At 41.4% G+C, this 260016-nt stretch overlaps 2 protein-coding genes and 1 pseudogene across 6 annotated transcripts; 1 reads left to right on the forward strand and 2 right to left on the reverse strand.

Moving 5' to 3' along the window:
• Positions 1-3572: 3572 nt before the first annotated feature.
• On the forward strand, positions 3573-218984 carry Fchsd2 (FCH and double SH3 domains 2). 3 transcript variants are annotated; one of them, XM_041676210.1, is made up of 21 exons: positions 3573-4093; positions 5691-5788; positions 31303-31348; positions 84156-84232; positions 102440-102584; positions 108680-108813; positions 115728-115782; positions 117437-117565; positions 166887-167009; positions 170755-170850; positions 172363-172434; positions 181532-181648; positions 183859-183963; positions 191735-191896; positions 204713-204847; positions 210025-210108; positions 210226-210400; positions 210819-211039; positions 211873-212002; positions 214249-214331; positions 217063-218984. In XM_041676210.1, exons 1-21 carry the CDS (start codon positions 4073-4075, stop codon positions 217141-217143), a joined length of 2289 nt encoding a protein of 762 aa, XP_041532144.1. In that variant the 5' UTR covers positions 3573-4072; the 3' UTR covers positions 217144-218984. The 3 variants fall into 3 exon arrangements, with proteins under 3 accessions (XP_041532144.1, XP_041532145.1, XP_041532146.1); XM_041676211.1 differs by having other exon boundaries at positions 5691-5724; XM_041676212.1 differs by lacking the exon at positions 172363-172434.
• Positions 86873-91269, reverse strand: LOC121463968 (annotated as a pseudogene).
• A 3343-nt stretch (positions 218985-222327) lies between the features above and the next one.
• Atg16l2 (autophagy related 16 like 2) lies at positions 222328-235009 on the reverse strand. Of its 3 annotated transcripts, XM_041676458.1 has the most exons (18): positions 234486-235009; positions 233214-233307; positions 231772-231874; positions 229661-229734; positions 229293-229544; positions 229035-229100; positions 228654-228764; positions 227450-227512; positions 226807-226915; positions 226358-226463; positions 225579-225649; positions 225291-225362; positions 225087-225207; positions 224721-224826; positions 223894-224043; positions 223675-223722; positions 223413-223514; positions 222328-223301 (listed from the first exon to the last, which is right to left on the reverse strand). In XM_041676458.1, exons 1-18 carry the CDS (start codon positions 234610-234612, stop codon positions 223214-223216), a joined length of 1863 nt encoding a protein of 620 aa, XP_041532392.1. In that variant the 5' UTR covers positions 234613-235009; the 3' UTR covers positions 222328-223213. The 3 variants fall into 3 exon arrangements, with proteins under 3 accessions (XP_041532392.1, XP_041532393.1, XP_041532394.1); XM_041676459.1 differs by lacking the exon at positions 227450-227512 and having other exon boundaries at positions 234486-235008; XM_041676460.1 differs by lacking the exon at positions 231772-231874 and having other exon boundaries at positions 234486-234512.
• Positions 235010-260016: the final 25007 nt, after the last annotated feature.

Below are 260016 nucleotides of genomic sequence, written 5' to 3' on the forward strand. Positions count from 1 at the left end.
AATGGGGTCATATGGACTATGAGGGGGATGTTGTGAGAGTGGAAACAATGTAAAACACATGCCCATTTCAATGTCTGAAGCATGGACGCACAATAAATGCTAGCTTTTCTGAATAAAAGTTCAGCATATGGTCTCTTCAATGGACCAAAGCCAGTACCTACGTGTACAGCCCCAGGGATGGAAACCATCACTCACTTCCTCCAGGGATTGGTCTGCCTGGAAATCTTCCTGAGATCCGCAGAGATCTGTGTTGTCTCTGAGGCCAAAGAGCTTAGTGCCCTGCAGATTTTCCTTCAACAATCTAGTACTTTGCTAACTTACAATACAGAAGAAAAACTCTTCAAGTCCCCATACTTGCTGGAAGAGGTATATTTAAGTCAGGCCTTCATAGATCACAGAAATTCCTTGCTCCATCCTGTATTTTCTGCATCAAGGCTGTTTTCTTCCTGAGACGTGAGTTACCTTTTCAGTTTTGTGATATAACACCTGACAGCAAAGGGTTCATTCTGGCTTACGGTTTAAGGGGATACAGACCATTATGGAAGTCCGCCAGTGGGAGCAGGAGGCAGTCAGTGACATTGTACCTACATCAAGAAACAGACTGAAGCTGGCACTCAGTCTGCTACCTCTTCTCTCCTTTTCATTCATCCTGGGACCCAGTCCCTGGTATGCTGCTCACAGCCAGGGTAGTTCTTTCCTTCAGTTAAAACTCTCTGCTAACAACCTTAAACAGACATGCCTAGAGGTGTGTTTCCTAGGTGATTCCAAATCCAGTCAAGTTGACAATAAAGACTAACTCATCACACTGGGAGAAATTTTTCAATTCCTTTAAATATTCTTCATAGAGAACAATGCCTAATAGAAGGATGTGGGTTCTGATTACAAATCTATCACTTCAGGACAAGTCACTAATCTCTTATGGGTCTTTGGGTTCTTACTGTAGAAATGAAAACAGTTGGGCGGTGGTGGTGCACGCTTTTAATCCCAGCATTTGGAAAGCAGAGGCAGAGGTTTTTGATCCTACTGCACGTAATGGCTTTGTGGGAGCCTAGGCAGTTTAGATGCTCACTTTACTAGACCTGGATAGAGGTGGGTGGTCCTTGGACTTCCCACAGGGCAGGGAACCCTGATTGCTCTTAGGGCTGACGAGGGAGGGGGACTTGATTTGGGGAGGGGGAGGGAAATGGGAGGCAGTGGCGGGGAAGAGACAGAAATCTTTAATAAATAAATAAATTAAAAAAAACAAAAAAATAAATTAAAAAAAAACCAACAGAAAAAACCCAAAACCCCAAGCAAGCCCCCAAAACTTTAGGATTTGAAAAAGGGTCTCTGTAGATAAACTGAGCTGCCTCAAACTCATGATTTTTCTGCTTTACCCTTCCCAGTGCCGAGATTACATTAATTAGATGTTTGATACCATGCATCGTATCACTTACTTTATGTTATAGACGGGTTCCAATATTCATCAAATGCACAGGAAATTAGTGTCTAGGCCAGATCCCAAATCAACTTTATATCCTCAGTATTTACTTCCAAGGACATAACGGGCTAACCCCTGTGCCAGAGAAGTTGCACCTAAGCACTGAAATTTAGCAGACCTTGGTTAGGCGCTTGCCGCATGCAAGACAATGAGCCGGGGTGGTGCTGTCACCATGCCCCTTTAGTCTGGAACTCTGCGTGATTCTGCCTTGTTCATGTCTACATCCTAGTGTTTGGTGTGAGCTTCACATAAAGTGAGCAAATATTTTATCAATGAATGAAACATTTATTGAACACTGACCAGGCCTGCAGTTGGAGACACTCTAATTAGTACAAGAAGTCTGTAAGGATACTTTATACTGCTATTCTGTAGGTGAGGAGACAAAAACTGGAGGAGTACAAGGGTCGGTGAGAGGCCGAGCATGGGGCCATCTCCCTACCTCTAAGAGTTGCCCCATGGTGGTGTTCAGGACTTCGGGTTCCCACGCACTCTTCCCTTGCCTCAGGCCTTCCCTGATCTGATTGAGGACTCAGGTGGCAAATGGCTTCAAAGAAACCAGAAATAGAAGAGTAGGTTTTCTAGTTCATACACAACTCTAGAGCTCTGTTACTTCCCCACACAAGAAGGACGATTAGCATAATGTTAACACCTGGGACCGAGCCCCACTTTTCCATCTTTTGGCCAGAGCCAGTAGGCTATCTGGCAAGTCCCCCTGGTCTAGTCAGGCCTCATGGTCCTTCCTTTTTTGGCCTGAACTGTGTTTCTGAGAATAGTTCTCCGGGACTGCAAGTTCTGTATTTGTGGGGTGTGTGTGTGTGTGTGTGTGTGTGTGTGATCCAGCACACACAGTGGCTGTGTGTGGATCTGTGTCTCAAGGCAAGTGCTTGAGGAGTGATGAAGAAGTTTTTCTACTTTTCCCAGCAACCCAAGGAAGCCTGATGCCCACTCCTCGGGTGGTCTGAAGAGAACAAGAAGTTGCCATTGTTTGAGGAGGCTGAATTCATCCCACCAGCACAGCATAAAGTGAGTTGACCTAGAAGTCCTCACTTCCAGACAAGGGCTTTCCTTCCAAAGTTTCCTCCAGGGCTCTTGATGTCTATGGTTCTTATTCTTCACCTTTTCCTTTTCTTTTTTCCTCTGCCAGGTTGGTGATGAACCCAAGACCTCTATGGCTGCTAGGCATGGGCTCTTAACACTGAGCAAAGTCCACCTCCCCACCCCCAGCTTGTTTCTTTATAACCCTGATTCAAGGAGCCTAGTCATGCCACGTGACCTTAAGAGCATCTCTATTTCTCTGTGAACACTAGCCTTCCTGTCTGTGATATGGGAATGCACGACTCAAAAGAATTTCTCGTTCTTTTTCAGTCGATTCCATGTTCTCTGGCTAAATGCTCTGTAGTAGAGGGCAACTCATTCCTTTGCCTGGCAATTTTATGTTATTTCCTCCTGTCCTCCTCCAACGGCATAGGCCTGGCACCTGCGGCCAATTGTAAAATGACTTATTCATGCTCAATTTCTCAGTGAACATTTAGCTGACAAGGAGGGAGGGTACCTTAGGGACCGAGAGGAAGCAAAATCTGGAATTCTCCTCGCTACCCCCCTCCTCGCCGCAAATAATCCAACTGAGAGCGTGGCCCCTCTATTCCTTAGACATTCCCGTACAAACGCTGCAGTCGGGAGAGGGGAGCTGAAGGCGGGGGCGGCCTCTGCGCGTGAGTCGGCGCAAGCCCTCTCCCGCCCACGTGCGCGCTCCCGGAGGCGCGCGCGCCCCAGCGGGCTGGCGGGAAGGCGCGCGGGAAGCCCCCAGCTGCCTTCTTGGAGTGGGGGAGGGAGAAGGGGAAGCGTCTGGAACGTTCCACTCGCAGAACCGGGGGACTCTCTCGAGTCCTCCGCCGATCAGTCCATGAAGTGTCCCCCCTTCTCACACCGAGATTCGGAGCCCCGTGGCGCGGCGTCACCCTCCCAGAAGCAGGCGGTGGCCCTCTCGCGCTCCCCTCGGCCGCCGGAGCGGGGCGCTGTGGCGCGCGCAGAGGCCGGAAATTCCCGCGGCCTGAGTGGTTGGCGGAGCCCTAGCGGAGCGCGCGGCCCCGCCTTCCTCCTTCCCGGGCCGGGCGGGGGCGTCCGACGCCGCGAGGGCCTGGCTGCCCGGTGGGAGGGGGCGCCGCGGCGGCCAGTGCAGCCGAGCCGCGCCGACGACGGCGGCCGCTCCTCCGCAGCCGCCCGGCGAGCCGCGAGCCCCCCAGCGCCCCCGCTCGCGGCCCCCGCCCCCTGGCCGTCCCCGCCTCCTTCCCTCACACACCCCCCGGGCCGCCCGGGCCCCCAGGCCTTCCCGGCGCTCCTCCTCCCTCCAAACTCCGCTGCGAGCCGGCTGCTGCTGTCCGCCTGCCTCGCTGTCTCCGGGACGACTTCTCCTCCTCAGGCTCTCCTTTCACACACAGACACACACGCACACACACACACACGCACGCGAGCGCGCGCGCGCTCTGGCTCACTGGGCCGCCCCCTTTTCTCCAGCCCTGCTCACCCTCACCCTCACAATCCTTTAAACGCCGCCGTCGGGGGTGGGCGGAGGATTGATGTCCCTTCAGCATCATGCAGCCGCCGCCGAGGAAGGTGAGGACGCCGCTGGCGGGGGTCTTTGGAGGTTTGGGGTGGTGGTGGTGGTGTGTACAAAGAACGCGGCCGGGGCGACCGCTGCGCCCCCTCCCCCTTCCCGCAAGGGGCTGTGACCGCTCTCGCCTCTTGGCTCGTCACTGAGTTGCCGCCTGTTCCGGGCAGGGGGTTGCGTGTGTGAGGTGCCTTTCCGACAGAGGGGCTGCCAGTGCTTCTCCACCACGCTAGGGAGGACACTCCCTCCCCCCTAAACATTGACTAGAGGTTTTCGGGCATGCATATGTGTGTCTATCTGCATGGCAGTGCTGCCCAGTGCAAAGTGCCTTCTTGGGGCTGCAGGGAGGGAAGGCAGCAGAGCCCCTGAAGATGAGCCTTGTGTGGATTTGTTTAGTCTGCGCCAGGTTCGAGCCCTCTAGTTGCTTGTCGACACCCCACCCATTGGCACATTTGCCGGGGGGTTTCAAGTCTAGCCTCAAGATTTGGCCTGTTTTTCCCACGGGGCTGCGGAAAAGAAGTTGGTACGGTCACCGCCCTCCCACTTCCCAAGGGAAAGTAAATTAAGGATTGACTGGTCCTGCTCCCCCCCACCCCGGCCAGCCCCGCCTCTGGCTAAGAGGCCAGGAAATCGGTGGAGCTTCCAGTTTGAAAGCCAGAACCTGGCGGTGCGTGGCTTGAGCTCTACCGCTGGGGTTTGCATGGCCTGGGTGGCGGTGACGGGCGCTCTGGGGCTTGCCAGCAGCTTCCCCGCTGCGCCGCCCTTTTTTACCTTCCCGGCGGCTAAGCCTGTGTCCTTGTCTTTTTACATTTTTCAGAGGGATACTAGATACCTACTTTGAGAAGTGGGGAGAGACAGTTAGCCTCCCCTCGTGGGCAAACATTTGCCACTCATCGTCTCTCTTTCCTTTCCTTTCCCTTTCTTAATCTGGATTTCTCCAGTTAACTCATTCCCCACCCTTTCCGCCTGCACGTGTACCCTATCTCTCCGTGTAGCTTTGCTCCGGTGGTCAGGATTCCGCCAGAATCGTAAACCAATTGCAGCCCCCGGGGTCCGGCCTGGCCGGGAAGGCTCCAGCCAGCTGGCTTTGGCGGTTCTCACTGTTTGAAGTGGGGCTGCCACCTGGCCTGGCTTACTGGGTTAGTTTAAAAGCCCTGCATATGCTGGAAGGTCACTTTTTCAGTCTCCTTTGTGAGAAAGAGCTTGTGATTTGATGCGCAGTCAGAGTGGAGGGCATCATTCTGAGATGGTGTGCCTTCCTGCAGTCATTATGGTTTTATATTATGTAGTTTACTCATGCATAGTATTTCATGATTGTGTAAATTTCAGTTGCTAAGTATTAGATACTGTATGGTTCCTTCCATCTATGGCTAATGCCTGTAGTTTTGAGAAGAAAGAAGACAGAATGACAGTTTGCACTCTTTTAAACTGGAATTTTTATGTTTTTGAATTTTTATTTGTCCTTTGGCTAATTTTTTCATTTTTTAGTCTTTAGGGAGAGGAAAACTAGAAGTATACATTCTAACAAATATTGTCTTCTTTAAGTATTTTTTCTTGTCAAATGGTAGTAAAAGCCTTTATAAATACATGCTAATGTTTTAGGTGAAAGTTACACAAGAACTGAAAAACATTCAAGGTGAGCAGATGACAAAACTTCAAGCCAAACATCAAGCAGAATGTGATTTACTTGAAGATATGAGGTAAGATTACAGTAGAGGGTTGGAGAGGTGCTCTCTCTGCCGCTGAGGACCTTTGAGTTGCCAAGACCAGGATCTGATGATGGAATTTCCTTTTGGATTTCCTGCATTCAGGCTGCAGATTTTTGACTCAGCTGCAAGTTAGAACTGGAACTAACAACAGTGCAAACTTTCCTCAGTGTACACGTACTACTGAAAAATAAGGCCTCAAGAGCCTATCAGTCAGTTTGTAATCACTCAGCTGAAAACTTTTACATCTTTTCACCAAGTTGTAAGTTATTTATTGGCTTTAACAATTCTACACAGGCTTTTAAAGCTGACACTATGGTTAATATCTGGGACGAGCCAGTCACCCCAGATAATTTAACTGTTAAAACATGGCAAGTATAACTTTGTCCAGATGCACAATTCAGTGAGAAATATTTGTCATATTTTATTAAAGTAACTTATAGTCGCCAGGCAGTGGTGGCGCACACCTTTAATCCCAGTACTGGGGAGGCAGAGGCAGGCGGATCTCTGTGAGTTCGAGGCCAGCCTGGTCTACAAGAGCTAGTTCCAGAACAGGAACCAAAAGCTACGGAGAAACCCTGTCTCGAAAAATAAAATTAAAAAAAAAAAGTAACTTATAGTCATGATCAGGGGAACTGTGAATTTACTAGATAAGATATTGCACTCATATTGTGAAAATGAATGTTATAACTGAGCGTAGTAAGATGGACATGGTGGCACATATCTGAAATCCCAGTAACCTCAGCTCTTTGGAGGCTGAGGTAGGAGGAGCACAAGTTCAGGGCCAGCCTGAGCTACAAAGGGAAACTCTTTTTCAAAAAAAAAAGTGGATATTATAAACAAGAGCAGAAAGTAGGAATTATTTTATTAAAGGAAGCACCACTCCCCCCCCCCCACTTTTTTACTTTATGGGGCAGGATTCTCTGTTGTAGTCCTGGCTTTTCTGGAACTCACTGTGTGGATCATGCTGGGTGGAACTCACAGAGATTCTTCTGCCTCTACCTCCCAGTGCTGGGATTAAATGTGTATACCATCTGGCTGGAGAGATGGCTCAGAAGTTAAGAGCACTGGTTTCTCTTCCAGATGACCTGAATTCAATTCCCAGTGTCCACATGACAGCTTACAATTGTCTGTAACTCCAGTTTCAGGGGACCTGACGTCCTCACACAGACATAAATGCAGACAAAACGCCAGTGCACATGAACTAAATAAGTCATTAAGGAAAAAAATGGTGTGCACCTCCATGCCTGGCCTGTCATCTGTAGTGCAAACTGACAGTTCAACAATTATTTTTGTAATGGATAAAAGATGACTTGCATATTCAAATAGAGCAGCTCCAATTCTTACTCCCTTTCTTTCTGGCTTCCTTCCTTCCTTCCATTCATTTATTTAGTTTCTTGGTTTTTTGAGACAAGGATTCTCTGTGTGACAGCCTTGGCTGTCCTGGAACTTGCTCTATAGACCAGGCTGGCCTCTACCTCCCAAGTGTTGGGAATTAAAGGTGTGCACCATCACTGTCCAGCCCAATTCTTATTCTTTTTTTTAAATTTTTTTTTAAACTTTATTTATTTTATTTAGCTTTATTATGTTCGTTGGTGTGAAGGTGTCAGATCTCGTGGAACTACATTTTCAGACAGTTGTGAGCTGCCATGTGGGTGCTGGGAATCGAACCCGGGTCCTCTGGAAGAGCAGTCAGTGCTCTTAACCGCTGAGCCATCTCTCCAGCCCCCCAATTCTTATTCTTAAAATACAATTATCAATGTCAGATGGTGGTGCACACCTTTAATCCTAACACTTGGAAGGCAGAGGCAGGTAAATCTCTGTGAGTTCGAGGCCAGATGGTCTACAAGAGCTAGTTCCAGGACAGGCTCCAAAACTACAGAGAAACCCTGTCTCGAAAAACAACAAACAAACAAACAAAAATATAGTTATCAAATTAGAATTAAAACTGTAAATCATAAGGCGGCTATTTTCCATAGATCCTGACATGTTTCATGACAAACATTACCATATATTGTTAGGATAAAATTATGTATGTTTCAGATAGCTGAGCTGTTTATGGCTCGAAGATTTTAAAGAGCTTACTTTAGATACTTTTTATGAACATTCCTTCCATACTACTGTCTTTTTAGGAATTCTAAGGCATATAAATCTGTTTTCACTCACTTTGAATATAACCAGTGTTGATTTTCTGACTGGAAATAGCATTATTTCAAATCTAAATTTGTTTCTCTTTTAAAATAATTGTTTAGATTTTTTTGTGTATATGTGTATATCTTTGTGTGTTTATCCCATATATATGTAGGTACACATGTATGTCTTCGTGTGTATATGCCATGTGTATGTTAGATACATATGGAGCCTAGGAAAAAGTGTTGAATCTTCTGGCATTAGAGTTGCAGGCAGTTGTAAGTCACCTGATATGAGTACTGAGAACTAAATTCAGGTGTTCTAGAAAGTGCCATCTTCTTGTTTCTCTTTTTGTGTCTTTTTGTTCTGTTTTCTTCATATGGGCTTGTGGTGGGGGTTCAGGTATTTGCCTTTTTTTTTTTTTTTTTAAGATTTACTTATTTATTATGTATGTGGTGTTCTGCCCACATGTATGCCTCAGGCCAGAAGAGGGCACCAGATCTCATTATAGATTGTAGTGAGCCACCATGTGCTTGCTGGGAATTGAACTCAGGACTCTGGAGCAGCCAGTGCTCCTAACCTCTGAGCCATCTCTCTGGCACCCAGGTGTTGGTTTTAAGTTGCACTGGTCATTGAATCCCAAGGCCTTGTATACAGTCACAGCTTCCACAAGTAAGTTTTTGAATTAAAAAATTCCTCTGTAAGATACTAAAGCTTGATATGATTAAAAATTCAGTTTTAGACATCTGTTAAGTGTACTAAGATATTTCATAAAAATCTAGATAAAAGAAGTAATCAATTTTTGGAAAGATTTTAGGAAGGAAAAGTTAGTGTGTAACTAGAGATCTCATTGATGGTGTCATCTAAGGACCTCTAGATTTCATGTTTCTCCTTTTTGTTTGTACCACACTGCACGAGCTTAAGGTCAAGAGTCTGGACACTGGAGTCATTCAGTCTTGGATTTCTGTCCAAACTCTTACGTATTAGCCATGCTGACTTTTGAAAATTGACTTAACCTTTCTAAACTTTAGTTTTCTCATTTGTAAAAGGGACAAGAATACCTTTCATTCATGACGTTATGCAGATCAAATGATAGTACATACAAATGCCACATAAAGTTGATATTGATTGGTGCTCCTGCTGCTGCTACTGTTTGAATTCCTTCTGCTTCATCTGCTCTCCTTTGCGTCATTACAGCGATATTCTAATTACCACAGCAGTATCTTCGTGTTTTCCTTTCTTCAGTCTCTTTAGTAGTCTGTCTTCCGCATCGTGATTAGTTCCTCTTTCTGAGGCCTAACACCTTGTGATAGAATGGCTGTAGACTTCCTTTTCTGCTTTAATTCTTAGCATTTTATGCATCCTTTTTCCTTTGGCCACTCAGGACATCTAATTATTTGTATACAGCTGTCGTTTTCTTCCTCCTCCTCCTCCTTTATTTTTTATTTTATTTTTTTTATTTTTGCATTTTCATGTAAGTTTTTACCTAGGCTGACTTGGAACTTACCCTGTAGGCTAAATTAACCTTGAATTTGTGACCAATCAATCCACCCGTTTCTGCTTCCTGGGACCTGGGATTGCAGGTTTCTCTGTGTAATCTTGACTGTCCTGAAACCTGATTTTTTTTTTTTTTGAGCTCTACATTTTTTTCTGCTCCCCTCCCTGCCTCTCCCCTCTCCCAGGGTCCTCATGCTCCCAATTTCGGAGATCTTGTCTTTTTCTACTTTCTACTTCCCATGTAGATTAGATCTATGTAAGTCTCTCTTAGTATCCTCATTGTTGTCTAAATTCTCTGGGATTGTTGGTTTGTAGGCTGGCTTTCTTTGCTTTATGTTTAAAAACCACCTAAGAGTGAGTACATGTGATAATTGTCTTTCTGGGTCTGGGTTACCACACTCAAAATAATGTGGGCCATTTTTTTCTTTTTGGTTTTTAGAGACAGGGTTTCTCTGATAACAGTTCTAGCTGTCCTGGAACTCATTTTGTGGACCAGGCTGACCTTGAACTCACAGAGATCCTCCTGCTCCTGTCTCCTGAGTGCTGAGATTAAAGGTGTGTGACACTACCGCCTGGTGTGTGCCTGTGGAGAGGTTGAAGTTAGGAATTTTCTTCAGTTGTTTTCTATCTTATTCACTTTGTGTGTATGCATGTATGGTGTGTGTGTGTGTGTGTGTGTGTGTGTGTGTGTGTGAAGGCCAGAGGTGGTTGTCAGGTATTTTTAGGAATTTTCTTCAGTTGTTTTCTATCTTATTCACTTTGTGTGTATGCATGTATGGTGTGTGTGTGTGTGTGTGTGTGTGTGTGTGTGAAGGCCAGAGGTGGTTGTCAGGTATTTTTCTCAATCATTTCTACTTTATTTGCTGAGAAGTAGGTTCTCTTGCTGAACCCCAAGATCACCAGTTAGGCTGGTCTATATTAACTTGCCACAGGGGTCCTCCATCTCTGGGTTTACAGACAAACTGCCATGCCGCCTTGGCTTTTTTATGTGGGTTTTGGGGAACTGAACTCTAGTCCTCATGCCTGGCAAGAACTTTATTCACTGAGCCATCTTTTCAGCCCCTCTCCATCTTATTGTTTGATGCAGAGTCTCTCACTGAGCCTGGAACCCACTGGTTAGCTCGACAGGCTGGTCAACAAACCCCAGGGATCTTCTTGTCTGCTGTTTTCTAGGCAAGCACCACCACAGCCTACTTTTACATGTATGCTGGAGATCTTAACTCAGGTCTTCATCTTTCATGGCCCCATTACTGTGCTTTTTGACATAAAGTCTATCTCTATTATATATAAGATGTATTTGGGCATGGTAGTATATGTCTGTAATCCCAGCATGTGGGAGGCTGAGGCAGGAGAATTGCTATGAGTTTGAGGCCACCCTGGACTACAAAGAAAGTTTCAGACCAATTTATGCTACCAAGTGAGACCCTGTCTCAAAAAAACCAAAACAAACCAACCAAATAAATAAAAATTTAAATGCAGATTCTGGTGTACCAGGCATTAGCAGAATATTTTAAAGGAGTCAGTGCACTATTTTTTTCATTCTCATATAATTGTAAGTACCATATACCATTACCTGCTAAAATACCCTTTTAGGTCTCTCAGTCTCTGATGGTTCAAAGATGCTTCTGGTTTGCAGTCTCACTCCTGTGGAGTGAAGTGGCTATGCTTGTGCTACACAGAACAGACAAAGGGGCTCAAGATTTTTTGTAGTTTCATGTGATAGGAAAAGTTCTGTAGTCCCTCTGGAAATACTATGCCTTCTTGGGCATGACAGTTAAATCCACGAGTGTCCTGCGTTTTACACCGGGCGTGGTGGGCGTGCATTTCTTTGATCTGAGCACTTTTTAAAATTTATTTTTTATGAATTCAGTGTTCTGCTGGCATGTATACCTATATGCCAGAATTGGGCACCGCCACCATGTGGTTGCTGGGAACTGAACTCAGGACCTCTGGAAGAACAGCTGGTGCTCTTAACTGCCGAGCCATCTCGCTAGCCCAAAAGCTGGGGATCCTCTCAGATGCAGAGAGCCACTGTTCTCTCCAGATTTTTTTTTCCTCCTGAGACAGGGTTTCTCTGTGTAACAGTCCTGGCTGTCCTGAAACTCCCTTTGTAGACCAGATTGGGCTTGAACTCACTGAGATCCTCCTGCCTCTGTGAAGCACGATTAATAAGAACTCAGAGATAGATACTGGTGTTCAACCAACTCAGAGAGATATTGGGGTTTAACCTGAATTCAGAAAAGCAAAGCAGCCAGCCACTCTTATCTCTACCTCACTCCAAAATGGTGATCCTGCCTCCAAGAATCTCAGAATGAGACTGTGTCTGAAAGTGATCTCCTCCCACTTTTTATTCCTCTCTAGTACTGGGATTAAAGGCATATACTGCCCGGTTTCTATGGCAACTAGTGTGACTATTAGGATTAAAGGTATATGTTACTGCCTAGTCTGTAAGGCTGACCAGTGGGGCTGTTTCACTCTCTGATCTTCAAGCAAGCTTTCTTTATTAAAATACAAATGAAATACCACTACACCTCTGCCTCCCAAGTGTTGTGATTAGAAGTGTGTACCACTACCACCTGGCTAATTTCAGCATTTAGAGGCAGAAAGCAGGCAGATCTCTTGAGTGTGAGGTCAGCCTGGTGTATGTAATGAGTTGCAGGACAGTCAGGGCTATGTAGAGGGACCCTGTCTCAAAAAACAAACAAGCCAGGATTGGTGGTTTACACCTTTAATCCTAGCATTTAGGAGGCAGAGGCAGGCCAGCTGTGAATTTTAGGACAGCCAGGGCAGTTACAGAGAAACCCTGTCTTGAAAAAAATGAAAAACCAAACAAAAAACACCCACAAGCAATCAAGAATACATTTTAAGCCAGGCATGGTGTAGTGGACCGTGCCTCTAATCCTATTATTTGGGAAGCAGAGGCATGAGGATCTCTCTGAATTTGAGGCCGTCTTGGTTTACAGAGTAGTCCCAGGTGAGCTAGGGTTATATAGTCAGACACTGTCTCAAATAAAACAAGTACCAGAATACCCAAGAATCAAACATTTTTAAAATCTGGTTATGGTAGCACATATCTTTGTTTTAAGCATTTGGGAGATTGCAGAAGTTTGCAGTCATCCTGGACGACATAATGAGTAGTTTAAAAACAAACCAAAAGCTTTTAAACCCCCAACAAACACATCTACTTGGAGGCACTCTGGGCCACACTGTTAGCAAAACTAGGGGTTGGAAAGGTGACTCAGTGAGAACATTTACTGTTATTACAGAGAGCCTGGGTTCTAGTCTCAGCACCCATACAGTGGATTATAACCTTTGGTAACTCTGTTTAGTGGATCTGACACCCTCTCTGGCCACTGTGGGCACTGCATACATGTTATGCCCATACATCCAGGCAAAACACTGATGTATATATACTATATGTACATTTCCTTTTATTTAGTACAAAGTAAATAAATCTTTAAAAAACAGAACCAAATAGGACATTTTACAGAAATGTTTCATTTCCACAGGAAGACCTAAGATGGGATTTTTATTTTGTTCATAAGCTCACTAAAGCCTATAAAATACTTCAGATAAGCAAGACAAGTTACTCATTTTAGGAAAATAAAACAAGGACTAGATGGTTGACTTATCTGTTAAGAGTACTTGTCGCTCTTGCAGAGGACCCAGCTTTGGTTTCTAGCACCCACACAATGGCTTCCAGCCATCTGTGACTCCAGTACACTCTTCTGACCTCCATGGTACGGTACTGCATGCTTGTGGTGAACATACACACATGCAGGCAAGACTCTCATACTATAAATCTTAAGAAACAAACCCCACTTCACTATAGGTTTGTCAGTTGGCTCAGTAGGTCGAGCTACTTGCTAGTTAGCAGGAGTTTGATCCCTGGCACACGCGTGTGGAAAGAACTATGATGAGTTGTCATCTGACCTTCACGTGCCTGCTGTGGAACCTGCAGGGGAGAGTAGATTGGTAGATCGACTTGAAAGTTCACTTATCCTAAGCCAGCAGCTATTTAGAAATGATCGAAGTCAAGATCTGTCTTTTGAGCTTTGCATGGTGGCACATGCCTTTAATACAGTGCTCAGGAGTCTGAGGCAGGTGGATTTCTGTGAGTATGAGGCCAGTTTGGTTTACACAGGGAGCTATAGGCTGGCCAGCTAAGGCTACACAGCAAGATTCTTGTCTCAGAAACCAGATGAAATAAAACAAAAATCTGTCTTGGGTACAGTTATGCTGGACAGAATGCTTTAAACTAGGTCTACCTAGGAGAGATGATTGTTCAGTTAAGAGTATCGATAGAAGACCCGGGTTCTATTTCCTGCACCCACTTTGGGGCTCACAGCCTTTTGTAACTCCTGTTCTGGGGGATCTGTGCCTTCTTAAGCCCTCTCTAGGCCCAGCCATACATGTGGTATACAGACTAAATTCAGGCAAAACATTCAAACACAAAATTTTATATATATATATATACATATATATTTAATTTTAAATAAATATTTTAATTTTTAATCCTTTAGAAAGTGTAAGGTTATGTGTGTGCTTTTTAATATTCCATAGTAAATGTATTGTGATGTGGTAACACTAGTAGATATATCTCCATTATGCATCTTCAGGTTTTGAATATCTGTGAATTTATTTGGAGATGAGGACTGTAGAAACTTTAATTTGATTTTCTTTTAATCCTGACTTACAACTTTATGATAATCTTATTTTTCAGAGTGTCTCCCTCTTTACCTAAGCTAATGCAGAAGTAGCTCTGTATTAGCACAGGTAACTTCGGTACATTGATAGATAGCTCTCAGAGCAGTTACTTTAAGGAGTAGAATATAATATTTCCTGCTCAAACACCAGTTTAGGCTTCTGGTTCTTTTTCTCTCTCTTTCCCTCCAATACAAGTTGAGCAAGTTGAGTCTGCTTAACAGTTTTTGGATTTTGGAGCATTTCAGTTTACTCAGATATTATAAAACCCAAGTGGATCTCTGTTGCTGTCTCCTTTCATCGCCTGATGAAGGTTAATATTCAGGAGAATGCCTGTATGTTTTTCTTTGGGTTCTCCTTCTTATTTAGCTTCTCTAGGATCACGAATTATAGGCTCAATGTCCTTTATTTATGGCTAGAAACCAAATATGAGTGAGTACATCCCATGTTCCTCTTTTTGGGTCTGGCTTACCTCACTCAGGATAGTGTTTTATCTTTCCGTCCATTTGTATGCAAAATTCAAGAAGTCCTTGTTTTTTACTGCTGAGTAGTACTCTAATATGTATATATTCCATACTTTCTTCATCCATTCTTCCATTGAAGGGCATCTAGGTTGTTTCCAGGTTCTGGCTGTTACAAACAATGCTGCGATGAACATAGTAGAGCATATACTTTTGTTGTATGATAAGGCCTCTCTTGGGTATATTCCCAAGAGTGGTATTGCTGGGTCCAGGGGTAGGTTGATCCCGAATTTCCTGAGAAACCGCCACACTGCTTTCCAAAGTGGTTGCACAAGTTTGTATTCCCACCAGCAATAGATGAGTGTACCCCTTTCTCCACAACCTCTCCAGCAAAGGCTATCATTGGTGTTTTCGACTTTAACCATTCTGACAGGTGTAAGATGGTATCTTAAAGTTGTCTTGATTTGCATTTCCCTGATCGCTAAGGAAGTTGAGCATGACCTTAAGTGTCTTTTGGCCATTTGAACTTCTTCTGTTGAGAATTCTCTGTTCAGCTCAGTGCCCCATTTTATAATTGGGTTGATTAGCCTTTTAAGGTCTAGTTTCTTGAGTTCTTTATATATTTTGGAGATCAGACCTTTGTCAGTTGCAGGGTTGGTGAAGATCTTCTCCCAGTCAGTGGGTTGCCTTTCTGTCTTAGTGACAGTGTCCTTTGCTTTACAGAAGCTTCTCAGTCTCAGGAGGTCCCATTTATTCAATGATGCCCTTAATGTCTGTGCTGCTGGGGTTATACGTAGGAAGTGGTCTCCTGTGCCCACGTGTTGTAGAGTACTTCCCACTTCTTCTATCAGGTTCAGTGTGTTCGGAATGATATTGAGGTCTTTAATCCACTTGGACTTGAGTTTTGTGCATGGTGATAGATATGGATCTATTTTCATTCTTCCACAGATTGACATGCAGTTATGCCAGCACAATTTGTTGAAGATGCTCTCTTTTTTCCATTGTATACTTTTAGCTCCTTTATCGAAAATCAGGTGTTCATAGGTTTGTGGGTTAAAGTCAGGGTCTTCTATTCGATTCCATTGGTCGACTTCTCTGTTTTTATGCCAATACCAAGCTGTTTTCATTTTTTTTAAATATGTATTTATTTATTATGTATACAATATTCTGTCTGCTTGTATGCCTGAAGGCCAGAAGAGGGCACCAGACCTCATTACAGATAGTTGTGAGCCACCATGTGGTTGCTGGGAATTGAACTCAGGACCTTTGGAAGAGCAGGCAATGCTCTGAGCCATCTCTCCAGCCCCCAAGCTGTTTTCAATACTGTAGCTCTGTAATAGAGTTTGAAGTCAGGGATGGTAATGCCTCCAGATGATCCTTTATTGTATAAGATTGTTTTGGCTATCCTGTGTTTTTTGTTTTTCCTTATTGTCTTCTCCAGATCTGTGAAGAATTTTGATGGGGATTGCATTGAATCTATAGATTGCTTTTGGTAGAATTGCCATTTTTACTATGTTGATCCTCCCAATCCAAGAGCAAGGGAGATCCTTCCATTTTCTGGTGTCCTCTTCAATTTCTTTCTTCAAAGACTTAAAGTTCTTGTCAAATAGATCTTTCACTTCCTTGGTCAGAGTTTACCCCAAGATATTTTATGCTATTTGTGGCTATCGTGAAAGGTGATGCTTCTCTGATTTCCCTCTCTGTTTCCTTATCCTTAGTGTATAGGAAAGCAACTGATTTTTTGGAGTTGATCTTGTATCCTGCCACATTACTAAAAGGTGTTTATCAGGTGGTGGTGGTGCACGCCTTTAATTCCAGCACTTGGGAGCAGAGTCTGTGAGTTTATGGCTAGCCTGTTTTACAGAGCGAGTTCCAGGACAGCTAGGGCTGCTACACAGAGACACTCTGCCTTGAAAAACCAAAAATAGCTCAGTAGTTGCTTCCTGTCAAGTCTAAGGACTTCAGTTCCATTCCTGACCTACTCTCCCAAGTCCAGGACAGCCTGGGGACTCCCTGTGTAGTTAAAGATGTTGACCTTGACCTGATATTCATGCCTCTGCTTCCCTAGTGCTGGCTTTATAAGCCTGCACACCATGCCCCATTTATACAGATGAAGTTTTTATGATTTTAAAAGAAACTAAATGGCAAATGTAAGATATAATGAGATGTAAATAGAAGAATTTTATGCTAGATGTAACAGGTTCCCACCACATTCCCTTCTTATCTTTTGGAATTTGGGGGAGGAGGCCAATTATGGCAGCCTTCCTTTGCTGTCCTCCCTTCTCATTTCTTTCAGGGTCGATTTTGAAGCACGCATGTTGGGAGTGAAGTATGAAAGGACGGGGAACTCACTTGTTAATCAAGGACATTCCATTCTTTGGGGAGATTTCATACTGATGCATTTCCTGTTGAAATTTACTGTCAATAGTGAACAAACATACTTTACTTTTTATTGTTGTTTTAAGACAGGATCTTATATAGCCCTGGCCAGCCCGGTACTTGGGATGTATATCAGGCCAGGCTTGCAGTGATTTCCTCACTTTACCTCTTGAATGCTAGGCTTGCAGACATTTGCTACCATTCATAGCCTGTTTTACTCCCCCACACAGAGTTTCTCTATGTAGTACCCCCCCCCCCCCAGTGCTGTCCTTGAACTTGTTCTGTTTGTTCTGTAGTCCAGGCTGGTCTCAAACTCAGAGAGCAGCCTGCCTCGGCCCCCGAGTGCTGGGGTTAAAGGTGTGTGCCATCATTGCCAGGCACCTGTGCACATCTATTTTACTCTTTTGTATTTATTTATTTTTTTCTTTGCCTGACCGCCTGAGTTTGATCCCAGGGACTAACAAGGCAGAAGGAGAAAAAAAGTGTGCTGGGCACTTGCCTATGTTCCACCCCCTGTTTTTTTTTTTTTTTATTTTTAAAAATTTAAAAAAAAAGAAAAAAATTTTTTAAAAATTTTGTTTTATGTACATTGGTATTTTGCCTCCACGAATGAATCTTGTCACCCAGATGTTTTTTTTTTGTTTTGTAAGCTTTGAAATAAAATAATCTCAATTCAAAACAAAATTTAAATTTTGGTATTATGAAAAAGTATCACTAGCTGGGCAGTGGGTGGCGCACACCTTTAATTTCAGCACTTGGGAGACAGAATCAGGCAGATCTCTGTGAGTTTGAGGCCAGCCTGGTCTACAGCTAGAGCTGTTACACAGAGAAACTAGACTTGAAAAAAAAAAGAGAGAGAGAGAGAGAGACAGACAGAAAGTATTCTTATAGAAGGGCCCTTTCAACTTCAGATGGGCTGGTGACCCAGCAAGGGATTACCCCTTCCAGCTTCTGGCCAGCTTCTCATACCTCATATTTTATTTGCAATAAAGACCCTATAGTCAAAAAAAAAATACTATGTCTGTGGTTACAAGAAAACCATTGGAGTATTTATGTGCCCTGGATTATATTTTATCGATACTTGTCTTTTTCTCTGATGGCTAGAAGGTGGGGGCAGTCAGCAGAGATTCTGTTGTATATCTTTTTCTCTGTGTTTTGAATTTTGAACTGGGTGAATATTACCTACTGTCCAGATTGAAATTGAGTGACCTAATAATATTGGTAAATGTTTTACTGCATGTCTATTAAATGTCATGTTCTTAGGTATTTATAGCAGCTACTGCTGAAATTTAACCTTTGGCATATAATTATATTAGTGAAGTTATTTTCTTTCATTCTAGTGAAGTGAGTTCCTTTCTTCTTTCCTTCTTAAATCCAACTGATCTTGAACTTGTGGCCATCCTGATTCTATCTCCCAAGTATGGGGGTTTCAGGTGTGTGCTACCATGCTGGGCTAATAGTTACTAAAAGTAAATTATGTTTACTTGTTTATTTTTTCTAATTTTTGTGTATAATGTGCATGTGTATTTGAGGATGAGGATGTGTGGACATGTACATGTGTAGCATGCATGTGGGAACCATCCTTAATTGTTCTTCTGCCTTATTCTTTAAGACGGTCTCTCAGTCAAACCTAGAGCTGGCTGATGTTGTTTGTCTCCTAAGCCAGTGTGCTCTAGGGATCTTTTATCTCTGCCTTCTAGGTCTAGAATTCCAGGGATCTGCCTTGCCTCTCCCCTTTATATGGTTTTCTGGAGATCCGAACTCTGGTCCTTACACTTGCTCAGCAAACACTTGGACTGCTGAACCATCTTTCGAGCCCCCACATTTATTTGTTTTTATCGTGTATACATAACGTGATATAACACATGATAGTATGCATATAGAAGTCAAATGACAACTCAAGGGAGTCAATTCTCCCCTTCAACCATGTGGAACTAGGGGGTCCCAACTCTGGTTTTCAGGTGGGACTGTGACACCAAGTGCTCTTACCACTGAGCTTTCTTGCTGGTCCCAAACTAGTTTTTGATGGAAAATAAATTAGTGCCATTTGTATTGGTACATGTCTGTAATCGTAGTATTCAGGCTGAGGTGTAATTGTTGATTTGAGGCTTGCCTTAGCTATTTGTGAACCCCTCCCTCCCTCCCTCTTTCAAAAAAGAACATACTATGGTTTCCTCTGGAGGGTAAAGGTGGGACTTGATTACTTGATTAGGGAGTGCCATAAGGGAACTGTTTGGAATTTTACCATTCTATATCTTGACTGGTATTTAAGTATATAGCTATATGATTATCAAAGGTACAATAATTTGTACGCAATATTGGTATACTTATGACAGGCTAAGAAAACATTGGACTGGATGCTAAAAGATTTAGGAGCAAGTGTTTGTAGTGTTACACTAATTTGTTACACTTTGCACCAAAAGTAAAATGGATGAATGGATGGCTAGAGAGATATATGTGATAAAGCCAGTATTATGAAGTGTTATGGCAGAACTCAGGTAGTGACCATATGGGTGTGAAATGCAAAATTATTTTGTTTTGTGCTTGGAAAATTTCACAGTTAACTGTTGAGACTTTCTTCTGATCTCCCTGTTTGTGTTTGAAAACTAAAGTGAAGCAAAATGACCTGTAAAACATTAAAGTAAATTAGTTCTGAAAATTACTAAATTATAGCCGGGCAGTGGTGGTACACAACTTTAATCCCAACACTTAGGAGGCAAAGGCAGGCAGATCTCAGTGAGTTCGAGGCCAGCCTGGGCCACAGAGCTAGTTCCAGGACTGTAGGACTGTTTCACAGAGAAACCCTGTCTCGAAAAACTAAACTTAAAAAAGGGGGGGGGTGATCACCAAATTACATAACAACGATTGTTGTATGTAACAAAGGGAGTAAGGCTAGGTGTAGCTCACTTGTACTATGTATGCCTAGTAGGTATGAGACCCTGATTTTATATCCTAACTTGTGTATACTCTTCCTCCTACTTCCCCATACCCGTGTATGGTATGGGTCTTACTGTTTGAGACAGGGTTTTTTTGTTTGTTTGTTTTTTGTTTTAATAGCCAGGCAGCTTTGAATTCACTGTAGCCTGTGTGGCCTCAAACTCAATTTTTCCTACTATTTCTGCCTCTTGAGTACTAGGACTACAAGTGTGCACCACTACACCTGGCTTAATGAATTTGTCAGCTTTAGTGTTCATCTCAACAGATTAGAAAAAAAACACAACAGAATGTGTGTTTGAAAAAAGTTATGAGAGCTGGTATGGTAGCATATACCTTCAGTTTCAGTGTAGGTGGCTGAGGCAGGGAGGCTGAAACCGATATGTCAGGAAGCTAACTTCCTTTCTCCTCTCCCACCCTCCCTCTCCCTCCCTCTCTCCCTCCTTCTTTCCTTTCTTTTTTGAGATGGGGTTTCTCTGCGTAATCACTCTGGCTGTCCTGGAATTAGCTCTGTAGATCAGGCTGACCTCTAACTCACAGTGATCTTCCTGCCTCTGCCTTCCAAGTGCTGGGATTAAAGACATGTGCTATCAGGGAGACTGTATTTTAAAAGACCAAAAACTCAGCTTATCAGAGAAAGCATGTTCATGTATTGATGATGTTTTAGAAGGTCTCTCATTAAAGCCATGACAAGACACTTGTAACACTTGTAACCCTTGTGGTAGTTAGATTTATGCTATGTAGTGATGAGGCAAGCAGGCCTGCTTTTCGTCCCTCTCGGCTCCCACATGGCTAGCTTAGCCCCAGAATAATTACACGGAAACTGTATTCATTTAAATACTGGCCCATTAGTTCTAGCATCTTATTGGCTAATTCTCACATCTTTATTAACCCATTTCTAATAATCTGTGTAGCTTACCGGGAAAGATTCTAGCCTACATCCATCTCCGGTTGAAGAATCATGGCGTCTGCCTCACTTCCCTTCTTCCCAGCATTCTGTTCTGTTTACTCTGCCTACCTAATTTTCTGTCCTATCAAAGGGCCAAGGCAGGTTCTTTATTAACCAATGAAAGTAACACATAGACAGATGACCCTCCTCCATCAATGCTATGGCTTGGTAAACCTGTAATAAGTAAGTTATTTAATCAGACATCCATCTTCGTGTTGCTGTGAAGGAATTTTGAGGATGTGGTTGACATATACAGTCAGTGTACTTAAGGTAAAGAGATTACTCTCAATGAAATTAGTATGCCTTATTTAGTCATTTAAAAGGCCTTAGAACAAAGCTAAAAATAAAAACTTCCACAAGGAATTCTCCTTCAAGGTTACAGCATTGATTGCCACCTGAGTTTCTGGTCTGCTAGCCTGCTCTACAGACTCAGACTTGTCAGCACCCCCAGTTATATGGACCATATTCTCAAATCTCTGTGTGTCTACCACTGACCTATTATATATCCTCTTTTTCTCTTGGTCTTTCCCTTCTCCTGAAGAGTGCCGACTGGTTCACTCCTCAATAGCAGAAGATGGGAAAAGTTCAAGATTAGGAAAAAAAATATGTCAAATTTCCCATAATTTAAAAACAGGGCTGGGCCATGGTGGCACATCACGTTTAGTCCCAGCACTCGGGAGGCAGAGGCAGGCGGATCTCTGTGAGTTTGAGACCCGCCTGGTCTACAGAGCTAGTTCAGGACAGGCTCTGTTTGTGGTTGAAAAATGTGACTGTCAGCTCCCTGGTAGCTGCTGAAAGGTTTTACATTTTTATAAAGATTTATTTATTTATTGTGTATACAACATTCTGCCTCCATGTATGCCCACACGCCAGAAAAGGGCACCAGATCTCATTACAGATGGCTGTGAGCCACCATGTGGTTGCTGGGAATTGAACTCACGACCTCTGGAAGAGTAGCCAGTGCTCTTAACCGCTGAGCCATCTCTCCAGCCCCAGGTTTTATATTTTTTACTTATAATTTGCACCAGTAGTATTTACTAGGTCTTCAGGTATCTTGTTTGAGACATTGGGAAAAGGAAGATTATATGGTTGCTTTTAAAGAATTAAAAGGCTAGTCAGTTGTGGTACACGCCTTTGATCCTATAGAATGCAGAGGCATCAGGAGCTCTGTAGTGAGCCCCAGGAGCCTTTGTAGTGAGCCCCAGGACAGCCAGGAAGACATAGATCTGTCTCAAAAACAAAATCTAAAACAAACAGAAAGGCTGTGACAAACCTTTTCTGCAGAGGATTTCATTATCTTGGGGGACAACTAGAAGTCTAGCTTATCAAAAATAATGTGCTTTTTTTTGGGGGGGGGGACAGGGTTTCTCAGTAGCTATGGAACCAGTCCTGGAACTCGTTCTGTAGACCAGGCTGGCCTCGAACTTACAGAGATCCGCCTGTCCCTGCCTCTTGAGTGCTGGGATTAAAGGTGTTGCACCACCAGCGCCTGGCTTAATGTGCCTTTTAAAATTTAGGCTTAATAAATATCCAAAATGTTTTTGTACAAATATACATGAAAAGGGGCTAGAGAGATGACTCAGTTTTTAAGAGTGCTTGCTGTAATAAAAACATATGGACTAAAGGGTATATTGTGTGGCTCACTGTGCCACACTACAGGTTTCACAGTGAAATTTTTCTATATTTTCTATTCTCTTAAATTTTATTTCTTTTCTCTTAAATTTATTTATTTTTGGGGGAGGCGGATGTTGCAAGGGCAGAGGGCAGATACGAAGGAATGGGAAGATGAATGGGATCAAGATGCATGATGTAAAAGCCACAAAGAACAAATAAATAAATTTTTTTAAAGAGCTTGCTGTGCTTCCAGAGGACCTCTGAATTGCATTCCTAGTCTCCATGTTGAGTAGCTCACTCCAGATGCAGGTGTTACCATATCCTTTTCTGGCCTTTGGGTGCCTGTACTTAAACATGGCACACACATAGAAACATAAACATCAATAAAAATGAGTCTTGGAAAAAAAAAACATTATGAAGGCTGGGTTGTGGTGGTACTTGGGAGGCAGAGACAGGCAGATCCCAATGAGTTCGAGGCCAGCCTGGTCTACAGAGTGAGTTCCAGGACAGTCAGGACTGTTTGTTTGTGCAACTCTGTCTCAAAAAACCAAAAAAGAAAAACAAAAAACAACCAAAACAGTGTGAAGTATGCTGGTAATTGCTTTCTTTCCCTTTTTAATTTTTTGACTTTTTTAAAAAATGAACTTGCATTTTTACTTGGCAAGAACAATATAAGTTTATATACATTAATTTCAATTTAATTGAAAATTTCTGTGTCAGCATAAAGATTAATGCTTGTGGATATAAAAACATTGTATGAGAGAGATAAGTACCATGCACGGTGGTGCACACTCTTAATATCAGCACACAGGAAGCAGAGACAGGTGGATCTCTGTGAGTTTAATATCAGCATACAGGAAGCAGAGACAGGTGGATACTGTGAGCTTGAGGCTACCCTGATCTACGTAGCACAATCTCTGGACATTCAGGGGAGGGAGAGGAGTGGAGATACAGAAATACAGGTTTTTCAGTGCAGAGTTGTAAGATGAATAAGTGTTTTGGGAGTATAGACGATGATATTTGATCTACAATCTGGTTTCAGTTAGTGATTTCTGTTCTAAATTAAAACTGAGTAGGTCACATAAAAATGGAAGTTGGTTAAGTTTTCAGAAATGATAAAACCTAACTTTTGTGTGTATATGTTTAGTGTTTGTGTGTAGGTGATTGCAAGGTGTGTGTGTGTGTGATGTCTTCCCCAGTGCTTTTCATGTTACTTTTGAGACAATGTCTATCATTTAACATGGAGCTTACTGATTCTGCTAGACTAGCTGGCTAGCCAGACCTAGTTTTTCCTGACTCCATCTCCCCAGAACTTGGATTTTTACCTGAGTACTGGGAATTTGAGTTCCTCATGTTTGTATGGCAAACTGAGCCATCTCCCTACTCCCAGCACATTAAAAAAAGTATTTTGGGGTTTTCAAATAGTAGGAACTTAAGAATGATAGTACTTACTGCTCGTTAATTTTTTGTGACATTATTGAGGATTTTGTTTACATACAGTAAAATTCATCTCTCTACCCTTCTGCTTTTGAGATGATTTCTTACTATGTAGGCCTAGCTAGCCTTGAACTTGATAGATAGACCATGTTGGTCTTGCACTCACAGAAATCTTTTGCCTCCCAAATGCTGGGAATAAAGGCATGTGTTTTAATTAATTAATTCATTAATTGATTGATTGATTGATGAATTTTCTGGGGTTGGGAGTTGGACCCAAGGGCTTGGATTTTATAGACAACTGCCCTGCCACTGGGTTAATGTCCATGGTTCTTTTGATGTATTGCTTGGTTTCTTGGTTGAGAAATACATCCGTCAGATTGCCTGTGGGAAAATCTCTGATGCATTTTCCTGATTAGTGATTGATGTGGGAGGGCTGGGTTCACTAAGCAGGTGGTCCTGGGTTATATAAGAAAGCATGCTTAGCAGATTGGGAGGAGCAAGCTAGTAATCAGTGTTGGGATCACAGGTGTGTGCACCATAATACCAAGGCAGTGATCATGTTTTACTTCTGGTTCTCCCCACCTCCCTATTATTTAAAATGTTCTATTTATGTTTTTCCTGTTTTGGTTGTTTCTTGAATATGGTGTTTTTTTCTCCCATAGCATTTATGGGATATCAGAGATTGGCAGCCACAGTGGCTGCTGTTGTCTAGTTTTATAGTAGTTTAAGAGCAGGTTTGTTGAAGGAGCTGCAGGCTGCGTTTTTACTGCCCGGCTCCTGGCCACCAGCTAGCTAATGCCCCGAAATAACAACACACAAACTGTATTCTTTTAAACACTGCCTGGCCCATTAGCTCTAGTTTCTTACTGGCTAATTCTCATATCTTGATTAACCATTTCTATTAATGTGTGTAGCACCCCAAGGTGTGCTTACCGGGAAGATTCTAGCCTACATCCATCTTGGGTCAGAGTTTCATCGCGTCTGCCCTGGCCATGAGAGGAAATGGCGTCTAAGCTCACTTCCTCTTCCTCCCAGCATTCTGTTCTGTTTACTCCACCCACCTATATTCTAACCTATAAAACGGGCCAAGGCAGTTTCTTTATTAGCCAATGACCTTCCTCCATCACAGGTTAGCATAAATGAGTTTGAAAACAATTCTATTTTAGTGGCCATGCATGGAAATCTGTAATCCTAGCTCTTGGGAGGTTGAATTAGGAAGGTTGTGATTTCAAGGCTCACCCAGACCTTGAAACACAGGACCTGGACACACACACACACACACACACACACACACACACACACACTGCTGCTTTCTCCTTAGCCAGTCTAAGAGGCTGCTGCTTGCAGTACAGATTTGCATTTCTGCACCAACAGTCCATCGCTGCCAGCATAACTTAAATGTATAATTCCTAATTCAGTTCTGTCTCCACTTCTTCAAAGTATGAAGGAAACGCTCTCCCCAGCCCATAGTCCCAGTTTTTCTTTTGCAAATGCTGATTTTAAGTTTTATGACTTAAGAATTGCTGTGAAGAACTGTCCCTCCTTCATTTGAAACTTGCAGCCTCCCTTTTCGTTTGTTATCCAGGTGTCTTTCATTTTGACTTATTTTCTGCTTATATATTGTATGTCTCTGGTTTTGCTGTGGATCATAAGAACTTATTTTCTCACTGTGTAAACTTGTTGAAGTGCTTCTGCCTTAGTCTCCTGAGAGCTGGGATGCTAGGTCGTAAACCACATGTCTGACTGTACATTTTATTACCAGCCGGGCGGTGGTGTCCCACATCTTTAGTCTCCGGAGGCAGAGGTAGGCGGATCTCTGTGAGTTCGAGGCCAGCCTGGTCTACAAGAGCTAGCTCCAGGACAGGAACCAAAAGCTACAGAGAAACCCTGTCTCGAAAACTCAAAAAAAAAAAAAAATTATTACCTTTGGTTAGTTTCTGAGAAGGGGAGGATTTGAGCTTTTTTTCTATCATTTAAGACTATTGTATTGCTGGGTCATAGTGTCCAATGCCTTTAATCCCAGCACTTGGGAGGCAAAGGTAGGCAGATCTCTGTGAGTTCAAGGCTAGCCTGGTCTACAGAGTGAGTTCCAGGATAACCAGGGTTGTTACACAAAGAAACCCTGTCTTGAAAACAAAAAAAAAAAAAAAAGAGAGAGAGAGACTATAGTACTTTAAAATACACATTTTTGTTATGTTAGCATTTTTTATATTCAACTAGTCAAAATATTAAAACTAGATTTTAATTTTGTAATGTTGATGTGGAATATATTTTTACTTATTTAATAAATAAATTTATAATATTTGCCATGTGCTGCTTGTTCTAAGTACTTTAAAATTATACTAGTTAATTTTTATAATTCTATGAGGTAAGCTCTGTCTTTCACACCACAACACTTTTGTTCTCTTCTCTCGCACTGTGGAATCTGTTTGTATAGCCTAGACTGACCTGGAATCTTCTGTAGCTTAATCAGTGCTGGGATTGTAGACATGATTGTAGATAGAAGGATTCTGGCCTTATTGTCTTATTTTATTGTTAAGGAACTGAAGTATAGTCAGGAAAATTAAGAGGATCTAGCTTTTAAGAAACGAGTCTGTAGCAGCATTTGTAGGCCTTCTGTTAGTGAATCCTTTCGAAGCGGGGTCAAGTCTCAATCTTTATGCTGACATACCTTGTTTTATTGTGCTTCAGAGTACTGTGGGTTGTTTTTGTTGTTGTTTTATTTGTTTTGTGTTTTAGAGACTTTGAGTCTGGATGTGGTAGTTAATGTCTGTAGTCCAGCAGCTTCGGAAAAGTCTCAGCCTACGAGTTCAAAACCAGCCTTGGCAATGTAGTGAGAATTCATCCCACAAAATAAAATGAGATACTCTAAAGTAAAACAAAATAAAATAGTAAATAAAATTTAATGAAAGGTTTGTGATAGCCAAATAAATTACTTGGTATTATTTGTCTAGAGTCTTGCTGCTTTGTGTCTCACTTTTTTTTGTTTGTTTGTTTTTCAAGACAGGGTTTCTCTGTGTAACAGCTCTGGCTGTGCTGGAACTTGCTGGTCTAAGAACTCACAGAGATCCACCTGCCTGAGATTAAAGGCGTGTACTACCACCGCCTGTCTCAGTCATATTTTAATACTTCTTGAAGTATTGACAACTTTCCAATTATTGTTTATTTATATATTGCTCTGTAGCCATTGTTCCTTCATGGTACTATTATATCTGCTGCGAAGTACCATAAACTGTACCCACATCAAGTAGAGAATTTAATAACTGTTCTGTGTGTTCCGACTCTTCAACTGCTCTACTGATCAGCTGATGCCAGAGTTTTTCATTCTCTGCCTCCCTGCTCCAACTGTATTGAAATCAGCCACTTGAAAGGGAGAGTTGCATGTGTTTCACTGAAGGCAAAAGCTAGCAATGGGGAAGGCATCTTGAAAGATAGCATTTGTGCCAAACAGCCAAGCTGTGACTAAAAGGAAAAGCTGGTGAAGGAAATGAAAAATTGCCACTTCAGGGACACAGATGATAGGAGAAAGGGAAGGCACAAAAGTTTCCATTGTCTGCATAGATCAAATCTGAATTGCCTTCATCCAGAGCCTTATCCAGAGCAACACCCTACTTCCTTCAGCTCTGAACACCGGCAGAGGTGAAAAAACTACAGAAGGAAAATTTGAAGCCAGCTAGTTAGCTCCTGAATTTCAAGAAGAAAGCATATTTATGTTAATAAAAGAGAGTGTCCAAGAAAGCAGCAAAGCCCCAGGGGAAGCTACAGTATGCTCTTCAGAAGGTAGAGCTGAGATCACTGAAGAAGGCGGCCACAGTGACAGACTTTTGAGGCAAACAAAAAGCCTTATATTGGAGGACCCTAAGTTTAGTTCCTGTGTAGCTGGAGAGGTCAGACGGACTTGTTTAGAGACCACTGCAGATGGTGACCTTAAGTTGAAGTGAATAATCGCTTACCATTCTAAAAGTCCTGGGCCTTTAAGAGTTACCTTATGTCTGTTTTGCTTTTTGTGGAGAGCTCTAAGTGAAGCAACAAAAAGCATTCGAATATTTCAAACTTGCTGTTCGGATTTATTGTTCAGAAAAACAGATTTCTTTGACAATATTACTGCTTAGACCGAGATATAGTGGTGTATATCTGTATTTATAGCACTTGGCAGGTAGAGGCAGGAGGAGGGGGACTTTGCGGCCAGTCTGGATTACTTGACAGGACCTAATCTAAACAAATAAACAAACATGCAAAAAACTAAATATATATATATATAATATTATATTATATTGTGCCTATATATAGGCACAAGCACATCCATAAGGATGGATGGATAAGTAAATACATAGGATTGCTGTGCTTGTCCACAGGTCATCTAAGAGCTCTGAGAGTTATAAACAAGATTTTACTTTTTTTCATAATGCTAAGGTAATACTCACTTTGCAGCGTATGCATTCGGGAATAATTTTTATTTTCAGGGCTTCTAATTTAAGAAGTGCATTTTTTAAGGCCATATCTGCTATAATTAAATTCCCCTGGTGAATTTGAATAAAATAAAATGAATATTTTCTGTGAAGGATTCATTATTCTATGCCTTAATAGTTTTTTCCTAATGAGATTACATTGATGCAACGAATTAATTTTTTTTTCCCCTCAAGACAGGGTTTCTCTGTAGCTTTGGGGTCTGCCCTGGAAATAGCTCTTGTAGACCAGGCTGGCCTCGAACTTACAGAGATTCACCTGCCTCTGCCTCCCAAGTGATAGGATTAAAGGCATTCACTACCACTGCCTCGCCTTGGTTTTGGATTTTCAAGACAGGGTTTCTCTGTGTATTAGCCCTGACTGTCCTGGAACTCACTCTGTTACCATGCTGGCCTTGAACTCACAGAGATTGGCCTCCCTCTGGGATTAAAGGCATGTGCCCCCTCACCTGCTAATTTTTTGTTTTTTAAAGAAATTTCCAGTCAGCAACCATTATTCCGATCATATTTTCTCATGTGCTAAGCAAAGTTTCTACCACTGAGCTGCACACATAGCCCGTAAGAGCCTGTGTTCTAGATGACACTAGAACATCTGTATGGAATGGAGACCCAGAGGTTAAGAACACATATTGTTCTTTTAGAGTTTTTTCTTTTCGGTTTTTCGAGATTGGGTTTCTCTGTAGCTTTGGAGCCTGTCTTAGAACTCACTTTGTAGACCAGGCTGGCCTCAAACTCACAGAGATCCACCTGCCTCTGCCTCCCGAGTGCTGGAATTAAAGGCGTGCGCCACCACCACCCGGTGTGATTCTTAACCTGTGGGTTGTGATCACTTTGGGGTTATAGGGTCGCCTAAGACCATCAGAAAACACAGATATTTACATTACAATTCATAACAGTAGCAAAGTTAGAATTATAATTTATCAACAAAAATAATTTTATGGTTGTTTACAACATGAGGAGCTGTATTAAAGGGTCACAGTGTTAAGAAGGTCCTCAACCACTGCTTTAGAGGATCCCAGTTCAATTCCTAGCACCCATGTCATGTGGCTCACAGCCTCCTAAATCTCTACCTCCTTGGGAATTCAATGCCTCTTGTCTCTGCGCGTGTGCACACACACATGCAGTGCACACACACATGCAGTGCACACACACACATGCAGTGCACACATTTATACACCCACACATACACATGCAGTGCACACATACACATGCAGTGCACACATACACATGCAGTGCATACATACATATACATGCAGTGCACACATACACATGCAGTGCATACACACATGCAGTGCACACACATGCAGTGCACACATTTATACACCCACACATACACATGCAGTGCACACATACATACACATGCAGTGCACACATACATACACATGCAGTGCACACATACAAATGCAGTGCACACATACACATGCAGTGCACACACACACGCAGTGCACACATTTATACACCCACACATACACATGCAGTGCACACACACAGTGCACACATTTATACACCCACACATACACATGCAGTGCACACACACACGCAGTGCACACATTTATACACCCACACATACACATGCAGTGCACACACACATGCAGTGCACACATACACATGCAGTGCACACACATGCAGTGCACACACACATACATAGACATTTGTAGCTGGGTGTGGTGGCACATGGTTGTAATCCCAGCACTTAGGACATTGAGGTAAGAAGATCTGGAGTTTGAGGCCAGCGTGGGCTACCTAGGTAGGGTCTGTCCATTTAAAACAAACCCAAAGAATATTCGGGACTTTGGGAGGTCAGCTCTCATACATTCTAGGCAAGTGCTCTACTACTGTACTACATCCCTAGTCCTTCTCATTTTATTTTGAGACAAGATCTTGCCAAGCTGGCCAGACTGGCCTCAAACTTGTAATCTTCCTTCTTGACCCTTCCAGGATGCTGGGATTGTAGGTATGGACTACCATAGATGGCTTATTTTGAAATATTAGTTTCTTGAGTTTAGCTATTAAATTAAAAATATACAATCAATACAAAATATTATACTTGTGATTGAAATCATTCTGATAGTTTCTCAAAAGTTGAAGCAAATTATCATATGATTTAACTCTTCTACTTATACATACACAGAAAATTTAAAATACCTATCTCAGGCCAACAAGATGACTCAGTAGGTAAATCCTGATGACCTGAGTTCAATCATCGGAATCTATATAAAGGTGTAAGGAGGGAACCAGTGCAGCAGAGTTGTCCTCTGACCTCCACACTGCACTGTTGTATGTATGTATAATGAGTATGTGTGCAGATAGAAATTTGGGTGCTTGTGGCAGCATTATTTTTAATAGCTAAGTTGTGAAAATGACTCACATCTATTACTAGATCAACTGATAAACAAAATGTGGTATAATCATATAGTGGGTTATTATTCCGCAGTAAAAAGAAAGGAAATATCGATACATGCTACTTGGATAAATCTTAAATGTAAGCTAAATGGGTTTGGAGGATGGCTCATAGAGCACTCATAAGCATGAGGATCTGAGTTCCATCTTTAGAACATGTAAAAATGCCGGTGAAGTGGGGCATGTAACTCCAGCACTTGGGAAGTAGAGCCAGGAGTCAAACCGTAGTCAAACACCATTGTGCCCAGCCACAAGTGTTAAAATATGGCATGTAGCCATAGAATCTGAAATAATGAATGTGTAGAAAGTTTATCTTTACACCATAGATTCCATGGCCTTGTACTTGTTACTGTATGTCCTGTGAAAAACTGCAGAGAGTATGCTGGCATGGTTTCCTCTGTTCCTGAGCTCATAGAGAGGAATCATTTTCCACTCTATTTACATATCTTACAAGGCAGTATTTAAAGCTGTGTCGATAAATTTTCATGAGGTTTTAAAGTTCTGCTTTTGGTGATTAATTTTTGTTTGTATTTCTAGGACTTTCAGTCAGAAGAAGGCTGCTATTGAAAGAGAGTATGCACAGGTGAGTGTGGGGCTGAGTCCCTGTCCTAGGTAAACCTCTGCCTGACTTAGATCAGATCTCCTGTCAAAGAGAACCTTGGAATCCTTTTTGCTGCTTGCCCACTTGTGACTGTCTTCCTTTCGTTCCCTTATTCTACAGATTGTCTTTAAACTTAGAGATCTACCTGCCTTTGTCTCCCCGAATGCTTGGGGTAAAGGTATACAACCATCCAGCTCTTCATTCATTCATTCAGTTTTTAAAGACAAGCTCTGACCATGTTATCCTGACTGATACTAAAGTGTCTGTGTAGAGAGCAGCCTGGCTTCCAGCTCACAGAGATATATTTGCCTGCCTCTGTCTCTTGAGTGCTTGGATTAAAGCCATGTGCCCCCCCCAGGCCCTGCCAAAATTCAATTTTTTTAATCCATTTAAATCTTAAAGTAAGGCTTCATTGTTCCTTATAATAAAGAAGGTCATAGATAAGATTTCTCACTTGAACCTAGGGCTGGCAGAGCTAGTATAGCTAGGCAGCTTGCTCCAGGGATCCCCTATCTGTACCTCGGAGTGCTGGGATTACAGATGGGCCACATGCTGGCCTCATATTTACATGGGTACTAGGGCTCTGAACTCTAGTACTTAGGATTATGTAGTGCTAATGCTACATAAGTGATGTTGAGCCTAATGAGATTTTATGATTTGTTTTGGTGGTTGTGGTAGGTTAATAAATATAGATATGGGTCAGTTTTCATGGTTGAATCTCCAAATCTCCAGTATTGATAATAGATTTTTAAAATTTCCAAAATTGTTTGCTCTACTTTTTTTTTTTTTTTTGCTTTGCCAAAATTTACTACTCTTCTAATGTGCTGGCTTTGTGGGAGCCTAGCCAGTTTGGATGTTCACCTTCCTAGATATGGACGGAGGGGGGAGGACCTAGGACTTACCACAGGGCAGGGAACCCGGACTGCTCTTTGGACTGGAGAGGGAGGGGGAGAGGAGTGGGGGGAGGGGGAGAAGGGTGGGAGGAGGGGGAGAAGGATGGGAGGAGGGGGAGGGAAATGGGAGGCTGGGAGGAGGTGGAAACTTGTTTTTTGTTTTTGTTTTTTTTTTCTCTCCTTTTCTCAATAAAAAAAATTTTGTGAAAAAAAAAAAAGAAAGGCCGGGCGGTGGTGGCGCACACCTTTAATCCCAGCACTTGGGAGGCAGAGGCAGGTGGATCTCTGTGAGTTCGAGACCAGCCTGGTCTACAAGAGCTAGTTCCAGGACAGGCTCCAAAACCACAGAGAAACCCTGTCTCGAAAAACCAAAAAAAAAAAAAAAAAAGAAAAAGAAAAAAAAGAAAGTATATTACATTGAAATATTTGGCAAAGTTTAAAGAAAAATCAAATTGAATTTGTCTTAATTTAGATATCTCTATATATGTTTGTTTTGTTTGTTTGAGGCAAGGTTTCTCTGTAGCTTTGGAGCCTGTCCTTTAACTCTCTCTGTAGACCAGGCTGGCATCGAACTCACAGAAATCTGCCTACTTCTGCTTCCTGAATGCTGGGATTAATTATGTGTGCCATCACCGCCTGATTTAAGTTATATATTTGTAATCTAAATATTTTTAAAAGGCATGTGTGTTTAGCTGTTACGTATATAAGGATGCAAAAATTTTAAATTATTTTTATTTTATTTTGGGTGTACCAGTATTTTGCTTTCCTGTGTGTCTGTGTAGTATATGTGTGCCTGGTGTCCATGGAAACAAGAGAGGGCATCAGATCCCCTAGGATTGGAGTTATAAACAGTTAATGAGCCTCCACATGCGTGCTGGGAATCAAACCTGGATCCTCTGTAAGAGCATCCAGTGTTCTTAACCACTGAGCCATCTGTAAATGGAGACCACGTGTTTGTTTCCTGGCTGCCTAGACCCAAGTAATAACACAGAAACTATATTAATTACAACACTGCTTGGCCAATAGCTTAGGCATATTTCTAGCTGTCTCTTACATCTTAAATTAGCCCGTTTCTATTAATCCGTGTATCTCCATGAGGCTGTGGCCTACCAGTAAGGTTCCGACAGCTACATAGTGTCTCCTTTCCCCGCCTAGTCTATCTCTGTTCTGATTTCCTGCCTGGCTTTACTGTGCTAAGCTATTGGCCCAAACAGCTTTATTCATCAACCAACAAAAGCAGCACATACAGAAGGACATCCCACATCAGCCATCTCTCTAGCTCCCATGGTATTACCTCTGTCATTGTACTATCTAATGGTCCTTTTTGGGAGGTCCACAATTTCAGCTGTTATTTATTGTTAGTGTATCATCTAAATAGGAAGGCTGGGCTGAGAAGATGGTATAGGGAATCAGTTGCTTGTTGTCATGACCTGAGCTGCTCCTCAGAATCTACAAAACAGCCAGATGAGGTAGCGTGTGTCTATGCTCCCCAGTGCTCCTATAGTGGATGCGAGGTGGAGAGAGAATTCCTGGACGCACACTAGCATACATGGGCACAAATAAAAAGAGACCATATCTCAAACAGGGTGGAATTTGAGGACTGACAGTGGAGACTTGTCCTTTGACCTCCATATGCACTCCTACACACAAAAGACAAGTAAATAAGTAAGCAAGATCGTTTTATTTTACTGAAAGAAATGGAGGTTGGTGATGGAGCTCAGAGTACTGCCCATGATGTGCAAGGCTTTGAGTTTGATCTCTAGCACTGAAGGAGAAAGGAAAAAAAGAGGAATTCTAATTTAAATGCTTGAACTTTTTAGTTTCTTTATTACTTTACTTGTTTTTTTTAAAAATTATTTAAATTTTTTAGTTTAGCATACAAAGTGTTTCATTTTCATACATATTTATCATTTGTTTCTCTTTCCCAATTTATCAATTTTAATTCATATATAAATATATGTTTATGTTTGTGTGTGTGTGTATGAATGAGACAGATCTCCCTGTTCATTTCTGACGGGCCTGGACTTTGACATGTAGAGTAGGCTGGCTTCTAATATGGAGATCCTCCTGCCTCTGCCTCCCAAGTGCTGGGATTAAAGACATGTGCCATTCACTGTTTATTGTTATTCTGTTTCATTGTATTTATGTTGTGGTTATGGGAATTGAACTGGGGCCTCATACCTGCTAGACAAGTGTTCCATCACTTTGCTACATTCTCGGCCTAATGATACACTATTTTAAAATTACATGTTTATTTTAAATTTGTTTTCATTTATTAAGAAAATATTTACCAAATACTCTTCTAAATACTATGGATATAGCAGTGCTTGCAGAAGGAGTGGGGTGGGCATAGTCCTTGCATTTTTGTATTCTTTCTGTGAATGTTTGTCGTTCACCAGTCCACTATTCCAAGCCATGAAATTATGGTTAAATGGTCATTCTTCAGTGACTCTTAGTGAATTATTACTAGTAATACTGGCATTCTCAGTACCAAAGATTGAGTAGCCAGAAAGATTTGCGCATTCGTGAGATTCAGAGAGCATATAGAAGAATCATTCTAATGCAAAATTATTTTTATAAAGTCAAGTTCTGCCCTGTGGGAGAGAAGAGGCAGGATCTTTGGACTTCACTGCTGTTTGATCAATCTTTTGTGAAACCTAATTTATTTTTGCCTTAAACTTTCAAATGAAATGCAAATTGTCAGTCTATTAAGAAACAGCAGCAGCAGCCAGGTATGGCTCATGTTCTGATTTCAGTATTTTTGGAAGCTTTCGATGAGTTTCAAGAGAGCTTGTGCTACAGAGTGAGAAACTTTCCAATCTCTCTCTCTCTCTCTCTCTCTCTCTCTCTCTCTCTCTCTCTGTAGTCATTTGAACTTAAGATAGATCATTTGATATCAGTGTGTGTGTGGAGGTCATTTGAACTTGAGATAGATCTTTTGACAGCAATTTGAAAAATGTTCCCTCAAGCATATACAATATCTGTAGCACACCTTTAGGGGAGTGTTAGGAGGAAAGAGAAATGTTGCAGATTCTCATTACACTTGATGGAATTTGAGTGGTGAAGCCTTTTAGGTTGCATGGCAGTTTCGATTTCCTACAGAAGTATTAATGTTTTACTTTTTAAGCGTGGTTTATGAAGTTCACTTTGTAAATCTCTAGAAATAGCAGATGACTCGAATGTCTGTTTATAGAGATATAACAGTTTGATCTCTGAAAATAGTAGCCCCAAAAGATCATCAAGTAGCATTAAATCTTAGGGTAAAATCAAGTCTGGCTTGACGATAACTAGCCACTGAAGTGTTTGTAAATTCATTTGTAGTATTCAAGCTGAAATTGCTGCAGGCAAGCTCTGTGTATTAATGTACTTCCTGTAGTCTTTGGCAGAACGTTGCTAGTGAAGGAAGGGATACAAAAGGTTACTGTGGTTGGAGAGAAAGAACAGGAAAAGATTGTGTACTTTAAGGGCGGTTCCTTACTGAAGGACAAACAGAATAAACATACTCATGCTGGCAGTTACCCTGTAATATCACCCTGCAACACCTAAAACTTTACTATTTTTATTCTTTTAAGAAATAGACTTACAGACAGTTTGAGCATGGTACTGGAGAATGCATATATGTGATGGAAAGTCTCTTTAGTGAATTCCATTTGTGTAGAGGCTTAAAGTGTAGCCAGTTCAGCTTCTTAGAGTTAGCTTTATTAGAGAAATACATGTACTATATACTTGAAGCTTTTTTTTTCTCTTCTGTGCTTATCATGTAAATAGGGATACAAGGTAACTACTAAGAAAGCTCATCAGAATAAAATTGAGGGGATTACTATTATATTTTTATCGATGCTCTTAAAAATGATTTTATTATCTTATTTTCTTTGGCTTACAGAAGTGTTAGAAATATAATAGGAAGGAACAGGCTAATGTTTGTCTCACAGTTATTTTTATATAGTTTAATTTTTAAAGTTGTGAAGCTATGTTAGAAGAAATTGTTGATGTGAGTAAATTTGGTCTTCCTAGGTACATAGATTTGCTAGACTTTCATCTTTCTATGGCTATTCTGAAGCACATCTTTTAAAGAAGTGAGCAAAAATAATTGCTTAGCTAGGCAGTGGTGGTGCATGCCTTTAATCCTAGTTCTTAGGAGGCAGAGACTGGCGGATCTCTGAGTTTGAGGTCAGCCTGGTCTACAGGGCTAGTTACAGGACAGCCAGGGCTACACGGAGAAACCCTGTCTAGAAAAACAAAACAAAAATTTGCTTATTCTGCTTATTCTCTTCCTCTCCATATCATGTTTCTATTTTAATGATTCTTGGTTAGGCCAGCATAAAATAGTGGAGAGGGAAGAATTTAGACTAGAGCCGTGGTTTTGAGACTCTTGGAGATAGCATGCCTGTTTTTCCTTCCCCCCTTCCTACCTTCTTGGCTGTCCCAGAACTCAAGTCTGTAGTCCAGGCTGACCTGCAACTCATGGTCCTCTTGCCTTAACCACCCAGTTAGGATTAACAGGTTTCAATGCTTATTTTATTTTTTACGCTTTTAATTTCTTGCTCCTTTTTTCCTCAGAAAATTTTAACAGGTTTGTTATAATTGTCGTAAGGTTGAATTGTTGAACCATGTTCACCGAAACATTTTGACCTGTGTTAGTAGTGCTTTACATCTTACATGTACTTACATGTCATATACAAATGAAAATGGAAAAACTGCCAATGCCTGGTTTCTGTCCACTATTTTTCCACTCAAAGTCATACTTGATCCTGTGGAAGAAAATAACTAGCATTTAAAAACAGAAAAGGGGATTTTTTTTTTTGAGAATAAAATGTTTCCTCTCATATTGGGACTCTTATGTAAGTTCTGTGTACGTGGGGCCTGCTAGCTTGATACCTTTTGGCATAGTAGATTGATGTCTTCAAAAAGTCCATCCAGATAGGCCTCCTTAGAAAGCACTGATACCTGCACTCTGAAGCACAGGTCTGTGCTGAAGTCACACCAGGTGCTGGTTGGGAACCTGTAAATCAGATGTTCAGTAGACTTTGATAGCATCTGATTTCAGGGAGTGCCACTGCACCGTGACATAATGATGAGGTTTCTTCATCCCTACAGTGGCGGGGACACTCCGGTGAGTGGTGTTGTTGTTGCTGTTGTTTTCTGGTTGTTTCCACCAGTGGATCTGCTGACAGTCGCTTTGTACAAGCTGTGGTGTGGATGGGCCCCTTCTTTCGTATTCCCCTCTTTGGCTGAAGCTTGGCGAGTGAGAGGCGGTGTGGTAACAGTGTCTCTTTAATCCTTTTTTATTAGGCATATTAGTCTGCATGTATTTTTGCTAATTTGTTTGATTCTATAAATTGAGTGTGAGTCCCCTGCTCTAATTGATCAAAACCTGTTTGTTTCTTTGTTTTAATTTCTCCTGTTTCACCTCTGTATATAGGTTCCAGTTGTGCAGACTCTTCTTTCTAAGTAAAATAGATTGAGGCTTTAGATGTCAGGCATTATTCTAAGCATTTTTTGTTTTTCTTTTATTATTATTAATTTATTTTGTTGGTATTTTTCTTGTTTGTATGTTTGTGTGAGGGTATCAGATCCCCTGGAACTGGAGTTATAGACAGTTGTGAGCTGCCACGTGAGTGGTCTGTGTGTCAACTTGCTGACTGACCAGGGCTATATAGTAAGGCCCTGTCTCTAAAAATTTTTTTAATAGTATTTATTTATTTATTTATTTATTTATTTATTTATTTATGTGTGTGTTGCAAAGACTCTGCATTTCCCTCGGTAGTTACAGTGTGCCATTCAAAATGCAGATCAAGTGTGAAGTGTCATCTACATTAAGAGGTCATCTGTATTTGAGAACGCTCTAATGTGCCCCAGTCATAGCTTCTTCTGTATATTATATAACTTACTATTCTATTATCTTGATAAATGTTTGCTTATAGTTTATTAAGTGAATGGAAAATATAGTTTCAGACATTAAAATTATTAATTTCTAATAATAGTTCTAGTAACAGAACTAAGTTGTTCTATCATGTCATAATAGCATGCTGGACTCTGAAGTGCTAAATTGATTCATTCAAACAAAATTGAAGAAACAAATTTACCATGATCATAGTTTTCTTTTCTTTCTTTTCACTGTTGAGTATAGATGAACTTGGGAAACAAAAGATAATTATTTATTTATTTTGGTTTTTGACAAAGAGTTTTTCTATGTAATAGCTCTTACTGTCCTGGAAATAGTTTTGTAGACCAGGCTATCCTTTAAACTCGCAGAGATGCACCTGCCTCTTCCTCCTGAGAGCTGGGATTAAAGGTGTGCGCCACTGCTGTCCAGCCAGAAAGTAATTATTTTTGAAAAGATTGCATTTAGGGATACAGGTACTGTTTTTTCTGTTTATATTTTCTGAGAGTAAAAAAAAATCACTGATAGAATTTAATTTACAATTTATTTTCATTGAATAGATTCTGTTGACTTGTTTAGACTTTTTTTTTTTTCCTTTTTGAGGCAAAGTCTCCCTATATAGACTGCTCTGGCCTTGAATTACAAAGAGCCGCTGGCTTCTGCCTGCTGAGTGCTGTGATTAAAGGTGTGTGCCACCATATCTGGCTTACTGAGGTTTTCCTGAGACAGGTTCTACATTGCCCAGACTGGCCTGACTCTGATTCTGTAGCCCAGTTTGGCCTCCCACTCACGATCCTCTGTCTCAGCCTTCTGAGTCCTGGAATTATAGATGTATACCATCATGTCTGCCTGTATTTCTCATCCACTTTCTGTGGTGCTGAGGATTGAATCAGGTTTTCATGCTAGGTAAGCACCCTAATAAGCTACCATCTCTCAGCATGTTGGGGGGGCACTTTTCAAAATCATCCTGCCTGCCTGCCTGCCTGCCTGCCTGCCTGTCTCTATCTATCTATCTATCTATCTATCTATCTATCTATCTATCTGTATCATCTACCTGTCATGTGTGTGTTTGTGTGTGGGGGGGTGTCCCCAGAGTGTCTCTACATAGCACTGACTGTCCTGGAAATCATTATGTAGATCAAGCTAGCCTCAAACTCAGAGCTCTGACTTCCTTTGCCTCCTAAATTTTGGGATTAAAGATGTGCGCCACCCTATGTAGCAGGAGAAGCTTACATCTCTCTGTGTAATTTCTGAGAGTGCTGATACTTCATTTTTGGAGTGGAGAAACTCAGTTTTCTCATTTTATCTGGAGGAGGACACAGTCTAACCTGGTGATATAATTATCTGTTTCAAGGTACTCAGTGAGTGAGGTCATGGGTCAGACTGTTTAACATGCATATAATGTGATTGACAAGTGAATTTGATGAGTTTTTTTGGGGGATGGGAGAGCTCATGACCTAAATTTTAAAATGATGGTAAAATGTATATATGACAAAGTTTCCCATTTAGGCGTTTGTTTACTGAATTCATATATATTGATGATGTTGTACAACTGGCACTATCGTTTCCAGAACACCTATATCACATTAAACAAAAACAGTTTCTTTTCTCAGCACTTGATGTATCTCATTTACTTTCAGCCTATATATTTCCCCATTCTGAATATTTCACGTAAGTTGAATCATAGTATTTGCTTTTTCTGAGTTGAGTTTATTGTTCTTAACAGATATTCTTGCTTTTTGTAGGATATCTGAGTAATGGTTGGTTCCCCGCCCCCATTATCATCATCATCTTTTTCTCTTTCTCCTTCTTTGGTGGTTCTGGGAATTAAACCCAGAGCCTTACCCATGCTTGGCAATTACTGTGTGGCTGAGCTGTACGTCCAATACCCGTATTTTGATTGTATAGCCTGTCAGTGAGAAACTTTAAGTGATAGAAACATTTTTTCGTTTTAAAACAATCTCTTCTCATTTTACATACCAATCCCAGATCCCACTCCCTCTTCTCCTCCCACTTCCCTCCTTCCTCCACCCCACCCCTCTGTACCCACTTCTCAGAGAGGGTAAGGCTTCCCATGGGGAGTCAGCAAAGTCTGATATTTCACTTTGAGGCAGGAGCAAGCTTCTCCCCCATATAGATAGAAGCATATTATTATTTCTAAGATATTTACATGTCCTGTGTACTGATACATTGTGAATATTATTATTATTGTTGTTGTTGTTGTTTTGAGACAGGGTTTCTCTGTAGCTTTGGTGCATGTCCTGGAACTAGATCTTATAGACCAGACTTGAATTATTAATATTTTCTTTAGTTTGTGTTTCTTTGGACTCTTTTAAAGCCATTTGTCTGTCTTGTGAGGGCTCAGTTAAAGTGCTGTTTAATCCACATATGAACTCAACAAGTCCATTAAAAGCTGCAGTGTGTCTGAACACTTTGACAGTGAATGGATGAATGAAAACACCCTGCATTCAGAGCCTAGGCTATGTTGTTGAACACCCACCTTTCTTCCTCAGAATGTCTTACCTATGTCTAATATGGCATTGAATCGATAATCTGTCCATGTGAGGGACAGAAATGATCGTAAAAGCGGGTCTGTGCGTAACTGCTTTCTTACATAACTAGTTCAAATATTTTCTTTATCAAATATTTTTTTTAATTGGCCTTCATCGTCTAATGGAGCAATGCACCTTAGTCTCATTGTCCTAAAGTCATGTTCTGATTGGCTAACACCTTTCCTTATGGTGTCTTGCTTAATCATTATGATTATTTTATAATTTCTTTTTTTTTTTTTTGTTTTTGTTTTTTGAGACAGGGTTTCTCTGTGGTTTTGGAGCCTGTCCTGGAACTAGCTCTTGTAGACCAGGCTGGTCTCGAACTCACAGAGATCCGCCTGCCTCTGCCTCCCGAGTGCTGGGATTAAAGGCGTGCGCCACCACCGCCCGGCTTATTTTATAATTTCATCTGAGATATAGAAACATTATGGCTTTAGCCCAGTAAATAAAAACGGTAGCCTTATGCAGATAGTTGCAAATTAGATAATTTAGTTAGCTTCATCGATAGAAATAAAAGTATATGTGAGATAAGTAAAGACCTCAGGTCATGTAGCCATTTATAAATGCTTTAGGGGTGACTTCATTTTCAATATTTTATGCATTCTTAAAAGCAAGTAAGGTTTTGCAGTGGGTTGGTAGTGGGACCCTAAACTATGTCTAGCAGAACATGTGAATGTGATCTTACCTGGAAGAGGAAATTCACAGATGGGTTAGAGTAGACTGGCCCTAATCCAGTGATTGTTGTCTTTAGTGGAGAAGTTCATACACAGAGAATCATAGAAAGGAGGAAGGCATGTAAAGATAAAGACAGAAACCGGAACGATGAGTCTGAGAACCAGGAGTGCCAAGGATTACTGGCTATACCCATATGCCAGTAAAGATGCCCAAACAGATTTGTTCATTCTGCAAAGATGGCTGCAGTTTTGGACTTCTAACCTTTGCAACTGGGAAAGCATAAATTTCTTGAAAGTACCCAATAGAGGAGCTTTGTTTCAGCAGCTCTGTGGAACCAAAATCATATTCAGTATGATTTTCCTATCCAGATAACAGTTCCAACTTCTTAGTGTAGCTACCTGTACAATGTGATTGAAAAGGTGGATATAGTAACTCCTAAATTGTGGTGTATATACTCAAGCTATTTGAGTGTCCTGGAACTAGCTCTGTAGATCAGGCTGGCCTTGAACTCAGAGATCTCTTGCGTCTGGCTCCCGAGTGCTGGGATTAAAGATGTGTGCCACCGTAGCCAGCAAGATTTATTTTGTTTTATGTAGAAAAGTGTTTTACCTGCATGTATGTATGTGCATCACATGTTTGCCTGGTACCCAAGAAGGTTAGAAGAGGGCATCAGGTCCCTTGGAACTGAAGTTACACATGCTGGTGGGCCATGCAGGAGCTGAAGTTACAGGCAGTTGTGAACTACCTGATGTAGGTGTTGGGAGCAGTGTGTGTTCTTAACCCCTGCGGTATCTCTTCAGTCACCATTACTGTATTTAAACTTATTACACTTATCAGATTTGGACTATTATGTTACTTGAAAATTGAAGATGTTAGGTTCAGAAAAGTGGCCCTGACACAATTTGAGCCTTAGTGCTGGTTTAAAAACCTGCACTCTCTTTTTTTCTCTGTCACTCTGTCTGTAATTTCCAGAGATCACATTCTGATGGTGGCAATCTTTTGTATTTATAGATCTCTTCTTCATCTCACAATTTAACTTTGTAAATTCTGAGCAAGTAAAAATTGGCCAAACCTTCAGTATCTGTCTTTTCTAAATCCTAAATTCTATATAATTTTGGTCTTTGTTTGTGTTTCTTATTTTAATCAGCGATTAGAACCTAAACTAAACTGTACCGTTCTATTTCCCTGAGATTGTTTAATGGTTGAAACCAGGAAGCACCAGAAATTTCTCTTGGACATTTCAGGGGCTCTAGAATTTTATCTAGAGATTCAGAATGATGAGAACAGTCATTCCTGCCTATTACTAGCTTCAAGTACATTAAGCAAACAAAGGCATTGAATGATTACCACTTTTAAGACCTCCCAGAAAATGAGGTAACTGCCAATAAAGAATAGCATCCATTTATTTATTTTTCTTTTTTTAAATTTAGAAGAGGGGACCTTAACTAGGACACATGGGCTCCATGGACCAAACTCATGTTGTCAGGCTCGGGCAGCAAATGTGTTTTACCCACGCTTTGATTTAAGTAATTTGTAAATCTTTCTTTTAGGATCCAGGTCTGTTATTCATATAATAAATCACCTTTCATCAAATTTTAAAATACTAAATTCAGTTTAGCAGAATCACGCTCTTAGTTTTCATAAAACTAATAAAAATAAATCAAACTGACTAAAGTCACTTGTTTATAATGGTGTTAATAAAATGTTGTTTATTCAAGCAAATATTCTTTTTAGTGGCTTAAACATTACACTTTTATCTGTTAAGTAAATATGAGTGCATGGTTTCTTAAGCTAATATTTGAGGGTAGATAAAAATTATCTTCAAAGGGTTTATAATTAAGTAATTAGATATGTATAAGATATGTATCTAAAGACTATAGTATGAGACAAAATGTGATTTCTTGGTCAGAATTTTATGCTAGCAACATGGCAAATCATGAGAAGCAATTTGTTCTGGTAATGATGAGGGCAGAAAGACCCTGTGCCCATGACAGTAAAGACTAATTACTGCAGAGCATGGTCCTCCTGTTTGTGTTCATTGAGGGCCTCGGTGCTTTTTGGCTCAATTCCTTACCTGAAACTATCTTAAAATAATTTTAGATTTTATGCGTTAGAAATTTAAAAGTAGGGGGCTGGAGAGATGGCTCAGTAGTTAAGAGCATTGCCTGATCTTCCAAAGGTTCTGAGTTTAATTCCCAGCAACCATATGGTGGCTCACAACCATCTGTAATGAGGAGGTCTGGTGTCCTCTTCTGGCCTGCAGGCATACACACAGACAGAATATTGTATATAAAATAAATAAATAAATAAATATTTAAAAAAAAAGAAATTTGAAAGTAGAATTCTGGCTAGGCGGTGGCGGTACACACCTTTAATCCCAACACTTGGGTGGCAGAGGCAGGCAGATCTCTGTGAGTTTGAGGTCAGCCTGGTCTACAGAACGAGTTCCAGGATAGCTAGGTAGACACAACGATACCCTATCTCAAAAAAACCCACAAAACTGTTGAAAGGTGAAATTTTGGAGAATAAAAGTTTTCTAAGTTGAAAATATAGCCTGATGAAGATTGTGGTTGGATTATCAGTTATGTTACTGGCTTTGTGACTTCAGACTTTTAACTACCATATGCTTCAGTTTACCAGTCTGTAAGATGCCATGTGGAGTTATGTGTTCTCATTAGTAGACACTTTGTAAGAGAATAAATGTCTGGGACTCTTCCAGTGAGCTAGGACATTGCTGTGCCTGTGTGTGTACCGTGTATATAGACGTTTATGTATACACTTCACTTGTGGAGGAGTGAAATTAGAACCACCCTGAAAACAGTAGCAGGGATGACTGGGAATTTTTTTTTAAAGTAGGTTTGAAGTTTGGAATTTATTTATCTGTTTGTTTATTTATTTATTGAGACAAAAGTTTTACTTTTATCTTTGGTGGACCTTGAACTCGGGATTCTCATTGCCTTGGCCCCTTGAATGCTGGAATTACAATTGCGCATCATAGCAACTAGGTAGGTTTTCAATCTGTGTCCAGGGTTCTAGGTAACTGGGGCTTTGCTTTCAGAATACCCCCACTCCCAGAATAACGTAGTTTTTTTCCCCTTTGTTTTATTTTCTATTAATCTTTGCTGTTGATGACTGCGTCATATCTCTGTATTAGTAATTCGGAGCATTTGAATTTTTTAATAAAATTTGTCATATTCCCGATATTTTTATGTATCCAAATATTTTATATTCCGTTCTTCAGCTGATATATTGTAGGAGGTAAAGTGTGAATATACTTTGTTATCTTTTGAATATTTCTATTTAGCAAAGTTAATCACAATTAATGTTTAAATACCTTCTATCCAAACCCTGACATTTAATATTTTTGCTCTATTTCATGTTTAATTATTTATTGATCCTTCTACCATCAATTAATTCCTCTTCATTTTGGTACATTTAAAACCAAATTTTGGAGATCTGGACATTTTTTAATAGCTCAGGCATGCTCCTTGCCCACTCCTTTTTAGCTGTGCTGCACAGGCTGGCCGTGGATCCCTGAACTCAAGGAATTCCCATTTGTCAGCCTCTGCAGTAGTTGAACTAGAGTCTCACACCACTGTGCCTGACCCCTCTTTTCAGTTCATTCATTTGGTGTTCGATGCTTTCATTTTTCTCTTTGAATGCTTTATTTTAATTTTAAACTGAATCAACCAGGGCTAGTTCTATTACTACCTTCTCATTAATTAGATTTGTTCTTTTCTCTTTGCTATGGAATGGGAGGGGTGGCTCAGCTAGTCAGGCGCCCGCTGCCTGATGACCTCTTTGATCCCAGGAGGAGAGAACTCTGATCTCCACATACACTCCATGTGACACATGCATGTATGCATACATAAAATAATTTTTCAAAAAATAAATGATTGGAGCTGGAGAGATGGCCCAGTGGTTAAGAGCACGTGCTGTTCTTTCAGAAGACTCTGGTTCAATTCCCAGCATTCTCTTGGTGGCTTACAACTATCAATGACTCTAGTTACAGGAGATCTGACATGTCTTCTGGCTTCCAAAGGCACTAGGCACATGCATACAGGCAAAACACTAATATACTAAAAGAATGAAAATTATTTCTTTAAAAAGGGGATTAAAGGTACTTGGCTAAGGATGTAGCTCAATGATTAGCATACTTAGCCTATGTGAGGCCCTGGGGTCCGTCTCATCACCTAAATAAGCAAACAAAATATAAAATGTGTTTTATAATCATTTCAATAGCTTTCTTGAGTATTTTGTGGTTTAAAGTTAGCACTTAACAGTTTTTAGTACTTGAGGACATGATTTCTGAAGTTTTGTTTTTGTTCGCAAATTCCTCTGTACCTTTAGACATCAGAAGTATTCTTTGTTTTGAAAGTACTTGGAAGACTTCAGCTAGGGTAGAAACTCATCATGGGGAGGGATCATTTTTCTCTTGCAGGCCACAGTTTATGAAGGGCAGAACCTATGTACTTGTTGATACATCATTTCTATGATATAAGTGCTCAAAATATTATAGCACTGTTGTTTTAAAGCTGAAAATTTAAAAACAAATCACAGCTTATATTTGTCGATATCTTTTTAAGAATTTGTATTCACTATGTATACTGTAAAAGAATTTTTAAAAATCATAGGAAATTATTTAAGAGGTGTTAAACAGTGTGGGACTGTTCCCAGAATAGCAGGATATCCTTTCATTTTCTAAGTTTTGCGTTTGTAATATCTAAAGAACTGTAATGACCTACTCTGGGCATTCTTTTTCACAAGAGAATTTCATTTTAAAATAGTTGAATTAGCTAGCTATTGATGAATTTAATATACTAAGATTAGGTTATAAGTAGCAAATAAAATCCAAAGTATATCAATACAACAGTATCTTCTGTACTGTATGTTGATGCTTTTATTTCTTTTGTGGGGGAGTCAAGCAGTTTTACTCAGAGGCTTGAGATTAGGGAGGAGCTGAAGTGATCCACATGATCTGATGTCTTCACCAGGGTAGACCTTCCTGACCGCCTCATTACTCTGCTCTTTTTCTAAGTGGTTATTTTATTTATGATTTTGTGAGACAGAGTCTTGCATGTAGCCCTGGTTGGCATTGAACATATTCTGTAGCCCAAACTGACTTCACAGAACACTATAATCATTAACTTCTAGAGTTAGATCGTACATCCAGCTGATTATTGCTTCTTAATATAAATACAAATGTAAGGTACCATTTAAAAAACTGTTGAATAAAGATGCCGTGGTGGTTCATACATGTAATTGTAGCTCTCAGCAGGCTGAGGCAGTAGGAGTACCACAAGTTTGAGGTCAGTTAGGGCTGCGAGTTTGAGATCCTGTCTCAGACAAATAGAGACAAAAACAAGTGCTGAATGAATAGTAGGCAGACACATCAAGGTTCCTTTTCTGCTGTGCACACATACACTTCTATAGTTGAAGCACCTTTTGTGTGATTTTTTTTTTAGATTTATTTCTTCCATTTTAAGTGTGTATGTGTTTTGCCTGCATATAGGTATGTTCACCTTGTGCGTGCTTGGTGTCTGTAGAGGTTAGAAGAGGTCATCAGATCCCTGGAACTGGAGTTGAGAATGGTGGACTGGAAACCAAACTTAGGTCCTCTGTAAAAGCAACAGGTGCTTCTAAGCACTGGGCCATCTCTTTACCTTTTTTGTGTGTTTTATTTATTTATTTATTTATTTATTTATTTATTTATTATGTATACAATATTCTGTCTGTGTGTATGCCTGCAGGCCAGAAGAGGGCACCAGACCTCATTACAGATGGCTGTGAGCCACCATGTGGTTGCTGGGAATTGAACTCAGGACCTTTGGAAAAGCAGGCAATGCTCTTAACCACTGAGCCATCTCTCCAGCCCTGTGTGTATTCTTTTGATTCTTCCTGATTTAGTGATAATGCCTTTGTTTGTATCAAACCTTATTTTGATTCTTTTAGAATCAGAAATAGAAAAATAGAGATTTTAGGATATCAGGATGAAGGCGTAAGTCACAAACAATGCCACACCAATTTGGGGTTATGATTATTAGGGTGGTATTTATTTAAAGGGGAAAAAACTTACAGATCACTGTCCCAGGCAACAGCCCTCTACGCAACCAGGAAAGGAGTCTAGTCGCAGGCGGAGCAGGAAGTGAAGAGAGCGAGGAGAGGGAAGTGGCCGCTTTTTTAAAGGGAGAGAAACCACGCCCCAGTGGGCTGGTACCTCAGCGGTGATAGGCTGGAGGAGTGGGAGGACCTCCCGCAACATCAGGAGACATACCATGCGAGTTTTTGTTTGTTTGTTAGCTTGTTTTTTTTTTTTTAAAGGACAGGGTCTCATATAGAGCCAGTGCTGGCCTCATTCGCTAAGCATTAGTCTAATTAATCTTAATCAGAAAAACCAGGAGTCAGATGTCGGGGTAAAAACTTGAAAAATCAGAGGAGCAGCCATAGTCCCTTCCTACTTCTTTGTTTTCTATGACTAAAAGGGCCAATATTCTGTCTCAGCCCTGCCTTACCACTTCCTGACCTCTGTCTCCAGTCCTCTAAACCTCTATGGTCAGCTCCGCCCTCTGACCTCAAGCAAACTTACTTATTGGAACAGAATGAAAATACACACAACAATTGCATTATATGTCCTTTGAACTACTGGTTCTCCTGTCTTTCTTCCAGATGCTGGGATTACAGGCATGTGCTGCTGGGCTCTATTTTATGATACTGAATTCTGAACTTAGTGCCTTACACATGCTGAAAAGCAATGAAGAGCACATAGTTTATGTGTTTATGACAACTGTGTTTTTGTTGAGGTGGAAATAAACGACAGTGGAGCAAAGGCACCTCAAGCCCCTGTAGCCAGGGCATAGCCCAGACCACAGGGTAGCAACTGAATTTGCTTCCAGATGTGGTTGCTTTGGAAGTCACAGTTGTTGAGACAGGGTAGAGGTTTTCTGCATGTAATTCTGCCACTTACTACCCTAAGCATGTATTTGTGGCCTTTCACTGTCTGAAGCAAGGCTCTATAGATGTGGGGCCGAACAAGAAGATGCCATTGCTGAACTATTGAATATAGTGTTTGACCACTTTGAGGACTCCAGGGTTTTTGGTGTTTAGAGCTTTGGAAAATTCCGTTTTCATGTCTTAATTAAGATCTCAGCAATATATGCCATAGTGGAGCATGCCTTTAATTGCAGAATTCTCTGAGTTAGATGCCAACCTGGATCTATACACAGCACGTTCCTGATTAACCAAGGTTACATAGTGAGTTCTTGTCTCAAACAAAACAAACAAACAAAAAGATCTGAGGAACTGAAACTGGAGGAAGGAAAAAAGTGACAAGTCATCCCAGTGGGTTATGTTTAGTCGTTCACAGAAGAGCTTGGCCCTCCCCACTCTGCCCCCAAAGGACCAAATAGTAAATATTTCATACTTTGAAAGCCATGTGGTCTCTACCAAATTAACCATCTCTGCTAATGGAGAATGAAAGTAGCCATAGACAGGGAAACAAATGGATATTACTGTGCTCCAAACTTGATTTAGGAAAATAATCAGAGGCTGTAATTTGCTGCCCTGTGTGTATTGCAGCTGTTTGTTTTGAAGGAATCTCTTACTAATTTGTAAATGGATACTTTGGAAAACTAGTAAGGTGAATTATTGGGTAAATTGCATTAAAAGATCTAACTATGAGCTTAAAACTTTTAAATTTTAGCCGGGCAGTGGCACACACCTTTTATCCCAGCACTTGGGAGGCAGAGGCAAGTGGATCTCAGTGAGTTCAGGGCCAGTCTGCTTTACAAAACAGCACAGCCAGAAATCCTGTCTCTAAAAACAAACAACAAAGCAAAACAAGGCAGGTTAAGGACTGACTTGTTAGGGGAGGGTCACCCACTGCGCTGCAGGTGTGCAGACCTCTACTCCTCACGTGCAGAAACTCGTAATTTGTGGTAGTGGGGGACTTCATTAGTGCTTTCCTCTAAAAATTATATTTTTGGAGGGATATGAATTTATCTTCAGTAGTTGAATAAATGCTTGCCTAGTATACATAAGACATTGCTACAATCCCCAGTACTGGAGCGAGGGGGCAAAATAATGCAAGCTCGAGAAGTTATTTACTAACTTTTTATTCCCCCAAATGAGGCAGTTGTTTTCAGAATTAGTGCTAATCTTTTTTAAAAGATTTATTTTGTGTATACAAGTGCTCTATTTTCCTGTGCACCTTTATGCCAGAAGAGGACAGCAGATCACGCTACAGATAGTTGTAAGCTACCATGTGGTTTCTGGGAATTGAACTCAGGACCTTTGAAAGAGCAGCCAGTGCTCTTAACCTCTGAGCTGTCTCTCCAACTGATAATCTTTTTTTAAAAATTATTTTATTTTATGTATATGGATATTTTGCATTGTGTGTGTGTGTGTGTGTGTGTGTGTGTGTATGTGTATGTGTGTGTGGACCATATTGCATGTGTGGTGCCATGGATCTCCTAGAACTGGAGTTCCAGACACTTGTGAGCTGCCATGTGGGTGCTGGGACTTGAACCCAGGTCCTCTAGAAAAACAACCAGTGCTCTTGGGGCTGGAGAGATGGCTCAGAGGTTGAGAGCACTGACTGCTCTTCCAGAGGTCCTGAGTTCAATTCCCAGCACCCATATAGTGGCTCACAACCATCTGTAACGAGATCTAGTGCCCTCTTCTGGCCTGCAAGTATACATGCAAGCAGAACACTGTATATGTAATAAATAAAGATTAAAAAAAGAAAGAAAAACAGCCAGTGCTCTTAACCACTGAACCATTCCTTCAGTCCTGTATTAATCTTTTATTAGTAACCACTTCTAACAGTTTAATAAACATGTGAATAAATTATCTCAGTTAAAAATATGCATGTGTGTATGTGACCTACTTATATATGGATAATCTTTTTATATATGGATATTCTTTTTATGAGAAAAATATTGAAAAAATTCTGCCAAATTTGTAAGGTAAGGCTAGAAATAATCTTTAAACAGACACATAGTACGTAGACTCTTCCCCAGTCTCTGCTCTTAGGGTCTCACTACCTAGACTGTCCTCAAGCTCCTGATCCCTTTGATTCCAGCTATACTATCAGCATACACTGCTGTACAGAACTTAAACTCCAAACCACCGCTGTCGACTAATACTTTATTATCTTATACAGTTTGGAGTCATGTTTGGTGGCAGTACTAAATGGATTGTTATGTTATCATTGTGTTTTAAGTTTTTCTAAAAACTTTTGAGATTTGTTAGTTCTATGGGTTGGTCTCAGTTACCATTGATCAGTTCTTGAGTTCTTTAAATTGATAATGTTGAAAATTTGGTTGCATATTCACTTAGCATATTCATATAACCAATGTTGGTGTTTTTTTCTCTAATGCAAGTGAAGGGTGTGTTTTAAAAATAGTAGTGTCCTAAAGAGCTCCTATGTAAGATGGAAACTCTAATATTTATATGTGAAGCACCACATATCTGCTTTTTTTGTTTTGGTAATTTGGTAGTTGTTTTTTCTTTATTTTGAATTTTCGAGACAGGGTTTCTCCGGAGATTTTGGTTCCTGTCCTGGAACTTGGAACTAGCTCTTGTAGACCAGGCTGACCTCGAACTCACAGAGATCCGCCTGCCTCTGCCTCCCGAGTGCTGGTATTAAAGGCGTGCGCCACCACCGCCCGGCTAATTTGGTAGTTTTTAACTTAAATTTTTTCTGTTTTTAACTTCTAAGTATTTTCTACATAAATGCTACCATTGTTTCATGGTTGGAGCGTCTGCAAATAGCACAATATGGTTGTAACAGTCCTCACTAATCACACCTTATATGTAAAATAGTATGGCTTTTGGTTTTCTTGTCTTCAAAGCAGTTCCATTGTCCCTGTTTGTTTTTTTCTTGTTGCCTCAGTCAGAGAAGGTGAAGGTGTATCATTCCTTCCCAAGGATGACCAGATAAGGTTTTTGCTTTGTATAAGTTAGACATTAACATTTAAAATTGCTTACTTAATTGAAAAATTAAATTATAAATTACATAGTTGATTAAAATTTAGATATTATAACAACAAATTATGAATGATTATATCTTTTAGATTGATTTATATTTTGACTATCTATAGTTGACAAACTAATCAAATATATTTATTTATTTATTTATTTAGTAAACATTTGAAAATTTGTTTAAATTTCTTTTATATGCATTGGTGTGAAGGTGTCAGATCCCCTGGAACTGGAGTTACAGATAGTTGTGAGCTGTCGTGTGGGTAGTGGGTATTGAACCCCGGTCCTCTGGAAGAGCAGCCAGTGCTCTTAACTGCTGATCCATCTCTCCAGCCCCTCTAATGAATTTTAGATTGCTATAAAAGTTTCTACATGCCTTTCAATTTCTATGCTCATCTGTTATAGAAAAGTGTCAGTTTGAACTGGATGGTGGTGAAGCATTTCTTAATTCTAGCATTCAGGAGTGAGTTTGAGGCCAGCCTGGTCTACAGAGCTAGTTCCAGGCAGCTAGGGCTACACAGAGAAACCCTGTCTTGAAAAAACAAAAAACAAAAACAAAATAACAACAAAAAGTACCAGGTTTGAGACTCTTTGTTTTGATGTAAGCTTTGTATGTGGTAGCTAAAGGAATCAATGTTTTGACTGATTTGTTATATAGAAGTTTCTCACCTTTGGTGAAAATAAATCATAGTTTTCTTTTTGCTTTGCTTGGAGTTTGTTGTATTGATCCTCCCATATATCTGTGTGAAGATATAATAAGAAATATAGAGGGCTTTAAGAAGGCAGTCTGAAGATGTTCCCATTGTGTCCTCATATAGATTTGGAAAGGCTTGTTTAAGGGCAGTGATTAAAGTTAGTGTCTGTCATGTTCACTGGATAGAGAGCAACATTATACTAAGTACTTGCATTCCTGTTTCTGTTTTTTAAGCACTCTGCTGTCCTCCCCTGAAAAGGACTTGTTGTATTGTTTATATATATCTGCATATGGTTTCTCTAACCCATCTACCTTTCTGTGTCATTTCCATACCAATCTTTTGTGTATTGCTGAATTGCTTTAGTTACTTTTATGCATCTTTGGAGTGAGAAATGGTCTGAAGGTTATGATAGGATTCAACTCTGTTTACTTTTTTCAACATAGAAAAGATTTTGACAAGCTATTGCTATCTGGCGTGACACCTGCTTTTGTGAGTAAAGTTTATTGTATGCCAGCCACACCCACTTGCTTACATGTTATCAATGTTTTTTTTAATAGTGAGTAGTTGCCACAGAGACCCTCATCTTAATTGTCTAGTCTTTTGCTGAAAAGTTACTACAGCTGAATAGAGGTGTGCTACTTCTATCACAAATAATTTATTATTTCAGCAACTCTAAAGGCATTTGCTTCTTCTTTCTACTAATCTACATCATATTCCTAGTCCTCCAGTCCCCAGATCAGGAGTTTATTCAGTTTATTCAGCCCTCTCCTATGAAACCTAGTTTAAAACTGTTCACAGATTGTTTCCAGTCATCATTCCCTTAGAGCCAGTGTATTCTTTGGGTGTGATTGCCTCAAACTCTTCATGTTACTTTTTTTTTTCAGGTTTTTACTGTGTTTTTCATGTAGCCTAGGCACTCAGCTGTGTTATTATAATACAACATGGTGTTACATTATCAGGCATTTTTATGTCATTAGTGGTTACTGAGGTTGTCTTGCTGTGAAGACACCTTGTTTTATACTGAAGCTGTAGCAGGACGTTACTCCTATGAGTTTAGTCCATTATGCCAGTCCTTTGGGAAGTTTCTGCATCCTGGTTCTGTCATTGGCATATTTACTGTTCCTGTTTGCATTTTGTCATGTGAGAATTCGATAGCAATGAGTTACTTCAACATCTTACTGTGTTTGCATGGTCATAGTGAACACAATGAACTTGTTCTGGAAATTTCCCACAGAATTTATTGTAAATAGAATTATTGCTCTACAAATATTCTCCCAGCTTTTCTCTTGAGATAAAAATTCCTACTGCCTGACTTTGGACTTGGTTATATGATGTACTTGGACTGAACTGAGATGGAAGTAACAGTAGGCCATTTCTGAAATGAGCTTTAAGAGGTATGGCAAATTTCCTCCAGTACTCTTGAACTACTATTTCTGTGAGAAGAGTTGCCCCAGATAACTACTTCTTCCCTTCAGAGTGGGTCCTGGGATGAAAGATGTGTAAAGGTGATCTGGATTTGGAGCAGAGGTGTTTTACAGCCAATCTGCTGCATGAGCAGGAAATTAGTGCTGATTGTTGTAATTCTTGGGGATTCTGGAGTTGTTACAGAGCGTTAATTAAGCTTTTATATCTTAAATTAACCCATTTCACCATGAGGCTGTGGCTTACCAGAAATGTTTTGGCATCTTTGTCCTTTGGCAGCTACATGACATTTGCCTGACTCCGCCTTCTATCTTCCTGCATTCAGTTAATTTTTCCAGTCTAGCTATATTATGCCCTGCCATAGGCCAAAGCAACTTCTTTATTAACCAATGGTAATAAAACATATTTATAGCATACAGAGGGAAATCCCATATCATATAGATATGTATATATTATGGGCCTACTTTATTTTATATGTAATATTTTAATCACTAGTTAGTTAATTTTAGAATGTCTATGTCTAATTTGTTTTTCTTTTGGTAGTCCATGAGGTATTGTTGTTAGGCAAATTCCTTGACACTGAGTTACATTACCCAGCTCTCTTTATACTTTTTAAATTTTGAGATGAGATCTCACCAGATTGTTCAGGCTGACTTTGAATTCACCACTATGTAGCACTGGCAGGTGTTGAGTGCTTTGTCATTCTCCTGCCTCAGCCCCCAGAGTTGTTGGTTTTATAGGCCTGGCTTATCTGCCTGATTTTAATATAATATTCCTAACATATACATATATATGTGAATATGTACACACACAAAATCATAATTTTAATCCTGTTTGAGTAGATTAGTAGAATCATAGAATTAGTATTTTTAGTGGATATTGGAAATGCTGTTTCCTAGGTTTTTCTACATCTGTATATTTTGTGTGTGTGTGTGTGTGTGTGTGTGTGTGTGTGTATGTGTGTGTGTGTGTATGTATGTATGTAGTGGGGGAGTGGGTATAGGTGTTTATGTGGAAGTCAGAACAGTTTCTGTCTCTCCTTCTTCATGGGTTCTGGGGATTTAACTCAGTTTGCTATGTTTCATGACAAGTGCCTTTTAAAAATTCTTTTTTAAAATATATTTACTTGTGTATATATGTGTCTGCACACTCATCAGCCATGATACCAATGTGGATACTAATGTGGAGGTCCAAGAATGGCTTACAGGAGTCAGTCTGTTTCTTTCCTTCTACCCTGAGAGTAAGGAAATCGACTGTAATGCATTCAGTATTTGCTGAGTTCCAGAACACTTCATAGTCTCATTTGGTCTCTTAGAACAGTGGTCATGCATGAGGACGTAGAGTTGAAGATAACAGCTTTCGTTGCTAGGAACTCCTTCCTGGGTAAATAGTGCTGCAGCCCAGATAGCTTGACCAGGCAGAAATTCTCCTATCATTATTCATAGTAGTCACCTTAGCTTTGACTTCTACAAAGTCAAGGTAGTTTTAAATTAGTAACAGTGAAAAGTGTGATTGTACTTTTTTGGCAGTGAATAAGAAATTTTTTTTTTAATATCTAGATTTCTTGAAATCTGTTGTTATAAAACAATGTCATTGTTGCTGGGCGATGGAGGCGCACGCCTTTAATCCCAGCACTCGGGAGGCAGAGGCAGGCAGGCGGATCTCTGGGAGTTCGAGGCCAGCCTGGTCTACAAGAGCTAGTTCCAGGACGGGCACCAAAGCTACAGAGAAACCCTCTCTCAAAAAACCAAAAAACAAAACAAAACAAAACAAAACAATGTCATTGTGTAACAAAAGTGGTGTAGACTTTTTTTTTTTTTTTTGTGATTCTAGGGATCAAACCCAGGGCATTATACATACTAGTCAAGCATTCTTTTCTCTCTCTCTCTTTCTTTCTTCTTTCTTTCCTTCTTTCTTTCTATCTTAATTTCTTCATTCCTTTCTTTTTTTTAAAACAAAATTTCTATAGCCCATTCTAGCCTTGAACTTGTTATATAGCTGAGAATGACCTTTAACTTCTAATCCCTGGGATTGCGAGCGTATAGCGATATACCTGGTTTATAGGGTACTTGGGATGGACCCCAGAACTTCATATGTGTTAGGCAAGCATAAATAGTTTACTGAGTAGACTATGCTAATAATTTTTATAGTTTTGTGCTTAATAGTTTACGCTGTATGTATATGCAGAAAATTATTATGTGTATGATGATTGACACATGAAATGTCACGGCTCAAAAAAAGGGAAATTTAAGAAAACCAAAACCAGACTTGGCTTACCTTATTAGGTTGAGCGTCCAGCCTATACATAGTTTTCTTTTTAAAAAAAAAGGGGGGGGGGACTTTTTTTTTTCCACACAGAAGTATGGTTCCATTATTACTGTGAAATTGTAGCCTTTCAGAGGTGGCAGGCTCTGAATGTATTTATAGTAACAGATCTTGAAACAATTGTAGATATACTCTTATTGGTAAATGTTCTTTGTTCATAAAGATAGACTAATTGCTTTAACCAGTAACCCCCACATCACTGAAGTTTAGCAAAAATTTTCTGGCCCATTAACAGTGTATTGGCAGATTTTTAAAAAAAATTCTTAAATTATGTTGTTATGTTGTGTTTGTATTGGTGTATGCGACAGTGCATTTGTAGATGTTGAACACGACGTAAAATGTGTTACACTTACCTTTTTACTGCAGCCTGTGTTAGAATATACCAAAAATCTTTCTTTCTTCATTAAACCAGATACTTTTCTTACCAGGGTGTGTGCTTTTTTTAAATTGTGATTGTGACTAACACATCTGTTTGAATTTAGAGCCAACAAATGAATGCATGAATGACATATTAAACACACTGTCATGCCATAAGAGACATAATTAAAGTTCTTTGTTCCCATAAAGAGCAATCATTTTAAAGCTGGAATTAAACCATTTTGGAAAGAGTTCTTAAAGATACTAATCTACTCAATGAATAGTGGTGTGTATATACACACATATATATGTGTGTGTGTTTGTATTCTTCATTCAACTTTTAAGTTATAATGTCTTATTTTAAAGTAATATATTTACCTAGTATATACATTAAATATATATTTAAGATGATAAATCGATGACAAGTACCATACTCTCTACTTGTAAGCATTTGAGTAAAATCTTTCCTTAAGTATATTTATAGCAGAACTTTGTGCCATTTTGCAACATACGAGTTCTGGAAACCATTGAATTCGATCACAGTAATAAAAGGAATTGCATTTCAGGAGCTTAACCAAAATAAGCAGCGTTCTTGTTTAATACAGGAGAGCTGAGGGTTGAGTAGGCACGAGGAGGAAAGTGCATATGCTGATTTTGAATGTTGTGTAATCAGAAGTCACACTGTAAGAATGTGAAACAATATTAATTAATTTTTTTTTTTTTAAAGAAAGGGGCTGAGCTTGTGGTCGTGCACACCTTTAATGCCAGCACTCAGGAGGCAGAAGCAGAAAGATCTCTTTGAGTTCCAGGTCCTCTTGGTCTAGAGTGAGTTTCAGGACAGCCAAGGCTACACAGTGAAATCCTGCCTTAGTAACCAAAAAGAAAAAAAGAGCATAGGTCTGGCTGGCCTAGAGCTCTCTTTGGAGATTAGGCTGACCTTCAGCTCACAGAGATCTACCTGTCTCCGCCTTCCCAGGCCTGAGATTAAAGGCACACGCTATCAAGCCCAACCTAGTTCCTTCTAGAGAGCATCATTCAACCAGATGTTAGAAGCAGGGTGCCTGGAAACTATCTCATATAGAAACTTAAGACTCTGATGACTTTATATAAAAAATAACCCCCAAAATGTTAATAGCATGCTCTTAAGCAGTAGTGTGTGTTTGTCAGTGTTGTATTTCTTATGGTTTCATGCGTTACATCGTGTCCCTGATGAGACAGAAAATGTTCCACCTATATGAATAATGTTTTAAAAGTAAAACAAAAGTGCAAAGCCAAGTGCTCAAAGGTTTCTAAATTCTTGTTTCTTACGTACAAGGGAAAAGGCGTCTAGCAGATGAAGCATGACGCTGATAGGAAGGGGAAGTGTTCAGCCAGGGCTCCTTGGGGATGAGGATGGGATAAACTGTTCGTGGGTGTTGAGAAATGTACATCAAATAAGTACACTCTGTGTGTGTGTGTGTGTGTGTGTGTGTGTGTGTGTGTGTTTATATATGTCATACATACTGAAGCAGTGCCCTTAATGAAAACATTCTGCCTCCAGCAATTAGGAGGGGAGGGGAAAAAAGCCCCAACACAGCTCTGCTTGTTTTTCCACATGACTGCTGAACAAATACAACTTCTACTAGGAACCCTCCTCATGTTTCTGGGAAAATACCCTGTTGCTGGCATTTGCATAATCATCTTTAGGGCTATTGTGGGTGTGTTGGGACTGCTTACAGAGCTCTGAACTAGCCACCTGTCCGAGTCAAATGAACTCGGCCTTTTGTGCACTGTTATCTGGCTCTCCAAAGTGCTACTTCTGAGTGATGAATAATTTGGTTAAAATATTATTAAATTTTTATTTAGGAAACATTTTCATTGACCTAATTTCTGCATTTTAAGGAAGAAATTTTCTTTTCTTCCACTGGCATAATTATATATAGCCATGTTCTTGTGCCTTAATTTTGTAACTGCTTTTGTGAAATTAACCTCATGAATATTAACTAGGGATGTGATAATTTAGAAGAACTTTGAAAATGATTTACATTCATCCTTCTATAAATTTCAAGTGTTGGCTAATGTTTTCTAACAGCCTTCTGCATTTATGTGAGAAAGTTAAACACCTAAGTAAGGAAAGAAAGAAGAAACATCTAAGGTCCTGAAATGGCAACACGTTCATTTTCCCTGGTAGCATTCATACAAGAATTGAGGAGGTTTTTACTTACTAGAGCACATATTGCTAGTAAGAAGTTTGTTATTCTTCTACATTCAGCTTTTGATAAATATACATATGCACCCTGAGTTTATTTTGTTTTACTTTTGTGTGTGCACCTATGTATTCAGTATAAATCATGTATATGAAGGTTAGAGGTTGATGCTGGGTCCCTCAGTGATCCTGGAACTCACTGATTGACTAGACTGGTGGTAAGGTCCAGGGGTCTTCCCTTCTCAGGGCTGTAGATGTGTCCCACCGTGCCTGCTTTTCTATGGACCCCGGGGATCCGTGTGGTGCAGGTCTTCCTTCTCATGTGACAGGCACTTTAAGACTACATTATCTCCCCAAACTCCCACTCATTTTATTGGTATATGTGACAAACTCGTATTTCTTGTATAAATAACTACTGAAATGAGTTTATTGTTAACATCAACTTGTAATTGATAGGTTTTGTAATTATAGACAAGTCTCATTTCAAAATTGGTAAATGACGAATTAATAAACTTCTTTAAAAAGTACTTTACCAAATTTTTTTTTGCCTGGTCATGATAGTAAAATTTCTTTTAGCTTTCATTAAATATTTATTGAATGAATGAAAGATTGATTGAATACTGTTAAGACATTATCAACTACCTTTAGTAGACTGTGCAGCAGGCACTTTATATTCATTGTTTGACTTGAAAATTACAACAGCTTTTGAAGATATATCAGTATTTATTTATTTATTTATTTATTTATTTTGCTTTTTCGAGACAGGGTTTCTCTGTGGCTTTGGAGCCTACCCTGGAACTAGCTTTGTAGACCAGGCTGGTCTCGAACTCACAGAGATCCGCCTGCCTCTGCCTCCCGAGTGCTGGGATTAAAGGCGTGCGCCACCATCGCCCGGCCCAGTATTTATTTTTTTTAAAGATTTATTTTTATTTTTACCTAATGTGTATGTCACAAGTGTGTGACTACCCAAGGAGGCCAGAAGAGTGTCTTACTTCCCAGAACTGGAGTCACAGTTCACTGTGAGCCACCAGATGAACTCCGGTCCTTTGGAAGAGCAGCAAGTATTTTTAGCCATTGAGCCGTCTCTCCAGCCCCATTTTATTTTTTTTTAATAGACTTAAATTTTAGAGTAATTTTAGGATCATAGTCAAGTTCAGCAGGAGATATATATATCCTTTGTCTCACACGTACCACATTCTCTCCTGTTAACACCCTGTACCTGACTGGTATATTCGCTGACTGTGTGAATCTGTCACGTCCTAACTACTCAGTCTGTGATGCACTAGGGTTTACTCTTGGTACTCTGTGAATTTGATAAATATATAATGACATGCATGTTACATTATAATGATAGATAATCTATATAATCATAATAATACTTTTCCTGCCCTTAAAATACTCTGTACTGTTTGTCTTTCTCTACTCCCTCATCCCTTGAACTATTGGTCCTTTTTTTAATCACATTTTTCATTTTCCAGAATGTCATTTAATTGGAATTACATAATATGCAGCCATTTCACATTGTTTTATTTGCTTATTCATTTTACACTTAATGGTCTTCCATGTCATTTAATGGCTTGTCTGACTTTTTTCTCATGCCAGATATTTTATTGTCTGAATATACCATAGATTATCTGTTTTCCAACTGAAAATACTCTTTATTTTATGGATAATGATTAAAGCTGAGATCAAGTACATGGCCTAAGTTTACCTTTAGTTTACCAACTCTGAGAGTAACTCTGTAACCTTAACCAGCAGTCTCTGATGTAGGTGCTCATACTTGTTGAGGATGTATAAGATGTGATGGACAAGTTTTATTGGCACCTATAGAATAGATTGCTTTTGTATGTTGTGATGTGCACCTATTTTGTGACCAAGTAAAGTAGATGTAAAGATGATATTTTCAATAAATTAAATTTTCTTGCAAACTTAACAGTTTAAAAATATAACTGGGAACATAAAAATTCATATTAAAAGCAGTTCTAATAACGTATGCTCAAGCAAACACAGAGCAGAGATAATACTGATTTTTGTAGGTTGCTTCTCATCTTAATTATAAAATAAAGACAGTGATGCCTGTCTCTTTGTTGTCTTTTTCCTCTTCTCTTTTTTCTTCTCTCCCCCTTCCCTTTCTGGAACTCATGGTGTAGTCTACATTGGACTTGAAATGGTTATCCTGCACATAGTAGGCAAATCCTCTACCACTAAGACATATTCTTAGCCTTTAATTTTTGATACAGGCTATCCTTAATTTTTGTAGCTCAGACTCTCCTTCAATTAGCTGTATAGTCCAGGCTGGCCTTGAATTTGAGATTTCCCTGCTCTAGCCACCAAGTGTTGGGATTGTGGATACATATAAAACATACTGAGCTTGTTTCTGAATTTCTGATGGAGACTTAGGTAATGGTGGGAAGAAGTAAGGAAGTGCTTTAGGGATTTGGTAAATTAACATTACTTGCTAGAAATTATGTATGCTGCCTGGTCAAGTAGATAAGTAAAGCAATACACACACACACAGTCCTGCTTTAGGGAAAGTAGGACTTGCGGCATAATGTACATGGGCAATGTGTTTTGCTTGATGAAGGATTGTGTTAGTTTTCTTGGTATAAGGGAGTTCTAGTTAAATTCTGAACTTTCTTATAATTTGTTAGTTATAAGTTGTATAATATGTCAGTTGAAAGTTAAAGTTCTAGTTTAGCAGATTTTTGTGAAAAGACACGATTTGGTGACTCTTTGTTTGAGTAATGTCTATTTTTGGAATGACTATTTTGCATTAAAATAGAATAAATTATGTTTCCTATTCTTCAGTGTAGGATTTGTTGAAGAATTGAATACAAATGTTAAATATTGTGCTATTCCAGAGAACTGTCATTCTCTGATGTATAAAAGTTTGTTAACTTTTGTAGAAGAAAATGAGAACTCATGTATGGAATGTAAACTCTAATTGACAAAATAAGGCAGCTATGCATGAAAAGTTATTAAATACACAGTGTAGCCACAATTAAGTTAGATTTATGTTATTACATGTCAAAATCATGGGCGGGATATTGTTTGCCATAAACTGTAAGGACATAGTTTGATACTCAGAACTCATATTAAAAAGTAGGGCAGTGGTGGCGCACACCTTTAATCTGAGCACTCAGGAGGCCTAGGCAGGCAGATTTCTGAGTTTAAGGCCAGCCTGGTCTATAGAGCTAGTTCCGGGATAGACAGGACTACACAGAGAAACCCTGTCTTGTCTTGAAACACCTCCCACCTCTGCCCCGCCTGCCTGCGCCAAAAAAAAAAAAAAAAAAAAAAAAAAACAAGGAAAGAAAGAAAAGTCAGGATGGTGGTTGGTATGAACTCTATTTTGAATTTTGCCTTTGTGATAGTTTGAATAAGAACGTTCACCATAGTCTTACATGTTTGAGTACTTGATCCGTAGGGAGTGGAAATGTTTGAAAGGATTACAAGATGAGGAGGTGTGGCCTTGTATGAGGAAGTGTGTCACTGGCAGTGAGCTTTGGGGGTTCAAAAGTCCATGCTCGGCCCAGAGTCTTTCTCTCCGCCTATGGAGTAGGATCTAGAATTCTAAGCTACTTCTCCAGTGTCGTGTCTGCTTGAGTGCTGCTGTGCTTCTCAACATGATAATGGAATAAACCTGATACTGTAAGCAAGCTCCCAATTAAATGTTTTCTTTTATAAGACTGCCTTGGTTGTGGTGTCTTTTCCCAGCAATAGAATAATGACTTAAGACAACACTTAAAATGTATGGGGTTATCTGTTTCTGTTTGTTTTGCTTCTTAACTTCTTAAAATACTTTATTCTTTTGAAATTAAAATATCATTTTCCTTCTTCCCTCCAATCTTTCCCATTTACTCCATATCTTGATCTCTCTCAAATTCATGCCTTTATTTCTGTAGTTGTTGCTATAAATAACCCTAAATGTATAAGTGCAACTTGCTCAGCTACTTGTGTGTGATTTAGGGACTCATCATGCAGACCTGGCTGGCCTCAGAGATCCTTCTTCCTCAGCCTCCAGAGTGCTGGGATTAAAGGTGTGCACCACCACTCGTGGCTTAATAAAAAGTAGGAAAAATAATTCTGTGGACACAATATTTCTGAGGATGACTTCTTAAAAATTCAAATACTAATATCTTTCATATAGTGGTTAGGTTTTGTTACATAACTGAATAAATATATAAAAATATACTTGTTTACTGGACTGAGGATTACGTCCAAATAAAACTGAGATCTATAGACTTTATTTTGCATTTAATAATAATACTGAGTTTTCAATCATATTAATCATAATCACCATTTGCTAGGTAATTGGCTGTATGCTAGGAATTGTTCTTATCATTGATTTAGCTTCCTTATTGTACACATTTTTCAGTTGAGTAAACTGAGGCTCAGAGTTGTTAATTACATTAACATGCCATTTATAACTAGTAGGGCTAAAATTTGAATCCATATTTGCTTAACTTCACACCATGAATACCTGGACTAGCAAGCAAGACATCTCCTTAATTAAAGGCACTTCCTTTTCAAACCTGGGCCCCTGAATTTGAGTCACACACATAACCCATGTGAAGTTGGAAGGAGAGAATTGACTCCACATAGTTGCCCTCTGATTGCTACATGTTTCCTTCCACATTGTGTGTGTCTGTGAACACATACATATAATAAAAATGTTTTTTAAGGTTATTTATTATGGACACAGTGTTCTGTCTGCATATATGCCTGCAGGCCAGAAGAAGGCACCAGATCTCATTACAGATGATTATGAGCCACATGTTTTTCCCAGGAGTTGAACTCAGAACCTCTGGAAGAGCAGTCAGTGCTCTTAATCTTTGAGCCACCTCTCCAACCCCAGTAAAAATGTTTTTAAAAGATTGTACAATGTTGTGAAATACTGTATTTGTCCTGGGTACTTTATTGTCAACTTTACACAAGTTACAGTTATCTGAGAAGAGGGAACCACAATTAAAAACATGTTTCCATAAGGTTGGCCTGGAGGCAAGCCTCTGCTGATCATCGTCAGAGGGTTCAGCCCACAGTGGGTGGTGCCACTCCTAGGCTGGTTGTCCTGGGTTGTGTAGTAAAGCAGACTGAGCAAGCCACAGAAAGCAAGTCAGGAATCAACACTCCTCAATGGCCTCTGCATCAGTTCCCACCCTCCATGTTCCTGCCCTGACTTCTAGATGATACACTACAATCTATAGGTTAAAATAAGCCGTTTCCTCTCCAAGTTGCTTTTGGTCATGGTGTTTCATCACAGCAATAAAAACCCTAAGGCATACTAGGATAGAGATTACAATGTCTGTTCTTTGATTCTATTGTTTGTTATATTTTGTTGTTTGTTTTTTTTTAACCTTAGAAACAGTTCAAAATTATACTCTTGGTTCTAATACTTGTATGCTTTTAATTGTGTTAATTTTTCCCTTTAAAGCCTACCTTAGTATTCAACTCTCCCTGGGAGCTTTGACTATCTTGTGATCTTAGTTCTAGCACGGGCTGACTTTCCTTCCTTTCTAACCTGGTTCACTGTTAGTTTTTAGTTTCCTCACCTAAAAGTGAATATTAGTTTAAACATTTGACTATTTTGGGCTGGAGAGATGGCTCAGTGGTTAAGAGCATTGCCTGCTCTTCCAAAGGTCCTGAGTTCAATTCCCGGCAACCACATGGTGGCTCACAACCATCTGTAATGACGTCTGATGCCCTCTTCTGGCCTGCAGACATACACACAGACAAAATATTGTATACATAATAATAAATAAATATTAAAAAAATTGACTATTTTTATTTCAACAATGACTTTCAAAGAACAGTGAACATTTCAGCAGTGTCCAGTACTCAGAGTAACATTAGCATCTAGTTGAGAATGCTCATGCAGGACTCTAGTGAAAGCCTGGGCACATGCGTGCTTGCCATGCTTCATCTCAGCCTGTGCCTTCCCTCCTCACCCCAACTCAGTTCATTGTAGTCAGAAGTTTCTGACCCACAATCTGCGAGGCTTGATAATAATTATAAATGCTTGGCCAATATCTCAGGCTTGTTACTAGCGAACTCTTAAATTTAAATTTACCCATATTTCTTATCTATGCTTAGACATGTGGCTTGATACCTTTCCTCAGTACAGCATGCCTTTCTTGCTTCTCTCTATGTCTGCTCACAACTCCTCTGATTCTACCCTTCTTCCCAACATTCTCTGTTTGGTTCTCCCCCTAACCTTATCCTGCCCAGCTATTGGTCAGTCAGCTTCTTTATTAAACCAATCACAGTGACATAATGTTCACACAGTATAAAGGAATATTCCACATTTAATTTTTTCAGCGTCATTGAAATTGATCTATTACTGCTTTTATTTTTGAGATAAGGAAATGCAAGATCAAGACAAGTAGATGAAGTTCAACCCATCTGTGTGTGTCTTTGCTCCTAACCAGTGTGCCAGAGATCTCAGTAATAGCTACTCAGGGGGATCCCTTGTGAACTTGTCAGCATCTTATCCCTACTGAAACAGTCTAATCAGCAAGTAACATTTACTTCAGGTACATACGGGGCGACCTTATAGATTTTGCTTTAAAATTTCTTGTGGTACTTTGCAGCCAGAAAATTTCATTTGTAGCTGAGCACTGTGGTGTATTCCTGTAATTAGTCTCATTGCTGGGGCTCTAGCAGAAGGAGGATCTTAAGTTTGAGGCTATGCTGTCTCTAAAATCCAAGGGATGATCAGGCAAGATGGCCCAGGCGGTGGGGCATTTGCCACTAAGCCTGAAAACCTGAGTTTGATCCCTGGGCCCCTCATGATGGGAAGGAGAGAACCAACTCTGAACTTTGCTATCTTACCTCCATATCTGCACTGTGCTGTGTGCACACATGCACACATACTCCCACGTCAAATAAATAAGTAGAATAATCTCTTTAAAGCTGAAAAGGGCTGGTCATGGAGCAACTACAACTTAAAAAAAGAGCGACTTTCATTTATTATTCACTACTACCTATTTTGTCAGAATTTTCCTGATCTTCAGTAAATAAAATGCATAATGTTTTGTGATTTGTTTATCAAAGTTGAAAAACATGAAAAGCTTGAGCAATATAGGACGTACAGTTTGAAAAATGTTGATGCTTCAGTGATGTTTTCTCTTTACTCTGATTTTTGAGTTATGTTTTATTGATGCGGTTCCTAACTAGAGATGTTTCTATAAAAGTAGGAACTTTGATCCTTGTTAGTATAAGCTCAGGCTTTAACACTTGCTTTTAATATTAGTACGGTATTTTTGTGAGTCATTATTTATGTTTTATGTTGTAAACTTAAACAACTAGAAATTAAGGATGAATAATTTTTTTTTTAAATGGCTGCTGGTGGTGGTGCACACCTTTAATCCCAGAACTGAGAGACAGGTGGATCTCGCTGAGTTTGAGGCCAGCCTGGTCTATAGAGCGAGTTCCAGGACAGCCAGGAATTCAGAGAAACCCTGTCTCCAAAAACAAAACAAAACAACAAGGTGTACTGTTTACATCTTTACCAACAAAATCAAATTAGATATTCTTCTTGACAGCTTTAGTGTCTCCCTCCACCCCCAGGCAGGGTTTCACTATTAAATCTAAAAATATTTAGACTAGGCTGGCCTCACAGAGATTCACTTGAGCCTCTGTTTCTTGAGTGCTGGTATTTAAAGTAGTTATTTGTGTTTCTTTTTTTTTTTTTTTTTAATTTTATTTATTTATTATGTGTACAATATTCTGTCTTGTGTGTATGGCTGAAGGCCAGAAGAGGGCACCAGACCTCTTTACAGATGGTTGTGAGCCACCATGTGGTTGCCGGGAATTGAACTCAGGACCTTTGGTAGAGCAGGCAATGCTCTTAACCACTGAGCCATCTCTCCAGCCCCTATTTGTGTTTCTTTTATTTTTTTTTTGAGACAGAGTTTCTGTAGAGCCATGGCTGTCCTGGAACTCATTATGTGGATTAAGCTGGCCTTGAACTCACAGAGTTTCACCTGCCTCTGCCTCCAAGTTCTAGGATCTATAGGCATGTGCCACCACACCTGGCTAAAGTAGTCTTTCTTTTTTTTTAATTTTATTTTTCCATTCAAATATTTACACTTCCTTTCCTCCTCCCAATCCCTTCCTGCTCCCCCACACCCTCTTCTCTCTCTCCCACCCTGCTTGAGAGAGGGCACGGAACTCTGCCCTGTGAGAAGTCCAAGGCCCTCTCCCTTACATTCAGACCTAGGGAACTGTGCCTCCATATAGACTAGGGTCCCAAAAAGCCAAAACATGCCATAAAAACAGGTCCCAATGCCTTTATCAATCAATGGCTTCTCAGTCAGCCCCCATTGTCAGCCATACAGAGTCCAGTTTGATCACATGCTCATTCAGATCCGGTACCCCTGGATTTGGTGAGCTCCCATTAGAACAGGCACACTGCCTCAGTGGGTGCTTCCTTGCTCGTCTTCTCCCTCCTTCTGCCTTTCAACTGGACCTTGGGAGCTCAGACCGTTGCTCTGATGAGGGTCTCTGTCTCTATCTCCATCCATTGCTGGATGAAGATTCTATGGTGATATTCGAGATAATTATAAGTGTGATAGTGGGGGAAGGGCAGTTCAGGCACCCTCTCCTCGGCTGTCCAAGGACCTAGCTAGGGACATCCCCGTGGACACCTGGGATCCCCTCTAGAGCCAAGTCTCTTGCCAACCCTAAAATGGATCCCTTAATGTAGGTATCTTCTTCCCTGCTCCTATATCCGCTCTTCCTCCATCTCCACCCTCCCACTCCCCCAAGCTCTTGCCAGTCCTTCCCTTCTCCCTTCCTTCTCCCCCTCTCCCCTTCCTCCAACCTCACCCCAACCCCTGCCCCCATCGCCATGCTCACAGCTTTTGCCCGGCAATCTAGTTTGCTTCCAATTTCCAGGAGGATCTATAAATGTTTTTCTTTGGGTTCACCTTGTTATTTGGCTTCTCTGGGCTTGTGAACTATAGGCTTAATGTCCTTGGTTTATGGCTAGAGTCCACAAATGAGTGAGTACATACCATATTCATCTTTTTGGGTCTAGGTTATCTCACTCGGAATAGTGTTTTCTATTTCCATCCATTTGCATGCAAAATTCAAGATGTCATTGTTTTTTACCGCTGAGTAGTACTCTAATGCATATATATTCCACACTTTCTTTATCCATTCTTCCATTGAGGGGCATCTAGGTTGTTTTCAGGTTCTGGCTATTACAAATAATGCTGCTATGAACATAGTTGAACAAATGCTTTTGCAGTATGATTGGGCATCTCTTGGGTATATTCCCAAGAGTGGTATTGCTGGATCCTGAGGTAGGTTGATTCCCAATTTCCTGAGAAACTGCAACACTGATTCCAAAGTGGTTGCACAAGTTTGCATTCCCACCAGCAAGTTATGGGTGTTCCTCTTACTCCACATCCTCTCCAGCAAAGGCTATCATTGGTGTTTTCGATTTTAGCCACTCTGACAGGTGTAAGATGGTATCTCGAAGTTGTTTTGATTTACATTTCCCTGATCGCTAAGGAAGTTGAACACGACCTTACCTGTCTCTTGGCCATTTGAAATTCTTCTGTTGAGAATTCTCTGTTCAGTTCAGTGCTCCATTTTTTAATTGGGTTAATTAGGATTTTAAAGTCTAGTTTCTTGATTTCTTTATATATTTTGGAGATCAGACCTTTGTCTGATGTGGGGTTGGTGAAGATCTTCTCCCATTCAGTAGGATGCCTTTTTGTCGTAATGACAGTGCCCTTTGCTTTACAGAAGCTTCTCAGTTTTAGGAGGTCCCATTTATTCAATGTTCCCTTTATTGTCTGTGCTGCCGGGGTTATATGAAGGAAGTGGTCTCCTGTGCCCATGAGTTGCAGTCTACTTCCCACTTTCTCTTCCCTGACCCAGGGGTGGTTCAGTAGTTGACTGTTCAGTTTCCATGAGTTTGTAGCCTTTCTGGGGGTAGAATTATTGTTAAATTCTAACTTTATTCCATGGTGATCTGATAAGACACAGGTGATTACTAATATTTTTTTTTGTATCTGTGGAAGTTTGCTTTGTTACTGAGTATGTGATCAATTTTCAAGAAGGTTCCATGAGCTGCAGAGAAGAAGGTGTATATTCTTTCCCATTTGGGTGGAATGTTCTATAGATGTCTCTTAAGTCCTTTTGATTCATTACCTCTGTTAGTTGTCTTATTTCTCTGTTAAGTTTCTGTCTTGTTGACCTGTCCATTGGTGAGAGAGGAGTGTTGAAGTCTCCTACTATTAGTGTGTGGGGTTTGATGTATGCCTTGAATTCTAGTAATGTTTCTTTTACATAAATGGGTGCTTTTATATTAGGGGCATAGATATTCAAGATTGAGACTTCATCCTGATGAATTGTTACTGTTATGCGTATAAAGTGTCCATCTCCATCTCTTCTGATTGATTTTAGTTTGAAGTTAATTTTGGTAGATATTAGTATAGCCACATCCACTTGTTTCTTAGGTCTGTTTGATTGAAAAACCTTTTCCAAACCCTTTACTCTGAGTAAATGTCTGTCTTTGTGGTTGAGGTGTGTTTCTTGTAAACAGCAGAATGTTGGATCCTGTTTTCGCATCCAGACTCTTAACCTGTGCCTTTTTATAGGTGAATTGAGTCCATTGATATTAAGTGATATTAATAACCAGTGGTTGTTAACCAGCCATTTTATTTATTTGTTTGTTTGTTTGTTTATTTTGGGGTGGTAGAGTTTGTGTGTTTCCCTTCTTCGAGTTGTGCTGGTGAAGGGTCACTAGATGTCTGAGTTATTGTGGTCATTGTTGGACTCCTTGGTTTGTGATTTTTCCTTCTATTACTTTCTGTAAGGCTGGGTTTGTGGTTACGTATTGTTTAAATTTATTTTTATCCTGGAATATCTTGATTTCTCCATTGATGGTGAACGAAATCTTTGCTGGGTATAGTAGTCTGGGCTTGCAACCATGGTCTCTTAGTTTCTGAAGCACATCTATCCAAGACCTTCTGGTTTTCATGGTTTCCATAGAGACGTCAGGTGTATTTCTGATAGGTTTACCTTTATAAGTTACTTGACCTTTTTCCTTTGCAACTCTTAATATTCTTTCTTTATTCTGTATGTTTTGTGTTTTGATTATTATATGATGAGGGGGTATCTTCTTTTGATCCAGTCTATTCGGTGTTCTGTGTGCTTCTTGTACCTTCATAGGAATGTCTTTCTTTAGGTTGGGAAAGTTTTCTACTATAATTTTGTTGAATATATTTTCTGGGCCTTTGAACTGTAAATCTTCTCCTTCTTCTACCCCTATTATTGTTAGGTTTGGTCTTTTTATGGTGACCCAGATTTCCTGTATGTTTTGTGATAAGAATTTGTTGGATTTGCTGTTTTCTTTGATCAGTGTGTTTATTTTTCTCTACAGTATCTTTAGCATCTGAGATTCTTTCTTCTTTCTCCTGTATTCTGTTGGTTGTGCTTGTGTCTCTGTTCATTGACCCAGATTTTCCATATCCAGCCATCTGTCAGTTTGTGTTTTCTTCATTGCTTCCATTTCAGTTTTCAAGTCTTGAACTGTTTCCATTACCTGTTTGATTGTTTTTTTCTTGGTTTCCTAGGATATCTTTTAGGAATTTATTCATTTCTTCAAACTTTTTGTTATTCTTCTCATCCATTTTTTTAAAGGAGTCTTTCACATGCTGTTTAAGGGACTCTATGACTTTCATAATGTCTATTTCTTCTACTTCTTCTGGATTAGGGTGTTCAAGTCTTCCTGTTGTATGTTCGCTGGGTTCTGGTGTTATCATGTTGTTTTTCAGATTGATGGAGGAATTCTTGCATTGGTGCCTGCCCATCTCTTCCTTCAAATGCTCTCAGATGAATCTTCTGGTTCAGGATCAGGGCCACTTGCTAGCCAGGGACCTTGCAGACAAAAGGGTGGGCTTGCTGTGTGCAGGTTCAGTGAAACAAAGGAACTTCTGCACAGCTGCACTCACCACTTTGTCCCCAGACCCTCAGCCCCAAAGCAGGCTGAGTTGGGGGATCATATGACCCTGCCAAAGGGAAGGGGTACCTGGGAGCAAGCTGGGATGGGATAGGGAGAGAAGCCCCTGTTGAATGACCAGAAAGTTTAGGGGGTTGAAGGGTGTCTGTGCTCCTTTTTTTGGGGGGGGGGGATGTCCGCCAGCCGGTTGGGTACACACTCACCTCTCTGATGGATCTTCTGGTTCAGGATCAGGGCCATTTGCTCGCCAGGGACCTCATAGCAAGTAGTCTTTCTTTAAAGACCCTTTAAAAATTCAGCTTTAATCCTTATTTAAATGCAGTTTAAAATTTTATAGGAAAAGTGGACTCTTTTTAAAAGGGTTTTTTTTAAAGTTTTTATTTACTAATAAAATGTCTTGGCATTTCTATTTTTATTTGCAGTAGTTACATGATAAGTAATTTTTAACACTTTAATGTTTCTGTGTCATAAACAGTTTTATTAACTGTAATTAATATGATTTTGGGTCCTAAAGAGTCCTTCACGAGTTAATAAGAACTTAGTGTTAAAAATAGACATTAAGTGACAGCTGCTCCACTAGTGACATTGTTAAAAGAAAAAACACAGAACTGGGAGAAAATATTTGCAAGAAAATTATTTGTATCGATAATATTGGAAGAACTCTTAAAACTGAATAATAATGAAATATCCTGTTCTAGTGTTGTGTCAGCTTGACACAAGCTGTAGTCATCTGAGAGGAGGGAGCCTCAGCTGGGTAAATATCTCTATAAGATTGTGCTGTAAGCAAGCCTGTAGCACTTTCTCTTAATTAGTGAATGATGAAGGAGGGCCCAGCCCATTGTTGGTGGTGCCATCCCTGGGCTGATGTTTGTGGGTTCTGTAAGACAGCAGACTGAGCAAGCCAGAGGAATCAGGCCAGTAAATAATACTCCTCCGTGGCCTCTGCACCAGCTCCTACCTCCAGATTCCTGTTCTGCTTGAGCTCTTGCCCTCATACTTGTTTTGTTGATGAACTGTTATATGTATGCAACTGTGAATGAAATAAGCCTTTTCCCCCAGGTTGTTTTAAGTCATGGTGTTCCATCAAACCAATAGTAATTCTAATGGAGGCACATCTCATCTTAAAGGTGGGCAAAAGACTAGAACAAACACCTCTGCTTTAAAAAAATAAAATAAATTTGGCACATGAGCAAGCAAAGATGCTCAGCATTGTGTCACTAATCACTAATTAGACAGCTGCTTTCCCAATTGTGAGAATGCCACATGCTGCCCGCTACTGGCGAGACAGCAGTGCTTTGTTGCCAGTAGGAATACAAGATGGCACTGCCACTTTAGAAACAAACTTTGTTTTTGTTTTTTTAAATAATTTATTTAACTTTATTTTATGTGCATTGGTGTGAAGGTGTCAGATCACCTGGAATCAGAGTTCCAGACAGTTGTAGACTGCCATGTGAGTGCTGGGAACTGAACCCAGGCCCTCTGGAAGAGCAGTCAGTGCTCTTGACCACTGAGCCATCTCTCCAGCCACCTGGAAACAAACTTTGTTATATGATCCACAGTTGTGAGCCTTTACATTTAAGTCATATGTGTTCCAAATAATATTCACACAAAAATATTACACCCAGATGTTTGTACCTATTTTGTTTATAATTTCCAAAATCTATAAACAACCTAGATGTTCCCTTCCCTAAGTGAATGGACAAAGGAATTGTGGTAAATCAAACAATGAGCAGTTAAGTCACCGAAAGACATCAAGTGAAAGACCCTGCTAGGAAAAGAAACTGTATGCTATGTGATTACAAATACATGCTGATAAGACAAATTATATAGATAGTTAAGGTCGGTGATTGGAAGAGGTTATGGGGTGAGGCAGGAATGGAGACATGAGAAGGTGTTGGAGCAGTGAACTAACAAAGCAGGTGGATATATGATATCCATTTGTCAAAACTAGTAGAATGGTATATCATAAATAGTAAACAGTAATGCAATCCAGGAACTTCAGTTAATAATATGCTAATATTTCAATAATTGTAGCAAATGCATCATACTAAAGAAAAGTATTAGTAATAAATGTGTCCAGAAAGCTGAGTGAGAATCTGGTACTTCATGTTCAGTTTCTTTGCTCTGAAAAATAAAGGCTACTAATTGTACACTGTGTATGTATAATTGTTCACCAAAATTAGGAATGAGTCAGTTCATCAGTTATTTACTGAGAAAAGATTGTGAACTGTGCCAGGATTTTATAGTTCTATTTTCAAAAGAACTCATTTATAGCTGTCAATCAAAATGTATAGTGATTTGAAATAGCATGCATGAGTTTATCTGATTGAATTGAGTAGCCATCACCTGGGTTTGAGCATATACTTCACTAGTATTTTAAACTTTGAGAAATCACCTGGGTTTGAGCATATACTTCACTAGTATTTTAAACTTTGAGAAATCACCTGAGTTTGAGCATATACTTAACTAGCTGGGTGATCTTACGTACATTAATTAACTTTTTAAACTTCTGTTGTTCACTACATCAGTTGATGGTTATAAAGTTTACAAAGAAGTGTGAACATCTTATTACAGCACACTTTCAGCTGTTAGCTCCAGAGATTAGTTGTGCATGTGTCTGTCCAGTAAGGAAGATGAGAGAAGAATGGCTCTCCTTTGCTCTAACTCTTCAGACACATTTGAATTACTTCTGAATTTCTACCTCTGTTCCCAGTTGGCTGTGGTGAAGCACATGAGATACCATTTTCTTGCTGATTAGATACATTCCAGCTTCTGCTTTCCAGAGGAACTGCTTTTACAGCTGTCTTTGACATCATTGGGTAGCTCCGTCATGCTGACTAGTGTAACACTTTTTATTGCTTGAGAGCAACAGAAACCAAATCTTTTTGCCCTCAATAAAATCTTCCTGTGATGGAGGCTGTCTTTCCAATGGGTACCAGCTGCTCTTCACCCTGAAAATAGGACGTTAGATTTAGGAGACATTTCAAGTGATATGGTTTTTGAGGATATCTGCTCACTTTTAATATTCTGAAAAAGCTAAAATTTTGGGTATTTTATTCTAAAGATCTAGAATGTGTTTTTCCAATTAATAATTTTTTTCCCTCATGCTAAAGGTAGAACCTAGGACCTCAAGCATTCTAGACAAGTGCTATTCCAGGTCTTGATAATGTTTTAATAAACTGAGTCAGATTTACTCTTTAATGATTTACCAATTTAAATCATTATTAGAAGATGACTGCAACTGTGAAAATACTGTAAATCCCTCTCCCAGCAGCTTCCAGCTCTTTGGAAAGAAAAATTTACACACAACAAGGAAAGGATTTGTATAAATATACAAGAATCTATACCAATGTAAATTGCCCATAAAAAATGGCTCACAAGTATTCATTCTATTACTCATTATTATGATTATTGTTAGTGTGAATAAGTTCACACTAAATTACCTATTATCCCATTCAATTTTCCTTCTTTTTTTTTATCTCTGGGCCTACATACTTTCCACCCCAACCCCCAACCCTATACAAGTAATAATCAACCCCAAAATGGTGTCCCTGACCCTGAGGACAAACTTTGTTGGGAGAGGGAAGTCTTCTACAATCCAGCTGTCATGGGAACAATGTTCTCTTTCTATGGGATCCTGTAAAACTAAAATGATGGTTAAGTTTCATGATTACTGTCTGGTACAATTGCAAATAGTCCCTGAGTATGCAGTAGGGTTTTTCTGAACTTATTTGAAGTTCGGGCCAGAGCATTGTAAGAAGGTACACCATTTCAGCTAGCCAAGTTGGAATCATTTTTGAGCAGCTGTTACCCAAAACCCATCTTAAAATAGCACTGTCAGCAGCATGACATCTTATCAACCAGGTGGAGTTGTTGTGAGGCCCCATCTTCTTCCTGGAAACTTCAGAGATTACTGCAGGAAAATTTGGTGTTCATTGTGGAAAGCTCAAACATTACTCATACAGACATATTCAATGAAAGGTACGATAGAAACAAAAATAGGTACGGAGAGAAGTAAAAATTTTCCTAAATACTTTCTTCTTTTCGTCCCATACCACATGGCTCCTGACATGAAACAGAAACTCTGAATTTTTCTTTTAAAAACATGCTTGGATTTAGAGGAGGACAGAGCCATTGTCCAACTCCAAAGCCAGCTTTGATTTTTAAGTAGAGATTTATATATGTTAGTAGACATACATACATGTTCAGGTAATGAAAACCCTGCAGATGACCTATCATCATAAGTCAGATTTCTCTTTGCTTGGGTGATCCTTCCTGGATAGTTATCTTTTCTCCTTTAGGCATCTAGATGTCCAAGGTCCCTCAATATTTTGAAGATGAGTATTTTCCTGCAAAGACAAAAACAGAACCCTGCTCCAGTCCTTATGAGGCTTCCTTACCACCTGTATGTTTGTCACCTCTGTGAATGAGCTGTCTAATTTGTAATCTGCCTTTCCTGATTCATTTGCATCAGTATAGAATGTACAGGCTCCAGTTTTTGGTGTGTCATATACAATGCAGGGAAGAATACAAGTAGTTCTCTTTATAAAGTTAATTCTATCACTTTTGGGATAATTCCTATCAATCTCTCCTAAAAAATTAGTACAAGGTCTTTTCCAGAGTTTGTCTTCCCTTATTTTCTTTGTTATAATTAACTCCAGAGACCTTTACCACATAAGTTTTTAATTTTTTAACTCGGTTTATGTGGTAAAAAAGATCCATTCTAAGAGTGTTTTTCCCCTGCATTAAAATTCCTGTAGGGGAAATTCTGGAAGGCTATATGATTGGAATGCAAATATATTTCGATCCAGGCTGGGCAGTGGTGGCGCACGCCTTTAATCTCAGCACTCAGGTGGCAGAGGCAGGTGAATCTCTTTTAATTAAAGGCCCGTCGGGTCTACAAGAACTAGTTCCAGGACAGACTCCAAAGCTACAAAGGAACCCTGTCTCCAAAACAAAACAAAGAAAAAGGAAAAAAACAAGGGCTCCTAACTGTTAAGATATGGGTCTACCCGATCCACATGTGCCTTCTGTAATTTCTCTTCAACCAAATTTAATTCTTTCTCAACTTCAGCTGTTAATTTCCTGAGATTCTTTAAGTCTTTGTCACCATCTCATGTTTTGTTTAAATGAATTATTGGATCAGGTGTTATCCCAACAGTGTATCATAGATTGGAAATATCTCCCAGTAATCTTTGAAAGTCATTAAGAATCTGTAATCAGTTTCTCCTGATTTGAGCTTTTTTGTTTGTTTGTTTGTTTTTTGTTTGTTTGTTTTTTTTTCTTTGGTTTTTCGAGATAGGGTTTCTCTGTGGCTTTGGAGCCTGTCCTGGAACTAGCTCTCTGTAGACCAGGCTGGTCTCGAACTCACAGAGATCCGCCTGCCTCTGCCTCCCAAGTGCTGGGATTAATGGCGTGTGCCATCATCGCCCGGCCTGATTTGAGCTTTTTGTGTTCTAATTTTCTCTAAAGCTATTTTATAAGCTAGGTAATTGATAGAATCTCCTCTTTGTATTTTTTTTTAGGAGTAATTTATAATTCCCCATTTAGGCAGAACTTTCTTTACTTCTTCAAACATTCTTTCTATGGTATCTGCATTTGAATCAGATAGCAAAATGTCATCCATGTAACTTTCTATGGTATCTGCATTTGAATCAGATAGCAAAATGTCATCCATGTAACAGTAAATTATAGATTTAGGAAATTGATTACATATTATTTTCAGTGGCTAACTTACAAAATGTTATTGGCTCTATTGAGCATTCACTGTGAGAGATGGTCTATTGATATCTCCTAGTATTTTGAGAATTATTATGAGTAGGCACTGTGATGGCAAATTTTTCTGTCCTTTTCTCCTAAGGGTATAGTTATGAAACAATCTTTTAAATCAATAAGTTTAAGAGGCCATCAATTCCATATTGTAGAAGGCCCATTGCTTGAATTACCTTGTTGACAGCTCTTAGGTCTTTCACCATTCTCCATTTTCCAGATTTCTTTTTAACAACAAATACAGGAGAATTCCAAAGGCTGGTTGATTCTTCAATGTGGCGAGCATCTAGTTGTCCTATACCAGCTGTTCTAAAAGCCTGCAGTTTCTCTTCTCTTAAAGGTCATTGTTTATTCAATTTTGGCATCTCAGGTAACCATTTTAAAGGTAGCGTCGTTGGTACCTCCAAAGGTTTGTTAGTTGTTTTGTGTTCTTGCACAGCCTGAATGGCTGGTGACCTTTTGTTGTAGTACCTTATAATATCCTTCCCAGAAACATGAGTATCTGGGACTGCAGGGATGGTAATCTGGGTATTCCATTGCTACAGCAGGTCATGACCCCATGAATTCACTGTGATAATAGCCACCTATGGCCTCAGCCTTCCTCTCTGTCCTTCTGACCCTATGCATTTAACCCGTCTTGTGCTTTGTTTCACTTGAAATAGGGTCCCAATTCCTAGGAATTGAATGAACATCCGCCTCTTGAAGAGGCCAATTTGGATGCCAAGATTCTGGAGTAGTGATAGTCACGTCTGCACCCGTGTCCAGTAATCCCTCAATTACAATGTTATTTATATGCACTCTTAGCTTTGGATTTTGATTGTTTATAAAAGTCTGCCAAATATATGTTTTCTATTTTCCATTGGAATTTTTTATTCATCCTCCATGTTTATTCCATCATCCAGAACAGTATGGTTTTTTACAGCAGGCACTAACTTTTTAATGTTCCTGTTGAGATGTGTCCTCCACAGTGACTGTGGAGGACTGGACCACGTTTGACTGGGGGACCTCCCCCAAGGTCCCCATGCTCCCAATTTACTCAGGAGATCTTGTCTTTTTCTACTTTCTACTTCCCATGTAGATTAGATCTATGTAAGTCTCTTGGTGTCCTCACTGTTGTCTAAGTTCTCTGGGATTGTGGTTTATAGGCTGGTTTTCTTTGATTTCTGTTTAAAAACCACCTATGAGTGAGTACATGTGATAATTGTCTTTCAGTGTCTGGCTTACCTCACTCAAAATAATGTTTTCTAGCTTCATCCATTTTCCTGCGAAATTCAAGATGTCATTATTTTTTCTGCTGTGTAGTACTCCATTGTGTAAATGTACCACATTTTCCTTATCCATTCTTCGGCTGAGGGGCATTTAGGTTGTTTCCAGGTTCTGGCTATGACAAACATTGCTGCTATGAACATAGTTGAGCATATATCCTTGTGGCATGGTTGAACATCCTTTGGATATATACCCAAAAGTGGTATTGCTGGGTCTTGAAGAAGGTCATTTCCTGATTTTCTGAGAAATTGCCACACTGACATCCAAAGCGGTTGTACCAGCTTGCATTCCCACGAGCAATGCAGAAGTGTCCCCTTTTCCACACAACCTCTTCAGCATAAGTTGTCATCAGTGTTTTTTATCTTGGCCATTCTTACAGGTGTAAGATGGAATCTCAGAGTTGTTTTGATTTGTATTTCTCTGATGACTAAGGATGTTGAACATTTCCTTAAGTGTCTTTCAGCCATTTTAGATTCCTCTGTTGAGAATTCTCTGTTTAGGTCTGTACTCCATTTTTTTTTAAATTGGATTATGTGTTCTTTTGGTGACCAATTTCTTGAGTTCTTTGTATATTTTGGAGACCTCTGTCTGATGTGGGGTTAGTGAAGATCTTTTCCCATTCTGTAGGCTGTCGATTTGTCTTGTTGACCATGTCCTTTGCTTTACAGAAGCTTCTTAGTTTCAGGAGGTCCCATTTATTAATTGTTTCTCTCAGTGTCTGTGCTGCTGGGGTCATATTTAGGAAGTGGTCTCCAGTGCCAATGTGTTCAAGTGTATTTCCCACTTTCTCATCTATAAGGTTCAGTGTGGCTGGCTTTATGTTGAGGTCTTTGATCCATTTGGACTTGAGTTTTGTGCGTGGTGATAGATATAGGTCTATTTTCATTTTTTACATGTTGATATCCAGTTATGCGAGCACCACTTGTTAAATATGCTTTCTTTTTTTTTCATTTGCTATTTTTTGCTTCTTTGTCAAAAATCAGGTGTTCAAAGATGTGTGGATTGATATCTGGGTCTTCTATTCAGTTCCATTGGTCCTCCTGTCTGTTCTTATGTCAATAACAGGCTGTTTTCAGTACTATAGCTCTGTAGTAGAGTTTGAAGTCAGGGATTGTGATACCTCCAGAAGTTCTTTTATTGCCCAGCATTGTTTTGGCTATCCTGGGTTTTTTTGCTTTTCTATATGAAGTTGAGCACCGTACTTTCGAGGTCTTTGAGGAATTTTGCTGAGATTTTGATGGGCTTTGTGTTGAATCTGTGTAAACACCAGTTTTTTTCCTATAACCTTTGTGTCTATCAACATTATATTTAAGTTTTGGTCTCTTTTTTGGTCTGTGACAATCTTTCATTCTTTATTTTTTTTATGCTCTGTGTGTGTTTTAAGAATCGAATGGAGGTCCTCTGGAAGACCAATCCTACCCTATATTTCCTACCCTAGCTCTAGTAGTAAGCCTTTTTTGCAAGGAACCCTGGTTCATCTTATTGGAAAAATGTATTGGAAGCCAAGATCTTTGCACTGGATATATCGTGACTGCTTTGCTGTCATTGCTTCTAGGATTTTTCAGTGGACATAGCTCGGAAACATGTCTTTACTACTTATCTGTGCATCTGTCTGTATCGTTTTTTGCTTTTCACATATTCACATCTATCTTTGTGATTATTTTATGTATGTTTTGGTTTAGATGTCTCCTCTAATTCACCCTCCTAAGTTACTTGTTTCATGTTTCCCCTCTTGCTTATTGTAACATCAAGTAATCATGGCTTCTTTCAATCTGTGTTTCGTGTATTTATTTCTTGAAGTGTGGTATCTGTACAACACATTGCAAAATTGTTAAAATTAACTATTGTGCAAAAAACTTTATCAAATAGGGTAGTGTGTGTAGATATACTTTCTTTTGTCTTTGGTTGTATGATTTCTAGTAGATATATTATTCTCAAATCATTTGGATTGGTATGTAAAAATATTGTTTTAAAAGATTAACAACTTTTTTTACCTCTTAATTCTCTATACTTACTGAACTTATGTTTATTTTAGCAATTACTTAAATTCAATTGTTATTGTCTTTAAAAAAAAAAACCAAAAAGTTATTTCAAACTTTTCCTTAAAAAGAGTGGGATTAGGGTTGCTGTTGTGGTGCCCCTCTTTAATTCCAGCACTCAGGAAGCAGAGGCAGGTGGATCTTTGTATGTTCAAACTTAACCAGGTCTACAGAGAGTTCTATGCTAGCTACATAATGAGACCCTGCTTTTAAAAGCAAAAATTGAAAAAGTATTGTGGGCTAGAGAGATGGTTTAATAGTTAAGGGCATTTGCTGCTCTTAGAGAGGGTCTGGATTCAGTTCCTAGCACTTACAAAAATAAATAAAAGAGTAGATTAAAGTTCCTTGTTTCCATTAAGATGATGTTTGAGTGTGATAAAGGCTATCGTCACCCCTTCCATACAGCTTATTCAGTGCACGTACTTTTAAAAGATTATTTATGTAGCATTGGAAATTTTGTGATTCAAATGCATAGCATATAAAGAATGTTGTCTTTCCCAGTACACTCTCCCTCCACTCCCCCACACCTGCTCCTTCCTGTTCCCATGCCCACCACCATTCACTCCTCTCCTGTCCACCTGGAATGTCTATTCTACTTCCCCTTGACAGTGAGATTCATGTGCCCCCTCCCCTTGAGTCTTCCTTGTTACTCAGCTTCTTTGACTCTGTGGATTGTAGTATGGTTATTCTTTTACTTTTTATTTTTTTTACTTTTTATTTTTTCACTTATGAATGAGTACATACCATGTTTGTCTTTCTGTGTCTGGGTTATCCCACTCAAGATGGTCTTTTGTAGTTCCATCCATTTTCCAGCAAATTTCATGATGTCATTGTTTTTAACAGATGAGTAGTACTCCATTGTGTAAATGGACCGCATTTTCTTTATCCATTTTTTGGGCCCAACTTGAGACCCATACCATGAGAGGCCCACTCCAGAAACTGCCTGGAAGTCCAGAACCCAGAGGCTGAACAGCCCAGAGACCTAGGATAGAACCAAACGTGAATGGTTTTAAAAAAAAAATCAATGAAATTAATCCTAATGATACTCTGCTATACTCGTAGATCGTTGCCTAGCCCAGTTGTCATCAGAGACCCACAACCAAACATTAGGCTGACTTCTGGGAGTCCTGTGGAAGAGGAAGAGGAAAGATTATGGGAGCTATAACGGAAGGAGCTGGAGTGTCTCTGACTCTGTTACCTGCTTTTGGGACCCTTTCTTCCTACCTCATTGTCTCACCTAGCCTTACTAGGAAAGTTGGCGCCTAGTCTCCTTGATATACTTGCTATACCACGCCTGACTAATATTCATGGGAGGACTGCCCTTTTCTGAAGAGAAAGGAGGAGCAGGAGGAGTAGATGGAGGAGCCTTAAGGGGGGTGTTAAAATGAGAGGATGGAGGGGAAACTGTGATGGGACTGGGAAGACATCAATTAATAATAATAATAATAATAATAATAATAATAATAATAATGTTTCCTGATATTTAAAAAAGCAACCTGATGCCAATCTCTTAGTAAAATTTAAGTTTCAATTTTATTCTGTGCCCTTTAAAGAAAATGTACATGCAGCATGGCTCTGGGAGAGCCAGGAGCACACTCCTCAGCTTGCTGGCTTGAATGGGCAGAGGTTATACCATCAGTCCATTTCCCAGTGTCTACTTAACACTGGCTTCCTTTGTATTTCTTCACTTGTTAGGGGAATACAGCAAGTGTTATTGAATGGTAAAACAAAACAAGTATTATATCAGACACTGATGGCTTTTTAAAAAGTTGGAATAGGATGTCATTGGATGTTCCAAAGGCTGGGCTCATGGGAGTCACTGCTTTAGTGGGAATTACATTGCTAGTCAAAGGAACTTTTTGTATCTGGTGTTCAAATCAATGTATATAAATGTATACCTAGTGGACCAGTTTTAGAGAGTAACTCCCCATGGGCCAGGGGAGTGACTGAAGAAAGGTCCTTTAAATATATATAGCCAGCCATAATTTTTCTTAGCAAATTAATTAGTGTTGATAATTTTCTTTGTAAGAGACCATTTATCTCTCTGATGTAGCTTTAAGTATAATTTAGAAGGTGAGCTAGTTAATTTAAATATATAAAATGCCCTCAGAGGCATGAAATGTTATTTAGGACCGTACTGATATTTCTGAGATCTCTGCAGATTAGATCTTGAACAGCTGCAGAGCACATAGAAGTCATGATTCCTGTTGCTGTGAACTAACCTGAATAAAGTCTTTCATTTAGAGAGCACACTGTTTGTCCAGTTTATGAATCCCTCAACTCATCCCTGAAAGGTTTATTCAGTTTAATACAGTCCAGCTTTGTGGTTGAGAACTCTAGAACTGCTTTTGTGATTTAGGATGCATAAAAAGTTAAATCAATGTGGTAATTTTTAGAATCAGATAAAATCTACTTTAAATGATGTCTTTCTATAAAAATTTTGAGAACTTTGGATGTAGCTCAAACTTAGCCTGTCATTTTGATACTGTCCTGGAACTTGCTGCTCTCAAACTTGTGGTGATACTTCTTACTTCTGTTTCCCAAGTTCTGGGTTACAGGACAGGCGTGTGCCACCATGTCTGACTCACATTTAACTGTCTATGAACTATAACACAGTAAGTAAAATCTGAGTATTATAAAGTTTCCTTTTTTCTTTGTGGTTTTAAAGTTTCTTTTTCTTACAGTGTTAAGTTAAACAGTGTGTTTCTTCTGTATGAGCTTGAAGAGCGCTGCCTGTCATTCTTTTCTTTCCCTTCTCTTGAGAGGCTCATTTCTCTGACCGTGTTCTACGTGAAATGTTCTACAAACACTTTAGAGTTAATGAGGCTGGAAATCAAATCATGATCTTATAAATTATATGTCACATCATCTGTTTCTTATTGGGGTATTTATATTGCTTTTTTTTCCTCTTGAGACTTGCATGTTGCTTGGCATTTTCTGTTGCATACCTCTTTCTTTCAATAGGTAGTGAGTTCTTCAATTCACAGATCTTGACTTAGTTCAAATTTTACAAAAAATAATGTGCAGCATGAAATAAATTTCAGGGAATTTTTCTTTTTGCGGGGGACGGGGACGGGACATGTTTCTCTGTGTAACATCCCTAGCTATCCTGGAATTAGCTCTTGTACACCAGACTGACCTTGAACTCACAGAGATCTGCCTGCCTCTGCCTCCCAAGTGCTGAAATTAAAGGCATGCACCACCACTATCCGACTCAGGATTTTTTTTTCATTGTTTTGGAACAAACATAATCTCTTTCAGTCATGAAGGTAGCCAAATTTTACTAATTTTACTGAGGAATTTATTTGTAGTTAAAATTAATAGTTGTAGTATCATATTTTCCTATGTGAAAATTAAGGACCATAGAAATTTTGATCCAAACATTTTAAATCTACAATGACAAAAACACCAAAGATTGGTATTATACATTAGGATCAGAGTAATATAAATGAAGTTTATTCGTGTAGTCAGTGGATTTTTAGCATCAACTAAATGCTAACCACTCTGTTATAGCCTGTGCATATAGTACTTTATTAATAAATAAACATGATCCTTACCTAATGGAACTTATAGTTAATAAACAGAAAAATATTTAAATAAGAGTAACAGGATAGGAGGATTATGAATAAATAGGATTGCATGACCATAACTGAATGGAGGTATAGGTGGTGGTTAAAAAGAGGAAAAAGGTAAGGACTTACCCAGCTTATACACTCTAAATAGTTTCTTAGGTGTCCATGAAAAACTAACTTATTTTGGGTCTGAACGAGGAACTGGAAAAGAAAGAATGAGTCAAAGACTGTTTAGGTCATGATAATGGAGCCAGTTTGGGGAAGCCCCTACAGACCATATATGTGACTGCAATTAATTAGAATACATCCATTATTTAAAATATGAGTTTATAATGGGCCAGAACTGAACAATCAAATATTCTATTTTTCCATTAAGAACTGTATTTCAGGCCAGGCTATGGTAGTGCATGCCTTTAATTCTTGCTCCTGGGAAGCAAAGGCAGGCAGATCTCTGTGAGTTTGAGTCCAGCCTGGTCTACAGAGCGAGTGCCAGAACAGGCTCCAAAGCTACACAGAGAAACTCTGTCTCGGGGGTGGGAGGAAATGTATCTCAGGAGAACCAAATAGTTCAGAAAGATAGTTTATTCATGTAGAATTCCAACCTGTAAACAAATAATAACATTATTTTAGTAGAATGAAATGAATTACCTGTGCATTAAAATTGTCTTTTCTGCTTATACTTAGTTTGTTTAGGAAGTGTAAGAGTCTTTAAAAGAAAGGGAGGTAAGAGTTTGTCAGGTATGATTGTGAGATGCTAGGAAGGTATTTCATGTGGTGGAGATGACATGAGCAAAGTGCAGAAATGAGAAAAATACTGTTATGTAGCCAACAGGAACTTAGCAGCTGGGCTCCCCAGAGTATAAACAGTTAAGTGTAAGTACTGGAGATTATAATCAAGATGAGTTCTCAGAATGCATAGTACCTGGAAATAGTGAAACCCAACTATTCCAAGTTTAGGAAGAACTTAAGATCCAAAGGCGCTTTAGTTGTTGTTATGCATTGGATGATAGATGTGTAGATATATTTTCTCTCCTCATAGTTCAAGAGTTTTGCTGTAATTTAGAAATGTGGTCCATGCTTCAGCCAAGTTACAATAGGAGCCTTAGATGCCAGCTGTGTGATTAGTCAAATAGTTTGGTGATATGAAATGGATATTCCTTAAGTCCCACTTTTCTCATCCTTAAATATTTTTAACAGGGTATCCAGAAGTTGGCTAGTCAATATCTGAAGAGAGATTGGCCTGGAATAAAAAGTGATGATCGGAATGATTACAGGTAACTTACTAAAGTGTGTGTGTGTGTGTGTGTGTGTGTGTGTGTAGGCCAGAGCTCAACCTCAGATATCATTTCTCTAGAACCATCAACTTGTTTTCTAATACAGAGTCTCTTATTGGACCCTGAAGTTTGCCAATTAGACTAGGCTGGTTGGCCAGTAAGCCCTAGGGAGCATATTTTCTCTACCTCTCCAGTGTTGGGATTATAAGCATATGCCACTACACCCAGTTTTTTAATGTAGTTGCTGGGAATTGAACTCAGTTCTCATGCTTGCATGGCATGTACTTTGTACAAACTGAGTCGTGACCTTTGTTTTAAAATGGTTTTACTCAGAGTTACAGTTAAATAATGTGATTGATACTCCAGTTTTTAAAAGGATTACCTTTTTCTTTGCCTGTTTTAAAGACATAATTATTTTAAAAAATTATATTCCACAGCATGAATAAACTTTGTAAATTAGATTATTTCAACATATCTTAATCCGGAATTATATATGAATACCCGCATATGGAATTGAAAGAACAGAGAAACAGGTTGTTTTCTTATGAATCTGTGATAATGGAACATTGTTGCAATAGTAATGAAACAAGATTACACTGCTATCATGCTCATTGACATGTTAAAATAAATCTTTAATTTTCAAACTTGATCTTTGTGAATAAGTATTTTAATAATGAGTGAGAAGTACTTTGTGTGTAGCATGATACTTAACATTGGAAATGTATGTATATAAGAGGGTGTGGAAAAGCTCACCAGTTTATGTTCCACATGAAACTTTTCAAGAAGGCCAGCGACAGCAGAATACAGATTTTGTCCTCAGTAACCTACCAGTATCTTGTGATTTTGTTTAGACTTTGATACCTTTTGGGGCAACAAAATTTGAAAACACTTACTGGTTTTTGTGCTTAGGGATGTCATTGCTTTGGGAGGTAGAGAAGTCAAAAAACTCAGCATTTACCATCTTCTTGGAATTAAAGACCGTTTCCAACAAACAACAGTTAAAAAAAATTGAGTAGTTAAGAGTCCATTTTAAAGCCTAACTCAGAAGCATGCAACCGAAATGTCCATGAAGACCGACATGAAAGCATTTCCTAAAAGGGGCTGGAGCCGGGCAGGGTAGAGCACAACTTTCATCCCAGTGTGATCTTTTGTGAATTCGAGTTCAGCCATGGCTGTTTCACAGAGAAACCCTGTCTCGATCTCCCTCCCTCCAGAAAATGAACGGGGCTAGAAAATGGAATGTGAAAAGAAATCTAAAAATTATTTACACTGCCACAGTTCAGCTTGCATAGCTACAAAAAAATAGATAGCATAATTTTAATATTAAAGTAAATAAGAAATAAAAGTAAGAGTTTTTTTATGAACTTATTAGTATGTAAACAGTTCGCTGAGGGGAAAGAGATACGGGGATCAAATACTAAGTAAAAGAGACAGTAAAGTAAAGCCCATGGTTAGGAAACAGGCTCTGCATGACTGATGTGAATCGGCCTTCCAGGAGAGACTGTGTTGCTGATGCAGGACTACAAATGATGGATGAGGTGTATTCTAGTGTGTTTGAAATTCAGGATTCAGGTTACTAAAGAAAGAAGGGAATGGCTCTTCTTCCAGGCAAGCTTATAAAAGAGGTGTTTTAACCCAACAGCTACTGAATATTTACTAAATGCCAGACACCTTGTAGGACTTTGCTCACATTCGTGATTATTAAAACAACCCAGTGAGGGAAATATAATTATTCTTATTTTATATAATAAGTTAGCTGTTAGAGTAAACTTTAGGATTAGAGACCTTTAAAGATATGGTCTGTTTTTCAGGAACTTACAGAAAGTAGTCACTATAAACAGATGTCAAATTTGGAAGTAGTAGAAGTGGATATGCAGAAAAACCTCGGCTTATAGCACTTAGTCTTAAGAAATGTGCAAGACGTTGCCAGACAGACAACTTGGTGAAAGGAATTGAGCAGGAGTAACATCTTGAAGATGTGGCGCCTAGGAAACAGTGACAGGCTCTTGTGAAATGTGTGGGTTAGAGGGTGAACCTGGCACTGAGGTGGGGATGTGTAGGTAAGCATCATAAATGGCTTTCAAGATCGTGCCTAGGGGAAGGTAACAGAGGCATTGAAGAATGTCAGTAGAGAAGCTCACAACTAACTCCACAGTCACAGTGCAAGGTAGAGTTGCACAAAAATGCCCAAAATATAAACCATTATAATTTATCTTCATCAGAATAATAAAAATTATACTAAAAATGAGGTTGTAAGGAAGATTTCAGAGGTTTCTAAGAGAGTGAAGCCAGAAGACTTACAGTTGATTTGGTGTGGGGTTTGTCAAGATTTATTCTGAAGCAATTATAGACAGCTTCCTCTGTAACTAAAATAGTTCTTGGCACAGAAGACACTTGATAAATATTTACTTATCTTCTTTTAAAAGAAGTAGAAAGGAGCCGGGCGATGGTGGCACGCGCCTTTAATCCCAGCACTCGGGAGGCAGAGGCAGGCGGATCTCTGTGAGTTTGAGGCCAGCCTGGTCTACAGAGCTAGTTCCAGGAGGCTCCAAAAGCCACAGAGAAACCCTGTCTCGAAAAACCAAAAAAAAAAAAAAAAAAAAAAAGTAGAAAGGGAGGGAGGATTAAACAGTGACTCCCAGGGGCTTTCTTTCTGTCTTTCATATTATTTTATTTTCTTCCTTTAAGCTAGTAATATGATATCCAATTTTTGTTGTAACCGGTAGGTCTGCAAACAGACTTATCCAATTTACAGGCAAGGCTGATGCTGCTTCTTGATTCTAGATCCACCATGGACTCTGGTCATCCAGCCCAAGTCACTCCCTTGTCCGACTTTATCCTCACTATATTGTATGGCCACTTCACTGAATCTCTTTCTAAATTTTAGCTTTTCCGTAGCTTCCACGATTTTGTCATGTTTTTTCATTTAGAATGTGTCTAACCTTACTGCATTGGCACCACCTTTGGGCTCTGAGCCTTTTTGTCAGCACTGTTACTCCCAGAAGCTGTATTTCCTTTCCTCCCTTTTCCAGAGCCACATTTTCCCTTAGCGGCAACTTCTAAGCTTGCTCTTGAGCTCCCAACCGTTCTGGTGGTAGTAAATGGTCTACACCCAGAAATTTTAACTTAGGTAACTTAGAGGATGATGAAAGTATTCTGGAGACGACAATAGAAAGATCATAACTGAGGGTAAAATGGCAATTGCCAATTTAAAAAACTTAATTCCTTTTACTTTGGGAGATTATAATACAATTACATCATTTCCCCCCTTCCCTTTCATCTCTCCAAACCTTTCCATTATCTCTTTCAAATTCATGGCTTTTGGGGGCTGGAGAGATGGCTCAGTGGTTAAGAGCATTGCCTGCTCTTCCAAAGGTCCTGAGTTCAATTCCCAGCAACCACATGGTGGCTCACAACCATCTGTAAAGAGGTCTGGCGCCCTCTTCTGGCCTTCAGGCATACAGACAGAATAGTGTATACATAATAAATAAATAAATTAAAAAAAAAAAAAATTCATGGCTTTTTTCATTAATTACTGCTACATGTGTATATGTGTGTATTTTTACACATTCACATATATTCGTAAATATGTAAGTACAGCTGGTTCAAAATATTATAATGTTACTTTATAGTTGTTTTCAGGGGTGGCCAGTTGTTGTGCTCTTCCCTGGGGAAGATTATTTTTCCTGCTCTCAGTGTGCCTTAGTTGCCTGGAAATTCTTTTTAGACTTGAGGTGTCATGGGGTTTCCCTTCACCCGCTTGTCAGTTGGAGCTGTCCTTGTTCAGCTCATGTTTAGACAGTGCTATTGGTGAGACTTTATGGGTATAGCTTCTGACATTTTTAGGAGACACAGTCTTACAGAAAAGTCCATGATCTTCTATATTTTTATGTTATTTTATTTTTTAAAAAATAAAACAAACTATCTTTTTTTTCATTTTACATACCAATCCAAGTTCTCAGTCCCTCCCCTCTTCCCATCTCCTCCACACACCCCCCATCCACTCCTCAGAGAGGGTAAGGCACATTGCTTTGGGGAAGGTTCAAGACCCTCCCTACTGCTATATCTAGGCTAAACAAGGTATCCATCCAAAGAGAACAGGTTCTCAAAAAGCAATAGGGATAAATCTGGTGCCACTGCCACTGCCAGTGCCTCAGTCTGCCCCAGGCATACAACTGTCACCCATATTCAGAGAGACTAGTTTGGTCCTATGCTGGTTCCTTCCCTGTCTGGCTGGAGTTGGTGAGCTCCCATTAGCTCAGGTAAACTGTTTCAGTGTGTGTCCCCCTCATGACCTTGAAAACAACTTGATGTTGGCAGAAAAACAGGCAAGTTGACTAATGGATATTAATCCACACACCTATGAACAGCTGATTTTTGACAAGCTAAAAGTATGCAATGAAAATAAGAAAGCATGTTCAACAAATGGTGCTGGCATAACTGGATGTCAACATGTAAAAAGAATGCAAATAGATCCACATCTATCCCCATGTACAAAACTCAAGTCCAGATGGATTAAAGACTTCAATATAAATCTGACCACACTGAACCTGATAGAAGAAAAAGTGGGAAGTAAACCTTAAATGCATGACCACAGGAGAACATTTCTAAACATAACACCAGTAGCACAGACACTGAGAGCAACAATAAATAAATGGGACCTCCTGAAACTGAGAAACTTCTAGAAAGAAAAGGATAGTCAATAAGACAAAAAGACAACCTACTGAATGGGAAAAGATCTTCACTAACCCCACATCAGACAGGCCTGATCTTCAAAATATATAAAGAACTCAAGAAATTAGACATCAAAATTCCAAATAACCTAATTAAAAATGGGAGAACTAAACAGAGAACTCTCAACAGAAGAATCTCAGATGGCCAGAAGACACTTAAAGAAATGTTCAACATCTTTAGGCATCAGAGAAATGCAAATCAAAACAACTCTGAGATTCCATCTTACACTAATCAGAATGGCAAAGATCAAAAACACCAATGATAGCGTATGCTGGAGAGGATGTGGAGTAAGGGGAACACTTCTCTATTGCTGGTGAGAATACAGACTTGTAAAAAAAAAAAAGAATACAGACTTGTACAACCATTCTGGAAATCAGTATGGTGGTTTCTCAGAAAACTGGGAATCAACCTACCTTAGGACACAGCAGTATCACTCTTGAGCATATACCCAAAGAATGCTCACTCATACTACAAGGACATTTCTTCAGCTATGTGCATAGCAGCTTTATTTGTAATAGCCAGAACCTGGAAACAGCCTAAAGGCCCTACAACCGAAGAATAGATAAAGAAAATGTGGTACATTTACACAATGGAGTATTACTCTGCAGTAAAATACAATGACATCTTGAAATTTGTGTGCAAATAGATAGAACTAAAAAAAAAAAATCCTGCATGAGGTAACCCAGACCCAGAAAGATGAACATGGTATATACCCACTCGTAATACTAGCTGTAAAGCAAAGGATTACGAGCCTATAGTCCATAACCCTAGAGAAGCCAAGTAACAAGGTGAATCCTAAGAAAAACATACATAGATCCACCTGGAAAGGGGAAATAGAAAAGAGCTTCTGACAAAATTGGGGGTATGGGGGTGGGGGAAGAAAGGAGAGTGGAAGGGGAAGAGGAAGCTGAGAAGGATAATGTGAGAAAAGGGTAGTCAAGATTGAGGAACGAAAGAGATGGAGAGCAAGGAAAGAGATACTTTGATTGAGGGAGCCATTATGGAGCTAGCCAGAAATCTGGCACTGGAGAAATTCCTAGGAATCCACAAAGATGATCCAAGCTAAGACCCTAAGCAATAGAGGGGAGGGTACCCAAACTGGCCTTGCCCTGTAGTCAGTCAGGTTGATGAATAGCGTAGATGTCACCATAGAACCTTCATCCAGCAACTGATGGGAACAGAGGCAGGGACCCGCAGCAGAGGACTGGGCTGAGCTCCCAAAGTTTAGTTGAAGAATGGGAGGAGTCAGATATGAGCAAAGAGATCCTCTATCTTTTAAAAATCTCCTGCCCCCTCTTCTGAGCCTCAGGTGCCTGAGTGTCTTGTAGAGCTGTCTGTTGGGAATGGAACTGCCAATATTTATTTATTTATTTATTTATTTGAAGCTTATTTTGTTTTAGTTTTAGTAATTTCAGCTTCCTGTTTAGTTAATTTATAGTTTGGTTTAGTTTAGAAATTTTTATCAAAGTAATATATGATTATCATTAGTTAAATAGTAAGAGTATAAACAGTACAAAGTCAGCCTCTTCTTTTCCTCGTATCATCTACTCACATTACATACCCTGAAATTGTCTACCATAAATTCTTTATCAATGTATTTTTATATTTATTCAAATGTTTATTTAAAATTACTCTTTTCTATTAATTAAGTCATTCATTTTCATCAGCATGCCTGATTGGACCTTTATTTCATTTACCAGTGTGATGATGCATGTACCATTAATGCTGTGTTACCACCCCATTGACGTGAAAACTAGACTTTTGTAATATTATCTCTGGGGGTATTTTTTATATTCTTTGCAGGTAGGTTTTTTGTGCTTACACTGTCAGTACTCCTCAAAGTTCCCGCCTCAGCTTTCTAGAGATTTCCGTCATCAAACCTGGTTTTAAATATTTTCTATGTGGCCTGGAGAAATGGATTAGTGGTTATAAACACTGGCTGGTCTGCCAAAGGTCCTGGGTTCAGTTCCTGGCACCCACGTGTCAGTTCACAGCAGTCTATTACTGAAGTCCCTTGGGACCCTATGCCCTCTTCTGATGTGCAGACAGATATCCAGACAAAACAACTATATAAAATAAATAAATATTCTCTGTAAACTGGCACTAACATTTTTATTAGAAAATATGGTTCATTCTAAAACCGAAGATCAGATGTCTTCTACTTCTCTAGATTTTACCTTCTCTATGTTGTTGGCTGCTTCTCTCTGCCCACAATTGCTCCCTTTCACAATTCCATTTGCTATAGCAACAAACTGCCTTTACCTTTCATCATGACTATCTTCATCTCTGCTGGTGTCCTCCATTCCCTTTGCAATCTTTCTCCCTCCTCTTCTATATAGTTCTTTGAGCTCTGAGGTGGGGGATTTGATGGAACCCTCCCTTTTAGACTCTCTCTCCCATCTACTGCCAAAAAACCTCTCTGAAGTTAACTGGATAACACACTGATTTGATAATATAGCAGGATATCGTTAGAAATCTGTTTATTGATTTCTTTTTTCAGACTAGTAAGTGTTTGGATTTTCCCTAGTTCTCTGGGCTATCTAGTCTCTGGTTGGTTAGCCAAGCAGTATCAAGAATGGGTTCCTTCTTGTGAAGTCACATCAAACATTGGTGGGTTCTCCTACAAGTTATGTGCCACTATCGCCCTAGCATATTTTGCAAGCAGGACAGATTGTAGGTCAAAGGTTTTGTGGCTGGGATGGTGTCCACATTTCTTTTTCAGTAGCCTGCAAAGTACCTTCCCTCACCAAGGAGACTAGAATGTAGGAATGAGGGCTCCTGGTCGGTACCAGCATAACAGACATCTCCATCTTCAGTGAATTGTGTGGGTGTTGTCCTTGGCAGTGGGGTCCCACTGTCTGATTGTAGAGAGCAACTTTTTGTTTTACCAACAGCCTGGGTTGTTTGGGGATTTCCATAGAACCCCCTTGACCAACAACTCAATTAACACAATCTAGTCCCACCACTGGAAGCCTTTCTTAGCTACAAGAGATGACCAGTCACTTTCATAGATTCTAGGAAACTTCTACTGCTCTAGGTTTCTTCACAACCCTCAGGTGCCCCCCACATGCATATGTTTCTCCCCACACTCTCTCCCTCCACCCCATCTCCACCCCTCACCTGTCCCTAGTTCACCCATAAGACATTTGCCCTTCCCAGGGAGATTCCTGAGTCCCCTCTAGACCCTTCTTTCTTACATAATGTCTCTGGGTCTAGAGATTATAGCTTGGTTATCATTTGCTTAATTGCTAATGATACTTTATAAATGAATACATACCCTATTTATCTGAGTCTGTCTTACCTCACTCAGGATGATTTTTTTCTATTTCTATCCATTTACCTACAAATTTTATGATGTCATTTTTAAACAATAATCTTCATTTTAAAACAGTAAACTCAGTAAGCTAAGTAACACTCCTTTGTGCAAATGTAATTTAACACCCCACAAATAATATAAAGAACACTCACTGACTCATATTCTTTACTCAGGTGCCCCAGTGGCAACACCCTATACTACCATAACAAGGAAGTAGATACTGATACTGCCTGACAGTATTAAATTCTGCCTAGTTTTCTGATGTTGAGATTGAAGTAGTAGGTATTGTATTGTAGGGACAGGACAGAGGCAGATGTCAGGAGACCTTTACATTAATCCAGGCACAAGATGATAGTGGCGTACACCAGATGGGGGCAATGCTGGAGGTCATTAGTGATCAGATTCTGTTCTGTAAGTTCAAGCAAACAAAAATTCCTTGATGAAACATTTGTGAAATGTAAGAGGAAAAAAAAAGAATGATTCAGTGACCATTCACAAGATTAAATAGTTTGCCAGAACTGAGTCTAGAAAAATTAAGTTTGTTCTTGGATGTATTAGGTATACAGTGTTTATAAATATCTAATGCATAATTAATCAATCAGTAGTTGAAGATTAGGGAAGGTGTGTGGAAAGATCTTAAAAGATCAGGAATTGTCAGCATAGTGATGTATTTAAATCATGAGCTTGGATGAACTAATATTGAGAGAAACTGGATAGACTCTGGGACACTATAGCGTGTATTGGGCTGAAGATACCGAGAAACCAACAACAGACGGTGAGAGTAGTTAGCAAGGTGGAGCGAGTCAGCAAGAATGATGTCCTGGGAGCTTGGTGTTTTCACCTTCTTATTAGTGAATGGAAGCAATAAAAACATGTGGGATATGCTACATGGTTATGTTGCTCGAACTTGAACTTGATCCAGGCATTGTGGTGGATCCTTATAATTCCCAACATTATGGGAAGCTGAGGCCAAGGTGTTATGACAAGTTCAAGGACGGGTTGAGCTTATAGTAAAGTTTAGGCCAGCCAGGGCTGTAGAATGAGACCCTGTCTAAAAACAAAACAAACTGATCTAGAACTTAAACCCAAGTGTTATACTGGTATCTGAATTCTATGTCTTTTAATAAGGACCTCATTGTTTAGGGTATGTTTGCTACTAGAAATCTAGTAACTTTAAAAAATGTTTTTAGTGAAAATGTAGTGACCTACATTTGTAAACAGAGACTGTGCTTTTATTTCCCAGCCACCCAGACCTGATTAATCATGCAAAAAGTATATGAATTGCAACACTGTTTGGCCAATGGCTCAGACATATTTCTAGCTAGCTGTTACATCATCAATTAACCCATTTCTATTAGTCTATGTATTGCATGTGGCCATGGCATTACCTCATTTTCTACATGTCTTGTTTTCTTGGCAACTGGCTGACATCTATAGACTGAGCCTTTCCTCTTCCTAGAATTCTCCTAGTCTGGTCACCCACCTGTACTTTCTGTCTGGCTACTGTCCAGTCAGCGTTTAATTAAATCAATACAAGTGACAAATATTTACAGGGTACAAGAGCATTATCCCACAGCACTTCCCCTTTTTTTCTTTTCAAAACAAGAACTCTGAATCTAATCTCCTTTGTTTAGCTTTTTTCCTGACCATTATCAAAAACAACTTATAACCAACACTAAACAAAGACAAACATCCATAATCCATTTTTTGGGAGTGTGGATGTAGTTTTCTAGGCTACTTCCTGCTGATTGAGAGTGCTGATAATCTTATGGGGGTAACCAAAGAAAATTAAGGATGATGGTCAAGTCCTGACTGGAGTATTCTTTGAGACTAGATCATGTCAGCCAACAGTCTTGAGGCTATTCTGGGTGTAGAACTCAGAGGAAACTGCAACAGAGTCACTCTGAAACATTAGGTCATCTGGCCATCCCTGCTCCTGTCAGAAATTGTGCATGGGGCTCTTCCTTGATCAAACCTGAATGAATCCACAGCCTCTCATTTCCTGTGGAAACAAAAGCAAAAGTTCTTCTTCGAAGTAATATATCTTTTGACTTAAAATTTGAATCCAGGGCATTTTCAAAATATATAGCTTGGATCAGTCCAGCAGCATTTATAATCAAATGTCTTTTAGCAGCTGTTGCTCCTTCCTCAGCAGTCAAACAATTCAAAGACAACACAGTAACATACAGTATCCGGATTCTCTGTATATTTTCCATCTTTACATGGTTTTAGTTTTTCTTTTCTTTTTATTTTCAATTGCTGGGTTTTTAAAATTTTTTAATACAATTTTTATTGATATTTATTGAGTTCTACATTTTTCTCTGTTCCCCTCCCTGCCTTTCCCCTCCCCTTTAAACCCTCCCCCAAGGTCTCCATGCTCCCAATTTACTAAGGAGATCTTGTCTTTTTCTACTTTCTACTTCCCATGTAGATTAGATCTATATAAGTCTATCTTAGTGTCCTCATTGTTGTCTAAGTTCTCTGGGATTGTGGTTTATAGGCTGGTTTTCTTTGATTTCTGTTTAAAAATCACCTATGAGTGAGTACATGTGATAATTGTCTTTCTGTGTCTGGCTTACCACACTCAAAATAATGTTTCCTAGTTGCATCCATTTTCCTGAAAGTTCAAGCTGTAATTTTTTTTTTCTGCTATGTAGTACTCCGTTGTGTAAATGTACCACATTTTTCTTATCCATTTTTTGATCGAGGGGCATTTAGGATATTTCCAGATTCTGGCTATGACAAACATTGCTGCTATGAATATAGTTGAGCACATGTCCTTGTGTCACAATTGAGCATCCTTTGGATATATACCGAAAAGTGGTATTACTGGGTCTTGAGGAATGTTGTTTCCTAATATTCTGAGAAATTACCACACTGATATCCAAAGCGGTTGTACCAGCTTGCATTCCCACCAGCAATGCAGAAGTGTTCCCTTTTCCCCATAACCTCTCCAGCATAAGTTTCATCAGTGTTTTTGATTTTGGCCATTCTTACAGGTGTAAGATGGAATCTCAGAGTTGTTTTGATTTGTATTTCTCTAATGACTAAGGATGTTGAACATTTCCTTTGGTGTCTTTAAGCCATTTTAAATTCCTGTGTTGAGAGTTCTCTGTTTAGGTCTGTACTCCATTTTTTATTGGATTATTTGTTCTTTTGATGACTGATTTTTTGAGTTCTTTATATATTTTGGAGATCAGACTGCTGTCTGATGTGAGGTTGTTAAAGATCTTTTCCCATTCTGTAGGCTGTCATTTTGTCTTGTTGACAGTGTTCTTTGCTTTTCAGAAGCTTTTCAGTTTCAGGAGGTCCCATTTATTAATTGTTTCTCTCTGTGTCTGTGCTGCTGGGGTCATATTTAGGAAGTGGTTGCTTGTGCCAGTGAGTTCAAGTGTACTTCCTACTTTTCTTTTTTTTTTTTCCTACTTGCTCTTCTATAAGGTTCAGTGTGGCTGCCTTTATGTTGAGGTCTTTGATCCATTTGGACTTGAGTTTTGTGCATGGTGATAGATATGGATCTATTTTCATTCTATATGTTGATATCTAGTTATGCCAGCACCACTTGTTAAATATGCTTTCTTTTTTCCATTTGATATTTTTTGCTTCTTTATCAAAGATCAGGTGTTCAAAGATGTGTAGATTGATATCCAGGTCTTCTATTCAGTTCCATTGGTCCTCCTGTCTGTTCTTATGTCAATACCAGGCTGTTTTCAGTACTGTAGCTCTGTAGTAGAGTTTGAAGCCAGGGATTGTGATGCCTCCAGAAGTTCTTTTATTGCACAGGATTGTTTTGGCTACCCTGGGTGTTTTGCTTTTCCATATGAAGTTGAGTACCGTTCTTTCGAAGTATATGAATAATTTTGCTGGGATTTTGATGGGCATTGCGTTGAATCTGTAGATTGCTTTTTGTAAGATTGCCATTTTTACTATATTAATTCTTCCTACCCAAGAGCATGGAAGATCTTTCCACTTTCTGGTGTCTTCTTCAATTTCTTTCTTCAAAGATTTAAAGTTCTTGTCATACAAGTCTTCCACTTGTTTGGTTAGAGTTACTCAGAGATATTTTATGCTATTTATGGCTATTGTGAAGGGTGTTGATTCTCTGATTTCTTCCCCAGCCCTTTTATCATCTGTGTACAGGAGGGCTACTGATTTTTTTGAGTTAATCTTGTATCCTGCTACATTGGTGAAAGTGTTTATGAGTTGTAGAAGTTCCTCGGTAGAATTTTTGGGTTCACTTATATAAACTATCATATCATCAGCAAACAGTGAGAGTTTGACTTCTTCTTTTCCAATTTGTATCCCCTTGATCTCCCTTTGGTGTTTTATTTCTCTAGTTAGGACCTCAAGAACTATATTGAATAGGTATGCAGAGAGTGGACAACCTTGTCTTGTTCCTGATTTCAGTGGATTCACTGGGAGTTTCTCTCCATTTAGTTTGATGTTGGCTGGTGACTTGCTGTATATTGCCTTAATTATGTTTAGGTATGTTCTTTATATCCCTGCTTTCTCCAAGACCTTTATCATGAAGGGATGTTGTATTTTGTCAAAAGTTTTTTTCAGCATCTAATAAGATGATCATGGGTTTTTATTTTTCAGCTTATTTATATGGTGGATTATGTTGACAGATTTTCGTATGTTGAACCATCCTTGCATCGGTGGGATGAAGCCAACTTGATCATGGTGGATGGTTCTGATGTGTTCTTGGATTCGATTTGCCAGTATTTTATTTAGGTTTTTTTTTTTTTTTTTTTTTTTTGATTTTCGAGACAGGGTTTCTCCGTAGATTTTTGGTTCCAGTCCTGGAACTAGCTCTTGTAGACCAGGCTGGCCTCAAACTCACAGAGATCCACCTGCCTTATTTAGTATTTTTGCATCAATGTTCATGAGTGAGATTGGTCTGTAATTCTCTTTCTTAGTAATGTCTTTCTGTGGTTTGGGTATCAGGGTAATTGTAGCCTCACAAAAAGAGTCTGGCAATGTTCCCTCTGTTTCTATTGTGTGGAATAATTTGAGGAGTATTTGTATTAGTTTCTCTTTGAAAGTTTTGTAGAATTCTGAGCAGAAACCATTCTGGTCCTGTGCTTTTTTTTGGTTGAGAGACTTTTGACGACTGTTTCTATTTCTTCAGCAGTTATAGGTCTGTTTAATTTGCTTATCTGGTCTTGATTTAATTTTGGTAAGTGATATTTATCCAGAAAGTTGTCCGTTTCCTTTATGTTTTCCAATTTTGTGGAGTACAGGTTTTCAAAATATGACCCAATGATCCTCTGTATTTCCTCCATGTCTGTTGTTATGTCTATGTCCCCCTTTTCATTTCTGATTTTGTTAATTTGGATATTCTCTGCCTTTTGGTTAGTTTGGATAAAGGTTTGTCTTTTTTGTTGATTTTCTTGAAGAACCAACTCTTTGTCTCATTGATTCTTTGTATTGTTTTCTTTGTTTCTATTTTGTTGATTTCAGCTCTCAATTTGATTATTTCCTGCCATCTAGTTCTCTTAGGTGAGTTTGCTTCTTTTTGTTTTAAAGTTTTCAAATATTCTGTTAATTCATTAGTGTGGAATTTTTCCAGCTTCTTTATGTAGGCTTTTAGTGCTTTGAACTTTCCTCTTAACACTGCTTTCATTGAGTCCCATAAATTTGAATATGTTGTGTGGTCATTTTCATTGAACTTTAGGAAGTCTTCAATTTCCCCCTTTATTTCTTTCTCGACCCATTGATGATTCAGGTAAGCATTGCTGATATCTTCCAATTTTTTGTTTGTTTTTTCCTCCATTTCTTTAAGGTAATAACTCATTTTATCTTTAAGAATTTCAAACATTCTCTTGAGGTTATTTTTTAAATCCTTTTCTTCTGGTTAATCCATATTTGGTTGTTCAGGTCTTGCTGTTGTGGGGTCTTTAGGTTTTACTGGTGTTGTGTTGCTCTTTGTGGTGTAGCATGTGATCTTACCTTTTCTACTCATCTTTTCCTGTAATAGATGTGTTTGGGGCTGTCTGAGATTTTGTTGAATAATCTAGGTGACAGTACATCCAAAGCTCAGATGGTTGTTCCTCATGGTACAGTCAGTGTCACAGTTCTAGTTACCCTGTTGGTTACTCCTGTTCCTGGAGGTAGCTCAGTGTTCCTGTGCTTATGTCTACTCCCTTGGAGTTTGCTGTTTCAGGCCTACTTTGGCCTAGGTTGCTGGCTTTGATCTGTTTCTGTAAATCCTGGTCTGGATCTCCTCCTGCAGAAGTCTCTGGCTTGGAGTTGGACCTGTTGTCGTGGAGATCACTGTCTCTGGATCTGGTCACTGGCTCAGTCGTGATCTACCATTGTTTTGGGGACTGGCTTCTGCTTCTGGTGGAGCTTGTTCTGTCTGTGCTCTAGGTAGCTGGTTCAGTCCCACTCCGGTTCTGGTAGAGATCGCAGACTCTGAGTCAGGTTGTTAGGTCAGTCCTGGTCTGCCATTGTCCCAGGACTGGGTTGGCTCCAAGGACTGGATTTACTCCTCAATTTTTTCATTTTTTTGAGACAGGGTTTCTCTGTGTATCATTGGCTGTGTTAGAACTCACTCTGTAGGCCAGGGTGCCCTTGAACTCACAGAAATCTGCCTGCCTCTGCTTACCAAGTGCTGGGCTTAATGGTATGTGCCACGGCACCCAACTACTCTCTTTCTTCTTATTTTTAAAGAACTTTTCTCTGTTTTCTTTTTTTCTCCCAAGCGTGTGTGTGTGTGTGTGTGTATTTATATAATTTTTTTTTGTTTTTTTTTGTTTGTTTGTTTTTTGTTTTTCGAGACAGGGTTTCTCTGTGGCTTTTGGAGCCAGTCCTGGAACTAGCTCTTGTAGACCAGGCTGGTCTCGAACTCACAGAAATCCGCCTGCCTCTGCCTCCCGAATGCTGGGATTAAAGGCGTGCGCCACCATCACCCGGCTCCTGTGTGTATTTTTAAACACACTGTAAATTGTTTAGAGTTTTTTGGGTTTTTATGTCTGAATCTGTTTTTACTATATATCTTACTTTTTGTATCCACGTGAGTCTTTAATTTGCTAATGATATGGTTAGGATTAAAGTTGCAGCTTTGGCAGCTGGCTCCACCCACCTCCTTGGCTTCCTAGGGTCTAGTTTCATGGCAGAGGTACTGGCAGGAGCTACATTTTTCCCCCAACCCTATGGAGTGTCTAGGTCCATAACCACCAAGAAGCATGCCAGGGATGCTCATAAGCACCATTTAAGTGTTTGCTGCAAGATTTTTGCTGCTAGTGCTGAGTCAGGAATCCTCTCTTAAACAAACAGAGCCACCTGAGAAAATGCTGTTACCAAGCAGCTTTACTTCACAACTCTGTTCTTTTCTCTCTAGAATCCCGTAAAAAAATCCAAAAACACCTCTCTCTGTCTTTAAATGGAAATTCTTGCCAAACATTTGGGTGCCATTATGTAGACGGAGACTGCACTTCCATTTCCCAACCACCCTGACCCAATTAATCATAGAAACTATATTAAATATTACACTCATTAGCCAACGAGTCAGGCATATTCCTAGCTAGCTTTTATGTGTTAAATTAACCCTTTTCTATTTATCTGTGTATCACCATGAGGCTACCAGTACAGTTCTGGCATCTTTCTCCTTCTGCAGCTACATGATGTCTGCCTGACTCCGCCTTCTTTCCTCCTCTATCTCTGCTTGGATTTCCTGCCTTGTTGTATTCTGCCCTGTCATAGGCCAAAGCAGCTTCTTTAGTAACCAATGGTAATAAAACATACTCATCACATACAGAGGGGAATCCCACATCATACATTCATTCTCACATACTCTCGAAACTTTTCTGTGTGTGCAACACAGTTGTCCACAGGCACATATGCCTGTTTCTTTCATGGAGTTTTCACTGTATAGAAAAAATAATTTTTATATTGTTAAGCAATTTTGTAAAAATACTTGTTTGGGGCTTTGGATTTGTGTGTTTTTGTTTTGTTTTGTTTTGTTGAGACAGAGTCTCTCTGTGCAGCCCTGACTCTTCTGTTCCTTGAAACTCTAAATCATGTTGGCCTTGTACTCACAGAGGTTTGCCTGCTTTTGCCTCTCTAGTGTTGGAGTTAAAAGTGTGTGCCTCCTTGCCAGGGTTTAAAATATTTGTTGAAGGAAAAATGCTGGAGTCATGAATAGTAGCAGAGATAGGTTGTTTTGGTTGAGCCTCGAGATTGGTGTGGTAGTGATCATGATACTTTCTGTAGGAAGTTAAGTTTAAGATGAAATGTGAATTGTGAATAACAGTAAACTAGGGGAAGGCACTGTGCACTAAAGGAAGAACATAGATCATGGATTTCTGATGTGGGAAGGTCATTGGTTAATCAATAAAGAATCTGCTTGGCCTCATAGGTTAGAACATAGGTGGGTGGAGTAAACAGAACAGAATGCTGGGAGGAAGAGGACGTGAGCTCAGACTCGATAGCTCTCCTCTCTGGGGCAGACACTATGAAGCTCCGACCCAGGATGGACATAGGCTAGAATCTTCCCGGTAAGCGCACCTTGGGGTGCCACACACATTATTAGAAATGGGCTAGTCCAGGTGCGAGAGTTAGCCGAGAAGAGGCTAGACATAATGGGCCAAGCAGTGTTTAAAAGAATACAATTTGTGTGTTGTTATTTCGGGGCATAAGCTAGCCAGGCGGCTGGGAGCAGTGTGGCAGGAATGCAACCCGCAGCTCCTTCAACAGATTTCATTCTCCTCCATGATTCTTTTTCTATGCCATAATTTCTCTATTCACTTACTTTTCATTTTCATTACAATTTAGAAAAATGTTGAAGTATAATTAATTATAACTGTTGAGAATAGTACTGAGGTTTTTTTTCCTCAGTCCTGAGGAAAAATATCAGTTTTTTGACTGTATGATAGTTTGCAGTTTGAGTTCTGTGGATTGTCAGGCGGTGAGGCCATGGAAGACACCAGTTTTGCTGTATTAAGTCCACCCTTGATTTTATGCTTATGTAATAAATTTAATCTTACAAAGAGGTAAGTGGCATATTTTTACCTAAATATGTGCTCCTATTTAAACTAATTGAGTATACTATACAGAGTGATGTCTAAAACTCATTAGTTGGAGATCATAGTTTTATCAAGTTTTTTGTTTGTTGTTTGTTTTGTTTTGGTTTGATTTTTTTGAGACAGGGTCTTATTATGTGGATATGACTGACTAGAACCTTGCCACCTAGGCCAGGCTGACCTTGAACTAGCTTGGGTTTTCTTTTTCTACCTTAGTAGTTATCAGTTTATGTTTTATGTATTGTATAATATTGTCATTGTAGCAGAAAAATTCTTGTAAATATGAGGCAAATTCAGAAAATAAAATTAATCTATAAATCAGTTCAATGTTTCTTATTTAAAAACTACATGTCGTTCATTCTTATCAGTTATAAAATATAATAGAAATTCTAGAACTGACTGAAATTTTTGGTAAGTTAGAAAAAATGGTTTGAGAACAAAGTTGGGTAGGAAAAGTAAATGATCAATAATTCTTTGTCTTTACCAAGAGTTTCTCAGCACAGTATCAGGTGAGGTGTGGGTTTGCTTGGCGCCGTCCAGAGCCAGTGCAATGCTGGCAAGACATGTCATAGCAGGGGCAGATGAGATACCACCACTGTCTTCTGTTTTAGACAAAACAGGCATCTCAAGCATACAATGATTTTGTTTTTAATACAGTTTTTTTGACTGAGCAGTTTATATAAGTCAGTGTAGTTGAGAAAATATGCTTTAGGAGTACCTAGCCTTTGTCTTTCAGTACTGTCTTATTCTTGAGTGATGTAGTTCTCTTAAGTCTGAGCCTTATTCAGCTTACCTGTAAAATAGGAAACTGTCCATAATGAAGTAATACAAATTGGTCATAATGTTGAAAGTCCACGTTACTCATTTGTTTTACAGTTTCATTTTGTCTCAGGTTATAATGTTTGTGTTCTTTTTATTCCATTTCTAATAATATAATGCCCTATATTATATAAGCTAATATAATGAGCTTTATAGAAATAGGATATTCAGAGAACATGTGCTAATGTATTATATTCAAGACCGCATGAGATAAATTTACAGTAATGAATAGGATAATCCTAGTGACCAAAAATCTAGCCAATTTTTTCTTACTTTCCTTCCTAATACTTTTCTGTCCTTCTTTGAATTTAGGAGTATGTATCCTGTTTGGAAATCTTTTCTTGAGGGAACAATGCAGGTAGCCCAATCTCGGATCAATATATGTGAAAACTATAAAAACTTCATTTCTGAACCTGCAAGGACAGTAAGAAGCTTAAAAGAACAGCAACTAAAACGGGTATTGTTTCTCTTTTCTGTCTTCTTTTATATATAAATTTTAATACTTATAACCAGTAAGATTATGTTATAATTGCATTTAAAACTTAGAACTTTAAAAAAAAAGTGTGTTCACAAATGTTCCTGGGTAGCATTTTTAACAGGATTTTTTAACATGTGCCTGTTTTATTTTTCAAAACAGGGTTTCTCTGTGTAGCCCTGGCTGTCCTGGAACTCCCTCTGTAGACCAGGCTGCCTTGAACTCAGAGAGTCATTTGCCTCTGCTTTCCAAGTGCTGCAATTAAAGGCATTATGTGTGTTAAATACTTACATTATCAATCCCACTAAGTCTTGAAAAAGTTTGATTAATCAGTCTTAATTTCAAGTTGGGCCATTTTGGGAAACCTAAAGAAATTAACACATTTTGCCAAATATACTTGTAACTTTAATTTTTAAAACTAGTATAGCTGGGAATGGTGGTCACACCTTTAATCGCAGCACTTAGGAGACACAGGCACATGGATCTTTACGTTTGAGGCTATCCTGATACACATAATGAGTTCCAGGCCAGCTTGAAAATATTGTAATATAAATCTAGGTTGTCCTCCCACAAAGCCCAACTTCTTGATGCCATTGTGGGAACTCAGGTCTGTTTCCCGGGGATATCAAAGCCTCTCACATTTTCATACTCTGCCTAGTTTAATTTCTCTTTAGCCTAAAATAAAACTGCATTAGGTCCTAGGGAGAAAAACTAGATATTTAAATTGTGTCCTTTTTTTTGGTAAATTAGGTTACCATGATACCTGATAAAGTTCTTTCTTAGAAATTACTAATAGTTCAGAAAATAGGGTGACATTTCAGGAGTCATACAATGTTTGGTTTTAATTTTATTTGGATTTTCAGATATTAAAAGAACCCTCATATTCTATAGGCCAAAAACTATTTCAGTAGTCCAGAGTTAATATTAAATATTTATACATGTACATACAAATTCTGTATCTTCTAGAATACTCATCTAATATCATTTGTGTAAGAGGATCTGTGACTTATCTTTGCCAAAGATGATCACTTTCAAAGGAAGCATGGTACACAAAGTATACAACCCCTGCCAATGATTTATTTTTATTTTTTTTTTTTTAGACAGAGTCTCTCTATTTAACAGCCCTGACTGTGGCCTTGAACTCACAGAGATCCACCTGCCTCTGCCTCCTAAGTGCTGGGATTAAAGGTCTTGATCATACACAGCTTTGTCAGTGATTTGTAGTTAGAGGAAAATAGAGTGTATGAGCTTGTGTCTGAGGTTTGAGGGGAGGAAGGTATGTGGTTTTGTAGGAGGAGTAGAAGGTAGAACAGAGACTTTATTCTGATGTCCTGTCCTGGTGTAAATACCACATTTCCAGTTGACAGCATATTTGCCAAATCAGTTACTGGAGTTTCATCTTTTTTCACTACTTTTGATGGCTTTTCTCTTTCGTTATTGGAGTAATCTTAGACCTGAATCTTACCAGCATTCCTGGGCAAGGAGTATTTTATGTGATTGAACAATTCCCTTTCCTGTGAATGACTTTGTTTTATATTGTAGTTGATGAGGCAATTATGTGCCATCTAGAAAGTTTTTGAACATTACGTACGTAGTGAGGTACTTGTCAAAGCTTTGGGACTGATAATAACTGACATCTCCTTTAAACTGCCTTAAGCCCAGAGGAGACCATGTTAGTTTATATATCTAAAATTTCTGGGATATCATATACAGATAGATCCGGGATCTCAAACACTTATATTTAGAATTCACATTAAAAAAAAAATCCACCAGTTTTTTTTAGCAATGTGTTTCTTTTTTATTTAATAATAGTGTTATTAGTGTGTATGACGTGTGTGAGTAAGTGTGGGTGTGCATTGTGGAGGTTGGAGGACAGCTTTCAGGAGTTTTTACCTGATGAACTACCTCTCTGGCTTGATGGCCTCTTACTTTCTCTTTAAGCAATTCTCACTAGGCTATAGCTAGACAACTTTAGATTTATCTTCTTTCCTTACCAGAGTTGATTTCCATACTGACTGAATCTTTTAGCTGGCATTTAAATAAATATTTTTTGTTTGTTTGTTTGTTTGTTTGTTGAGACAGGGTTTCTCTGTGTAACAGTTTTAGCTCTCCTGGAACTCACTCTGTAAACCATGCTGGCTTTGATCTCAAGGAGATCGGCCTGTCTCTGACTCCAAAGAGCTGGGATTAAAGGCTTGTGCCACCACCTCCTAGCTTTAAATAAATCTTATTGTAGTTTTTTGGGTTTGGAATTTTTGACTCACTTAAAAAAACAGAATTTAGCCAGGTGGTGGTGCCGCACACCTTTAATCCCAGCACTTGGGAGGCAGAGGCAGGCGGATCTCTGTGAGTTCTAGGCCAGCTTGGTCTATAAGAGCTAGTTCCAGGACAGGCTTTAAAGCTACAGAGAAATCTGTCTCGAAAAACAAAAACAAAAACAAAACAACAACAACAACAAAAAAAAAGATCTTATGTTTCTGTTACAATTTTTTATGTTTTTCTTTTATTCTGTTTTATTCTTTAAATATTTCTTTCCTTTTTCGTTTGTAGTACTACGGGTTGAACACGGGGCCTTGTGTCTACTAGGAAAGCTTTCTACTATTGAGCCTTAAGCCATATCTTGACCTTTTATTTTATCATGTTAAACACATTAATCATAATTCTACTATATGAGTCATACTGGTCACTTTATTATTGGACATCTTGTCTTGGTTTCCATCATGTGGGTCCCAGGAAATCAAACTCAGTAATTTGGGCCTACTGGATACAATGGATAAAAAAACTTTGAAGGTTCTGGGACATCTCTGCCAAAGAGAATAGAGTTTGACAAGCTGGCAGATTTCTAGCCCTAATCCCATTGGGGCCTTTTGTGATATTTTGTTTGTGTTTTAACGAATGAAGCTTGCCTGAAGATCAGAATGCAGAGCTAAACCACTAGAGGCCAGTTAGTGGTGGCCCACACCTTTAATTCCAGGGCTTGGGAGACAGAGGCAGAGGGGTCTCTGTTAGTTCAAGGCCATCCTGGGTTACTTGAGATTGACTCTGTCTAAAAGAGAAACAGAGCTCATACAAAGGTGATCTCCACACTTGGGATCCCTCGCCTTTAATCCCAGCACTAGGGTGGTGGAGACAGAAGTGATATGGCTTGGCGGAGGAAGAAATACAGAATGGGAGGAGATGGGATCCCAGTGCAATCTGAAGAACAGTCTAAAGCAGTCAGTCTGAAGTTGTCGGCAGTCTGAGGAGGCTGTCTGAGGACGGGTCTGAAGACAGGACCGCCTCTTTGGTCTGAGCATTGATAGAAGTAAGAATTCTAATGACTGGACACTCTGCTTCTCTTATCCTTTCACCCCCAAATAGCCGATTCCCAAGTTTTTATTAAGAATAATTAGAATTCGTGCTACAGGGGTCTGGTTTGGGTCATTCTCAGGCTTGGTTTATTGTACTTTCTCCTGTGGACTTAACTGAAACTGTGGGATACTTACCCACTGTCTCTGCTGACAAGACTTGTCCTCACAGAGCATGTGGCTGCTCTGACCCTCTGATCTCTGCTGAACACTTGGCCCCTCAGCTACTGTTTACTAGATTTACTGACGTTTCATCTCCCACACATGCTTTTTAGAAGCCAGCTAATGACTCAGGGAAATTGTATTCAGTTTTGTTTGTTTGTTTTTTACTTTCTTCCTAGAGCTTTGTTTTATAAGTTGCTGCTTTTTTGGCAAGCTTTTTCTACAGAGTAGAAGACTGATACCAATTTATGTTTATAGCCTTTTTAAAACTTTGAAATGTATACTATATGTGTGGGTGTGTGTATATATATACATACACATGTGTGTATGAGTGTATTGAAGTCTGTTCTCTCCTTCCATCATGTGGGTCCCAGGAATCAAACTTAGGTCATCAGCTAGGCTTACCCACAGAACTACCTCACCAGCCCTAATTGTAGTCTTTGTGCCATGACTCAGTAACTGCTGTAAGTGGAGAGAAAAGCCAGGTGGAAAGCTCTCCTGGGTATGCATCCTTTCTCCCAGGTCTCCCAGTCGCATGGTCTATGTGTGCCGTAACCACTTACCTGACTGAGGAGGTTACCTGACTGATCACGTTATTCTCTCACTGTCAGAATTCATTTTTGGCCAAAGTATTCTTTCTGCAGCATTTTAAACTTTATTTTTATCTTTTGGTTTATGACAAGATCTCATTTTATACCTCCAGCTGACTTGGAGCTTACTATTGACCAGCCTAGCTTCCAATTGCTGAGATTATAAGCATGCAGCAATGTGCCTGGCTTCTCTATGACATTTTAAAGCTAATGTCCCAGGGGCTGGTGAGTTTGCTGAGTGCTTAAGAGCACTTGTTATTCTTGTAGACTAGGATCTGGGTTTGATTCCCAGCCCCCACATTGTGGTTTACAACTGTCCATAACTTCCAGTTCCAGGGGATCTAATGGCCTCTTCTGACCTCCACAGGGCAGTAAGCATGTACAAGGTGCATATACATATAGGCACACATAAAATAAAATGAATAAATCTAATTTTAAAAATTGTTCATTTTCTTTTTAAAATTTTCTCTGTTTTGTTTGGTTTAAAAAATAGTACTTAAGAGATAAACACATAGACACTTTGTAATTGTTGTCTATGGTAACAGAAATTATAGCCAGGCGTTGGTAGCACATGCCTTTAATCTCAACATTTGGGAGGCAGAGGCAAATAGATCTCTGAGTTTGAGACCAACCTGGTCTGCAGAGGAATTTCCAGCTACAAACCAACAAACAAATAAATTTCATATATAGTTATTATTATGACTTCAGGTGTTTGGTGTTATTGCCGTTGCTGGTTTTTTGTTTTGTTGACAGTCCAGGCTACCCTGAAACTCACTATGTAATGGAGGCTGACTTTGAACTCCTGATTCTCGTTCTGGCTCCACCTCCTAGTTGCTGGGATTGTAGACATGTATACCACGACATTCCACTCAGATAATTTTTTATTTTATGCTGACTTGCTTATAAGTTAAAACAAGAGCAATAGTAGTTGAAAGCTTTTAGCTATTCTTCTATTTCCTTACCTATATTTTTCTCTTTATAATAAAATATACTTACTATCCTTGAAGTAATTATAAAAGTAGCTCAGTAAAATATATAATTAGCTTGCAAGACCCTCAGTTTGGATTCCTCTGGCACCACACAGACACACATAAAGAATCAATATAAAGAATCAATTTTTTTTAGCATCTTTGAGTTTACAAACTGCTACCATATCTAATATAGTTGCAATTGATTTTCATATTATCATGAATAGGAATATATTGTATTTTATAAATGTTAAAATTGAAGCCAAAATATTTAACAGATTTAAATAGTAAGTAGCAAAACAGTAATGTGAATATGCTCTTTGTTAAATTCTGACTTGATATAATTTATAAAAACATTTCGAGTCTAATATTTAAACAGATTTATAGAAAAATATTTACAAGACCTTTACATAGTATATTTCATTCTTTTAGTCATGTTTGTGTGTGTCAGGATGTGCGCTGTGTGCAGCAAGTGCCTGCAGAGGCCTCAACAGGGTGTTAGAGTCCTTGGAGCTGGAGTTACAGTTCTGAGCTGTGCAGTTCAGGTTCTGGAAATCAGACTAGGGTCCTGTACAAAAGTAGTACATGTTTCTCCATAACCCCATAGTGGATTTCATAGGTATCTTAACTCCTTTAATCCTAACACTTAAAGTAGACTTGATTAAGATTATGAAAAATACAGTTACTTTATTTTTTTGATTTTATTGTCAAGATGTTTGCAACAACTTGAGTCTTTCCATAGTTGCTTTTCCTAACTTAATGTCAGCAACAGCATTGTGGTTATTTCCAAAGAATGATGGATAGGCAAACTATGACACTGTTTGGTATAGTACTTGAGATGGAAGTACTAGCTGTTCTCCAGATTTTAATTTGCCATTCAAGGACAATAAATTGCTGACTTTTCTCCCGAGTTTCCAACCTGAAGGCTTGTTATGCAGTCTTTAGGATGAACTCATTTTCTGTAAGCCTGAAAACTAAACTTTCAATAATTGCATTTTTGCATTTTACAGTGTGTGGACCAGTTGACAAAAATCCAAACAGAATTACAAGAAACTGTGAAAGATTTAGCAAAAGGTAAAAAGAAGTACTTTGAGACTGAACAGATGGCTCATGCAGTAAGAGAGAAAGCTGACATCGAAGCAAAGTAAGTATTTTAGCATTTCTAAGAGAAGAGATACAAGCAAATGTTATCTTTACCAATGCTTTGTTCTCTCTTAATAGAAGGTCTATACTTACTCTTAATTGTGCTGGATTTGTTTGACCTCCATGTATTTTATGCAGTAGATGATATTTTTTTGTATTAGCTAGTTTTATCTATATTAATATGGCAAAAGAGAGGTATTTGATAATTAAATTGAGTTTTAAAAAAGGAAAGAAAATAAACATTATGTTTACAGACTTCAGAACTTACTGACAGTTTAACGTTGCTGTCAGTCAGTGTTTAAGAGCCCAGTGTTAATCATGCTGGCCATAATTGTTGAAAACTTCTGTAAATCTCATATATCATTGAAGGATCTTGGTACATCAAGTAAGGCTGGACCCATGTAAAAGCTTCTCTGAAGCACTGGGGTTTTTTTCCCCTCTTTATTTTTTTAACAAGAAATTTAGTATATGTACATTTTCATCTGTGCTTTAGTAGTTGGTTAATATCAACTTCAGGTGTATGCATTATAGTTCTTTATTTTGACAATAATAGGAAATGAAGGCACTACACTTAATTATAAGATATATAAATCACACAAAATAGAGATTTCCTAAGACCGCTTGATAGCATCTATGCTTGGAAGAGCAAATTTCACATCAAGCCAAGAAGTACATTTAGTTTGTAGTCTAACTCAGGTGGTGGCGGTGTCATTTTCCCATTGGCTGATGTCCATCCTTACGATCTTGTTCAGGTGACTGAATAAAAATTGGTGCACAGGAAATGAAGGAGAGTAGAAAGGGGTCACTGCTCCAGCCCTCTAAATTCCTAGGATAGAGCAGTGGGGCTTTGTATAAGGAGAGATTTTACTGGGTGGGGAGAATTAAAATATTGGCATAACAAGGTGGGAGATATAAAAAAGATTTGAAAAGTTTTAGTTTCTGTCGGGCGGGGGAAGAGAAAAAACCCCTCATATTTGTTATTTCTTACATTGGAGAAAAAAACCCCACCAATACCACCACCACCTGTGCTGCAGAGCTGGATTCTGAAAACTTTTGTGAACAAAAAAGCCACGACTTGTGTTCATAGTGCTTGCTTGCATAAAATCTGAATTCCATGGCTTAAAGTCAGATAGCCTATTGTACTCTTCTTGTACATCGTGGCACAGGAGATAATTTCTCTAGCATTTTTATATGCAAGAAATTTTTGGGCTGGAAAGATGGCTCTGGTTAAGAGCATTGCCTGCTCTTCCAAAGGTCCAGAGTTCAATTCCCAGCAACCACATGGTGGCTCACAACCATCTGTAATGATGTATGGTGCCCTCTTCTGGCCTGCAGGAATACAAGCAGACAGAATACTGTATACATAATAAATAAATAAATTTTTTTTAAAAAAGAAATTTTAGACATGTATTTTTATTAATTTTCTAGAATTTCATATATTTGTACAATGTATTTTTATTGTATTCATTCCCTCATTTCCTCCTAATTTTTACCACATCCATGTCAACCTCCTATCCCTTCACAACTTCATGTCCTATTTGCTGTTAATCACCCACAGAGTAAGTACAGTGCACTGCCAGTATACTCATGGGTGTTGGGCTGTTTACTGGAGTGTCACCAATTACCAGGGGGCATACTCAAAAAACCTGACTTTCCCGCCCCAGAAGCTCATCAGCTAGATGTTGGGGCTCTTGAGCCTCTTCCCCCTCTACACTAGAATTTTTACTTGATCTTGTCTTACATGGACGACCACAGCTTCTCTGAGTTCATGTGTGCAGATGCCCTGCCGTGTTCAAAAGACAGCTGTTTCACTCCAGTACTCTATCTGCAAGAAATTTTTTTTTTACTTCAGTGTTCTGATCCCCATTGTTTATTATTATTATTTATTTATTTATTAAAGATTTCTGTCTCCTCCCCACCACCGCCACCCATTTCCTTCCCCCTCCCCCAATCAACTCCCCCTCTCTCATCAGCCCAAGGAGCAGTCAGGGTTCCCTGCCCTGTGGGGAGTCCAAGGACCTCCCACCTCCTTCCAGGTCTAGTAAGGTGAACATCCAAACAGCCTAGGCTCCCACAAAGCCAGTACGTGCAGTAGGATCAAAACCCAATGCCATTGTTCTTGACTTCTCATCAGTCCTCATTGTCCGCCATGCTCAGCGAGTCCGGTTTTATCCCATGCTTTTTCAGACCCAGTCCAGCTGGCCTTGCTGAGTTCCCAATAGAACATCCCCATTGTCTCAGTGTGTGGGTGCACCCCTCACGGTCCTGAGTTCCTTGCTCGTGCTCTCTCTCCTTCTGCTCCTGATTTGGACCTTGGGAGATCAGTCCGGTGCTCCAATGTGGGTCTCTGTCTCCTTTCATCGCCTGATGAAGGTTAATATCCAGGAGGATGCCTATATGTTTTTCTTTGGGTTCTCCTTCTTATTTAGCTTCTCTAGGATCACGAATTATAGGCTCAATGTCCTTTGTTTATGGCTAGAAACCAATTATGAGTGAGTACATCCCATGTTCCTCTTTTTGGGTCTGGCTTACCTCACTCAGGATGGTGTTTTCTATTTCCATCCATTTGCATGCAAAATTCAAGAAGTCATTGTTTTTTACTGCTGAGTAGTACTCTAATATGTATATATTCCATACTTTCTTCATCCATTCTTCCATTGAAGGGCATCTAGGTTGTTTCCAGGTTCTGGCTATTACAAACAATGCTGCTATGAACATAGTAGAGCATATACTTTTGTTGTATGATAGGGCCTCTCTTGGGTATATTCCCAAGAGTGATATTGCGGGGTTCAGGGGTAGGTTGATCCCGAATTTCCTGAGAAACCGCCACACTGCTTTCCAAAGTGGTTGTACAAGTTTGTATTCCCACCAGCAATGGATGAGTGTACCCCTTTCTCCACATCCTCTCCAGCAAAGGCTATCATTGGTGTTTTTGATTTTAGCCATTCTGACAGGTGTAAGATGGTATCTTAAAGTTGTCTTGATTTATCTGCAAGAAATTTAAACGACTTCATTTCATAAAAAATTGGTAGGTGCCTAAAATTTAATTTAGCTCAAAATGATGGTAAATGAATGCTCATCACATTTTTAATCCTACAGGGAACATTTAACATTTCCCTAATCACATTTCTTGGTTTATTGCTCTAATTTTTTTGTATATAATTATTTTGTTTTTGGATTTTTTTTTTTTTTTTTGGTTTTTTCGAGACAGGGTTTCTCTGTGGTTTTGGAGCCTGTCCTGGAACTAGCTCTTGTAGACCAGGCTGGTCTCGAACTCACAGAGATCCGCCTGCCTCTGCCTTCCGAGTGCTGGGATTAAAGGTGTGCGCCACCACCGCCCGGCAGTATATAATTATTTTATGTAGTTCACTAAGTTCATCTTCTCTCTAAGACCTAAAAAGTTTTTTTATTTAATTTACTGCTATTACTATTATTAACTATTAATTATTATTATAATCATCATCATCATCATCTGTGTGAACATAAGACAATAAGATTACAAATAGTTGTCAGCTGTCATGTGGTTACTGAGAACTAAATCCAGATTGTTTCCAAGAACAAGTGCTCTTAACTGCTAAGCCATCTCTCTAGTCTTGACCTGAAACTTTTAAATTGGGAAAATCTCCTCAGCCTTTGTGGGCTTTATGAACTTATTTTTTAAACTTTTCAGAGTCTAGGCCTGAGAATTCTTAGATTGCAGAGCTTATGTAAATACCTTGGGTAGCCATGATGCCAAGGGTGAAAATGAAACATGGACTGGTCCCTGAGAGGTCAGCTCTCCTCCTGGTAGAGCCTAGGTGACAGCTGCGCAGCCAGAGCCTTCATGGCTCCAGTGCAAAGCAAGACATTTTAGGTCAGTATGTGATTTCTCTAGCTATTAATTTAACTAAAAAGTATTCCAGTTCTTTCATTCATTCACTCAGTGCTCATTGAATTAGTAGTTTATTTGGGGTATTATGAGTATAGAGATCAGTACAATAAAGTAAGCTTTGTGCCCTCAACTGTGGAATCTAGAATAAGAGTTTTTATTTAAACATAATTTTTTGATTTGTTCATTAACAGTAAACTCAAAAGAAGAAATGCCTAAAACACTCATTTAGTAACTATTTATAGAGATAATATGAAAACACTAACGAAAGTTTAAAAGATGAAGATTAATTTTTTGTAATAAGAGAAGCCTTTATATAAATAGTGATGTTTGAGCTTAGTATATTTTTCACCCTTTGCATGGCTTAAATCACCAGCAGGAGAACTCCCACCCTTTTTAAAACAAACAAATAATGGAGAAGGGTTAAGGAGAGGGCATGTTTGTCCCTAGATGTCTTCTCTCCTTAGAATGGGTTTTTGATCCTACTGCACGTGTACTGGCTTTGTGGGAGCCTAGGCAGTTTGGATGCTCACCATACTAGACCTGGATGAAGGTGGGTGGTCCTTGGACCTCCCACAGGGCAGGGAACCCTGATAGCTCTTTGGGCTGACAAGGGAGGGGGACTTGATTGGGGGAGGGGGGAAATGGGAGGCGGTGGCGGGGAAGAGACAGAAATCTTTAATAAATAAATAAATAACTGGGGGAAAAGAAAAGTCAAATAAACTATACAAAATCTTAAAAAAAAAAAAGAATTAAGAGTCTGCCTTTGGTCCTCTTCAGAGACTGACTGCTTTGTTTTCCAATCCCAAGTGGTCTGACTATACTTAATATTAAGGTATAGCTTCCAGCACATGTGTTGAATTCTTCCTTGGCAATCACCATAACACTGCAGTCAAGACAAACTTTGCAAGTTCAGAAAAATCACTGGTGGCAATCTTACCAAAAGCCCTTAACAGATTCAAAGCAAAGCCCATCAAAATCCCAGCAAAATTCTTCAAAGACCTCAAAAGAATGGTACTCAACTTCATATGGAAAAGCAAAAAACCCAGGATAGCCAAAACAATCCTGTACAATAAAAGAACTTCTGGAGGCATCACAGTCCCTAACTTCAAACTCTACTACAGAGCTATAGCACTGAAAATAGCCTGGTATTGGCATAAGAACAGACAGGAGGACCAATGGAACTGAATAGAAGACCCAGATATCAATCCACACATCTTCAAGCACCTGATTTTTGACAAAGAAGCAAAAAAATATCAAATGGAAAAAAAGAAAGCATATTTAACAAGTGGTGCTAGCATAACTGAATATCAACATATAGAAGAATAAAAACAGATCCAGATCCATATCTATCACCATGCACAAAACTCAAGTCAAATGGATCAAAGACCTCAACATAAAGCCAGCCACACTGAACCTCAGAAGAGAAAGTGGGAAGTACACTTGAACGTGTTGGCACTGGAGACCACTTCCTAAATATGACCCCAGCAGCACAGACACAGAGATAAACAATTAATAAATGGGACCTCCTGAAACTGAAAAGCTTCTGAAAAGCAAAGAACACTGTCAACAAGACAAAATGACAGCCTACAGAATAGGAAAAGATCTTTACCAACCTCACATCAGACAGAGGTCTGATCTCCAAAATATATAAAGAACTCAAAAAAATCTGTCATCAAAAGAACAAATAATCCAATAAAAAAAATGAAGTACAGACCTAAACAGAGAACTCTCAACAGAGGAATCTAAAATGGCTTAAAGACACTAAAGGAAATGTTCAACATCCTTAGTCATCAGAGAAATACAAATCAAAACAACTCTGAGATTCCATCTTATACCTGTAAGGATGGCCAAGATGATGACAACTTATGCTGGAGATGTTGTGGAAAAAAGGGAACACTTCTGCATTGTTGGTGGGAATACAAGCTGGTACAACCCCTTTGGATGGCAGTGTGGCAATTTCTCAGAAAATTAGAAAAGGACCTTCCTCAAGACCCAGTAATACCACTTTTCGGTATATATCCAAAGGATGCTCAATTGTGACACAAGGACATGTGCTCAACTATGTTCATAGCAGCAATGTTTGTCATAGCCAGAACCTGGAAACAACCTAAATGCCCCTCAGCCAAAGAATGGATAAGGAAAACGTGGTACATTTACACAATGGAGTACTACACAGCAGAAAAAGAAATAACGACGTCATAAAATTTGCAAGCAAATGGATGGAACTAGAAAACATCATTTTGAGTAAGGTGACCCATACCCAGAAAGATAATTGTCATATGTAGTCACTCATAAGTGGTTTTTAAACATAAAGCAAAGAAAACCAGCTCACAAATCACAATCCCAGAGAACCTAGACAACAATGAGGACCCTAAAACAGACATACATGGACCTAATCTACATGGAAAGTAGAAAAAGACAAGATCTCCTGAGTAAATTGGGAGCATGGGGGCCTTGGGAGAGGGTTGAAGGGGAGGTGAAACGCAGGGAGAGGAGTAGAGAAAAATGTAGAGCTCAATAAAAATCAATTAAAAAAAAAGAAAAATCACTGGTCATGGGAGTCTTATTCACTTAGCATTTGACTTTTGACTTTTTTCTATGTAGTTATCTCTAGTCTTAAAATAAATGAGCATATATATACATATATATTTAAAATGCAAACATATTTTTACTACTAATGGTTATGGTTTCTTTCACAAAATTAAGGGTACCAGTACTGAGTGGAACATGACTCATTGAAGAATCAGAATCACACAGGGCAGAGTCATTTCAGAATTCCTTTAGAAGTGAAGGGGAACACAGGTTGGCAAGCAAACGTGAATGATTTATTGGGGATGGGGTGTCCCAGAGCCTACAGATTGCCTTCCGATCTGCTCCAGCTTGTTAACCGATGAAGGCAAATAAGTGTCACTCTTAGTTTCTACCTTTAACTTAGTTCTAGAACAGTATCTTTAAAAAAAATTATTTTAAATTAAGTAGTTATAAGTTAATCTCACTGTAGAGTCTATAATGTTTTTAAATATGCCTTTCTATTTTTATCATAGGTCTAAACTTAGTCTTTTTCAATCAAGAGTCAGTTTACAGAAAGCAAGTGTGAAGGTGAGTTTTTCTTTTGTTTTTGATTTTCAAGACGGGTTCTTTGTGTGGCAACCATGGCTTTCCTGGAACTCTCTTTACAGACCATGCTGGCCTTGAAATATGCCTGCCTCTGCCTCCTGGAGTGCTGGGGTTAAAGGCACCACTATGCCTGGCTGAAGGTGAGTATTTGAATAGTATACATCACAAATGGGAAGCCTCTTGGCTTTTAAAATAAACAGTTGAATCTATCAATAGTGGAGGTAGGTTATTTCTACCCTGGAAAAGCATTTTAAGGTCAGTAACTCAACCATGAACTCTCTCTCCCAATACTTGGAATTTTCCACATAGCTGTTGACACTTTGGGCACAGCTTGCTTTTCCTTGTCAGTTAGTTTAGAGATACAGTACAAGAACTTTAGGCAGTGCTCAGGATCTTTCTCTCAGACAGACCCTCAGCAGGCCTGCTGGACCAAATGGAAGCAGGTGTTCATATGGGCCTGCAGATTGAATACCTAAAGGTCAGCTGCTGAGGTGACCGTCTTTTGAGGCTCCCAGCAGAAGGCAGTTTTTCTGGCACATTAGGCATGTGTAAATAGTTTTTGGATAATGAGTTAGCTTAGCAGGTAAGGCATCTTCAGACAAGCCCGATGACCTGAGTTCAATTTCCAGATCCTACAAAATGGAAGGAGAGAACTTACTTCCTGTGTGTTGTGTGTTATCCTCTGACAAGCATGCATAGTATGTGTGCATATATTGCCAACAAATAAAAAAATGTTACAAAAAATCTAAATAGTTCTTAAAAACTATTTTCTAACTTTACTAGGTTTACCAGTGCTTTGGAAGGTAATGTATCTGATTTCAAACCTATTTATTTTCATACCTCAATAAAATGAACAAAATATTTTGAGTTTCTCCATAAAGCTTGAGAAGTGTATTAAATATAATTAAGGTACTATAAAACTGTATAGTGTTTTCTAGACATGAATGTGTACCCGTGTCTGAACAAGACCTGCACATAATAACACCAGCATAGACAAGGGACATGATCTCACTCTTACATAAAGAGCAATAGGTCTTCAAGTAGCTGCTAAGACAGGGAGAATTCATTTCTTCCAGGGACAAACTTCTGTATAAGTTGCACAATCTCAAGTGATCATCCTGGATCCAGATGTATTTTAAAATTTAAAAAGTAAAGCTAAATGTATTTGTATTCACTTGGCATGCTATATATATTGCCTATATGCATACATGTATATATGTATGATTAAAGAAGAGATCATGAATTTGGGAGAGGACATGGGGAAGCACAGAAATCATAGATGCCATGCTCATAAATGAAATTTAAAAAAACAATTTACAAAACCATTGATAATACTCTTCCATATGTAGTTATGTTTCATTTCTTAGTAATAAATAATACTTTTTCTATACCTGAGGCTTTTTTTCTACTTGGTTCTTTATTCTTAGTGAGAGATCATTCATTAGTCACCAATACCCATCCCATCTTCCTTGGCAGGGCCTTGTTTGTTTAGTTATTTCAAAGTCAAGAGCTTCCTGCTTTAGCCTACCAAGAGCTGGGTTTACAAACGTGCTATCATGCTCCTAAGAGTAGTAGTCATATGTGTTTTGCAATGTCAGTTTGCATTCATTTATTGTTTTTGTTTACTGTCTTGTAGTTAAAAGCCCGACGATCTGAGTGTAATTCCAAAGCTACTCACGCAAGAAATGATTACCTTCTTACGCTAGCTGCAGCAAATGCACACCAGGACCGCTACTATCAAACAGATTTAGTTAACATAATGAAGGTAATGCAGTTATATTTGTGCTAATTTGGTTCATTAAGAATAAAACCAGCTCATGAACTAGGTATTGGGCATGAAGCATTGAATTATAGTATTATAGTTATTTTGTGTTTTATTGGAATGTACTTGCTGTTGTTTGGTTGATTAGGTAGTAACTTTGAACTAATTTTTCATGTAAGAAACTGTTTAGGACTGACATTAAAGCTTAGCTATTACCTGGCATGTGTGTGAAAATATTTAAACCCGGATCACAGTAAAGGATTGTATTGTTTTTAGCCATTACTAATGTACAAAATAGAAGATGGGTATATAAGATGGGTTGGAGAACTGCTTCTGAATGATTTCCTGAGGCTGGCATCAATGGAATCAGTTGTAGAGCCTCCAAGTGTGTAGCTAGAATGGACTCCAGCTGTGTCTCCAGACGACGTCCTCCAGCTGCAAGGAAAGGGGTGGAAGAGCAGAGAAACAATTTTAACATACTACCCACTTTCAGTTACGTTTCATTTTCTTTTTTCTTCAGTGCCCAAACATTAAACTATTTTTCTTTTGAATTTTCAACATATCCTTTTTATATGTATTATTTTTGTTTGTTTGTTTGAGACCTGTAGCCCTGACTATCCTGAAACTCACTCTGTAAACCAGGCTGGCCTTGATCTCAAAGATCCTCCTGCCTCTACCTCTTGGGTGCTGGGATTAAAGGTGTGCACCACCACCCCTGCCTCAGATCTGTGATGATGACTGTGCAGCAAACACTGCTATGTTGAATTGTTTGCTAAGAGCTCAGCAGTTAGAACTGGGGCTACAGCTGGCATGGGCATTCTTTCCCTCTAGCTCCAGGAAAGAGACCAATTCTGTCCAGAAACCACAAGTTCGTTTCTTGAAAGTAGAGGCAAGGCATTTTCTGGGATCCTCAGGAAAAAACAAATGTTAGAGGAAGTCACTGAACTAATAAATACCATACTGCAAGTTTTTTTCTTGTTTGTTTATTGCTCAGAATTCCCTTTCCATCCTAACTATCCTGTTATGATTACTGGTGATCAGAATGCAAGTCACAGTAATGAGATCAGGGAATTAGAGGCGATCTCTGCTTCCTCCCCCCTCCCAACTCCCCCCAGAGTACTGGGGCCAGACCTGTAGCTGTCTTAGGTCCTACTAAGTGTTAAAGGTGCTACAAAGTTACAAGGGCCAACTGCAAACTCCCATTCTAACATGGTTTCTCTAGAGAATACTATTTGTAATTTCAAACAATGTATTTGCTGAAAATGTAAGCCTTTAGTATAGGTTGTAATTCGAAGTAGTAATTCTGTATGCCCTATATGTGTTTTCTGTTAAATCAGATCTGATAAATACAAATTGAATATCCTTTATTTGAAATACATGGGATCAGAAGTGCTTCAGAATTTGGAGTATTTTGGATTTTAAATATTGGAATCAGGGATGCTGTACTTAACCTAAATATATTACCCTCTGTATATACTTTTAAAATTGACACATATTAGCTTAAGCAGCAGCAAAATAAAATCCCAGGTAAAGTGTGTGTGCCTAACATGCATAAAACTCTGGCTTCAGTCCTTAGCACTGAATTTTATAAAAAGGTAAATAGTAATGAGATCAGGGAATTAGAGGAGAACTCTGATCTCACCCCACTCCCCCCAAAGTACTGGAGCCAGACGTCAGGGCTTCCATTGCTATGAAGAGAATACACAACCACAGCAACTCTGGTAAAGCAAAACATTTTATTGAGGTGGCAGTTAACAGTTTCAGAGGTTTAGTCTGTTATCATGGTGGGGAGCATGGCGGTGTGTAGGTAGACATGTTGCTGGAGAAGGAGCTGCTGTGTGTTGATATGCAGGCCACAGGAATTAGACTGTTTCCCTGAGAGTATCTTGAGCATAGGCGATCTCAAAGCCCACCCTGCTCCAGGGACACACTTCCTCTAAGGCTATACCTACTGCAACAAAGCCACACCTCCTAATGATGCCACTTCCTTTGGGGGCCATTTTCCTTCAAACAACCATAGAAATCATACTTTATATACTAAAATTGAAACTACATCGAACATCAAAAACATGGTTTTGTTGTTGTTGTTGTTTTATGTGTGGGTTTTTTTGGGAGGGTGGTGTTGAGACAGGGTTTCTCTGTTGCTTTGGAGCCTGTCCTGGAACTAGCTCTAGTAGACCAGGCTGGCCTTGAACCCACAGAGATCCACCTGCTGTGCTGGGATTAAATTAAATTAAATTAAATGTCTCAGTGAAAAAGGAAAAAATCCTCATTTTCTTTTCATGGTAATTCTATGACCTGCAGGATTAGAAAACTTCATGCTTTTAGCTACCTAGTAAAGTTTATCACTGAATTTACAGTAGTACTCATACTCTTTCTGGGGGGAAATGTCTCTTTTTATAAATGGATGTCACGGTGATATGGCCTCAGGATCTTTGGGGTGTGTGTGTAGATAGTAAGATGGGTACTGTTGCGGAACTGTAATCCTAATATTTGGGTCCCTGAGTCTGGAGGACCCTACATTTGAGGCCATCCTTGTATATATAGTGAGTCCCAGGCCACCGTGGCCTACATAATGCATCTCATAAAATCTTAACCAAACAAATACACAGGTGCCTTAGAAGCAAGATATTTGTTTATTTACTTAATCATATGCAATTAATAGTCACAGTGTGGTAGCTACTGAACTAAGTCATGGAAGAGGCAAAAACAAGTTAAAGAAGTTTTTCAGTAGCACATTCTCTATCATAAATAGGTTGTAGAACTAGTCCAAAGGGGTAGTCAGCACTGCTCAGATGTTCTTTCTGTGTTTCTCTAGTTAACATTTCCTGTGAATTTCAACTATTATTTCAGGGTTGTTTTTTTTTTCTTCAAACAAGCGATATCTCTCTCTCTCTCTCTCTCTCTCTCTCTCTCTCTCTCTCTGTGTGTGTGTGTGTGTGTGTGTGTGTGTGTGTGTGTGTGTGTGTAGGCTAAGGTAAGCTCTTACTATAGTGACCTTGATGTCTGTCATTGAATTTGAGGTTCTCCAGCCCCAGGATTACAGGTGTGGATTACATTATGCCTCCATATCTGACTTTTTTTTTTTTTTTTGGTTTTTCGAGACAGGGTTTCTCTGTAGCTTTGGAGCCTGTCCTGGAACTCCCTTTGTAGACCAGGCTGGCCTCGAACTCACAGAGATCCTCCTGCCTCTGCCTCCCAAGTGCTGGGATTAAAGGCGTGTGCCACCACCGCCCGGCTGACTATTTTTTTTTAACTTTAATTTTTTTTTCTTGAATTGTGTACATAGCTCAAGAGATACAATGCTTTTCTAGCACGTACAATGCTATGATGCCCTGGATTTGATACCTATCATCGATTAAGGGGGGTACTTTCTTCTCTTATTCTACCCCACCCCTTCTGGTTCATAGATGTGTGTGTGCACCTGTGTACTCATATGGAAAATGGAGGAGAAGGTTGTGTATCTTCTGCCTTGCTTGGGGCAGGATCTCTCACGGAACCAGGAACTAGGCTGGCAGCCAGTAAACCCAGTGACCTTCCTGTGTCCCCCACTTCCTCACGGGCTAGGGATTTGAACTCAGTTCCTTCTGCTTGTGCAACAAGTGCCCTGCTGTGTCCGGGAAGGCCTAGTTGTTGGGATTTTAAAGCCCTTCTTAGGAACCAGCATTCTAACTCCAGGCTTGGGAAGTCTGAGACCAGTCGTCCTAAAGGCTTGGCAGCTCTCTGAAACTCACAGCTTCTTTGGTATTGCATTCTTCTTCAGCCTCAGTGCTCTGTCCTCTCTGTTTCTGCTATCCCTCTTGTTCCAGCTGCTTCTCAAACTGTTCATGCTGTGACATTTTTCTGACAGAAGGTGTAGTGTCATTACTCAGCCTGCACAAGGTTTTAGTTTTGATCCCTAGCATATGAGAAAAGTAAAAAAGTTGTAAACATAAAACTTGCTGTTTAGAATTCATTTATTAAATAAGAGATAATTCTGAATTATCTTTCTCTTTTGGCTCCTGTGAAGAGCAAATGAGTGAGGTTCATCTAATTTTTTTGCTGTCATTACTGAAATTACAATACATTTTTAACAAGTCTTAAATTTTCTGAGGTGCATGTGTGTGTGTCTGTATGTGTCTGTGTGTGTGTGTGTGTGTGTGTGTGTGTGTGTGTGTGTGTGTGTGTGTGTAGAAAGGTGAGTAAAGAGTCTCAGCACTTGGGAGTAAGACTAGAGCAACTGCCAGGCGGTGGTGGTGCACACCTTTCATCCTGGCACTCGGGAGGCAGAGGCAGGTTCTCTGTGAGTTCGAGACCAGCCTGGTCTACAAGAGCTAGTTCCAGGACAGGCTCTAAAACTACAGCAAAACCCTGTCTCAAAAAACCAAAAGACTGGAGCAACTATCTGGTAGTATAGTAAACTTCACTGTATTAGGTATGCTAGGTACTTTTAAAAGGTTTTAATTTCTGTGCTGTTTTTCCAAATAGATATTAATATGCTTGCTTAGTTTTCCAGATATAAGAGGTTCAGTGAGGTCTTGTTAGTGTAGCAGCAAGGAGGTAAATCAAACTCTCTGACATCATAGCCTGTGCTATTGTCTAGTAACTTTCTTTTTTAAATATTTATTTATTTATTATGTGTACTATATTCTGTCTGTGTGTATGTCTGAAGGCCAGAAGAGGGCACCAGACCTCATTACAGATGGTTGTGAGCCACCATGTGGTTGCCGGGAATTGAACTCAGGACCTTTGGAAGAGCAGGCAGTACTCTTAACCACTGAGCCATCTCTCTAGCCCCCTGTCTAGTAACTTTCTATGGGGAAAAAAAAACATACTTTTTCCCCATCACATTGACACATAAATATTTACATTCCCCAAAGAATACTCTTTATTCCTTATTCCAGTGCTGATTAGAACAGCTACTGAATATCTTACTCTGGGTGTGTATAACATCAAGCAGAGCATTTGTTTGTTTTTAACCTCAACTAAAATAAACAAAACCTATTAATAGCACCTCAAAAAGTTTAGCCAGGCAGTGGTGGCGCACGCTTTTAAGCCCAGCACTTGGGAGGCAGAGGCAGGCGGATCTCTGTAAGTTCGAGGCCAGCCTGGTCTACAAGAGCTAGTGCCAGGACAGGCTCCAAAGCTACAGAGAAACCCTGTCTCAAAAAACTAAAATAAATAAATAAATAAATAAATAAATTTAAGACTTGTTAAAAAATGATCTCATCTTATGTATGGAAAGCAGCTCAGTTGACTGAAAAGTGAGGCAACTTGCCCTCTTTCATGTTACTGTTTATGGCATGCTCTTACACAGTATGCAAGCTTTCTTTTTTTCTTTTCAGAACCTTGTGTAATATTTTCTTTGCGGTTTGGGTGAAGAAGGAAGTGGATAAGAGTAGAAAATACATCAAGTATTGATCTAATGAAATATTTAAAAACTTAATAATCTTGAGGTTTTTATTTTCAAACCAAATTTGTCAATAGTGAAAATTAAATAAATGTGTCGTGGTTGATAATTGTGCAAAAGACTAAAAGATAAGCAACTATTTTGTTTTTGAGGTAGGGTCTCATGCAGTGCAGCCTGGCCTCAGATACTCACTATGTAGCTGAATTTGGCATAGAGTGCCTGATCCTCCTACTTCCATCTCCCAAGCACTAAGATTGCAGGTCTGCATCACCAAATCCTACTGCAGACTTTGTTCTTGTTTGTCAAGTGAAGAGGAAAAACATTGGTGTACACTCCTTGCTCACCATCAACTCAAGATCTCAGTCACACTTGGATTGTATAGCTCATCTATTTTATTTTACTTACAGCTCTTGACGTCTGTACTGTAACCAGCTGTTATACTCCTGATTCATCTACTAATGTCAGTTTGCTTCATGAATTAGAATGAAAATCATGTTTGTTCACTGATGACTTAGCATGAAACCCCCTAGATCTCAAGCCTGACTCTCTGCCTCTTGGCAGTAGTTTCTGTCGAGCCTCGTCCCACAGTCATTCAGTCTCAAAGAAATATGCAGAGATCTGTAGTGATGAGCTGTGGGCCCTGCTCCCGTACGGCTAGCTTAGCCCCCGAAATAACAATACACAAATTGTATTCATTTAAACACTGCCTGGCCCATTAGTTTCAGCCTCTTATTGGCTAATTCTCACATCTTGATTAACTCATTTCTAATAATCTGTGTAGCACCACGAGGTGGTAGCTTACCGGGAAAGATTCAGCATGTCTGACCTGGCGGCTGGCTCCATGGCATCTGCCTCACTGCCTTCTACCCAGCATCCTGTTCTGTTTACTCCGCCTACCTAATTTTCTGACCAATCAAAGGGCCAAGGCACTCTCTTTATTAACCAATGAAAGTAACACATAGACAGATAACCCTCCTCCATCAGAGATCTACATTAAGGTCGGGCGATGGTGGTGCATACCTTTAATCCCAGCACTCGGGAGGCAGAGGCAGGTGGATCTCTGTGAGTTTGAGGCCAGTCTGGTCTACAAGAGCTAGTTCCAGGACAGGTTCCAAAGCTACAGAGAAACCCTGTCTCAAAAAAGAGAAGAGAGCAGAGAGAGAAAGACAGAGATCTACATTAATTATAAACTGATTGGCCTGTTAGCTCAAGATTCTTATTAACTAATTCTTACGTCTTAAATTGCCCCATTTTTCTTGTCTTTGTTAGCCACATAGCTTGGTACCTTTTATCAGTGAGGCGTTCTCATCTTGCTTGCTCTGTGTCTGACTTCCTCTGTGATAACTGCAGACTGAATCTTTCCTCTTCCCAGAATTCTGTTCTCATTGCCCCGCCTCTACTTCCTGCCTGGCCATCAGCATTTTATTAATACAAGTGACAGGATACAAGACCATTGTCCCATAGCATCTGCCTCTCTTGCTTTACATTTTAATTCTTGGAAAGATGTGTCATTTGGCCCAATTTCAATTAACTCTTTGATTCTTAAATCTGCAGCCTGCCCTTGTTCTTATTCACATGTGTTTTCCCTTGGTGGCCAAGGCTTCCAAAGTAGAGGCAATTCCCCAGCCCCATTTCCCTTCAGTAATCACTTCCATTTTAAGCTTCAAGTGGCAGGTGTTGTTAATGTGGCTGTGAGACCCTAAAGCTACATCCTCGATATGATAGCACTAGGTATATGACTGTTATTAGAAATAAATGTGAATGTTCTTATCAGTCACTATATCCACATTTCAAACCCTCAGAAGCCATATGTTGATAGTGTTTGCCTATATTATCAATGTTATTTTAGTCAGCAGTGCTCTAAAGCTTAGGTTTATTCTCTTCCCATTGCCACTCAAACTGTCTTCATTGTTCTAGTTTCTTTCTGTGCAGAAGCAACTTGAAGAGGAAAGGGTTTATTTGGCTCATACTTCCAGGATGTCATTGAGGGAAGTCAGGGCAGAAACTCCAACTGAGTTTCCTCAGATGACTCTAGGCCGTGTCAAGTTGGCAGCTGAAGCTGACTAAGACATAACCTTACTATTTTTCTACAGCTACATCCATGATTATATTCAGTTACTTATGAGTTAGTTTTACCTTCATTTGTATTTTAGATTTTTTAGTTGGACCCTATAATGAGATGCTTCTTCATTAGATTTGGACCAAAGGCCTTAGTTTGCAAGCTTTGGTATTGAAATTTTAAAACTGTATGGTGTAAAATTCTGAAATAATATAAAAATAATCTCAAAGAATGATACTCATTTTGATGGCTTCAAAAATGAAATACTACTAATACAATGGAAGCTGCCTGTGTGATTCCTGTGAACATCTCCTTCTTACCTACTTTGTAGCTACTATTCTGACAATAAAATATGGTCTTTGTTGATATTATACCCTGTTACATCACAAGTTAATTTTTTAAAATTTTATATTGTGATTCATCCATATGGACTTTAAATTTTTGCTTTACTGTAGGGTATTTCACTGTGTATATATCATAAGGAAACTGTTCCAGCCATGTGCCATGAGGAAGGAGAGAGACAGCACTTATGGGTTTCAAAGCATTTAATAAGTACCACATAAGTGGGTTGTTAATCCATCAGGGCTGCAGGACAAGGACTCAAGAACCTTGATTCTCCTGACAGCCCCGAGCAAGGGCAGGAGTGGGGTTTATAAGCACAAAAAACACAAACACTTGTTGCCAAGTTATAGTTACAATTTTCACCAATCAGGAGTCAAAGATTAAGGTCTAACTGTAGCACGAGTTCTAATTTTCTTAATAAAAACCCGGAGTCAGATAGAGGGGTTAATGCTGAAAATCAGAGAAGTAGTGCAGCCAGCCACTAGAGAGACCTTATACTTCTACTGAATCCTCAGACCAAAATGGTGATCTTGTCTTCAGACTGTCTTCTCAAACTGACTCCATCCTCAGACTACAGCTGTCTCCACTAAACCTCAGACTGCATTGAACTCCTGTCTCCTCCCCACTTATAGGCCTCTCTCCACCTAGCCATACAGCCATATCACTTCCAGTCTCTACCTCCCTGGTGCTGGGATTAAAAGTGCAAGCCACCACTGCCTGGCCTCTAGTAGTTAGCTCTGCACTCTGATCTTCAGGCAAGCTTTATTTGTTAGAACACAAACAGACTATCAATACGGCTTTCCCTTTGTGTTTCACCATTGTTGACTGAGGTTTCTATCCTGCCTGGTCCCCTCAGTCGTTAAGTCCCAAGAAACCACACAGAGGTCTACATTAACTGTAAACTGACTGGCCCATTAGCTCAGGCTTCTTATTAACTCTTATAACTTATATTAACCCATTATTAGCCCATTATTCTTTTCTTTGTTAACCATGTGGCTCAGTACCTTATTCAGCGGGGCAGTCACATCTTGCTACTTCTGTGGTAGGGTCAGGACTGCTGAGGAATGGGCTTCCTCCTTCCCAGAATTATCCTCTTCTCTTTGACCCTCCTCTACTTCCTGTCTGGCTGTCCAGCCTCTACTTCCTGCCTGGCTACTGGCCAATCAGCGTTTATTTAAAATATAATGGATGGAGTACAAACCATTCTCCCACACCACACTATTGTCAACCAACACAGAATGTAAGTATTTAAGTTCTAATCATATTCATTTATTTTCTGTTTCTAGGAACAGCCATAATGTTTTAAACAGCTAAGGAGCATAACAGACTATTAATATTGTTTAAGAAGGAGGTGGGTCAGCTATTGGAAAGTTCTCAGCTCCCCTAAGGCTTGGGAACTTGAACTTTGTTTCAGCCTACAGATAAAGTGGAGTCTGAAGTCAAAATGGCAGTACTTAAGACAAGGTGCTTTTGCCCATTCTTCTACATAACCCATTCATTTTTCTAATGGAAATTTTATTTGTTCATTGTTTTACTCTTATAAATAATGCTGTCATCTTTGATCTTGATATTACCTCATAGTACACCTGTGCAAGAGATTCTCAACAGTATACCTAGAATTGGTATGTTAGGAGCTTTACTCAAGAGTGCTAGATTCTGTTACTAAATTACAGTATTTTTCCCTTTACCCTTTAGCATTGTTTGTGTATTACTTTCAGTGTAGCAAAGTAGTAATTCTGGAATTCCAGGTCAGCACTATGATTTTAGAAATCAGAACAACTCCCCATTTATGGAAACTGTAATTTATCATACATGTATCAGCATAATTAAGACTCAATATTACATGGCAAGAAGGGTACCACCCAGAGCTCCCTGCTGAACTATTAGACCACCGTTCTTCTAGTCCTTTCTTTTGCAATCTGGCCCTTGGAGATCCTCATGGAATTATCTTTCAGTGGCACATCAAGGGGTTGCGATATGTAACATGAAGGGCCAGACCTTGCTTGTTGTTGGGGTTTTGTCCTGCCCAGTTCCCCCAGCTGTTTAGCTTCAAAGAAAATCACACATTGGTCTCTATAAGTTATAAAGCTGATTGGCCCATTAGTTCTAGCCTCTTACTGGCTAACTCTCACATCTTGATTAACCCGTTTTTCTGATCTATGTTAGCCATGTGGCTCAGTACCTTTTTTCAATGGGGCAGATCACATCCTGCTGCTTCGGTGATCTGGGCAGGAGTGGGAGGAATCAACTTCCTCCTTCTCAGAATTCTCCTGTTCTCATTACATCGTTTCTACTTCCCGCCTATATTTCCTGCCTGGCCAATCAGCGTTTATTTATGACATGATTGACAGAATACAGACAATTCTCCTGCACCAACAGTAGATCAGATAGCACAACTGGCAGCTTACCTTTCTGAACAAAGACTTCAGGTCAACCTGAAGGGATTTTCTAAGAAGCAGCAATTACAAATAATAGCTTCAAGTCAGAAAAAGATCTCTCTGTTTTGTGGATTGAGTTCTAGGTCATGTATCTATGAGGTGCCTTTTATTTATACAGAAAGTAGTTTTGGAATATCTGCATTGTACTCTACCTAAAACCTCCAGCATCTTCTTACTACTCTCAAGATAAAGTAGAAAACCTTGGGAAAACTTGAAAGGCCTATATTCTCTACCTACTTCCTTCTATTAATCAGATATAATGCACATACCATAAAAGTCACCGTCTGAAAGGGTACAGATTAATGTCTTTTAGTATTTGTACAGGATTTTAAAGCTGTCACCACTGTTCCCTCCAGAACATTTTCTCATCCCCAAAAGAAACAGTGTGCGCCTTCTGCTGCTCTCTCTGTTCTTTGTACCCCTTAGTGGGCAGTCATTAGTATTTTGTCTTTAGATTTTTCCTCTTACGTGGTAGTAACATTTGTATTGAGTCTTGAAGAGCGGTGAAATGACATTCTCCCTTAAAGAAATGTGGATTCTTAAAAGAAGGAAGAATCAATGCAAAGGCAAGATTTGGCATAAGTGTATTACCTTAATAGACAATGGTTGAAGAAGAAAAACTTTGTTTGTTTTTCCAGACAGGGTTTTTCTGTGTAGCCCTGTCTGTCCTGGAATTCAATCTGTAAACCAGGCTGACCTCAAACTCTCAGATCTGCCACCTCTGCCTCCGAAGTGCTAGGGTTAAAGGTATGTGCAACCACCTCCCAGTGGGGCGGGGGGGGGGGGGGGGAACGGACTTGATTTGTCATCACTTAACTTACTTAAACTACATATAAACTTTTTTCTGTTCTTTGTATATTGACTTTCCACAGTTTATACCAATGGTACTCAACTTTTTGTTTGTTTCAGAACCACTTTTTGCTTTTAAAAACTATTGGAACTGTAGTGTGAATTCTAATTGGTCTTCATAATAAAAACCTGGAGTCAGATATTAGGGTAGATGCTGAAAGATCAGAGAAGTAAAGGAGCCAGCCATTAGAGAGACTTTTTACCTCTACCAAATCCTCAGACTGAAGAGGGCAAGATCCTGTCTGCACGAATCCTTAGACTGAATCCAATGAGCTCTTGTCTCCTCCTCTCTGCCCCGTCTCCACCTCCCTGGTGCTGGAATTAAAGATGTAAACTACCACCACCTGGCTCTGTTTCTCTTTTAGACTGGATCAACTTTGTGTAGCCCAGGGTGGCCTTGAACTCACAGAGATCCGCCTGCCTCTGTCACCCAGGTGCTGGGATTGAAAGTGTGTGCTGCCACTGCCTGGCCTCTATGGTTAACTAGTGGCTAGCTCCACACTCTGATCTTCAGGCAAGCTTTATTTAATTTTTAGATCACAAACAAAATATCACTACAGGAACCCAAGAAGATTTTTGTTCTGGGAGCTTGATCTATTAGCCAATGACATTTGGTGGGGTGACTTGCCCTATGGGCGTGATTTTCTCTGAGTAACTGACAGATAACACTCTCTTGGAGTGGTCAGAACTGAATAATCCTCGAAGAAGCTGGTGTTCTTGACTCTCGGGCACGGGTGGCTGGATCAGCGGCTGCATCTGCTTTGTTCTGTATTCATGAGTTTGTCTTTCATGCACTCCCTAGTAAATTAGTAAATAGACTTTTGTGACTTCTCACTAAAGTTTTGTTGGAGTGGAATGTAATTACTGTATTAGAAATTCAAACTGAGAAATTTTAAGACAACAGAATGTCCAAGAACAGATTGGTCTGACTACCTGAGTCATTGGGTCATCTCTGGAGGGAATGAGAGCGGAAAAGGCTAGTTATGTCTCAGTGTTCTGGACTATTTGGTGGAGTTCTGGAGATTCGGCGACATTACTAGTCCACTGACCTGGTCAGAGCTGCGGCTTCTTCCCGCAGAGTCTCGTATTGGGGAGGAGACAGCGTTTACAGATGGAGTAGAAGTGGTGGAGAACCACGAGTGACACGCTCTTCATTTCAGGCAGTAAACTGATTTGATTACCACTGGGCTAACTTTAGAAATTTTTAACTTCTATACAGTATGCTTGACTACTTATGAGTCTCTCTTGACATATAATTAACTATAAAAATGATGTAATTTAGAGAGTATCGTTTGTGTTTTACTTAGTGTTTTGGATTTAGTAACTTGTTTGGAAAGGTTTGAGTAAATGGAGACCTGAAATTATTGTTGCCTTCAATTTACTTAAGATTTAGTTCTAAATAGTGTTTATTTCTCAACTACACACACTTCCTATGTTTAAAACAGCACCCAGTAAAGACCTCAGAATTATCCAGAAACACCTGGATTTGTTATTATTAGAGTTTCTAATAATTGGATGGACAAAGACCTCATTTGAAAACTGCACATGAAAGTCCAGGCTCTAACATTACAGTATTGATGATGGAAGGTGTTAGATCTGAGTGAGGCTGAGGTAGGTGCATGGGCATGGTTCCTTCCCATTCCCAGGTCACCATGTGTTTACTCCACGCTAGAACCAACTCAGAAGTATATTAGGTCAAAGACAGGCAAGGATGGTTTGAGACAAATGTGCCCCACTCCCACAGAGTACAGTTCACTGTCCATGCAATCATCCTCAGATTTCTGGTTAGCCTTTTTAACCTGCATCTTTACCTGAGTATATTTCAACCCCTGGGGTTTCTTCATCATTGCATGTTATATATCCAACCTCCATAACTACCATCAACTTAATCAAAATAAAGAGAACTCTTTCTTCTTCTTTTTTTTTTTTTTTGTTTTTTTTTTTTTTTGGTTTTTCGAGACAGGGTTTTTCTGTGGCTTTGGAGCCTGTCCTGGAACTAGCTCTTGTAGACCAGACTGGTCTCGAACTCACAGAGATCCGCCCGCCTCTGCCTCCCGAGTGCTGGGATTAAAGGCGTGCACCACCATCGCCCGGCTTAAAGAGAACTTTTGAGTGGCTCAGAAAATGGATGCAATTGTGCAGAGAAATAGCAAGTAGGTTTTATTTAAGGATCAGTTACAGTAAGTGAATAGCAGCTGGTTAGTGAAGCCTGCTACACGAAATCCCTAACTCTCTGCCACAGGACTATCTCAAAGAGTTAAGTAGTACTTTATTAATATTTATAATTTTTATTCATTACTTAAAATGAGAAATATTTCTTCAAGTTATTAAACTTACAAAAAATTATTAAAATTTGGATGAAATTTATTTGGTGATGTTAGTATTGTATTCTTAATAGTTAGTGTACAGCATGATAGATTTCACAGTGACATTCTCTCTCTCTCTCTCTCTCTCTCTCTCTCTGTCACAAACACACACACAGTTAGACTTAGTTATTTGCCCTTTACCAGTATAGACCTCTTCCAGCTTAGAGCCTTTCCTCTCCTCATATATGCTTTCTCCTTTTATGTCATGTATGGAGGGGGTAACACTTGCACCCATGTAAATTTAATCTAGAGTCTATGGCTGCAAAAATGCAGAATTCATTTACTCTTAGTCTGGTTTATTTTACACTATGCTCTCCAGTTCCATCCATTTTCTTGCAAAAGTCATCATTTAATAAAATCCCATTGTGCATATAAGTATTTATTTTTATAGTTTTTTTTTTAGTCCACTCAGCCTTTTAGTATGGTTCCATATCTTGTTTCCATTTTGAATTGATTTTTGGTCAGGATATGGATCTGGTTTCTTTCTTACATGTGGACACATCGTTTTCGAAGATCTGTGTGTTAAAGAGGCTTTTCCAAGGAATATTTATGGCACTTTGTCATAGATGGATGGGGTGGTTATAGGTGTGCGGGTTTCTTTTCTGTTCCACTGTTTGCGTCTGGTTTGTGCCAGTGTCATGCTGCTTTGTTGTGATAGCATATTTATATAGCTATAAATGGGGTGTTTCACTATTTAAAAGAATGTTTAGTGTCACATGATGTTGGTTAGTCAAAACTGGTGTTATGAGAGGGGTTGGCTGTTCAAGTTCAGATGTTTCTAAAATTGAATTTGAACTCTGGTGCTACACACCTTTAATTCCACTCCTCTGGTAGGTAGAGGCAGGCTGAGTTCTGCAAGTTTAAGGCCAGCCTGGTCAACACAGTCATTCCAGGACACCCAAGAGTTAAGTAGAGAGACCCTGTCTTAAAATGAAACTGAATTTTGATTAGAAATCTTGAAACCTAAGCTGTTAATGGAATTGAAAAGTGTCTGGAACGCTAAGATCTGGGGTTTGTCTTGCTGCCCTAGTTTCTGGTGCTTGTTGGGTCTTCTCTACGCCATTGTCTCAAAGAATTTCATTTTTAATAGCCTTTCTGCCCCTGAACTATCTTGTGTTTCCTTAATGCCTGGTTCCTACTTTGTTTTGTTTCATCTTCTTTTGGGACCCATACCTGCATAAGTTCCTCCTGCCCTTTCCACTCTTAGCAACCCAAGTTTTGAAAGATCGTGTATGTAAAACAAGTAGAGGAGTAGTTGTGTTTGCATGAGGGCATCAGAGGTTTTAGAGAAGGTGAAGTCTTGACCAGGGGAAGAAGTAGGTCGTGCCAGGTGAGGCAGTTCAACCTTGCAATCTAAGGACATGGAATTTGGGGGAGGGAGGATGACAGAGGCAAGAATCACCATGATTTCAAGGCCAGCCTGGGTAATAGTGTGAGACTATTTCAAAAATCAAAATTGAAGGAAAGAAATAAAGCATCTGTGCACTGTTCTGCCAGAAAAGTCCTTCTACAGAGTGCACTGATTGCTTTACTACACTTATTAACTGGTGAGATCTTGTTTGCTCATCTGCAGACCTGAGGCTAGCGATACCTTCTCTATCCATAAGTTACAATAGAAGGAATTTTTCAAGTATTCATTTTTTTAACCTTTCATCATCTTTTTTTTTTTAATCTCAAAGAGAGAACCTTTAATGAAGCCATTAAAACTTAGTGAGGCCATAATGGACTTTTATTCACTTACCATGCCTGACTTTTTTTTTTATTGAAAAAAAAATTTCTGCCTTCTCCCTCCTCCCCCTCCTCTCCCCCTCTCCCCACTCCTCTCCCCCTCCCTCTCCAGTCCGAAGAGCAGTCAGGGTTCCCTGCCCTGTGTATTAATGTAACAATGTCTCATAAGTAAACTCTTTCATGAATTAATTTCTCATTTTTTTTAAATTTTATTTTAATTTATTTATTTTTACATTCCAACCACAGTTCACCCTCCCACTACTCCTCCTGCCCCCCCCCGTCTCCTCCCCCTCCAGCTCCCCCCTATCCACTTCTCCCAAAGAATAAGGGCTGCCAGGTGGAGTGAACAAAGTCTGGCATTTTAAGTTGGGCAGGACCAAGCCCCCTCCTCCCTACATTAAGGCTGAGTATGGCATCCCACTACAGAGAATGGGCTCCAGCAAGCTAGCTCTTGCATGAAAATATAAGTAAGGAACAAGAAAAGGCCAGAGAAATGGCTCAGCAATTAAGAACTTTGTTCTTGTAGGGGAGAGACCAGGGTTCAATTCCCAGCACCCATATTGTGCCTCACAACCATTTGTAACTCCAGTTCCAGAGGATCTGACACCTTCTTCTGACCTCCACAGGTCATACCTGTGGTACATAGATATACATGTGAGAGAAACACACATATAAAATAACATAAATAAATCTTAAGGAAAAAAAGAACAAGATTACAACTGTTTCTGCTCTAAACTGATGAAGGCTAGTATTAGTTTTCCCCTTACAGAACTTATATAACTTTCTGGCATTAAAATAGAGAGTGGTTGCTTCATCTGAGTGACCAAGCAGAACCAGCACAGTTAAGAGTTCATGGGGAGTTTCAAGAAGATACTTTCGGTGCTCTTCTTCCTCCCAGCCTTTGTCTTTGTTTGGTAAAACAGGCAGATGTACCAGGAAACTGGGGAGTTTTTTGTTGTTGTTCTTGCTCCAAATAGAAGTGTTCTAAAATGTACCTGTTGGGTATAAATTCAGAAAGTTGTCTTTTAAGTGAAGAGAAAGCATTGTAATTTTTGTCAGTGAGGATTTTTCCCTCAGCCATATGGAAACGGGAATTTTATTTGTCTCATTTTCTCTTAAAGCATGATTTATTTCAGCTAGATATTTAAAACTTCTAAGACTGATAAAAATAGACTTCAGGTCAGTGGGAAAGCAACAGATTATGAAACATAGGATGTTTAGGCTCTTAAAAATTGTTTTTTACAGCATGCCAACCTAGTTGATATGTTTGTGAAAGATAAATAGACAAAAATATGAGTGGATATTTATCCAATCTTAGTGTTGAGGTAAGATTTTAAGTAATTACAGCAAAGACAAAGTACTACAGGGGAAATAGTAATAGACTTGACAGATCCAAATTTAACCCCTTCTTGAGCAGTCTCACCATTTGCAGTTTCTTCTGCAACTACTTCTAGACACCTAAGTTACTAGTCACGTGGCAACATAGAAGTTAATATGAAAACTAAGACTACCTAACAGAAAAAAAGATACAAATTCAGTTTTTTTTTTTAAAAAAAAGTCTTTAATCCATTTGGACTTGAGTTTTATGCATAGTGATAGATATGGGTCTATTTTCATTCTTCTACAAGTTGACATCCAGTTGTGCCAGCACAATTTGTTGAAGATGCTTTCTTTCTTCCATTGTATACTTTTAGCTCCTTTATCGAAAATGAGGTGTTCATAGGTTTGTGGGTTAAAATCTGGGTCTTCTATACGATTCCATTGGTCGACTTCTCTGTTTTTATGCCAGTACCACACTGTTTTCAATACTGTAGCTCTGTAATAGAGTTTGAAGTCAGGGATGGTAATGCCTCCAGAAGATCCTTTATTGTATAGGATTGTTTTGGATCCTACTTCATGTTCTGGCTTTGTGGGAGCCTAGCCACTTTGGATGTTCACCTTCCTAGACATGGATGGAGGAGGGAGGACCTTGGAACCCTGACTGCTCTTTGGACTGGAGAGGGAGGGGAGAGAAATGGGGAGAGGGGGATAAGGGTGGGAGAAGGGGGAGGGAAATGGGAAGCTGGGAGGAGGCAGAAACTTTTTTTTTCCTTTTCTCAATTAAAAAAAAAGAAAGAAAAAGGAAACACTTTATTTTAAGTAAAAGAACTAATTCTCAAAAAAAAAAAAAAGTACAGGGCTGGAGAGATGGCTCAGCGGTTAAGAGCATTGCCTGCTCTTCCAAAGATCCTGAGTTCAATTCCCAGCAACCACATGGTGGCTCACAACCATCCGTAATGAGGCCTGTAGGAAGAATACTGTATACATAATAAACAAATAAATAAATATTAAAAAAAAAGTACAGAAGACTAGTTGATGGTTAGTTGGTTTTTGACAGAATTCCAAACTATTGGTGGGAGGAAACATGTTTTTTGAGCTGGTGGTCCTGGTCACAGCTGAGTGTCCACATGCACAGAAAATGATGAAATATTGCCACCATGTCTAAAAATAATTTACAGTGGACCAGAAACTTAAAGGTCAATGATAAAACTATAAAACTCTCTTAGGGAGTAAAGTATAAATCTGTATGGCCTTAGGCAATGCTTTCTTAACTATCACAAAAGCATAATCAACTGTGGGGAGAGGCTGATGAATTGAAAGCTATGAAGAAAATGAAAAGATAACTATAGAATAGGGGCAAGGAACTTTCAAAACATTATGTACATTGAATGTACTGAAGCTGTGTATATTGGTGCATTTGGAAAGTGAAGTCAGGAAGTTCAGGAGTTGGGCTGCCTGAGACCCTGTCTTTATTTTTATTTTATTTTTTTTTTTTTTGGTTTTTCGAGACAGGGTTTCTCTGTGGCTTTGGAGCCTGTCCTGGAACTAGCTCTGTAGACCAGGCTGGTCTCGAACTCACAGAGATCCACCTGCCTCTGCCTCCCGAGTGCTGGGATTAAAGGCATGCGCCACCATCGCCCGGCATAGTTCCAGCTTTCTTAATCTTGATACCATAGAATTCACTCTTTATGAGTACAAAATTCAGTTATTTTTCTTAGAAAATACATGTTTATACAGCCTTTATAACTCAGATTAGATTTCCACCACCCAAATATTTCCTTGTGGCTGTGTGCAGTTAGTTCTTGCTCCTACCCTCCTTCTGTGCTAGTCTGCTTTCTGTTTGTAGATTCACCTTCTGGACATTTTATACTATGGTTGTGTCTGACTTCTTCCAGTTAGCCCTTTTTTTAAAGGCTTCTTCACATTGTAGCATATAGTTCACCTTTGGTTGTGGATAATACTGTAATTATTTTTGCAATGTCACGATTTTGATTATTAGCACCTCAGTTGAAGACAAGGGTTTTTTTTTTCTTTCTGAGCTTTGGCTGTTATGAACAATTTTCTACAAATATCCATGTATGTTGTGGATAGATATATGATGTGTAGGAAGGGGATTGTTGAATCTTGGCGCATTTTTTTAGTAACTTGAAAAACAACCAGTCTATTTTTCAGCCTACCAATATTTGTTACTTGCTGCCTTTGGGTCATAGCCATTCTTGCTGTGGTGCATCATTATGGTTTGGGTTACTTGTTTTAATATTTGTGTGTGTGTGTGTGGTCATGAATGTGGGGGCCAGAAGACAACCTATGGGAGTAGGTTCTCTTTTACTCTGTGGGTCCCAAGTGTCCAACAAGATATTTGCTCGCTCTCCTTCTCTCTCTCTCTCTCTCTTCTCTCTCCCTCCCTCCCTCCCTCTCTCTCTCTCTCCCCCTCTCTCTTTCTCTCTCTTCTTTCTTTTTTTTAGAAATTCTTGGAATGAAAGCTAGGGCCCTATGTTTGTGAAGCGAACGCTGCCCGGTGTTATATAACCAGCACTCAGTACTGCTTTAATGTGCATTCTTCCAATGATTAATGATGTTGGACTTCCCTTCAGGGGCTTAGCAATATTTCATATTGATGAAATGTTTATGTAGATACCTTTGTCAATTTTTAAAATTAGATTGTATTTCTTACTGAATTATGAGCTTATATGTTCTATTTTTCCTTTCTTTTCATTTTTTCTTTTCTTATTTACTGATTTCGGGTCCTGTGTATTTATTTGTTGTGCAGCCCTGGCTGTCCTGGAACTCTGTACACCACACTAACCTCAACTCAAGAGTTCTGCCTGCCTTTGGAATTAAAGGAGTGAGCCACCATAGCCAGCTAGCTATGTTCTTGCATATTCTCAGCAAAAGTTCATTATAAAAACCCTGTTTGCAAGCATTTCTCCCAGACTGTAGATTCTTATTTTATGGTTTTATCTATTTTTATTTTATGTGTGAGCATTTTGCTGCATGTACCTAAGTGTACCATGAGCATGTAGTGGTCTGGGAAACCAGAAGAGGGCATCCAATTCCCTGAAACTGTAGATTACAGATGGCTGTAAACCATTGTAGGTGTTGGGATCTAAACCTGTGTCCTCTGCAAAATCAAGTCATGCTTTTAACCTCTGAGCCATCTCTCCAGGTGCTAGATTCTTAGTTTTTGACTATATGGGTTGTTTGTTTTTTTTTTCCCTCAACCCCTGTATGTATTGAAGTTTACAATTTTTGTGTTATCTAATTTGTTTATTGGTGTCATGGTTTGGGTATCTGTGGTGGTGTATTATTGTATTTTGGTAAATCTTTCCTGAAGACCAGAGGCAAAGCTAAAGCCACTAGAGGTCAGGCAATGGTGACACACACCTTTAATCCCAGAATTTGGGAGACAGAGTCAAATGGATCTCTTGAGTTCAAGGCCACCCTGGACTACGCGAGATTAATGCAAAAACAAATCCAAGTGGTGGTGGATCACACCTTTAATCCCAGTCCTCAAGAGTCACACACCTTTAATCCCAGCACTAGAAGGAATATAAAATGGGAGGAGAGAGAAACCTCTGCCAAGGCTCAGCAACCACAGACTAAGGAGACTAAGCTTTTCTGTCTCTGTGTTTTTATTAATCATTCTACAGGTATCTTGTCTGAGAGAAATGTTAGCCTTCTCTAAGATCATAGAACTTCTCCTATATTCCTCTGAGAAAATTTAGCTCTTACATTTATGTTTGCTATTGATTTTTAATTGCATTTTATATATGATGTGAATTTAACAGTTTAACTTCGGTTTAGTTGGCTAAATAGTTAATTCTCTTCCCATTGAATTTCCTTGGCTCCTTCGAAATCTTATATATATCTTCCTAAGTTTTAGTTCTGTTAATTTCTATTAATAATTTGTTTCTAGATAATTACATACATGTATATAATACATACTGAATACTCCCTTTTTATATATGCTTATTATTCTTTTTATTTTCCTACTATTACTGTCTGACTCCCTCCTTTCTGTATCACTTTCTTCCATGCCTGACTATTTGCATTGTTTTAGGACCCACTGAGTTTAACCAGGGCCATCTGTGTGACGATGGGTGAGTCTGGTGGGTTTACCAGTGGGTGTTCAACTGACAAGACTGACAACCCTTTTTCCAGAATCTATCAGTAGACCTTCCCCTATCCATGATTGATTGTTGGCAGAGAGGCAGTTTTATGTAGTCCCAGCACAAGGGCCCATAGCTGCTCTGAGTTCATGATGCAGTGATTGTGTCATGCCCAGAGGATGGCATTCACAGCTTTTCTTCCTATGTTCCAGTTTTGTGTTCTCCTCCTCTCCTGCAATGTTCTCTCAGTCTTAGAGAGGAAGTGGCATAAATGTCCCATTTGGGGCTGGGCCCTTAGCCATCACTTATTTTGAGTGTCTTGGGCAGCTATGAGGTCTCTACATTCACTATCATCATACCCTGTTGAGATAGGCTTTTTTCATTAAGGTTAAGAGTAGCTGTTATCAGTAGGTATAAACAGATACTTAGAAGTCAGTTTGACTCATCAGTTTGGCTAAACCACAGTAGTATGCATTCCTCCTGTGGAGTGAGCCTGGAATCCAATTACATAGATGGTAGTTAGCTGCCCTAATAGAGGTCATGACACTACCACACTAGCATATGTATCTTACCTGGTAGGTTAGTTTTGTAGTTCTCAGGGTTAATAGCAAGGTAAGATTGCTGATGCCTTTTCTCCTCCAGATGCCTACTTTGTACTTTTCAGCAGTTTCTAGCTCAGTTCTGGTTTAATTTCCCCATGTCTTACAACCAAAGTATGTGGTGTCTTCAATAAGGTCCTCGCCGCTAGTTCTTTGGGATAACCAAGATGACTGTCAAGAGTCTGTGCTGTGTTAAGGACCCCTGTGAGCTCTCTGACCAACAGCTTTTACGGAGGTTATCCCATACCTGACACAGGGAACTTTGCTTAGTAACCCACGGCTTCTTGGAATTACTAGCCTTGTAGAATATCTCCTATCAATGTGTTCTTTTTGTTTTTTAATTGAGTTTCAAGATTATTTCTCTATGATTTTTTACTCCTTTTTTTAGTTAACATCGCCACCAAATTTGACTTTTTCTAAGTCCAAGAATTTATGAAGTCTGTTCAGTTTTTAGTATATGTAGACATCTGAAGGCGTAAGTCACAAACAATGCCACACCAATTTGGGATTATGATTAATAGGGTGGTATTTATTTAAAGGGGAAAAAACTTACAGATCACTGTCCCAGGCAACAGCCCTCTACGCAACCAGGAAAGGAGTCTAGTCGCCAGCGGAGCAGGAAGTGAAGAGAGAGAGGAGAGGGAAGTGGCCGCTTTTTTAAAGGGAGAGAGACCACGCCCCAATGGGCTGGTATCTCAGCGGTGATAGGCTGGAGGAGTGGGAGGACCTCCCGCAACACCTCCCCCTTTTGTTTAAATAAGAGAGTTCTAAACCTACTATGAAATTATATACAATAAGTACAAATATCCTATTCTAACTAGCTTAGGTCTTGTATAATAAATAACTTGGCCAAGTCATGAGAGAAAGTAACTACATTTATATAGTCTTCAACCCCATCAAAGATCTGAGAAGGGAAATAATGTTATCTGGGTAATTAAGAAGTTCAGTAAAACAACTTCCAAAACATGCAACAAATCACAGAGACAACTGGCTACCTGGGCAATCACCCAAAATCACGTTAGCAGCATTGAAGCAACCAACTTTGGCTAAGGCCTAACATAACTGACATACCATTTTCAAAGGCAAGCAACTTTTCAAAACTATCTTACCCTGTCTTGGCAGGATATGACAGCCCTGTTTTATCCATTGATGCATGCTCTGTATCTCTGTCAGTGGTTGAGGTATGGGCATTTCTTTGCCCAAAGGCCAGTTCTGCCAAAAAGAAAAGCTCCAGGTGGAGTGTCTTTGGTGTTCAACATTCTCTCGGGAATAGAGCGGTATTGCCAGGAGCAATGGTGTCTCACTACCACAAAACTCTGAGTTAGATTAAAGGCCATTTTCTACAGCTCCTTGAAGAAGTTGAAGATTATCTATCTATACTGAGTATAATCTCTATATATCTAAAGAACCTGATTAGTCTAATTATAAATGACAAACTTAGATGACTATTAATCTATAATTCTCAATATCTATCTAACTTAAAGACTAAGAAAATAAACTACTGTGAAACAAATGAGGACAATGACCTCCAAAAATAAACAATGTACAAATATACATTGCAGTAGGTAAATATATATCAATACACAATCATTATATAAGTATCTTAATCAGAGGTAGAAATGTACACTGCAATATGGTAAATATATACAATATATGTCAATACATAAAAAATGTTTTAAACAGAGGTAGAAACATGCATGCGTACAATAGTCAATATAATTTAACTTTGTATCAATATACAAGAATCTGTACCAATGTATTTGTCTAAAGACAGTAACTCACAATTACAAATCTATTATCCCATCATCCCTCTTTTTTTTTTTTCAAAATGATCCCTGAGCTTATAAAATTCCTCCCCCAACCCTCAATCACATACTAATTATAATCAACCCCTAAATGATGTCCCTAAACCCAAGGGCAAACTATACTGGGAGAGGGGACGTCGTCCTCTAGAATTACATCCAGCTGTCATGGGGGCGATGTTCTTTCTGGGGGATCCTGTGAAAGTAAAATGATGGTTAAATTTCAAGATCAATGTCTTTTAAAATTGCCAATAGTCTCTGAGTATTTTGTGCAGGTCTGGCCAAAATGTTGTATAAGATGTGCACCATTTCATTTCTAACCAAGTTGGAACTGTCTTGTGCAGCTGGTACCCAAAGCAGGTCTTGTAGTAGTGCTATCAGTATCATGACGTCATATCAACCAGGTGGAGTTGTTGTTATGGGGCCCCATCTTCTTCCTGGAAACTTCAAATGTCACTTCAGCAAAAACTCATTGTTCATTGTGAAAAACTTAAACATTAATCATATAGACATATATAGACATATATATACATATTCACTGAAAGGCATGATAGATATGTTCAATGAAAAGTATGATAGATATGAAGAAAAGCAAAGATGTTTTCTAAACTCATATTTCTTTCTGTCCCACATCATGGCTCTTGACATGAGACAGAAACTCCAGAAACTCTGGGTTTTTCTCTTACTAACAGGCTTGGAATTGGAGAGGGACTGAGCCAGAGTCCAACTTCAAAACCAGCTTTATAAATTTAGAAATATGATTTAATATTACTTACACAACCCTTTCAGTTTTCTTGATATTTCCTATTGGGCAGGTATTTTTCCATCTGTCAGTATCCAAATATCCAGGGTCCCTTGAATTTTTCAAAGATGAGTGTTTTCCTGTGGAGATAAGAACAGAACCCTGCCCCCATTCTATATGTTTTTCTTACCACCTGTATGAATATCATCATTGTGGATAAGTTGTCATTTCTCCTTTCTAAGAGGTTTCTCCTCTTCAAATCGAAACTTTATTAATTTTGATGGTATCCACAATTTTTCTTCTCCTGTGGAAACAAGAGCAAAACCCCTTCCCCAACGTAGCACATCTCCTGGCATCCATTGAGAGGTCAGCACATCTTTGAAATAAATCGGTTTCCAATGGCTTACTTACAAAATATTGGCACAGGGTAGGACTATTGAGCATACCCTGTGGGAGGATAGTCCATTGATATCTCCTATTAGGCTGAGAATTATTATAAGTAGGCACTGTGAAGGCAAATTTTTCTCTATCCTTTTCTTGTAATGGTATAGTGAAAAAACAATCTTTCAAATCAATAACTATAAGAGGCCATCCTTTTGGTAACAGAGATGGCAAAGGAATTCCAGATTGTAGTGGGCCCATAGGTTGAATTACTTTGTTGACAGCTCTTAGATCTGTCACCATTCTCCATTTACCAGATTTCTTTTTTACAACAAACACAGGAGAATTCCAAGGGCTGGTTGATTCTTCAATATGGTGAGCATCTAGTTGCTCTTGCACCAGCTGTTCCAATGCCTGTAGTTTATCTTCAGCTAGAGGCCATTGTTTGGTCCATATTGGCTTCTCAGTTAGCCATTTTAAAGGTAGGGCTGTTGGTACCTCTAAAGGTTTGGTATTTGCTGTATGTTCTTGTACAGCCTGAATGGCTGGTGACCTTTTTCCATAATACCTCATCATATCCTTCCCAGAATTATGAGTTCCTGGAAATACAGGAATGTTAATCTGGGTATTCGATTGCTGTAGCAGGTCACGGCCCCATAAATTTATGGCAATATTGGCTATATATGGCCTTAGTCTTCCTATTTGCCCTTCGGGCCCTATGCATTCAACCCATCTTGTGCTTTGTTTTACACGAGATAGGGTTCCAATTCCCAGGAACTGAACATCTACCTCTTGAAGAGGCCAATTCGGATGCCAAGATTCTGGGGTAATGATACTTACATCCGCACCTGTGTCTAATAAGCCTTCAATAAAAGTGCCATTTATACAGACTCTTAGCTTTGGTCTTTGATCATTAATAGAAGTCTGCCAAAATACACGTTTACTCTGTCCTATTGGGTTTTTAGACTCATCCTCCACACGTAATTCATCATTTAGACCAGTATTACTTTTTACAGCAGAAATTGGAGCTTTTAATTTTCTTGTTGAGGCACGTTCTCCACTGTGACTGGGAATGACTGGGCCACTGTTGGCTTGGTGGCCTGCGAGAGGCCCCCCAAGGAGTTTCCCGATGATATCGGATTGCCCCGTCTGTCTGTTTTTGACCTACATTCGTTGGACCAATGCCTGCCTTTACCGCATCTCCTACATATACCTGAAGGCCTAGGTCTCCTATTTTTGTCATTCCCAGAAGAGATATTATTCCTAGAAATTCTTTGCCTGCAATCCCTTTGCCAATGTCCTAATTTACCACAATTAAAACACCTGGCAGTTTGATGTCTCCTCATTGCTGTGGAAATCGCTTCTCCTACCCAAGATTCATCATTATAGCTAAACGTCTCAACATTCATCGTATGCTGAATCCATTCATCCATAGGTGCTGATCTAGACTTTAAAGGCCCAATTATCTTTTTGCATTCTATGTTTGCATTCTCAAAAGCTAGAGATTCAAGAAGTATTAGTCTAGCTTCTGGGTCTGTTACCCCTATGTCCAGAGCCTTAATTAATCTTTGCAAAAAGTCAATAAAGGGTTCTCTCTGTCCCTGCCTAATTCTGGTATATGATTCAACCCTTTTTGCTGGATCTTGTATCCTATTCCAAGCATTTAAAGCTGTTTGGTGACATAGACACAGAACTTCATCGTCATAAAGAGCTTGGACCTGTGGATCAGCATATTCTCCTGCACCAAGAATTTGATCTTGGGAAACCTCAATACCTTTTGCTCTTCCTTGCTGTTCCATATGTTTGGATTCTTCTCTGAAATAAATTCCAAACATCAAGGAAGGTCCATTATCTAAAACTGCAGACACTTACTGATGGAAATCATGGGGGTAGCTCTAGCATTAGAAGCCCAATTCCTTATCATTTCCTTTACATATGCATTGTGCAAGCCAAAATTAACAACAGCTTGCTTAATTTCTTTCAGATCATTCATTGCTATTGGTGTCCATCTAGCTTCTCTGACTCCCTTTGAGCCTTTACAAGTTGACGCTTTGTCAGAATTAAGTATAGGGTATGTCGCTAGAACCCTGGGTAAGCCAGTTCTAATAGCTGGTGGAGGCATTGTATCCTGTCCTTGTGCCTCCTTACTCTGTTCACCAGCTGCAATAATTTCTCCAATCTTTTCAAATCTTTTTATCATTGTCTCTCTTAAATCCTGAATCTCCTGACCTGTATATATTTCCAGTGATTTCACTGAGGTATCAATTTTTTGGTCCCCATTCTGCACCTGTGATTCCAAAGCTTTAATTTTTTCCTTCAAAGATAACATGTCCTCCTTAAACTTTTCTTGTATATCATGTAGATTCCCATCTTGGAGGTACATTCTGTCTGTTACCTTATCAAAACTTTGTGATAAAGTCTGAAGGTCAAATTCAACAGCCTGAACCCTTTCAGGTAACTTTCTAATACCCTTGGATATGGAATCAACTTTGTCATAGTATCCACTTGTTCAGATAACCTCTGATTTTCAATAATTTTAATCCTGTCAATTAGTTGTTCATTATTAGTTCGTAAAGATTCTATCATTCTTAGGAGTGCCATATTCTTCTGTTCATTATTAGTTCGTAAAGATTCTATCGTTTTTAGGAGTCCCATATTCTTCTGTTCATTGTTAGTACGTAAAGATTCAATCGTTCTTAGGAGTGCCATATTCTTCCTTAATGATAGAATATGGAAAAGAAAACTGAAGCCTAGTAACAAGCAAATTAAGGTATCCCCATAATCATATAAACCTTGTATGATGTAATTCATTGTAGTAGTAAATATAAATTTACTAATCCATTGTATTTGTGAAAACAAAGCAGTAAAATTTGCGTTAGAAACGAAAACTGCCATATTACCTATTATCCAGCAGAGTCGCGGTGAAAACATGGTCCTGTTTCAGTGCCTTAGTAGATGTTAAAAACTGGAAAATGCAAGTTTCTCAACAAAGTAAATGTAATTAAATCAATTCCAGAGAAGGAACCAGAAACCCAGAATCCAGGGGTAGAGAAGAGCAATCTGGAAGCCGCTTATGCCTCCACGTGACAGAGTCACCCTGAGGGGTTGCAGCTTTCAGCAACCGGGTGCTCTGATTCGTGCCACTTAAGAGCTGTGCTTGCAAGGGAGATTTAAAAATGACTCAGAAAAGAGCAAACCACGCGGCAGAGACTACGTGGGGAGGCCAAGGCCACTGGCGGCTGAGGAAGGGAGGGCTCCCGCCAAGCCTAACTAACGCCCGCCAAGCCCGAGGCCACCAAGCCGAACTTGCGGCCGCCAAGCCAAACTCGCGGCTGCGAGTGGGGAAAGGAGAGGTTCTAAAACCAAACGTTGGGTGCCAAAATGAAGGCGTAAGTCACAAACAATGCCACACCAATTTGGGATTATGATTAATAGGGTGGTATTTATTTAAAGGGGAAAAAACTTACAGATCACTGTCCCAGGCGACAGCCCTCTACGCAACCAGGAAAGGAGTCTAGTCGCCAGCGGAGCAGGAAGTGAAGAGAAGAGGAGAGGGAAGTGGCCGCTTTTTTAAAGGGAGAGAGACCACGCCCCAATGGGCTGGTATCTCAGCGGTGATAGGCTGGAGGAGTGGGAGGACCTCCCGCAACAGACATCAGCTAATAATTTATTAATTTTTTTGAGAAAGAATTTTAAAGCTCTTAACTTTGGCTAAACTCAACAGCTGTCTACCTGCTCTGCTTCCTGAGTGCTGGGATTAAAGGCATATACCACTATACCTATCATTTTATTTATGTATTTATTTATTTATTTATTTAAGATTTCTGCCTCCTCCCCGCCACCGCCTCCCATTTCCCCCCGTCCCCCAACTAACTCCCCCTCCCTCATCAGCCCAAGGAGCAGTCAGGGTTCCCTGTCCTGTGGGAAGTCCAAGGACCTCCCACCTCCTTCCAGGTCTAGTAAGGTGAGCATCCAAACTGCCTAGGCTCCCCCAAAGCCAGTATGTGCAGTAGGATCAAAACCCAGTGCCATTGTTCTTGAGTTCTCAGCAGTCCTCATTGTCCACCATGTTCAGCGAGTCCGGTTTTATCCCAGGCTTTTTCAGACCCAGTCCAGCTGGCCTTGCTGAGTTCCCGATAGAACATCCCCATTGTCTCAGTGTATGGGTGCACCCCTCACGGTCCTGAGTTCCTTGCTCGTGCTCTCTCTCCTTCTGCTCCTGATTTGGACCTTGGGATTTCAGTCCGGTTCTCCATTGTGGGACTCTGTCTCTGTCTCCTTTCATCGCCTGATGAAGGTTAATATCCAGGAGGATGCCTATATGTTTTTCTTTGGGTTCACCTTCTTATTTAGCTTCTCTAGGATCACGAATTATAGGCTCAATGTCCTTTATTTATGGCTAGAAACCAATTATGAGTGAGTACATGCCATGTTCCTCTTTTTGGGTCTGGCTTACCTCACTCAGGATAGTGTTTTCTATTTCCATCCATTTGCATGCAAAATTCAAGAAGTCATTGTTTTTTACTGCTGAGTAGTACTCTATTATGTATATATTCCATACTTTCTTCATCCATTCTTCCATTGAAGGGCATCTAGGTTGTTTCCAGGTTCTGGCTATTACAAACAATGCTGCTATGAACATAGTAGAGCATATGCTTTTGTTGTATGATAGGGCATCTCTTGGGTATATTCCCAAGAGTGTGGTATTGCTGGGTCCAGGGGTAGGTTGATCCCGACTTTCCTGAGAAACCGCCACACTGCTTTCCAAAGTGGTTGCACAAGTTTGTATTCCCACCAGCAATGGATGAGTGTACCCCTTACTCCACAACCTCTCCAGCAAAGACTATCATTGGTGTTTTTGACTTTAGCCATTCTGACAGGTGTAAGATGGTATCTTAAAGTTGTCTTAATTTGCATTTCCCTGATAGGTAAGGAAGTTGAGCATGACCTTAAGTGTCTTTTGGCCATTTGAACTTCTTCTGTTGAGAATTCTCTGTTCAGCTCAGTGCCCCATTTTATAATTAGATTGATTGGCCTTTTACAGTCTAGTTTCTTGAGTTCTTTATATATTTTGGAGATCAGACCTTTGTCAGTTGTGGGGTTGGTGAAGATCTTCTCCCAGTCAGTGGGTTGCCTTTTTGTCTTAGTGACAGTGTCCTTTGCTTTACAGAAGCTTCTCAGTTTCAGGAGGTCCCATTTATTCAATGTTGTCATTAATGTCTGTGCTGCTGGGGTTATACGTAGGAAGTGGTCTCCTGTGCCCATGTGTTGTAGAGTACTTCCCACTTTCTCTTCTATCAGGTTCAGTGTGTTCGGACTGATATTGAGGTCTTTAATCCATTTGGACTTGAGTTTTGTGCATGGTGATAGATATGGATCTATTTTCATTCTTCTACAGATTGACATCCAGTTATGCCAGCACAATTTGTTGAAGATGCTCTCTTTTTTCCATTGTATACTTTTAGCTCCTTTATCGAAAATCAGGTGTTCATAGGTTTGTGGGTTAAAGTCAGGGTCTTCTATTCGATTCCATTGGTCGACTTCTCTTTTTATGCCAATACCAAGCTGTTTTCAATACTGTAGCTCTGTAATAGAGTTTGAAGTCAGGGATGGTAATGCCTCCAGACGATCCTTTATTGTATAAGATTGTTTTGGCTATCCTGTGTTTTTTGTTTTTCCATATAAAGTTGATTATTGTCTTCTCCAGATCTGTGAAGAATTTTGATGGGATTTTGATGGGGATTGCATTGAATCTTTTGGTAGAATTGCCATTTTTACTATGTTGATCCTCCCAATCCAAGAGCAAGGGAGATCCTCCCATTTTCTGGTGTCCTCTTCAATTTCTTTCTTCAAAGACTTAAAGTTCTTGTCAAATAGATCTTTCACTTCCTTGGTCAGAGTTACCCCAATATATTTTATGCTATTTGTGGCTATCGTGAAAGGTGATGCTTCTCTGATTTCCCTCTGTGCTTCCTTATCCTTAATGTATAGGATATACCTATCATTTTTATTACTAATTTTCTACCTCATTTCTTTATTCCTAAAAGTTACATTTATTCATACCTTCACTACAATACCTAATTTAATACCTATCACTTGAAAGCTTTTAAGTGTATATTTACTGTGGAATACAGCTCTTTGCCAGGCTGAAGAAGCTACCACTTACCCAAGTATTTTGGGGGAAATTGGTCGTGGGAACATGAACTCTGGATTTTAGTGGGTTTTTTTCCTGCCATTTTTAGGAAGAGCACATGAGTTGTTTTTTTTTTTTATAACAAATGGGTATATTTTATAATAATAAACCTTTTCTCTTTCTTGGGATAAATCTATTTAATCCTGATATACACAGTTTTATTTACTCATTCATTTATTAATTTATTTTGGTTTTTTAATTGCTACCAGAAATTTACTTATTTATTTATTTGTTTGATTGATTGATGGACTGGTTTTTCAAGATTGGTTGATGGATTGATGGATTGGTTTCTCTGTGTAACAGCTCTGGTTTCCTGGAATTCACTTTATAGACCAGGCTGTCCTAGAACTCACAGAGCTCTACCTGCCTCTGCCTCCTGAGTGCTGAGATTAAAGCCACCACTGCCCAACTTCTGCTCCTGGAAGTTAAACTCATTGCTAATTTCCTTTTTTGTAGTTTTGATTGTTTCAAAATAATGCTAATCCCAGAAATGAGTTTGGAACCTGTACATTCCTGTTTGTTAGAATTATTTTTAGAGAATAGAATATTTTTATAGATTGATCTGTTTGTTTCTTGAGTCCTTGGTTGCTTCCCTATCTTGGTATTTTGAGGAAGGCATAACATTTACTTATATTTGAGATACCTTCTTTTCCAAATTCTTTGCTTCTAAGATGACTCTTGTTACTTGTTACTTTTGTTCCTTTTTGATCTCTGTTTCCACCCAGGATTCTTCCTGTTACAGACTGGCTTTCGCTTCCGCTGTGTCAATAAAGCCAGCTCAGCAGTGTCAGTACTATAGCACCGTGGTTGTCTGTTATCTTTATCACTCTCCACCTTACCATTTGCTACCACTCCCCTTATCTCAAAGCTTTTTTCTTTTTCTTTCCTTCTTTCTTTTTTTTTTTTACTTCACTAGTGTCTTTTATTTCTGGCAGCTCTTTCTCACTCACTAATGTAATTGGAATAAAAAATGAATAATATGAGATGGCATAAAATTTTATAACAAAATAAAAATCAATATCCTCTCTAACTTTTTTAAAAAATATATTTTCCATTTGCTCATCAAAAAGAAAATTTTGAAGTACAGAAAAAAAAAACATAAAATCAAAATAAATCCCACTCTGCAGAAGTACAATAACGATTGTCACCTTGGTAAGTCCTTTCTTTCTAGATGTGTATTTCATATATTATTTCAAAAGTAATATCACTTTTCTTCTTCTTATAAGTACTCTGGGTTATTTCTGATTTAGCATTCTTGAAAATTCCATTTTAAGTCAGGGATGGTGTTGCACAATTGTAATCACAGCACTCTAGAAGCAGGACGGGAGGATTGCTGAAATTCAAGGCCAGCATGGTCTACTTAGCCAGTTCCAGACTAGCCATGGCCACACAAGACCCTGTCTCCAAAGACACTTTAAGTATGTCTTGTTGATAACCACAATTTTCTTTTGTAAGTTTGTGGTGAAGACCCTTTTCTAGGAATCTTATACGGGATGCAGTCTAAGATGTCAATCAGGTTCATTTTCTCTGCCAGTTAAAAAGTTAAAAAGGCAGGAAAACTCTGAAGTGCAGGAAGTGCAGCATAGAAATCGCAAGCAGTGCAGACAGAATCATCCATTGAAAAGGCATGACCTGCAGGAATTTGTTCTTTCCTACCGTGTAGGTCCTGGGATTGCACACGGTGGTCATCAGGCTTGATGGGAGGGAAGCACCTTTCCCCACTGGGCCATCTCTAGCCTATATTTTACATTTTCTTAGGAGAAAACTACATCTAATGTGATCTATTGATGAAAGGTTGTATCAGGTAGTTAGCTAAAGCTAATCATCATACCCCATTCCTTCTCAGCATGACATACAACAAGTCACTTTTAAACCATAACCTTTCATTTTGTTGTTGGTGGTGGTGGTCGTGGTGGCGTACATGTCAGTGTACCACTTGAGTGCCCCCAGTTCCTGCAGAAGCCAGAAGAGGACATTGGATTTCCTAGAATAAGAGTTGCAGATAGTTGTTAGCACCATGTGGATGTTGGGACCCAAACCTGAGTCCTCTGGTTCAATTATTAAGTACTTGCATTCTTTTAGATATTATTTTTAAAAACATGGAAGATACAGTGACAGGGTTTTTGTGTGTAGCCCTGGCTGTCCTAGAGCTCACTATGTAAATCAGGCTGCCTCACATGTACCACCAACCCTGGCATGACTTATTTAATTAAGTGATCTACTGTATCATCATCTGTGTACCACTCACTGAGGATATAGTAATGAACAAGGCTCATGTAGGGATCATTAGCTTTAATATCGACTGGTTTTTGATCACCACACACTGTGCTTTTCATTGCATATGTTGCTTACTCTCATTTTAAAATATTTGATCACCATGTTTTATAAACAACCATGTTTCTGACCAAGCCTGTTCATATCAACTAAATAATAACATGCTTTATAAAGGGCCTTTTAGGATGGAAAATATGATATATTTTGTGATAAGTATAAGCACACAGAGATCCATTTAAATACTGTTGAGGGGTTTTGTCTTTGTGGTCTCTTAGTAATCCATTAAAGTCTAAGGCTGATGCCAACACAACTTATGGCAGAGCTTACTTGTCTTGCTTTTATGAAATTAGAGCCAACAGTTATGTGTCATAAATGCTTTTTAGTGTAGACATGCCTGCCTTTTCTAGAAGAAGGCTAAATACTGGAGGCTTTCGGGGCCTTGCAAGCAACCCACAGGAGTTCTCAAAGAGCTCCTGGAACTATCCTGTTTGCTTACAGAAGAGCCACCATGCAGCCTTACTGGTTTCCTAAAAAGGAGGAAATTTCCTCCAAGGTACTGAAACTTAACAGAGATACTGAATAAGTCTCCAAACCCTTCAGAAGAAATAAAGTGATAATCGTAGATACCTTAAACTTTAAGAAAGTCAAATTTAATAATTTTAAGACCATTTCTTAGAAAGCTATTGAACATAAGCTGATAATGGAGCAGGGGGAGGAATGAATCTTAGTTTCTTGACCTTTCTTCTTTTTTTTTTTTTTTTGGTTTTTCGAGACAGGGTTTCTCTGTAGCTTTGGAGCCTGTCCTGGAACTCCCTTTGTAGACCAGGCTGGCCTCGAACTCACAGAGATCCTCCTGCCTCTGCCTCCCAAGTGCTGGGATTAAAGGCGTGCGCCACCACCGCCCGGCTTGACCTTTCTTCTTAAATGTTTTTTTTTCTCCCTTAGGTACAAGTTAATTTTTATTTTGCTGTGAAATTTACATAAATCTTTTTATTTAAAAATAATACCAATCAAAATTCCCACTTCCTCCCCTCCTCCCACTCCCCTCCTGCTCTCCCCCACTACCCTCCAGTCCTAAGAGAGGGCAAGGCACCCTGCCCTGTGGGAAGTCCAAGGCCCTCCCCACTCCATCCAGGCTTAGGAAGGTGTGCATCCAAAGAGAATAGGATCCCAAAAAAACCAGTACATGCAGTAGAGACAAATCCCAGTGCCATTGTCATTGACCCCTCAGTCTACTCCCAACTGTCAACCACATTCAGAGGGACCGGTTTGATCCCATGCTTGTCCATTCCCAGTCCAGCTGGAGTTGTTGAGCTCCCATTAGCACAGGCACACTGTCTCAGTAGGTGAACCCCTCGTGGTCCTGACTTCCTTGCTCATATTCTCCCTCCTTCTGCTCTTCAACTGGACCTTGGGAGCTCAGTCCAGTGCTTCGATGTGGGCCTCTGTCTCTGTCTCCATCCTTCATCCATATCACCGATGAAGATTCTATGGTGATATTCAAGATAGTCATCAGATAAATGTCTTTTAAAAAAAAAGCTTAAATATTGTTTGGCTCAGCAGAAGTTTTGTTGGAATTGTAGATTTGTGTTTATAGTAAGAAAACTTAATTTTTTTTCACAGACTCTTTCTACTTGAAAGACTCACTATTCTGAATAACTATCAAAAAAGTATAATTTAGCTATATTATTGCCCTTTGAAAATTCCCTACATTATTAGTTCAGTAGCTCAGAGTCAGGTTTTTGTTTTCAGTTTTTCAGGATAGGGTTTTTCTGTGTAGCCCTGGCTGTCCTGGGTAGCTTTGTAGATCAGACTGGCCTCAAACTCACAGATCTGTTTCCCCTGCCTTCCCAGTGCTGGATCAAGGGCATATGTTAGCACTGCCCGACCAGAGTCTTTATTAAGTATAAAGAGCAAAAACTTTTGTGACTCTAAGCTTATTGTATTTTTAAAGAAATGGGAAGAAAGCAAAGATGTAAAAGAAACAGAATATTTCCTTTCCATCAGTGTCTCGTGTCTTAAGAAATTTGTTTTAATTCTTCCCTGGTATGTCAATGTAAAGAGTATTTAGATTACCAATATCTGTAATACTGCTTCATGAACAAAGCTTTATATTTTTCATGCTAAATAATTTCTGATATTTTAGTATTTTAGTGTCAAAAATACATATAAAAACAGCATTTAGATAACACAAGCAAAAGATGAATATGAGATTTTTCTGATCAAATTAAAATGTCAAGAATTCTTGTTTATATCATTTCTGTGTGTTAGGTTCATCTGCGTCAGACATTTGCAGATCTGAACTGCTGCCTAGAAGTAGTTCTCAACTAGGCCTCTGTAAAGTGTACTTCCAAATACGCAGCTGTGTCGTGGCGTCATTTCCTTGGAGGTTAGGACCACTGCTCAGAAAGCGCTCTTCTTTGCTACTGGGGTGGTTATTAAACAGAAATCTGTAATTTAAATGTTCAGGTTTTAACAAAAAGGTTTTGAGACCTGAGAAGAAGCATGAATGGGTGGTCCATACACAGGAGAAAAGGAGTCACTAAAGTATGTTGGGCCAGTGAGATTGCTCAGTGGTCAAGGGCCCTTGCAACCAAGTTTGATGATCTCAGAACCCATATGATGAGAGAACCAACTCCTGTAACTTGTTTATTGACCTTCATATGTATATTATAGCATTGAACACAGTCAATCAATAAATAAATAAATGATGTGAGGATTTTTTAACTTAAAAAAAATTGATGCCAGGCAGTGGGATGCACACTATAAATTGGAACCAGACTGGTTTACAGGGTGAGTTCCAAAACAAACAACAGCAACAAAAGGAAAGAAGGAAGTCTTCAGTCTGGCAGTGGTGGCGCACACCTTTAATCCCAGTACTGGAAGGCAGAGGTAAGTGGATCTTTGTGAGTTCCAGACTAGCCTGGTCTACAGAGTAAATTCTAAGACAACCAAGACTACACAGAGAAACCCTATTTTGAAAAACCAAAACATCAATAAAAATGTTTCCAAGGAACTTTATTCCTGAAGCTACTAGACACAGATTTTAAATGGCCTATTTTAACGTATTCAAAGAACTAAAAAGAACCATGTCTAAACAATTGAAGGAAAATATGAAATCGAGTCTTACAAAAAAGAAATAAAACTATCAATAAAGGGAATTTTTTTTTTCAAGACAAGGCTTTTCTGTAGCTTTGGAGCCTGTCCTGGAACTAGCTCTTGTCTGGCCTTGAACTCACAGAGATCCACCTGCCTCTGCCTCCCGAGTACTGGGATTGAAGGCGAAGGCGTGCGCAACCACTGCCCAGCTCAAAGAGATAGAAATTATTAAAGAGAAATTTAAAGTTAAAAAATGAAATAACTGTGCTAGAGTCTAGTTTAGTGTAGAGCACTTGTCTAACATCTTAAGGTCATAAGTTGAGTCCCTCAGTATAATGGTAAAGGTAAAATGCTGCAGGTTCCTGAGTGGCCGCAGCAGGCAGCAGGTTATGAGACCATGCCATGGATCCCCAAAGTGGTGGCGGGCAGCAGTAGCAGCCAGTCCCAGGAAGCAACGGTGCAGTTCCCTGAGTGACTGCAGCGGCCACAAGGGAGCCGAGTGGTGGGTGAGAGACCTCGATGGGGCATCAAGTCCCACGGGGAGAGACAGACAGATGGGCATGCCAGGAGAGCACGCTGGAGGTCTCCAAAGGCAGCTGGTTCTGGGCAGGGAGCCGCACAGCAGGTGAGAGACAGAGACATGGATAGGCATGCCATGCAGAGTGAGGTTGGATATTTATTTAGTGGGTTATGGAAGGGAAAGGGGAGAAGAGCAGAGAAATAGAGAGGGAGAGGAAGGGAATACCTAAATGAGATGCATGGTGACAGAAATCAGTTGCCTCTTGCTAGCCTCCCAGGCTGCCAGGTGAGGGGGAGCCACAGCAGCACCTACCTTTCTGGGAGAGAGACAGAAAAAGAGAGGGACTCAGACTGGAAGCTGGGTAGCATTTGAGAGGTAGAGTCAAGAGAATTAAGAGTTCAAATCCATGGCTAGGCCTGGTGGTGCACACCCTTGATCCCAGCACTTAGGAAGCAGAGCAAGTCAGATCTCTAAGTTTGAGACTAGCCTCATCTACATAGTAAGTGCTAAGACAGCCAGGACTATATAGAGAGACTCTGTCTCAAAAAATAAAAAAGGAAAAAGGAAAAAATTCAAGTCTAGCCTCAGTTGCATTCCAAGTTCAAAACCAGCCTTGACTACATGAAACATGTTTCAAAAAACAAATGGAAAAGAAATCAGTGCATAAAGCAATAATTATAAAGTATTGTGATTTTTTTTGTCTTTGTTAATGCCAAACATTATTATTTTGGCATTATTGTGATGTTTTTGTGATGTTTTATAATGCAATGATATGTTTTGCACAGCAATAATTGCCAGAGAGGGGAGAAAGTGGAGCAATGCAGGAACAGAGCTACTATTATGCTGTATTAATCTAAACCAGATTGCTTTGAAATAAAATGCTACTTGTAGCCTCCAGACACATCACAAACATTTCTAAAAAACATTGGGAAAGAAACAATGTAAATAAAATGGCACATAAAAGTACCTTCCTTTTTTGGTTTCTTGAGACAGGGTTTCTCTGGGTAGCCCTCCCTATTCTAGAACTCACTGTATAGACCAGGCTGGCCTCAAACTCACAGAGATCTACCTGTCTCTGCCTTCTGAGTGCTAGTAGAAATATCTCTTAACAGACTCCGTGAGGAGCTATTATTTCATTTTGTACTAGAATGATAATGCTAGGAAGTGGTGGGACTGGGATTTGAATGCAAGTATATGCAATTAGAGACTTGCTCTTGGCTCATGCTGTAGCGTCCTGCAACCTAAGTCTTCCAGGACTCCAGCACACTCACAAGCAGATGACTGACTTCTGTTCGTGCCAGTAGGTACTTCTTGATTAAATGCTATAGACTTTAGAAAAGCAGAATTAGGGGTTGGAGAGATGGCTCAGTGGTTAAGAGCACTGGCTGTTCTTCCAAAGGACCTGGGTTCAATTCCCAGCACCCCCATGGCAGCTCACAGCTGTCTGTAGTTCCCATTCTAGGGGATCCGACAGCCTCATACAGAGTATATATAGGCAAAACACAAGTGCACATTAAATAAATAAATAAATAAATAAATAAACCTTTTTTTAAAAAAAAAGAAAAGCAGAATTAGACTTTTTTCTTGCTACGCTTTGTAATTCAGACAAAAATATCTTGTTTACTTCCTCTTACAGAACCTAAAGTAACTCAGAACTTTTAAGTAAAATGACCAAGTATAAAACTAGATAAGGTATTCCTAATTTTACTTCATACCAATTGACAAATTGAGTCATTTAAGAAATGAAACCTGGCATTTGGCCTTGGTTCCTTTAGATTTATTAAACAACAACAACAAAAAGTTGCTTTTTTTTTTTACTGGTACAATTTGAGATTTCTGAAAAGGGTAAACAAAAATGAGTTGGCAAGCAGTATCTTATTCCATGATCAGCAGAGAAGTGAAGGATTTCGTGATTTAACTTTAAGACAGCTCACCTTTATCGTCTTGATGTTTGTGTTAGGAATATTTTTTAGAACAAGCTTCTCTGCTGATACAAATAATTCCAAATAGACAAAATAAAAGACGCCCATGTTTAATGCAGCGCTCCCGGGTGGCTCCAGGAAAGCATGGAGAGGGAAAGTGAGGACAGGGGAGACGACCACATGTTCATTCTCTGGGGGCAGTTTAAATAGCCTATGGGAGTGGTCTTGACTCTCCCTGGAGAGGGGTTACCGTTTGGTGGGCCTTCTTGACCCTCCCTGGAGAGGGGTCACCATTTGGTGGGCTTTCTTGACGCTCCCTGGGGAGGAGTCACTGTTTGGCAGGCTTTCTTGGAGGTGGAGTTTGGACTAAGGCAACTCCCAGGGGAGGAGGCTTGAAATGGAGTTCCTGCCCAGTATTCCAAAGATGGATGCCAGGGCCTGGGGTGATGTTTCCTTGTCTTTCACCCAGCACTGTTTTAGAAATGCCCACTGTTCTCAGAGAGAGGAAAGTTTGTTTTTCTAGCTGTGTGGAGGAAGATCTCAGCATAATACTGAGTATAGAATCTGACCTTCCTGCATCTAAATAAGGAGGCCACTGTTGAAAGTTCTCTCTTGAGGGGAAATTACATCAAATGCTTAGAAAAATGACATGGTATTTTTTCCTAATTCCTGATTCATCATGATTCCTCTTTGAGCAAGTTCCAGGAAATTTATATGAGTAGGCATATATATGAATCTATATCTGAGAACGGTACCCTGGAATTCCAAGTTTCTGAGTTTGCCTTTAGGACATGTGTCCCCCACCCCTTTTTCCATTTTTCTATCTTATTTTGAATGCTTGTCCTTATTGTTAGGGAAAAAATCCTAAAACATGCCGCTCTGTCGGCACAAAAAAATCCAATTAGGTCAGATTAAACCAAATTAAAATGCCCATGTTTTATTAAGTGCAGCGTTCTCGGGTTGGCCAAGAGCATGGCAGGGGAGACAGGAAACCAGTGAGCACATGCAAACCTGAGACCAGGTGTTCCTCCTCTGGGAGCCCACTTAAATACCCTGTGGCATGCTGGGATTTGGAGTCCAGAGCAAAGCAACTCCCAAGCCAGGGGACTGGGATGGATTTCAGAGGCTAGGGTGATGCTCCCAACTTAACACTTATGAACTTGAATCCCATACTCAATGGATTTTAGAGATCGTGCAGATGGGATGAGTAAAGAAGCCAGGAAGACTATGTAGAAAAACATTTTCATTTAGTCCGTAGCTTACTGCAAAGAAACAGGTGCTTAAAGGTATTCAAATTAATTTTGTTGTTGTTTTAATGCTGTTGAACCATTCAAATGTGCTGATTGAAGGCCCTGTGGTTTCTCAATTTAGGTATTTCAGAATTCTTTTGCTAAATACTTATAGCAAGGGCCTGAAGAGTTGGTTCAACAGTTAAGAACACTTGTTGATCTTGGAGAAGACCTGGGATCAATTCCCAGCACCCACATGGTGGCTCACAACTGTCTGCAATTTCAATCCTAGGAGTTCTAGCACCCTCTTCTGACCTCCATGGGCTCTGGGCATGCACATGGTACACATGCATACATAGAGCCTAAACAATCATACACATAAAACAATTCTAAAAAGCTTTAGTCATTTGTATTAAATAATAGGCTTTCTGTAACATGATAATAGATTCCTCTGCAGACACAGTAAACTAGATCAAGCCGAATTAAAAAAACAAAAGAACAGATCTAGGCAGGCGGTGGTAGTGCATGCCTTTAATCCCAGCAATTGGGAGGCAGAGGCAGGTGGATCTCTGTGAGTTCGAGGCCATCCTGGTCTACAAGAGCTAGTTCCAGGATAAGCTCCAAAGCTACAGAGAAACCCTGTCTCAAAAAAACAAAAAAAAAAAAAAAAAGAAGAAGAAGAAGAGATTTATTCTAGCAAAGCAATCCCAGATGAGCCGTCAGGTCTCAGGGATTGGGGAGAGTGGTGATGGAGAAGTCACAGAGCTGAACTAAAGCAGGGACCTTATATGCTCTGTAGGAGAGGGCTGATGCTGTGTCTGCCACAAGATGGGTTTGTGCCCAAGTATTGTCAAAAGCTGACCAATTTAGACGGGGTCTTGGGCTGCTGGCAACTTCAGGGGACTAGCTGCCAAGAATGTGGAAGTGGGCTTTTTGGCTCCTTTTCTTTGTTGGAGATTCTCTGAGAGGGCCGGATTTGGAGAGATAGAAATGGGGCTTTGTGGGTCAAGCAGGAATGATTCTTCTATCGTTTATCATTTAAATAGCTCTTTCTTTAAGGGGATGGGGTGATAGCACAGTAGTTAAGAGTACATGCTGCTCATGCAGAGGACACAAATTCATTTCTCAGCACACACTTTAGGCTGCTTACAATTTCCAGCTTCAAGGGAGGATTTTGATACCTCTAGTCTCCATGAGCACCCACAGATATTGTAATGATTTCAGCCACATAAGGCTGATACTTCTGGGTTCTGGAGCCATGCATGTGCTGGAGGTGCCTGAATGTTAAAGGACCCTGCGTGACCCACATGCACATATGTGTGGTTAAGTCCACGATGACTCAGCTAAGCCCTTGCACATGCATGAGCCCATCTTCTGCATCATCTGCGTATGACGTAGTCACACCAACCCCTTGTGCGCATGCACTAGGCAGCTTTTAAAAAGCTGGACGCACCATCTTTCTCTCTCTGCACACCGATTCCCCAGGCCTGTACACACCCCCTCTAATAAACTCCTAAGCGGGTTTGTTGCGTGTTCCATGTTTCCTTCTTGCTCACGCCAGGGAATTTCGTTGGTGCCATGACCAATGTAATGGATTAATTTAAAAAGCTGTAGGTTCCCAGCTGCTGCCGCAGCAGAAACACTGTAGGTCCCCCAGCGGTGGCAGTGGACCATGTGGCAGCAGGAGCGAACAGCGGGTCCTGAGAGCAGCCAGTCCCAGGCAGGGACTGTGCAGTTCCCAGTGGCTGCAGCAGACCATGAGGAGGGACAGACAGATGCACACTCCATGAGACCACGCTGCAGGTGTCTGAAGGCGGCTAGTCCCAGGCAGGGAGACACGCAGCAGCGGGCGAGAGACAGAGACATGGATAGGCACACCATGCAGAGTGAGGCTGGATATTTATTCAGTGGGTTATGGAAGGGAAGAGGGTGAAGGAGAGAAGAGGAGGAAAGAGATGGAGGGAGGGAGGGAAGGAGGGAGGGAGGGAGAGAAACAGAAGGGGGAGGGGGGAGAAGTGGGGAGAATGGAGCAAGGCAGAAGCAGCCTCTTCAGGGGAGAAATGGAAAAGGAAGGAACTCAGGCTGGAAGCTGAAGATCAGCCTGCCTCAGCAGACTGGGGGGGGGCGTTGAGGGGAATGGGCATGGCTTATCTCTTAAAGAGACAGGACAGACCATTACAGATATAAATAACAGAAAATAAATCTTAAAAATAGTTCTTACTTTAAATTTATAAGAAACATATATATCATTTGGATTTACCTGATTGAGTCTGAAATAAAAATTGTTTATAATAAAAAGAATCCCTGAGTGTGTGAAATCCTGAGTGAATGTGTGTTGACATGGGCACAGCTATGCCAAGGCCTCCAAGGCCCTCGACCCATGGAAAATTGGCAAAGCCATTATTACTGTATGGAGCAGGCTAAAGAGGATGGCAAAACTTTCCTCCAGAGTCTTGATTTCAAATGACTATAGTGTATGCAAAAACCAGCAACAAGCTTCCTCCTCAAAGTTGTTTATAGCCCGAGCCTGCTGCCCACAGAACCTCTTACCAAGACTAGCTAACTTCCCCCATCCTCTCTCTAATAAACATGCTATGGTTCTGAGTTGCCCACAGTAGCAAGTACCTCCCTGCCCCAGCTTTTCTGTGTGTGTCTGTGTGTCTGCCCTTTCTTCATTTCATCACCATCCCTAGTCAAGGTCTCAGCAATCTACTGTGAGGCTTTTGATCTGTTTAGTTGAAGAGAAACAAAAATACAGGAAAGCAAAGTACTTGCACAATCAATTATCTATGCAAATCAATTTATTTCTTTTTCAGATTTATTTATTTATTAAGTAAACAGTATTCTGCCTGCAGGGATACCTGCAGGCCAGAAGGCACCAGATTTCATTATGGATGGTTGTGAGCCACCATGTGTTTGCTGGGAATTGAACTCAGGACCTTTAGAAGAGCAGGCTCTTCTCTTGACTCATCTTAACTCTTAACCACTGAGTCATCTTTCCAGCCCAAGGTATTTCTTATAATGTAACAAGAGATACAGTTTAGAAAGTGGCTGATATGAACTACAGTTATTATTTTTGTTATGTTTTATTTTGTGCACATACTGTTGTATGATATTTTGTTTGAGTTCTGACAAATGAAGCTTGCCTGGAGATCAGATGCAGAGCTAGCCACTAGAAGCTGGGCGGTGGTGGCTCACAGTTTTAATCCCAGAAGTCCAGGAGAGTAAGTGATAAAGTGGGCCAGACTCAGGATCTAAGCCTTTTTGGAGGGAGGAAGGACACAGGAAGCAACTGGCAGCTGCTCCTCTGGTTTTCTGATCTCCAAGTCTTTACCCTGATATCAGACTCCTGGTTTTTATTGACAAGACTAATTAGGATCATGCTTCAACACACAAACTTTTTTAAGTTTGGAAACTATTATACAGTGTGTAAATGCTATTGCTTCTCTTGCTAATATTAATACCACCAGGCTTTTCAGTCACGGCATCAGTGTGGATTTAGCCATGTTTTTAAACCTGTGACTTCTGATCCAATACATTGTTTGTCAAACAGATATTTGTGAAATGGTGTCAATAGGTCAGGCTCCATACTTGACACCCAAGATTCAATGCTTAACAGGCTGACATAGCCCCTCCTATTCATAGGGCTCAGGAATCAAAGAAAAGATAGGCAGTTGTCATAAACTATTGATTATGCCATGAGATAAAATGACAGGAAGCAGAGAGAAACATTTAGAGTTCATAGCAATCAAGAGAAGTTCTTACAGATGAATAATGAGCAAGACAGGGAAGAGTGGATAGAGAAAAGGCATCTTTGGAAGCTTAGAGGCAAAAGAGAAGTACTGTAGAGTCAGAAGATGCACAGATTAGGGAAACTGGCAGTGAAGGGGAATGAAGGGGCAGACTTAGGCCATCTAGAACATGCAGTTGATGGTAAAGTTTAAAACAAACAAAACTGTATAATGCATAGCTAATGAACAGTGTTGAACAGTCATATAAAGTACACAATTCAGAAATATCCTCCTGGCTACAGTGTGAAATGTGTTGGCAGGGCCAGGCATGGTCACAGACCTTTAATCTAAGTATTCCAGAGACAGAGACAGGCAAATCTCTGAGTTCGGGGCCAGCCTAGCCTTCATAGTGAGAGTCACACCAGCCAGGACTACATAAGATCTTGAAAAAAGAAAAAAGGAAGAAAAGACAGAAACAACTGGATATAAGAAACTGTTGGGAAAAGCCAGGTAAGAAATAACAAAAGTACTTTGAAGGCTAGTGGTGTAGCTTTGTGTAAAGCGTGTGCTTTGAATGTGTGAGTGCAAAAGTTTGATACCTAGCACTGCTAAAATTAATTAACTTTTTTTTCATTTTTTTTATTTTTTTTATTGAGAAAAGAAGAAAAAAAAACATAAACAAAAATCAAGTTTCCACCTCCTCCCAGCCTCTCATTTCCCTCCCCCTCCTCCCACCCTTCTCCCCCTCCTCCCACCCTTCTCCCCCTCCCCCCACTCCTCTCCCCCTCCCTCTCCAGTCCACAGAGCAGTCTGGGTTCCCTGCCCTGTGGTAAGTCCTAGGTCCTCCCCCCTCCGTCCATATCTAGGAAGGTGAACATCCAAACTGGCTAGGCTCCCACAAAGCCAGCACATTAAGTAGGATCAAAACCCCGTGCCGTTGTCCTTGGCATCTCATCAGCCCTCATTGTTCGCCATGTTCAGAGAGTCCGGTTTTATCCCATGCTTTTTCGGTCACAGTCCAGCTGGCCTTGGTGAGCTCCCAGTAGATCAGCTCCACTGTCTCAGTGGGTGGGTGCACGCCTCGTGGTCCCGACTTCTTTGCTCATGTTCTCCCTCCTTCTGCTCCTCATTGGGACCTTGGGAGTTCAGTCCAGTGCTCATGTGTGAGTCTCTGTCTCTATCTCTATCCATCACCAGATGAAGGTTCTATGATGATATGCAAGATATTCGTCAGTATTGCTCTAGGATAGGGTCATTTCAGGTTCCCAATCCTCAGCTGCCCAAGGAACTAACTGGGAACCTCATCTTGGGCACTTGGGAGCCCCTCTAGGGTCAAGTCTCTTGCCCACCCTAAAGTGGCTCCCTTACCTAAGAATTGTGGTTCCATGCTCTCCTATCCACCTTTCCTTTATCCCAATTCTCCTGTTTCCCCAAGTCCCCCCTCCTTCCCTTCTACCTTTTCTCTTCCCATCTCCCCTTACCCCCATCCCACCAATTAATTAACTTTTAAAGGCTTTGATTTCTATTCCTTTCTTTTCTTCCCTGCTTCCTGGTACTCATACTCATATAGCTAGCACAGTGTCTAAGTACAGTTGATACTCAGTAGCCAGATCATTCAGAGTACATGGGAATTTCGTTTGCCTTAAAATGCATGCCTTGTTCATGTACCTATATTATCATGTGTTGTACATAAGTAGAATGTTTTGGGTGGTTTCTTGCAAATAAGATTATTACTTCTAAGTTTAAACCTTCGTATTGGAAGCTATATGTCTCTTTTTAAAACAAATTCATGAAAATCATAATTTAAGGTAGAAATGTTTATGCCAACTCCACACGCCCCAGCATCTGATGAAGATTGTATATAAGGCATTTGCAGTGCCAGAGTTTCTAGTACCCAGTGTTGCCTTCTAGTGGTGAAAAATGGATGATTTAGCATTATTGTTAATAACAATAATAGTAATAATAGCAAAGTTTTATTTTTCCAAATGTACAGTTGATTGAACTTGTTCATGCCTTTTCACCAGAATCTGGGCCGTCTTCTCCCTTTGTGTTTCTGGTATAAATTACTGCTTTTTTTTTTTTTTTTGGTTTTTTTGAAACAGGGTTTCTCTGTAGTTTTGGTGCCTGTCCTGGAACTAAGTTCTTGTAGACCCGAGTGCTGGGATTAAAGGCGTGCACCACCACTACCCGGCTCAGCTCTGCTTTGAAGCCAGTTTGATAAGTCCTTTCCTAAGTAGCTCTGGAAGGGGAACCATGAATCTTCAGTCTCTCAGACGCCACAGTGGAGTAATAGCTTACAGTTGTGAACTTCCTTACAAAGTTTGTTGTATGGAGCAGTCTAGTCAAACAGGACTAGATTGTTGAACTTGTCCTGAACTTTGCCTTTGGACTACTTCTTCCTTTCAGCCTTGCCACCGGACTTATCTACTGGGTTTTTTTTCTATTTTGGCCAACTTTCTGGCATCTTTCTGGTCATCCTTGGGTGGCCCTAATAGAGCTCGGAGAGTAGTGATGATTACTCAAGATTCAGCATTGCCACTCATTGCTTTGGGAGCAGGTTGGTGTGTGTGCGTGTGTGTGTGTGTATGTGTGTGTGTATGTGGTGTTGTTGTGTCAATTTTATATTTTTAATATAATACTTTTGCTTGATGTAGTAGCCAAGTACAAAATATAGAAAGAACTAACTATAAAACTTCTATAGAAGATTCTTATAAATAACACTAACATATAAGGAATAAAAGAAAAAACAGCAATGTTAGATGATATCAAAATTTACCTCTGGTTGTCCTGAAATTCACTCTGTAGCCCAGGCTGGCCTCGAACTCAGAGATCTGCCTGCCTCTACCTGGGATTAAAGGTGTTTGCCACCACTGCCCGGCTTAAAAATTTATCTTTCTCTCCTGAGTAAATTGGAAGCATGGGAACCTTGGGGGAGGATTGAAGGGAGAAGGGGAAAGGCAGGGAAGGGGAGCAGAGAAAAATGTAGAGCTCAATAAATATCAAATATATATATAAAATAAAAGCAAGCCCAGTCTACAGAGAAACCCTTTTGGGGGTGGTGGGTGGGAAATGCTGCAAGCCCATTGTAATTATGGTTCTGAAGCCAAGGAAGGGACAACACCTGGTGTGACAATGACAGTGGCCCATGTTTGTATGTACCTGAACCAGCTCTGCGTGGTGACATAAGCCTGGGATCCCAGGACTCTGTAAGCAGAGGCAGGAGGATGAGTTTGAGACCAGTCTGGGCCATACAGCCCACCCTGTCTCTGAAAAAAAAAGGGGGGGGGAATCCCTATATTCTGTGCACACAAACATCCATGATGAAATGGCAGGTGTGGAGTCTGCTTCAGGATGGGAATGGGGAAGAGGCAGCTGATAAGCCATGACCATTGACAGCCGCAAGGGAGGGATGGATAGGCAGAAATCACATCTTTAGACACTCTGCTTTCATGTTTGTAAAATTACTTCACAGTAGAAACTTTTTAAAAATCATATGTTATATTTCCTACAATAACATTCATAATGCTAAAAGAAAAGAAAAGAAAACATTTTTAGCCATACTGGCAGCCCAGTCTCTTGAACTGTAAAGAATAAAACCCAGTCGTGTTGACAGAGAAAAAAAAAATTTCTTTTGCCGGGCGGTGGTGGTGCACACCTTTAATCCCAGCACTTGGGAGGCAGAGGCAGGCAGATCTCTGAGTTCGAGGCCAACCTCATCTACAAAAGCTAGTTCCAGGACAGCCAGGGCTACATAGAGAAACCCTGTCCCAAAAAAAACAAATATATATATAATATATATGCATATATTATATATATTTATATATACATATATGTGTCTTTCAAAAAGATGCTTGAGAAAGTAAAAAGGCAGCCCACAAAATGAGAGGAAGTATTTCCAAACTAAATAGCTTGCAAAACTTTAGTATCTACAGTATATAAAGAATTCTTGCAATTTGAAAGCAGAAAGACACCCCAACTGAAAAATATGAGCCAGAGACTAGAGATGTAACTCAGTTGATAGAGTACTTGGCCAACATGCAAAAACTCTGGGTTCAATGCCCATTACTGCATAAACCAAGTGGAAGCAGAAGTATCAGAAGCTGAGGTTGGGCCAGTGAGATTGTTCAGTGGGTAGAGGCACTTGTTTGCAGTCCTGACAACCTGAATTTGATCCCCAGACCCTACAACTTAGCAGGAAAAAAAAAAACCATAATTGTCTTCTGACTGTCATGCATAAACCATGCCACATTGTATGTCTCCTCTCTTTAGAAAAATAAGTAAATAAATAAATGGTTTGTTGAAAGTATAAGATCATTTCCAACAATCGATTGCACAACAATTTCAAGTGGCATTACAGGAGGCCTTGTCTTAAAAAAAAGAAAAAAAAAAGAAAAAGAAAAGTCAAAGGTTTAAGCAGATAGTTCCTCAAAGAAAATAGATCACTATCTAATGAAACATGCAAGGATAATCAGCATCATTGGTAATAGAGTCATGAAATTTAAAGTCATGATGATATACCATCTCTAGAATGTCTGTCATGATTTAAAACACAGAACAAGGGGACTGAAGAGATGGCTTAGAGGTTAAGAGCACTGACTGTTCCAGATGACCTGGGTTCAGTTCCTAGCACCTGCCTGATGACTAGCAACCATCTGTAACTACAGTCTAAGGTGGTCTAACATTCTCTTCTGATGGTCATGAATACTGCACAGGTGTGATGTACAGACATACATTCAGGCAAACACTCATGCACATAAAATAATAAAATCTCAACAACAACACCAATAAAAAACACAAAGCAAAACACACACACCAAAAAATAAATGGTGGCAAGGGTATAGAAAAATTAGAATCTTCATGTATTGCAAGTGGATAAGGGACAGCACTTTGGAAAACAAAGTTGCCATATGGCCAAAGAAGATTCTTCTCCTGTGTGTATCCTTAGAGAACTAGAAGCAGGTATCAAAGCTAAATAAAGGTTAAAGTGAAATTACAAAACAAAATTTATTTGGAAGTAATAAAAATAATATTGAAATCTAGAACACTTGTATGAATATCTAGGATACTAAGGACAGGTTGGCAGTTTTTGTTGGGATAAGGAAATATACTTAAGCCATTATTTTAAAAAAGCACATTGACACTCTGAGAGAACTGGCTAGCTCTGACTGGAAAATACTATGTGTAGTGAGAGGAGCGGGCCACGTTCTGCCGCCCAGCTAGCTTAACCCCTGAAATAACCACAAAGAAATTGTATTAATTTAGTTACTGCCTGGCCCATTCTATCTAGCCTCTTCTTGGCCAACTCTCACATCCCGATCTAACCCATTTCCGCTAATCTGTGTGTCACCACGAGGTCGTGACTTACCAGAAAAGGTTCAGTGTCTCTGACCTGGTGACTTCATGGTGGCTCTCCCTGTCTGCCTTCCTCCCAGTATTCAGTTCTGTCTTCCTGCCTATCTAAGTTCTGCCTTATCAAAAGGCCAAGGCAGTTTCTTTATCTAACCAATGAAAGCAACACAAATACAGGAGGACCTCCTACATCAACTGTGCACAGAGCTAGGCTGCAGCCCAGTTCTGTCAGTTGATGAGAAGAGAAAAATGCAGACTTAAAAGATAAGGCTGCTGTTTTGATGGGTTGGAATGGCAGGAAAGTTCTTGGAATGGTTTTTGGGACCTGAGTGCTTTTCTCTTTGGCCTCTCTGTTTTAGATGTATATAACAGGAATGTTTTCTATGTAGATAATCAAACAAAATGTGCATAAACATTCATAACATTATATGTTTCGCTCAGATTGCTTTGTAGCAGATATATACAAAATTCTAATCCTACCAATAATGGATGAGAAAAATAGAGGAGATTAATAATTATTTTGTATCTTTTCCAGGCTCTGTGTCTGGATTCTTTCTTTTGATTAGTCCATGTAAAATTCCTCACCTCATTATCATGAAGTAGCTACAGAGGAAAATAACCAAAGATCAGAATCCAGATATTTTTGTTTCTAAAATGTTCTATTTTTTAATAAGCTTTACCAATATTGGTTTCCCTTTGCTGGTTGCTGTTCATTAAAGATTCAACACTTCCCTAGTAACTGTTCCCATATTCTTAGGTAATAGTCTGTGTCTTTTGTCGGTGTATTAATAGATTTTTAAATTGGATATTCCTACTTTTCTTATAGACAAAGGAATTGTGTGTCAAAAACTCTATCATAATTTTTGTTTGTCCTCTTGTTTAGGCTCTCGATGGAAATGTGTATGACCACCTCAAGGATTATTTAATAGCCTTCAGCCGGACCGAGCTAGAAACTTGCCAAGCTATACAGAACACATTCCAGTTCTTACTAGAAAGCTCAAGCAAGGTAATGTGTTTATAATACAGTGGGTAATATTGCCTTTTTAGAATGCAAAGTTTTTCCATACATTCAAAGTGAAGATACCAGTTATAGCTGAAGGTTTTAAAGGATATATTTCTGAAAAAAAGTCTCCTGAAGAAAGTGGGAAAATGTTCTGACCACCTTCTGGATGAGTGTCACAACTATGAAGAAAGGAGAGCTGAAGTAGCAGGCTGACTCGGGCATCAGTCATTGCTGTATGCAGTGCCTTTGAGACAAATCAGTGAAAAATCTGATCTGTTCACACAAACTTCAAATCCGTTCAGCTCAACCATTTGAGAGAACAAGGTCGTGTATCAAGGGAGAGAGTAAGAAGGGTATACAAAGGGAATATAGCATTGTAGATTTAAAAACAAATTCTAGAATACCTTGGAGTTTGTTTTTAACAAATTAAAAAATTATTTATTTATGTATATGACTGCTCTGTCTTCCTGTAGCTCTGCATGACAGAAGAGGGCATCAGATCCCATTACAGATGGTTCTGGGCCCCATGTAGTTGCTGGGAATTGAACTTAGAACCTCTGGAAGAGCAGCGAGTGCTCTTAATCACTGAGCCACCTCTTCATGCCTAAACTCACTTGCACTTTCTTTTTCTTTATCTTTTCTGTGGGATGGGGGTGGAAGGGTAGAGGTAGTTCAAGACAGGGATTCTCTGTGTAGCCTTGACTGTCCTGGAAATCACACTTTAAAGAAGGCTCGCCTCAAACTCACAGAAATCCTCCTGCCTCTGCTTCCTGATTACTGGGATTAAAGGTGTGTGTCACCATGCCCAGCTCTAAACTCACTTTCTCTTTGCTATCATTCTTTGATAATGATCTTTTCATTTAATATATTGGCAGTAGTGGTATACGCCTTTAATCCCACCACTCAGGAGTTCAAGGCCAGCCTGGTCCACAGAGTGAGTTCCAGACAGGCTCCAAAGCTACAGAGAAACCCTGTCTTGAAAAACTAAAACAAACAAACAAATTGATCTGTTAACTTTGCTGACAAGCCACACTGGATATGTCGAATATACACACTCAAAGAAAAGAAATGTTGTTTTTCCTCAAAATTAGATAAATTATGTTTCTTTTTGACAATAGTATCTCCTTTAGAAGGTAAAATGTTCCTGTAATTGTTACTTTCTGGAAGATGCATTATGATGATTTCCTGACTGTACATTTTAAAATATATACATTCTACTACGTGGTTCTACTCCTTTAAAAGATCTAGCTCAATTCTTTTGTTTTTTATTATTTATTTATTCATTTATTTTGTCAAGGAGAATGGGAACTGGCTAATGTATTTAGAAACTGTTTAGGAACTAGGATATCCATCTTCATGAGATGGAGTTCAAAGACGGGCATGAGAAGGGCACTCAGACTCTTTATCCTGAACACCTCCTAGTGGAAGTGTTCTTGTTTCAGAGCACCTGAGCTCCTGACTTTAGGAGTAGAAGCATTAAAAGAGAGCTGGAGAGAAGGCTCAGCAGGTAGAGCACTTGTTGCCCTTGCAAAGGGTTCAGGTTCAGATCCCAGCACCCACATGGTGGCTTACTATTAACCAGCTGTAACTCTAGGTCTAAGGGATCTAACACCATCTTCTGACCTCCGTGGCCATCAGGCATGCACATGTTATACATAATACAGACAGACAACACAGCCACATAAAATCATATAAACTAATCTTCTTTAAAAACTTAAGGAAAAGCTTTTAAGATGCTAAGTTGGTATCAAATATAAACATTATTTGTGTTTTACTTTTGACATCTTGTCCTATGTCTATCCCTACCCAGAACCCAATAAAAGATGTAAAAACATTAATGTGTAGAAAAAAGAGTGGATGAATGGATGGATACACTTTTAAAAGAAAAAGAAGTAAAATAGTAATTGTGGAGTTGTGGTAATAAGTATACAGGTGTTCTTTGTGACATCTTTTTATATTTTATTCATTTATTTATTTTTGAGAGAGGGTCTCACTATGTAGTCCTGACTGCCCGGACTTACTGAATAGACCAGGCTGGCCTTGAACTCACAGAGATCCTCCTAAAGTGCTGGGATTAAGGGTGTGCCCCACCACACCTGGCCAGTTCTTTTTACTTTAATGTAAGTGTTTGAAATCATGAGAATATTGGAGGAAAATGTCCACAAAAGCTTGTTGATTTTGTTCTTTCTGCATAGCAATGGTTTTTGACCCCTGGGAAAAAATACGTTTAGTAGTCAGCTCAGGTTTTCTGATTTTTTTTTCTCATTTTTGATTGTTTTTCCAGTGTGTTTTAGCAGCTTTCATTTTCCTATATAGTTGTTCATTTATCAGCTCTGGTGGCACACCTCTTTTAAGAACTTGTCTGTCTCTGTCACCTTCTCCCTTGTTATTTCTGTTTACACTTTATTTTTTTATGAAGTCAGTCAGTTTTGTTAATTTTGCCAAAAATATGTTTTGTTCTGTTTTTTAGTGTTCTGTTTCATCAATTATTACCTTTCTCCACAGTATTTCTTCCTTTTTTGTTTTTGTTTTTCCAGACAGGGTTTCTCTGTGTAACAGCCTTAACTGTCCTGTAACTCACTCCGCAGACCAGGCTGGCCTTGAACCCAGATCTGCCTGCCTCTGCCTCCCAGGTGCTGGAATTAAAGGCAAGGGCTAATCCCCCACCCCCAGCTAAAAGTATTTCTTTCTGTATTCCTTTGTGTTCTTGAAATGCTTGTTTCTTGTTTTTAAATAACTAAACACACACTCCTACTACAATCTGTAACATGAAATGTAAAGGGCTTTTATTCTTATTTCTACATTGCCCCCTCATTAGTCCATGAATTATTTAGAAGTGAATTTTGCATTTAAGTTTAAGTTGGAGGGCTGGAGAGATGGCTCAGTGGTTAAGAGCACTGCCTGCTCTTCTCAAGGTCCTGAGTTCAATTCCCAGCAACCACATGGTGGCTTACAACCACCTATAATGAGATCTGGCACCCTCTTCTGGCCTGGAGTCATACATGCAGACAGAACACTGTATTCATAATAAATAAATAAATCTAAGGAAGGAAGGAAAAAAGGAAAGGAGCCAGGTGATGTGTAGCTTTAATCCCAGCACTTGGAGGACAGAGGCAGGTAAATCTCTTGTGAGTTCAAGGTCAACCTAGTCTACATAGTACATTCCAGACCAACCATAGCTCCATAGAAGTACTTTGTCAAAAATAATAAGTAAATAAGAAAATGGCTGGGGGCTGGAGAGATGGCTCAAAGGTTAAGAGCATTGTCTGCTCTTCCAAAGATCCTGAGTTCAATTTCCAGCAACCACATGGTGGCTCACAACCATCTGTAATGGGGTCTGGTGCCCTCTTCTGGCCTGCAGGCATACACACAGACTGAATATTGTATATATAATAAATAAATAAATATTTTTAAAAAAAGAAAAAAAAAGAAAATGGCTGAATGAATCTTTAAAAATGAAGCTTTAAACATTTTTTAATTTATCATTATTTGGTTGTTGTGTGTGCATGTGTATGTGCATGTGTGTGGAGGCATGCTACAGTGCACTTGTAAAGGTCAGAAGACAACTTTGTGGAGTTGGTTCTCTCTTTTCACCTTTACCTCGGTTCTGGTGATTGAACTCAGGCCTTCAGTCTTGTGCAACAAAAACACTCTTTAACTGATATGTCATCTGGCCCTAAACTTTAGACTATAATTACTGGACATTTTAACCTTACTTAAGACTTACAGGTTCCTGTTTTGTCTTTAGGTGGTACGGGACTATAACCTTCAGCTGTTTCTACAAGAGAATGCTGTATTTCACAAGCCTCAGCCCTTCCAGTTCCAGCCTTGTGACAGTGACACTGTAAGGGAACTCTACATCTTCACTTCGCTCGTTGTTTGTGCTGAATAAGCAGCAGAAGATGAGTGTGTCTCATTAGTTTTAACAACAGAGAAACCACACCACTTCTTTCTGAGTACAGCTCGCATATCCAGGGTTTTTATAGTGTAGGTTGAGGTAGAAAAGTTTCAGAAAATCTGAAAACAATCAAAAAAATTAAAAAGTATTCAGTGGATTTTTTTTCCAGTACAAATTATGTTTTCTGGACATACTTCATACTGTGTCCTTTTTCATACTGTATATTTCTTCATACTATATTCTTCAAAATAACCAGTGGCTAAATCTCATCCAGGACAGAACTAATAAATGGAATGATAAATATGTGCATGAAAATATTTTGGTTGACTTTATACAAATTATAGGTCTTTGACAATTCCTTTTATTTTTAAATTGTTCAATGCATTAATGTCAAGCCCCAATGAGAAGTTTTTAAATAGCAGACATTAATCATTTTTTCCAATATTATGAGAAATGTTTACAATTATTTGAAGTTTGAAAAGAGACAAAATATCCATTTGACAATAAAATTACAAAATTTAATAGTTAAGAATGAGAACATTCTCCTAAAGTAGGAAGCTAAGACAGAGGGCAAAGTATATTTGTAACTCTTTTGATAAGTTCATAGTCAGTACCAGGAGAGCGTATAAGAGTTTAGTAGATATATGTTTGATTCCCCGCCCCCAGCTTTGTAGCGCTAACTGGCCTCAAATTCACAGAAATCTTGCCTCCACCTCCCAAGAGCTGGAATTACAGTGTGAACCACCATACCCAGTATTTTGTTTTGTGTTCTTACATTCTAAATAGCCTTGTGTTGAAGACTATATAAAAAAAACGGAGGATATCTTTAGTTTCCTCTACATTATAATTTATTGTAGTAATACCTCCCCTTTTAAATTTTTATTTATTTATTTTTAATTTTTGGCAGTATTGAAGATGAAAACCTAGGGCCTTGTGAATGCTAGGCAGGTGCCCTGTTGCTGAGCTACCTCCCCAGTTCTTCCCCCTTTAAAGGCATTCAGCTTCTGCTTAATGACTCAGTGATATTTTCTTAGAGTTGAACTTCTTTGAGGCCTGGGATGAATAAATAGGACATTAGAAGATACAGGTTATGATTCTGTGTGGTACTTACTCCTCTAATTCCAGCAGTAGGGAATAGGATGAAGAAGAAGGCTAGCATGGACTACAGAATACAGTGTTGCTTTTAAAAGAAAAAGAAGATGCAAAGTCTGAACAAGTTTATTAAGTTTGATAAACTTAAAATTCTGACCAATTTAAGGTTTGTTTGTTTTTTTTTCCTTTGCCCTTTTGTCACAGAATAGTGACTCTTACCTCACTTTTCCAAAGCTTAACTATAGCCCTAAGACCTGTCTTTGTTTTTAGGCACTGTGCTAATGTTCTAAGCTATTATGTCCCCTGTTTACCTTAAAATTCTAACTCTCTGCTGTTTTCTGTCCTTGCGCAATCTTTACTGGGCAGAGTTTAAAAGCCGCCCAACTGGTGGATATTGAGCTCTCCCCTGTCAGTGCCCTGAGAATGACCATAGCTGAGGTATATGGGGGCATGGGCAAGGGTGGAAGGGTGGAATGTGTGGGCTTGCATGTCGTTGAAGGGTGGGACCTGATGTTGGAATGAAAGTCATATATGGGCCCTTAAATGAATCATCCATGACTATCAGTTTTTTCCTTATATAAATCAGGAAGGCTTTTTGTTTATTTGTTTGTTTACTATTTGTAATCAAGAAAGTGAGATGCTCATTCTTCATCAGGATTATCTCAAGTACCTTAATTTATAGGAGCGTTGATATAATCCTGCCTTTATTAAAAGAAAACTGGAGCCTAAAAGTAAAGAAACTTGATCAAAGTCTTAATCATGAATGAATGACATAGCTATTGTGATGGCAGTGTTAATGTTCTTCCTGCTATGCGGAATGGTCACACCCTCACAGACATACATGCAGGCAGAACATCAGTGCACATAAAGTAAAAGTCAATAAATTATCGCCAGGCGGTGGTGGTGCCCACCTTTAATGCCAGCACTCAGGAGGCAGAGTCAGGATCTCTGTGAGTTTGAGGACAGCCTGGTCTACAAGAGCTGATTCCAGGACAGCCAGAGCTACACAGAGAAACCCTGCCTGAAAAAAACAACAACAAAATACAGATACCACCCCTAATAATTTTTACTCTCTATACAGTCTAGTATTCTTCATGAGGCTAGAACCCCTCTTTAACTGCTTCCTTTTAGAGTTGGTAGCACTAGGCCTACCATGGAGTGAAGAGTATATGTCAGATCTATTGACTCACTCTCCCGTGAGGTAAGCTTCAGCCATGCAGAAAGGACTAATTGCCTCTGTCCTCATTCAGATTTCTAAAAACGTTCTTGTTCCCATCTTGTTTTGAAGCATATGTCATTTCAACAAACACTGAATCCCTACTGTATATGCAAGTCACTAGGTTACATGGTAACCTGTAACATCTGCGTTACTCTCTGCTGTACCGTTCCTGAGCCGGGCAAGGGCCTTGAGATTAAAAGAACACACAAGAGACGTGGGTCATTCGTGAGGAGATAATGCCGAATGCCATTTATTCAAGCTTAGGACAAACCTTATATACCTAGCTGCTGCACAGTGGAACTCCCCCCAGGCAAGTGGGAAATTACCACATCCAAGATAGAGTATACAATAGCCATATAGCCAACCACCATGGGGGCAGAGGGAGCACAGGAACAAACAGGATGTTTAGCCAGAAAATGCAACAAAACATCTGGCCAGAAACTGTCCTCAAGATGAACCCCGAGAGGAGGGTTAGACCACGGGCCACAGTAACCTGTGTATGGTGGACTAGATGAGCTCACTGATACGTACACAGATGGTGGCATTTTCTTGGTGTCCAGTGGCTAATATAATCAGGAAATCCTGATGTGGTATGATTTTTAAACAGGTTTATTGAGGCATACTTATATAATTTACTCAGTTCAGTATACTGAATAATTTTTGTGTTTACCAAATTATGTAAGTATCATTATAAGTAAGTCCTGGAACATTTACATTTTTTTTTCTGGACATTTCACTAAATTAAATTATGGAGTATGTGTACTCTGTTGTATCTTTTTTTTTTTTTTTTTTTTTGGTTTTTCGAGACAGGGTTTCTCTGTGGCTTTGGAGCCTGTCCTGGAACTAGCTCTGTAGACCAGGCTGGTCTTAAACTCACTGAGATCCTCCTGCCTCTGCCTCCCGAGTGCTGGGATTAAAGGCGTGCGCCACCACCGCCCGGCTAACTCTGTTGTATCTTGTTTCTTTCATTTAACATGTCTTTTCGATTTATCCCTGTTATTGAAAGTGCTTGCATTTTGTTGTTTTTTAATTTCTGATTAATATTGCATTCCATGAATATTCAACATTTTGTTAATCTGTTTATCATTTGGTGAACATTTAGGTTGTTTGCACCTTGGCTCTAACCAGGCTGAGAAGTCAGTAAAGTGCTTTTCCTGTAAGCAGTTCAATACCCAGAACCCACTTTTTTGTTTTTGTTTTTTGTTGTTGTTATTGTTGTTGTTGTTTTTTTAAAGAGAGCATCAATTTGACAAGAGCAATCAAGGAAGATTTAAAGGGAGGAAAGGGAAGGGAGAAATGTTGTATTTATAATTAAAAAAAAAAATCCCAATGCTGTGGCTGGTGAAGACAGGTGACTGACTCAGCTTGCTGATCAACCAGCCTAGCCTGCTTGGTGAGCTTCAGGCTAGTGAGAGACTATATCTCAAAAAACGGTGGGCAGGCAATGGTGGTGCACACCTTTCTTCCCAGCATTCAAGAGAAGAAGCAGACAGATCTCTTAGTTCAAGGCAGCCTGGTCTATGGAGCAAGTTCCAGGACAGCCAGGGCTACACCATAGTGAAACCCTATCTCAAAAATAAAAAAATAAGATAAAAATAAATGGTGGACAGCACCTGAGAAATGACAGTAAAGGTTGCCCTCTGGACTACGCGGCTCATGCGTGCGCATGCACATTTACACACAGAGAGTCACAGAAAGAGGTTATGCTATCATAAACACTTATTTATATTAATGTATCTTCATTTCTCCAGGGTTGCTGGGTGATAATAAATTTGTGTTTAAAGCACTTTTAGGAAACTGCTAACTCTTTGCCCAGTAACTATACCATTTTTTATTTCCACTAGCTTTATATGCTAGTTCTTATTTCTCTATATCATAACAAATATTTGTTGTTGTTGTTCATTTATTTTGGTTTCTTGTTTATTTCACGGACCTGGAGGTCAAACCAAAGACTTTATGTATATTAGACAAGCACTGCTGCTGAGCTACATAGCAGCCCATCCTTGTGGTTATGAAATAGTATTTTATGATAGTTTACCAGGTGTGTGTTTACTTGATGACTACCTGTTGAATGTTTTCATGACTTCTAGACCTTTATCTATCTATTTTGGTAAAATATCTATTTTAATCTTTTATCCATTTTTACATTTTATGTTGCTTTTATGTTACTTTTCTTTTTATCTGTAAATTTTTTATTTATTGTCTTTCGTTGAGCTATACATTTTCCCCATTGCCTTTCTTTCTTCCACTCTCCCCTTCTACTCTCTCCCCTGCCCCCCATGCTCTCAGCTTACTCAGGAGATCTCATCTTTTTCTCCTTCCTAGGTGGATCCATGTATGTCTCAGGGTCTTTGTTGTTGCCTAGGTTTTCTGCGGTTGTAAACTGGTTATTCTTTGCTTTATGCCTAAGTTACTTATGAGTGAGTAAATATTATATTTGTCTTTCTGGGTCTGGGTTACCTCACTCAGTATGGTTTTTTTTCCTAGTTCCGTTCATTTGCCTACAAATTTCAAGATGTCATTATTTTTTACCACTAAATAGTGTAATGGACTCTGAATCCAGCGATCCGAGTTCATATCTCGGTGGAACCTGTTCCTTGAAGAAGAGACTTGGTCAGTCATCGTCATCAACTCAGACTAAGAAAATCAGTCTAAACGAGCTGCCCACACAGCTTCAACATTGCTGGGGGCATGCTTCACTTTTCACTTCAGTGCTCCATTGTATAAATGCACCACATTTTCCTTCTCCATTTTTCAGTTGGGGGGGGGCATCTAGGTTGTTTCTAGGTTATGGCTATTATGAATAATATTGCTGTGAACATAGTTGAGCACATGTCCTTGTGGTATAATTGAGCATCCTTTGAATATATGCCCAAGAGTGATATTGCTGGGTTTTGAGGTAGACTGATGCCTAATTTTCTGAGAAATCGCCATACTGATTTTCAAAGCAGCAGTACAACTTTGCACTCCCACCGGCAATGGGGGAGCATTCACATTACCCCACATCTTCTCCAGCATAAGTTGTTATCAGTGTTTTAGATCTTGGCCATTCTGACAGGTGTAAGATGGAATCCCGGAGTTGTTTTGATTTGCATTTCTCCGATGGCTAAAGAGCATTTTCTTAATTGTCTTCCACCCATTTGAGATTTCTCTGTTGAGTGTTCTCTGTTTAGGTCCATACCCCATTTTTTAAATTGGAATATTTGTTCTTTGGTGTCTAGTTTCTTGAGTTCTTTGTATATTTTGGAGATCAGTCCTCCGTCAGATGTGGGGTTGGTGAAGATCTTTTTCCATTCTGTGGGCTACCATTTTGTCTTGTTGACTGTGTCCTTTCCTTTCCAGAAGTTTCTCAGTTTCTGGAGGCTCCAGTAACTAATTGTTGCTCTCAGTGTCTATACTCCTGGGGTGATATTTAGAAAGTGGTCTTCCATGCCAATGCATTCGCGGCTTCTTCCCACTTTTTCTTCTGGAGGCATCACCATGCCTGACTTCAAACTCTACTGTTGCGTTACAATAATGAATAATGAGGTTCATTGTGGTTGGTTTTATGTTGATGTCTTTCATCCATTTGGACTTGAGTTTTGTGCATGGCAATAGATATAGATCTATTTACATTCTTCTACATGTCATATCCAGTTATGCCAGCACCATTTCTTGAATATGCTTTTTTTTTCCATTTTATACTTTTAGCTTCTTTGTCAAAAATCAAGTATTCATAGGTGTGTAGGTTGATATCCAGGTCTTTGAATCAATTCCATTGGTCCTCTTATCTGTTTTTATGCCAATACTGAGCTGTTTTGATTATCGTAACTCTATAGTAAAGTTTGAAGTCAGGCATGGTGATGCCTCCAGAAGTTTTTTTTTTTTTTTTATTGTACAGAATTGTTTTGGCTATCCTGGGTTGTAACTAGAAGGCTGTTAATTAATTTCCTGCTACTTAGTTCCAAAATAATCACATGGAAACCATATTATTTGCAGTACTGTTTGGCCAATAGCTTAGGTGTATTTCTGGCTAACTCTTAAATCTTAATTTAATCCATCTCCATTATTTTACCACGAGATTTGTGGCCTATTGGCAAGGTTTCAACATGTCTGTCTCTGATAGTGGCTTCATGGCTTCTCCTTAACTCTGCCTCCTTTCTCCCAGCATTCAGTTTCATTTTTCCCACCTAGCTAAGTTCTGCCCTGTTATAGGTCCAAAGCAGTTTCTTTATTCATTAATGGTAATCACAGCATACAGAGAGGAATCCCACATCACCTCCCCTTTTATGTTTAAATAAAAAAAAAACTATCTGTAACATAGTAAAATTACATATAACAAAACAAGTATCAAACAAGAATTACAGTTATAACATTTATATTTATTTTATCTTTTATCATGACTAAGGAAAACTATATCTATTCTTCAACTCCATCATAGACTCCAGAAGGATACAATATTACCTAAATAAACAGGAAGTGCTTTGTAAGCAATTTCCAAAACTCTAGAATTGTCAGAGACATCTCACTACCTGGACAGTCACCCAAAGTTCTCCTGTATCGTTGAGGCACCCATCTTCAGCCTTTAGGCCCACAGTATCCGACAGACTTTTCCATAAAGCAGGAACTTTCAAAGACAGGTCTGCCTATATTGGCAGTGTGTCAGTCAGTTTCTTCTGTGTCCTGCAGAATGTCTAGCAGACTCTTTCATGAAGCAGGAACCCTGAAGGATCATCTCATCTTTAGGCAAGTTCAGCAGTCATTTCTCTGCAGGTCCTGCTTGTCCAGTTCACCCAACATACCATCAAGCAGTCCAGGCAAGAGCAGTTTCTTGCCCAAATGGCTAACAAACTTCATGAAGAACCTCTTCAATGCCCATCTTCCTCTTAAAGTAATTGGTGCTACCAGGAGCAGATATGTCTTACTGTCATGAAAAGTCTTTTTAAAACATTTAAATGCCATATTCCATAGGTCTTTGAAAGGTTTGAAGAACACCTATCTAATTGAAATATATCTAGAAAACCTAACTAACATGACTAGAAGCTTGACTATTTTAGGTAATTATCTATTAACCTATATTTCTTAGTTATACATTACATTTTAAAATGAGCTAGACAAACATAATACCTTAATCAAGAAAATTGACCTTAAATTTGTATCAGTAGACCAAGATCCATACCAATACAAATCTCTATAGCATATCCCCTTTTAAATGTGAACAGACATTTAAAAACAATATTTGGGAATATGGGCATAGTTCTCTCCAAATTGCTTCCTGCTTTTTGTTGGGCAAAGTAATTTTTGGGGTGTTCACAGTGACCTTTCAGGGGGTGTTGGTCCATCAAATCACATTAATCTGTAAGGTTCTCATCTTCTGTGGAAACAGAAGAACCCCTTTTTCAAAGCAACATATCCTTAGACTCATATTTTGAAATCAAGATACCTTTAAAATATTGGTTTCTTAGCTCCTTCACAGTCCAAAAATTCAAAGAAAAGACAATAATATACATAATCCAGACTCTCTGTATATTCTGTCTTTACATGGCTTATTTGGTTTTATTCTATTACTTCTTAATATTTATTATCTTTATTACTTTTAATCTATGACTGTCTAAGCTCTGTCTCTTTAAAGACTTGGTTTTTTTTTAATTATTTTTTTCTCTCAATACTATTTCTCTTCCTAGCCTTTGTACATTGATTCAACACTGTGACCCATTTAGAGGTCTTTTTTTTAAAATCTGGATTTGTCTTTATTACATATCTGTAATCCTTTTCTGACCAGAATGGCTTCTTAAAATGCTAAGGACTTCTTTTTTTTTTCCAAACTGTCTTCCAAATATTTATTTATTTATTTATTTATTTATTTATTTATTTGGATTTTTCGAGACAGGGTTTCTCTGTAGCTTTTGGTTCCTGTCCTGGAACTAGCTCTTCTAGACCAGGCTGGCCTCGAACTCACAGAGATCCACCTGCCTCTACCTCCCGAGTGCTGGGATTAAAGGCGTGCACCACCACCGCCCGGCCCCTGAAAGGTGTTGGAATAAGTAATATTCAACCCAAGCAAGATGATCCCTACCTATAGTTTACTTAGCTCAAGAACAGCCTAGACAACACAGGAGACCCGTCTCTGACAGCCAACAGTCTGTGTTCTGAACCAGGATTTTCTCTTTTCAGCACATTTGCCCTAGTACATCTCAATGTGTCTTCTTTCCATACCAGAACTAGTAATGACTGTCCTTCACATGCTGCTGCATGTCTTTGAAAAAGCACAAGAAAAACATCCATAAAATATAGATACGTATGATGTATACAGGCAGAAAAAAATGAGGAGTGTTTCTCCCTCCAACTTCCTGGCAGGAAAGAGAAGAGTCTTTCATCTTTATTTTCCTTGAACTATGAATAACAAGATTTTAGGATATAATGGTAGCAAAATCTGACATTAAATTTCTGTTGTATCATATTTTACTCTAATTCTAGCCAGTATTTTTGGTTTTTATTTTTATCTTCCACAGGTTAGTAGTTACATTAAGTAAATACATCTTATTTTAGAATTTTTGCATACTTAAATTTTACTTAGGTGAGACATTTTATGCATCTATTTAATAATTAGTAAAAATTGCCCTAATATGGGGGGCCAGAGAGATAGCTCAGCAGTTAAGGGTACTAACTGCTATTACATAGGACCCAGATTCAATTCCCAGTACCCACATGGTGGGTAGCCTCCACACAGACCAGGCATACACATTTAGAATAGACATACATTCAAAGCAAAACATTCATATAATAAAAGTAAATATATAAAAATTTAAAATAAGTAAATCAAAATTTAAAGAAAAATAAAAGCTTTGGTGATTTTTTTAAAAAATTGGCCGGGTGGTTGTGGCACACGCCTTTAATCCCAGCACTCGGGAGGCAGAGGCAGGTGGAGCTCTGTGAGTTTGAGGCCAGCCTGGTCTACAAGAGCTAGTGCCAGGACAGGCTCGAAAAGCTACTCTGAGAAACCCTGTCTTGAAAAACCAAAAAAAAAAAAAATGCTCTAATATATATAAAAGGCAAATATATTTTGGGGGAAATTTACCTGAAATTTTTAAAACTTAATTTATGTTTATGTGTGTGTCTGTGTATGGATATGTGCATATGAGTACAGGTGCTGAAGAGGCCAGAAGAGAGTGTTGATGAATACATTGGAGCTGGAGGTATAGGCAGTGTCAGCCTCCCAGTGTCCGTGCTGGACTCCAAACTCTGGTCCTCCTCGAGAGCAGTTTGTACTCTTAGCTATTAAGCCATCTCTCCAGCACTGCTTTGTAGTGGTCTATGATTTACATTTTGATAAATAAATATTTCCTGAAGACCAGAAGCAAAGCTAAAACCACTAGAGGTCAGGCAATGGTGACTGACACACACCATTAATTCCAGAATTTGGGAGACAAAGTCAGATGGATCTCTGTGAGTTCAAGGCCACCCTGGGCTACACAAGATCTATGCAGGAACAAATCTAGGAGGTGATGGCTCACACCTTTAATCCTAGTTCTGGGGAGTCCCATGCCTTTAGTCCCAGCACAAGAGAGAATATAAAATGGGAGGAGAGAGAGGCTTAGTCTGTTTAGTTTACGGTCGCCCAGCCTTGGTAGAAGTAGACTTCTCTCGTGGCTTGGCTGCTTCACTTTTCTGGATTTGGGGTTGATTTCTGTCTCTGGGTTTTTATTATTTGTGCTGCACTACTTGAGGATTATTTTTTGTTTTTTTTTTTTTTTTTTTTGAGGCAGGATTCTTCTGTGTAGCCCTGGCTGTTCTGGAACTTACTCTGTAGACCAAGCTAGCCTTGAAGTCAGACCCACCTGCCTCTGCCTCCTGAGAGCTGGGATAAAAGATGTGTGTCACCACCACCTAGCTGAGAACTCTTCTCAGGAGGGATGGCTCTTTCCTCTGGTGGACATTTTGTTGCATTTAGCAGTTTCTCATAAATGAGGAAGATAGTCATAAGAGAATTTGTGGAAAGTTCTCCTGTTAAGTAAATAGATATCTTCTTAGGTATATGAGGGCACGGTGTCCCAACAATGAAAGGCCGACTTTCAGAGGGCAGGTGATATTTTTTGGAATCTCCAGTGTTGCTAGTCAAGTGTTTAAGAGGGAGGGGTTCATCTCCAGCGGCTTCCAAGACTACTAATCTCTGTAGCTGCCTCACAGGGACTTTGTTTGACTTGAGACCTTGCTTCCCACAGTAGTAGGGTGTGTCTTACATTGTCAGTGCAGATCAAAGAGAGACCCTCTGATCCGACTACAGATTGGTGGACTTTGCAGTGGAGTAACAGTACTTCTCTCTGTTCTCTCTTGTAGAGTCGACAGTTAGAATCAGAGACTGGAACCACAGAGGAGCACAGTCTAAATAAGGAGGCTCGGAAGTGGGCCACACGAGTAGCGCGTGAGCACAAGAACATTGTTCAACAGCAGCGGGTGAGTATGTGATAGCGCGCCCTGGCTGCACTGTGTGTGTGTGACCCACGGAGGTCAGAAGAGGGCATTGGCATCAGATCCACTGAAACTAGCGTGTAGACAGCTGTGAGCTGCCATGTATGTGCTGGAAGTTGAACCTGGGTTCTCTGAAAGAGCAGTCCATGCTCTTACATGCTCTTAACCATTGAGCTATCCAGCTCCAAGGAATTTAATTTTATCAATGTGAAAAATCCTATGTATGTTTTCCCTGTATTTTCTCAACAGTCAGCGTAATGCTCTTAACTCTTGCCTTCCTTGAAAAGCCCATAAGCTTTCTCTCTCTCTCTCTCTCTCTCTCTCTCTCTTTTTTTTTTTTTTTTTTTTTTTTTTTTTTTGTGGAGACAGGGTCTCCTCTCTACACAGCCCTGGCTTTCCTGGTCTTAAACTAACATCTTTCTCCGGCCTACACACACACATGCATATGCAGTAAAATAGAAATAAGATGGACACAGCCAGGTGGTGGTGGCGCATGCCTTTAATCCCAGCAGGCAGAGGCAGGCGGATATCTGTGAATTCAAGGCCAGCCTGCTTTACAAGAGCTAGTTCCAGGACAGACTCCAAAGCTACAGAGAAACCCTGTCTCGAAAAACAAAAACAAAAACAAAAAAAAAAAAAAGATGAACAGCAACACATGAAACTAGACTTTCTGTAAAGTCATAAAATTGAAATCAATTTTTCAAAATTCTGTGTCGGCATAAGTTTGGCAGTATCCCTGTGGTTAGGATATGGGGAGGGGTAGGTACAACCTTTCAGGGAAAATTTGACAGTGTATATTAATATAGAGGTGCAGGATAAGCTGACTAGTGGAGCACCTGCTTACTGTGATCACCAGTTCAGGAAAACAGTGAGTGAGCAAGCAGCACGTACCAATCCCACATTTAGGTTTCCATCTCAAGTCAGTACTCCAGTGTGTTCAGTTCCGTTTGCAGTGCTGAGAGTGCTCTGAGGAAGTACGGTTCTGTTAGACTGCAGTACTAGTGCGGTTCTGTTAGACTGCAGTACTAGTGCGGTTCTGTTAGACTGCAGTACTAGTGCGGTTCTGTTAGACTGCAGTACTAGTGCGGTTCTGTTAGACTGTAGACTAGTGCGGTTCTGTTAGACTGCAGTACTAGTGCGGTTCTGTTAGACTGCAGTACTAGTGCGGTTCTGTTAGACTGTAGTACTAGTGCGGTTCTGTTAGACTGCAGTACTAGTGCGGTTCTGTTAGACTGTAGACTAGTGCGGTTCTGTTAGACTGCAGTACTAGTGCGGTTCTGTTAGACTGCAGTACTAGTGCGGTTCTGTTAGACTGCAGTACTAGTGCGGTTCTGTTAGACTGTAGACTAGTGCGGTTCTGTTAGACTGCAGTACTAGTGCGGTTCTGTTAGACTGTAGTACTAGTGCGGTTCTGTTAGACTGTAGTACTAGTGCGGTTCTGTTAGACTGTAGTACTAGTGCGGTTCTGTTAGACTGCAGTACTAGTGCGGTTCTGTTAGACTGCAGTACTAGTGCGGTTCTGTTAGACTGCAGTACTAGTGCGGTTCTGTTAGACTGTAGTACTAGTGCGGTTCTGTTAGACTGCAGTACTAGTGCGGTTCTGTTAGACTGTAGTACTAGTGCGGTTCTGTTAGACTGTAGTACTAGTGCGGTTCTGTTAGACTGCAGTACTAGTGCGGTTCTGTTAGACTGCAGTACTAGTGCGGTTCTGTTAGACTGCAGTACTAGTGCGGTTCTGTTAGACTGCAGTACTAGTGCGGTTCTGTTAGACTGCAGTACTAGTGCGGTTCTGTTAGACTGCAGTACTAGTGCGGTTCTGTTAGACTGCAGTACTAGTGAAGTGAGCTCAGTCTGCAAACATGGCAAAGTTTACTACAGACACTGAGGGAATGCTGTATTTTTTTTTATTCCCACAAACAAGATTTTCATAAAAATGGTTTGGAAAAATACAAATGAATGGGGTAATATCACGGTGCAGAGAGTATGTGATAGATTCATGTGTGGACTGTGTGCTGTTTTATAAGAATACTGCATCGTTATTTCAGGACAGGCTTTCCAAGCTACAGAGAAACCCTGCCTCGAAAAAAAAGTTTAAGAATGAGTCTTGGCTTTAGCCACTGAACCCTTTGAAATTACCTAAATACTCAAGGAAGAAGCACAAGAACAGAAACAGTCGTCTTTATTTTCTTCGATAGGTTTTAAATGACCTGGAGTGTCATGGAGTTGCTGTACCAGAGCAGAGTCGAGCAGAGCTGGAACAGAAAATAGACGAAGCTAGAGAAAATATCCGCAAAGCAGAGGTAAGGACAGCAGCCAGTCACAGATGTCACTTGATCCAGAAAGTGTCACGGTCACAGCATGCACCTGGAAACTGAGTTTGTACACGGGTGTTTTATTTTTAATTTTTTTTTTTTTGAAAAAATTTCCGCCTCCTCCCCGCCTCCCGTTTCCCTCCCCCTCTCCTCTCCCCTTCCCCTCCTCATCTTCCCCTCTCCCCACTCCTCTCCCCCTCCCCCCACTCCATTCCCCCTCCCTCTCGAGTCTGAAGAGCAGTCCGGATTCCCTGCCCTGTGGGAAGTCCAAGGTCCTCCCCCCTCCATCCAGGTCCAGGAAGGTGAGCCTCCAAACAGGCTAGGCTCCCACAAAGCCAGTTCATGCAGTAGGATCAAAACCCGGTGCCATTGTCCTTGGCTTCTCATCAGCCTTCATTGTCCGCCATGTTCAGAGAGTCTGGTTTTATCCCATGCTTATTCAGTCCCAGTCTTGCTGGCCTTGGTGAGCTCCCAATAGATCAGCCCCACTGTCACAGTGGGTGGGTGCACCCCTCGCGGTCCTGACTTCCTTGCTCATGTTCTCCCTCCTTCAGCTCCTCATTTGGACCTTGGGAGCTCAGTCCGGTGCTCCAATGTGGGTCTCTGTCTCTATCTCCGTCCATCTCCAGATGAAGGTTTTAAGGTGATATGCAAGATATTCATCAGTATGGCTATAGGATAGGGTCATTTCAGGTTCCCTCTCCTCAGTTGCCCAAGGTACTAGCTGGGGACATCTCCCTGGACACCTGCGAGCCCCTCTAGAGTCAAGTCTCTTGCCAACCCTAAGATGGCTCTTGCCGGGCAAAAACTGGGATCTTGGGGGTGAGGTGGGATGGGGGTAAGGGTAAATGGGGTGAGAAAAGTGAGAAGGGGAGGATGGGGGGAGCTTGGGGGAATGGGATGGTTGGGATAAAGGAAGGGTGGATATGGGAGCACAGGTGTTTTAAGTTAGACAATCAACCATCTCTTTGTCCACAGTAGTATTTTTGTGTACCTGAAACACTTAAGCGAAAACTCTGAACCTACTGTGAAGAACCCGCAGTCATGAAACATTAAAAAACAGCAAAAGGAATGTCACAATGCAGTTGTTAATTTTTAGAATTTTCACAAAGTGTTAAGTCAGTCAGTCAAATTAATGGTAGGAAAACTGACATGTATATGTTCAGATGTTAAGACTGTCTTCATATCACAGGTTCCCTAATCCAGGGAAATGAGCAAAGATAGGGCTACAAAGGAAGGGAGTGAACAAACACATAATTGTGGATTTTAATCTCTTGTGGAGTCATAAGACCTTTTTAGGGTTGTATAGCTATGAAACCTCACCAACAAAAACAGAAAAGTTCCCGTGATGATACTCTGCTTGCCTAGAAGGGGAGTTGAAATGAAAAGTGATGAAGTGGCCGTCTACATAGGGTATACTTTGCAGTTGGGTACGTTCAGAGTCAGAACATCAGGAAGAAAATGTGGGTTTGGAAAGGAGATAAACTAATTGTGATTAGAGCCATGTTGAAAACAAATGAAGAAAGAATAAAAAAAAACCCAACCAGGTTATGTTCTTGTTGAGGCGACATAAAGCTATGGAACTCGGTCAGCGTAGACGTGGTGTGAAGTTGAGCAGTGCAGTGCTATATGACGAGTCACAGTGGAGGAGGCAGCACAAGTGTGTGTCGTGCACACACCACCCAATGTGAACCAAAAGATGAAGATAGGTAGGAAGCAGACTCAAGTGTGAGATTAGGAAATGTTTTCTTTTTGGTGGCCAAATATATACCTCAGGGAATATGATATACATTATGAGCATGAGAAGAGATTCTAGGTGAGGACTGGAGAGATGGCTCAGTTAGTAAAGTGCTTGCCATGCAAGCGTGAGAACCTGAGCTCTATGTAATACCAGCCCTGGGGAGGTGGAGACAAGAAGATCCCCCGAGCTCCCAGCTGGTCATTCTGACCAGGTCCGTGAGCTTCTAGATTCAGTGAGAGGCCTTTTCTCAAAAAAGTAATGCTAATAACAATGTGTTATGTGTGTGGTGGTGCTTGCCTTTAATCAGTACTCAAGAGGCAGAGGAAGGCCAGCCTGGTTCCATACTGAGTTCCAGACCAGTTAGGGCTACAGAGTGAGATCTTGCCTTAAAATAGTAACAACAACAATGTGGCGATAAATCAAGGAAGATACATTGACCTCTGGCCTCCATGTGTATATCCCATATAATGAAGGCACACACACACACACACACACAAACACATATATATATACATAATGTAAGACGGATTCTGGACCAGCTTCTTTCTATTAGGGCATCCAAATAAGGAATTCTTGTACTAGTTGAGAGTTCGTCTAAACTAATGACTTTCAACGTTTTGAGAAAGTGCTTGAGTAGTTGGGTGATGGAGAGGCAGTGTAAGTAAGCACATGGAATGTGAGCATGGTTTGAGCACTGTCCTGTGGAGGTGATCCAAGTCAGAACAGACTCGCCACTTGTTCCTGTACCCTCCTCTGCACTATTCCTGGCACAGTCTGAACCTCAGACTCCCACAGAGAGGAGAGCAGTGTGTGCTTTTTTCCTCTCTAAACCAAGGGTCACAAGGAAACTACTACACTGAGGTGTTGGCAGGCAGTTGCTGAGTGGTAAACTCTGGCTTTTGGTGAAAGAGTTGTCCTTGTTACTTATCCACTGTAGATGAAAACTTAGTGAAACAGGAATGACGATTTTGAGACAAGACTCAAAAACTTCGTGAAGGAATATCTTTATATTTTCCATTTTCAGACTCCACCATGGTGTCACTGTGTAACCTTAACTCCACCAAACTTCACTGCACCTTAGTGTAGCAGTAATAGGTCACACAGTTGTCATGTGGGTCAGACCTGCTCTCCCTTTCAGTACGCCACACTTACTGTTTGTAGTTTAAAACTAAAATTACGAAGTGAGAGTTCCACAACAGATTGTCTTCAATCTCAAAGGTAAGTTTCTTACTAAGAATATATAGGTGATATCAGATCCATTATTTTAGTTTTCAATGTCTGTGAAATTGTCTCCAGATGAGCTCCCACTTGGTTTCCACTTACTGGATAATCAAAAAGCCACGCTAAGATTAGTTAGCAGGTGTGAGGACATATTTTATTAGGTCAACAGTTGAAGGATTGACATATTGAAATTTTTTTTAAAAGAATAACACTGCATAAGCCTTAATAACCATGTTGTTCTGGGATTAAGACTGTTCCTTTTAAAGGAGACCATTTTTTTTTAACCAAGGTTTCCCAACATCTGGTCGAGATTCTTTTTTTTTTTAATATTCATTTATTATGTATACAGTGCTCTGTCTGCATGTATGACTCCAGGCCAGAAGAGGGTGCCAGATCTCATTGTAGATGGTTATGAGCCACCATGTGGTTGCTGGGAATTGAACTCACGACCTCTGGAAGAGCAGTCAGTGCTCCTAACGGCTGAGCCATCTCTCCAGCCCCATATTGAAGTTTTTGGATAGACTAGATCACTGAACTCTTCAGAGAAACTAACCAAATCTCTGTTTTTCCTTTTTCTAGCTTGTATTGTTATTTGCATTTTTTTTTGGTATTTACTTGATTTTAAATAATTCTCCAAAAGAGAAAAACACTAATTAAAATTTTATCATATCCTTCATACTTTCTTAGTAATTCCTACCAACATGAATGATTCCCTTCCGGGTTAATTAATCTGCTTTGTCTAATCTCTTCTCTTTATGGCTCCATTCCATTTTTTTTTTTTTTTGCTAATTAGAATAAGAGCTGTTGTGGTACTCTGTGATAGATAAAAAAACCTTTCCAGTGTACAGAGACTGAGGACTGTTTGGTGACTGTTAATCTGAGGCAAAGTCATACTGCTTAATTCAGCTATTTAATGAGTGCTTTCCTATGTGCCAGATGCTTATAAAAAAATTATCATCTCACAAGAAGCCATTATTACATTGTTAAGATTTCTACAGTTCTCACAAGTATATTTACATTAGCCGTTGTACTCTCATCAGCCTCTAATTAGAAATTATAATGAGCCAGACGAGGTGGCTCTAATCTCAGTACTGGAGAGGCAGAGGCAAGCAGATCTCTGTGAGTTCCAGGCTGGTCTACAGAGTTAGTTCCAGGACAGCCAGAGCTACACAGAGAAACCCTGTCTCAAAAAAACAAAAGCAGAATGAGGCAATTGTTTGAATAAAACATTAGTAATCATATTTTGCCCTGGTTTTTAAGTATTTGAAGTTTTTGAAATGCTTTTGATACCCACATGCACATGCATACACATAAACACACATTAATTATCTGATATACATTACTGCAGATTATAGCATTAAGATATTACATGTAATTTCCTATAAATATATACATTAAATGTACATTATATGCTGATACTTGTGAAAGAAAATGAGAAAGGTATTAAAATATCTCACTACAAAAATGGAAACCAACTTAGGGCTGGAGAGGGATGACTCAGGCAGTTAAGGGTGCTCGCTGCTTTTGCAGGGAACTAAATTTGGTTCCCACTACCCACATGGGGGCTGACAGTCACCTATAGCTCTAGTTCTAGGAAATCTGTTACCCTCCTCTGGTCTGCATATAAACTCACAAAGATACACACGCATACTCTCTCCCACACAGAATTATATAGTAAATAAACCTTTAAAAAAAAAAAACAACAACTAACATTGGGCTGGAAAGATGGCTCAGAGGTTAAGTCCTGAGTTCAATTCCCAGCAACCACATGGTGGCTCACAACCATCTATAATGAGATCTGGTGCCCTCTTCTGATGTGCAGACATACATGCAAATAGAACACTATGTACATAATAAATAAATCTAAAAAAAACTAAACTCAAAAGAAAGCAGTGCCGGGCGGTGGTGGCGCACGCCTTTAATCCCAGCACTCGGGAGGCAGAGGCAGGCGGATCTCTGTGAGTTCGAGACCAGCCTGGTCTACAGAGCTAGTTCCAGGACAGGCTCCAAAGCCACAGCGAAACCCTGTCTCGAAAAACCAAAAAAAAAAAAAAAAAAAAAAAAAGAAAGCAGTACTTCAGGAAGGGAAAAATGAAAAGCTATTAGCATATACAAAACAAATAGCAAGTTGACACTCTAGTCTTTCTGTATTACTAATGACTTTAAATGTCAGTGTATAAATTCTCTAACCAGAAAACAAATCAGCAGAATAGATTTTTTTTTTTTTTGGTTTATTCGAGACAGGGTTTCTCTGTGGTTTTGGAGCCTGTCCTGGAACTAGCTCTTGTAGACCAGGCTGGTCTCGAACTCACAGAGATCCACCTGCCTCTGCCTCCCGAGTGCTGGGATTAAAGGCGTGTGCCACCACCGCCCGGCCAGAATAGATTTTTTAAAAAGTGATACAGGGTACTAAAATCAAGAATACTTTTTTTTTTAATTTATTTACTTATTTATTATGTATGCAGTGTTCTACCAGCATGTATCCCTGCAGGCCAGAAGAGGGCACTATATCTCATTACAGATGGGTTGTGAGCCACCATGTGGTTTCTGGGAATTGAACTCAGAACCTCTAGAAGAGCAGCCAGTGCTCTTAACCTCCGAGCTATCTCTCCAGCCCCTCAAGAATACTTTTTGCTTTTGCAGAAGACCTGGAGTAGGTTCACAGCACCCTCGTGATCCAGGGAATCTGGTGTCCTCTTCCGACCTCCATGAGTACCAGGCACACATGTGGTGCACATACATACACAGAGGCAAAACATTCATACACATAAAATTAGAATAAATAAAATCTTTTGAAAATATGATTCAACTATATGCTGTGGAATTGGAAACACACTTTAAGTCTGAAGATAGAAATAGACTAAAAATAAATAGATGGAAGAAGATATTCCATACAAATAATAGCCAGAGAATGACAATCACACACACAGATACTGTACGGATGCACCTAAAACAGGTGAATTCATAGAGACAGAAAGTCAAATTATAGTTACCAGGACTTTGGAAGGGGAATGGAAAATTGTTATTTATTGCATAGAATTTTAGGATTTTTAAAAATATTTTTAAAGATTTAATTATGTACATGAGTTTGTTTTATCTATGTATACATCAACAAAACTAGAAGAGAGTATTGACTCCCATTAAAGAAGGTTGTGAGCTGGGAATTGAACTCAGCACCTCTGGAAGAACAGCCAGTGCTCTTAACCACTGAGCCATCTCTCCAGTCCCTGGTTTTAGTTGTATATGATGAAAATATGATGAAAGCAACCCGAAAGTAGATGGTGTAATCATCGCACAACAGTTAGTATATTTAATACCCACCAAACTGCACATTTAAAATAGTACATGTGTGCTGTAATAATAGTGAGAAAGATTGCTGTGGCTGTTAAAGAGAGCAAGGAGGGATCCAGGGGATCCCAGTGTTTCTGCAACTTCTTGACTGTTTAAAGTCAAAAGGGCTGCTCATTAACAATCCACAGTGGCAGCCAAGTGAAAAACAAGCTTGTGCTGGAAAATGTTGATATGATTAAACATTATTATTTAAAAGAAAATACTTTATGTCCGTGTCTCTCAATTAATTTCAACTAAAGTTCAAGGTAAAAATATCTTCTTGGAAGAGCAGTAGAAGTGCTTTTATGTAGGAATTCATTTTTAAAAGATTACTAAACATGTTAGGAGACTAGCTTTGAATGTCTGTGTTCCAGTGCTTTAGCTCAGTTGTGTCAGAGTCAACAGCTAGGTGTTTACGGCCTTTCACATTATGACTGATCTGCAGAGCATGCTGTAGGAACAGAGGGAAGACTATAATGGATGCCCATGAATTGAGAATCATTAGAAAAACTTTCATAAAAAGGATGTTTTAACTGACCCTCAGAAGGTAGGCAGTCATCATGAAGCATGAACTATTACGTGCAAAGAACTGTTGTTGACCAGGCAGGGATAATGTGATGTACTGGCCGAGTATGTAGTGATGTGGGGCCACAGAGGCCATGGGAAGACAGAAAAGGATATTTCAAAATGTGAAAGCTATCTTATTCCAGATTATTACTCAGCAGCCCAGAGTTGGAGCTGGAGAGATGGCTCAGTGACTGAAAGTATTTACTTTGCTTGCAGAAGACCCAGGTTCAATCTCAGCACCCACATGTTGTCTCACAACCCTGTGTACCTAGTTCAGGAGATCCGATGCTTTCTTCTAACTTCTTCAGGTTCCTGCACTCATGTGGTATATATACATATGCTTAGACACACGTATATACTAAATAAATAAATGTGTTTTTTTTTTTCCTTAAGAATAAAACGTAGGCCTAGTCCAGAGTCTCATAGCACTTTAGAACAAGGGATAACATGATTAGGGTTCATTTAGAAGGCCACTAAATATGCTGGATTTTAAGATGTTCTAAGCCCCATTCTTCTTAACAGCAAAAGGAAGGTTTTGGGACATTCTCATTTCTTCCTAGTCAGGTTCTGTTTTATGTGTCATCAGTACTGTGGGTGTTGCAATGCAAAGTGTGACAGGTATGACTGAGTGATAGAACATGTGCATCACATGGACAAGGACCCGAGTTCAGTCTCCGACAACCCCTAATCAGTCACTCAAAAAGATACGAGTATGCCGTTTGCCATTATCTAAAAGGCCCAATTCCTATTGTTGTGTTCATGTTCTTTCTCCTTTCTGTAGATGAAAAATTAATATCTAACAATTGTTGATAAATATCAAGTTGTTAAAAAATTGGAAATAATTTAATCGGTGTGAAGGGAAATTGCCTTAATCTCCAACCTTATTTGTTTTGTTTTTAGATAATTAAATTGAAAGCTGAAGCCCGGCTAGACCTACTAAAGCAGATCGGGGTTTCTGTGGACACGTGGCTGAAGAGTGCCATGAACCAAGTGATGGAGGAACTGGAAAATGAGCGGTGGGCTCGCCCTCCAGCTATGACCAGCAATGGCACTCTACACTCGGTATGGTTTCTTTTCTTGGATTTCATGAACTGACTGTTACTTGCTCTGTAGCCAAACTTGGTGAAAATTTAAAATAAAAATAGTGGAAGGTTGTTTCTGTCACTTCATTTAAACTTAATATCAGAAAGAGAAGAGGGAGAATAAAATGTGTTCGTGTTTTCTTTTGTTTTTTAATACAGTAAAGAATACTTTGCCAATAATTGGACTATTGGTGTCTATACCCCAAACCATTATTCTCCATATAAGGTAAATAGCATTTTAGCTGAAAGTAATAGATGAGAAAACCTAGTGTTTCTGAAATTCTCAGAGATCTAATGAAATGAACATAAACATTTAAAGAGTTATAAAACATCTTTTAAAATGTAGGCTCAGAGGTGGAGAAGTGTCTGTCAGTAAAGTGCTTATCATACAAGCACAAGGACGTGAATTCAAGCTCCAGAACTTAAATAACATCACCAGACTTGGTGGCATATACTTGGGATTCCTGTACTGGGAGGGTAGAAACCTGCAGATCCTAGGGCTCTCTAGCCAGCCAGAAAAGCTAGCCTAATTAGCAAGTTTCGGGCCAACAAGAGACCTGGTCTCAAAAAACATGTTGGGTGGTTCCTAAGAAATAATATCAAAAGGCTGACCTTTGGCCTCCACATGCACATGGACACACACATATACTCACAGATAAAACATATACAAGGCACAGGCTGAAGAGATGGCTCAGAGGTTGAGAACACTGGCTGCTCTTCCAGAGGACTCAGGTTCAATTCCCAGTGCCCACATGGCAGCTTACACCTGTCTATAACTCCAAGATCTGCCACCCTTACACAGACATACATGCAGGCAAAATACCAATGCACATAAAATAAAAATAAATGAATTAAAAAAAAAAGACACATGCAAGGCTAACAGGTTCTGTCTAAAGGGGAATTCAGTTACCAGGGCAGAACAAGAACCCAGTGCAGGAAGGGCTTGACAGGTAGTAACTAGCACACAGCTTGTTTCTTCATAGAATTTACTGGTATGTTTCTCTTTGTTTCCTTTTATTGTTTGTCATCCTCTCTGGAATATAACGACCATGTCTTCTAGCTCCACACAGCAAAGTGCCGTGCACACAGTAGATACTTAGTGTCTGTTGAAGGAAGGACGCAGTAGTGGTAAATAAAGAGCTGACTTTGTTCACGGTGCTCTAATATTTGTGTCCTTGTTACGTAAACTGGCCAGTTTAAAAAAGCATTCCTGGAAGTTCTGTCACATTTTTCACATAGCACTCCAGCCTTCTATGGGAATACATTTATTTATTTAAAAAAGACTGTATAGGGGTTTACAATATAAGAAAAAATAGTCTATTGAAAGTTTATTTTTATTTCATTACTAATGGAAATCTGGCCTGTGGGGTTGAAACACATACACTGTGGGGTTAGAAGAGCTTGTCCCGTTGTCATTAGGGCAGAGTTTCTCCATGTCGTGGAACATCTTCCGATTACATCTTTAAATTTCTCATCTAGCTCCGGTTGTTCTGCTCCACAGTTTATGTGATAGCAGGTTTCAGCCACCAGCTTCCTTGTACTCTGTAGTGGCCCTGCTTCCACATCAGGCACAATGACTATGCTTGAGCCAGCACCTTTTGAGGATATAACCTTAACTCTTGCTTCTTTCCTAGACATGTTAGAGGTGAATGGGACTTGGTCTTTCTTCAGTGGTTAGCTGGGAGAACCAGCAGCCCTTTGTAGATCTCTGTGGTACTTGACAGTATGTGACGAGGTCTCTGTGTGGCAAACTTGAGGTCACTTGTATCGAATTCATCAGCACACCATGTAAAAAGTCACTCCTTTCTGGATTTCTTAGGGAATATTATATTAACCAACTCTTATGATCTCCTCTAACCCCAGAATTTTTGATTCTGTGACAGACTATCAGAAAAACTTCAGTACCAGCTCAGGAAGAGTTTGCCCATAAAGAAATGTCATCAGAAGTAGCCCTTGATGGACTTGAGTAAGAACTAAATTGAAGGTGTGCTCATGAATCTGAAGGAAGAACATAAATGGGATACGCATAGGGGCTTCTAGACACCAGCTCATCAGGAAGCAGTATTTTGCAATCTTATCCCGCTTTTCCTACCCTCTGGCCAGTTTTAAAGAGTCTGTGTAGCCCCTCCTTCAGCTTAGAGGTTATATCAGTTACATTACTAAAGGAAGCCTTAAGTCATAGAATAGCTTAATGAGGCCCCAGTACTTATTTAACCTTTTTCTTAAAGTAACCCTGAATGATTTAGAGAATCTTGTACCCCTCCAAACTGTCAGCTAGCTGACTGAGGAACTCGAGGCTGAAATACACATTCTGGCCACCAGGTATTTTCTTCCATTTAGATGCCAATAATTTAGTCATCTGTGGAATGTGAAGACTGTCGTAATATTAACAGTGTAGCTAAAAAGTGTCTCATGGAAAGTAAGTATTATTAAACTACATAATCTATTTGTTTTAGAGATATAATTCTTCCTCCTGTCTCATGCTGTTATATAGAATATAGGATTAGAAGGAACAAAGAAAAGAATCCCAGAATGTGGTGACACTTTTAAAAAGAGAGTTGCAGGGCGTGGAGGCCCCCATCTTTGACACCAGCACTCAGGTGGCAGATGCAGATGGATCTCCTGAGTTCAAGGTCAACCTTTAGCCTGGATGCATAGTTTCAGGCCATCCAGGACTACATAATCAGACCCAGCCTGAGAGAGGGGGAGTGGAGGATACAGAGAGATGTTTAGTTGTTGGGTCACTAGAGCCTACGTATACATGCTCCACCTGGGAATGGATACTGCCAGGGACATTCGGAGCCACTAAACTACTCCTCCCTCCCTTCTCTTATTTCCCTGCCTTCTCTCACTCAAGCCCATACTCAGTTAGAAGGGCTAATTTTGCAATGTTTTCACTCCAGTGTTACTTGTCACTGGACAATCTACACAATCCCTTCAGAGTCTCTATGGTCATTCTGTGTAACATTTGCATATACACTATTGTTCATTCATATTCCTGGCTTTTACATGCATGGATTCAACCAACACAAATTTGAAAGTTTTAGGTTTTTTAAAAATTACATCTGGGGCTGGAGAGATGGCTCAGTGGTTAAGAACATTGCCTGCTCTTCCAAAGGTCCTGAGTTCAATTCCCAGCAACCACATGGTGGCTCACAACCATCTGGAATGAGGTCTGGTGCCCTCTTCTGGCCTGCAGGCATACACACAAACAGAATATTGTATACATGATAAGTAAATAAATAAATATTAAAAATTACATCTGTACTAAAAATAGAGACTTCTCTGATCAGTATACCCTAAGCATGTATACAATATAGCAACTATTTCTATAGCATTTACAGTCTGTTAGATATGCATAGGTTATATTTAAATACTATAGCATTTTATATAAGGGACCTGAGTATCCATGGACTTTGGTATCCACAAGGGATCCTGGATTCAGTCCTTAGATACAAAGAAACTAAATTCCTTTTTTCAAGTTTAGGGTTGTTTTCCGTAATACAAATAATTTTAGGGTTGTTTTCTGTTGGATCCCACAGTGAAATCTGTAGTCTTTTCTTTGAGATTGGTTTATTTTTATTCTTTCTAGTCTCTTTTTTCTTAGATTTTTCAGATTATAACTGACACTATCTACATGACTTCCCTCAACAGTTGTACTAGGCAACCAACAGTCTGCTGTGCAGCCTCCCTAAGGATCTGACATTTGCAGAATTGCAGAGAAATAAATCCTGACTCCAGTCATCTTGAAGACTGCTGAGTAATCTGGTTGGAACACAAGGAGACTAATGTGCTTCACCTTACTGTCCAATCTGCCTAATAGTTCTTGCAGTCGATGCATTTGTTTTTAAATATGAAAACTTGCTCATGGGCTTGAGCTAATCTCAATTAAAAGAAAGAATGGATTTCTATAATGAAGCAAATAGAAATTGTTAAGAGAATATCCTTGCAAAAAAATCTTCAATTGCTTTCATATTTATAGTACTTTAAAATGGATAGCAGTCTTTTTTATTGAACTGAGTTCTATGCTCTAAAAAGCCCATGCTTCTGGTGAAATTGGTATTTCAAATTCTAGTAAGATCAGTTTAGTTCACTGCATTAAGTGTGCCAACCCTTCTCATGAGATCCTTTGCTGCTGAGTGCATACTGTGTCTGATTTAATTTCTACAGTTGAGAGAACTTGTCTCATTTTCTAGTAGCCAACACCAAAAAGGGGCTGGCACTGAAAATTCTCACCGTTGAGAAGTGTAGCCAGCTATCCTATTACAGTTTTTTGAATTTCAGCATAACCATAATATGCTCCTAATTCCACTGATAGTCATATATGCAGAGGAAAGTAATTGTCACTAAGCTTGGTGACCTCAGTGATACTTGACCCATATGGTAGAAGGAAAAAACTGACTTCTGAAATTGTTCCCTGACCACACACACACATACACACCTCACTAAACACCATAATTTTAAAATGTTGATCTCATAGAAGTAGAGTTGAATGGTGTTTCTCTAAGGCTGGATGGTTAGGAAACAAGGGTGATGAGCATGGGTCAAAGGATACATTGTTGTTGGGGACTGCTTATTCATTCTCCGCTGCCCAGACCACGAAATAACCACATAGAAATTATATTATTTGCAATATTGTTTGGCCAGTAGCTTAAGCATATTGCTGGCTAGCTCTTACATTTTTGGTTAATCCATTTTTATTATTTTATATTTTTCCACGAGGTTCATGGCCTACCAGCAAGGTTCCAGCTGGCAGCTCGCGCGTCTTTCCCCTCTGGTGACTCCATGGCTTCTCTCGACTCCACCTTCTTTCTCCCAGCATTCAGTTTAGTTTTCTCCACCTAGCTCTGTTCAGCCCTTCTATAGGCTCAAAGCAGTTTCTTTATTCATTAACCAATAAAAGCAACACATATACAGAAGTATTTCCCACATCAATACAAAACCATAATAAGATCAGAAGCCTGAAACCCAAGAGATCTGTCATGCCATAAAATCACTATAGGGGAGAGTGGGGAGATGGCATGGTGGTTAAAAGCACATAGTGCTCTTCTTGAAGATCTAAGTTCAGTTCCCAGCATGCAACAGCCTGCAACCGCAGTTCTGGGGGAATCTGACACCTCTGACTTCTGGGCACTTGAATTCATGTACCTGTACCCCTACACACACATACATATAACTGAAATAATATAAATCTCTTTTTTTAAAAAATCAATATAGTTACTAATGGTGGTGTGTTTACTGTATTCTTTCCAACACTGGGAGAAATACTGCTAATGTTTATCATATTCTTGAGAAAATAGTAAGGGAAGCGGATGCTATGTGACCTCAACACAGAAATTTGTGGTTAAATAAAGTGTGCGTGTACATCTGAAATCACTAGAATATCAGCAAAAAAAAAAAGAAAATGAGCTAGATAGGGTGGTACATACATAGTCTGAGCTACCTGAGAGGCTAAGGGAGGAGGAGGGGTTTGAAGCTAGCCTGGGCAGCCAAACAAAATAAACAAAAAAGATAGTGATACTTTCTTTAAGTAGTGGAATAATACGTATCAATAATAATATATCAATATTGTTAAAATATTTATTTTGTGTATAATGAGAGTTTTTAGGAAAATACTAATATTTTTAAAAAAAAACTGAATGTATTTTGTCTTGGTTTGTTTTTTTTTTTTCCATACAGGGTTTCTCTGTGTATCCCTTGTTGTCCTCGAACTCAGCAGGCTGGCCTCAAACTCAAGAGATCTGCCTGCCTCTGCCTCCCAAGTGTTAGGATTAAAGGCGTGTGCCACCACTGTCTGGCTAAACATAATGTTTTATTCATTTGATTTCTATGGACTACAAAAATTAGCTTCTTTTTATAAGTGTGCTGGAGATGTAACTGTGTTGTTACAGCACTTGCCTAACATGAATGAACTCAGGGGTCCAACCCCCAGTACAACCTAAACCAAATGTGGTAGCACTTAGGAGATAGAGGCAAGAGAATCAGAGGTCTAGGTCATTTTCAGCTACATAGTGAATTTGGGACCAACCTGGGCTACATGAGAGCCTATCTCAAAAATAAAGTTGTGATACTACTACTAAAGTTCCTGTGACACAGTTTTTTACCCATAGTCATGTCAAAGAATATTCATCTCATCTTCAAGATAAGCACTTTTCTCCCATTTTATCATCTAAGTTTAAATTACCACTAAAAGAAAAGAGTGGGGCTCAAGTGCTACATCAGGTGGTTTGTACATTATCTGCATAGAAGAGTTAGTTACTAAGCACAATTACTCCGAGTATATTTACAGAGGAGCTGATGGGTTCCTTAAAGCCTGAATGAGGAGAGGTGACGTTGGAACCCAGAGGTGTCTGCCTCTGCAGCCCTCAGACATCATGCCCCTACTCTGGATTTCTCTGTTTTTCTAATCTTTGTTATTTTAATTACTGTGTAGGTTTTTTTTTTTTTTTTTTTTTTTTTTTTGGTTTTTCGAGACAGGGTTTCTCTGTGGCTTTGGAGCCTGTCCTGGAACTAGCTCTGTAGACCAGGCTGGTCTCGAACTCACAGAGATCCGCCTGCCTCTGCCTCCCGAGTGCTGGGATTAAAGGCGTGCGCCACCACCGCCCGGCTTGTGTAGGTTTTTTTTTAAGTATCATTGGATGTTTTATTTCCAGTGCCATTAGTGATTGTGTTAAATCTTTGTGTACTGTGTTGACCAATTGGCATTCAAATTCAGAAGTTTTGTTGATATTTCAGCAGCTCTATTAAAGGTTGAAAAACATACATTCAATTGAATTTTAATGTAGACATTCTGATACATTTTAACGTATGTGTGTGCTAATGAAAGTATTGCAGTTACAAAAATAATATATTTATTACTTTCCCAAACTTTCCTCATTCTCTTTTGTAATCTCATTCATTTTCTGTTCTTCAGTTAACCACTGATCTACTTTCTGGCACATTAAGTTAGTTTGCATTTTCTGGAATTTCTATAGAGAGAATAATATCTTCTGTGTGGGACTTTGAAAACGTGATGATTTTGAGGATCACATGTTATTACTGTATGTTAACAGTTTGTTTATTTTCATTGCTGAGCAATGTTGCATTGTGTAGCTATAGGTGTTTACTGTCCTTCTACCCATTGTGGACATTCGGTTGTTCTGGGCTATTATCTTTTATTATTATTACTTATTATAATTTTATAAGTCTTGAATTTGGGTGGGATAAGTACTACCAACATATGCTTCTGACTAGGCTATATAGTGGGTATATATTTAGTGTTTTAAGAAACTAGTGTTGGGGGGGCTGGAGAGATGGCTCAGTGGTTAAGAGCATTGTCTGCTCTTCCAAAGGTCCTGAGTTCAATTCCCGGCAACCACATGGTGGCTCACAACCATCTATAATGAGGTCTGGTGCCCGCTTCTGGCCTGCAGACATACACACAGACAGAATATTGTATACATTTAAAAAAAAAAAAGAAACTAGTGTTGGATAGGGCGGTAGTGGCGCACGCCTTTAATCCCAACACTTGGAAGGCAGAGTCAGGCAGATCTCTGCAAGTTTGAAGCCAACCTGGTCTACAAGAGCTAGTTCCAGGACAGGCACCAAAGCTACAGAGAAACCCTCTCACAAAAAAAAAAAAAAGGAAAAAAAGAGAAAAGAAACTAGTATTGGTGAGACGTGAGTCAGGTCTATTTATAATTCAGCTACTTGCAGGCTGAGGCAGGAAGATCACAAGTTCGAGATCTGGACTCCTGAGTGAGTTCAAGGCCAGACTAGGCAACTTATTGAAACCCTGTCTCAAAATTGAAAGTTTAAAAAGCGGGAAAAGGCTGGATTTCTGAGACAGGATCTCCATTTATAACCCTGACTGGCCTAGAACCCAAGCTGACCTTGAATGTTCTTTCTCCCTCTGTTGGGTTTGCAGATACTGACACTATGCCCAGTTGGATGCTCTTCTCCTTTTAATAGACTTTGATAATTTGATTTGCATTTTGTTGTTATTGCAAAGGCAGTTTGGATGCTCACCTTACGAGACCTGGATAGAGGTGGGCAGTCCTTGGGCTTCCCACAGGTCAGGGAACCCTGATTGCTCTTCGAGCAGATGAGGGAGGGGGAATTGATCGGGGGAGGGGGAGGGAAATGGGAAGCGGTTGTGGGGACGAGGCAGAAATCCTTAATAAATAAATAAATTTAAAAAAAAAAAAAAAAAAAAAAAAAAGAAAATATTAAAAGGAAAATTACAGAAATAAAGAATTCATCAGTTTTAAAAAAAAAAAAAAAAAAAAAAAAAAAAAAAAAACGTTTGTCTGTTCTATCCAAATTACTGACGCTACTGGTATAAGTTGTTTATGGTATTCTTGACTATTCTTTATCTAGAGCGTCTGTAGTTATGTCGGTTTCCACACTTATTCCTGTACGGTTTTGTCTCCTGTTCTAGTAGAAGTTCATCAACTAGATGGCTCTCCACGGTGAGCAAGCTTCGGGTTTCATTTGTTGGGGTTTTTTTCCTGTTTTATTAATTTCTGCTTAGATTTTAATTATTTCCTTTCTCTGTTTAATTTGGATTTAATTTGTTCTTTTATGACTGTTTCAGGTAGAAGCTGGGGTTATTGATACTTAGATATTTCCCCCTTTCTTGTGGAGGCATTTGGTAAACATTCCTGCTACATACTACTTTCGGTTCTTTGCATGGTTCTGCTAATGTGTTAGCATTCAGTTCAAGATACTTTCTGACTGGCTTTTCAGTGTCTTCACTGAGTGGTAACTTACTTAGAACTATGTTGTTGAGTTTCCAAATTTTGGGAAGACTTTCCAGATACATTGCTGCCTTTGATTTCTGCTTTAGTTACACTGTCCATAATCAGTTTTTTGGAATTTACTGAGACGACTTTTGCGACCCAGGATGTGATAGATAAGAATGTGCACTCTGCTGCTGTTGGGTACTGTGTTCCACAAATGCAAACCTCATCTAGTTGGTGGCGTTGCCCATGTCCTTCATATTCTTACTGCTGTTCTCTGAGCCCCACCCAATGTGCTATGCCTTAGGGGAACAGGAGTCATTCCCAAACCTGTGTGAGCTCTAGAGATAATTTTCTCTAATCCTTCTAGGTGGTTCTATTCTAGCTTCAGCTACTTTATTCATACACATACACTAAGCACTACTCAGCTGAAGACTTGAGGCCTCTGCAAATTTCCTCTGCAAAGGATCTCTTTCTGCTCTCCTTGCTACTTCCGAACTCTAGCTGCTTTGGCCTTCGTGAACTCCCCGTTCTACTCCTCAGTTCAGAGGACCGCCGTCCTCAGCCTGGAAACTTTTTCTGACAGTAAGTTGAGCAAATTGTTTTCATTCCCCAGACACCACTGTCTTGTTGCTTGGTGGTCTGTGTCTTGAAAGCTTTGATATTTTTTTACCGTATTTTTTGTTATTACATTTATTTACTGAGAGTGGCACATGCCTTGTTCTTCAAGTAGAGGTCAAAGGACAACTCACAGGAGTCATCGATTCACTCCTACCACGGTGAGGGTCCCAGGGATTGATTTAGGCTTGGCGGCAAGCATCTTTACTGAGGGAGCCATCTCACAGTCTCAAGTCTGGTCCCTAGTATCTATCTTGCTTTAAAGCAGACACTTGTATATTGTCTTCTTGGGCAGTATTGGTCACTTCTCTGTCCAAGTAGAGTTGAGAGGTTCTGCTAGTCAATTTTCTGCTAGTGCCTGCTTCCCTTGTATTGGGCATCAGCAAATTCTTCATCTCTGTGTCTCTTAAAACCATCAAAAGATAATGACTTACTAAGTTCCTCTCATTTCCAAGTGTTAAGGGTGTAATCCTTGTGATAGCCCTGTGAAAAAATAGTTGTCTTCACTAGAGACCTGAGGTCACTGGAGTCGCACACGGCAAGTGCATGGTATAGTCAGTGTACACACCCAGCCTGTCAGACTGAGGCCCTCTGCTTCCTGGCTGTGAAAACACCACAAAGCTGAAGGTGCCAAGTGCTAGAAGACAGCACTATAGGAACTCCCACCGGGTTCTTCCCACTGCCCCTGCAGGAAGAGTAAGCATTTGACAGCAGTTTAGGGAGAAAAAAAGTAAGTATGGCCAAGAAGAATTGTTTTGATTGAAGGAAGAAAGAAGTGTTGAGAGTATTCCTTAAGATAAGATACAGAGGAAGACTGGGATTTACAAATACTGGATCAAGAAAGCAAGAGAACAATGAAGAGGATGGAAGAGGGGAAAGGAAGAAATTAGTCTTAGATGTGCTTTAGAAACTGCTGAAGTCAAGCAAAGTGTCTAAGTGGCTCCTGTTGTCTGTAAAGCCTTCTAGGCTTTCCTGTGAACTAAAAGCAGAGGAGGCAAGAGGAATGTTTGTATCAGCCCATGCTGGCAAGATACATGCTCTAGACTGATTCCCAGTACCAAAGCACAGTACATGTTAACATTCTACACATATTTTGGAAACTTGTTCTAACCCTATTTTTATAAATGTCTGAGTATTTTGTGTAATATAGTAAAATGTCTATAACTTTTCCTAGAGTGTGAAAGCAAGTTCTTCTGAATATATAAAATATGTTTAAGGAGCTAGAGAGATGGTGCAGGATGTTTGTCCTGCTCTTGCAGAGGACCCTAACCCCCTGTAACTCAGGCTTCGGGGGACCTGTCCTCTGTCTGCTGCTCACACATACACACACACATACAAAATTAAAAATAAAGTAAATCTTAAAAAAAAAAAAAGCCATGCAGTGATAGTATACGCCTTTAATCCCAGCACTTGGGAGACAGAATGGCTCTCATTGAGTTCAAGACCAGCCTGGTCTACAAAGAAAGTTCCAGGACAGCCAAGACTGTTACACAGAGAAATCCCATCTCGAAGGGGGGGGGGTGGGGGGGAGAAAGGGAAAACTGATTGGCTATGGTAGCTTTTACTTGTAATCTGAGTACTCAAAAGGAAGAAGCAAAAACTTCCAAGTTTGAGCCAGCCTAAGATACATAAATTTCAGGCCACTCTGGGGTATGTAGTGAGACTCTGTCTCCAATAAACAACCAAATGGAAACTGTGAAACTCTGTGCTAGGAAACAGTAACTCCTGTGAGCTACTTCAGTCTAACCAGTGCTGTGTGACTTTGTATCTGTGACTCTGACTACTCTGCATGCTGCGCAGAAATCCTTTTCTGGATGACATTTCACTGAGCTTAATTTCCTAAGTATTCCTTCCGTTGTAAGACTGAGTAATATCCCGTCATACATGTGTGCTGTGTTTCATTTACCTGTCCTCCTGTTGGTGGAACTTTGGCTGCTATGATATTGCTCCTGTGAACATCAGTTTGCAAACACCTGTTCGAGTCTGTGCTTTCGGTCCTTTTAGGTGTTACCCAGGGAAATGTTTTCCACAGCAGCTTTGCTATTTACAGTCCCACAACCAATGTACAAGTTTTCAGCTTTGTTACATCCTCAGCAACACGTGCTCTTCTGTCTTTTCTTGATGATAAAGACCCAAATGAACGAGAAGTAGTATTGTATTGTGGCGGCTTTTAGTTGGTTGTTTTTATTGTTTTATGTTTGTCTAGGGGGTTGTGTTTTGTTTGTTTGATTGATTGTTACAGGAGTTCATGGAACTCAAACTGGCCTACACTCATGATATAGCCAAGGATAATCTTCCTGCCATTGCCTTCCGAGTCCTGAGATTATAGGTATGTGCTACCAGGTGACCCTGCAGCCTAGACTGGCCTCACACTCAGAGCATTCCTCCTGACTCAGCTTCCCAAGTGCTGACAGTACAGACATGATCCATCGCGCCTGGCTTGCTTGTGGGAGTGGATAGGTTTCTTGGTTTGTTTTGAGACAGGGTCTCTTGCAGCCCATGCTAGCCTCAAACTTGCTATGTGACCTTGAATTTCTGCTCCTCTTCCTTCTGAGTGTTGAAATTGCAAGCACGCATCACCACCACACCTGGTTTATGGAGTGCAGAGGAGGGTACCCAGTTCTAAATACATATTAAACAAGTACTCTTATCAACTGAGCTGTGTCTCCAGCCCCTTCATTGTGATTCTGATAGTGTCTTTATCATATTTAATTCTGCTATTGGTCATGACATGAACTCTGTATTAGGTGCTATGTTTTCTAAAAACTGAATTTGCAGTACTACCTGCCATAGTTATAAGACTGTTTCTCCACATCATTCCTACATGGTAACATAAGAGGACTTTGTTTTAGCTGGCATTGAACAACAGAAAGTGAAGGGATACTGATAAATTACTTCTTAACCACTTGAAAAAGTTTGTTTGTGACAGGGTCTCATTTAGTTCAGGACCTACTATCTTGTTAAAGCCAGCCTTCAATTCTTGCTTCCACTTCCAAAATGCTTGAATTATACCTGCTTTTACTTTATTTATTATCATTTATACGCGCGCGCTCGCACAAATGTACTATGATGTGCCTATGGAGATCAGAGGATGATCCTTGGGAGCTGGTTCTTTCCTTCCACTCTGGGATCTGCTGTTGGAACTCAGGTGGTCAAGATTTGCATGGCAAGTACTTTTTACAAAACCAGCAGCTTCCCAGCCTGACATTTTACTCTGTGTGTGTGTGTGTGTGTGTGTGTGTGTGTGTGTGTAACTCCAAGTGACTTGAAACTGTAGATTATAAATATTCTTTAGTCTTTATAATATGTAAAATGCAGTTGAGAACAGTCATTTCTATGTGTGGTTGAATTGATGAATTATTATTTTGAAATAATCAGATAACAAGTGGGTTTTTTTCCTGTTTTCTACTGTTTTCCTGACATAAACAAAGTAGCCAATGGCTTCTAATTTTTCCTAGCTTAATGCAGATGCTGAAAGAGAAGAAGGGGAAGAATTTGAAGACAACATGGATGTTTTTGATGACAGCAGCTCCAGCCCTTCTGGCACTTTAAGGAATTACCCACTTACCTGCAAAGTCGTTTATTCCTATAAGGTTTGTATCACCACCACCACCCCCTCCCGGATATTGGTGATAGTAAATTAGACAACTCTGAGAATCCATTAAACTCTGCTCACACTGCTGGATAAAGCTGCCGTCTGTTGATGGCAACAGGATGCGGTAGTGAAATGTTAAGACTCTGACATTGATTTTTTTGCTTAAAACCCTGTCTCTAGCCAGGCGGGGCAGCGCAGGACTTTAATTCCAGTACTCAGAGGCAGAAGAAGCAGGCAGATCTCTGAGTTCAGGGCTACACAGAGAAACCCTGTCTCAAAACTGCCATCTCTGCTTTTCTGAGTACCCAAGCATACACTCAGTCTCTGGGAGACCCAGTGTTTTGGGGGTTTTGTTTGTCTTAGAGATTTCTTGGCTTGTTTGTTTTCCTGTATCATAGGAAGGAACAGTATCTACTTTGAAGACTAAGTAACACTTACATAGCAAAGCACTGAGCATGGTACCCCACATCTCATAAACTCTTAGTGGCTAGAGTTCATGCCCTAGCTTGGCATAAACCTTTCGTTAGGATGCCCCTTCCCTCCCAGATTGAGAGCAAAAGAACAAAGAGTCTTACAAAGTTCAGACTCCAGGAGCGCTCAACTCCTTCCCCTTGAACACCCTGTACTCTTCACTCCTCTGCCAGCACTGTTTCCTCGAGTCTCAGCTGTCTGCTTCTCTCCCTGGGAACCCAGCTCCAAAAGCACCCTCCGGAGGGTGGTGGTGGCGCACACCTTTAATCCCAGCACTCAGGAGGCAGAGGCAGGCGGATCTCTTGGAGTTTGAGACCAGCCTGGTCTACAGAGTGAGTTCCAGGATTGGTTCCATAGCTACTGAAAAACCCTGTCTCAAACAATCAAAAAGGAAAGGAAGGAAGAAAAATAAAGGAAGGAAGGAGAGAGAGAAACAAGCAAGCACCTTTCTTGCAGGAGAGAGGGCTTAGCCGTTAGAAGCTCTTGTTGCCCTTACAGAAGACACAAATTTGGTTCCCAGCATCAACATAGAGCAGTTCACAACTATTCTAAGTCCAACTCCAGGCCTCTGGCCTCCAAGGGCAACTACACTTACACTCATACACATAATTAAAATAAATCTTTTTAAAAATGTCTTTCCTGTAAGAAAAAAAAGTACCTGCTTGGGTCATCCTAACAGCCTACTCAGACCCATTACCTCATTCATTTACTCTGAACAGTCATGCACTGCTTAACAGTAGGAATGCATTTTGAAGAATGCAACATTAAAGCGATTTCAGCAAACATAGAGTTCCATAGCCTGATAGGAGAGCTTACTGCTCACAGAGCTGTGTGCTCTATGTCTTATGGCTCATCGGGCCATAATGAACAAAGCACATGAGAAGTACAGGGCTGCTGCCAGCTAGCATGCTGCTTTACCGTAACTTCTGTGTAAGAGAGTCTCATGGAACCCAGGTTAGCCTCAGACTCATTTGTAGCTGAGGATCATCTTAAACCTCCCAAGTGTTGGGATTTCAGGTGTGCACTTCCAGGCTCAGCTCTATGGTAAAGTTGGTTTTTTTTGTTTTTTAAGTAGAAGGAATATATCCTAATACAGTACTCAGCAGAATGTGAGAATACCAGCACTCAGGAGGTTCAAGCAGGATGACAGAAAGATCAAAACTAGCTTGAACAGAGAGTTCCAGGCCAATTTAAGTCAAAAGATAAACAAAAAATAAAAGTAAAGCAAGAAATAGTAGATTCATTGACATTGCTGTACCATATTATCAAGTGTTGCATAAATTCCGTATGTCTGGCAGCACGGGTTTGTTCATATAAATAATCACTGCCACAGACAGTGAATAGTGTGCTGCACTGTGTTGTATCATGATGGCTACAACATCAGTAGGTGACAAAGTTTTCATCTCCATTATAATTTTCTTTTTGAGATAGGATCTCACTCTGTAGCCTATGTAGAAGATACCTTCAGACTTGGGGCAGCCCTCCTGCTTCACCTACCAAGTTCTGGGGTTACAGACAAGAAATACTACCTACCGTGCCTGACTTCTACTGTAATCTTACAGGACCACTACATATGTTGTGTAGTCCACTGTTGACCGTTACCTAATGAAACACGTAATTGACATTTGTGACTAACTAAACTTTATCATATCTGTTTTCCTATTTCTTTGGCGCCTCACTGAAGAACCACAGAAATGGAACCTTTGTGTTCCTTATCTGTGTGTTCAGCATCTGTGACAATCCTGGGCACAGAATGTAATTGTAGAATGAGTGAGTGAATGATACAGGAAGACATGAGCAAATGAGTCCTCTGGCCCCACCGTGGTAAGACAGTAGAGGAGGATATGCCACAGGTGACAGGTGATAGAGAAAACTTTCTGACTGTTGTGCACCGACACCCCACCTCCACCCATGTGCTGAATGTTGGCTAGCTACATCTACTGCTCAATACTAGTAATTCCTGGACTTTTTTGAGTTTGTCATCCATTCATTAAATTTAAACACATAATTCTTCTTCCTAAAAGGGTTATGGCTTTTGCCAGTGTAACTTGCCAGTATTGATAAACATCTGATTTAAAGTCTCTTCTGAGATACTTGGAAAGGTCTTCCAAGGTATAGAGCTAAAGCTCTATTTCCTGATGTTACTTCTTGTTATGTTTCCTTGCAAGTTCCAGAAATAGGATTTGTGATACTTAATGGAGAGTCCTAAGTCCCAATTGATTTCAGACAGCTCACATTCTTCCCCATCTCTTCTGCTGACATACCCGGTCATTTCCCCGGTAAACCAGAGTAGGAATCAGAAGTTTAGCCTAGTAGTAGCGTACTTCATTAACGTGTAAGACTCTGGGTTCAAATCCCAACCCTTGGCCCTGTGCTTGATCCCCAGAATCCATGTAATAGAAAAAGATAACTGATTTCCAAAATGCAGACATACACTTGGCAAAACTCACATAAATTTTTTAAGAAGTATGGCATGTGATGGTGCACATCTTTAACGCCGGAACTCTGGAGGCAGAGGCAAGCAGATCTTTGTGAGTTCCAGGCCAACCAGAGGTACATAGTAAGACTATATCTCAAAAACAAACAAACCTTACTATAAATGTCAAATACAAACGAAGAATACCAGAATCTCTATATTCTTCAGCTTTTCTGCAATAAATAACCATGACTTTTAAAACCAGGAAAGCAAAATACAGGAAATTTAAAGATACCTGGGAATGGATTTCTGACTTAAGGACACAGGATTGAGATTGTTGACTTAGTAGCTATTTACTAATTTCTTGCTATCTGTAGTTGGAATGAGAGAAGAAATAGCCCATGTTAGTGGTTTAGTAGAAAACCACAGGAATGACCAGCTAGCCGGAGTGCTGTGCATGGAAGTTGCGAAGGTCTCACAGAAGTAAAAGAGAAGCAAGTAGCGCACAGTGGCTGTTCTGGAAGAACGCTCACTGCCCCACAAATCACAAGTAGTAGAAAGAACTGCTTTTACTTGCTTGTTCCTAATCCCTTCAGCAACCCTATAAGGAAAAGATCGCCAGATGCCCCATTTATTTAACAATGGGTGAGCACCTCCATGTACCAGCAGTGCTTTTTCTCTAGGTCTGGAATGTGACACTGACCAAAAGCCTCTGCCCTTAGTGGACCTTGTATTCTAGTTGGGGGTAGGGTGAGGTGGGAAGAAGCCAAAAGACCAAAGACATTTTTTTAAGAAAAATTAAAATTTTATATTTTTTTATGTTTATATTTTGCCTGCATGTGTCTCTGTACCACATTTGTGCCTGGTGCCCACGGAGGCCAGAAGATGGCACTGGGTCGACTGGAACTGAATTTACAAACAGTTGTGAGCTGCCATGTGAGTGCTGCGAATTAAACCCAGGTTCTCTGCAAGAACAGCCAGTGTTCTGACAGCCAAGCAGTCTCTCTAGCCCTCAACACCTTAGGGTCATTTGCCTAGAATTTGACTGAAGCTGGACTACTCAGCTCTAAGGGAGTTGTGCACACCTTTAATCCCAGCACTTGGGAGACAGAAGCAGGCAGAGCTCTTGAGTTCAAGGCCAGCCTGGTCTACAAAGTGAATTCCAGGACAGCCGGAGCTAAACAGAGAAACCCTGTCTTGGAGGGGGAAAGAAAATCTTGAGTCCTTTTTCTGTGTCAGGAAGCAATGGCATCATCCATAAGCTGGGTTTTAATGAGATGGGAAAGGTGTCTCAGGAAGCAAATCACTTTCAACAGTAATGTGGTGCAGCACACCATGCAGTAAGTGGGTGCAGAAGGATCGGAAATTCAAGGTCTTCAAGGTCATCCTCAGCTACGTAGCAAGATTGAGTGAGATTACCTGAGATCCTAAATCCCCCTTCTGTTTGTTTGAATAATTTGGAGATACTTTATACTTGAGATTTGAAGGACAATAAAGCCTGGTGTGATAGTGGACTTGGGGAAAGCTTTGAAGGCTTTTTACTGGAGAACTAGAAGACACATGTCACACGTGACAGACAAGACTCTTCAGGAGGCCTTGGTGGAGACTCTTTCCTTTCTTGGTGGAGTTCCCTCTGGAGCATCTGAGTTTCCTCTGGGTTCTGTGTCTCAAAAGCAGATGTGGTGGTGGGTGCCAGCTGAGACAGTAAAGCTTCTAGAGCTATGGAGAAACATCCATCTGGAGAAAACCCACCTCAGTCATTGGCTTGCTCATAACTTTCCTCTTTGATTGCAGAGGAGCCCTCGGCACTGCGCGAGCCACACTGCAATCCGTGTACATGGTGTCTGCGTTTTCACCCCATGCACTTCCATCCGAGCGCCTCCCAGGTCATCTTGGTTCTGTGCTTATTCTTGCCATTGACCACCATTCTTCAGAGAATGGCAAAGCTGACTTGCCGTTTGGAATAAATGGAGGCGTTATGCTGAATAACTCATGCAGATAAGCACAGCAGATAAGCAGGCTGGAAGCAGCACCCATGCCCTCTGCCCCCAGCTCTGTGCTCTGCTCACTGAACCTGAATACCTCTCGAGGAGCCAGTTTCTGTTGCCGTTTTATTTTGTTCAGTTTTCAAAAGTAAAACTTCACCTCATTATGACAGTTTTACATCACTGAAATTCTGTTTCTCAAAATCATCTCAGTGTTTTGATCCCTGGCTTTTGTTATGATCAGCTCACATCTGCTCCTTATCTAACCTTTTTGATTTTGTTCATGGCCATCCTACATTGCAGGCTTCTCAACCAGATGAGTTGACCATTGAGGAACATGAGGTGTTAGAAGTGATTGAAGATGGAGATATGGAAGACTGGGTAAAGGTATATTCCTTTGCTCATATCACCCCTTCTTGTGATGTCTTAGGCATTTATTGTGGTTCCTGGTATACTCTGTCCAGATTGTGTGTACAAGCTTTTTTTCCCCTGTCTTTTACCCAGGCTCGAAATAAAGTTGGACAAGTGGGTTATGTTCCAGAAAAGTACCTACAGTTTCCCACCTCAAACAGCCTGCTGAGCATGCTGCAGTCTCTGGCCGCTTTGGACAGTCGGTCACACACGTCCAGCAATTCCACAGAAGCAGAACTCGGTTCAGGCCTCAATGGAGATGCTAGTGGTAAAGACTAAAATGGACACTCGGTCGGGTCACAGCCCTGACCTAACTAGTACCTGAAAGTCACTAAAACCTTTAGTATTTAAAAGCACTTTATGTTGTATGTCTTCCTATATTTGATAGGACTAGTTCTGTTCAGGAGAAGCATAAAGTTACTTTCAGTGAGTAAAAACTTAAAACTTAATTTTGTCTTGTATGATGCTCACTAGTTGTCCTGGAGCAAAAGGGTGGTTGCGAAATCAGTCCTACTGGCTAGAATGGTGTGTGTGCACTGTTTACCCTAGGAGTTGGGAGTTTGAAGCAGAAGGATTGTTGCAAGCTTAAGACCAGTCTAGGCTACAGAAAAGACCTTGTCTTAAAGTTAAGGACAAAAGCAATGCATTTGTCTGTTCTCACCGGTTTGTCTTTCTCTTGCTTCCAGTCTGTTTTGTGAAAGCACTTTATGATTATGAGGGCCAGACAGACGACGAGTTGTCCTTTCCTGAGGGAGCAATTATCCGTATCTTGAACAAAGAAAACCAAGATGACGATGGCTTCTGGGAAGGGGAATTCAGTGGGCGAATTGGCGTATTCCCATCGGTGCTAGTGGAAGAGCTCTCAGCCTCAGAGAATGGTGACACTCCATGGGCAAGAGAGAGTCAGGTACATGAGAGGGAAAAGGTAGATAAGCTTCTCCTTCCTTCTATCCCTTAATAGCCAGGTGTCTGCATGCACAGCTGAATTTGGAAAACTAGAGACTTGTTAGGACTTTGTAGAAAATGACCATCTTACATTCTATTCTCTTTCCTAACTTGTTTTCTCTGAATTCATTAAAATACTGAATTTCATATGACATTTAAGAGATTTTGCTGGAGAGAAAGAAGCCAGGGAGGGGATGTATTGCCTTTGGCTAGCTTCTGCAGTATGGCCTTTAGCTGGCCCTGCTACCTCACTAGAACCCTGCCTTTCCCAGGTTCTGCCAGAGCTGGGGGGGGGGGGGGGTCAGTTTCCCTCACCACAACTAAGTGTTGTTTTACGGGAAATTGTCGGTTTGATTTGTCCTCTCTAGAGATCTGTTCCAGCAGGCCTGGCAGATGGGAGGGTAAAGTGTGTGATTGTGACTGCTTAGTCGGTATGGAGAAGACCTGGGAAGTCAGAAACTCAACCAGTGATTTTATCTTCACACGTTTGTCCCCATTTTGTTCTTCACAGCTTTAGCTGAATTGCCCAGTAGAAGAATGTTCCCATTGGCTTAGTAACTGTTTAAGATCCATTAGAATCAATAGAATAATGAAATTTGAGAAGGAAGTGTTAAGTGCAATATGAAGTTGAAGCTTCAGAGTTTATTTATTTCAGGCCCATTTGCTTCTGTGATACTGACAAGTGTTAGCAGTTATAACTTAGCTCCAGAGGAAGGGGAGGCATGCTGAGCAGCAAAGCAGCCAAGCACTCCTTCCTGAGGACAGCATCTCATCACTCTGCCTCCTTTGTTGCAGATCTCTCCATCCCCAAAGCCGCACACGTCCTTGCCTCCACTGCCGCTGTATGACCAGCCTCCCAGCAGCCCTTATCCCAGTCCAGATAAGAGGAGCTCCCAGTTCTTCCCCCGGTCTCCTTCAGCCAGTGGTAAGTGTCCTGCACACGCCTCGGCACTCCATCTGTCACACTAAAGTAAGTGTCCTGCACACGCCTCGGCACCCCATGTCACACAATGTAAGTGTCCTGCACACGCCTCGGCACCCCATGTCACACAATGTAAGTGTCCTGCACACGCCTCGGCACCCCATGTCACACTAATGTAAGTGTCCTGCACACACCCCCGCACTCCATCTGTCACACTAAAGTAAGTGTCCTGCACACACCTCGGCACCCCATGTCACACAATGTAAGTGTCCTGCACACGCCTCGGCACCCCATGTCACACAATGTAAGTGTCCTGCACACGCCTCGGCACCCCATGTCACACAATGTAAGTGTCCTGCACACGCCTCGGCACCCCATGTCACACAATGTAAGTGTCCTGCACACGCCTCGGCACCCCATGTCACACTAATGTAAGTGTCCTGCACACGCCTCGGCACTCCGTCTGTCACACTAATGTAAGTGTCCTGCACACGCCTCGGCACCCCATGTCACACAATGTAAGTGTCCTGCACACGCCTCGGCACCCCATGTCACACAATGTAAGTGTCCTGCACACGCCTCGGCACCCCATGTCACACAATGTAAGTGTCCTGCACACGCCTCGGCACCCCATGTCACACAATGTAAGTGTCCTGCACACGCCTCGGCACTCCATGTCACACTAATGTAAGTGTCCTGCACACGCCTCGGCACTCCATGTCACACTAATGTAAGTGTCCTGCACACGCCTCGGCACTCCGTCTGTCACACTAATGTAAGTGTCCTGCACACGCCTCGGCACTCCATGTCACACTAATGTAAGTGTCCTGCACACGCCTCAGCACTCCATGTCACACTAATGTAAGTGTCCTGCACACGCCTCAGCACTCCGTCTGTCACACCAATGTAAGTGTCCTGCACACGCCTCGGCACCCCATGTCACACTAATGTAAGTGTCCTGCACACGCCTCAGCACTCCGTCTGTCACACTAATGTAAGTGTCCTGCACACGCCTCGGCACTCCATCTGTCACACTAAAGTAAGTGTCCTGCACACGCCTCGGCACCCCATGTCACACAATGTAAGTGTCCTGCACACGCCTCGGCACCCCATGTCACACAATGTAAGTGTCCTGCACACGCCTCGGCACCCCATGTCACACTAATGTAAGTGTCCTGCACACACCTCGGCACTCCATCTGTCACACTAAAGTAAGTGTCCTGCACACACCTCGGCACCCCATGTCACACAATGTAAGTGTCCTGCACACGCCTCAGCACCCCATGTCACACAATGTAAGTGTCCTGCACACGCCTCGGCACCCCATGTCACACAATGTAAGTGTCCTGCACACGCCTCGGCACCCCATGTCACACTAATGTAAGTGTCCTGCACACGCCTCGGCACTCCGTCTGTCACACTAATGTAAGTGTCCTGCACACGCCTCGGCACCCCATCTGTCACACAGTGTAAGTGTCCTGCACACGCCTCGGCACCCCATGTCACACAATGTAAGTGTCCTGCACACGCCTCGGCACCCCATGTCACACAATGTAAGTGTCCTGCACACGCCTCGGCACCCCATGTCACACAATGTAAGTGTCCTGCACACGCCTCGGCACCCCATGTCACACAATGTAAGTGTCCTGCACACGCCTCGGCACTCCATGTCACACTAATGTAAGTGTCCTGCACACGCCTCGGCACTCCATGTCACACTAATGTAAGTGTCCTGCACACGCCTCGGCACTCCGTCTGTCACACTAATGTAAGTGTCCTGCACACGCCTCGGCACTCCATGTCACACTAATGTAAGTGTCCTGCACACGCCTCGGCACTCCATGTCACACTAATGTAAGTGTCCTGCACACGCCTCAGCACTCCGTCTGTCACACCAATGTAAGTGTCCTGCACACGCCTCGGCACCCCATGTCACACTAATGTAAGTGTCCTGCACACGCCTCAGCACTCCATCTGTCACACTAATGTAAGTGTCCTGCACACGCCTCGGCACCCCATGTCACACTAATGTAAGTGTCCTGCACACGCCTCAGCACTCCATCTGTCACACTAATGTAAGTGTCCTGCACACGCCTCGGCACCCTATGTCACACTAATGTAAGTGTCCTGCACACGCCTCGGCACTCCATGTCACACTAATGTAAGTGTCCTGCACACGCCTCGGCACTCCATCTGTCACACTAGCATCTTTACTGTGCAGTCGTCAACTCTTGGGTTCTCTCCCTCAGAAAACAGCCTTCATGCGGAATCACCAGGGTTCTCACAAGCCTCAAGGCAGACTTCTGACACCTCATATGGCAAGCTGCGGCCTGTAAGTCTCCTGTTTTAAAGAATTATAGATTGCATAGTTCTTTCGAATTGAAAGTAAGAAATCATTTGTCCCCCATGGTCCCTCTTGTTGCTGATCTGCCATGCAGTAGTTGGGGAAGTAAAGGAACTGTTGGGAAGAAAGGCTATAAAGTGAGCTGCGGGTGGTGACTTTACTCCCAGCACCAGAAGGCAAAGGCAGGCAGGTCTCTGAGTTCTAGGCTAATCTGGTCTATAGAGCAAATTCCAGGCCAATTCTATCTTTAAAAAAAAAGTGGGGGAGGGTGCTGGAGAGATGGCTCAGCGGTTAAGAGCACTGACTGCTCTTCCCGAGGACCCGGGTTTAATTCCCAGCACCCACATGGCAGCTCACAACTATCTGAAGATCCAGTTCCAGAGGATCTGACACCTTCACACCAATGTATATAAAATAAAGTTAAATAAACCATAAAAAATTTAAAAAAAAAAAAAAGGAGGGAGGTGTTAGAGATTTGGCTTACCAGTTAAGAGCACTTACTGCTACTGCAGAGGGTCTGAGTTTGGTTCCCAGCAGCAGCATACAATAGTGGCTCACAACTGTCTGCAACACCAGTTCCAGAGAGTCCAGTGCCCTTTCCTGGCCTTCTCAGTCACCAGGGCAGGGATTCACATGGTACACATAAAGAAAAAAATCATTTTTCTTGAAGGGAGGAAGGCTATAAAATAACTGATCTAGTGTACATTGGAACTTTCCAACTGAGCCAGGGGAGATCAAAGAGGGTAGCTGTGCTGTGCTCAAATACAAACATAATACAGTCATAAAGTGAAGCAGTTCCTTAGCATACATTATTAAGAACCCATTTTTCAGCTGGGCTGTAGTGGCACACACCTTTAGTCCAAGTCGAGGAGCAGACAGAAGAGACCTGGGTTCGATACCCAGCACCCCTGTGACTCCAGTTCTGGGGGGCCAGTGCCCTGTTCTAGCCTTCAGGGATACTGCATATACATAGCAGGCAGGCAAAACAGGTGCAAACATTACAGTATATTTTTTTAAAGAACCTATTTCTCTGTGTTTTATTTTTTTGAAAGACATTGAAATAAGAACTTAGGAGCTATCTCTGCAGTTAGTGGTCTGAAGGACATGCTCTGACACGGGGTTATCTATCTCTGCAGTTAGTGGTCTGTTACCCTGCACCCACTGCACTCCCAGGCCACAGCCTGAAAACACGAAGTCTGGAGGAGGCAGTTTCATTTTATCTGAATTTGATGCCTCGATCCCCTTGATCCATTGGCTTTATTCATTCAGCAGATGTGCTCTGAGAACCGTGTTGGAGTCATGGCCTCTAGTCTAGGTCTCTGTTATGGGAAGACTCTGAGGTGATGAGCAGAGCCTGTTTTGGTTTCTTACACATTTTTAAAACCTTGCTACTAGCTGGGCATGGTGGTACATGCCTGTGATTCCCAGAACTTAGGAAGCTGAGGTAGGAAGATCATGATTTCAAATCCAGATTTATCATCACAAGCCCTTGTCTCAGAAAGACCAGGAGGCTGGCGCAGAGTGGCAGCAAGGCTGACAGGTGAGGGGGATGGAGTGAAGAAGACTTGCTGTTCCTCTCTGTAGCTTCCCTTCATGGTCTATTGACCATTCTTCCCAAGTGACCATAAAAACCATTTCCATGCCAACAACACCCATATTCATGTCTTTCTCCTGAGCTTTCGATTCTGGGATCACAGCTTAGATGTCCCAGCCCCACAAACTCAGCAAAATGGAATTAAATCTCTTCCCTTCTGGACATGTTCCTTCTCTGAGATCTTGCCTGTGTAGGTGAGTAGGGCCCACACCCTCCTCCAAGTCTTGGAGTCATTCCTGCTGCCTTATTGGTCCAGCCTCCTACCCCTCACCACAGACACTTACCAGAGTGAACCAGCTGCTCTGAACTGTTCGGTTGACACCGTCACTCATCCAGATGACCAGGACACCTAAGTCATCTTCAGAGTACTCATGCCCACTGCAGTCTCTCCTGTAGCTGTTGAGTAATGTTTTCCCACCCAGACCCGACACTCCTTACAACCAACCAAAACCTCTACCTTCAAATAAAGCCCAAGTTCTTGTTTCTGTTCTTCCTTCAACTTCTTTTTTCAGTGCTCAGAATTGAACCCAGGGCCTTCAGCCTGCTAAACAAGCAATGTACCAGTAGGCTACATTCCCAGCCCTGTGTTTTTTGTTTAAGACAAAAACCTCATGGTATAGCTCAGGCTGGCCTCTGGCTTTGTGCAGTTCTGCCTCTACTTCCTGCATGCTGAGCTGTACCACCATGCCTGGCTGTACCTGTAACTTAGTAAAGCCCTCTGCTACCTGCCTCTGCCTATCTCTCCAGCCTCCCTCCCTGTGGCTCTCCTCAGAGACATAGTGAGCAGTTCCATTCCCTGCATTGTGTCTTCTTTTTTGTTTTTTTGTTGGGGGTGTGTGTCTGTCTGTTTATCTGTCTGTCTTCTTTTTGCCACCCCTAGGCCTTTGCTTTGGAGAAGGGTTTTAGGACTACAGCAACACATATGTCTTGGGACATCAAGCAATCTGATGTGACATTTCATGCAGAATGGGGCCTGCTTTTCAGGGTAGGGAACCCAGGGAAAGCTGGGAGCATTTCCCAGACAGTCAGGTGTCCGTGTCTATAAAAAGGAGCATTGGAACTTTCCATGTGTCAGGTTCTGAGTCAGGAAGCTGAACGACAATCCTGCAATTGTCTCCTGCTCAGGTTCGGGCGGCACCCCCACCACCCACACAGAACCGACGGCCAGCTGAGAAAATGGAGGATGTGGAGATCACATTGGTTTGACAGTGGGTTTACCTTCTGTTATTGCTACAATCAAGGCCAGGCTTGGAGTTTGGCCAGTCGTTTTTAGGCACCTTTGCATGATGATGACTCTTGAACAGAGCAAAACCACAGAGGATTCCATGTGACTGGTTGGCCTGATTGTGCCTTTTTTTGTTGTCATTTTCTATGTCATCTCTCCTACCATAGCACAAACCATAGCGGGTCCTAGATGAGAGGGGAGCAGCTCTCATGCCTTGTGGTGGCCCATTTTTCTATGAGACTCCAGGCCAGACCCAGAGTCACGGCTCATGTGCACTTGTACAGTATATTACTGTAGTCACAAGGCTGTGGCAAAGATCTCATCTGTCTTCAAGTGGACTCTGCTCTTCTGATTAAGTATTAATCAGATTATGTTGACTATATAAGGAAACAAGAAGGATCCAGGAGAGGCTGGCTCCTCCCTGAGGTTCATTCCCATACTGAAAATGCAACCCTACTGGGAAGAAAGTGAACTGCCTGCACTTAGCTCCAGTTGCATTAACGCACATCTCTTCGCAACTAACAGACTAAAACAACAGTGTCCTTTGTGTTAATATTTATGCCATTCGTTTAGTATTAGTGGGCTGACCTGGAGGGCTGGAGCCACATCCTGCCCATCACATAGAAGAAGGGAGTAGAAGGGAGGCTATGGCGAGAGCAGAAGTGGAGCTTCCAGATCTGAAATGAGCCACGTTAATGTTCTTTTTGTCTTTGGGTGTTTTCCCTCTTGGTTTTTACAGTGTATACACTTCTGACCAGTATCCTTTGAACCAAGTGTCTGGCTGCATTGAGGACACAGGTCCACATTGCGCAGCTTCTCTATGGGGAAGGCCCTTATATTATTTTATTCCCAAGCCAGAGTACTGGCCCAGACACTGGGTTGTGATTGGTGCAGATCAGCTGTCACGTGCAGAAAGCACAGCTTCAGGTCCCACTGCCCTGGTATTTGTCTGGGGTGAAGAACCTGTGGGCCCTGGAAGAAACCTGTTTCCTGTGTAAAGGATAAAGGACTGCACACCTGCACAGGTGAAACCAAGGAGACCCAGACCTGCAGGTCACGGGAGAGCCACCTGGTGTTCCCTATGGCCACAGCAGCAATGTGGACTGTAGGTCTTCTTGACCTAGGAAACAAAGTGATGTTTGCCAATTTCCTTTTACCTTGGTTAGGAAATGAAATTCACAGATTTAAAGGTTGTATGATGCTTTGAAATTTCCATCCCTCCTGAGAATCTCTAAAAACTTGAAATGCGCACATATCCCCGTGGGATCTTGACTGATATCAGAGCTGAAGGGATTTCCAGTCGTTTGATCACTTTAGCAACGATGCTCTAATGACTCTTCTCCATAAATCTGGATTTTTGTTTTTTGGATTTCTTTATCTGTTGATCTATTTGAGGTCTTTTTATGTTTATCAAACTTATTCTTAAGTTTAAAAAATTAAAAGGGTGTTTTAAGATTTTCAAATTTGCTGATCTTTAAAGTGCTTATAATAGAGCAATTCCTGCCCCCCAGTCTTGTGTTCTCTCTAGCTAACCAAGTTGTCCTGGATTTGAGTTCCCATAACCTCAGAGTTATTTTAACTCTTTTGTTATATTTTAAATTTTTTTTGGAAGAGCTGCTAATTTTATTTTAAGGACAACGTTGAAAAATATGCCTTCTTTTTAAAAAATAACGCTTCTCTCCAGGCTGAGTAGCGGCATCACCACGCACAGGTCAGGGCTCAGAGGAAGCCTCCGTGCGGATGCGCTTTCTTTACAGTGGCTGTAAAAAGTTTGTATTTATTATGTATAAAATGTTGAATAATAAAAAACAGAATTAAGTTTTCCAAGTGTTCTGATTAAAAAACAAGAGTTGATTAAACAGAGCATAGAGAGGGGGAAATGCTTCTTAAAAAACCGCTCCTGGGCCCTGTGCGGGGAGCAGGAGTGAGTTTACCCGGGCAACAAGACCCTAATGCTGCTCTTTTCCAGCAAAGAAAGACAGGTGACTGCTGGACATGTGGTGATCTCGCTACAGGGTGAGTCCCTCTGGCTTCTAAACAACCACAAGCCAAGGACTAGAACCCGGCCCAGGTGTGGAGGAAATCACAAATTATTATGTGTGATTGTATGTGAGTGACTAGAGCCCAGCCCAGGTGTGGAGGAAATCACAGATTATTATGTGTGATTGTATGTGAGTGACTAGAGCCCAGCCCAGGTGTGGAGGAAATCACAGATTATTATGTGTGATTGTATGTGAGTGACTAGAGCCCAGCCCAGGTGTGGAGGAAATCAGATTATTATGTGTGATTGTATGTGAGTGACTAGAGCCCAGCCCAGGTGTGGAGGAAATCACAGATTATTATGTGTGATCGTATGTGAGTGCAACTGTGCACAACAGCACATGTGTGCGGGTCAGGACGGCTTCTCTCCGCCCTGCAGAAGTGTGTGCACAACAGCACATGTGTGCGGGTCAGGACGGCTTCTCTCCGCCCTGCAGAAGTGTGTGCACAACAGCACATGTGTGTGGGTCAGGGCGGCTTCTCTCCGCCCTGCAGAAGTGTGTGTACAACAGCACATGTGTGCGGGTCAGGGCGGCTTCTCTCCACCCTTGCTCTTGTGCTGTGTGCTGCATCACCTCCTACAGAAGTGCTCTTTCCCTCTCACAGCTGTCTCACCAGCCAAATTTGTCATGGCTGCATCCTAGTCACTTGTTTGACTGTAATAATTTAATCATTCCTTTAGTGAAGGGCATTTAAGTTGTATCAAGCCGCTTGATTCTAGGAAATTAAAGTTAACATCACTGTGTATACTTCTTTATAAAATTTTTCTATTCTAAATATTGGGCAAATTCCTAAATGTAGAATTTGACGAGAAGAGTATGTATTTAGTTTTGTTAGATTTTGGCCAAATTGGCCTCCAAAATAATTGCACCCATTTGCATTTCTACCACCGGTATATGGAGCGACAGGGACTTGGAATTCAAGGTGTTCCTTTGGACACAGTGACCAGGAAAACACACTGGACTCCTTCATGTCTTTTCCTGAGATTGCTGTTCAGGGAACGTGTTTTTAATGTTATTCTGAAGCATAATAGAAGGAACCTCTGGGCAGGGGTCACTGGCATGTGTACCAAGCACACCAGTGACAGGAAAAGAACTGGGTGAAGACCTGTGGACAGTTCCTGCACTGACCTTAGCCTCAGCCCTCCTCAGCCCTCCTCATCTGTAACTTGGAAGCAAAAAGATAATATAAACTGCCTCAGATCCAGGAGGATTAAATAAGGCAATTCCAGATGACCTGAAGATCGTGACTAGGGATATACTTCCAGCAGCCATGGTATGTCTGGGCCTACACCTGGTGTGAGGACTCCAGATACGTTCTTCCTAGCACGTCCTGTGGGAGAGAGAGACTCAAGAGCCAGGACTGAGGTAAAATCCCTACTCCAGGACTTGTTTCTTATCCCTGGGGTCTCGGGATCAGTAAGGCTTGAGATGGGACAGTTCAGTCCCCACCCCTAAGGAAAGCTCCATGGGGGACACACACGGCCTGGAAGATTTATAGAGAGATAGGAACAGAAGCAGAAGCTGAACCTGAGTCTAGTCATTCCCAAAAAGACTCAGAATAGAATCTTTCTTCACCCAATTTTTTGTTGTTTTATTTTGACTTCTTTAAAAAAAATTTTGAGCAGCATCTCAAGTAGCCCAGGCTGGCCTCCAGCTCAGGATGACCTTGAATTTCTGATCCTCTTGCCTTCTAAGTGTCGAAGTGTGGAGATTCCAGGCATACTATACAATACTCGGTTTTATGTGGTACAAGAGGTTGGACGGCATGGGGCTTTGTGCATGCTAAACAAGCATTCCACCACATGAGCCTAAGTCCCTGTCAAATACTTCTGCTGTGACCTTAGGCAAACCCCTGCTACCCATCTGGTTCTCACTTCACACACTGGCCATCCAGGTTTTACTAGGGACCTTAGAGGTCTCCCTGCTGGCCCTGGAGGGGCAGAAGTGTCTCTGTACCCAGGAGTGATTACATTACTTGGGTAACTCTCATGGGTCATCAAAATAGGGTTCACAACTACCTAAGGTATGAGAAAAACATCTGGAGGGACCTAGCCCAGATGGTGCGGCTCACAGCAGCCTCCCAGGACTCTCTCAGGTGTCCCTGCATGTGCCTCATTTCAACAGATAGAACTCAACTCAGAGTCCAGAATAGAAGAGCACTCGGGAGTACAATGGTCAGGCACAGCTCTGTGTACCCCTGGTGGAGGAGCCCTGCCTGGTTGGGAGTCTGTCTCCTGAGGTTTTGGTTTTGGTGCAGGGGCTAGAGGAATGATTCAGAGGTTAAGAGCACTTGCTGATCTTGCAAAGACCTGGATTCAGTTTTCAGCACCCACATGACAGCTCATCCATAACTATCCACAACTATCAAGGTTAATGTTGGGGTTTATGTTCAGTTTAAGGGATCTAGCCTGTGTGGGTACCATGTACACATACACACACAGCGCACTAACATACATACAGGCAAAATACTCATACACCTAAAAATTTTTTTTAAAAAGAGGATTTGGGTTGAGGATGTACTTGGCAGACCGCTTTCCTGGCGCATACAAAGCCCTGGGGTTCAGTCCCCAGCACCATATGGGATGGGGTACCCATCTTTAATGACAGCACTTGGAAGGCAGAGAGAATCAGGTTCACAATCACACTCAGCCACAGAGGCCATGTTTCAAAAGAAAAGGTTGCAGGATATAACACAGAACAATTCGTGCCTGTGTTCGTGGCAGTGTGACCTGGAATGACAACCTTCATGCCTCACTTCTCATCTGTAGAATGTGATCCATCACAAGTGGTCAGGAGAAATGAATGAAGCTGCAGAGAGCAAGCCTGGGGCTGGGGTGATCCTCAATAATGGTGGCCACAGGAGAGAAGAATGAAACAATCGAACCTGTTGACCAGCCAACTAGTGACCCCTAGTGGCCAGAGAGCTGGGTCAGACTGAGGGCAAAGTTTCAACTGTAGGAATGGAATCTTGGACTATTGAACTTGCTAAGCAAGAGAATGTAACCTAAGCAAGAGAAGCGTTTCCTGTGGCTTCTGAGCCAGACATGGATACAGGGAATACTGTTCCTCTTCTTACACTTGCTCCCAGATGTAAGAAGGGTAGCAAACTGGAAGTGAGGGACTAAGACCTCTTAGGTAGGCTGTCCATCAAGGGATCCCAAAAGACAACCTGAATTGCCATTGGGACAGACAAGGACATTGAAGGCAGAGGAAGAAGCCTTGTAGGACAATAAAGTGCTGGATTTCTGAAGGCAGAAGGGGAACCATGGCCCCACAGGTGCTGAGGGCTGAGACAGTCAGTGCCTGCCATCCCCACACAGATGCTGAGGGCTGACCCCACAGATGCTGAGGGCTGAGACAGTCAGTACCTGCCATCCCCACACAGATGCTGAGGGCTGAGACAGTCAGTGCCTGCCATCCCCACACTGAGGCTGAGGCCTCAAGTTCTGAGCTACCCTAAGCCATCAAATGCATACTAGCCAGGGCTTCATACCACAACTATGTCCAAAACAGTGACGACAAACACTAGGCTTCTGGTGAGGAGAAGACTAGAGTAAAGGCACCTTTAGGAAGGAGCCCCAGAGACTGGCGCCGTGAGGGACAGAGCTAACACACAGGGAGATGGTGGCAGGAGGCAGGCAGCCTATCGTCCAGATGGAACTGCAGGCCAGGACCTGGTTCCAGCCAGGCAGGCCTCCCACCAGGATCACCATCCACCAGCCCCAAGAGCTACGGCCTTCATGCTGTTCCACGATTAGACTAGTACAGCCAATCTCCCCGGACCCCCCAAGAGCTTCAGAGGCAAGACACAGGTAGTTTTTTATCCATTTTGAGAAAAATAAACAAATAGAGAATTTTAAAAATTGTAATCCCTAATTGACACTTGATTTTTAAAAGGCCAGGTCCTGCCAGGCCCTCACATAACATCTACATTTGACCCAACCCTGACTCTGGAGTCCTTGTCAGAGGAAGGCTGTCCTCTGGCTTCTGGCTTCAGGGAAACTGTGCCCTATTGCCAGAGCACCACCTTCCTGCCTTGATCCACACTCACAACATGGTTCCCAGAGAAGCACCATGCCACAGCATTGACAGCAGCGCTGAAGAGAGGGAAGACAGACCTCAGAGGGCAGCAGGAGCAGGTGACGGGGCAGCTTGTAAGGCCTCGTATAAAATGGGCTCCCAGGACTGGTAATGATGGGTCCACTCACCAGTGGGGTCCCTCTAAGCTGCTCTCCAGTTTCCCGGTGTCCACATCCCAGATGTACAAGGCTCCATTTGAGGAGCCTGCCAGTGCATAGCTTCTGTCAGGGCTGTGCAGATCACAGAACGTGAGAAAGGGGTTCAGAAGCGCACACACGCGCGCACACACACATACACACATGGTCACAGAACGTGAGAAGGGGTTCAGAAGCGCACGCGCGCACACACACACATACACACGGCTCTACAGGCATGTTCACCCAGACACACCTGAATACAGCTTTGGTCCAGTCAGAACTGCATTTGAAGCCATCCGCCCTGAGGACAGAACAGGGCTGGAGTCACAATGCCAGCTGCTCCCACTGTGCCCGTCCTCCAGATGTAAGAAGGTGCCAGCACTCAAGCAGGTCCTAATCTAGAGGGACTACAAGGGAGTACCCCCCACCCAGGACCCCGCACGGGAGAGGCCCAACAGGCCCAGGCCGGTACCTGAACACCTGTCGGATGTTGCTGAGTCGCAGGTCAATGACCTTGAGTGTATTGTCTCGGGAACAGCTAAGCAGCTGCAGCTGGTCATGGCTGAGGTTTAGGGAGGTGACCCGGCCCTGTACAGGGATGACCTGGATGCAGTGGGGGCCCCTGGGAGGGTAGAGATGGAGAGGGATGAGGCAGAAGCATCCTAGATTCCTTCTGACAGGCTGTATATGGCCACTTTCCCAGATCACGTATTCCAGAGGCACCGCAGGCCAGGATCCTAGGGCTGAGGCTGAGACTGACTGGAGGGCTGGAGCCTTTAGAAGGCTTGGGAGTAACAGTGATAGCCAGGCATGGTGGCACAGGAATCTAATCACAGCTGAGGCAGGAGAATCATAAGTTCAAGGCCAGCCTAGAAAACGTTATTGAATCCTGTCTCAAAATAAGAACATAAAAAGGCTGGGAGTATTCTTGTAGCAGACATAAAGCCCTTGGTTCAACCCCCAGCAAAGAAGTAATCTCAAAAAGAGATGCATGCAGCAGAGACCTACAAAATACTAACCCTGCTGTAGTCAGCCACGCATGCTTACTGTTCGGCATATTACTTTAAGATGCTGATTTTGACTAGAACATGGCAATAATATGGGAAAGGTGCTTGCCTCCGTTGGTGATAAGGTCTGGGAAAGAATTCAGGGCTAATCGAGAGCCACTAGGGAGGTGGTACACTGTGCCCTCAAAAGACCATGGCCAGAAGAAACTACCCATTGGCAGCGCCACTGCCACACTTCCCCGAGGTTCTACAGCCCTTCCTGCCAAAACCACCCACGGCCCATGCCTGTCACCTGCTGTCCCAGAACCGGATCTTCTGGTCATTGTGGCCACTGATGATGATGTGGTCCCCGCACACCACGTCATTACAGTAGGAAAGTACATTGATGGTTCTGGAACCTGAGGGCCAATGAGGAGAGCCCAGAGTCTCAAAGTGTCACCAGCACCCACTAAATGTGGAGACTGTAAGGTCCAGGAGAGCAGTGTCCTTCCCAGCCTAGGGCTCACCCTACCTCTGAAGACCACAGTGGCCAAGAAAGCAGGAAGAGCACAGCAGTGAGTGACAGAGAAGGGAAATGGCATGAACCCCAGAGCCATCGCTGCAGAATAATGTAAGGCCCCCATGACTAGGAGTGAGGGCAAGTGGGACTGAGTCTCACAGTATGCACGCCCTAGGTCCCATTCCTTCACTGTCCGGTCGCGGCTCCCAGTCACTGCCTGGTGCCTTGTTAGCTTGAATTTGGCAGCTGTCACTTTATCCTTGTGTCCAGACAGTGTTTCCTGTCCTCACAAAAAGCATAGGTTAAGCCAAGCCCCCTACAAATCCTGAGGCATGACCCTTAACCCTTAGGCAGCCTCCTCACCTTGGACTGGGTCTCTCCCACCTTCCAGAGCTGGGCAGCCTGGTTGTAAGTAGCTGCCAAAACCTGGGAGCCCTGGAGAAAGGGAGTAGGAGAGGTCCTGGGCCATACTGGGCCTGGCAGAGGCACTGGCCCTCAGGCCAGAGAGCCAGGGTCTCCCAGTCACTGAGGTAGGGAGAGCCATGGCCAAAGTGAGGGCAGCTCCTCCAGGACAGGTTCTACAATACCCACAATGTGCCCTCAGACTCCAGAGCCCCACTGCCCCGTGTAGAGACCGAGGTGACTCCTTACCGAGGGGTCAAAATCCACACTGGTGATGCTGCCACCAGCTCCTCTGAGGGTCTGGTTGGCCTCCAGGCGACCTGAAAGCATAGTAAACGAGGTTATTAGCCTTACAAAGTAGAGGAACCAAGACACCAACCTGGAAGTAGATGGCAGGGTGGCTGGGTCTGGCCTAGGGCCTGGGCGGAGAATGTTCCCTAGGAGCAATGAGGCAGGTCACAGTGCTAGAGAAGACCAGAGAGGAGGGGCTGTGCCAAGCTAGCAGGAGACCCACTTCTAGGAGCCTCAAAGAGTTGGTGCTGGCCGGGCGGTGGTGGTGCCCACCTTTAATCCCAGCAGAGGATTAAAGTGGATCTCAGTGAGTTTGAGGACAGCCTAGTGTTGGTCACCTCACTGGTTTTGGAGTCAGAGACAGTAGGATAGGATGTCGCTATTCTGGGTACATCGGCAGAGTTAATGCCAGCACCGAGGAGGTATAAGACCAGCCTGGTCTACACAGTGAGCTCCAGGCCTGCAAGGGCTACATAATGAAGCCCTGTGTAAAAATGAAAACGAGGTAGCTTAGTAGAGCCAGGAAGTTGCCCAGGACCTGGCTCTGTGTGCTTTCAGCGTGGATCCTCACCTCCTCCCACCCTGCAGACCACTCTCAGAGCTGTCCAGCCACTATTCATAGACTATTCCAGCAGGGGACAGGGAGGACAGGACTAAGACCAGGGCCAACCCAAGATCAAGCTGAGAATGGGGTCTGCAGAAAAGTGCTGGGTTAACTTTCAGGAAAGAACTCTTACCTCCCACGACATTCCAGAGGTGGATGAGCTGGTCAGCCCCTCCAGTGGCCAGGAGGCTGCTGTTAGGGCCAAAGCAAACAGCATTGACCTCAGAGAGATGGGCATCCTGTTTAAAAAAAAAAAACAAAAAAAACAAAGAGGATGAGGAGAAGGAAGAAGAAGAAAAAGAAGGTATGGAGTTGGCACCCAATCTTCCCCATGCCTGCTGGTGCCCACTCACAGATGTTTCACATCTGCTTCTGGCTTGGCAGTCTGAGACCTTAAGTTTCAGATTTGGCCCCAGCAAGTCAACTAAGCCAGACCCCTGCTGCCTCTTGTCTCAGGCTCTCCTGTCTGTGTTCACTGGAAAGTGCTGTGTGGCTCCCACCACAGGGTACAGGCAAACTCCACCTGCTGGGGCCCACCCTTGAACATCTCATTAGTACCCCAAACACGAGGACCTTCCTTACCAAGACATCCTGAGCCTGGGTAGGAATCCGGGCAGACACACACACAGGGATGCTTTGGTACCGCTGCTCAGGTGCACCCCCAACTGAGTGCCCTCTCCTCTTCTTGAAACTACAGGGGTGGGGACAGAAAGGCACTCAGCAGAACCTGCTACATGGCTTTAAGCTCTCCTGAGGCAGCAACAAGCAGCAGACATGGCAGGCAGCAGCACGTTCCCCAAGGCACAGTCAGCAGGGCCACAACCCAGCTTGAGTAGCCCTGTAGAGAGGAGGGCACTGTACAGAGACAAGCAGCACAACAAAGGAACGTTAATGCCAGCTGGAATTTCAGTGTGGCATTACCGCTGCTGGGCTAAGTAACTCTGAACTAATCTTAAACATTTCTGAGCCTCAGTTTCCCAACTGAGTAGGCGTTCTTGATCAGCCTCAGGCTGGAGCTTAGTCCCCTGTGAGGACCCTGAATAGGGACAGAGTGTTACAAACCTGGAAAACAGTTATCAGGAGTTGGTCTTGAGCTATCCACCCAGATCCTGCCTGTGGGGCCCAACAAGCTGCACATACAGACAGGCATCTATGGATGACAGACCAAGGCTCAGGGAGCCTTGCAAGGGTGCCAATCCCTGCACACACGTGCACACACACTTACTCCAGCAGCCCCTTCACCACATCTACACAGCGGGACAGTGTCAGAGAGGTGGCCGAGGCAGACCTGCGGCAGAATGGAGAGACATACTGAGAGCATGGCTCATGTTGTCCCACCAGAAGACACTGATCCCTGTATTTTGCTAGGGACCTTTGAGGAGGCTCATGATCACTCAAGACAAGAACTAGAACTTGATTCACTGAAAAGTAGGAGAGCATTATATAGACTAACCAAGAAGGGTGGAGGGGAGGGAACCTCCCCAAGCCTCCACCAAGATGGGACAAAGAGTTTCATTCCCCACATGCTCACCAACAAAAGCTCCTCAGGGAAGGAGCCCCGGCCTGTGGAGGGGTGAAGGAAGAGAACGATGATCCCAGGTTGAGACAATGAATAGGGAACACTCCAGCTTGCTGAGCAGCCCCCAAAACACCAAGTAAATGTTTATGCTGAGACATCTAGACCCATTAGGGCTGACAAGAATTTGGGGAACCAGGATCTCTGTGAGTTCAAGGCCAGCCTGGTCTACAAGAACTAGTTCCAGGACAGGCTCCAAAGCCACAGAGAAATCCTGTCTCAAAAAAAAAAAAAAAAAAAAAATTAGGGGAACCAGCACCAGCATTTCATGATGGCATTCACTGTCCCAGGGACATTGATTCCTGAAGGAAAGACTTCTGGAAAAGCGTCTTCAGCCCAGCAAATGGGGAAGGAGTGGCAGACCAGTGACAGGTCAATTAAGATGTAGTGGAAGCCAGATCCCAGCTAGTGCATTTGAAGTCATTCTTGACTACACAGAGTTTGAGGCCAGCCTAGGCTACATGAGACCCCCCCCCTTCTCTCTCTCTCCTTCTCTCTCTCCCTCTCTCTCCTTCTCCCTCTCTCTCTCCCCCCCATCATTGCTCAAGTGTGAACACACTTTAACACAGGCTCACACTCAGGTGTGCTCACTAACCTTGCACACATGCAGTCCTTTGCTCCCACACACAAGCCTGGACACCTAACCCTTGGTCTTGTCCACTTTTCTCCCAGTGACTCTCCCACAAGACTATGGCTCACCCTAACAGCCCTGGTTCTTGAAAGTAGACAATAGAATAACACTGCCTGCTTCCAGACACTGAGATCTCTCCACAAGCTCGCCCCGATCCTGGAAGAAGACATGGGCAGCCTTCTGGGTGGCAGCCAACTCAGGTAGGAGTACCTGTGTGCTCACCTGAAAGGCCTCTTCCATTTCTCACAAGTCTCTCTCTCCAGGAGCTCAGGCACAGCAGGAGCTAGAGGCACAGTCTCCTCCCTGGTCCCACCTTCCAGAGTGTCTGGGATCCTGAGAGAGAACCAAAGCAGGCCATCCCTCTCTGCCCCAGCAGCATACAAGAAGACCCGATCCCCGGCGGCTAAGACCACGGTCTGGCCTCCGTGACCACATATATCTCTACACCTGTCCAGGGACCTGTACTGTGCACATAGGCACCCAGGAGTTACCTGTAGCCACTTGTAGGGCAGCAGGAGTGGGTGGGGGTAGACTGTAGGTGGTGAACACATTCTGGGGTAGTAACCCAATACCAGAGTCATCCCTGTCCCTCCCCATTCTTACTCGCTGACGCTCACAGTCCGCTTAGCTGCTCTCTTCAGCTCCTGGGACACCCGAGCTTGGTTGGCCCTGACAGAGAGAAAAACCTCCTAAAGGCTCAAGAAGATGCTTTACAGGGAGAGTGCCCCAGCTTAAGTGGATCCCTTTTGATCAGTGCGAGGCCGTGACCACCCCCGCCCTACACAACCCCACCCCTCCACCCCCATCCTCTCAACTAGGCCGCCTAGGCTGCCTCAAGAGGGCGTGGCCCAAAGCATTCACCTCTCTCGGCGCTCGTTACGCAGATTGCACTCAGCGGCCGCGCGTGCTTTCCGCTGTACGAGCCGCTCCAACAGGTCCCGTGCCTCTTCCTGGAGCCTGCGCAAAGCGGCCTCCTGGTGCGCTGCTTGCTTGAGTAGCATCTCGTAGGCTTCTCTCTGCGCCGCGTTCTCTGCCTGCCGTTCCTCCAGCTGCCGGACCTGCTGTGCCCGCGTCTCCCGTACCTGTACAACGCAGGCCTGCAGGGCTTCTAGCCTGCAGGGCGGAGACGGAGGAACGTCTGACCCCCAGGTCTAGGGGGCGCTTGAGGACACTGGGGAAAGTTCTAGGGGTCCTTCCCTTACCCTAACCGCGCCCGACCCTCATCTCACCTGCCCTGCCGCTCTTCCAGCTGTGACTGCAGGGTTTCTAGGGCTGCACTCTTTTTCACCACCTGGTAGGCCATCTGAGGAGGACAGAGGACATGGGCGCCTCTCCAGGGTAGGCCTAGTCAGCCATCACCCCGCTATGGCGTTCCTGACCTAAGCTGCGAAAGGTTGGAAGCTGTATAGGGACGCCCCCCAGCTCCATGGGATCATTGTCAGAGCCAGAGCCCTGGAGTCTGACCTTCGAGTGTTACTCCTAGCTGTGTCCTTCATTTCCTCATTGGCCCTGCGGTAGGCGGTTAACCTGCAGCAAGCGGGATCTGCCCCACGGCAGGGGAGTGCTTTCCTAACCACTAGGTAACCCAGAACATAACACCAAGATGAAGCATCACCATTTCCGTCTTAGTGACGAGGATGCTGACGGGGAAGTGACGTATCCAAAGTTATACAGTTAAGTGGCAGACCCTTGAACCCAGGCCACCTTAACTACATCATGCTCCATATAAAGTACCAGTGTATTCATGGCTGCGAGGGGTGTTGTGTTCCGTTTCCCATCTCCCAACACTTCGCTTCCTAGCCCACCCCCACCACTGCCCAACCCAGTCAGCACCCAGAGAAGCACATGAGACAAAGAACAAGAACAGACTAGGGCTGGGCGGTGGTGGCGCACGCCTTTAATCCCAGTACCCGGGAGGCAGAGGCAGGCGGATCTCTGTGAGTGTGAGGCCAGCCTGGTCTACATAGTGAGTTCTAGCACAGTCAGGGCTACACAGAGAAACCCCGTCTCAAAAAACCAAAACCAAAAAAAAAAAAAAAAAAAAAAACAGATGAGGAGTGCACCACCCCGACTCAATCCTGCAAGATGAGGCTACCTCAGTATTCCTTCAGCTGAGAGCCGAGAACCACAGGGTGTAGGGTGCAGCCTCACCCTCCCCTTTTGGTGCTGAAATCCTAGGAAGAACAGATCCCAAGGCAGCACTGTGCCCACCAGTGTGGCAAGAAGACCAGCACCAACATCTCTGGCTCAGGAAACGATGGCAGCTGGGGACTCTGACCCTTCCTCCCCAGAGCCTGAGGAGCAAGCCAGGGCTGCTCACCTACCATGACACAGCTCAAGAGGTCCGGAGAGGGACCTGCACAGGCAGGACGCTCATCCAGTCCATCATAAACCAATCACAACATTTATCTTTTTGGGTTTTTTGTTTGTTTTTTTTTAATATTATTTATTTATTATGTATACAACATTGTGCCTCCATGTATGTCTGCAGGCCAGAAGAGGGCACCAGACCTCATTACAGATGGCTGTGAGCCACCATGTGGGTGCTGGGAATTGAACTCAGGTCCTCTGGAAGAACAGTCAATGCTCTTAACCACTGAGACATCTCTCCAGCCCTTGTTTGTTTGTTTGTTTGTTTTATTTGTCTTGGTTTTTCACGATAGGGTTTCTCTGCATAGCCCTGGCTATCCTGGAACTAGCTCAATTGACCAGGTTGGCCTCAAACTCAGAGATTGACCTGCTTCTGCCTCCTGAGTGCTGAGGTTAAAGGTGTGGACCCCCCCCACCACCACCCCAGCTCATTTGTCATTTTCAATACTGAGAAAGCCAATCACCGTCTCCACTTCCCTCACCTGTCACCTGCTTTCAAAACTCAAGTGGATAGAGATGGAGACGGGTAAGTAGTTGCCAGGGATTGGAGATGTTCTGCTGTGACTGAAAAGGATAGCAAGACAGCGTGGAAACAAAACTGCAATATCCTGATCGTTACGCAAATCTGCATGTAATAATGCCACACCACTGTCAAATTACAACCCCGTGGCACTCTGGGGAGAGGCTCCCGAATGACCTTGTGTGATTAGTGCCTCGTCCCAGTCTCCATGGAAACGCACAGGGCCAGGTCTGTTTATGGTCACACTCCCTGTCCCTTGGATGGTCAATACACAGTTCTTGAAACAATGAAGAATCACAGAATGTAGCTTTGTGTGGGTGAAGGTTCAAGTCCAGGGTCCACATCCCTAAGCCCATGACACTCCTCTGCTACTATAAAGTTGTGGCGCCTTGGCCAAGATAACGCAGCAAATACAGGCCCACTCGCTGCTGGCTTCCCCACCCTGCTTACCTCACCACAGACCAGCTGCAGTCCCTTTTTCTCCTCCTGCCACTTCGCCCTCAGAGAGGCTGCTGATGAGACTTGGTCAGAGCCAGGCCCAGAGAACTCCCCCCTGACAATAAAAACAATTCACAGTACCTCCTCTCGCCCCAGGGCCCAAAATGTACCCTAAGAGTGCCCCATAAAAAAAAATTGAAGAGCCATTAGCTTTCTCTTAGGGTAAGTGGAAGCCAGACAGAGAAAGAGCAGTCTCAGAAATACGTTCTCCTACGGAGCAGAGGTGCCTTTAATCCCAGCACTCAGGAGACACACGAAGGTGGATCTCCATGAGTTCAAGGCCAACATGGTCTACAAGAGCTGTGTAGGCAGAGGATGCTTGCTTGTTCCTGGCAGCATAGAGCAAGGCAAAAGTTCCAAGCAGAGATAGAAGAGAAAAAAAAGGCAGAGTCAGAGAGACGCCATGTAGCTGTCAAGGGAGGCAGATGCTCCGGAACCTTAACGGTAAACCACGGGCCTAGTGGTAAAAAATAAAATAATAGAAATGGGTTAAGATGTTAAGAGTTAGTTAGAAAGAAGCCCAAGCTATTGGTCAAACAGTGTTGTAATTAATACAGTTTCTGTGTGATTTTGGGGGGTTGGGGCAGCCGGAAACGAACAAGCAGTCCCTGCTTACAGAGCTAGTTCCAGGATAGCTAGAGCTGTTAAACAGAGAAACCCTATCTCAAAAAACCAAAAAAAAGAAAGGAAAAAAAGCACCTGTCAGCCAGGTGATGCACACCTTTAATCCCAGCACAAGAGCACTTGCTTGCTTCCCCAGAACTCAGGCTAAAACAGTGTTCAGCCTGAGCTACATAACAACACGGTAAAACATAGCTCAGGGTTGGAAAGATGTCTCACTCGGCACACTAGGTGTCTTCACCTGAGTTTGGGCCCCAGCACCTGCACTAAAACCTACCACACTTTGCCAGAGCTAAGAAAGTTGAACCAGCCCACTATAGGTTCAGTATAAGACCTTGTCTCAAAAACTAATGTGAAACGTAATTAAGAAAGATGTACGATGTTAACCTCCAACCTCCACAGATGTACATACAAATAGCACAGATACACACAAGGAAGCCAAGTGTGGGGCGCTGACCCTGAGAGGTGAAGGCAGGAAATTGGGGTTCAGGGTCACTTTTAGTCTGCACAGACTATCTCCTCTTATCATTCTGTCTCCCATTTCATCCCTGCTCCTGTGTTCACTGCCTACGTGGAACAGGTAGCAGCACCCTTTCTGTAGCTATCAGGTAAGGAACAGGGAGCAGGAACAGAATTGCAGGACTGGACAGGAGGCCAGCGCCGAAAGACGAGTCAGGGTATTAAACAACTGGCTTGGGGAGAACTCGGGGGCTGTCTACCGGCTGAGGAGGTCCCAGGGCGAGCAGCAGATAGGCAGGCCTGAACAGACTCACCAGGAGTCCAGATTCGGAGTGGAGACGACTTCCTCTGACTTCAGCTTTTCTGAGAAGTTGGCTAGCAGGTCAGCCTTCTCTAGGAGGTGGTTATCTGGGGATGGAGAGGGCACGACTTCATCTCCACAAGGGGCAAAGTCTGAACGCAGAGCACCTTGAAGCTAACACCAGCCGGTGGCCTCCAGTCAGTCACTTCCCCTTCAAGGCCTCCACATTTTCAATTAAGTAATTCTCACTTCCACCCAGTAGCTTCCCCCTGGCCAATACTGAAACTCCTTGAGCAATTATCTAGCAAACCTTCCCAGGTTAGGTGGTTTGACCTTGGACCCCCCCCCACACACACACACCCCTTCCGCCTTTTTTTTTTTTTTTTAACCAGTTCCAGGGCAGACTGGGGTTGATAAACTCACGCCACAGGGTCACAATATGCCTCAATTACAAGTGACAAATCCGAGGACAAGGACTTGAATTACCCATACCACAGACCTAGTTCCCCAAACTTGTAGCTCCCATAGAAGTCTTGGGGACCCTCCCTCAAATAGCCCCACCGCCCATTAGAGCAGTTGGAGAACTGAGAGGCCAAGGTGGAGGCATACGACCCCAAGAAAAGACCAGCCCCTGGAAAATTCCAAGGAAAACCAAGTTCGATTGCGTGGGCGCACCAAATGAAGCAGCATCAGGGACTGTGGTTAGACTTTCGGCCCCAAATACACAGTCGCAGTTGACCAGAGGCAGTAAACACACTCCGGTGTAGCTCGGCTCGAACTGCCACACCCCCTCCTGACCGGCCGTCGGAGGGCTTGACTTCCGCCGGCACAACCAGCACGCGAAAGAAGCCCAGGTCCCTTGGGGGTAAGACCCACTCGGCACTGAGGTGCTCCACGAACCCAAGCCAGGATAAACTATCAGTAGCAGAATCTACCGAGGTTTCGCTCCTTCCTGTCGGCCACGAAGGCAGCTCTGGCCACGCCTGCCTCCCTTGACTGAACTTTGGGGACCAAACGGACTGACCAGGCCTTGCCCTGGGGACGGCCTGAACGGGGCAAACCCAGCAGCACAGAGAGACGGAGCTTGTGTCTAGGATGCTCAGGGGAAGCAGAGCCACGCCTGGGCTGGAAGCGGCAGGCGGGGACCCTGCTCAGCACGGAGACGGGCGTAAACGGGTTCCCGATGCAAAACCGGGAAACCGAGACCGCGCCGCTGCCCTCGAGTCCCCGAGCGGGGAGCCCCTTCTCAAAGGCCGAATCCCTGAGCCCCCCGGGGCGCACTCACAAGCCGGCACTAGCTCCAGGAAGAGCGCCTTTTGCTTGCGGTCCCGATGCCGCAGCTGCCGCACGATGTGGCGCTTCCAGACGGCAGCGGGCGCGCAGGGGCCGCCAGGGGAGCCGGGTCCCGCCATGGCCGCCCAGTCCCGGGCCCCAGCACCGGGGCGGGTTTTCTCGGGGACTCCTGGACGTCAGGGCGGCGGCGGCGGGGAACCCCCGGGCGGTACCAAGTGCGTCCTGGGGGAGGGCTGGGCGCTCGAGGCCCCTCCCTCGAAGGCGCTCGCGCCTGTGCCCCGGGGTAGCAGCTTCCCTGACGCCTGTGGGCGCGTCCGGGGCGGGGCCTCGGGGTCGCGTTCCTTAACCTCGCCGCGCCTGGACCAGGGTGGAATGCTGAGGATGCTTTTCGCCGCCGCCTCGCCTTGGAAGCAGGAAGGGGAGACCCTGCCATCCCCGGGACAGGCCCAAGCATTCTAGCAGAAGAGACTGCCTAAAAGAGCCCCACTATCGTCAAATGGTGACATCGGAGTGGTGTTTATGAGTCATCAACCAAGAACCTTAGCCAGAGAGAGAGGGGGAAAAAAGAAGTCAAGCCCCGGAAAGAAAAATAAACAAGTTTGATGACTTAAAAATTACCAATGCAAGCCGAGAGTGGGAGTACCTCAGTGGTGGGGGATCTTGCGAGGGTGCAAGGGTCTGGGTTGGTTCAGGGTCCAGAGCTTCAGGGTTGGAAGGACTGGAGGAGCAAGATTTAGAGGCCCGTTTTTGTTTGGCCGGGCGGTGGCGCACACAGCCTTAGTCCCAGCACTGAGGAGGCAGAGTTGAAATAAGAGCACAGACAGCTCTTATGGGTAAACGTGACAGTGAATCCTGGGCTCACAAATAACTGGAATAAAACTGTCTCCAGCAAAGTGCCTATCCGGAGTTCTGCAGTGTATGCTGGAGCAAAAACTCAGTACTCAGTACTCAGGAGGCAAAGGCATGTAGATCTCTGTGAGTTTGAGGCCAGCCTGGTCTACAGAGCGAGTTCTAGGACAGCCAGGGCTACCCAGCAAGACCCTGTCGCAAAGCACTATAAACTGGCCGTAGTCCCCATGTGTCTGTCTTGGATGCGCCCCACTTTTGTATGTGTGCCCAGTGTTCTTGCAGGAAATCTGCTCTGCTCACAAATCATATCGAGGAGTACTTCCTTCCCAGGCCCTGCACAGAGCTGAGGTGCCCGCGACACCAGCCCGCCCCGGCCCCTCCCTGACTCCACCTCACCCCCAGCTTTATACAGGATGCTGCATCTCTCAAGTAAGAAGTCGTGTTGAGGGCAGGTTTTCTAATATATTTTTAAAATTATTTTTAATAATATGTATGCATTGCGGGTATGTACACAGGAGTGTGGATGCCCGCAGAGTCCAGAGGCATCAGAGTCCCTGGAACTGAAGTTACAGGCAGTTTTGAGACGCCTAATGTGAATGCTGGGAATGGGCTCACCACCTCTGGAAAACAGCACCTGCTCTTAAGAGCTGAGCCATCTTTTCAGCACTCCTAATACGTTTTTGACTCACAAATGCTGCCAGAAATGTTTAAATGATTTTTGTCGTTTTTGAATAATAGATAATTCCAAAAGTACGGTGACATACTTCCAGCTCTAAAAATTTTGTTTATTTATTTTTTTGAACTGTTTGTTTGCTTATTTTTACCCACTGAGTCCAGTTAATGCTGCCTGTGTGTGGAGTAATCCACTGGAACATGGGGAACCTAAGAGGAGTCACACCCTTAAAAATTTATTTTAAGTGAACTTCATATTTTTTTAGAATTCTAAATATAGAAGATATTTTCAAAGTTTATCATTTCTTTTTTACTGATTCTTTGGCCATTTCATACATATACACATACAATGCATCTTGATCATATTCACCCCGACTCCTCTTCCGCTCTTCTAATAATTTTTTTGAGGTGGTTTCTCTTTTTCTTTCTTTCTTTCTTTCTTTTTTTTTTTTTAAGTTTTTTCACAACAGGGTTTCTCTGTATAGCTCGGCTGCCCTAGGACTCGCTCTGTAGACCAGACTGGCCTCAAACTCACCAAAATCTGCCTGCTTCTGCCTCCTGAGAGTTAGGATTAAAGGAGTGTGCCACCACTGCCAGGCTGCTAATAAATTTTATATAAGACTATGTAGGCAGAAGACCTCAGGCTCACCAATCTGCTGCCATCCAGGCCCAAATCCAATGCCTTGAGTCGGTCCACCTCAACAGCTACTCCCTTCTATAAGCTGTGGGAGCATGGAAGACTGACTCCTACAGAACCAGATAACGCCCTCGTTCTGCTGACGGCCCCCAGCTTGGAGCTGCTGAGGCTGTAGCCCGCTGCTGTTTGCCCTGCTGGTAGATGGTGGGAAGGGGCAGCAGTGGTGCTGCCTTCAGGCTACAAGCACAAAGGCGGAGCCTGGGGAGCCTGGGGAGGCCAGAGGCTGATATTGAGGGCTGGAGGTGTCTCTTCGCAACCTGTCCCTAGGTGGCCTGCCTAGCCTCAAGATCACCCTGACGCTGGGCAATGGTCCGGTGTTTATGGTGCACCAGAAACCAGAAACCTTGAACCAGACCAACAACTGGTGGCGATGTGTATCTGCATGTAAAACTGCTGGACAAAAAAGTATCCTGCGTGGCACACTGCATTTTCCAATGCCACTGTGACGAGAGAATGCGCCACGGAGAGGTGGGAAAGATGGAGGGACAGAGACGAGCTTGGATGTGGAGAGAGCAGAACTAGAGACTCGACAACAAAGACGGGTGTGAGAGGCTGTGATCGTGCGGCCGCTCTGCTGCCAGGGGCCATGTTGATGTAGGCAACCTGTGCCACCTGAAGCCAAGCTGATGTTCGTGAGCTGGGCTGCTGCCAGGGGCCATGTTGATGTAGGCGACCTGTGCCACCTGAAGCCAAGCTGATGTTCGTGAGCTGGGCTGCTGCCAGGGGCCATGCTGGTGTCCTTGACCCATGTTGCCCTGGAAGCCACGTTGAAGTCTGATCTGTACCACCAGACACGGTACTGAGGTCCACAGCATGTGCTGATGCAGGGGATCATGTGGCTATCCATGGTCCAAGTTCACCAGAAGCCATGTGGAAATCCAGGATACACGCTTCCCCTGACAGTGAAGGGCAAGGAAGCTGCTTTTGCTTTGGCATCCATGACTGCAGACTCAGAGTTGAGAAAGAAGGACATAGAAGGCTTCAGTGATGATCCCTATCCTACCACCACCACCACCACCCCCCAAAGTAACAGCCTAGACAGGGAACCACTGACGAGAACTCTTTTAAATTTTGATAAAGATTGAAGCCTAGCTCTCCACAGCTGAAGGCTTCTGTCTAGGGCACAGATGAAGAAGGACTCAGTTTCTTTAAGGGGTTACCTACTGGGAGTTTGACCATGTTTCAGTATAGGCAACACAAATAGGACTTGAGGGTTTTTTTTCTTCCTGGGGGGGAGTCACAAGGTGGGGACAGATCAGGGAGGACTGGAAAGTGAGTGGGATTGGGGTGCATGATGTGAAATTCCCAAGTAATCATTAAAAAATTAAGAAAAAAACATGTAAAGACAAATTTCTATTTTTCTGACTGGGTGATCTCTATCTAAGAAACATGTGGTTCACTACATGTAAAAATGACAGTATAATGATTTAAACACCTAATGTACATATTTGTTTATTTATTTATTTGTTTGGTCAGTTGATTTGTTTTACTTGTTCTGTAGACCAGGCTGGCTTCAGAACTCAAGAGATTTTCTTGCCTCTGCCTTCCAAATACTGGGATTAAAGGTGTGCACCACCACCTCCCCAGTGACCTAATATACTTTAAAACATGGTTTGAAACTTTCACTGGGGCCATAATCTCCCAACAGCAGTGATTGTTTAAAACAATTCAGTCAAAACCCTGTAATATAAGGATAGACTACAGGCCAACAGAACACAAATGAGACCACTTGTATCTATGGATATTTCTTTTTTTTTATTAAATGCAGGCTACTTTCTTTTTTTTTTAAATATTTTATTTATTTATTATGTATACAATATTCGATTTGCATGTATGCCTACAGGCCAGAAGAGGGCACCAGACCTCATTACAGATGGTTGTGAGCCACTATGTGGTTGCTGAGAATTGAACTCAGGACCTTTGGAAGAGCAGGCAATGCTCTTAACTTCTGAGCCATTTCTCCAGCCCTTTATGGACATTTCTATTTTTTTTATTTTTGTAGCTGAAGTGGTTTGTATAACAATGGCTCCCATAGGTTCATCTATTTGGATGCTTAGTCATCAGGGTGTTGCACTACTTGAGAAGGATTAGAAGGTGTGGGCTTGTTGGAGGACGTGTGTCACTGGGGGTGGGCTTGGAGGTTTTAAAGCCCAAGCCAGGCCCCGTGGCTCTCTCTTTCTGCTGCCTGAAGATCTGAACGTAGAACTCAGCAACTTCTCCAGCACCATGTCTGCCTATGTGCCACCATGCTCTAGCCATGATAATATGTGTATTGGTGTTTTGCCTGCTTATATGCAAGGGCACCATATGCATGCTATGCTCATAAAGGTCAAAAAAGGATATCAGGTCCCTTGGAAATGGAATTATAGGTGGCTATGGGCAACCATATATACACTGGAAACTGAACCCGGATCCTCTGCAAAAGTAACAAGTGCTCTTAACCCCTGAGCATCTTTCTAGACCCTGTTCTTGAGACAGGATCTTACTATGTTGCCCAAGATGGCCTTGAATGCATAATCCTCCCGTTTCTGCTTCCTAAGGGACAGATTTTACAAGCCTGTGCCACCATGCCCAGCTAGATAGCTTGAATTTTTAATACGAGAATCTCTGCTAGGTGTGGTGGTGTATTCCTATAATCCCAACTCCTCAGGAGATTGAAACAGAAGAATCAAAAGTGTAAGGTCACAGCCTGAGCAACTTAGTAAGCCACTGTCCCATAATTGAGCAAATAAACAAAATACAAGGTAGATGTGGTGGCACGTATTTGTACTAGCACTTAAGAGGCTGAGGCAGTAGGCTTGCGAGAGTCCAAATCTGTGGACTGAGAGATGTCTCAGTGGTTAACAGCACTAATTGCTCTTGCAGAGGACCCAGGTTTGGTTCCCAGCACCCATATGGCAGCTCACAACCCTTTGTAACTCCAGTGTCAGGGGACCCAACACCCTCATCTGACCTCTGTTTGCACCAAGCATATGAAAGAAGTGCAGACATGCAGGTGAGTGAAACACCTATACACAAGAAGAGTTCAAGTCCACCCTGGGCATAATAGTGAGTTCCAAGGCAGCCTGAGATAAGAAAGAGTTACTGTCTCACAAAAAAGAAACAAAAATAAAAAAATATTTAGGGGTAAATCTCAGAGGTAGGGAATATGCTCAGCACACACAAAGCTGGGATTCAATCCTAGTAGCAGGAAAGAAACAAGGGTGTCAGCAAAAGTGTGGAGAAACTGGAATTCTGATGCTTTGATGATAAAGTGTATAATGGAACTAGTCATGGGAAAACTATTTAGAAATTTTTCATAAAGTTAAACAATGACTGTCACATGACTTATCAATTCCATTCCTATGTATATACCACAAAATTCAAAAGTAGGCACTGGCAGATACCTGCATATTCATTTCATAGGTATTTTTCACAATATTCGACCATAAAGACAATGCAGTATCCAACAACTGTTGTGAAATAATCTTTTTGTACATTGTGAAGATGTGTCGCTCTGATTGGTTTAATAAAAAGCTGAACAGTCAATAGAATTTCCAGGCACAGAGGACACTGAGAAGAAGGGCAGAGATACCAGGAGGCTTGGAGGAAGTAGCATGGGCAGTACAGAATAAAGGTAACTGAGCCACATAAAAGAATATAAATTTTAAAAAAGATATGGGTTGATTTAAGTTAGAAGCGCTAGTTAGAAGAGACCGGCAGATCTCTGTGAGTTCAAGGCCAGCCTGGTCTACAAGAGCTAGTTCCAGGACAAGCTCCAAAGCCACAAATAAACCCTGTCTCAAAAAACAAAACAAAATTAAAAAAAGAGCTAGTTAGAAACAAGTCTAAGTTATCAGCTGAGCTTTCATAACTAGTAATAAGTCTCTGTCTCATTACTGGGGAGTCAACAATCCTGATGAGAAAGTCCAGCTACAAATGGTACCCAGTGTGGGGCCATGTATTTCCACCTAAGACCAGAGAAAGCTTAAAAAAGGTTACAAGCACACAAAAACAGTGCCAAATGTGACTTCCTAGTCCCACAATCTCTCATGCAGGCTGCAGTCAGAGGGCTTAAGAAAAAAAAAAGAGCTCTCACTTTCCATCTCTCTCCCTCTCCCTCTCTTCTTTCCCCTTCTCCCTTTCCTTTTCCCTCTATAGCCCACTAAATAAATTCTATACCCCCTCAAAATATAGATAATCATATAAAAAGAGAGAAGTAATAAAAAATAAGCCATATAAGGATGGAATTCTTTTTTCTGAGATGGGATTCCTCTGTGTAACAGCCCTAGCTGTCCTGGATTTAGTTCTGTAGACCAGGCTGGCCTCAAACTCACAGAGATCTGCCTGCTTCTGCCTCCCAGGTGCTGGTATTAAAGGAGTGCACCACCACTGCCTGGGAGGAATTTGGACCTTACATGGTGTTTTATTAATTTTGAATTTTTTGAATGCTATTAAACAGACACTGGGTTGTGTAAGGGACTGCTGAATTAAAGCAACCCATATACTTTAGGAATGGCATAATTTTAAAATCTCGAAGTCAAAAAATATAATATGTTGGGGAAGAGGTGATGCTTTTGCTGCTATAGAAAATGAAAGGCTATGGATTCCTTTCAGGATAATAGAGATCAGATTTGACCAGAGAGTCCTCCTGACTATCTTGGTTACAGACATGGGGGAGGAAACCAAGAAAGACTTCAGGACAGGTGACATATATGCTGATCCCTCTGCATAGGAATAACCTGGAGACAGATGGATGATAAATCTTGTTGGCTACAGAGTCCTCATGACTTATTATTGTATGCCATCCTTTTATGTGGCATGGACAGAGAGTTATAGACGGTTTGGTTATGCAGTCCAAACGGACTAATGAAGTTGACAAATGCGTTTTACCTGCTCAAACATAGAACAACAACAAGATTAACTTTAACTGATTGTGCACACTACACATTCTTGTGTTCATGCAGATGTGTGTTACCTCTAAAAGTTTGTATATTTTCAAGACAGAGTTTCTCAGAGTTTCTCTTGGTTGTCTTGGAACTCACTTTGTAGACCAGGCAAGCCCTGAACCACAGAGGCCCACCTGCCTCTGCCTCCCACGTGGTGGATTAAAGGCGTGCACCACCACCACCCAACTACTTTGTGTGTTTTCAGAGCAAGGGGACCAAACGCCAATGAAAAGGGGTGGCCCAGGTGATCCCACCTCTCGTAACGTCTCTGTTACAGTTTCCTCAGGGAGCTGCGTCCAGAACAGCTTCAAGGACCAGGGAATCGAGGGGGGTATATCTGACCTGTTTAAGGTGAATCCTCCAATTCAGCTCCCTGGAATTCACAAGAATTCTTTGGGTTTGTGAGAACAGAACTTTTAGACACATGCATTGTATAAACAGTAGCATATTTATGTCAGAATGACTGTAACAGATATTTTTGCAAAATGAAAAGTATTTTTAAGACTATGGAAGGCAGTGTGAGAGAGAAATTTGATAACTTTTATTTGTCCTCACACTTTTATAACTTGCAGGTCTTGTATTTGTATTTTACTGAAATTTGTTTGGTGAGGTTGTTCTTTTAAATTGACAAAAGTTCTAAGCCGTCAAACTGCATCAGAGATCTTTGAGAAGAATGAAATTTTACTTGAGTTACTGATTAAAAAATGACAGAGAACTTACTTGGTTGGCACCTAGAGCTACCCCTCAGGGTCCTCCATGGCCACTGAGGGTCGCATTTGCCTTTTGCTGTTTAGTGCAGGGCCTGCCAGGCTCCAGAAGAAGGCTAAGAAATCTGTAGGAAGACAAGCCTACCTTGACCTGAGCAGCTAGGCTGTCAATTCCATTTGATTCTGTCCACTGTCTGGAGATCTTCAGTTTAGATGAAAGGCAGTTTTCCCAGTGGTCAGTGCTTGGTAGTAGATGAAGTGAATTGTGGATGGACATTGTTCTGTGCCCACCTGTCTTCTTTGGAGAAAATAGAGTGTTGCTGTCTCTCTGATATGAAAAGTTTTTAATAATTAAATATTTAAATGCTATATTCCCCAGATCTCTGAGCGGTTGAGGGCTGTTTATCAGGTATAATTACAGTATAGAATCTGCTTGGAGAGCTGGGTCCGAGCTTGACTATGCTGGCTCTCAACTTAACAGGTGAGATTTACACTCATAAAAAGACAGAAAGAAGGAAAATCTGCTTGCAATATAAGGTTAATGGCAGAACTGACAATAGTGGAGAATAGCTTAATATATTTTAATCAGGGTTGGATTAAATATACCATATTGTTGTAAGAGACTTAAAAGGGCATACCAATTTAAAACACGAAACTTGTTGCTTTGTTAGTCTGGAATAAGATATAATAGACAGACAATTATAACATTTAACAGTAATCATAGGTGCATTTAAGCTACATGTATGCACACACACATACACACAGTGACCAGGAATTGGGTGAAGTGGATACTTTTGGTGGGCCCTACCAAAGGCATGCCATTGCTCAAAAAACACATGCAACAGAGTCAGCACCAGGGGACCAGGCAGGGAATACCTCAGTAAACATGGCAGAACTTGGTCACCTGACCTGGCTCTCAGTTAATATGGTAGTGAATTCACCTGACCTCAGTTAAGATGGTGGTAAGGTCACCTGACCTCAGTCAAAATGGTAGCAGTCACATGTTGTAGTAAAAAGCCATGATTTTTGAGCTGCCAGGATTTTAAATTTAATAATGAGAGACCTAGAGGCGTGATCCACCCTGTTGCTGAGCCACCATGCCGCAAGCCGCAGCAGGGAGCAAAAGGCTGGAATTGAAAACAGTTGCCATGTGGATTCAACCAATTTTGTACTCAGCAGTAGTGGTGGCAGGTGTTATGGTTTTGGTCCCTTTTAGAGACAAGCCACACCCATTCCCCTCCCCATCCGCTGAGGCAGGCTGATCTTCAGCTTCCGGCCTGAGCAAGCTCTCTTTTCCATCTTCCTCTCAGAGAGGCAGCTTCGCTTCTGCCTCTCTCCCCACTTCTCTGCTTCCCCCCTTCTCTGTCTCTTTCTCCTCTTCTCTCTCTCTCTCTCCCCCTCTCTCTCTGTCCCCCTCTTCCTCCTCCATAACCCCCTGAATACACATTCAACCTCACCCTGCATGTCGTGTCTAGCCATGTTTCTGTATTCTGCCTGCCCTGCCTGGAACCAGCCATTGCTCGGGGACCAGCAGCCGACTCTGCCTGGGGCCCACTGCCTGCTGCCACATGGCCCACCATCACTGCTCTGGGATCAGCAGCTGTCTCTGCCTGGGACTGGCTGCTCCCAGGGCCTGCTGCCTGCCACCACATGGCCCGCCGCCACCATTTGGGACCTACAGCATTTCTGCTGCCTACTGCCGCGGGGATCTTGCAGCATTTTTAAAAAAGAATAACAGCAGGGACAGTCTGAGGAACCTCCTTCTATTTGCCTGTGTGCTGACAGTAGTTAGAAAACTCCTGTAAAAGTGGAGCCAGCAGGACACCGGTGGAGTGATGGTGGGAGCTGAAAATGTAGGGCATTGAGGCCGGGGGTTTTAGGACCTCTAAAAGGCATCCATCCCAGGGGGAGGCTGGATTAACGGACATGGATGGCTTGCTACCCATAGCTGAAACCATGAAAACATGCAAAAATGGTGACACCACAAGGCCTATAGGAAGATGTCTCCCCTCTATAGGGTGGGGTGTGAATCAGCAGTGAACACTGCAGAGCTTGTAGGAGAGCGTCCTCTGCCTACAGGCAGGGTGCCAAAGCCTGACTGGCTCCGGTCAGGGTGACTCGGAAGCCAGAGAGGCCAGAGGACACTCTAAGCCACCTTTCATGGTGGTGGGGGAGAAAAGAAAAGAAAAAAGGAGAAAGAAAAATTAGAGGGACCCTGGGCCCCCAGTCAAATGTACCACACAGCACGTGCAGTGCTAGTGTAGGAGGGCTGACCCGGGTCATCCAAAGGTGATTTTAGCTAAGAGAAGCCATCCTGAGATGAATGTCAGTGAAGGGCTCAACTATAGTCATAAAGTCGGTGAAACAGTTAAGCTGACCAGAATTGTGGAACTCACCAACTGAAGCCAGTGGTGTGTGTAGAAATTTTGCTCAACAGATGGAATGGAGAGCTGTTGTAAAGAAACCTGGTCCCCAAGCCCAGGGTGCCACGTGTCCACAGCCAGCCTGCTGGTGGGCTGAAAGAAATACAGAGAGCCTGGCTGAGTCATGGCACCAGCGTAATGGCAAAAGTAAACTGCTGCGGACCCCCAAGTAGCTACAGCAGGCAACCGGCCATGAGACCACACCGCAGGTCCCCCAAAGTGGCAGCATGCAGGTGGGCCATGAGACCATGCCACAGGTACCCAAAGTGGCAGCATGCAGGCGGGCCATGAGACCACGCCGCAGGTCCCCCAAAGTGGCGGCAGGCAGGTGGGCCATGAGACCATGCCACAGATCCCCCAAAGTGGCAGCATGCAGGCGGGCCTTGAGACCATGCCGCAGGTACCGGAGTGGCAGCAGGCAGCAGGCAGTGGGTCCCAAGAGCAGCCAATCCCAGGCAGGGACAGCACAGTTCCCCAAGAGGCTGCAGTGGGCCATGAGTTCCAGGCAGGGAGCCGTGTGGTCGGCGAGAGACTTCAGAGGATACAGTGCCCACCTTCCCAAGATTGTTGGTCATTCAATGTGTTATGGTTTTGGTCCCTTTAAGAGACAAGCCACACCCATTCCCCTCCCCATCCGCTGAGGCAGGCTGATCTTCAGCTTCCGGCCTGAGCTCGCTCTCTTTTCCATCTTCCTCTTGGAGAGGCAGCTTCGCTTCTGCCTCTCTCCCCACTTCTCTGCTTACCCCCTTCTCTGTCTCTTTCTCCTCTTCTCTCTCTCTCTCTCCCCCTCTCTCTCTGTCCCCCCCTTCACCCTTCCTCCGCCATAACCCCCTGAATAAACATTCAACCTCACCCTGCATGTCGTGTCTATCCATGTTTCTGTATTCTGCCTGCCTGCCATGTGTCTCCCTGCCTGGAACCAGCCATTGCTCGGGGACCAGCAGCCGACTCTGCCTGGGGCCCACTGCCTGCTGCCACATGGCCCGCCACCACTGCTCTGGGACTAGCAGCTGTCTCTGCCTGGGACTGGCTGCTCCCAGGGCCCGCTGCCTGCCACCACATGGCCCGCCGCCACCATTTGGGACCTACAGCATTTCTGCTGCCTACTGCCACGGGGATCTTGCAGCATTTTTAAAAAAGAATAACACAATGGGTTATGGATGTTTGTCATCATTGAGGGGAGTTTACAGGTTGTTTACAAGTTGTTTGCCGTGAGCCCCCAAGTATTATACAGAAGATGCACAGCTGGCAGATATATTGAACTACCCACAGGAAGTGCATACACACACTCCACTTGGAGTAGCCCATTTCTGCAAGCTATGGGGACATCTATCCTTTGGATAAGTCACTGTCAATTCTGTAAAAATCTTGTGAAATCATGGCATTTCTCCCTTCAATAGTATCTATAGGACCCAGCCATGACAAGCTCAATAGAGGCCTGAGTCTCAGTCATTTACCCTGGTTCCAAGAAAGACCACAAACTGAGACTACCCGGGCTCCACCCAGGAACAGACCATCCATAGGAAATTCCTAAAGTTCCAAACATTGTAGCCAGGATCACCTGGCAGCACACACCCATCTCTTTTCAACAGGACACTCCTAGACAAATGTCAGTCAATCAGGGATCCTAAACCTTAGAAATCCCTCACCTCCACCTTTGCTACTACAAAAACCCAACCCCAACTGAGCTAGGGGCTCTCAGAAGACTGCAATACTTTGGACACACCAAGAGACGGAGTTTGCAAACTTGTGTAAGAATAAAGGCTCTTTGCTTTTACATACAGGGCTTGTTTCTTCTTACTGGTTTTCGAGTGAGTGATCTGGGCATAACGGTATCCCAGCAGTGTGTAAACCTGATTTTTCCTGTAAGGGCAACCAAATACCTCCCCCCACACCACAAAGTCATGAAGTGAAAAGGATTCACTCAGTCAAACTTTTGTTCCCACAGCCAAAATCTACATAAAAAGAGTCGCCCACAAACTTTCTTTATTGACAGTACTCACTGATAAGAAAGGAGCCTTGTACAGGAGGCAATATGTCTGCTCTAACAGCAGACTCAGGAAGGGGTAATCTACTGTTCCTTTGCTCTAAACAAATTGCTAATATTCCGTATTTACCCTTCAAAATTGATTTCAACTAACATAAGATCATAGTCCAGGAAACTAACTGTTTATACAGGAAAAAGGCTAGCTTGTCTGTCTGCCCATATACACTGAGAGCTCTGTGGAGATCACCCCTTTTTACATGCCTTATGCCCTTATTCCCTTACCCTTAGGCCTCGCCCTTAGCCTTCCTTATGCACCTATGCTTCTTGTTCTCCCTTCTTTCATCTTTTCCCAAGGATAAAGAAACTCGCAGGAGGGCTGGAACACTTCCAGAGGTCCTGAGTTCAATTCCCAGCAACCACATGGTGGCTCACAACCATCTGGTACCCTCTTCTGGCCTGCAGACATACATGCCAGACACTATTTACATAATAATTAATTAATTAATTAAATAGAAAGAAGCTTGCAGGAAAAAATGTGCCTAAGTCATCAGTTAGTTCATTCTGTCCCTCAGATCCCGTTCCCTTGCCAGCTTTGGCTTGTCCTAGAAGTCCTGTTCTGAACTTGGAGGTAGTGCTGGGACTGGTACTCACAGAGATCCACCTGTCTCTGCCTCCCCAGTGCTGGGATTAAAGGCATGTGCCACTGCCCAGTTTATCTGTTACGTTTTTATCAGTCAGCTTGTTAGAATGTTTAACATAGTTGTAGCTATTTCTTTTTTTCTCTTTCTGGAAAATTTGGTTCAGAGCATCAGTGGCTAGGCCAGGCGCAATGGACAGACAGCACAGACAGCACGTCCTGTGCTTTGGGTCACATAGTCCAGTGACCTTAGTCACCTAGCCCAGCCTCAGTCAATGGGTCAAGTGGTCAGGTAAAATTTAAGCAACACATTTTGAAAGACTCATCAAGTCTGCACTGCCAAGTGGACCCACCATCTTGTTTCCTTGGAAACAATACAGATAGATGTACCATGTTCAGAAGCCCTAAATTTCTGAACCCAAGCTGTAAATTCTGTCCACCCACAGGCAAGACTCAGATCCCTCAGGCAAGACTTTCAGTTTTGTTCATATTCTTTCTAACAGCAAAGTTCCTGAGCCTATAATTTCAGAAAACAAGCCTGCTGGGTTGGTAAGAAATAAATTGTTACTACAAGCAGAAGGACATTATAACATTTTATTGCTGCAGCATGTCCTTGGGAAAGTGTTATTTCCTGTTAATTTTACAGCTGGCTTTCTCTGCCCCTGTTATTCTGGCCTAATGAACAGTAGGGAAGATTTTTACAATCCAAACTAATTCTTAGTTTGCCAGGGACAAACAATGGAGGAAGAAGGAAGTGAGCAGACAAAACTTGAAGTGTAAGCCTCACAAAGTGAGGTGGGGAGAAGACTACTATTTTGAAGACAGAAACAGGTTTAATTTATGGAGCTGTCCAGTAAAGTAGCCCTATCCACAAGGGAGTCATTTAAATTAGTTAAAACTGATTGCATTAAAAATTATATTCACAGGCCAGGCGGTGGTGGCACACGCCTTTAATCCCAGCACTCGGGAGGCAGAGGCAGAGGCAGAGGCAGGTGGATCTCTTTGAGTTCGAGGCCAGCCTGGTCTACAAGAGCTAGTTCTGGGACAGGCACCAAAGCTACAGAGAAACCCTGTCTCGAAAAACAAAACAAAACAAAACAAAATTATATTCACTGGGCAGTGATGGCAAATGCCTTTAATCCCAAGACTCGGGAGGCAGAGGCAAGCAGATCTCTATGACTTGGAGGCCAGTCTTGTCCAGGACAGTCGGGACTACACAGAGAATCCCTGTCTCAAAAAAACCAAAAACCTCCCACACTAGTGAATTAACAGAACATTTGAAAACTTTAGAACAAAAAGAAGCAAACTCACCTAAGAGAACTAGATGGCAGGAAATAATCAAATTGAGAGCTGAAATCAACACAATAGAAACAAAGAAAACAATACAAAGAATCAATGAGACAAAGAGTTGGTTCTTCAAGAAAATCAACAAAATAGACAAACCTTTATCCAAACTAACCAAAAAGCAGAGAGAGAATATCCAAATTAACAAAATCAGAAATGAAAAGGGGGGCATAACAACAGACATGGAGGAAATACAGAGGATCATTGGGTCATATTTTGAAAACCTGTACTCCACAAAATTGGAAAACTTAAAGGAAATGGACAACTTTCTGGATAAATATCACTTACCAAAATTAAATCAAGACTAGATAAACAAATTAAACAGACCTGCTAAAGAAATAAAAACAGTCATCAAAAGTCTCCCAACCAAAAAAAAAAAAAAAAAAAAAAGCCCAAGACCAGATGGCTTCAGCTTAGAATTCTACAAGATTTTCAAAGAGGAACTAATACCAATACTCCTCAAATTATTCCACACAGTAGAAACAGCAGGAACATTGCTAAACTCTTTTTATGAGGCTACAATTACCCTGATACCCAAACTACAGAAAGACAATACTAAGAAAGAGAATTACAGACCAATCTCACTCATGAACATTGATGCAAAAATACTAAATAAAATACTAGCAAATTGAATCCAAGAACACATCAGAACCATCATCCACCATGACCCACAGATGCAGGGATGGTTCAACATACGAAAATCTGTCAATATAATCCACCATATAAACAAGCTGAAAAAAACCCACATGATCATCTCATTAGATGCTGAAAAAGCATTTGACAAAATACAACATTCCTTCATGATAAAGGTCTTGGAGAGAGCAGGGATACAAGGAACATACCTAAGCATAATTAAGGCAATATACAGCAAAGCAACAGCCAACATCAAACTAAATAGAGAGGAACTCCCAGCGATTCCACTGAAATCAGGAACAAGACAAGGTTGTCCATGCTCTCCATACCCATTCAATATAGTTCTTGAGGTCCTAGCTAGAGCAATAAGACACCAAAGAGAGGGGGCTGGAGAGATGGCTCAGAGGTTAGGAGCACTGCCTGCTCTTCCAAAGGTACTGAGTTCAATTCCCAGCAACCACATGGTGGCTCACAATCATCTGTAATGATATCTGGTGCCCTCTTCTGGCCTGCAGGCATACACACAGACAGAATATTGTATACATAATAAATAAATAAATAAATAAATAAATAGGCATCAAAGAGAGATCAACGGGATACAAATTGGAAAAGAAGTCAAACTCTCACTGTTTGCTGGTGATATGACAGAAAGAAATTGAAAAAGACACCAGAAAGTGGAAAGACCTCCCATTGTCTTGGGTAGGCAGAATTAATATAGTAAAAATGGCAATCCTACCGAAAGCAATCTACAGATTTAACGCAATGCCCATCAAAATCCCAGCAAAATTCTTCAAAGACCTTGAAAGAACGGTACTCTACTCAACTTCATATGGAAATAAAAAAAACCGAGGATAGGGCTGGAGCGATGGCTCAGTGGTTAAGAGCATTGTCTATTCTTTTAAAGGTCATGAGTTCAATTTCCAGCAACCACAGGATGGCTCACAACCATCTGTAATGAGGTCTGGTGCCCTCTTCTGGCCTGCGGACATACACACAGACAGAATATTGTGTACATAATGAATAAATAAAAAAAAAAAACCAGGATAGCCAAAACAATCCTGTACAATAAAAGAACTTCTGGAAGCATCACAGTCCCTGACTTCAAACTCTACTACAGAGCTACAGTACTGAAAACAGCCTGGTACTGGCATAAGAACAGACAGGAGGACCAATGCAATTGAATAGAAGACCCAGATATCAATCCACACATCTTTGAACACCTGATCTTTAATAAAGAAGCAAAAAATATCAAATGGGAAAAAAGCATATTTAACAAGTGGGGCTGGCATAACTGGATATCAACATGTAGAAAAATGAAAATAGACCCATATCTATCACCACGCACAAAACTCAAGTCCAAATGGATCAAAGACCTCAACATAAAGCCAGCCACACTGAACCTTATAGAAAAGAAAGTGGGAAGTACACTTGAACACACTGGCACAGGGAACCACTTCCTAAATAGAACCCCAGCAGCACAGACACTGAGAGAAACAATTAACAAATGGGACCTCCTGAAACTGAAAAGCTTCTGTAAAGCAAAGGACACGGTCAACAAGACAAAATAACAGCCTACAGAATGGGAAAAGATCTTCAGTAACCCCACATCAGACAGAGGTCTGATCTCCAAAATATACAAAGAACTCAAAAAATTGGACACCAAAAGATCACATAATCCAATAAAAAAAAATGGAGTAGAGACCTAAACAGAGAACTCTCAACAGAGTAATCTAAAATGGCTGAAATACACTTAGGGAAATGTTCATCATCCTTTGTCATCAGAGAAATGCAAATCAAAACAACTCTGAGATGTTATCTTATACCTGTAAGAATGGCCAAGATCAAAAACACTGATGACAACTTATGCTGGAGAGGTTGTGGGGAAAAGGGGACACTTCTGCATTGCTGGTGGGAATACAAGCTGGTACATCCCCTTTGGATATCAGTGTGGCAATTTCTCAGAAAATTAGGAAACAACCTTCCTCAAGACCCAGTAATATCACTTTTGGGTATATATCCAAAGGATGCTCAATCGTGCCACAAGGACATGTGCTCAACCATATTCATAGCAGCTTTGTTTGTCATAGCCAGAACCTGGAAACAACCTAAATGTCCCTCGATCGAAGAATGGATAAGGAAAATATGGTACATTTACACAATGGAGTACTACACAGCAGAAAGAAATAACATCTTGAATTTTGCAGGAAAATGGATGGAACTAGAAAACAATTTTTTGAGTGAGGTAACCCAGACACAGAAAGACAACTATTACATGTACTCACCCATAGGTGGTTTTTAAACATAAAGCAAATAAAGTCAACCTACAAACCACAATCCCAGAGAATTTAGACAACAATGCAGACAATATGAGAGAGTCGCATAGATATAATCTACATAGGAAGTAGAAAGTAGAAAAAGACAAGATCTCCTGAGTAAATTGGGAGCATGGAGACCTTCGAGGAGGACTGAAGGGGGGAGCAGAAGCAGGGAGGGGAGCAGAGAAAAATGTAGAGCTCAATAAATATCAAAAAAAAAAAAAAGAAGATAGGTCTCCCACCATAACAAAAGGATCTCAAAGGAAAAAAACATTTCTAAATTGTGCTAAGAATATTAGCCACTCACACTAGCTGTGACCCAGGGAATATTCTATGGATGCTGATTAACTAGAGATAGTCAAGTATCAGGTTACTAATATTAGAGCACAGTAACCAATTCACCCTGATGTGGGATTCCCCTCTGTGGGCTGTCATTAGCATTAATGAATAAAGAAACTGCAGTGGCCTAGCACAGAACTTAGGTAGGTGGGGAAGAAGGCAGAGTCAGAGAGACACTATGGAGCTGTCGGAGTCAGATATGCCGGAACTTTGCTGGTAAGCCATGACCTCGTGGTGATATACAGATTAATAGAAATGGGTTAAATTAAGATGTAAGAGTTAACCAATAAGAACCTGGAGCTAATGAGCCAAGCAGTGATTTAATTAACACATACACAAACCCAAAAAACAAAAAGACATTCAGTTAGTGTGCTGTGTGTCGTCTCCCAGGGCTTACACATGCTAGGCCAACATTTTCCCTCTGAGGTCCCACTTACGGAGCCCAGTTTGACTTCATATACACATCCCTCCCATCTCCAACTCCTGAGAGTTGGTATTACAGGTGTGAGCCACCAAGGCCAACTAATATCTTTAATTCTTTCATAGCATTTAACCATGTGTTAATAGGATTGGATTGTGCAGGAAGAGACCATTTTCATCATTACACAAAGCTCTAGTCAAGCAGGACATGCTGGCACAGGCCTGTAATCACAGTGCTTGGGATGCACACCCCTGGTTTATAGCCCTGGTTCCGTGGCCTCACAGCCCAGTCTCTCTACCATAAGACTACTGTCTCTAAACTCCAACTCCCAACATGCCCTTCTGCGGGGGCTTTCGGGAAATGTAGTTTTACAATGCTCCAGAGCCCCTAGAGCGTCCAAGCCACTAGGCTCCGCCCCTTCGGCGCACTCCTTCCGCCGCTGTAGGTGGCCGAATTACCGCCCGACTGTTCACAGGGCGGCGACGCTTCGCTGCTCGCTGTTTTTGAAGATGCCTAGACCCGCGGGAAACCCCAAAGAGCGCGACTACGGGACTGCAGGGTCCTTTCTGGTCCCCGGAGCTCGGGGCGTGCTCGGTGGAAAGCGCACGCGCAACTACGGGCCTCGCGGTCTCGGTAAACGCCAAAAGGCGCCTGCGTGGTGGAATCGCCTCTTGTTAGACACGCGGGGCATCTGAGCAAAGATAACAGCCATGAGCAGCGAAGGAACTGTCTCTGTCTATTTGTGGTTGCCTTATTAGTCTGCAAAGCACAGTCCCCTCGTTTCCTTGATCCTAACACAGAACTTTTATGAAGATGTAAAGAACCAGACGATTCCAGAGCCTCCATCTTTGACTTGCTGTGTGACTTGGGGAAATTGCTTCTTTGCTAAGCTTTCTGACATTTATAGATGGAATCAGCTTGTTGGAAGGGTCAAAGGAGATCCAACGATGGAAATGAAACTCCCAAGCAGTCTGTAAAAGTTTACTACAGTCAGTTGATTTCAGGTTGAGAGACCCATTTCCCGTTTCTGCAAATTGGAACCTGAGGACACCAAACAGGCCTGGGGTGGCCATTGTGAGTTAGGGCTAGAGCCTTTGGGCCTAGAGTCCTTCCTCAGACCCCAAGGCCTAGTGTCTTTGTTGGATGTTGGAACAAGCCCACTTGTTACAGAGAGAGCAGCTAAGTCTGATGAGGAAGGCCCGGCGCACTCTGGAGGAAGAGAACCTTGTAGCTGCTTCTGTGGGGCCCCCTAAGGGAAACAGACTCTTGCCCGGAAAGGAATGGAAGGCGCTAGGCTCCTGAGCCTGTGATATTACTGCTGCTCCGATCACTAGTTGGGGGTGGGGGGTGGGGGATGGAGAGCAGAACCGGAAGTGATAGTGGAGTTGGCTTGCATGATGCACATTGAACTGAAGCTTTAAGAAAAGCGGTGGCGCTGGCCTTTAATCCCGTCACTCAGTCAGTAGGGCAGGTGAGTCTGTGAATTCTAGGCCAGCCTGATCTACAGAGCAAGTTCCAGGACAGCCAAGGCTACACAGAGAAACAAAACAACAGCAAAAGGAGCCTTTGGAACATGCAGTTGAGTAAGGTGATACCATGGACACACATGCCACACACAGGACACGTGAACTTTGCATTACTCTGTAGCTGTAGCAGTAGGCTTTCTGCTTTGTGGAATGTTCTCAGATGGATGAGGGAAAAGGCAGGGAGACACTGAGGTCTGGTTGTTTATGAGGCCTCCTTGGGCAATCCAGGAAAGGTGGGTACATGTAGAAATAGAAATCCAAGATATGTTACACCTCCAAATATCTAATCAGGGTCTCTTCAAAGCCCTTGCTGTCCTGGTTACGTACTAAGTAGGCCTAGGTCAAGCTGGCCTTGAACTCACAAAGATCCACCTACCTCTGCCTCAGGGGTTAAAGGCTTGTGCACCACAATCACCACAACCGCCTGGCCTGGATTTCTTTTTTGAGACAGCCTGTTGTTCTGTAGCCCAGACTGGCTTCCGACTTGAAGTAATCCTCCCTCAGCCTCCAGAGTTCTGTATAGCCGTGTGCTAGAAAAGAACTCACTTGAGGACACACCAGAGTTGGGACAGAATTGGACCAGGGTGGGGATCTTTCCATTACATGACAGTAATCAAGCATCTTCATCAAACATTTATGGAGTGTCTAATGTAAACTCTGAGAGGAGCTTTCTTAGAACCAATGGAAGCCAGAGTTGCATGCAGTCCTGAGTTTTCATTAGCCCTCACAATGCAAACACTGTGACCTTGGATAAGTCACTGCCTCTCTCTATGGCTCCAGTTTTCTCTAAAGCATTACCCGGGGCTGTCTGGGGGTTTAACTATAAATCGAGTGAGTTATAGCCTGAATAGTACAAAGACTAGCACCAGGCTATTATTACCGTGTGGTAATAATTGTTGGCTATCACTGCTTCCAGGAAAGACAGGTTGAAACAGGCTACAGCCAAACAGCAGCCTCACGTTTGTCCATCGACTCTAAACTTCCACAACATGCCTCTGGGGTGCCGGCATATCTGAAAGTGAAGTGGGGACCCAGGCTGTCATATTCCCCTCCGGTAGGGACGTTGGCAGTGCGTGTGTGTGCTCTCCCCGCGTCCTGAGGCCCACGGTGAAGGGGTCCCGAGGCCCACAGTGGAGGGGTTCTTGTTCCGGGTTACCCATTATAGCTTTGACCATACTGGAACCAGACCGTGGGTTCATTCCTGTGCCTTCTCCCATGCAGGACAGAAGTCTAGACACTTGGCTTGTGCTTTCTTTGAATGGAGCAGGCGTTGGGGCCAGAGGAGATCCTAAATGACAGACAGGACCCACCCACCAGACATTTCTACTACAACCCCAGGCTGGGTGTGGTGAAATATACCTTTGATCCCAGCACTTGGGAGGTGGAGGCAGGCAGGCCTCTGAGTTGGAGGTCAACCTGGTCTTCAAAGTGAATTCCAGGACAGTTAGGGCTAAGACACAGAGAAACACTGCCTTGAAAAAAACAAAACAAAAACAAGAAAAAAGAAAGAAAAAGAAAAAAAGAAACTACATCACTGGCCCACCTGCTTGAAGGTGGGTGGGTGCCTGGCGCAGTGGTAATTTCAACTGTGGCCCAAGCCTTCAGAAGTAATGGTTCAAACTCCTTATTTAGAGGTGGGGAAGAAAGGTGCAGTAAAGCCAGAGGGAGGGAGGGAGTCCGGTGAAGAAACAGACCTCCTGCCTTCAGGGATGGGCCCTATCCTGAAGCCAGATGGGAAGGGGCAGGACCTGGCTCCACCCCTTCTCCCCTGGGAGCAGTAGCTTTGGCCAGGGAAGAGGAAGCTGGGAAGACAGAGGTGGGGCTGGAGGGTAGGATCTGGTCAGAGAAACATCCAGAGCATCTTGGGCAAGTGGGAGTGGGGAGCCCTTCTGGGGTTCCTGCAGGATTTGGTGCCTGTGGCAGGGGAGGACAAGAATACCGTGGGAGCACAATCCTGGAGGAGGGACCCAAGCAGATTCAGAAATGAGTCACAGAACCAAGCCCTAAATTTAGAAGGTGCTGAAGGAGGCAGCCTCCCCCAGGGAGGACGTGATGATGCCCGCTGACCCAGGACACCATAGACTTGGGGCAGGAAGAGTCCCCCAGGCAGCAATGTTCTATAGCAGCTGGGCCTACTGTTCTAGGACTAGATTTTTGATCCCAGAGAATGAAGCTTGACCTAGAACCTCATCCTCACAGCAGAGCTCCAGGAGAGGCCCACCCACACCAGCCCTTCACTCAGCCTGAGGGACAGCCCTCTGCCCAGGGCTTCTCTGCCCTGTGAATAGGAAGTACCAGACTCCCCGTCCCCTCCCCAAGGAGGTAATGCCACTGATGGCAGCTTTCCAAAGGTTGCACAAGCAGGCCACTGGCAGCTCTTGGAACTGAGGGGAAGGTGGGGGACAATATGCTGTCATCCATGTGCACTTTGGAGAGCTCACCGAGGTTAGGGCACTGAGCTCAGACTCCTCAGCCACTCCCTCCTCTGTAGTAATGTAAATCTCATTGGTCTACAGTCTTAGAGGCAAACAGTCTAGACATACTGAGGTCAGGTAAACTAGCACTGAGACAGCCTGGCTCCCTTGCCCAAGCCACTTCCTGGACTGCTTGGCTGGGCACTTCATCCATCTGCAGGGCTCCTTGCCCTCATTCCCAACCTGTCTTCTCGTTCCTGTGCCCTGAATTCTGGGGACTACCCTGCCAGGCTTTAGGCTTCTGCTGCCCAGGGCATCCCCAGCTTCTCGGGAGGCTATCCCCTCAATGAAGGACTTGACAGTGGACAGTCCTGAAAGTCCTTTTGCTCTCCCACCTCAGTCTTTGGGAAATCCCTGGAAAGAAGAGAACAGTAGATAAGAAGTAGATACGAGGTACAGCTAAGGGGTGCTCCCTCCACCCTCCCACCACACCTCTGTGCTGGAGCCCTGCCAACAAGATCCTGATGCCTGCAGGAACTCAGTTTGATTGACAGCTGGGTTGATGGAGTTAGTCTTCTAGAAGCCCTTGAATTTCCTATGAGGGGCACCAGTCTATCTGCTGACTCCGTGCCCTTCCTTGGGCTCTGTGCTCAGGCTAGGTGGTGAGGGGTACCTGGGAGTAGACTGTTGAGTCCTTCTTTTGCCAGGTGGGCAGTAACTCTTGGGGCTCTGGCAGCAGTCGCCCCTTTCTCACAGCCCACACAACTCCTTCCTTTTTTTCCCCTTTAATCTCAAAGCTGGATGGATGCTGAGGGCCTGAGCAGGACAGTCATCACCATGGAGGCCTCTGGGGAGTGGGCAGGGGGAAATTATGAGTGTGACCCTAGCCTGACTTTCTATACACAGGGGACCTCAAGTTGAGGCACCTCTTGTACATTCTGGTTCTTGTTGGACTTTATTTCCTTCTGTCAGGGGCTAAAGGTCCCTGCCTAACCATCAGCTGTGGCTGTTGTGGAGTTGAGACAAGATGAGTGTAAAGACCTAACCTGGCCTGGCGCCTTCACATGTGCAGGGTGTGCAGAGCCGTGTACACCTTTGTTTCTTGGATGCAGTGTGTATTTTGAACTGACATAGGTGCCCCAAGTCTGTGCAAGTTTGGGGCAGTGTAAGGTTGGGCACTGTGGATGCAGCAGTTCCTTAGATGTAAGAGTTTCAGATTTAGCAAATATTTGCAATGTATTTGTTGTAAAAATTAATTTGGTGTGTGTGATTTTTTATTTTTTGAGATAGGGTCTTACTACACAACTCTGGTTGGCCTAGAACTTACTGTGGAGACAGGGTGACTTCAAATTCACACAGAGATCTTCCTGCCTTTGCCTCTGGGTTGCTGAGATTAAAGACATGTGCTATCACACCCAGCTTGGTTATGTGTCTGAATCCTGCGTCTTTCATGTGGCAGCTTCACTCTGACGCTGTGTGAGATGATGTGTGTTACCTGGAGAGTTCAGTGACGCACATATGACACATATATGACCACGCCAGTGTCATCATGAATGAGGATGTGGGTGACCTTGAGTGACTGGCTTGGTGGCTGTGGCTATTTGCTCAGTGAGGCCCAGTGGAGCCAGGAGACTCACCCTGAGTAAACACTTAGATCCGGACCTTGTGGGACTTGGATAAAGCCCCTATTGTCACTAACAGGATGTGGCCCTCTCAAGGCCAGTCCCACTTGGGAGGCCTGAAAGTGTTCTAACTTGAGGGTCCAGGTGTGGAACTACCTCTCCAGTCCAGTTCCTAATGACATCACAGAAGCCACTGTCTAACGTAGAACCTGGTCCCTCGACAACTCCTCAGCCTTTACTCCACCCTTAGTGACAGACAGGGTTGGTTACTGCAGGAGGAAGGTGGGGAAAAGGGGCCCGAGGGGGATAATTTATCACCTGTCTGGCTAGATGGTGAGTAGGGTGGGCACCTACTCAAGTCAGAACTGTGTGTGATTCATCTCTGTAACCCTATCACTCCTGATGCTGAGGCAGGACTGTCTCAAGTTATAAACCAGCCTGGTGGTCACGGGCTACAGAGTTAGACCATGCCCCACAGAAACAAAACAGAGTGGCAGGCACTGTGTGTGTCTGGTTATTAAAGTAATAACTTGTTAAGTTGTCAAGGTCCCCACAAGTAGAAATCAGGGTGGTGGCAGTTTCAGAGTAGGAGTCAGGAGAACTGAGTCTTTTTTTCTTTGTTTTGTGTAGCCCAGGCTAGCTTCAAACTCCCTAGGTAAGTGAGGATGACAGTTCCTCTTGAACCTCCTGCCTCTGCCTCAAAAGTGCTAGGATTACAGACATACTCCACCATACCCAGCTTTTTGGGTTTTTATTTCCCATTGCCCCTGCTCTCTGGGCTTTGATGTCTCTAGTTGTCAGGGTGGGTTCAGATGATATTGGTCTGAGTATCTTTAGAACTGGTGCAGGGGTGAGGGCACAGGGAGCAGGGAAAGGGTAGTTCCGGGCAGGTTCTGCTTGACTGCTGCACTAACAGCTGCCTGACATAAATCTCGGTAGACCTCTGCTTTTCCCTATTCCAGGGACTACAGTGCTTGGGTGCTGGGGGACCCTTAAGCACTTGTCCTCTTTATGAGGGTGCATGTGAGGCCCAGGCTTGCTCAGTGCCTGCCCTGGGCCTTGAGTCCTCACATTCTCTGAGCCTCTGTTTGCTGATCACTCTCTCATATAAACTCTTATCTCTCTACCCCCATGGCACCTGCTCAGTGCCAAGCTGCTGGAGCCGGAGCCATAAAAGAACCAGGCCAGTCTCTGACCTGGAACTTACAGTGGTGACTTACCCACCTTCTACAGAGGGCCATCGCTCTGGGCACTCACTGGGCACAACAGGCATCTTGCTTTGCCGACCTTTGCACTGTTTAATCTTTTTTATATATATAATTTATTTAACTTTATTTTATGTACATGGTGTGACGGTGTTAGATCCTCTGGAACTGGAGTTACAGACAGTTGTTAGCTGTCATGTAGGTGCTGGGAATCGAACCTAGGTCCTCTGGAAGAGCAGTCAGTGCTCTTAACCACTGAACCATCTCTCCAGCCCCTACACTGTTTAATCTTGCACCAGAATCTAACCACATCATGATGTTTCTTTAATTCTTTTTTAATCGGCACCACAGTTTTGGATAATGTGTTCTTCCCTGTTCTACCCAGCCTCCTGCTGTATTTTTGGTTACTCACCTAGTGAAAGACACGCATGAGTCTTCCCTGTAGTAGTTCTCAGAGATTAATGTTCCAGACGAGGAAACAGGTTGAGAGGGAGAAAGAGGAAGAGAGATCTGTTTCTAGTCACACAGCTGGGAAATGGTACTGTTAAACCCAGGAAGCAGGGAAGGCATGTCCAGGCTCTTCTGCCAGGCTTGTTCCCTATCTCCTTGGCTCTCTCTTGTCTCTTCTGTGTAGGGGTGTGATGCAACAGGATTTGTGGCTACTTTGTCATGTTCAAGAGGCTGTCAAGAGCCTCTGAGCCAGGGACACCTAAATTCCTGCGGTGGGGACATGGATGGGCAAATTAACAAGCGGAATGAAGTGGCATCCTTCTGCCTACCCACCAGCAGGTCACCTGCTCTTAG

This window comes from Microtus oregoni, unplaced genomic scaffold (assembly GCF_018167655.1).
Source record: "Microtus oregoni isolate MIOR12 unplaced genomic scaffold, Mior012 000027F_ref0000203, whole genome shotgun sequence".
NCBI lineage: Eukaryota > Metazoa > Chordata > Mammalia > Rodentia > Cricetidae > Microtus > Microtus oregoni.

Excerpts from the sequence above, each read along its gene's own strand:
- Fchsd2 (XM_041676210.1), top strand. The coding sequence starts at position 4,073 with ATGCAGCCGCCGCCGAGGAAG. Across the intron at positions 84,233-102,439 it reads GATGATCGGAATGATTACAG|GAGTATGTATCCTGTTTGGA; the intron begins GTAACTTACTAA and ends CTTTGAATTTAG. Across the intron at positions 210,401-210,818 it reads CCTCAATGGAGATGCTAGTG|TCTGTTTTGTGAAAGCACTT; the intron begins GTAAAGACTAAA and ends TCTTGCTTCCAG.
- Atg16l2 (XM_041676458.1), bottom strand. The coding sequence starts at position 234,612 with ATGGCGGGACCCGGCTCCCCTGGCGGCCCCTGCGCGCCCGCTGCCGTC. Across the intron at positions 227,513-228,653 it reads AAATGGAAGAGGCCTTTCAG|GTCTGCCTCGGCCACCTCTC; the intron begins GTGAGCACACAG and ends ATTCTGCCGCAG. Across the intron at positions 225,650-226,357 it reads CCTCTGGAATGTCGTGGGAG|GTCGCCTGGAGGCCAACCAG; the intron begins GTAAGAGTTCTT and ends CTATGCTTTCAG.